Source organism: Sturnus vulgaris, chromosome 3, assembly GCF_052056855.1.
Source record: "Sturnus vulgaris isolate bStuVul1 chromosome 3, bStuVul1.hap1, whole genome shotgun sequence".
Lineage (NCBI taxonomy): Eukaryota > Metazoa > Chordata > Aves > Passeriformes > Sturnidae > Sturnus > Sturnus vulgaris.
Window position 1 is genome coordinate 26706318 of NC_142245.1, and position 288358 is coordinate 26994675.

At 38.0% G+C, this 288358-nt stretch overlaps 5 protein-coding genes and 1 long non-coding RNA gene across 22 annotated transcripts in view; 4 read left to right on the forward strand and 2 right to left on the reverse strand.

The window, feature by feature from the left end:
- Nucleotides 1-254: 254 nt before the first annotated feature.
- Nucleotides 255-85919, reverse strand: LRPPRC (leucine rich pentatricopeptide repeat containing). 2 transcript variants are annotated; one of them, XM_014883175.2, is made up of 38 exons: nucleotides 85729-85919; nucleotides 75610-75812; nucleotides 73268-73390; nucleotides 72457-72578; nucleotides 72308-72366; nucleotides 71653-71739; nucleotides 71038-71164; nucleotides 69887-70031; nucleotides 68965-69107; nucleotides 68583-68688; nucleotides 68399-68506; nucleotides 62511-62629; nucleotides 61811-61904; nucleotides 58627-58696; nucleotides 55498-55525; nucleotides 53211-53268; nucleotides 51962-52068; nucleotides 51671-51748; nucleotides 51309-51362; nucleotides 50477-50590; nucleotides 49137-49267; nucleotides 47626-47711; nucleotides 45783-45987; nucleotides 38044-38168; nucleotides 37317-37423; nucleotides 24882-24950; nucleotides 24541-24631; nucleotides 22074-22216; nucleotides 21882-21960; nucleotides 17898-18018; nucleotides 14177-14265; nucleotides 10747-10951; nucleotides 9476-9615; nucleotides 9198-9313; nucleotides 6379-6453; nucleotides 4755-4839; nucleotides 2052-2194; nucleotides 255-754 (listed from the first exon to the last, which is right to left on the reverse strand). In XM_014883175.2, exons 1-38 carry the CDS (start codon nucleotides 85917-85919, stop codon nucleotides 698-700), a joined length of 4203 nt encoding a protein of 1400 aa, XP_014738661.2. In that variant the 3' UTR covers nucleotides 255-697. The 2 variants fall into 2 exon arrangements, with proteins under 2 accessions (XP_014738661.2, XP_088017364.1); XM_088161238.1 differs by having other exon boundaries at nucleotides 75610-75809; nucleotides 85729-85870.
- Nucleotides 85920-86309: 390 nt separating this feature from the next.
- LOC148224240 (uncharacterized) lies at nucleotides 86310-129642 on the forward strand. 2 transcript variants are annotated; one of them, XR_015802845.1, is made up of 5 exons: nucleotides 86310-87652; nucleotides 117477-117600; nucleotides 120845-120890; nucleotides 124458-126011; nucleotides 128764-129642. It is a non-coding gene; the product is annotated as an uncharacterized LOC148224240 (long non-coding RNA). The 2 variants fall into 2 exon arrangements; XR_015802846.1 differs by lacking the exon at nucleotides 117477-117600.
- A 28736-nt stretch (nucleotides 129643-158378) lies between these two features.
- On the forward strand, nucleotides 158379-218248 carry PPM1B (protein phosphatase, Mg2+/Mn2+ dependent 1B). 5 transcript variants are annotated; one of them, XM_088161253.1, is made up of 7 exons: nucleotides 158379-158537; nucleotides 183952-184096; nucleotides 196941-197804; nucleotides 199673-199790; nucleotides 205487-205598; nucleotides 208751-208808; nucleotides 214614-215582. In XM_088161253.1, the coding sequence occupies exons 3-7, from the start codon at nucleotides 196959-196961 to the stop codon at nucleotides 214878-214880; spliced, it is 1401 nt and encodes a 466-aa protein (XP_088017379.1). In that variant the 5' UTR covers nucleotides 158379-158537; nucleotides 183952-184096; nucleotides 196941-196958; the 3' UTR covers nucleotides 214881-215582. The 5 variants fall into 5 exon arrangements, with proteins under 5 accessions (XP_088017379.1, XP_088017377.1, XP_088017378.1 ...); XM_088161251.1 differs by having other exon boundaries at nucleotides 158425-158503; XM_088161252.1 differs by lacking the exon at nucleotides 158379-158537 and adding an exon at nucleotides 158968-159095.
- A 2458-nt stretch (nucleotides 218249-220706) lies between these two features.
- On the forward strand, nucleotides 220707-241481 carry SLC3A1 (solute carrier family 3 member 1). Of its 6 annotated transcripts, none has more exons than XM_088161245.1 (12): nucleotides 220707-221311; nucleotides 222140-222240; nucleotides 228847-229313; nucleotides 230005-230184; nucleotides 231100-231254; nucleotides 232293-232418; nucleotides 234681-234800; nucleotides 235511-235635; nucleotides 236819-237017; nucleotides 237766-237912; nucleotides 239965-240081; nucleotides 240900-241481. In XM_088161245.1, the coding sequence occupies exons 2-12, from the start codon at nucleotides 222215-222217 to the stop codon at nucleotides 241338-241340; spliced, it is 2103 nt and encodes a 700-aa protein (XP_088017371.1). In that variant the 5' UTR covers nucleotides 220707-221311; nucleotides 222140-222214; the 3' UTR covers nucleotides 241341-241481. The 6 variants fall into 6 exon arrangements, with proteins under 6 accessions (XP_088017371.1, XP_014738645.2, XP_088017370.1 ...); XM_088161249.1 differs by lacking the exons at nucleotides 220707-221311; nucleotides 222140-222240 and adding exons at nucleotides 222671-226879; nucleotides 228168-228306; XM_014883159.2 differs by lacking the exon at nucleotides 222140-222240.
- PREPL (prolyl endopeptidase like) lies at nucleotides 239569-260560 on the reverse strand. 6 transcript variants are annotated; one of them, XM_014883153.2, is made up of 14 exons: nucleotides 259645-260560; nucleotides 257062-257262; nucleotides 256470-256536; nucleotides 255628-255831; nucleotides 253490-253613; nucleotides 250986-251202; nucleotides 250229-250414; nucleotides 248584-248787; nucleotides 247683-247858; nucleotides 246070-246286; nucleotides 245729-245878; nucleotides 244726-244852; nucleotides 243767-243849; nucleotides 239569-242939 (listed from the first exon to the last, which is right to left on the reverse strand). In XM_014883153.2, exons 1-14 carry the CDS (start codon nucleotides 259864-259866, stop codon nucleotides 242859-242861), a joined length of 2259 nt encoding a protein of 752 aa, XP_014738639.2. In that variant the 5' UTR covers nucleotides 259867-260560; the 3' UTR covers nucleotides 239569-242858. The 6 variants fall into 6 exon arrangements, with proteins under 6 accessions (XP_014738639.2, XP_088017368.1, XP_014738640.2 ...); XM_088161242.1 differs by having other exon boundaries at nucleotides 243767-243873; XM_014883154.2 differs by having other exon boundaries at nucleotides 257062-257259; nucleotides 259645-259984.
- Nucleotides 260561-260777: 217 nt separating this feature from the next.
- CAMKMT (calmodulin-lysine N-methyltransferase) overlaps nucleotides 260778-288358 on the forward strand; it is a 210501-nt gene continuing 182920 nt past the window's right edge. Inside the window, exons 1-3 of the mRNA XM_088161254.1 lie at nucleotides 260778-261017; nucleotides 266310-266476; nucleotides 274854-274918. Of these exons, the coding sequence (XP_088017380.1) occupies nucleotides 260919-261017; nucleotides 266310-266476; nucleotides 274854-274918 (331 nt within the window). The 5' untranslated portion in view covers nucleotides 260778-260918. The remainder of the gene's footprint in view (nucleotides 261018-266309; nucleotides 266477-274853; nucleotides 274919-288358) is intronic.

Genomic DNA, 288358 nt, shown 5'->3' on the forward strand with positions numbered 1-288358 from the left:
AGTATGTCCACGAGTCTCCCAGCAAGTAAAAACTGCTACCCCAGCAAAGAATAGGTACTGCTTTGTTTAAAGGGCATGTTTGCATGGATATGGAGTTCCTGTATCCATAAAATGAACTGGACTAACATTACGTGAATGAAGGTGCTCTAAGACTACAACACACAAGGCTAGTGTAAAAGGTGAAAGTATTTTGTCTTTACGTATAATATCCAACACCCTACCAAGATGCTTAACACAAGAAAGTACAATTAAGAGAAAACTTAAAAAATATGTTTATTTACTGTGTAGATACAGCTGAATCCTGAAGATGATGTTCTTCACCTTTATATTTTGACCCCAAAGTACAGTGACCAGACAAAGAAAAAGGACAAGACAGTCTCCTTCAGTTACAGTTCTGTACCCCTCCAGCAACTTTCTTGATATACATATATCTGGCAAATCAACAGGGACAAAACCAGTTGAGTTTATAGCAAGATCATACAACAAAATGGAAATATCTCAGAGAGCTGTACCTTGATATTTCATTAGCAATTTTAACAGTATTTCTATTAATAAATGTTTCTATCAACTGCAGTTATGGAAAGTCATGGTAATCACAGATTTAAATTAAAAATTACACATAACATGCTTTTTAAAGTTTTTATTGAATGTAGTATTTAAACAATTTCATAAACAACTAAATCATAAAACTGTCTGCTCATGATGCTTCCAATCTTCTGTTCTTCCATTTTTCCACATAGAACTTGAATGTCTCCTATAAACAGAGTGGAATAAACAAGTTCAACCTTGTTTCAGCTGAAAAGTTACCAATTCTGAACAAAGTCTTACGTCCTGACAAAATCTATTATTCTCTGTCATGCAAAACTAGATCTGTATTGAAGTCTGTATAATTAGGAGAAATACCAGAGAGCGTGAATAAAAGGAAAAGGAAAACCTTGCCAAAAATGCATAATGAAGCTTCTATTACTAAATGCAATAATATAATCAATTTCATTTTTAAAATGAAAATACTTTTTAACTTCAATCTTCAATTGTGTCAAAAAATTGAAACACTTTTAAAGACCAAGCTGCATTAGAGAAAAATTGAACAGGGAAATCAGAAAATGAATCATCCCAGTGACTTGGAAAAAACACTCTTATTTTCACTAGCTACATATAAGAAACAGATATTCCAGGTTTTAAATTTACAGTCCAAGTAAAAATTCATATTATAGACTATATAAAGCTGCAGAAAAAACCCACCATAGCTGTTGAAAGGCTAAACTTTGGCACAAAATATTTGGTTTTCTCCAATTCTTTACAAATTAGAAAAGAGAATCACATTTATCATGAAGCAATATAGAGAAATGGTATACAGTCAGTCTTCACAGAATTACAGAACATTTTTTTTTAGAATGTAAAAGGAGAAAATTGAAATAAAAAGTTTCTTTAGAGAATGAAAAATGTAATGTCTTCAAAATCTGCTTAGCAAGAATGGTACTAATAGAATATTAGTTAAAGGAATGATGCAATACTTGGTGCAGTCTTCACAGATTTAGTATCATGCTGCTTGTCACCCTAAGTAACATGTATTTGCACAGTTGCATAGGTATCTTGGCAGGGCAGCTAGAAGCAAAGCTGCAACAGAAAAATAATTCCTACAGCTCTAAAATTCCATCCTACTAGTGCAGCAACTTATACTAGACATAAAACACTAATTAATGAAAACTAGAAGCCATTAATTGTTACTGAAGCACACATTCTACAAGCCTTTTCAAGTCCAATTGCTTAGATAAATGCCCCAAGGAGATTTGATAAAGGTACACCTGTAGATGAGTGCCTGATAAGAGGAGGTAGTTTGAACATCATGAGCCCCATGAGGTTTTATTTCCTCGAGTTAAATCCAATGCAAGATTACCCCAGCTCCCACAACACCCCGGACTTCATACATTTCCTCCTTTGAGGAGTTTCTGCAGAGACCTAGTCCCTACATAATAATTCATGCAATTTGTTTTATTAATACTGAACATACACAACTCTGCAGATGTATTTCTTAATTAGGAAATACTCACAGGGGGTTCAGTGAAAGGGACAGGCTCTCCTACTTTCTTCAGAAAGGTTGCTAAAGATTTCAAAGAGATCTCGTGCAGCTCTATATTCTTCGCTTTTGTTTTCTCATATGTAGCCTTTACAGAAGCAACATCCCCATCCAATTCTGAGGAAAAAATAGAAACCAAAAAAATCTCAGTGGTTACTTGTTTCTCTTTCCACCTGTTTTCATTCATGCTTAACCATCGACTGCTGCTCAGACATTTGCTTGAGAAACACTGGGATGAAACTGAAGCGACCCCTGACAGTTTCACTGCTGTCCCTGGGGTCCTAGAAGCAGTACAACAGTTCCTAGCACCTTGTAAACATCAAGGAAGCCATCATGTCCAGTTAAATTCATTCTGCTGCCTGGGAAGGAGAACACAAACACCTGCAGTATGGGAGCTGTCTCAGGTTTTACTTGTTCACATTTGGAAACATCATCTTCGCAACTCTAGGCTATAAAAACAATGGTTCATAAAGGAAAAAAAAAAAAGCTTTGTGCAGAAATGGATAGCCTGTGTCCCCTTCTCGTGAGGAAAAGCTTCCTCTTCCCACTCACATCTGGCAAGTGGCTGAGCTCCTTTTTGAATGTGGGAGGCTACTGCAAAAACTGCATGAAATGACAGCTTAATGAAAGCATAGAAATCATTAACTTTCTACAACTTTAAATAGATTTATTGTATGGGAAACACCAACAAAAAGAGCTAATACTTAGATTGCATTTAATGGACCACACAATCGTGACTTTAGGTATTTCTTCTTTTCTAAAAGGAATACAACAAAGGATTGTGCATCTCACCAGAAGGAAAGCTAGCCCTGGCAGTGGATGTCATCTCAGGACAAGGACAGGAGTAAAGGTCCTTTTATTTGTTCCATCATGGATACCTGACAGATGATCAAACTTCTTTCAGCTGTGATCTATATTCTACTATATCTTTGCTAAACATAAACAATTATAATTTTATTTGCCTATTTTTTTGCTAAACAGCAATCAGTTGTGGCAATAACAATACTCTGTCACATTTCATAGTCTTTTCTAATTAAAAATAACAAGGGCCTGAAAGGAGAATAATTTGTTCTCTCAAAAATTATGCTAATACAAGGTTGGATTTGGCCCAAAACAAGAAATCATGTTTGAAAGCTTACTAACTTTAAAATAAAAAAAGAAAGCAAAAAAACTTTGATTTAAAAGATCTTATTTCTACCCCTCATGGCTAAAGCACAATCTAAGCCTTCTCATTTTCAGTTGTGCTAAATATTTTGCTGATGATCCCTTTAACAGTCAAATGATCAACGTCTCAAACAGGTAAGATGCTTGCACAGAATAACCTGGGACAGAATAACCTGGGAACAGCTTTTAAAACTCTTCATGCTGGTACTGAATGTCTCTAGAACCTTGAAGGAGCCAGGCACATCTCTGCCTGAAGAGAGTACAGCAAGCATCTGCTCATACAGAGTGTAGCTTCACATGTTCAATACACTCTAACCACTGTTTCAGGTATAGTAGGGCAGGTGATGGATTTTCTGCAATCTCTTTATGAAACTGCTGTACCATCATGAAGTCAGGAAGGATAGTGAAAAACTTCGTTCACTTACGGAATTTTTACTGAGGTAAAAGCAGCAGAGGACTAATGACAGCATAAAGCAGAGTACTGGTGACAAAAGGGCAATTTTGTTTTATAAAAGCATGATAAAAAACTTACTCTGCTGTGAACCCAACTGTTACAGGGCTAAACAATTTTGGCAGTGATTGCTCTTTGCAATGTTACTAAGCAAGCAAATTGTCTAAGTTAGATAACACATCTTAGGACTTCTACAACTTCATTCAAATAAGTAAGTTTGTATTCCTGTAACACCATATCTTGGATTGGTATTTGAAGTGTTTTACCTAATCATTCCCATTTATCTCCTCTGTGATAGACTGGTGCACAAGGGCTTCCGTCCTTGTACTTTTTCATTTGTAACACGTGTGAAAAGGATTTACTCCCTGTAATAAAACTGGAGGACAGCAGAGTACACAAGGCAAAGGACTCTACAGCACAGAGATCCAAGCAAGCTGCCAACTGAGTGTTGCCATAGGAGCTGTATGTCCTGGTTTTTCAAGAGAGAGTCTTGCAAATAAACGTACTTAAAGAACTTGACTTTTTTAGAGGTGCTCACCTCTGACTTCAGCTATAAAGAGAACTGATGAGTACTTCAATTATTTATTTAAATTCAAATGAAGGCATCTGGAATATTAACTTTGGCTGCATTATAAGACGCATAAATAATTCACACTACTAAGATCATTCCTCATTACTGATAGAACAAATCACAATTTTGAAATATACACACACACAAAAGGAGTCAATATTACTACATGATTTGGGAGAAAAAAGCTAAATTCATTTTAAAAGCCATTAATTTCTACCGCATTTTTCCCTAGGGGTAGGATGGATTCTTTCTTATTCCATGAAGTCCCTATTTTAGCTTCTAAGTAAAGGATTCACAGCTTGTGTCAGCTGATTGCTCTTCCATCCTAACAGCTTGGACAGCATACAGACCCAACAGACTGAAACAAGAAAAACCTCAGACAACCCCTGCACCTCTTTATGACTAACTGTAAAGCAAGTAAGGGCTTGCACGACCTCTCTGAATGTCTCCAGAGTTCTTACTAAAACACTGTTCCAAGGAGAATCACTTACCATAACATCTCAAGAGGTACCGGTATGCTACTGCCAGATTGAGATGCTCAGGAATCAGTTCCAGAAGAGTCTCAATCTTCTTTGCCTGTGAGATTTAATGCACAGACAAAAGGAGTATGAATTTGAAATCTTAAAGAACAAGATAAATTCAGAACAGCGATTGCACATTTTTTAAGTGAAATGAACTGTACTTGTAACAAAGAACAGACTATGTGACTCAAGGTATATACAATAATTTCCTTCCCAAAATTTTGCATGTATGAAATAGTAAAAGAAATTAAGCACAAAATGTAATTAATGTAAAAAGGGTCTAAAATCCACACTCAAGAATCTTAAACATTAGTGTCTTTTTTTTTAGGTAGCAATTAATGTATCAATGAGAATATGGCAGGATTTCAACCAATTTAAGAAAACTGTGAAACACTCGGCATCCTTCAGTGCCCTAGGGGTCAATGGTAGCCATGATCAGTGCTTAAAAGGAGTCAGATCACTAACTAATGTGCTTAAATTAGGAACCTCCTTCCATCAGCCTCTGATTGCAGTTTCAAAAATTCTCAGGTTTTAAATTAAAAGCAGTTTATTGAAATTAAGAACATCTTTATCACACACTACCAACTTTGATGTGTTAGCAAAATTTCAGCTTGATGAGCTGGGAAATGTCAATGTTTTCAGTTCCTTCTTATAGACACCAACAATAGTGTTTATCACATCATATTTATCATCATCACTTCAAGAGAGGAACTTTAAATCTCTTAGTATTTAATGGCAAGTTCCACAAAACATAAATGTGCATTTGGCCCATTTGAAAAAATATTTATTCTAGTTTGTATGCTAGATGTCTCCTGATGCTGCCCCTCTATGAGAGAGGAATCCATGTGGTTTTGCTTGGGTGTGTATTTCAGGGGTTTTTTGGTTGTTGTTTGATGCTGGGTTTGAGGAGGTGAGGGGTGCTTCTTTTTTTTAGCGTGTGCTAAGGCTTTTTTGTTTGTGTTGGAGTTTTTTTGTTGGCCTTTGGCTTGTTTTGGGATTTACTTGTTTTGGGATTTTTTTGTTTACTTTAAGGGGGCCAGAGGAGGAGGGAGGAATAAGAGTAGAGCAAGCACATAAACGAGAGCATTTCAAATTACAGGGAATGAGCACAAAGCCAGGAATCTAAACAGATGTCCCAACTAGATACATGTCCAAACCACCATAACCAGTAATATGAAATGTGTCTTTTAATGTAAACACAGAGGCATTTTGTCATCAGAGAGAGGCTGAGGTTTTAACTTGCATTTGTATTCGTACAAGGTAGCCAATAAAACAAGGACTTTCAGGTTGCAATACTGAACGGGATAATGCAGTAAAACATTCTAAGCACAATGTTTGTAGGATATACAGTGTAACATGAAAAAGGCAGGAAATAACTGAAACAAGAGAAAAAATATGAAGTACCCCCTCTTTTCCATCATGCTCCATAATGTAAACTCTTCTTTAAATATAACCAGCTCTGCAAATTAACCTTCCCCCTCCCCAAGAAACCCAGTAAAGCTGTCAACTGTCAAGTTCAAAACACTTTAAGAAAGGTTGATGAAATAGTATTTTGCGACATATAGAATTGCATGCAAGAAAAAAAATATTGTACCTGTCCAGGTTTAGATGCTGATCTAGCCATAAAACGCCCTAAAGTTCTCTTCTCCTGAACTATTGCATTCCACCTCTGAAGACAAAGAAACGATTAATGTAGCAGACATGAGTAGGTTACTGATAAACAAAATTACTAAGGTGAAAAGTTCCAATTACAGGTGTTTAACACAATACACTAATATATTACTTATTTACAAGCTAAATAATTGAATACTAGTTTGACAAGAAAACCAAAATCCAACCACAAACCAAGTTCATTTCATGTACCTCTTTGGTAAACATTTTTAAAATGGTAGGTATAAAGTTTGTTTAAAACAATAGGGGAAAGAATTAAACTAATACTTCAATATACCACAAAAACGAGATTTAGGACTGCAAAAGAATGAAAAAGAGAAACACTGTTCCTCTCCAATTATACTGCCAAGCATTCACAAGTGAGCTAGGGATCATAAGGTTAATTATACATTTAATAAGGTGTCAGGGAGATAACTGCTCGTTTCTTTATAAAAATTAAAATGTACAAAGCAAGTTCTCTTTAAAGTATAATTACCTACACTTATGCATACAAAGGACTGATTTCAATCTCTCTATTTTATAAAAGGCTTTAACTGCAATAGACAGGGTTTGAGAGAGAGAAGTTAAACTTAAAAAAGTTTGAGACAGACCAGATAAAAATCAAAAATCTATCTTACCTTAGAAATAAGGAAAAAATAAAATATACAAGACAATATTTAGTGTATATGCCTCAAAGATGTCAGTCTTAAAACTCTTAACAATGCACAGTGTGCTTTTTTTCAGATCAGCTGCACGATATCAGTACCAAAATGCACAGGGAAAAGAGAATATTGTGCATATGAAAACACATACCATGAATTTGCTATATTCAACTAGTATATGCAAACAAGAAATTTTGGGTTATGCCATGGTGAGTATTCTGTGCAGGTAATATGGTTTACAAGCTCTTTAAGATCCAGGTGGAAATGTCTGAAGGTTCATTCCTTCAGGTAAACAGACAAAAAGTGGCTTTATGGTGCTAAATGGGGGCAAAGCACTGATGAGAGAATCTTGCAATATTTTATTACCAGTTCTAGCCATTCTCACCTACTGCCAGTAACTGCTCTGAGAGGAAAGAGTCTAGCTTGAGAAATGTTATCCACAGCTCCCTTTCATGCTGATATAATCCCTTCTGACTCTCATCAGTAAAAGCCTTCTCCCTCCAGACAGTCGCAGACACTGCTGCTGTTTCATAAACTTTTAAATAACTCTTAGATGCTTTCTGAAAGCAAGGAGTCTCCATGTATATACTAATATTTTAGATTACAAGCAAAATAGTTAGTTTAGATTGTTGTCTGCTTTCCAAAATACAACAATGACGAGTGATTATTCTTATCCTCCAGTTAGTGGATTCCTATTAGTGGAAATACTTCATCCACATAGCAGTCACAAGTATTGAACACAGCTCAAAGTTTCTCCTGAGCCATAAAACCCCCTATTTTTCTCCTAGACACTGAAGTTCCAACTCAAGCTTACCTGTAAATTTCCAGTTATAACAAGGTATTTTTAAATTGTCCATTAAGATACAATGTATACAAAATTATTTCAAGTATGCTATAGAGCATGAATTTAATTCTAACAGTTGGATGCTGTTGCACAAGTTTCAGGAATATATGCATGGATATTATTCCATGTTCTGTAAAATTTTAGGAATAGTATGATTTTACTTAAAAATGAAAAAAACCTTATCTTCACAAAAGCAAAAAACCATACCAAATTTTCATTTACTAAGGCCATGTCAATCAAAGAGCAATCAACAAATCAGGAAGAGTGAAATAACTTGAGAATCTTTTTGCATTTTGATCTTTCAAGCTATACTGCAAGAAGGTTTTATGGCAAAACCGTAGTCCCCTTTTCATTTAACATTCAGAAGACCAGTTAGGCAAAGCACTACAAAAGTAAAGGAATTACAAGTAATACACCTCACAGTGTAGCAGAAGTAACTGAACAGCTTTGTTGGTATTGTCTTGGAATACCATAAAATATCCCATGGATGAAGCAGAGCTTTTTCTTTAACAGTTCAAAATCCTTGGGAACTGGTGAGTAGCATGCACTATCAGGAGATAAGAGGCCTTGATTTGAGGCAGGAGCCTGTGCACACATCAGTCTGACTGCTGGACTGTCACCTGCTTGGATGAGCCTCCTGACAGAGTCTGTTTCCAGCACCCACAGCTCATCCCACCTCTTGCTTGGCTTGTCTTTAGCTCTGCACAAATGCAGCTGTCTCAATTCCTAACTCAGCTGAGACTGTGACCCAGAGACTAATATTTGGGTTTTAATGCATCTGTGACACTCAAAAGTAAATTCAGCTCTCAATAAACCTTGAATACAATATATACAATATTATAGCAACCAAGTGAAGTAAAGTCCATGACAAGCACTCATTGCCTGCTTCTGTTTTGCAAACTGTACAGCTGTAAGATATGATGCTTACAGCACTTAAGAAATTAGGCAAGAAGTTGCAAGGAAATAGTTTGCAAGACACAACTGACATCTAACAGAAAAGCATTTGCAATATACAAATACTTCCTTTATTTCCTTCATGTTACTGGAAGACAAAAATCGCCCCTGACTCTGGCAATGCAACACTACTCTGAGTACCGAGCATGAGCTCATTATTTAATCCAAAGTGTGCACTGCTATTCACTGTAATTCAAATGCATCCCAGCAGCAGCCTATGCTGCACAACACCTCTTTCTGACAATTTCTCAGTTAACCTTTGAAGAGCTCTAAGCATTTCTGTACCTCTTGTTATGTCATTACCTGTATCAACGATCTGGCATCATCCACTCTGCCTGCACTGATATACTGAAGGAAAAGATCTGTGACAGGTCTGTAAATTCCAAACTGACTGGCCAGTCGTTCTGCCATCGCACCAACTGCAAAATGATGGGTACATAAGGAAAATCTTTGATTGAAAAGCCATTTTTGTAAACTTCACAGCCGTGATTTATGCTGACTGAGCAGGTTTTATGTGTAACAGCTCTTTCATAACACCTCTGTCGAGTCAGAATATTTAAATATCATTGTAATTAACTTACATTTTTCCAAAGCTGGTTCTAATCCTTCCTCAGACACTATTCTTAACAAATAGGAAATACTTTTGACAGCTTGATCAGGATTCTGTGCGCCAGAGATAAGCAGAGGCTCAAGGTACTTCACAGCAGCATCAAGGTCATTGCTAGGAAAAGAGATTGAACTGGCTCAGTTTCTGAAATCAAGATTTCTAAACCTAAAGGAGCAATTACAATAAAGTTTTGGTTTTCTACATCAAGCTTGTACTCACCAGGAATAGTTAATGAAAAAACACTGACCAAAAAAAATTATTTACTCAGATATTGTAAAAGTGAAACAATTTATGACTGAAAGAATAAATCAATAAATAAATAATTTTTAATGGCCTTTGACCTGTACAAAGTTTAGGTATTCTGGACACACTTTCTTCCTCATTAAGAAAGAAGAGTCTAGCTTGCTGCATTAGGAAAATGCATCCTCCAAATCTAGAAGGCAAAATCTAAATATTAACAGAGTATCTGAATAATTAATGCATGCAACTTCAGTATTTTTATGCAATGCAATTAATTATTTACCTGATTTTTCCCATGCCTGTCTTTTTGGATGCAAAAGACAATACTAAATGTCATTTGGTCATTACAGCTAAATGCTTTTAATATTAAGGCTTAAATATAGCAAATGCTAAGAAGTATTCACCGAAGTGTAAACTCTAGTTCCAGCGTTCTAAAAAGTTCAAATGACAACATCTCTTACCAGTCCACTCTAAAACCTAATTAAATTGAAAAAGAAAACTGAGCACAATGAATGCTTTTAGGTGAGGCAGAAATGCAGCACATGTGAAAGCTATTAAAAATGCTTTGAAAACTCAATCAGAAACATGCATCTACCAATAAATGAACATTGTATTGGAAGGAGCTGGAAGAATCTGTTTTTCAGAGTTATAAAGGTACAGATGGCAAGGTATTTAAGAATATAAAGGATGCATATTATTTATACAGCTCAGTCTTCCCATGCATCAAGTTAGTTTTGGTATGGGAAAAGAAAAGTTGATTCTCTATCTGCATACAACAATTAAGAAGATCTTAATGCTTCATAGTTATTATGCCAGTATTTCATTAAATTTTCAACCCCAAATTTGTTTGGGAGACAATACCAGAACAGAGCTGCACACTAAACTCAACTAGAATTTTAACATCTGGCACACTGTAAAAACAGAAACAGAATGAAATGGATAATGCAAGAGATTTCCCAGCACTGTGCAGAAAAGGAATAAATATATAGCCCTAGACATACTTACCTTTTAGTATGAGCCAATGCAATTGCATTAGGTATTAGTGAGTTAGATAAACCAAGTGATTTTGTGACGTCTCCCAGGATGTTTTCAAGTACTTGCAGGTTCTTTAAATCTCCTTTTTCTGCCAGGGCCTGAATGAGAGCAGTAACTGCTGGTCTAGTAGGCAATGTGCCACTGTCAAGCATTCCTTTTAAAACAGCCAAGGCATCTAACAGTGGTAAAGAAATAAGGGAAACAGAAATCAGACTTTAGTTCAGAAAGCACCATGCTGCTGGTATCATTAATCCTACCTTTTTAAAAATATGTACAGGTAAAAAAAAAAAATCTTTAAGCCCTGAAATCACTATAGTGAATTCTAACTTGAATATATGTAGACAAATAAAAACTTGCAACAATAATTTAGGTTGAAAGCCTGTAATATCTCATAATAAGAAGTATTATGCTACTTTCAACATTGAAATAATTTGTTTGTAACCAGCTCAAGGAAAGCAGGTGTGTCATAAACATCCTCTCTTACGATTCTAAAGTCCTGACTCTTTTCTCCTCCAAACTGCAATCAATTTTCTTGACTAAAACCCAAAAAATGTTGTATATTTAAGAATAATTATAGCTTAAAAATGCAGTTCATTACAGAAACTGCTTAAGTATGATACTCAGCTTTCTCTTTTTAAGTGTGCATGAAAGCTGTGTATCCCAAAATTTAATTTTTAAATAGAACTATGGGACACAAGTCTCCTTGCAAGATCAAAAACTAAGAACTCAACCCTTACCTCAGAAACCTCCTAGGATTATAGCAATTACATATGTTAAAAACACACAAGGTCAATCTCCTGTCCATCTGCCACAAATTCCCCAAACCTACAGCTGATGAAGTCACCCTCATTTCTCCAAGCAGAATTCTTGTCAAATTACATTATCCATGAGGAAACACACACAGAAAGACATGCCCCTCTGGTAAAAATCTCTTATTCCTTACCAGCATAGGCAGGATTAATCACAGATGATAATTATAATACCAAGGGATAACACTTCTAGCATAGTATACACCCACATGAACTCCACAGCACTGCCATTCCGATTCAATATGCAGGTACTGCAGAAACCAAGTGTTACCCTTTACATGAGAAGAAGCAAAAACATCCTGTATACTTAGCCTTCCTTCACAGGAAATTTTTTTTCTGCCCCACATTCTTCTTTTTAGGGGGAAAAAAGGAGCAATACAGAGAGGGGCAAGATTTACAACACTTAAAAAGCAATCTTAGAACACAGGCCAAGTTCAAATTCTCTCCTAACTAGGTGTGGGCCTCCCTCTAGCACAGAGTACAACCAGCCTTCTCAAGAACAACGAAAGAGGAAGATGTGAAAGCTACATATGTGCAGCACTACTGCAAGAAGTTAGGCACAAATAGCATAGTGGACAACTCTGCAGGTTAACTGCATGCTTGTGAAAACCGACCATGCATCTTTCAAAATGCTTTCCTATAAACTCTGCAAATTTCCTACCATAAAATTCAAGTTCTGACTCTTTAAAGTAACCTGGTTTTTACCAAGTTCTTGCTAGAAGTATCAGAGTTCTTAGGACTATACTTAGGGGCCTCCATAAAACCTTTTACCTGTTACCACATTACACAGTAAAAAATGCTGATGAACTAAATGAGGTATGTAAATGGTAAAGCAAGCAAGTTTTACACAAGTGAAAGCTACAGGATGTAAGTCAAATGGAGCTCACCAACAAAAGACTACAAAAACACCATGCCCAAAAATGTTTTGGGTGATCTATGAGCTTTAGAAAATGACCAGTATGGCTGAAATACTTAGTAGCTTGCATTTTCAAGGCTTCACTTAGACAAAGACAAGTAGTAGCTCTTAAATTAAAACAGAAACAAGGATTAAGTGTGACTATTCAATAGAATTGTCAGATGAAGCTTGCTCAATGCACAAGAAAAAACAATTTTGCAAAGTAATGTAATTACACAGACTTGAGAAATTTTGCACTGTGCAAAAAGTAAGATTTTTAGAGTACAGCAAGGAAGAGTTGATATGACAGAGAATTTAGCATGCTAGCAAAAAAAACCCATACAGCTAGTGCAAGAAACTGTCAGGATAAAGAAAAATCAATGATGTTCTGAAGAAGGGAAGAATTTTGGTGTGCAGTATTCAGGAGGAACTGGTAAAATTCATGGCATATTGGAGAAGACAACAGAAGATTTATTAGAATAAAATTGGACAGGAAGGTCAGGTGAAGGCCTTGAAAGCTGCAAAAAAAGATCTGCCAAGAGCAAAAAAGGAGCAGTGGCATTCACCACAAATACTTCAGTGGATGACACCTGCCAATTACATGAAACTGGAGACTGAATGAGGAAGAAAAGTTTATCAGCCACAGAAAACAGTACAAGTGAGAAGGTGTGTCTAAATGTTCATCTTGAGTACTTTAATGTAGCTGATGTTACATGGGTATGGGTTATTAGCACAGCTATATGTGATGGAATGAAATAAAATTTTGCAATGATACAATCAAAAATGGATTTTCTGGTAGGCCTGATAAACTCAACTCAAATAATACACTGAATTGGTACATAGTTGCTTTAATGCTTAAAAATGTATCAACACTGTACTTAGACTTGTATGGAGATAAAAGACATTGCCCTGCATGTACAACCACCTGCATGCAGAGTTTTTCTCTCTCCCAAGAGTCTTACAGCCCAACTAAATAAATAGGATCTAACACTGTGGAGCTGATCTCTATACTGCAAAGCAACCAATGCTGAGAACCAAAATAAAACAACCATAAACTTTATGCACCATCTTGTTGGGTACCTACGTACTCTTCAGCCACCATTTTCTTCACTATCATCATTGTTACATTAAAAAGAACACCAAACAGAGTATTTTGTTACTGTTGGTATTGAGAACTATTAAAAAGTATTTGATTAAGTTTTTAAATCAATATTATAATCATTTAGTTCACGATCATGCACATTTAACAGTCAATTTAACTCATCTGGTATCTCACACAACCAACACAATATGCAAGAAACAACTGCTGGGAATTGTTTCAGATGCTCTAAAGTATGTTAATTTCCAAAGCAAAATGACTTGTGCTGTGAATTTTAACGCACTTGAAAGCCTGTACTTTCTCTCGTTCTGGAGCACAAATTTTGCATGTCTGAAGAGCTGTGATTCATCTTAAGAAAACCCATCTTGTGTTAAATGGAATGGAAACTGGACTAAGTGGTCAAATGACAAGTACATTCATATTCAAGCTGTATTATAAATGCATGTACAGTAATTTACGTCTCTCAGCTACCACAAAAGGCTCTTGATAAGCAGGTAATTTGCTAAATGGACTCCTTTATCCAAGTATTCGAAGGGCGTTACAAGAAAAATCTGCAGAGGCATTAATGTGACGTAAAGGTCAAGCATTGTGACATACCTTTCAAATAATCCCGCCTAACTTGCGATATGATGAGGAGGCTGCTGGCAGCACTGTTCAGTGTGAAGCCCTTGATGTGGGTCTCAGCACTAAAAGAAGCAGACATTTAGAAAGGAATTACTGACATGCTTCTGATACGATAATAAATGGTTGAGCACCAAGGTGAAATTATAAAAACTACTGTTCGTATGTTAAAAATATTGCTGCAAAATATCGACCTGGAGACAGCTTTTGTGTTATCCTGTCAATGGTTATAGAAGGATAATTTTTTTTTGCATTCTGACAGATGACAAAGTTGGAAGTGAGCAACAAAAGAAACAAAGTACAAGATTTTTTTTAAACAATCGGTTCAGATTCTTGAATGCTGACATATTAGATGACTAAAATAACTGCATGCCCTGCATTGTTCTGTTGTATCCTAAGCTGGATACTTTTTCTTCTTTTTTCAATAGTCACCATAATTATAAAATATAAAACTATTCTTTCAGCAATAAAAATGAAACATTTATTTTCAGCACTGTATATTTTAAACATAAACTAAAGCATATTATGAACTAACACCATATCATTTGGTTGATTAATTTTCAAATTTCTGTCATCTAGATGTATACAGGTTTTAAAGTGAACATCCTACATTTGCCGCCTTAGCCACATTAAAATTGTATTTTGCTTATCAATTCCTTTTCCTCCTGTAATACAAAACTTCATGTATGTACAGCAAAGACAGCCTTTACTTCAGTAACCCTGCTAAAGCTTTTCTAACACTCTGGAAATTAGTCACGAGAGACTAACCAGCAATCACATTGGTCTTATGCTACAAAATGTTCCTACTCCTAAATGACATACAGCCAAGCCCCATTTTTAATATATAAGGATAACTTTACAAATGTTCATTTCTAGATTACAAAATCTCTACAGAGCAAAGGGGGGCATTGCCATTTACCATATCAGCAATCAAGATAAACCTCACTGATCATCTTGTGGCAAACAACTGAGCAGCCTACCTACTTGAACTTAGGGGCTGAGCGGATTGGGAGGTAAGCAGGGTCATTGCTAAATTGTTCTCCTCAATCCCAAGAAAATCCTTCACATTGCACACAATATGACTATCCTCTCAGTCACTTTCAGCCTCCCAGGCTCACAAATGCAGTCACTGGACTCGGGATTTTCTTCCTCTCCCAACCAATCCCCTTAATCCCTGCCTAAGCACCCACTGCTCAGTTCCGCCTTTTTTTTTTTCCCTTTGTCCCATCTGTCAAAGCCCTTAAGTCAACAATTCATGCATGAGACTGTAAATTACATATAACAAAGGATTTACTTTCTCCAATCTTCCAATCTTTAGTGTGATTAAATAGATGTTAGCTACTATTACAGAACTAATCCATCATTCCAATACTCCTAAATTTCTATTTAAAACTTCTTGGACTAAATGCAGTAAATATTCCTCAAAACAGCTCTAGAATGTGGAAGCAACTACACTTGGGTTGACCAACAAGATCAGTAATGTCCTGGGATGTCTGGTGTTTGTTTCTTTCAAAAGCAGTGTAGGAATGCCATTTACTTCTCTCACATTACTTTCTCATAGAAGTTTCTCAGAGCTGGTAACAGGGAAACATTTTGAAGTCATTGGACATTTTCAAATGATAAAAAAATTAGTTACTTTGTTACCTATGCTAATGTGCACAGTAAGACTATTTATGTATTATTTAACTTTCAAATTTGGCTTCAAACAGTAAAAGGAGTAATATGTACCTAAATGAAGGTAGCTTTCCTGTATTTTATGAAAATATCAGGAGCTGCACAAGTTTCAGGCCACTACGCACATTTAGGCTTCCTAGGAGTAACCTCTTTTTAGTATGAAGCTGGAAAAATTTTGAAGCATCCAGAAACGTGTGCTATTCCTCAATCACAGGCACACGCACAATCACTTCCTCTAGTTCAGTGAATTACTTAGAACTTAAAAGCTTTTAAAAATGCTTAAATGCCACACAGAAACACCATGAGCATGACCAATATGAAGCATTTTCTGTCTTGATGCAACAGTAAGCTGTTAGAAGCTTCTCAGATGTCATTATTTGGCATTTCTATACTATGAGTTGGAGTAGGAGAGCTGTGAAGAGCACCAGGGTTATGATCATAGTTGGCTTTGACCAGTAACCAAGAAGAAAATCTCTTATAAAATCCTATTACTTTACTCATAAACATCTCAAACTTCAGAGGCTTAACACATCTCTGACCTTTTCAGTCTTTCAAATTATTTTTTCCTGGATTTTGAATTGGCCTACTACAACACCTATCTAAAGTGACAATTCTGAATCCTTGAAATACTAGGAACAAACCACCACCTTCTTTCTTCTCTTTCAATCTGCAAATTACTGCTGGTATTATGCACTACTTTGTGCACCTTCCTTACAAGCATGTTTGAGCTGTAGAGCAGGGAAACAGTGGATCCATGTACAAATCTTTAGTACAATGTTTCAAGCCTCTTCCCTGAAGGACTTTGCAATACATCTTTAAATATTTCACTATTTTCTCTGAAACAAACTACCTAAATTTTAACAACGTTTTTTCTACTCCCTAAAATACCTCCCCTCCATCTTCTATTTGCAAAGATTTATCAGTTTCTTGCATTACAGGGAGATCAACTTGATAAACTGATTTCGTTTTCCCTTAGTATAAGCCATATATCTTCCAGGCACAAACATTACTTATTATTAAGCCCAGTGGCTGAGAGCTATTTGAAAAAGCAATATTTGTTCTTTTGAATGCAGAACTCAAACACTTTTTCAATGAAAGACATTGCTCCAGTCTAAATACTTTTAAAGAAAAGATTTAAATAATAAGAATCATCTTACACTAGACTGTTCCTGGACATCAGAAACAAAGTTGGCTCTAAAAACTACTAGGATTTTTACAATACTCTATGCATTAGGTAATTCACCTATAGGCACTTTCAAATCCACTGTATTAATTCAGTGAGCACATTTGATGACAACCACCAGTCTTGTTTTCGTTGAATAAATTCAAAGACTTAAAATTCTTAAACTTAAATTGTTGTTCTTCTGAACTCTACGTTGACAAGTCACAACACTTTAAAGCCCATAACCTGACCAGAACACATGTTACAGGCAATAATTAAAGCAAGTGCCGTACCATACAACTCACTAAAGGTTAATTCAATTCCTTTCCTTCTAATAATTCATGACAGCAGGTTGGATTTATTTCAGAAGTGTAAGAGTTGGATCTAAGGTTTATGGTCATCTCCTAGCCACTGGCATCACAGTCAAACGTACCATTTTGCATTTGGCAGGCAGCCAGCTGCCAGCAAGTGTGGGCAGGATAAGACAGCAGCAGGGACAGGCATTCAGGGGAAGGCTCACGGGCAGCTAAGTGAAGGAATCTTGTCTGTTTGGATATTGCTCTAAAGAGGAAAAGGCAGACTGCCAGAAGGGTAGACTTTCAGCTCTGATGCCAAATACATTTGTTCAGATTGTTATTTGAAATGAGTTATTAGCAATACACACTGTCACTCTAGTACCTTTTTAAAAATGTGGACTATCATCCTATGAAACACTGGTGTATTTCTTACCACAGCTCCCAATCAGTAGTCATGACCTGTTTTCCCATTAAAAGATAAGGACTCACCTGAAAATGATCCAGAAATTACTTAACCCCTCTCTCTGAGCCAATAAAAATCCCCCCAAACAAAGAAAAGCCTTACATGCGCTTCACATCAAGGGCTTCATCAAGACAATTCTGTGTTAACAGTGCTTTTACAAGGATGTCACAGGAACGATAATGAGACTCATCCTTCTGCATTCTCCTGAAAATATCATAGGCCTCTAAAAAAGAGTAAGAAAGCCAAAAGGAAATGTCATGCTGCAAGAAGGTTGATCACAGAAAGAAATCACCTATTCATTGAAAAAGACCCATCTTAAATCTGGGTATCCTTTGCTTACATCTTTAAGCCCAGAGCTGCAGATCACAGCTTGCTCAAAACTGCCTGCATACACACAACCAACACACATTTCTACAGGAGAAAAAGTTTGCTACTGCTCTTCCTTTATATGTGGCTGTTGCTTCAATATCAACATAGCTGGTTAGAAGGGGAAGACTCAGGATTTTTAAAGCAACACCTAATTCTGGGGTATATAGTTACAGTGTCTGGTGCATGATCACAACAGCATTTAACAAATAATATAGGAGGCGATTCCAATATGGGGAGATCAAATTATTTGGCTACGACAAGATTTATACAAAACATACAATTTACAAATATACAGATATTTAGCAAGTAAACTACACTGCATTTGTTTGACTGATTAACAGTTTTATTTCATGCATTCACAATAACTGTCAGTGTATGAAAAGATGTTACCAAAAGGGGGGAAAAATGATAAGCACAGTTTTCAGTCATTTATTTTTCTGAAACGAGATTATGCAGCCATAAACATGCAGCTAGAACTGCCATCCACGCTGTAACATATGCTAGAAAGCTGTGTTAAGCACCACAAATGATCTTTTACATTGAAACTGTGACCGCGCGTTTCTTTTAATGACTCATTAAATAATCCCTTTGCTAATTCAAATCATAGCCACAATAACCTTTAAAACTTCTCAGAAATAGTTGGACTATCACCACAAATTTCACAGCTAAGCATTAAGCTTTTTTCTGCTACTTTGAAGGTAAAGATGAAGACAACTCATTTGAATTTTAACGTCATAAGAAGCATCACACTAATTGCAGTTAGTACAGTGTGTTATGGAATTTTAATCAAAGCTGTTGGTATGCTTTTCAGTTTGCCAAAAAGTATATACAAAAACCTGCTGAAACGAAGGCACAGAAATAGCTATGCATAAAATTTATTATTCACATCACATAGACTCCTACAAGAAGTTAATAATTAGAATTACCCTGGCCATTCATAATCTACTTTGTATGCTTGAAACTTTGTTAAACATATATATGAACAGAGATAAAGGGTAACACCACCTTAGAAAAAATTTAATTCACTTCTCTGCATTTGAGTTTCTTGTATACAAGAGTCTGACAGAGTCTGACATTACAAGAGTGATTGCACTGTCAAGCAAAAGAGCAATGAAACAACAATAGGACCACGTAAGAAAAGTCCTGAAACCCTCCACCACTTTTATTTAGAGGTCTGAAGGTAGCTCAGGCTGCAGCAATGTGATGAACTTTCTTGCCTGCTCAGATGCTGATCATCAGCATTCATAATGTTCAAGTTCAAACTCAGTGGGAAAACATTTTTCATTTCACTGTTCTGAAATCTGAGGTACCAGTAGACCAGCAAACACATTCAGCAAGAATACCCCTCTGACTGGTATAACCTGCTACAAATGCAACCAATAATTTACAAAAATACAGCTGACTGGGATAGGTTTGGTCTTTCTCCTCGGAAATGTGTTTGAATTCTATTTTTTTAAGGACAAAAAAATTCCTTAGAGACTCCTACAAAAGCTCTGCTGTCTTCAGACTGAACTAGGACTTCACCCTGTGAAACACTACTTTTATCAGCAGGGTACAGAAATGGACGTTGCCACTACTAGTCATGAGGTCAAATATATACTACCATCAATTATCACAGTCCATAAGATGCAAGATCTCCTTCTACATTGAAATATATTTAATTTTTAATTTCTTTTGCAATGACTAGTTCAACGAAGAATTAAAAATATTTTCATCAATTTTGTTGTGTATGTCAGTCCGAACCTTGAAATGATCATCCCATTCAGATTTTTTTCTTAATTTCATTTTGCATCTCTTCAAGAAACATATTTGAAGTATACCAAGATCTATCTTGAATTGAGACATATGCCTGATCAGGTATTATCAGCTTATTACTTCTTCAGATGTGATCTAAAATTATTAAAATATATTAGCATTCAAAAGAGAAATTTCTTGGTTTCAAAATCATTTGTGTTATACCAGCTATTTCAAGTAGAAAGATTTGTTAGAAAAGTGACAACTTGCCAAGAAAGTCTCAGTTCTCAAGACAGTCAAATCTGTTTCAGCAATTGTGACTGTTTGGGATATGTGTTACATGATCCCCTAGAGTCAAGTTCTCACTTGAATCAAGACAAAGATGAAAATATGACTTTGCATAAATCAAGCACTTTGGAGAACAGATTATCAAAACGTGTCAGACTTGGAAAGTTCATTGAATAGTTACATAACCAGACTGAGTTCATCTTTTTCCCATCAAAAAGCTGCCCTATTACATTCACACCAACTTACATGACACTTATATAAAAAAAAGCAACAACTTAACGTTTTTAGGTTTTTTTAAGGGCCAAGAAAACAGCTGTCCAGGAAGACTAATTGTTTTCCAACAGAGTTGGAACACTTTTTTCCTCCCTTCATTCCCAATAGCTCTAGACCACCTTCACTCAAATATTGCACCTTTAAATAAAAGAATATCCGTAAGTGATTTATTGCTAAGTTCAATATCCGAAGTAATTACAGAAGTTACATTCTACATTTTCGTTGTAAACTAGTCTCCCTGCAAAGTCTAAGGCATATTTATTTAGTTTCCTCCTGCTCTCCACTTGATCATTTATGATACCAAAGGCATAGGACACTTTCCTAGTGAAAATGTCATCAAGTGCATTCCCTTGATTTTGCCTGATTTTCAATGAAAATATTTCTGCATTTCTCATTTTCTTATGATACCCAACAGTTACCAGCATGAAGAATTTCCTGAAAACATAATGTCTGCCATAATACATGATTGTTAATTTCATATATGTAACATAGTATTGCACTCCCAGTACGCAGAATGTCCAGACTCAACTTTAGACTCCTAATCTAAATAAACTGAATATTTAGACTGAATAACTCTAGATGGTAATTTCACTAACAATGTAAGTTAAATGTCTGAATGACTGATACATTCTTCTTTTAAAAATCTGTGTCCAACCCGTAAAATATACTGATTACACTTAGAGAAGAAAATTACTAGGTGTCTTGCATTTATAAATCTTCCTCATTCAGCAAAATTAATTTTTAAACCTATTGAATTCTATTTTCTATACTGCTTTCAAATGAGGTACCTAGTTATTTACTATAGTATAGATGAAGAAAATTAGTATTTCCAGGATATTCAAATGCTCTGCACCTTGAAAAATACTAGAAATTAACTAACAGGGACCGAGGCTCTTCTCAGTGGTGCAGAGCAATAGGACAAGAGACAATGGGCATAAACTGATGCACAGGAGGCTCCACCTGAGCATGACTTTGCTGGTGACTGAACACTGGAACAGACTGCCCAGAGAGGTCGTGGAGTCTCATCACTGGAGATATTCAGGGATCCTGTTCCATGTGCCCAGGGATGAGACTGAGCAAAAAGGCTGGACCACATGACCCACTCTTCCAACCTGACACATTCTGGGATTCTGTGATTTCCTCCCCATTTTGTAAAGTCCAGTAAAGCTATTTCTTCTTCTGTCACCCTGCTCTGGAATGAGATGGATAGGAATGGATTTCCAATTATTAAATACAAACTAAATCAAAGGAACGGCACTGAAATACACTCTGCTCTTCTGTATACAAAGGCAAACATCCATGCATAAATTAATTCTGTTTTTAGCAGAGGCTGGGAAGTTTGCATAGAAGACCTCTGCAGTTAACTGAAACCTTAAAATTAATGTGGAAGGGGGAAAAAGCCCACAGTGGATTTCAGTTTACCTTTTGCTTTATTTTGATTGCAAAGCACCCGTATTTTCAGTTCTTCCCCACTAGCAGCACTTCTATCTTCAGGCCTATCCTTTAAAAAAAACAAACATTTAAATTACTGTAATGCTATCTGTTAATGTTTTTTTAAATAAGAAAAAATATATTTGTAAGTGTTGTTAGCTAGCAAAGTTAAACTCCACTTACCTTAGGTACCTCAAATGGAACAACCTGACCATTTTTCTCAAATATATCAGCAAGTAAAATTAGAGTTTTCTCACGAGGAACAATATTTTCTTCTTGAATTTTAGTCCAAATAGCTTCAGCCTTTCCCCAGTCCTTGTTGCTCTCTGAAACAAGATGAAAATCTTCAGAAAAAAGCACATTTAGAATATACATCCATATCTAAGGTGATCCAAAATGATGCCTTTGGAAAATAATTCATCAATTAATCATGTACTTCCACTTCATACAATCATCAATTTGAAGTTTTAAACTGTTTTAATACATAGAGGATGTCAGAAAAAGCGCCCAAGGATTATAAGAATTTTTAGATAAAAAAAGTAGTACAGAAGTGATCATCCCAGCTCATCAGTTCCAGACTGTTAATTGAAATTTATAGATGCATCACTGTACGTAACTGCAAATAAACAGAAATCTGGACTTCATGAAAAAAAACCCATTAACTACCATTTAACTAGCTATAGCAGGTGGTTTCCTGTTGCCTTTACATTTTCTAGCTTTGCTGTCAGCAGTTGTGAAGCATTTATGACTCTCAGACGCTACTGATTTACACCCTGGTAAAAATGAGCTCTCTAAAGCAGAAACATCCTTTTCAATAAACTGTCTTGGCAATTTAGTCAAATCAGGTTTAGTTCTCCTACTATACATGCAAATCTTGTAAATTCTTAGCTGACTCTTCAAGAGTCCTCACAAGTGCACAGCCAAAGGAAAAAGGTGACATTTGAAAGCTAGAGCAATGGAGTATCTGAGAATGATCAAATCCTGGATCAGGTTGTTTAGAAAAGCTCTTTGATCTCCCCTGCTGGAGGCACTGGAGCACCCAACAAGGCATCCAAACCTTAACTAAACAAGGCTAAGATGTAATCGGGCTATGGAGCTATGCTAGCTCCAGGAAACTGCCAAGGCTTAAACTTCTGAGGCGTTCTCCAGTATCAATAATTCTGTGAGAACCAAATGCCTTATTTTCAACATTTTTGATTACTGCTTGGACTAGACGGAAGGTTCTTTTTCTAAAGGCCTAAAATATTTCTGAAGTTATGATTTTGGTACACAATGACAGTCCTACTATAAAAAAAGCATGGGGCAGCTTTGATAGGTAATCTAAAATGGTTGAAAACAAGACTATGCATGGCTTTTGTCTTTCATGGTGACAGAAACCCACAAATGTTTTCCACTTCTTTGAATAGATGGAATTGGTTCTGTCTTCTGAAAGAAGACTGAAGATTTTGCATGACAGAATTTGATGAATTGTATCTTCTTAGATTCTCTTCCTAGCAGGCACACTGTCAGACTTAGTCATTGCCAGAGGTGAACACGATAAGTGGAAAAATAGGAAGGTTCTCTCCCTGTTAAGACAAGATTGATTTTCAGGCCTATTTTATTTTTGATGGTGAACCAGTATGTGTAAAGCCAGAATTAGGTAATGCTACGGTTTTCTTTGAAGCTTTCCAAGGCTGCAGGAAACGAAAAGCAGCAAAATTCTCACAGGGTCTCTGGTTATTTTTTTTGGTGCGAGTATACTCATGTCTTCTCCTTCTGTAGCTAAGTGCAGTGGGGAAGAGGTCTGCATCAACAGTCCTATCCAACCAAGAATATACATGGAGAACAGCCTAAAATAACTTCAAACTCAAAAGCAAGTTTTCAAGATACATCAAACTCCTGTACTGGCTCAGTAACATAGAGCTATATGCACATACATTACCGAAGTACACAGAAATCCCTATAATGCTTTATGTCCCAATTTACTGTTTAGTGCTCCATGGCCAATAGTGCTCCATATCCAATCTTAACACAATGAATTTTTTCAGTGCTTAAAATAAAATCTCCAAAATTTTAATCCTTTATACTACATGATAATCTACTGAATAACGAAATCAACATTGACTGAAAAACACAGAAAAGATGAATGAAAACCTTATAGATTTTGTAGCACAGAAATTAACTTTTGAGTTTTAAACACTGTTTCATGGCTATAATGATGCAAAAGTTAGGTTGTGACTGGTGAAAAATAAGTATATAAAAATATATATGTACCTTTCAGAACCAGATCCAATTACAGGAGACCTCCAATTTTTATCAGTTATGAAGATAACAGATGAGCAGGTTTTCTTTAAGCACATTGAAAGCCAAAACAGAACTTCCAAATTGTAACACCAGACAATAGCACGAATTGGAAAACTTGTACTGCTTAAGTCTGTGTATTACATCTATCCATCCATCCATTCACACACACACTATACTAACTAGGTGTTCATGTCTGCAGATGAAAAAAACCCAAACCCCTGACCTCTCTGCGCCCCCCAAGATGCCTCAGAAATGGTACCTAGACTAATTGTGTATCAAGATACAGCTTCTGTCGAGGGTTATGTTCCATCTCCAGCCACAAAGGAAAACAGATTACAAACATGAAAAATGTCTCAAGCTCACTTACCACACAGTTCGAGCAGGTGGTAGTACATCTTGTCTCTATCGCATTCAAACAGATTTCGAGTTAATTCTACCAACTGTTCCAAAACTTCCATCTTCAAAAAGAAGGAAGGACACAGTTATACCTCAGCCAAACAATTATTTTTTCCATATATGTACACATACATCCTGTGTGCATTCAGCTAAAATAGTATTTCTGTTTAAGTATACAGCAGCATTAAGTTCACCTCATCAGCCTGTCACATGTCCTTTCACAAATATAAAAATCAAGCGAGAAATACTTCAAAACCACTTTTCTTGGAACAAAATGACAGTTCCATAGAATACATCATACGAGTCACATACCTGTTTATTTACTATACACTTTTTTGCAAACCACTGCAATCTTCCAGGGTGTGCTCTCAAGCCGGGAGTCTGTAAAATATTTCCACAAGAAATACATTACTGCACGTAGAACATTCTAAGGGAAAATAAACATAATACATGTATCTATAACAAAAGTTCATGGATTTTGTTTGTTTTTGAAATCTAAATGAAACTACAAGCTCACAAATAATCACGTTAGGTTGCATTTATGAGACATAAAAATTGCAGTCACCTTATTCAAGACATTCTCCTTTTTTGTTGAGCAGTGCTGAGAGTTCATTTAAAATACACTTCAGATGAACTGAAACATTAAATAACTTCTTTCATCACATTAATAGGGTATTATTGCTGCTACCTATAGTAATCCTTTGTATTACTCACGGAAAAGAATTACACCAAATGTTTCCAAACTGTCTTCACAATGAAGTATTTGTATTCAGCACCACTGCAACTTAGCAGCTAGAAAACCATGCTTCTGAACAGCACAATCACCATCTGGTGATGCCAATATACTATACAGATGCCAGGTATAGTACTGTAAGGCAATTCCTACCTCAGAACAGAATGCTCAAGATTTACTCTTAAGGAAAGACACTTCAGGCTTGACCTTAAAGTGTGTGTACACAGAGGAAGTGATGTGTAATTGTCAGCATCCCATAGTTCTTTCTGTTACTGACTTTACCACGTTGTGAGCCTTTGCTTATTCATTCCTTTGTTGCTTTAAGTAGATTGCAGCTACATTATACACGTGCCCAAAAAGAAAAGGTTTCAATTCCTGAAACTCCATTTTGTGTAGAAAACCACATTGTGCATTCCCAGCACCATATGCCATAATCAGAACAGCAGCTCCTCAACTTAAGTGAATTCTTAAATAAAGATAGGAAAAGTTGTATTTTTTGAAGAGACATGTCACACATTCTACCTACTCATGTCCAACAGATCTAAAAAAGGTTACAGCAAAATGTGTGCAAAGCATCCATCATTTTTACCTCTTGGCCTTTCCTCCCACAGATACCTCATTTCCTTGCTTTATACTATCTTGTCTTGGCACAAATATAATTTACAGAGTGGACTCTGGTTTTTATTTCAAATGCCCCAGATTCACATTAATACAATCTAAAGTAATTCCAAAGAAATGTCTGTTCACTCCTACAGAGTGTTTTTGACTCTTAAAGGCTTTTAGGTTTTAATATTGTAAGAAATCTCTACAGTTTAAATGTGAAGTGCAAGTTTAAAAATTTGAATGCCAGTTTGCACAAAAGAGGCAGTTAGAACAAAATGCTGTGAGAAATATAACGTTTCAGTTGCAAAACACTGGAAACAATTACTACTGGAAATGTCAATTTACCTTCTGTCTTTTAAACACAGAAAATTTCCTTTTCTCATATTTTCCAAGCACAGAATTATTACCCTTGCATCTTTCTGAAATAATTCAGCATACACCAGAAAACAAGCATGCACAATTTCAGTGAAAACTCTTAAGTTTTGTTAAATACATAGAAATACTGCTCTGCAAAGTAAATGTTAGGCCATATAACCCTACCAATGACCCAACTAGTACATGAAGTCAATGTAAGGATTTACAAAAAACAGGATGCTAATCCCACAGCTCCTCAACATGGATCATCTCTGTGTGTTTAGCTGTACTGTTAGAACAATCTCAGCCCAGGTTACAGAAAAATTGTGGCTTCCCACATATTCTAAGTGGTATATACAAACATAGCTTTCCAGGCACGTGCTTTTTTTCCAATTAGTTGTTTGTTTGGGTTTTTCCCCCTCCCCACAGTTACTTATGTATTCAGTGCTTTTTAAACCAAGCAGTTTCACATAAAATATGCTGAAAACTAAGTCAAGAATTAACATCTTACACAACAGGCTCTTGATACACAACAGGCTCTTGAAAATGAAAAAAGAAAGAAGTATGTTGCCTGCATTTGTACCTAATCCTCTTTAGGACATGGTAAAATTCAAATGCTGAATTCACTTGCAACTTCCAATATCACTGCTGATCCGAATGCCAATGAACTCAACAGCTCGAAAGCTACAAACTTTTTATAGTAAATCCTTTTCTGTTCAGAAATGATTGATGTGTCTGTCACTACAAGGACAGCTGAGTTATACAACAGATATCCTTGTGTTTCATTTTGAAATTGAGAAGTGTTTTCACATACTGCAGGTCTCAATCATCAAAAGAACATCTAGGTCAGATTAACTAAATCTCCAGGGCTTGCCTGATAGTCCATATTTGTAGCTTATCCCTCACAATCTTAGGGAATTTTAAACATTGCATTTAGCAGCAAGCAGTGTTTCTACTATACAGCAGACTAAAATAAAGAATAACAAAATGCAAGGAATAAAGAAAAATTAAGTAAAACACTATAATTATTCTTCCAAATTCCCATTTACAGGTTTGATCTTGCTTGTTTCAATGGACTAAAAAACAAAAAAAATCTACATCAAATCTTAGTGGTTTTTTTGTTTTGTTGGTTTCGTTTTTTTGTTTGTTTGAGAGTCTCAAGCAAATCATCCAGATATAAACCAAACAGAGATTTCTGGCTTTTACATTCTTTTGAAATATAGAACAGGTGTACTGTACCAAGTCAAACCCTCTTATCCTCTCTCTAACAGTAACCACAGAAGAATACAAAATGTAAGAAAATATAGCAATACTTTCCCTTTAGTGCTCTTGCACTCTCCAGCTACCTGAGGTTCAGTGGATCACACGGGTTCTAGTAAGTTATTTCTCTCCCATGAGCTCTTCTGGTTGCCTCTGAAACCCCTTAAAATTTATCACATATATAAAATCTTTTAACAGTGGGTTGCCTCCACCACCTTCTGCAGAGAACAACCAAAATACTACCAATTTTGACTTTTTCAGGCTAATTTCTACTAGCTTCATTTGAAACCTCTGGATTTTATACTAGAAGATGATATACAATTGAGTTTTCTTTATTATCTCGATTTCACACTAATTTAATTCAGCTACTTCATCATATCTCTTATAGAAATCAGTCCTATAGAAATCAGTTTTGATCAAAACTTACATGTGATGTGATTCATGGAGTGTCCCACACAGGGCCAGAAGTGGGACTTGAGGATCGTGATGGGCCCCTTCCAACTCAGCATATTCTGTGATTCTATGACAATTACACTTATTCTACACTTACACCCACACCAATTTACTCACTGATTCTACACCTTCACACACAGTAAGGAACACTAACCAGAAAGGGAAAAATGTGCTGCATCTTTGCAAGAATTCTTGTCAAACAGCACTCAAAAATCATGAAAATGCAACAGTCCTAACACTCTGAAAGCATTTAATTTTTTCTCCTCCTTCCGAGAACCAGTCACTTCAGACAGGTGATTGAAGGGGTCCAATCAGCAGATTTTCTGTACTAACATTTTTATTTGAGCTAATTTCTACCTATTACAGCTGAAAGAAAACAGATTGTCTGGAAAAATACTGACCTGTTAGAGAGGTCTAGATAGAGAGGAATCTAATAGAGAGGAAATTATTAGATGTTTGTCCAGATTTTTAAATAATGATAGAAATATTCAAATTCTGTTTACATTAGTATTCTGTAAGTGCTACAGTCAGTAGAACCATACTGATACTTTACCCTCAAAAAAGCTTTTCTAACAAGAGTTTAAAAAGCTACAGCAAACATATGAAAATGTTTACTTACCCCTCTCCATTTGCTCAAACCAACCTTTTTCTCTTTAAACACAAGACTTACTTAGAGAAACCACAAAAACCAACATACCAGACCAGAATCCCTGAGCACTGTTCAAAAAGATGACTTTCAGCAAACTAAGAGTTAGAACTGCCCCAAAACAGTGCCACTTTTGCTGGCTTAGGTTGCATAACTGTTTAAAAACCAGCAACAGCATTTTTGATTTGGCATGTATGTGACTTCAGATGGAGAGCTTCTGTTTTAACCTTCCAACACTGCACATTCACAAATGACTACTGTGTGCTGTTTGGCAAAATAATTCTTACATATACCAGTCAACTTATTCTAGCCTTTCATAACTTCACTGTGAATAACACATCAATTCTAACTATTCAAGTTTAACCCCAACGACCTTAAGTAGTTTACTTTTACTTCAAAATTTCTGTATTTTCTTTGCAAAAAGTTCAATCTTTTCTTAGGGAAACAGTTCTATTATAATCACTAATTCAAACATATTGGAAAGATACAGCCAGATTTTACAAAAGCCATCCATGTTGCACTTCCCAATGGTATTCTTTGGAAGGATAGATCCTTTCATTCCTCTCTTTGCAGCTGAAAAAGCCAGTAATGGCAAGAGACAGCTAATGCTGCTAAAGGAAGCAGAACATTTCATGCAGAGTTACATCAGCAGCAATAACAGACTTATGCTACCAGTACCAGAACCAGTTACTGAGATTTAGATGCCAAAGCAATGTCTTGCAGGAAAATGCTTAACTTCTCCAAGCAGACAGCCTTGGGCAGACAGCTATAAGAACTGATGTGTGTCATTTCTAACAGCTCTCTCCAACATAAGTGTCAGGGAAAACAGAACACTTGATGGGAAGTTCTTAATTTAAAGACTGATTTTTCCCTGATTCCACAAAAATGTCTAGGAAAATCTCACAAATTCCATACAGCTTTAATGAAGCCTGGGATATTTTTGCATGGCAGGTTATTTGAACAAAGCTGTTTACAACAAACATTGGATATTCTCCTTGATTCTTCCCCTAGGTTAAAACTTGTTGCAAAAGTCCTCACTTCTACTAAGCAGTAAGTGCACTTCTTAATCAGAAAGTTTGAACATATATAAAATTTCTGTACCTTAGGTAGCCATCCTAGTCTACTTATTGAATGAAATGACTAAAATTATTTTACACTTCTATTATTTTTTTCTCCTGCTAAACACTCCTTTACTTCCAAATAACAATGCATTAGTTTTTTTTTTTTTAAATATCAATTAACATGTATACATTGTTTTTTTAAAATAATCTTACACCTTGAGGTCATATATATGCAGGTATACCACTTTGCTATATTTCCCCCACTATAATCTTTATAGCAAAGTCTAAATGAAGTAGCATTGTTGAAGATACAGAAAAAACAAACTATTTTGATTATTGGCTCTGAACTTTCATGCAATAGTCCAGAAGCTCACAAAAGATGCAGCTTCAGAGACTGAGGGATCTAAAAATAACCTGTTCATCAAAAAGCACCTTTCCTGTTGCAATCATATCAACTGTCTAATAAAACATATTAGTGCTCTCCTAGCTCAGCTTTTCTTTAAGTCATTGTACTACCAGGATGACATTACAGCTACAGCTGTTTATAGCTAGCAATGGAAGCAATACTTTTGTTCTACAAGTTCATTTTTCCACTTTGAAAGAAGTTTAGCTCTCAATGATTTCAAAAATGGTTTCTTCGGTGATGGCACAGAAAAATACCCTCACTCACTTTACTCCTTCTAAACAAAAGAAAACCTTGCAAACTCTCTAAAAAACTTGTAATTTCTTTTCTTCTTTATAAGCAATTTTGCCCATAAATAAATATCACTAAACAAAATAGAACCCCATAATACTGAATTCTTTAAAGAGAAACTCATCTAAAATATGTGGACTCTTGTTCAACTTTTTGGTGAAGGGAACACTGTATGTAAGCTTGAAAACAATTATATCTATACCTTCAATATGTCCAGTTTTCAAGTTTGATAATGAGGGCAAGCACTCTAATGCAGTACTGGAATATTGAAACTTATGAGTTTTTCCACTGCAAGTCATGCCTTCAAAGCCTACTCAGCTATAGTGTATTTGATATTTTATTTGCAGTACCAGATATTTAATGAAAGGCAAAGGGGACATGTGTCTACATATCGATCCTCACTAACTATTCTCCTGAGACTGATGAGAATTCAAGCTCATGCTCTCCTTCCTGCCTATCCTACAATCACACAAGGTAGCAACCAGTCAACTTTTACTAGATCAATTTTCATGTAAAAAGCAGCAGTAGTTTACAGTAAGAAAATACAAAGCTTGCAGTCTCCACTGGGAAAGTTTGTACTGTTGGTTTGTGTTTTTTTTCTTCCTAAGTATGTATTTGCTTCAAAGCTTCTGTCAGTTTCACAGTTCACTGATTTTATTAACACAAGTATCTGTTGAGTAAATACTCATGATTTTATTTATTTCACTTGAAAGACGAATATACACTGCTTTCTGTTAGGCAAACATTGAGAAAAATGTCAGGCAGCTTGATTATTTTCCAAAAATACTAAAATAAAGGTAGGATAGTGTTTTACAACTTTATCATTACTCAACACAACTGAAACTGATGTACATTTAATCACTATTGGAATATTCTACATTTACCAGAAAGTTTTCCAAACTAAATTACTCAGTGAAATATTATTACATTAAAAAAAATAGACAATCACAACAGTAATCACAGTGGAAGAAAAGGTGACACCAAAAATACACGAAAACTCTGCTTAAAACAAAGTTCTCAAGGTTATCCCAGACTCAAAACAGAACAAAAATTTGCCCTTGGTCTTGTAATGTGGTTTTATAGTGTATGATGAATGAAAAAAAAAAGCATTATAAACCTCTTCCTTCTAACACAAAGTCCCTGGAGCTAAGAAAAGAGGCACAGATCTTGCTGTAATCCCACATTTTGAACACATTACTGTCTTCCTTTCAGGAAGGAATTTTTTCAGTAGTCATCTCCTTTACCAAATTTACTTATTTGAAACATATCCCTCCCCTGTAAGAAAGGAATACTTAAGAACTTTTAAATAATGTGCACTGCACTAGTAAGCATCCCTTTTTAAATTAATCCACATACATTGATGCATGGAAAGAAAATCCAAGTTCACTAATAACTGACTGCATCAGAGTCCAGTTTCAGACGGAGAAGTAATGATTTTATTGGACTAACAGGACCCAATAATAATAATTTTAAAAAATTAATCTTTTCTTATAATTATAGGGCTTGCATGCTTAAAAGCTCTTTCGCCTCCATCTCGGTAGTATACAGTTACCCTAATAAAAGCTATTACACCCCCTACAAACTATTCCTAAACCTCAGACCACCATTATCTAATACAATCTTGTTCAGAAACATGTAAATTTTGTTCTAATCACCTCCACTCTTTTCTCAACAGGACCAAAAATAAATCTTTGTAAATAAATTCAGACACTAGATATAACCATTACTAAATTACACATAACTCATGCACCCCCCTCACTCCCCCAACCCTGCTGTCACCAATCAAGAAAGCATCTTCTCCTGGTAGTTCATCTCCAGCATAAAATCAGCAGCACTCAATTTTATGATGCAGACTCTTAAAAAAAGCAATCTGCATGAAAGAAGGTTGTAATCTCTCAATATCATGTAGAAATATTCTCATTGTTTTTATGGCAGATTAAATCCAATGGCAACTGGTATCTTGAGGTCTGCTGACAATGGATGTCACAATTCTTTGCTTAAATCTATTTACCTCCTAAATTAACTTGACATCTGTTGATAGATATATTCCTGTACACTAAACTCACCCAAACCAGTTCTTTTGTCAGGTCCCAGATTTCAGCAGCAAATGCCTTTTCTTACATTTCTTCACAACGGAACACATTGCATGAAACTACTTCACAACCATTTGTCCCTGAATTCTTCACACTAATGTCTCAAGATATATGGGATATGGTATGATAAATTTAATTATTAAATATAAACAACATATTTAGTATGAGATTAAAATCTGGTTAAAAGAATTCTGAAGCCAGGCACTATCCATGGCCATTTTTAAGGAAGGCTCCTCTAGTGGAAACAAAATACACAGGTCGAACTTCTACAGAAAAACCTCTCCCCCACATTCTGATATCTTTCCCTGTATTCCAATCCTCTTTGCCTTCATTTCCAACAAAACCAAAACCAGAGCAGAAACGAAATCTTTTACTCTTTCACTGAAGGAGCAAATTAACAGTTATTATTTAAACAGCTGATGTGATTTGATCTAGAAAGATTTCAAGAAGCATCTGCTGAACAACACGAAGACAGTGGAACACTGCTACCAACTCCTACCTCCTATCAGGAGTCTATAAACTCCCAACTAAAAATGCAAGTGACCTGATACCATTCTGAACATGGCACTTGTTTTGGTTTATTTAGGTATTCTGCTGTACAATGAAACTTGATTTAAGGTGCAGTGATTTTATTGATACAGTGGAGAAATGGTTGAACATCAGTAATCCTTGCCTATTCAGTCACAGGAATGCAATGTTCATTTCTGCTTCAAGAAAATATGGTTCACTTTCAGTAAGCAGATTTATAGATGAGCTTTGCTCGACCCTCTGCTGCATGATTGTTACATTACTGAATGAGATACAAACCTTTTCAGTAAAAGCCAAGAGTGGGCAAGGGCTGCATTACACACTCATTCTGTGGGTATTTAAGTAGCTGCATTAAACATGAGTAAATTAAGGAAAAAGGGTGAGTCTAGAAATCTTGAACCATCATGAATGCAAAACAGCTGCAAGTTATGACATCTTGGTGAAAGATTCAGACATGATCAAAATATTAAATCCAATAAAAATTATAGACATCAACTATATTTTAACTACTATAAGTAGTGAAATTTGTAAACCTCTGTGCAGCATGAAAACACTCAAACAGGTGAAAAGTGGAATAAAAAAATTCCTCCAAGGTGGTGTAACATTCCCTTTTTTACTCCTACTCTTCTGGATGACCTTCCCATTTATACAGATCTTAAACATCTGCTTAATAAAGGGGCAATCAACAGCTGAGTAAACAAAAGAGACTTTTAACTGTCCAGTACAGGCAAGAAGATGAGAGATCTGTGGGACCAGGCTCTAAAATATTTTTTTATCATTTATATACCAAACTTAGAAAAGCATAAGGCCAAACAATTCTTCTAGATTCTCTCCACAATTACTTCAGAATTCTCTCTAAGAGGAGATCTGACTAAATACTTTTGAAATAAGAAAACATTTTGGAGGATAGGTAAAATAAGCATTTTTTTAGAAAGTACTTTTCCCCTAATCCTATTTATTGAAAATTCCCATCCCTTTCTTTTAGCCTATATTTGTTATAATGTAGTTTGATTTAGTTAAAGGCAAAACATACTGACATAATTTTCTTCCTTTTTTCTTATGAAAATTCAAGGACAAAAGGCAATTAAGCTGCCTTTCTAAGTAAGGGGGAAAATTTCAAGTATCCAGAGCTAGATTTGATGACATAGAAGACATGCTGTGCCAATGCAAAGGAAAGTAAGCTAGTATGTGACCTTGTGGTAAGGGGCAAGCAGAGAGATTGTTTTGACATGATCATCTTTGAAGGACTCAAGACAAAAGCCAACTTAGCAGGTGAGTTTCAATCAAGAAGACCAAATCATGTCTTGATGTACTACAGCACCCACTGGTAGAACTTGTTTTCAGTGTAAAGCAAAACAGCATCTACCAGCACAACTCTGGGGGCTCAGCAACCTCCAGACACAGCTAGAATAAAGTAGACTTACACTTTAAGGAGAAGCCAAGGCTACCCTACTTCTAGCTATTGTGTTTGAGAACAAGACTTTCAAGTGCTTAACAAGGCAGTTCAACAAGACTGCAAACCTTCTCACACAAAGCCCATGATGCCTCAGGAACAGCACTTCCCCCAGAGTCTTCTCAAACCCAGCATCTCTTCCAGGCAGCACTGCCTCAGAAGAGACTCCCACCACCAAACTACCACAGGCTTCAGTCTAGCTGTTCTACCATTGGTCAGACAAACTCTTTGCCTCCTTTGTACTTCCCTTCTGTTGCTTCTCACACTCTCATTCTCTGATTAGTCTTGCTTTTATTCCAGCAAGCAGACTAGACCCAGAGCTTTCAGCTGTCTCCTTATATCCCATAACATGATCTTGCATATACATGCATTCACAACACATTTGTGGCCAGATAATGTAACATACACAAGTCTGACCTGATTTTTATAATCTCAGTCACATCTTATCCTTTGTCCTTTCCCAGTATTGTCACCCACTTTCATTTTACCGAAGATTTGAGATTTAAGAGTTATTTTTCTTTCCTAGGGCTTTGAGACCCAAGTTTTTCAAAGCAACACTTGTCACTAAGTTTCACATAAGCATCTAGTGTACCTCTAATTTCTAAATATAGCAAGAGTAAGCAGAGGCAGTGGTCTCCAATGAATAAAAATCCCATTTAAGCAGCCATATCCTCCACAGTGCTCATTTCCTTAGCTCCTAAGGAGGGTTTTTTCCAGCTTTATTATTATCCTTTTAGATACTCTATTAATTCCATAGATGTTTTCAAAACAAACAATATCACTAAAATTAATTTACCATCACCATCAGCAATACTTGATTAAAGTTTATGCTTAAAGGTTCATGCAACAGCATCTAAAAGAGAAAGCAGAACCAACTGATCTCCTTCACTGAATATTATTTCACAAGCAAATAAGATAGAAAAATAATCTGAGATGACCATCAAGAGAAGTAATTTAGTCACAAAACCCACTGGACTAGAAAAAAGAATACACATACACCTCATTTTATATATATATATATATATATACACATACACGCAAAATTTCATATTATACTGATCAAGGCTTTCACTTCCCAACAAATCAAAAAGCAAATAGGAACTTGCTTATGTTTTAAAACATACAAACAATTTTCTTCTTCAGTAAAATATCAATTTTAAGGTTTCTGTCCTCCCCTTTTGGAAATAATTTCTTTGAAAATACTTAAAATATTGTGACATAACAAAAGAATACTTAAAATATTATGCACCATAGAGGAATTGATTTTGTGACACTTTTTCTACTGGTTAAATACATGCATATTATTCCCAGCTAAATTCCTATACTACTACGAATTCTGTAATTTAAACCAGCTCTTCTTCCACAGCATAAACGAAGTTTTAATTCATACTTCATAGAAGTTAGATAAAAATATTTTAACTAACATGAAAGGTGGGAAACCTTCCATTTAATCTCCTGATATTTGGTGTTAAGATTTATGCCTAAACATCTGTGGTTAGTTAAGTAACTTAAGATCAATCAACAAATACTGCATACCTGCAGAAAAAAATCTGGCATGTTTTAAGAAAATGACAAGAGTTTCAGAGCCCCTACAATTTGATAACTTGCTTATTATCCTGTTCATGATTGCTGAGCTCCAGAACACAAATACAAATTCTGAGAAATTAAATGCCAGTATCAAAGAAAGAGCTGCTAAATTACATGATGTAGGAGTTTTGCTCATTTAGCTTTTACTTCCAAAACTCAGATTTCGTACTTTTACCTCCTATATGCTTTAATCACAGTAAAAAGAACTCAACTCCTCAGTGTCATCTGCTGTCAGATACTGATATTTCTGTTCTTCTGTATTGCAAGATTTGAGCTCCAAAACACCTTCTCAGAACAAAAATACCAGTGTTTTAACACTGTGCTTAGAAATATCCACACGCCCCACAGCAGGACAGTATTGTTCGACCACAGACAAATAAACACATCTTCAGTTAAGATTTTTTAAAAGAAAGAATTCCATTAGAAAATTCAAGCAGGGGTAGCTGGTATTTTAGATACTCTGAGGGAAACTAGGAGAAAAAGCATTCTTTGTCTCAGGAAGAAAAAAATCCTACAAATATACGTTAGAATTGGGTATGTGCATAACACAAAAATGCTGAGGACAAACTATTACTTTTTCTGCCTCCTCCCATACATTAAGTGGAAAACTTATGCAGCATTTTAAAAACATACAACTGTGTAAAGAAGAAAAAATAATCACAATCTGGGCAGACACTGCAGCTGCCCCTTTGACTTATCAATTTCAGTAAGCACAATTTCAATCAAGTCTAGATAAAGTATACTAATCCTAAATAGACCAAGTTTGTCACCTACCACTTCCTATAAGCTGCTTACTATCCTGAAAAAGGGAGAGAGAGAAGAAATGCTAAATTAAATGCCAAACAGTAGCAGACAGCGCTTGTTTGGCTGATTAACTTGTAGACAAGCATTACAAATAAATCTGAGCATGGTCTGCAGCAAATTAAATTCCAGTGCTTTTAAGAACAAAGAATTCCTTCGGAAAGAGGATTAGCAACTTTACACCCAGGAATGCCAGTTTAATTTAATTGTTCCACAATCCGATATTTAATATGCAAATATCATTTTGATATATAAGAGCATATTTGAAAAAGTGAGGACACAATTTCAATGTACAAGACGACTGTCTCTCTTCTGAACTGTAATTACACAAAATAAAGCTGGCCGAGGCTTTTTTATTACTGAGATTGCATTCTATTAAATGTGAATCAGAATAAGTCTAATTAAAGGTTAAAAACTTTAAATGTTTCTAATTAAGAGTCTAAATAGCTGCACGATTAGAGTACTATAGTTAAAATCCCACCTCGATGACCTTCTTGGCCTCTTTGTATTTTCCTGTTTGCAAGAAGGCAAAGAAGAGATCGTAAAGAGCCATCATGTCACCATATTCTCTGCTTACAAAATCTGAAACTAAAGACAGAATAAAACTCATTAATTTACTCAATATATTGAAGTATTTCAGTATTTATGTCAGACATTCCTAATACTAATATTTTCCAAGCCTCACAAAAGATAAGCTGTAAGGGGATAAATTCTGAAACAGAATGATTATAACACACAACACAATTTGTTGTAGCTTTGTGACTGAGTATATTTACAATGTTTTTCTGTTTATCTATGCTACATTTTGAACTAAATTCAACAAAACAGATTATATTGGCATGCTCTGCTCATAAAAAGTGAGGATACATGGTTTGTGATCTGCACAGCTATTTGAAAAACAGAGGTATCACTTTTTATTGTGATGTGTTACTATTAATTTGTTTCTTAACAGTAACATACATAACTAGAATAAGTATTAGCAGTAATCTTGCAGAGCTCAATGATGTATTATACAAACAGAGCTGTTCTATGTTTTAAATTACAAGCAATTTTTCAATCTGAAGAATGCAGGCAATATTAGTGCTTTAAAGTTAACACATATAAAGACAATTTTTTTTTCTTTCAAGAAACGATATACAAATCCTGGAAGAAAAAAACCCAGAAAACATTTCATATTAGCAGACAGCATTTGATTACATTCAACTAACCCTTCTGCAGAAGATCAGCATCTCCTTTTTCTACCAGTTTACAGTAGATGTTATGAAGTTGAAGAATTTTACCATACTTCTTGTAACAGCTGATTAAAGCTTCCAGAGCTGCAGGCATGTCACCCCTTGTGGAATGAAACAAAACAAGAAAAAAAAAAAACATTCTGAGCAGGAGCAATGCATCTTGAAAATTTCACAGAATTTTAATCTTAATTTCACAGAAAATTAATTTAGCGCTCTATAATCCAAGTGCTTATTCCCCCCTCAACTCTTTATTATTTTTGATTCCATGACCACTGCTCACTACAAATTAGCCAAAGGTGTGAATGTTCCTCAGCATCAGCTGCACTTAATTTTTGAGCAATATTCTTAAGTTATGCTATGTCCTATCTTGACAAAACCAAAATTCCATGGAAAATTCACTTAAGTGTTTAGCAACTTTATTTTTCTCATTTGTAAGTAATACCATGTAGACTCTTTTACCTCTATATCTATATCTAGCTATTTCCAATTTTTAAGTTCTTCACAATTATTCCACAATATTTTGTTTCAGTATAGATCACTAGAGTTAAATAAGATAACTACAGCTCATTAGATTGCTTTGTACTGATTTTACACCTTAACAGTGACTAGAAATCATCTGTTGATGTCCATTCCATCACAATGAAAGGGCTGTAGCATTATTCCGTTCTGTATGAAAATCAGAATCAAACAGGTATTTTCTACTCTAAAAAATGCAATGTTTACAGTTAATTCAACAATATAGTATGGTACCAAAATGTGTTTTATGCTGGCCTATTCATGTCATAGAAGACATGGCACTAGGGTAAATCCATGTAGTAATAAGCAAGTGTGCAAGACAGTATTAAATGCATTCAGTCAGGAGCCTTTGAGCAGCAAGTAGAAGTAACACACAGAGTATTTCCATTTTTGGTACCTCAATCTTTCACTCAATTTTACTATACCTACATATACACTATGAACACCTTCAGAGGTATACATAATTAAAATGCAAAACTGGAAAGTCATAAAAACAATCACAGTAACAACAAATACAAAATAACCTTCTATACTGTGTAACTAACTGTACTTAATAATCTGCTGCAGACTTTTTATTCAAAGGATTACAACCCGATCTTGAAACAAAACCAAACAAATAAAGCAAAAACACCACAAACAACCAAGGACAACCACATAAACACTGGTAAAACAATATGCCAATTTATTATTTGAAGGGTAAGGTTTAAGCTGAAACAAACCAAGCCTCCACACAAAATTTAAGTGGCCACACAGTCAGTAAGACTGCATTTTAGATTTCAACAGCCTTATTTGATAAGGGTGATAAAAGTCACCTAAGGAATTTTTTTTTTAAATCACTTAACAACAGAATCTGAAAGGCTGATTCGAAATAATGATTTAACATTCCTGAAGCAACCTTATTTTTCATCAACAAAACCTTAAATCAAGATATTACTGTTAAAACAAGACCAATTCAGATGTTCTCTCCTCACAATGCATTTCTTGTGCAGCACAGATTTTACTTTTTCAAAGAATGAACTATCTAAACGACTATGTACTACTCTCATTACCTAGGCTAATATTTTTAAAATTTTTAACAGCAAAATATAGAAGAAGAATTAATTTTATTCAGTAATACTGGCATTCTTTAAAAGAACCTAAGATGATGGATTTCTACCTTATCCCCCTTACTGAGCCCTGTTTACAGTGCATCTTCTGGCACCCCATGGAGTCATTTGAATTTTTGTCATTTGGGGTGAAGACTAAATTACAGGTTAATTTCAAAACTGCAAGTAGATGTTGCAGGCTAGATTACTGTCATAAAAGCGAAATACTATGGTAGTTACCATAGTCAGATATAAATTTATATAATCAGTATTTTTCTCCTGCTTTAGATGCAAGTTCAGTTAACATCAAGAAAAAAAAACAGTTTTACAGAAAACTACTCAATTTCTAAGGAGGCACAACAACATTTACACATTCAAATTAAAGTTTTGGGTGATAAATCTAGCTTTTCAGACTGATGCTCAAACAGCTATAGTATTGTCTCAGCTATATTCCTAAAGGATTAAAGTGACTGTTTTTAGGTCAAAGCTATCAATAAATGAATGAATAATTGGAATGTCATTCAAGCAGTAGCATTAACAGTTTTCTAGTCTCCACATGTATACTTCTGAAGGCATTAATACTGCACAGAAAAACAGTCAACAAAGATCTGAGACAAAAATAAATGGAAATATTGTACTTGTTACTGAGACTTACTGCTCAAAGGGGCTAAGTCTGCATTTAAGGAGTTCTGTATCTTACATGCCGACTTGCTGTTACAACTGTTTTGAATCTACTGAAATTAGATATATTTGTTCAGGTGCATTCAATCAACCAACCAGTCATACACAGTTTACTAGAAAATAGGGTTTATAAAACATATGAATGCTAAAACTGGCAAAGACAAATACAAACCAATAAACCATAGAGAAGTTCAGACTCGACAAAAAAATTGTTGGTATCACTACTGCAAAGAAAAAATTATCAAGCTTATGTTTGTACTCAAGCTTCTACAATTTAACGATCTACAGTATTTTTAACTGTCACAAAATGCAGTTAATTCCAAGTAAGTACCAGCAGCTACTATTGTAAGCAGTTTTTACAGTCCTTTTAGAAAATGAAAATCAGGAACTCATTGTAGGCTTCAAATTTCAAGTAGAGCTAACATTTTAATGTGTTTCTTGTAATGATTATAATAAAAAGAGCTGCACAAAAAAGAATATCTACATTTTAAGAAAATGTTATTTAGACATAATGAGTTGAAACTAACAAACAGCTGTACATTTGAAAGTATTTGGGAGTCTTTCTGTAAGAAGCTATGCATGTCAAACACCCTTTTATCCTCCCAAAGGATACTTACTACTCTAATACATTAAAAGCCTTGTCTAAAATTACTATTTAATTAATATGATTCAAGTCAAAACGAAAAAAAAAAAGCCCATCTACTCATAGCCATGTTGGAAAAATTGGATTTCCAGCGTCCGTTTGGAATAAACAGTATTTATAGTGTGAACATAGATGATCCATGCTTCATTTTGAGTTGGTCAGATACTACAGCTTTAAGTAATTCACAAATATTATCTGTTAAGGACTAAGACCTGTTCCACTTAAAGATTAGGTGTATTTTTCTGGCACTTTGAAACTTGCTCTTTTAAAAAAAGAAGACATACTATTATTTTTGAATGACAGAAGGAGCCTCAGCCACGAGCACATTCTACTTGGCCCAGAATAGTCCTACTTGGGCATTATTTTCCAGCTAAAGTTGAGTTTAGACACAAGATTTTTGACTCTTCTGGTTTTTGTTTAGAGTGACTATGAAGTCAAAGGTATTATGGGTTCAATCTTCCAAAACATTGGTGTGGACAATTTTAATCACACAAAGCTATCTGAAGAGCCAAAATTACTCAGCTGTCAGAAGGTCTGCAGGACACACTCTGTACCAGGACTGGCTATACCATGCCTGGATATTCAGCCCCCCTCACTTTCAACAAGCCACTCCCCTCTTGCTTTAAGAATGCAGTACTAAATCTAACCCTTTTACTTGTAATAAACAACTTTCCCAACCAGAGAGTCTGCCTGATAAAAATAAGACTCCAAATATTGATTTTAATTGGAATGAAGTGCTGCAACATTATGCATAAAGCTTTAGTGAAGTGGCAATTTACCTAAGGGGTTTACTGATTGAAAAGCTCTCAAACCTGAAATCACTAGAGAGGTAGAAAGAAAAAAGGACTCTCTGGGGTGGGGGTGGAGGGTAGCCTGGTAAAACAAATCCCTCTCTACAAATCTGAAGCAGATGTTAGTGTAGAGAGAAGTCAATTCAGCAAGGTACAATCAGCTTTACAAAAATTATTCTGTTAGAAGAGAACGGGTTCTTGAAAGAGCTAAATGTGTTTCTGTTCATTTGCTGTACTAAGGAATCTTCAAGGAGACTGGTATTGCAATTACAACTAATCCTCCCCAAAAAATTAACTGTGTTGAAGGCTTTGTAATTTCCCTAGGTACAATTTAGCTGTCACTTACTTTAAAATTTACTCAAACATGCGTTCCGAACAGCACTAACTTCACATGTCAAGTGCTTTCCAGCCAATTGAGTCTAAACTGGAAGTCGGTGTTAAACAACTGAATGATTAGACAAGATAGCTCATTTCCCTGCTCTTTTGTTCAGAATAAAATGCCACATTTACATTATCAGACTCAACAGGATTTTCTGACAGAGAGAGAAAAAACCCTAGTGAACACTGTCCATAGCAAGCACATGAAGCCTGTCATTTACCAATCATCCTTCAAAAAGCAATAGCCATGAATGTAACTTAATTACGACCCAATGATCCTTGACGAAAAATCATCTTATCACTGTCCTGTCCCCATAGGGCAAATGAGACACTTTTGTCCTTTGGCACTGATGATGCTAAATTCCTAATTGCAATAATGGAGTAAGAGAGCCAAACATCCCTAATTTCATTGCAACATGTAAGGAGTTTTAATACAATATTTGAAATAAAGCCGCTAAAAAATGGGGAAAAAATTCTCCCCACTAGACACAGGTGTCCCCCACTAAAAATATCACTTAATTTACAAAGATGCCTGCTTTTAAAAGTGCATATAAAAGTCGAGTAACTTGTAAGTGCTAGAGAATGATCTCAAAAACAATCACAGGTGATTTTAACTCCGTGAAAACAACAGAAGGAAAATTGTCAAGGCACTGCATTCATGCTCTGTCTACTACATAAGAAACTAATCAAAACGGGTTTATATGAGATTAATGACAAATGAGCACACAATGCTCTACTGGACAATGTTGTATTAAAATACACCAACTATTTTTAAAGAAAAAGGATCCAACTATAGCCTTTTTATCATTTAATATACAGGTATTAACTGCTTGTGTTCCCTGACTTAAAACAACCAAATATTTTACTGATATGGTCTGTAAAACAACGCTTCCATAGTTTACCTGCAAATTTTCTTCCCTCTGCTTAAGAGCACTTCTTATATCAGGAATTAGTAAATTTCAAACCTGAAGATGGTTTTTTTTGTTTTTTTTCCGCAAAGGTGAGTCAGTAGAGAACTTAAGCCAAAATTACAATCCTTAAAAATCTTGAAAAATTTTACATGGTGCAGGTATTACAAGTTTTTCAAATTATCAGCAGCTGGAGGAACCAGTTCAAAAGTAAGACATATTTTAAGACAAAGCACAGGTTCTTTATATCCATGCAGATTATTGCCACACAATCCAAGGAAGGTTTATCACATTATATGACAGACCAAGACCATGTGGACTGTCTCAATTTTTAATTTTGATTTTCCCATCTTGAGAAACTGTTCAAGGTCATAAATAAAAATCAGACAATTCAATGCAGGGGGGGTGGTTCCCTTACTCAGTGTCAGAAAAACCACAAGGTAAGTATGAGCTCTTTCTCTAGTTACTTCAGTTAAAAGTTTCCCAGAATATTAAAGGTAAAATGTCCATTCTCCTAGAATGCTGGCTTTTGTAAAGTTACGCTGTCCATCATCAACATTTTTTTCTTTTCCATGCTCTATTGAAAACTTTAAACTTACACTAGTGCTTGACTGGAAGAAAAGAGTAGATGAAAACCATTTATACCTATAACTGTTGAAATCTTCAGAAGTGAACCACACGTTCCTTTACAAGCAATTAAAAAATTTGAAATAAATTCAGAACACAAACCACTAGTACAACCACTGCTATGGAACATTTAAAAACATCCCAGAGCTTATTGCAGAGGCATGCTGATGACCTGCAGCTAGATGACAACATTTCAGCATGATACTTGAGCTGTAGGATGGCAAATAATAAGCACTACTACTGAAAGAAACGACACATATTTCAGTCACTCATAACTTTCAAAATACTCTAAGCATATAGAAGCAAAACAAATACGAAACCACAACACCTCCCCCTCACCAAAAGACAAACATCCCAGTGAAAATGCAGCTATTCCTTCTAAGCAAAAAAAACCTTCCAAATTCCGTCTACCATCAGAGAAGATGCAGTCTCTCCACACACAAGGTGGTAAAAAACTCTCAAGAAATTAGCTTACTTTGCGTTTTATTTATATATATGAAATATATTATCACCTCTAGAGGTGAGGACCAAAGACTTCTAGCCATACAATTCCACAGTCTGGAACTACTTCCTCCTTCATGAATCTAATCTCATCAAAAACTCCTTTATTAATTAAAAAAACCCTCCAACTTTATAAAAAGTTTTCCCAAACACCTGTAATAATAAAAAAAAAAAAGTGGAATCAAATTAAAATAACACTCATTACTGTCCCCCTTTACATCTGCATGTGATCACACCTTGATCTACATCATCATACACTACAACTCAAGTGAAAAGAGCCCAAGTAGCACCAGGTACAACTTGCATGTCAAGGTGCATAAAGCAATTATGTAAAATGCAGCTGCTCTTATGTGCACTGCAAAGCGTTTCAGATATTTTTCCGACACATTAGTTACATATGATTGCAGTTAAATTACTTTCATAAACATCTGCCTGGCTTGTGATGCAACCAAGGCAGAGTCACTGACTGAGAAGATGTACACAATATTCTTAACTGTTGATGACCACTTCACTAAAACATTGTTTTTAAAAGAGAATGTACACACATCTACCAAGAGTTACCTCTTTTTCAAGAATTTTCAATACAGAAATGTTTTACAGACCTTGCATACCCACAACACCTACATGAACTAAAACCCCCTACATGGCTGACTTATATGATAGTATGAAAAATTCACGTTTTTCACAGGTATTATATTTATGCCATAACATTTTGTTTACATGAACCAAATCTCAAGAAATTGATTTATAAACTCTAGCTACAAGTGTTGAAAATCCAGGAACTATATAAGTGACACACAAAAGAATAATAAAAGGATTGTTCATATGGTAAAGGAAAAGGGATTCTTTCCTCAATTTTGGAAGGAAATTGTTACATAATTCATATGTATGTTAATTCAAATACCCTACACCTTAAAATGAAAATGTATGCAAAGGAATAACGCACATGAAATTAAAGATATTTCCCACCAGAATCCTGTACAATATTCATTTTCTCTAATAAACGGTATTAAAAGTATGTATATGCAAAACCCCTCAAACATAACATACCAGACAGTATTTTCTTTGAATTTTAAATTCAGCAACACAGCAGCCTACTGGCAATGATATCAAATTATTTGAATTACATGAATTAAAAATACTTCAGTGTTCAACAATCGCCCTGCAACTCACCTGAGATATACTGGAAGGCACAGCAAAATAATGCTGTTTTGATGAGAAAACATGTTCCACTTAACCACAAGGGCTGAGACTGCACCTATCATGCTCTGAATAGCTATCCTGTCAAACAGACTTTAGAACAAACTAATTCATAAGCATATTCCAACATATAGCCACTTCATCTCTGATGTGCCCATAAAGCACAGCTGTTCCCAGAGATCATGACATGATGTCTAGCTGATGAAAAGAGACTTAGCTAAATTAAGGAAACATATTTGTTCATTACTGCTCCAAGATCACTTCAGTAATTGCACGTGCGTGAGCACTTCCAGATACGTACACGCAGCTGTGAATTGTGTACACAGGTCACAGAATACAAATAAATATCATAACTTGTTTCATCTGAAGCCCAGGCATAGCTTACTTTTCAAGGTGAACTGTAATCAGAGGGGCATGAAGGGCAGCAGTTTGCACCAACCCCAGGTTTGCAATGGTCTCATGTAATCGATTCACTGTTTCAACTTCACCTCGCATGGCAGCGGCATTAAGAATGCGGAGAAAAGATGCAACTGTTCTGCCTGAGATAGGAACATCCTTCTCTTTCATCTCCGTTAGAATGTTAATAGCATCTACAATGAAACAACACAAAAGACCCTTAGGTAATTTCATGTAGGGAAAACAAACTGCTATTAAAACAGCATTTCAAACCCAGCAGGAATGTAAATTCTGGTGTATAATGCCGATTTCAAGTTAATTACTACTTGCATTTCTAAACGAGACTACAATTATAAATCCACAATAGCATGGTTTTATCATTTTGCTGCAACTTTGACTACAAATTATAGATAGGAACTGTGTGCCCACTCTGCACCACATAACCCTGTACAGTCTGCCCTATAGCTGCAAGATTCTACTAAATGGATGCTTTTATCGTTCAATGCTAACATCTGCTAAATCACTCCATTGTTTCTTCAGCAGATGGCTTGTCACGAGGCCAGATAATAAAGATATGTTTACACTGTATATACAGCCAGACTAATGGTCTGATACCGATAGGGCCTGTTTGCTGTGTCGATACTAATTAGCCAAGGAGAGCCAATGAAAGCTTTCTAACAGACTGCATGTTAAAACATTAGGTTCATTAAGCTTCATTAGTAAGGCGGAAACAAACATTTTTGTATATGAAATAAGTGCATTTTTATAATGTTCTTAATTATTGCATAGACAGAATGTTTTGACCACTTTATGTTTGGCTATATTTCTGAATTATTTTATTTTCTGAGGGACATTCATGATATGAAAACCAAGCTCATATTTTCACACTGCTTAATGTAGAGGTGGACATGATCTGATTTATTATGATTTGGACAACATCAGCTTTGTTTACTATTTTTCTAACAGTACACTTAGTAAGAGGCCAAGACAAATTTCAGAGGAAGATCTTACATGAAAAAGAACTGTATTATTTTTTTTGTTTTATTTTACAGTGTTTTAAATAAAACTATTATATTTTGTGTCTAGGTTTAAAACATGTTTTATAGCGTTAGTGTAGCCGTTATTTTACAAAATCATAGAACTCAATATTCAGGATCACCTTTTAAAGCTAATGACAGTCTAGAAGTCTTTTTAAAGATCAACCAAACCATGTAAACCACAGAATTATTAGACTAAATTACCAAAATGAAAGTGCTAACAGCTTAATGCAAACATCTAGAAATACGAAAATAGGCAGTTTGCAGAACACTCATTAAAAAGCCAAAATTTCTAGGCAGTTTACAGATTGAATATAAAATTCAACAGCAAATACAAAAAAGAATAGTAACAGAAAAATACATACTTTATGAAAAGTTAAATTATTTTTTTGCAGTACTTGGCTCTTATGAGAAGGTTATGTTTATGGGTTTTATGTTCAGCCTTCAGACCTTCTTAAGCAAAAACAAAGCCATTAGTCTAGGCACATACGCAATTTGTGCCATAAGTCATGATCTTCAAACTCAATCCAAACAGCAATGCTAATAAAAACTAGCTGCAGAAATGCAAAAAGCACTGAGCTGTGCAAATGTAAATGACAAGCTTGCCAATCCATTAAAACTAATGGCCTGCACTGTCCAAGCATCTCTGGTTGAATTCACATGCAAATTTGTATGCAAAATGTTCAAGCACTTTTCAGGACATGATATACCATTAATATCAACTCACATTTTTATTCTTGAGGCAAGATACCTTTATTATATAGCAGAAACACACAATGAAAGCAAATGGATTACCTTCTAGTCTACCATGCTTTTCTAAGGCTTCTACCAGCGCTACGTACTTTCCACTGTCAAGAGCAACAGGTGAATTCCTAGGGAAGCTGGAAATTAAAGCATTAAGAATTTTATCAATAGAGGCTCACATTTTATAGCTTCAAGTTAAAGATTTCTTTTTAGAACTACATAACACAACAACAGCACTGAGAGCTAAAAATGAGAGTAAGTCTTAAGGAGAAATCTGATAGAATCAAAAAGATGCATCATTAGAACATGATTTAAAAAGATGATCTATGCACCTTCCCACCCTCAAAAGCCAAAGGTTATGTTTCAGAGAATCAGTCAGATGGTTTAATTAATTATTTGGTAGTTATTGCATAAAATAGGGTATTTTTCAGAAGCCTGGGAAGAAGACAGTGCAGGTGACTGAAACAGGGCTATATACTTTTCGACAGAGAGACTGCAACTATTCACCTAAGTTAAAAGCTACTATTTAGAAGTTTTTGCTATGCATTGTTTCTTTTCTCTGGAAGTACTAAAAGTTAATTCCTCCACGGCTGTTTCTTTGCATACCAATCCAAAGAGACACTTTGCAATATGAGGCTGTGCTTGAGGCAGATCAGTAGAAGTGCCGTACAGCAGTGAAACTCCAGCAGAAGACTGAAGTTCACTTCATGCAAGCTCACTCTGAGGACTGTGTGAGAGCAGAAGCGCAGCCAAAGCCAATACACAGCCCTTATTTGTAGAGTGGCAAAATTCTTGATATTCACAGCTCAATCATTTCACATCATTTCTAACACTAGCAGGGTGTAATGAGCACCTGCCTGCCAACCTACTGTAAAACCTAAGCAAGTACTTTGTGGGTGTATGTGAGAGAGAGAACCTGAAAGTCACATATAACTTGTTTTCAATTCCCTATAGCATCAGACCTAAAGGAGCCTTTCAAGGGAAAAAGGAAAGAGGCAAATAGAAGGATCATCTGCAAGAATTTGCTCCGGGCTAAGTCATGCATGGCATGTTTTAGCTGGGAGCTAACTTTTACAGCAAGATACAAAGAACTGAATATAAAAATTTAAAATTGAATGCTTGTTGACAGTCTTAAAGTAACGCTACTCAAACACTGCTATTCTAAAAACAATATAGGTATCCTGCATTCTAAACACTTTCTAGGTGTTTTGTAACACACAATACAGGTACCAATCTTTAACTGTAAATTAAGCCTAAATTCAATTTCGACGCTATGCATGTTTAAAATAAATATAAAATGCATCTTATGTAGCAATCTGCCTTTTTCAAAATAAAAAAAAAAAAATACTGACCACACAAAGTAGCTGTTTCTAATGTTCAATTACACAAAGCAAATTTTTTGTTTCCAAAAACCACACCCATGACTGTTTTAAATGCACATACATTGTTGGGGAAAACTAATTAAAAATGGATGAGGGGGTTAATACTCAACCTACTTAATTCAACAAGGTCTGTGTATCAGCATAAATCTCTGTGACATGTTTCAGTGCCGGTGTACTTACACTTTTTCTTTCAGGTTCATTGCCTCTTCTACATTATCATGTCGACAGCACAAATTTATTAAGGCTGCATAGCCACCGACAACCATGTCCGGTTCGTATTTGGCTTTCACTTCAAGGGCTTTTTGCATATTCTAAAAAAGGAACAAAGCAAAGATGTGAACTAGAGGAAAAGTCAATCTGACATTATGAATCTTATACATTCAGTGTGCAGTTAAATGACTGCTTTAGTGCTTTTAGTAGTGTAGGATCGCTATATGAAAACAGTGCTGTAATGCTTTAGCAAATTTTAAGAGTGAAAGCTGTTTTGCAAACATTATTTTTGTAGAAAACCCTTTACATTAATTTGAGAATAGACCTCTAAATAAATTTTCTTGCTTTGCATATATACTTCTTGCATTTTTTAATGTAAGAGGCTTCTTTTTTTTTAATCCCGAGACTATGAACATGATTAACCCGTATTCTAAAACAGTTCTTATTTATTTGGAATTCATATCCATTTTCACTTGGTACACTGCCAAACACATAGCAAAACTGCTTTCTAAAGAATAAGAAACTACTTAATAATTCCATAGAAAGCTTATTTTTCTATAAATTCTTATTCATACATTTGACCACTTTGAACTTGCAACTGTGTTTGCATTTAGGCTTATTTCATATGCAAAATTGTAGAGATACACAGCTGAGATACACAACTCTTCCTAAATTGTGTTTGTAGCAACAGAGAATATTGTGCCATCATCTGCACAACTGCTACTGTTCCTATATATCCAGCTTTATAGGCAGGATCATACTGAACAAGAAACCGAACAAAAGTGTGGTGATACCCCACAAATTACAGACACACACTAAATGAATGTAAACTACAGCTGGACGCCTGCCGAATGAAGGCAAGAGACCCTTTATCTCAGAAGAGCTTTCCTCCTGCAGGAAAATGGAATTTCAATCCCTGCATTAACAACCTAGTAATATTTGAATTGCAAATGACTAGTGCATGTATCAGTTGCTTGACAATCTAGATATAAGAGACCGGAGCCATGGCTTGAAAGGACATTTGGCATGTATGATAAACCTATCACAGCTGTTACTATCATTCACTTTGCAGATTATTGTAAACAAACTTCAGCAACCCCAAAACATGCCATTCAAGGTGTTGCTGAAATTAGTTAACCTTTTGATTTAATTGCTTTTTGCACTTATGTTTGATTTATAAGCATCAAACCATGAAACCTGAAGCACTGCACTTGTCTTTGCTTAACTATGTCTTTCCATAACACAGTCATTTATGTCCCTTTAAAAATATAGCTATGTGTTTCCAATTATCTCTGCATTGCTTAAGATACCTCTTCTTCACAAAGAGCATGTATGAGTTGTTTCAAGACATCTGTAATAGGCTGGTTTACAGCTTTTCGCTTTTCTAGCTTCTTCTCCAAAGCAGACACGTCAGATTTAGCACTCTAAATGGAGGTAACAGAAAGAATGTCAATTGCAAAAACACCCTACCCTGAACAACTTGTCGGATCACTTTAATAAAAGACAGACAAAATAATCCTCTTCTTTCATACTCGAAGAAATTTTTTAATCATTTAAGGTGCTTTTATCTGTTTAAATAGTACATACTAATTGAAGACTTGAGTCAGAATACAGTAAAAAAAACCCCAACATCAAGTCATATATCTACAAAGGTCAACATTACTATTTTCTCTCGCACTCAGTTCTTTGTGTTCAAGGAAGTAGGGAACAGAAGCCTGTTTCTTTTTCCATCTCCACTTTGCTCAGATCAGAAATGTAAAGACTTGACACTCGACCATTAGAAGCAGTATGGATTTATATGGTTCCTGCCACTCAAGTGGATCACTGTAATTTACAAGCATGAATTAAGCCTCACACCACTACTGTTAACTAACTAGAACTTTCAAGAAAATATCTACCAGACAGGGAAACTGAGGCATGAAACCTCAGCCAACTCCAAGGTCAAGTATCAGGTCTATGTGAAAATCTGGATAGTCTTTACTTCTACTCTGGAAAGTAACCTCTGAACTTCAAATGGTAGATTTAAATAACGTTAATATACTTCCATGACCTGAAAGCTAGTGATTACACTTCATCTAAACCCCATATCCAAACAGTATTATTACAGTAAGAACAAGCACAGCTATCTGTGAATTTACTTACTTCTGGAATGTTGTCTGTAGACAGAGATTTTTTATTACACAGTAACCCTGCATCCTGAAATTCAGCAAGACAAAAATATCACTTATCTCTAAGTAAGCATATCATACTAAAAAGGTTCAAGGTAATTATATAATAGCAATGGTAAAAAAAGCTGTGTTCTGCAGCATTATTACACTGACTTGAAACAGCACTTATTAAATGTATCCCTTTCACATTAGACATGAAACCAGCTACAACAGTGAAAAATCATAGAAAGGTTAAAAGGCTTACATATAATCACTGCATGAAGATATTTATTTTGCAAAGGAGAATATATTCAGAGATTTTTTTAGATTCAAAGCAATTGCTATAGAACCACAGACCTTAATTAATTCAGGAACTTGAGAGGAGTCCAGCAGTCTGCAAATGCCGTTGTAGTGGCTTGTAGGGATAACTATATTCTGTACCAAGAGGTGGGGAAAAAAATTATATGAGTTTTGAAACACAACCAAACTGAAATTTGTCTAACAGAAATTATCTCAGACGTAATTCAAGTCTCCAGCTCTTGCATGTCATTGAGAAGTGGTCTGGTTGTACTTAAAAGCAGCAATTTCAAACCTAATAGATACATGTCAGGCAGGACAGGCATTATGTAGCAAAAAATGAAATGGTACCATCTTCTTCAGCTGATGGAAGTATTGTCTCAAACGCTCCTCCTTGGCCTGTACCTCTGAGTCACTCATGCTGTCAATCAAGTGATAAAGAAAATAGCCAACAGCTTCTGTGGAAAAAAACAAGAGAAAGCATTCCACTAAAATTACTGAGACTGTCATGTTATCAAGATTAATTTATAAGAAATCATTTTGGTGTGAGATGTCACCCTGATGAGAGGCTCTGAAATGGCAACAATGATCACTGAGGCATAGAGATTATGTGGTTTGGGAGCACATATCTAACTGGTGAGTGAAAGGAATATTAATTATTTTCAGACCTAGTGACAGCTTTTCAGTACAGAATCTTACTTCAATCTATTTTTTCCACTACTGTGTGACAGAAGTGGTACTGCCCAAGGCCTTCCCCCCCTTTCCTGCCTGCTACCCCAAATAGTTGCCACAAATATTTTGTCATTGCTCAGAAGAAAAAACAGTTTCTAACACTTTGCATATTTATTCTGTACATTTTACCCATTATATTCCATTACCAAGCTACATTAAGTATTGTAATATTAATGTAAAAGCATACAAAAATATTTTAACCATTAGAGAAAGTAACACTGAAGAAACTGCCTATTAGCCAATGAAAGTCAAGATGAACAGATTTCATCAAATTATGCTAAGTTTCTTATCTATGCAGTGCAAAAATATCTGGGGTCTAGCTCTTCCCAAAACAGGAAGAGCATCAAGTATTGTCTTCTTGAAGGTTAGCTGTCCCCATACCACCTTGTCCCTCTGGCCCTGAAAGGAGGGGGAAAAAAACCAAACCAAACCTGTTTTAAAAAAACACATTAAATAAAAAAAGTATACTTATTTCAAGGCAGAAGATTTTGGATATTAAGTACCATTTTGCCTCACAAAATCAGTACCTTTACTACTAAAGGTAATAGCAGGTTGAAAAAAATGCCTTTTTTCCCAAGTATTTAAGCACTGATACTGTATTCCTTTTAAATCTCCGTTTTGATCTATAAATTTAGAAAAATAAAGCATTATCAGCACGATTTGTTTATAATTCTAAAAAAAAAAAAAAATCTCGTGGATCTTACAGAATATGCTCTGATTATTTGAATCAGGATTTTACCCAACATGTTTTCAAATTTCACTTTCAAAAAGAAGCAATCAGTGTTTACTGTTGTAATCCCTCAAACCCATCATTACACAGAAGAACGGATTTGTGGATAAGTTACAATCATAGAAATTGAAACTCTACCAGTTGGTCCTGGAGGCGTCAGGCAATAACGTTCATCCTTGTACAACAGTTCTGTTATCTGGTAAGACAGAATAATCGTACATTGCAGCCAAAAGAAGCAAGCAAGGACAAATAGTATCTGAAATTGAATTCTCAAAATAATAAAGCATCTCTCTGTTAAAGTATTATTCTTTACCACATCATAGTCATTCCCTAAGAAACACAAAGGGGTTTTTTTGGTAAATAATAGGGTTTTCTTGAAAAAATATTGCAAACAGAAATGCTTTCTGAGGTATAGCATTAAGACAGAGAACACTCGAGTATTCTGTTTATATATCATTCTACAGGAAGTTAGCTATCCTAAGACACTGCTTAAAGCGTGTCACTCCTGAAGATGCTACAATTATGTTCCAATTTACCAAAAGGCTGAGATTGTCCTAAAAAGCTTCTTATTTTTTGTATCTGAAAGAAGCAAATACAAAAAAAAAATTCATCATGCTCTGCTAGAATTAAGGTAACTAGTACAGCTGTAAATAAGCTGCTGTAAATAAGGGCAATTTTGAATGACAAAACATGCATTCACAAAAATTAATTACAATCAACTACATTTAGCACTCATTTGATCCATCATGCAAACTAAAGAAAATTATAGATTTTACTTCCTCTGAAAGAAAACAAGCATTTTACCAAAAGCCCCCATATCTTACCTACAAATACTTTAACCTAAATGACATCACTTTAAAAATAATTTGATTGTTCTTAAGGAAATTAAATAATTTTTATGAATTAAACCTTCAGTTAAAAACTGAAATTGTGTTTCAAGAATTTTTGTTTTATCTCCCATGATTCTAGAATTCAATCTGAAAGAAATCAGGAGATGCATTCTCACTGCCAAAGTGCTGTGTTTTAAGTAATGACAAAAGAAAAGGAACCCTCACCTTCAATTGTTGATGAAGATGTATAAATAAAGACAGAAAATACCAAATGTGCAACTGAATATCTTATCTATTACTTTTCTACCAACACCATGGACACTGTTCACAGGTAAACTACAGCTTTTTTTCTGCCCTTTTCCTCTCATCTTCCTATGACAAATCAATACACTGCAATAAAATCCAAGGAAGTCATAACAGTTCTTTTGAATCAAATATTAGAATACTAAAAGGGTTGAGTTACAGAAAAACTATGCAATATTATTCCTGTTTCTAGGTGTCTATTTATTTCCCAAGTTAGCGTTTCTTATTTTAGAAGTTCAATGCATGTATTTACTGTTAAACTTAGTGAAGACAACAAAATTTATTTTTATTCCATTGTGTTGAAAAGCAAAAGTAATTCTAGATATTACTTCACATGCAGACCACCATTACTTCAGCTCTCTGTCCTTCAAAATTATTTTTATAATGGGACCAATAAGAGATCCCCTTTTTTCTTTCCCTGCTCTCCCTTTTTTTTAAATGCAAAAAAGGAAGGAGAGAGGCAGCAGACAAAAACATGCTCTCACCAGAACCATCACATAACAGTAAAATGTAGTAAAATGCAAAAAAATCCTGCACTGATTTTATGCAAATCATTGATCAGTGACTTTCCAAATCTCAATTTCCATTTCATTCCAAGATTTCTTTGTGAAATCTAAAATATTCTTTTATTAATTAGCAGTTACAGTACTGAAGCAAAAACAACAAAAAGCACAGTGCATCCCTTCCCAAATTCTGAAACCGCATCCAAAGCAGTATCTGCCAACATTCCCTCTATTCTAATGCTATGCAGAATGTAGTGAGCAGGTTATATTGTGGTGTCTTTCTAATGTAGCTCTAATGTAGGGTTGGGAAGATGATTAGAAATTTCCCTTTGAGTTCATCCAGTTCATTTCTTTTATCTGGCTTTGACTTCGATGCTTTAAGTCATAAAACAAAAACTTGGAAAAACTAAGTCTGCCTTACTATTTTATTAGTACCAGTGTAAGGATAGGAAGAAAATTTAGGGAGGGCAGGAAAGTGAATTAATGCCAGATGGCACAACCATGGCAGAAGCTACAACCACTTTCAGCTGCAACTACATTGCTCTAGAAATTGCAGTAGAATAAGCTAAATGATATGGTAACATCACACTTGATTTTTCATTTTACTTAACTGTCCAATTTGAAAACTTGGTTTGATACACTTGTCTGATCTACCACTGACAGTTAAGTCTTGCTCAAATTCATCAAGTCTACATTTTTCAGTCTCAGCATTCAGATTTACAATAATGCACCATAAAACTGTAAATAAAATCAAGATTCTTTAGGCATTGCATGTTTATCTCCACTTACCTTGCTCCATAGTTGTACATCATCTGAGCTGAAGAGGGCAGCAAAGGATAACAAATTAAAAGCAAAAAAATTATTTTACTCTTCTAGCTTTCTCTAATACAACACAGAACATTAACACTAAGGATCTTATTTAGATGAAATTAAAATACAGTAATTTCCACATACTGTTTAAACTTTAGAATAACTTTAGGACTTTTTACTATACTCAATATGGTCATAATTTCTGCTAAAAAATGTAAAATAATGCAACATTATTTAGATTACTTATGACTAAGAAGTATTTTAGTTTTGGTCTTGGTTAAATTTTCTAACATATCCTAATTTTTTTTAACACATTCTATTTTTTTGTTTTATGCTTCTCTATTTAGCATTTCAAGAAAATAACCTTCATTCAAACAAGCTGCACTTCACATAGAAAACACTTGATACATGGAATTTGCTAAAAAGAAAAATTCTAACTCTCTCGTGCATTAGACTTTCAATACACCAAGATAACTACAGGCAGCTATTCATGCATTTATACTGTGCAAAAAAAGAAAGTAATCAAACCTCTTAAGGTATAACCTTCATTATAGTGAGAGGAACATGTAATATGTTAAAATGTAGAAAAGAAAACATAGAATTTCTCCCATCATAGATTGAAACAGAACTTGAGGAATAACACTTCTCTGTACATCATGAGTTTACAACCAAAAATCATGTTAACCAGCTCACTAAGGTAAAAAATCCCTGACATCTTAATGTTAACCAGCTGTCAAGTATTAAAACTGATGTTTTCCTGTAATTCATAGAACTCCAAAATTCTCATTAGAAACTATAACTTTTCAAGAACTGTAAATTTTCAACAGCCATTAAAACAGCACTAACATAGGCAAGGGTAAACTTATGACACAATTTTATCATCCTGTAATTCTCATTAGAGGAAAATAAGATGTCAGTGTGAACAGATGTACAAAAACCTGAACGCATTGACAGAAGTTTAGGATTTTACTTAGGAAGTTCAAGCCTATGAAATATTTGTTCTTTCTGTGCAACTGCCACTTGTATTTGAAAATGAGTCAAATGCAGGTCCACACAGAGTGAAAAGAAAATGCCATCTGTGAGGTTAGTTAAGCTTTGTTGGGTGAACTCACTCCACCACTGACAGGATGACAATGAACTGCAGATATCAAATGCATCAATTTCCTAAAGTACTTGACTCTGAAATAGTAATGGTACATCAGGCAAATAGAATGGGAATACTTTGAAGCAGTTACTACAGAAGAGCAGTTTCAACAGAAATCCATAAACTAGTCTGCCACAGACATTGTTCATGTGTCCCTGGCGTCCCTACCCTGTACTTTTGTACTCCAATCCTGAACTTTGTTCATTTGAACACTCAAGACCTGCATTTAGCCATAAAATTTTGCTGTGGTCTTTACAAAACCTACAAATATTCTTTCTTCTATCATACCCTCAAGTTTCATGCTCAGGCTGTTCTAGCCATTAAGTTTAAAACAGAAAAGGCAACATGAGTGGGTATGCTTTCAGAAATAATGTAAGGGTAAAATCTGAGCACAGGCAACCTTAAACACAGTGTCTGAAACCAGGCAGCAAGAAAGGCAAACAAAAGAATAATATAAAACAGATAAATAAAACTTATGCCTCAGATAAAAGTGGCAAGGAAAGCTCCAGTAAAGAGTGAAATAAACCACCACTACCCCATCCCCAAAAAAATCACATCAAAAGACCCCTAACCTTAATTTCCATCAGAATTTCGAGGTTTTAGCTCAATGTCCAATAACTGTTGTAATCAGACCAGCAGGACCTGTTCCCACTATGAGGAGAGTAACTGTTTCACTTGAGCAGACTATAATTTTTAGCAACTAGTTTGCTAGTGAGATGACGACATTTTAGAGATACTTTAAACCACATTCTGCACACCTGGAATCCAGTGGCAGGGATATTTCAGGCTTGCATTGGTTGTGTGTGATAAAAATTAGCATGGTTTGCTTTCTAGTGAAAATTCTACTTCAGCTGGATATTTATCTATACTTATAGAGAGAAAATGTCTTTAGAAAATCTGTTAATTTAATTATTACATCTGAAACAGGTGATTCTGGAGCCGAATATTTAAAGGAATAGCAATATACTTCTGCTGGATCTAAAATACTATTTCACTTATCCCTTGGATGTCAAGATCAGCTAGAGCCTAGCTAACACACCAAATTTCAATATTGTTTTGCTTTTTCTTCTCCTCTTCCATGATACAATAGGACCAGCTAGTTAGAACATGCAACTTGCTGCAAAATTATTTTTGTCATGTTCACCTGTTATGTTTTACTAATATCTAACCAAAACACGGTTCTAATTCACTCTTTACAAAATCCCAGGAAATAACAACAGCCGCCTTCAAACCTTGGTCCTGAGTAATATCAGATGACTTGTCTTGCTCCCTGTGGTGTAGGCATGCTGAAAAAACCCCCATCATTCCCAGTTCTGAACTGGCAAACTAAACTAAGGCAAGCAATGCATGATAGAAGTGCTCACTAATTTACATATACTTGCATAAGCTTAGGACAACCTTGCAAGGAACCTTCCTTGCAGGACAGGCCCATGACTGAATACAATGTCCAGGCAATGTAGCTCAGAACTAGGTATCACATGTGAGTGTTCAGGAGCCATATTAACCCAGAGAGCACAGAAAATTAGCAGATGTAGCAGAATATGCCAGGCTTCTACTGGTATTTCACGTTAATCAAGAACCCTATTACTTTACTAGTTAATAGTGATAATCTTGAGGGAATTTTTACAGTAGCATAGCTGTTTATATAAGAAAACGCAAATAAAGATAAACCCCCAAATGTTTACTACTCTAAGTTTATATACTGGCAAATAGCACAGAACAAAGAATGATGAAATTGTTTTTCATCTACTATATATAATGTTTCAAGTGTATGCTCATATATACCAGAGGCAAGGAAAATGAGGGAAGCAGAGAGGAACAGCAGTATCTCCTACTAGACTAGGAATGGTACTTTTAAAATATGGAGCAGGGGGCAAAAGACTGGGCAGACTTGTGCTCAACAAGACAAAAAAGAGAGGGAACTTTGTTACATGGGAAAAAAGGTATTCATATAAGAGCCTTACCTTTTAAAACCCGAAATGAGGCTGTTTCTAAATAGCCGACAATCAATAGCAGGTGTGTTTGCTGAAGACACTGTAAATGAAAGCAATGTTTTTCAATAGTCATTGTCAAAAAAACCTCTGAACTGCAACAACTCAGCAGATCATGTAAATAGACCATCATTTGAAAAGCTATGTTGGTAGTTTACTAAATGCTGACAAATATTAATAAACCAAGATTTAAAATATCAAAGTGTTCTGATCCATTTCAAAACCAATAAAATATTCAGAGAGTGAGTTTTCCCTCTACCTTGCCCTTGATGTCAATAGTTAATAAGTTGCCTTTTAATACAAATTATTAATTGCAAAAAGCATCTTTATCTGTAAGAAAGTACAAGACCAATTCCAAAAAGCAAAACAAACTTCAAATAACACTAATCAAGAAAACCTGAGGTATTACTGCTGGAACAAGAAAAGATCCACTGAAGGCAAATGGTTTGCTAGTTGTTTCAGACTGGGCACCTGCCTTAAAACAGATTTTAAATTACTGGCGTTTTATTTTTTTTAAATAGTAATAAAAATAAAATTGTAAAAATCCAAGCAAAAAATCAATGGCACAACACTAAGTGTTTGCTTCTGCTAGTATAAATGCTCTGGCAAGAAAGAAAAAGTAGTTCCATCTAAAGTGCTATCCACTGAATTAAATTAAATCTAAGACAGAAAAGAGAGACAAATATACAGTTCTGTATGTTGTTATATAGAATAATATTTGAACACAAAGGAAACTGCAAAATCACTTAAAATTAGATGTCCCTGGGAGGTCATTTACAGTTATGCTTCATGTCCTTATCTTTACATCATTTCTTGACTGAATATTCCATACCATTCTACCTTCTTCCTGTAGAATTGCTGTCTCTCATTCCAGCACCGTAGACCAGCAAAGAAAAAACACAGTAGTGGGTGCATTTATGTTCTGTATGAAGTTATCATCATCTCACTTCAGCATCACAATGGAATTAACTGCTGCAAAAACCTGACTGCACAGGGCCCTTTCAGCAAGGGCTGCAATATGGTAGAAGATAATCAAAATAAAAACATCAGCTCTAAGAGAACTTGGGAAGTCAAAGGCAAGAACATGCTAAGAGCACTTCCTTAGTCTAACTCCAGTTTTAAATGCTGGAACATTTATTTTTGTTTGAAAATTTAAGGTAAAGTTGGTTTCAAGACGCCCTCAGTACAAATTCTCCTCCAGCAGTATATTAAACTTTTTGCTCACAAAAAGACGAGCAGAAAAGCATCTTAGTATGCTCAGCTGCTGCTGACAATCGGCAACCTGGTTTCCTTAGCAACAAACAAGTCTTAGAAAATCAAGGGGCTGACAATGAAGTGGAATGGAACGGCATGATAAAGGGAAAAAGCAGCTCTCATGTACACTGCCTTATGTGCCCAGATTCCTCAGCTGATGCTTCGGAGTTTTCATCTTGTCAGTAGCAGAAATCTATACATTATAAGGCATGAGAAGCTGAATCAATACACCTAGATAGCAGCCAGCATTAATAACCAACCTTTGCCTTCTCTGACTACACTGATGAGACAATCTCAAACTATTTTCCATACTGCATCTATTTTTCCCTCTTTGTAATACTGCAAAAAGAGACAAGTCAAAAAGAAGAAAAAAAAATCAGCTGTTTAATATCTGTGCCTTATCATCACATAGGTGCTAATTAGATTTACTAGCATTCATTTCAGCTTGGTAAACTATTTACGGAGTAGCTTCCTTTAAAGCTCAAGTTCAAAGAAATTTGATATGTCTCCATGAATTATTAACCCTGGTCTTTGTAAACTGAAATACCACTACAAGATTTAAATTCAACTCACAGACAATAGCTAAATAATATACTATGTGATACTACTTTTGTGACAGTAAGACAGAATTCAATTTACTCTATGTGCCTGTGTCATACTTTTGATATATACATGTATTTGTGTCTTATAACACATTAAAACCAGCCTGTTTCAGTTAACCAGAATGAATGGAGAGGTCTACATTTTCTTGGAGAAAAAAACCCCACACATTCCAGAAGAGATTTCATTGCTGTTAATAAACAGTCCTCCTTTGAAAAAAATTTCAAAGTTTTTTTAGGTACTTCAATTTTTTTAGAGTCAATGGTTGGGTTTATGTTTTGTTTTTTTTTAATAATAAAACCAAACAAAATACTGGCAAAATGTAAGGTGAATCTTGAAAATTCACTAATTGATAACTCTCCAATACCAAAATCAAATCACTGATTAGTAAGTGCTCAATTTTCTCATCTGCAACACAACAGCTTCCCAGAGTCATGGTATACTTATGTGTGTATTTGTTAAATATAACAGTTAATGACAACTGCAGCAAGTAACTGCTTAAGCTTTTCCCTGAGCCTTGAACAAATAAAACTGCTGTTTACAAAGAGATTTTTCTGTATCAGATTTAGCCCAAGTTTAGGTTTTTTATTAATATCTCAGTATACTACGAATATAAAAACTATTTATTTAAATTCTGAAGAGAATCACATATTCCTACTTAACCAAGCAAATCATCCCATCCCATACATTCAGTCAACGAATTAATATTTGCAAGCACTAAGCATCAAAACAGTCTTTGGAGACAACTCTTAAACATGCTACAATTCAATGCCTAATTAACCAATCACATTTATACACAACTTCCATGACCAAGAGATCAGCAGAACACCCTCAGGTTAATGTCAGTGACCATCAGATCTGTAAAGTTGGTTCTTTCATGAGTAACTCCTTAGTACTTCAGAGCTGTATCGTTCCTTGCTTTCTGTAGTCATTGAAGCTGCAAACAAAAGCAATCCCAGCACCAACCACCTCACAGCCCTTGTAAAAAACAAACTCTTTCCTTAAGTGCAAGAGTGTCACATTCCTGTCACAATCACGGTAAAGCTGTTATTTGCAAATAACTTGTATGTAAATCCTATGGCCAGGTTCAATACCAAAGAAGAATTTAAATTACGATTTAGGGCTCAGAATTGGTAGTTTCAATCTGACAAGTCATCATAGGAGACCTCATATGATAAGCACTTTGCTCAAGTTCTCCACACATGTTGAAACCTCACATATAAACACAAGTAAATCTCTTAGCCTACAACCAATCCACACTATCACCAAGTCCACAGCAACAAGCAACATAAAAAATACTCACATATAGAAAGAACTTTGTCCAGTCTCCCATGCAGTGCTTCACTTCTTAGTTCTGCTGTATAGAGCCCAACACTTTCAAACAGGCAGCCATTTTCCTAGAGAACAAGCAATCAACCATGGAACTCAACACAGAGAAGACCTTCTGGTACCTCATATTTTTAAACACTTCTTTCCCAAAGGTAGCTATTGGGAACACAGAAGGTGCTCTACAGGAGTCTATACAGCAGCCAAATGAGTTGCTACTGATTCAAAATTTTTGCATTGAAATCAACTGCAAGAGACAAAGTTACGAAAGGCAAAAAGACTGGGACACTTAAATTTGGTCTCCAATTCTCAATTCTTAAGCGACTAAAAAAACTTATTCACCAGAAACAATTGTAGTACTTTCAGTCCCCAGTAAAAAAAAACAAACAAAAAAAGGCATTACATTCATTCACTTTTCCAGTTCAGGAAGCAAAAAGCTATTAAGTCTGGAGCAAAATACTTTAGTTAGCTATGAAGAAATAAAAGTAGCAGGAAGAAGGCATATTAAACAAACCATCAGTGCAACAACTGTTTGAAAAATACTCTAAATATTCTGAACAGGCTTCATGATACCAGGTTTGTGTTTGGAGCACTATTGGGATCTGAAGCCCTCACCAAGAACATAATATAAGAAGCCATGTAATAGCCATTTTTACAAATTTTACATGCAAACTTACCTTCAGCTGGGCATGGGCAGTTTCAGTATCAGCAAAGTTTTTAAAAACATAGTCTGTATATGTTTCTGCATCAAGGTCCACCCCCAATTTGTGCATCACTTTGAGGACCTCAAAGATACCTATCAAGGCAAAATTAATACGACTAAGCATTCAGAAAAATGAAAACTTGAGAATCAACATGTAAAAATAAATGTTGCCTTACAAAAAAGGAATTGTCTCCTCAATTTCCCTCCTTGAAATTGCTATGAAAAATCCTGCATTTTAAGTTTTAATAAAATTCTTAACTGTGAAACTTAAAGTAGATTTCTAAAACTTCATAGTTGGTGCTGTACTATAAAAACCATGAAAGTTCAGTTTGGAAATTGCTATTATACAAAGTTATTTTCTAACATAGCAAATATACGAATTAGTCATGTTTGCAGAACATCTTATAGAGCTATATATCAAAATGTCCATAGTATTGTGGATAAAAGAACAAACCTGAAATTTGATGTAAAGTACATTAACTCAAGATACAAACACATTCTTCAACAGATCATACATTCTCAGTTTTGCTCCCAGGACCCAACTCTGATTAGCACTAGTGTTCAGGACTTTTCTCTGGACTTGTTTAAAAGTAGCAACATGTTTGTAATCAAATTGGTTGATTACTCTACAACACATCAGCTTCAAACTGGAAATTCCAAAAAAGGCTGCAGTCCTCCAAGCCCACTGAACCTACATTGTAACTTTTACAGGGTTCACATAATGTCACACAACTAGACTGTGTATCACTTCTGTAGAGTCAATTTGAAGACACTAGATACCAAATATTAATAGTCCAGCAACCAGAGTGTAGTTTTAGAGTATATGTCATTCCTTTTAATGCTCACACTCTTGTGAATTGCAGAAACTTCTTACAGCAACCTTAGCTACCAAACTCTGAACTCCTGTCAAAACCAATACAGGTATAATCATTTTTTGCTGGTCTAAAAATGATTTGTCAGTTGCTGCAGGACACCAGTACCAAACAACATATGTTTTTTTCAACTTGCATTTCATACTTATTACTTTAAAAATGTCCAAAGTCCCTGTCTTTGCCCTGGAGTGCCACCTATGGAAAAGTGACACTTCCATGAATATTTTATGCAGTGCACTATGGTGCAAATAATCAAATGTGAATTCCCTTTGAGCACTTGAAAATACATGCAGGCAAGTCACACTAGATTAAAGTCGCATCATCTGTTCGAGTTTGCCTTAAACAAAACTCTGATTTTGGATCAGAATCTGCAAAAACATGAATAAAGAATTAATTACACTAAGTCTTTCCTCATACCTTTCAAATGTTGACAGCTAGTTTCTATTTCATGTTTTCAACATCCCAGAACATATATTAAGTCCTCTTATGCTAAAACCTTTTAAAAAATAACTGTAACACTAAAAAGCAGTTTGAAGACCAAGAACTAGGTCCCATAGTGAATAAGGTGTGGTGCACTCAGGAGGTTTGAGCTCAAGCCTGTATACAGTAGACTGCAGAAAAAAAGGCTTGTTAAGCATCCCCACTCCCTAGCAGACAGACTAGGGCACATTTCCTGAGCAGGAAAGAGCAGGTGTGAGAAACAGAACATCAGCACAACAGCAAGATGCAGATATCACAACCACACTGCACCGAAGTAATTGCATAGCAAAAGTAATCACAAACTGAAAATGAAAACGTGTGGCAGCATATTTTTTTTAAGGCGGCTGATGTACAATTTTTGGGGGGACAGAAGTTTGATGGAACCAACACAGAGTCCTACAGTTTTGCATACATTTTCTACCTAACCAAAAGCAGAACTACTTTGTAGTCAAATAAACATCTTCCACAATACTAAGCAATGAAACATTTCCATTTCAGTCAAAAAGATTTGAGCATTATGTATGTGGACTTTTATAAATTCTTTGCTTCTCATACTGGAAAATGCACTGACCTCTTCTCTCTCCCCCAACCAAAAAACGGACTAAAAAAGAAAGGCACAGAAGTGCAGTCAGGTTTATGCAGAACACTGATCTCACAAACTTTTTTGAGAACAGCTCCCCAAATATACAGGTATATACATTCAGAAACTATTTACATGTATAGAACTGTACTGCTGTATTGTGTGCATTATCAAAAATACACAAAAATAGAGAGCCGAAAAGGATAAAATATTTATTTGCTAACAGCTCACTCACAATCCCATGGATTGCCCTGCACATCCCACTCTGGAGACCACTGATCCAGAAGACTGGGCATGACTAAAATCCACTATTTTACTAATAGTGAAGTCTTTTGGTCATCTCTCTGTTTGATCAAGAACAGGCTTTTTGAGATCTTAAGCTGACATATCTAAGTACACAGGAGCTGAGTACACAAAATCAAGTAACAGAGCAGAAAGAAGACAGAAACATGAAACAAACAACTTTTTTTTAAATCAATACTGGAAACAGCACTCAAACACCACAACAGAAAACAGATTCCAACCTGAAATCAGTACATTGAAGAACAAATTTAGGAGAGATGAACTATGAGGTGGTCATAACATTTATGTGGTAGAGCAGCTTTTCAAAAACTGAAAAGTGAGGCCTGCATTTAGGTCTCCCATTCATTTCCTAAGGTTCTCACAGTTAAGCCATGCCTACTCCCTAAAGCACTCCCATGAGAACAGAAGGAATTTCTAAGGCAGTTATGTATAGTTTTACATGTGCAAGGGAAGTTAAATTTGGCTTTAAGCAGTTTTCTGAAGAAACAAAAAAACAAAACTTAAGTTCAAAAAGTAAGGTCACATTCAGGAAAGCATAGTATTTAACATATTTTTGCTGTGCTGCTAATTTCAGTTCCACTCAGATTGTTATTTGCCAGAAAAGTCAGTCTGTAAAACAGGATTTCAAGCAGTAACTTTGTGAAACCACCACCCTTATTCCCTTCTGGAACTAGACTCTTTATTTTCCAAAGTAAAAACTGAACGACTATTCACTAACCATGGGTTTTGTACGTAACAACAGTTTATACAATAGTTCAACAACAGTAGAACCCAAAAGCAAAATACACACTTGTAAAAAGTGTTTTTAAAAATAACACCAAATCATTCAAAGGGAAAGAGAAATTATAAAATATTCAGAAATAAACCTAAGTTGAACATTTCTGCTTATTTACACTAGGCCCTCCTGATTTTAGTGCATAATCTGATACAAAATGACTCTCAGTGCCAGTAACAGATCCACTGCATATTGATCTTTTAAATCCTCCAAGCAGTTTTCATTCCTAAAGCCTAATAAACACTAACAAAATAACTATTTATCAACTCATGTGACAGATGCACATAAAGGCAATGCCCCACCTGAAATTTTTTCCCTCTGTAAATGACTGAAAAGAACTGTTTGCTATTTCAGAGTGGTTAAGGTGTACTTAAAATGGCCCTTTTTAGTTTCATACCTCCTAGCCACCACTTCACTGCTACTTTTCTTTCAAACACAGTTCTACAATACAGAAATTAGAGAATTTTCTTTGATTTCCAGTGTTAGATTTTGCTGTAATAAACATTAGAGAAACATGTAATTAAACACTACTATTTGTTATTTAATTGTTTAGGTCACACTTTATGTACTGCTTCAGATATTTGTACACTGTAGTTCTAGATAGCTTGTTGCTTTTATTCTGTTTATTCTGATTATTTAGTCCAATATACATACTATCATATTTTTATTGTTTTTCCTCAAAGTTCTATTTCATTACCAGCCTTGCCTATACCAAGACACAAAACTACATCCACTCCCCACTGGGCATTACTATTTTATTGAGAAATTAATTATCTTATTTTTTGTATGAGATGTGATACTGTGTCTATACCTCTGTTCACATTATTTTTTGCTCCTAGAAAGCACCATTCTATTTATTTACTATCTGCTGTCACCCTTAGGTTCTCACTGCAGCATGACTGTTTGCTCTATTATTTCTATGAAACAATTTCAGGGTGGACGAGGTCTCTTCCCCTATTCACCTTTCTTCAAGTGTATTGGTTGCATTTTTAAATAGTGGAACTAATTTATTAATTTTTTTATTATTAACTCAGAAAAAATGAATGGAAGCTTACACAGAGAAAGAAGACAACTAGTCTCACTATTTAGCACGAATAGTTACACTGGTTCTTCACTAGAGAAGCAACTCATCAGCTATCATCTTACCCAATGTAGTTTAAGAATTGCAAAATCACTGACTTGTGTAGGTATGTATAGAGTAGTAGTGCTTCCACTTGACAATATAAACTTGGACAGTGAGTACCAGGCTACAAAAATTAGTTTGCAAATTCACAGCATTATCTTACAGCCATGCAGAAGTATGTGTATGCAATGTCTTTGCAGACAGAAAAACAAAGGCTCTATGGAAAATGGCTAAAAATGCTACAACTGAGGGATCCTTTATCAGTTTTCTTCTCAATTTTCTTACATGATTTCCAGCAGCAGCTACAGTTGCCAAAGCACAGTTGATTTCTACAGTAGGGAGTCCAAATTAAGGCAACCTCTGATCTTGACAAAGACCAAAAAAAGTATGAAAACCTTAGTTTCTCTTGACACTCAAATATTGTTTCAATTTTGGGAGCCAAGTCTAAATGCAAAAATACTTGCAACATCTCTTAGAATTGTGTTAGTGAAATGAAATTTTCATGGAGTAAAAGATAGCAGCTTTTATCAGTAGGCAGCATCCACATAGAGAAGTATGACACTGATATAAATTTACTTATTTTTGGCAACACTGTGTTTCAAGTAAGTCACAAAGGACCCAACTAAAACAACACTGCCAGACTTTTAAAATATCATAGAACTTTCATGGATTTGAAAAGCTGGATAAACTTGGGCAGTAGTCTAGCAAGAACAGAGCCTAAAGAGTTAATAAAAACTGAATATTGTTTTCACAAAGGCTTTTTGAAAAATACTTGAGACATTTTTATAGCCAGAAACAATTAGGGAATACTTGTTTCAGCATTTCTTCCAAACTGGAATGTGACTGTATATTTAAGATAAAATTGCGATATGAAGAGTCTGCTAAAAGCACTTTTTTTTTGTTTGTGCATTTTGTTTGTCACCCAGTGTCACACTAACAACTCTGCATCTCATTCTAAAGCACATTATACTGTGAGATAAGATGAAAAAGACAGTTTTTTGTTTCCCCAAGGGGGAAGTACTTCTGTTAAAAGCATCTTTTTACAATACCATTCTTTCTGAATTACCAATAACGCAAACCAAAGAATTAGATACTGTACTCTAAAATTTAATATTTTTTCAATTCTTATTCATATCCTGTAGACATCCCCATGTGTAACAGGGGAAAGTATGCTAAATGCTTAAACCTACTTAAGAATCCCAAAGATTGAGCATTTTTGTCCTTCAATCAGTATGCTGTCAGGTCAGGCTCACACATTCAGCAATATAAGTTCTCCTGCAGTTTTTATGATTGTAACAAAACTCACGTTTGGTTCATCAGGCAAATAATAAGAAGCGGGCTTGAATAAAGGACTGGGTTTGCAGTCCAAGTGAGCTATAGTAACATAGCCTTACTTTTAAATTCTTCACTTGAATTTCAGTTTCTTCAAGAGTAAACTGTAAATAGTAATGAGCAGCATAAAGGACACTGGAACACAGAAAGAATGTGAAGAGTTAAAAAGATAACTAAACACATCTTTCTGCGTCAAGTGAGACTTGAAATTTGTAGAACTGTATCACAATCAAGTAAGAATGGAGGCTTTAGAGAAGTGTTTCTGAAGGAAAAATTGTTTGAAATGGGGACAGACAGACAGCAAGGGCTTCGTTTAATTTCTGAAGAACCTCATAGCAGTAAGATCTGTGCACTAGGTCTGCAATAATGCCACAGGAGCATTTATTAGACAACTCACCTTTAAGATTATTCTCTTTCTGGTAGGCAACTAGCAGCGGCCAGCAATAGTGAGGTCTGAGTGGCAAGCCTTCCTCCTTCATTATCTTCATCACATCAATGGCCAAGGCTGAAAACATTTCACAGAATAATTAAACAGTGACCAAGTACTCTAAAGAGCACAGGTAAAATAACTAAATGAGTACCCAATCTGTTGGTCTCCAAAGCGCAGCGCAAGATAAATGGTAACGGTGCCGAGTGCATCTTCGCTTCTTTTAATTCCGTACAGAATTGCTTCAGCTTGCTCATAGGCTGCAAACAATTTCAAAAATTAATTTAATTCAATTTCTCACAATTGTTAAGAATGTCAGATTCTTCTAATCTTTAGAAAATGGATATTACACAAGCCAAAGAGGATTCCTTTGTGAATTTCAATTTACTATTCAAGTTGATACAAAATAAATTTTTTCTTTTCCTCTTGAAGAACTGTGCAACAACTTATCATTTTCAATCTTCATAGTTGCATTAAGCTAAATAAATATACTGTTATTATTAGATTAAGAAAAAAAGTATTACTATTCGGCTTACCAGATCTCTATTTACACAATGTTGCAAGAAGAAGCTACCTTGGTCCATATCTTCACGTGATAAATGACTTAAAGACTTCAAAATGTTGAAGCTGATATCTTCAAAGCCATGAGTTATCAGAGTCAAACACAGGTTCATTACATCTAGCAAATGAAAAACAGAGAACAACAATATTAATAAAGCATACACAACTTTTTCACCTTAAGCTACTAAAATGAGTGAAAGCTAGAAAAGTGTTTTACAAGTACCATTAACATACTTTTAAACAGGATTCACAACCCAAATTTGAGACTACCCTTTCCAGAATTATTTATATTTATCCATGAAATTCACTTTGTCCATAAGAGGACCAGGCTAAAAATTACAGAAATATCACCACTGCAGCATGACAGAAGGATAAGGAAAAGAGAAACTCACTTCTAGACATGTCAAAAAAGAAAAAAAATGGATGAAGTATAATTAACAGTTATCAATCAGATTAAACATACTGGAATCCACTTTAAAGATAGGTAATAAAAAACTATATTTGGTATTTAGTATCCCTTTTTTATAGCAGTCATGAAGAGCTCTCACAGCAGGAATCTTAACAGTGGTGTTTGAAGAAAGGACTCCACACTTGCTGCTTTCTTATAAAAGCTTAATGAATTTTAGAAATTAAAAAAAAATAGATTCATTTTTGTATGCAAATTATTAAAACTGTTTCATATTTAGATTTTATAAAGTACAATCTAAAACACACAAACATACAAATAAATCCACAAACAAATGGCAAAAATATTCCTTTCCCTCAGTATTCAAGACAAAACTACAAAATTACCTATTCTTGGAAAAAGAAGGAAAAACAACAACAAAAACAAACAAAACAAGAAAAAACGGAAGAAAGTGTTCTCTCTCCACCCTGCTGTAGGAACAGAGGACATACCTGGAATTAATTCCCTTTCAAATCTTATGCGTCCTTTAATATCCTCGATGTGCTGAGGATATCCAGCCTTGGCGAGGCTAAAAATCACCTGCATCAAAATCCTGTCCATAAGGTACCCTTCAGTCTTTTCAACCTGCTCTAGAGTCTGTAAAATCAAAATAAATTTAACACTCAACACAGAATATTTTTTAAATGAAAACAAATCAAACAAACAAACAAAAAAACCTGTGTTTTTATTTTTTAAAATCCACAGATTTTGATAATGGAATATGGTAGAGAAAAAATATGCAAGAAGAGGGACTCAAACACCTTTAGACTGTAAAAAGGGACACCTAAAAGGGACATAACATATAGTTTCTTTCTAATATCTAATAATATATGAAAATACCAGAGGTATTCTCATTGTGAGATGACTTTCAAATGAAATTACTTTGTAAAGGGAAGAATGACTAATCAAACATTTTGTCACTGTTTGGAAGAATGTTGTTTGATGAGTATTTGTTTAAGTCACAGAAGAAAATTATGTTTCCAATAACCTTTCCTTGATTTGGTTCTCTACATCTGATTAAACTCCTGATAGAACTTAAGAAAATTGGTTTGATCTTTTCTCATTCCTTTGTATTTCTTTGACTGGAAAAAAAAAGTAAGAGAGAATACTTTAAAAAAATCAGCTACACAAAGAGCTGCGAGGAAGCCTCATCTTACAAATACTTAAGTTGTTCGTATGAATTCTCCAAAAAAAAAAAAAAATTTTTTTTTACTGGAAAGATCCTGTGGTTTCAATGGCCAAAGGATGGCTCAATGAGAACAGAATAACCAAGGTTTACTTTTTTTTTATAAAACAATACATAGATATCCCACATGCACTGTCTTAAAAAAAAATCCCGGAATTATTAAATCACTCACTGACAAATCCATCTTCCCAGAGTGAAATGCCACTATCAAAAGACAAGTATTTTTCAGAAATTATGACATCACTTTCAGTTAACCAGCTATTCAATTCCAATAAAAATTTTTTGTTAATTACTTCAAAATAGGAGGAAACAAATTATAAAATTCTTTCTTATCCCTCCTGCCTGGACAGAAAGCATTCAAAAGTTATATTGAACAAAAGATCAAACAAGCTGTATTTAAATTCAAATCTGCAATACCTTTTTGATGCTATCAACATCACCCTTTTCAGCATACACGTTCAGCAGTGATAAATAGGTGTCTGGACCTGGTTCAACACCAGCCATCCTCATCACTGAAAGGATGTTTTCTGCACTCTTCATATCTCTAAAAGAATTCAAAGCAAGACCCTCAGTAGAATTAATCATAATGATGTTTATTGCGACGTCTACATTTCCTCACTAAATTAATTAGAATTGGAAACAAAGACTGCAAAAAGCTTAGAGAAACTTACTTTAACTAAGCAAATCCTGAAAGGTGAAAGTGCAAATCTTTTTAATAATTGTATTACTTAAAATACTCTTTCAACTTTAACAGATTATAAAGTTCAGAACTAAGTGCAGCAAATTTCTTCTCAAACACTACAAAAGTACAGTCATTTATCTTGAAATACAAGATTTTCAGACACAAGAAAAAAAATCTACTTCCTTTGTTAAATAGCTTTTTTGCTTCATAAATGTAGAGACAGTCTTCTACACATTATTATTCAAAACCATCACACTATTCTGCAGCGTGTAATTTCTTCTGTACAGTATCACTTTATATTTTAGTAAAGTTAACAGTAAACAGAAGGAATAAAAGGTATTAAACATTACCCTGATCTTGCATGTCCTTTCACAAGGCTACTGAATACTGCCTCAGTGATGGGGAGATCTTTGCTCTTCATAAATCCAAGAATCTTGCTGCAAAATATAAAACAATTTGTATTTGCCACTTTGGAACATGTAGACACAAGGTGGGGCTGGGTTTTTTTTTAAATTTTTATCTTCCTTTTACTTATTTCTCATGCCCCTCAATCACACTGTTACAGCTTAACCTTGCTAAAATTGTTAAGAGAGATACCCAGGAAGCCCTGTGTAACAACAACCAGAATTATTACTATTTGCTCCTTAGCCCACTTCATTCTCAAATGCTTTTACCAATAGCCATTTTCTTAAAAAGGCAGTAAGCCTTCATAACCTCACACATTTTCATGACGGCTCTAGAAATGAAAAAACAAGTTATTTTCTTACAATGTGAATACAGCTTGATTTGAACACACTGGTCCATCACTTATTTTTATTTCGTTTGTGTAGGTTTTGGCAGTCTCCAGGAAATTGCTCTTCATTGCTTGTTTAAAATATACTTACATAAAACCCTTCTTTGCTTTGCTCAATTTCTATGAATTACACAGAAATCAGTTTTAACATCAGTGGTAGGGAACACGAGAAATTTGTGGAAATCCCTTTAAACAGAAATGCAAAAGAATACCTTGCTCCTTCAATGTCACCCTCATTGCAATAAGCAGCAATCAACCTTTGGTATGTGACCTACAGAAAACAAAAAGGGGAAGTTAATTACTTCCATTCAATAAATGGAGACTACTATTAAGAAAGAAGATCCTGTAAAAGGGTACCTACTCGATTGGGCTGCACATTAGCTTCCTCCATCCTGGCCAAGAATTCTGTTGGAGAAAACTTGTGCTCATTCTGAAGATAGACTTTAAGCAAAGCATTGTAATGGCTTGTATCATACACAGCACCTAAGGAAATATTTCAACCACAGTCAATGTAGATTCTCTAAATTCAACATAGTTTCATAGCTTTCTCAGGTAATTAATTTAATGTACATTTTTCTCTGTATGAACTTAGGAGACAGTTTCCTTTTATTCACCTTTGAAGTATCAGACATTTATTTAACAGCTCATGTGTTTATAAAAGGCTACAACATAAGAAAAGCACAGTAACAGCAATGCTCACGTGCATGCTATTCTACAGTCTCTACAGCTGTATTTATTTTACAGATTCAGCAATGCTACTATCAAAAAGCACTCACCTATGCATTACCTACACAGAAATGACTGACTCACAATAAAAATATCATCTGATAAAATAGCTGGTACTACTAGGAATACTCAAACCCTCAGATATAAAGTTTAACATTTAACAGAAAAGTAAATTCATAATGAAAATCAAGAAAAAGTCCAATTTAAGCATCTTTAAAAAAAATTTAGAGTTTAGAATTTTAGATTAACACCCCTAGATGTCACTATAACCCCCGGAATTAGAAACAGGTCTCTCACCTGAATAATAAAATCCACTGTTCATTTGGTAGTAAGAACAACCTGTTATAACCTAACATTTAAACATCATTAAAATGGATTGTCTCTCATTACAGAGTAACTAAAGCACAGAGCTGCTCTTGCAAGAAGGACTAACAGACCCAACGTACCCAGTTCTTTCATCTTGTCCCATATCATGTGGGCCAGTTCTGTTCTTTCAGGTGACAATACCTCTGGTAAGACAGCACCACAACTTTGCAACAAAAGCAAGGTCTGGTTACTCCCTGGACACCCTGTAAGTGGAACAAAAACACAAATTCTTCATAAATAATTATGCATTCAATATCAGAAAGAAGATCTGAGACTGACCTACCGAAATATTTAAATATTTTCTATAAAACAGAATTTTCTCCAAGACCAAAGATTTTAAATTAACAGGATACCCAAACAATTAAACAACGGCACTACTGTGCACTAGCCTAAAAAGATTCATGATGAAACATGCCATTTAGTACCATAATGAGCTTAGCAGAGCAGAAATTGTTAGAAGACAACACAAAATTCCTAAACTTAGATTATCTAATACTTTCCACTTCCCAACTCAAGATCCTGAGATCATTTCGTCCTAACAGGGACATAACTTTCTAGTAAGTTTCTAAAATGTCACAATACTTCATACCAATTTAATACAATTCCAGAACTGGTAGTTAGAGACACTTCCACATATAAGCTTCCATTTCCAGTTCTGCCTATGCTTAATACATAATAAATGAGAAAATTTACATTCTAGAGAATAGTGAAGGAAACTCTAAGCCTTTTCTGACTTCTGTACTAATCACAGAATGTCAAAAAAGTTAACTATAAACTCACCTCTTTGTTGCACTTCACTACTATTCCTGAGGCAAAGGCAGAACCACAGACTCTATCACAAATGACCCAATCAGCTTAAGAGAATATTTTTTTCTATCTCATCTTTAGATGCAAACCCAGCAATTTCAAATAAAAATGAGTTTCTTTAGAAAGCAGCATGCTGTCAAGTATGATCATCAATTCAAAACTGACCAGCTTTTAAATCCCTGCACACAATTACTTCATGCAATGAAAAAAATAACACATCTTCAGTTTCCTAACGCCAGTGCTGCAAGTATCAGTAACCGAGTACCTTGAACAGCAAAAGGAAATCAAGAACTTTTGGCAGTGTCAGTATGGAGAGATGCATGAGATCTATTGCAAACACCTTTCTCAGGCATTTTGTGTGTCGTAATTAGAAATGGAAAACCAAGACAAACAGGCAGAAATCAACACTAACTTCCCACACTTTTGCTAACTAATTTCATTATTAATTAATAAACAAGGACTAAATTTCTCATATGGTAGTATCTGCCATTTATTCTAATAGCATCTTAGCTAAATAATTTGTGAAGTTTTATGCTTTTATTTTTAAATACATTTACAAAGTCAAAGCAATACCCTATAAGCGATGAAGATTTTTGTTCATTTGACTTAGAACCTGTGGAACTAGTCAAGGTTCATGAAGAACCACTTGCAGAGAGGTTTAGAGACACAAAATTCTTGCCACCCTGCATTCCCAAATTAGAGGTTTACATTGAAAAAACAACAAAGCAGTCAGAATCAGAAAGGATGTCCCAAGTAATTCAACAGAAAGAGCATGAATTGAAGGTTCAGCCTTTAAACGGTAAAATGCAAAATTTTTAAAAGCACAATACCAGCTAGACAAGCCATTACAGTCCAGAGCAATACACAGCAAAGTTTAAAACTTAAGCAAAACGATACATGCTGCCACTGATAAATACTGGCAGTAGTACTTAGCAAATATACTCTTTAAATATCTCCACTGACTCAACTGGTACCAAACCTCATCAATTGTGGCAGCTAGTTCACAAAATACTAATGTAGTCTGCATATTTTAGCTAAAGAGGTATTAAATCTGTCAGAATGGACAATGCCTCAGCTATTTGGTTTTATTTTATTGAAAAAAATAAAGCTTTTTTGTCATGAATAACCACAGCTACCTGGGAATGTGGAAACTTGTGGATCACCTCCACATTTCCCTGTTGTTCCATTTTAAAACAAATAACATCTTAAGGGCAGCATGGTTCATTACAGACACTTTAAAAATATACTGTTCAAAGGAGATGGGTATGATCCCTGCTCAGAGAGCACAATACAGCTACACGAGGAAAGTGCATTACCAGATTAAAAATTGACAATAAGCAAGGCAATGCAACATACCTTAAAAGTACGCTTTTATAAGACTTATAAATTCTTAAAGAAAAAAAAAAACTTGAAAAAGCTAAAATGAGCATTCAAAGCAAAATAATATCTCTAAAGCATTTAAAGCCTGTCCATCAACATACAGAGCAGATGAAACAACACTCAAAGACAAAATACAGATCAGAACACTCAATTCATTTCCTTGGCTTGATTAATTCATTTCCTTGGTTTAACTGCAGCCCAAAATTTCGCTTTATTTTAATTGGAAACAACTTACCTGCTTTGCTTATTTCCTGGAAGATTCGTAGGAGAAGAGCTTTAGGGACACGGCCAGTTTTTCTGACAGAGTTATCCACTCTATTTAATGCCCAGTCAAACTGCAAGCTTGGTCTGGTTCGAACTTCTGAAACTGGTCGTTCTTTGACATTTCCTTCCTCTTGAGGTGCAAGTGTAAGGAATCTTATTTGGTTCATGTTTCTGCTTGAACAGAAACAAACAAAAAAAATAAAGATTACAATTCTGTGTGTCGTTTTGGATCTAGACTAGCCACATAATGTCAGAAAGATAATGCACTTCTTGCTTATAAACAGTCTTAAAAACATTCTATTTAAAATTAAACAAACAAATATAAGTCATTCGTTTCAGTGTCTTTCTACTTAAGAAGTCAGTCATACAATTTTTCTCAGTGACACATTCCTGAGATTTTCAGTTAGTTTCACCTCATGAATTAAAGGGTTCAAATAACATTCCCACAAAAATAAAAAGTTTTAAGTCATCCAAGTGCTATAAAAAGTCTATTGTCCCATTACAGCTACTCACTAAAGCTTTTACAAGGTTTTGAAAAATCTCAAGAACAGTCACACACAGATCTTCCAGAACACAGTAAATCCAGGCATCAAATCATACCTTCCTTGTCAATTAAAATGCACAAGAACTAATGCAGAGGTTGATGTGTTAGACAACAATGGCTTAAACACCAACAGGGTCATTCCACATTTTACAGAATTAACAATAACCAGCATCAACCATCCACCCATTCTGCCATGTAAACCAGACAACAGCAGATTTGTTTCAACATTTATTTTCTCAAAATAAAATATGACAAGAAGCATAACAAGAAAGTGTTCTTATTTCCAGCTAAGAAATAAAAAAGAGTTTGTTTTTTTTTAAGAACAAGTTCATATACATAAGAAGAAAAAAAAATTGAATATGTGCCACACCAAAGTTATGAACAGCCCCTGCAGGTGGAATTATCATTACACACAAGCATTTCAGGAAGTCTGTTCTCAACTGCTCTTACAACTACATAAAATAAACCAGATGATTCTCCTCCAGAATCCTATACAAAAAAAGTAGTATTTTCTGTGTGGCAGAAACAAGATTCAACAATTTCTGAGGTTGTCCTCCCTCATCTCTGGCTCTTCAGACAACTCTTCAGCTAAATTTTTGTGAGCTTTGTAGATTAGTTTAAAAAAAAACAAAACCAAAACCCCAAGTTTGTACTCCCTGCTGTTACAGGTGCTCCAGGAGTCCTATAAAGTAATGGCTCCACATTTTATGAAATGGCAGCCTAAAAGCCAGGAGTGCTGACATTCTCTACAAAACAATTTCCTGCCCCTGAAGCTTTCTCACAGGTCTATCTGCTGGCTGGTTTCTCACCTAACAGTCACAGTTTAAGGCCCAAGGAGAGAAGTCCAGTGGGGAGAAAAGCTTGCTGGTTGCAATTCCATGTTTCAGAAGCACTGGCAACAAGCTGCTAAATGGCAGAGAAATCATCACTGGGGTACAAAGTGCAGACTGGTTGCCTCTTTTGAGCAGAAAGTAGCCCAAAAGACCAACTGTTTCCTTGCTGTTTGAAATCTTAATTTGGTAACTCAGCAGGCCATAAATTGTAGAAGTAGCCTGAAGAAGAATCTCTTTCCTAATGGGGCCATGACAAGAGTTTAATAGATGTTACTTGATTTTTAAAAAAATCCTTCAATAATGAAGAAAGAACATCACTACTATTTGGCATTACCTTTTGCAAGAACACAATTTTTACATTGCCCTATCTTCTAAAGTTTCTTTCTGAAGAATATTCCAGAGCCCAGCAAACTATCTGCATGGTATTTCACTAGGGAAAGGATAGGGGAGAAAGAACTGAAGAAGGGAAGAAAGACTGACAAAGGACAGATGCCCTCCTTCAGTCTCACTTCCATTTCCTGAGAGATGCAAATTCCCACCAATCCCTTTGGGCTAGCTCTCATTTTATTCAGATCTCTCTGAGTTTATTTCACTCACTAACCAAGCACAATATCAATTTATCCATTTCTATAAAAAAGTAAAATTACTGTTCCATCACGTTAGAATGGCACAGCTCATGATGTCCACAATCCACCAGAATTAACCAGGAATAAATAGAAATTGAGAGAGAAAAGGTACCTGAAATCAACTAGAAATAAAAACAAACAAAAAAGGAAAAAAAGCTCTGAAACCACTACTTTTCATGGTAGGCACCTTGTCAGATTAACATCAGACGTTTTTGTTGCTACTAGTAATGCCCTGTGTCTCACTAAAAATGTTCCAAAGGGTGTCATTTCCCCGGATTCTTTCCCTCCTTTTCCTCTTCTCCTACTGCCTCCTATAATTAGACACAGGGTACTTTTGGAAAACATAAGTCATTAGACTAATAAGCATAAAATCCAGTAGCACAAGGTAAAAATAACAGGAAAATACTAAATTTTAACTCCTCCAGGATTGCACAAACAAGTGAGATGCCTAGAACTTAAATAACACATAAAAAGCAATACTCAAGTTTGAGCTAGCCAGTGGACAGCTAGAAGAATTAAATTGTAATAATTTCAAGTTTGTTATCTTTTTCTTAAAGATATCAATAAAAAAAGAAAATGGTACCATCCACTTTTATATAATTTAATAAAAGACCTACTTGAAAGCTTTTCAGAATACTTCCAGAAAGGCTAGAAAAATGCTCTGGAAGCTGCAGCAACACAGGGCTGTATTTGTAACACAGAAATTTATACTTTAATTTCCTTTAACAATCAAAGCACTAGTAGACAAAACCCTTGTGCTTCAGATTAGAATTGAAATGCCTTTCCCTATAACCTGCTAACGTTTTATAGTATTTTCCAAATTATTGGACAGTATCTTATGACACATAGCACGCTTCTAACCATAAACAAATTGGTATCTACAGTTCCTAAGTCCTGCACTGTTTTAAGAAAGCCATCTTTGTAAGATTCTCCATGTGTCAGAAGTCACAAATATTTTAAAGTACTTGCACAGTGTCATCAGATAAAAGTGTAAAGATAAAAACAGTACGTGCCTGCTCAACATAAGCTGGTTGACAGACTCTATAGTTTCATTTGCTACTAAACTCTCCTGCTTAGCACTATGCTATTTATAACCTAAGTGTAGAATATTATAGCCTCTCAACTGCTACAGTTGCACACTGTAAAACACTATACACTTATATCAAAGTGTTACTTTTATACTTTTATTCTGAAGGGTGAGCAGAATTAAGCATTTCTGTTGACACCCCTCCACCCCAATATTACCAAATATAGTACTGGTGCTTCTGTTAATTTATACTGATTAAAGATATTTTAAGGAATGACAATATGGGAGTCTGAGTTTCATTTTGAGACAGACAGGTGGAAACAGTGTGAGATTATAAAACAACCTGACGAACTCAAACTTTCACTGGCATCCACCTAAATTATCGTCATCAATCTGAAATATGTTTGGTCTGAGACTCAGGAGTACCTCACCACAGGCCTTCAGCATTTGAATGAATTACACTTTTAGCACCATGTAAGGTGCTGTCTAGTGTTCAGCCAATCCCAGAATAAGAATTTGTTAAAAATAACTGTGGCTTCAAAAGCTAGATGAAGCTGCAGCATCTACTGTTTTGAATCTGGTATGTAGCACTACAAATCAAATAACAACTCAAAACTTTAAAAAAAACCAAACCAAACCAAACCAAAACAAAAAAAACCAACCAAACAAACAAACAAAAAAAACAACAAAAAAAACCCAGAAAGAGCTCACTATTTCTTAAGATGAAAGACTGAGCAGCTCACAGATTCAGCTTCCAAAAAAGATACAAACTTAACAAATTAAGGGACACAGCATTAGGTTTAATTTCAGGCAACCATCAGAAGAACACAATAGACAATATAGTCAAAGTTTATACTAATAGCACACCTCCCTATGAAACACAAAAAGAAGCTAAGAAAATGAGGCAGGTATCCATACATCAGGAATCTTTAATTTTCAGCAGATGAAAAAAAAACACAGTTAAGAAAAAAAGAAAAAAAGCAAGGATAAAAATCAAGAAGGCCACATTAACCATTTCAGTCAGGAAGTGACCTAAAAAGGCAGCAAGAAAGGCTGCTACATTTCATAAAGATGATTTTAGAAATTACCTCTTTACAGGGAAAAACGACAGCTCCTACACTGTTTGGCTTTCAAGAAATGTTAATTGCAACCATCCTCTGAAAATTTTAACTATAATTATTAATTTTAACAAGGAGATGGGGGTGTAGGTGAGAATATGGAAGAATGACTCTAATTTCTGAAAACATGAAGATATATTGAAGGCAAATGACTGGATCTTACTCAAACTCCATTTGAGTTTGGAAATCTTTTGGATTTACTCTGAAAAATCCATAGAAGTTGTGGGAAAAACAGAAGCCTAATAAGAAAATAAAGATTGATGTACAGGCTTTTGGCACCACTTTACCTGACCACCTACTCATAAGCAAAACAAGGAGCTACAATGTACTTCTAGTTGCAAAATACCGGTGCAGTAGCTGTGCAAACAAAATGTGTATACAAAATTAAAATGTGGTTTGTTGCAGAACTAGGAATATTGTAGGGGAGTCTAAGTGAAGCTATCTCCTGACCCAACTAGGAAACGACTGGCACAACCCATGTGCTATAACAGCTTCAATACAGAACACAAGAGGTTGTGTGTTTTGGACAAAACATAAATGCAGAAATTTAAGATGGGGTACAACTGGCTAAGTGCTGCAGCCCAATGGGTACTGAAAATGAGGCACTGCTAAGCATGAAATGTCACACAGCAAAAGGACTTCAAATTCTCAACTTCTAAAAATAGGAACATAGCTAAAATACAGATAATGATCTCTTCATCATTGTGTGTTTATTCAGGAAAAAAACAAATATAAAAGACCCAAAGGACTCACCTATCCCATCCCACTTTCCAAACAAAGAAGCGACTGAACCTAATCCATCAGGAATGACATAACCAATATTAATGGTTGTAAGAAATATTTGAACAGGATACTTCAGTCAAGCTTTCTCATTTGGAAGCTTCTAAAGTAAGATTAGGAGGGGGGGGAATCTATCATGCATGACCTTGATATTTCTGATCTTGCCTCAGTACTAGATGTAATATTTTCTTGATTATTTTAATTAACTTTTTTCAGACTTAAATGCACTGCTACACAACAAAACACATACTTCCCCAAGAGTTGCAATGAGTGCCAGGTATTTATTTTCACCTATTACCTTTAGATGGCATTTTAAGATTTTCTCTATGTGAAACACTTTATGTGCAAGCACATAAAGCTGCACAGTAAATTTCAGATCTGTTTGAATGAGCAATCTGGTTCTTCCCCAAAACATGTAATTTCTCTCTCTCATGCTTCAGAACTGGGAGAAGCTCAAAAGGATATATTGAGCCCTACAAAACAATCTCTCTCCAGCTCCCACAATCACAAGATTAGAAGTAGCCTTCAGATATTGGAGCCTTTAGACCATTTTCAGCTTTGTCTCTACAACTGCAGCCCTCACCTACACAGGAAAGGTCCACTGTGCATTTGTAATCCCAAAACAAGTGGCAACCACCTCCAGTTTAGCTTACAAACATTGGGAAAGTAGCTGAAGATAAACTCACAGAAACACTGATGCAGAGATCAAGTGTGCATGGAGAAATTTATACCAAGTGAACCAGCAAAATTCTTCTGTTTACAAGGGTTTAAGCAGGAATCCCACATACTTATGTCCTCTACATTGCTAGAGCAGACTTAAGGCAGTGCCTTAATTTCCTACAGGAACATATCTTACACACCAGCCTGAGTAAAGAAGTCCTGTCTTTCCCAAAACTCATGAAGTAGGTGATGTTTATGTTTTCCCTTGCAGCAGCAGAAAGGTTACTTGCTGTAAAACTTGGCCAGTTCCAAACATTAAAAAAATATATATATTTATATATTCAGATACATACTTATTTATATATTAGTTATATATTTGTATAAATATATGTGTACCTTTATCAGAGCCAAATAGGTAACTGCTGTGCTTTTTCTACAAAAAGTATTGAATAGTATTTTCTTTCTAAAATAAACAGACAAAAACTGCATTAAATAGTTCTCAAAATAAAGTCATGGCAAACTTAAGTGAGTTAGAATCCATCGGTGTACATAAAAGCACTCCAGATCTAACATTAAATTCAGTAAACATAACACTAAATATACCACCTGAGATCCCAGCATGATTCACACAACTGTTTAAACAGAATTTGTAGTGTTAGCCATGATCAGCTACACAAAAAGGCCACAGATCACTGTATAGTTGTTTCAATGAGAAATAGCAGGATCTAACAAGAGAGAAAAATTTATCTCTTTTCATTTAGACTGACAAACCTCGTGTTTCTTGGAAAACATCTAAAAAATTGCCTAAGTGACTCATAAGAAGTAGAAGAGAAAACCTTTGCTTTGTACTACACTTAGAATCTTGGGGGAAAACTCGAAGGAAAAAAAAACTTAGGAAAACACTGAAAAAGGTGTCAAGCATTGGAACAGGCTGCCCAGGGAACTTGGTCACCTTCCCTGGAAGTGTTCAGAAGACAGGCAGATGAGGTACTTGGGGACACAGCTTAGTGCTGAAGTTGGCAGGGTCAGTCAACAGTTGGACATGAAAATCTCAGAGATCTTTTCCAATCTTACCACCTCTAAGATTCTGTGATTTCTTGGGAATTATCTAGGCATTTTATATCCACCACTAAAACACTTAAAACTACAACAGTGCAGCTTGTGCAATTTTATTACAAGAGAGTATTATGAAAAGCAACTCTACTCTATGCTTCCTGTGCATTTGAAGACCCTTTCTTCTATCATTCTGCTAATGTAATTAAGCATTCAGTTCTATGCTTTCATTAAGCATTCAGTGCTACATTTTTGTCCATTGGTAACAGATTGATGAGTATGATAGTGAATAGCCAAAAAAGAACTCGTTTGCAGCTTATCTAAATTAGAAAAAAAAATTTAAAAAATGCACCATTCACTAAGCCATGAATCACTTGGGTCTTTAATTTATGACTCAATCAAATCCACGCCCACTCCCCTCAAACTGCAACCTTTTTTAAAAGGGTATTCACTCTACCATCTTACCAACATACTTGAAACACAGCACAATGGATCAAAAGGCAAGAGTTCTCACAAGTACCTTCTGTGCTGGTTTTGCCTGGGTTAATTTTTTTCAAAGTAGCAAGTATGAGGCTGTCTTTTGGATTTAAACTGAATAGAGTTTTCAAAACATAGAGACAAGCTTGTGAAGGAGCAGGGTCTTGGCAGGACCTTTGGACATGTAGAGAGGAGAGCCCACACTAGAGAGGGTTTGCTAGCTTGATTTCATTTTGTTACTGTATTGATTCTCCTTAATTTTCCTTGTCAGCTCTGCTTCCACAATCTATATGCTTTAGGAGCCTGTTATTCTTCCCTGATTCAGAGCCAGACAAGGTGGTCAGCAACAGGAGGATGTCAAGAATGGAGCCAACACTCTTTTTCTGAGCACTAACTTTCCCACAGCAGAAAGCTGTAACATCAAATCATACAGTACAGTATGTAGAACAAATTCCTCCAAAAATATCCTGATGTTAACTGAAAAATCTACTCTGAATACTTGTCAGTGGAGAGGTTTGTTACACCATTCTTGACAGTCAGATACTAACAGCAAATTCAGGCATTTTTTCTCCTAGTGAAGCTTCTTGAAGTTCCAGTAAACCATTTGTACCACGTAAATCAGTGCACTGCTGAAGTCTGCTCTTGTAGATCTGAAGTTTGTTGTACTGGTCTGCCATAGTTTAATAAAATTGCATGGCAGCAGATGACATATTTCACATGTCATAGCAGAGGTGGTCAAGGCAAAGAGTAAATTTGTCTTAAATCTGACTTGCTAAGAAGTGCTTCTCAACCATTAGGACATGCATTAGGACATGCATCTATCCTAGCTCAAAGAAGCTGAGATTAAAAATCAAAGCAATAATGATGCTTTGATAAAACCTTGGCTTGAATGTGATGCTTGCTCTTTCCCATCTCTAAAGAAGTTCACAGATTTGCAACTTTTCTGTAACCATTACTGTAACAGTAGTCACAGACTTTGCCTCTGAACTGATTTCACTATGTTCAATGCTAAAGTGACTATACCAAGCACATGGAAACATAGTTATTTACACTATTTTCTTGCAAAATGCTAGATTATTCCTGTTGATTCATTTAATCTTAAAACTGGGTGGGTCTTTCCCTACTATTCCAAATAGACTGCATTTCATTCTCAAAATAATCTTGAGACCTGAACATCAAGTATAATAAGCCCAAGTGTTGTCCATATGCCAGTCTAGTTCTTCAAAGGAGGTCCAGTTCCAGAAATTAAGGCTTAAGTACAAAAAAAAAAAATAAAAAAATAAATTAGATCATATGCTTAATACATGAAATTTCAGTTTGTAAGCATTAGGATGCCTAAACACACAGTAGTGTGACAGGCAGATTTTAAGTGAAAACTTGTCTTAGGAATGAAATTACTGGGCAGGAGGAATGTACACAAAGTTTCAAGAGAGTTTTCAGCATGATCACTATCTCACATACGATCTAATTTATATCTGAAGTTAAGTATAATTTCGTGTAAGAAAAAGGTGTTGGGAGGGAAATAACTAATAAACCAAACCCCAGCTGTAAGAACCAAAATATCACATAAAGCACTTTCACAGTTCTTTCTAGAAACAGAGTTCTAGGGGCAAAAAAGCAGTTAGTCCTTCAACAAGCCACACATGAATTTCAGTGAATATTATTTCTCACAACAAATTAATTAGGGAATTAAGTTTCTGGTTGAGTAAAACAAAAATTAGCTACTAGAAAGAAGAAAGGTTTATTGATAATTTTCAGCTAACTAAATGTGTGGTTCTGTTGCCAGCCATAAATCAGACATCTTGGTTCTTCCTGAACTGGTCTATTCCATCCTTCACATCAACTTCAGCATCTGCTGGCATCTAAAACACTTCAATGGTTAAAGATCACAGAAAACTATTTTTTTTTAGGTAAGATTTCGGCCAGGCTACCAATAAAACAGCCCCAAAGACTAATGAGCACTGAAAGTAGGGAAATTAGCAACAGTATCCTTATTTTGACAGTGAGACTTCCCTGTAGGAGTTCTCCATTTCTGATTCTTGTCTTTTCCCGTCCCTTCTTCTGAAAGAGCTCTGGAACTCACCAAGTCATTTGCCCAACATATTTATCTGTTTAGAATGGCAGAAAATGGTTATAGTTTTCTACCGGGAATTAAGTTACATTGACTTAGAGGGAGCACCAGACATGGTAACATGACACAAGAGACACAACAACTTGGGTAGCACTAAGCTCTCATGAATCTGTACGTGTCTGTAGCTGTGTTAATGAAGGTTTGGGTCTCTAAGCTTCCTGCAGGACACCAACCACACGTAAGTGTTGTCAAAACCGCAGCAGGGATGCACACAGGAGGCTGAGTTTTCCACCCTATCTGCATGACAAAAAAAACACGGCGAAGAAATCAAGCCGTGCCTCCTCATAAGAGACACAGCAGAGTCTGAGGGCATGAAGAGGAAGCCCAGATTCCAATTGTGCGGGTACCCAGAGTCAGTCACAGAATCATGGACTCCTTTAGGTTTCAAATTACCTGTGATCCATCACCACCTTGACAACTACAACCAGAACACCGAGTGCCACATCCATCTCCACTCCATCACTGTTTATCTTCTCTAGTCTTCCCCTCTTCCTGGAGGCCCGCTCCACACGGCGTGTCCCCCCACAGCCGCGTGTCCCCGAGCTCAGGGCTCTGCTCTGAGCCCAGCGTGGCGGAAAGCGCGGGCAGCCCAGGCGGCCCGGCCTGAGGGCATCGGGGCTCCCACACGGCCTTTGCCCTGCGCTCGCCCCGAGGCCGCGCACACGCGGTGAGGCCGCTGAGCCGGCCTGGGGTGAGCGCTGTCTCGGAGCCCCCGGGACAGCCACGGCGAGCGGCGCCGCAAGGCCAGGCGGCATGGCCGGCAGTGCCCTTGGGCGTGGGGAGCGCAGCCTCAGCCGGCCCCTCGAACCCTACCGGGCAGCGCGACGGCGCGGGGTCTCACCTGGCGGGGCCGGGCAGTGTGGCGGGGACGGCGGGCGGGCGGAGGAGCGGCGGGAGAAGCGGTGGGAGGCGCGGGCGCAGCGCCCGGAGGCGCCCGGCGGAGCTCAGCAGCGCGGCCATGACCGCCCGCAGCACGTGAGCCGCGCGCCGGCGCTGCGCCGCCACCGCCCCCACGTGACGGGGCCGAACCATTCCTCTCAGGGGGGAGACGGGGCGCCCGGCCTCGGAAAAGGCCCGCTCAGGCGCCAGCGCGCTGCTAATTTCCACCCCGTAACGCTGATGGGCCGTTCCACGCAGGCCCGGGTTGGGTCGCCCGGCAGCCAACCGGGAGCGGCCCCGGCGGAAGGCGGGCGCCGGGAGGAAGCGGCGGGAAGCGCTGGGGTTCCCAACCGGCGCTCCTGGGAATCCTTCCGTGCCGTTCCGCGGAACGTGCTGGCTCTCCCCGCCTTCCCTCTGCCGGTCTGCCCACCCAAGTACTGCTTCCCTGCAGCCCGGCGGTGGCCGCCGCTCCTTCGCTGCCCCTGAGGTGTTCCAGGCTCTAATCAAAGCGTGGCGAGTAGCGCGCACGCGCGCAAGAAAAAAAAAAACTCAACTAAAAAAAACCCCCTCAGCCAGTTCCATCCGATGAACCGTGTCTTGTATGTATTTAGTAATATACCACCTGAATTGATGCTTCGTTTTAGCGGCCAAGCTAACCTGGTTGCTCTGACGTAAAACACCAACTAAAGTACTTAGAAATTAAATGCGGATTTTCATGCAAAAACTATATCATTAATTTTGCTGTAACCTGCAAATAATTACTCTAAGGGCAGATCGACTACAACCAGCCATTTCCAATTATACTTTACTTGGAAAGACTTGTCTCATCATCAAGATGCGAAAGGCTCCGTTTTTAAAAGTTATGTTATTTATCAATGTCCTGGATTTTCAGCAGTGCTTACTGAGGAATGAGTTCCAGCTAGTAAGAATATTTGCAATGTTACTGCTTGTCATGGCTTCTGCTGTATCAGTGTTAGAGCGTTTCGGGAATACAGAGTTCATTCTGGAGAGGAAAGATATTGTCTTTACGAGTAATTTGAATGAAGCTGTGTGTGTTAATGTCTTTGGAATGGCTCTGTTAACTTTGGTTTGGTGCAGAGGCCAGACAGTTTGACTGCTGAAACAGACATGGGTCTGCACAAGCCTGAACCCCTGAAATTTGGGGTAAAACAGTAGGTTCAATGGGGGGAATATGTGCTATGTGGTTCGGGAAGGCTGTGCCTTCCTCAGCCAGTGTGGAAAGAAAAAGGGCAACATGTGGCCGGGAGTTTGGGATAAAAGGAGGCTGCGCCCTCAGAAACACCGAGAGAGAAAATCCCGCAGGCGTGTACCCCGGTGGACACTCTCCCTTTGTTCGAATAAAGTTGAAGGACTTCTCTGTCTCCTTTTTGGACATAAACCCCTGGCATTTGTGGATTTTCCTGACAATTGGGGCTCGTCCAGGGTCGTTCCACTATGTGGGTCTGGCACACGGCGAGAGGAGCTGGAGGCACCCAGCTCAGCCCCTTTGGGTGACCAGCTCCCTTCAGCGCTGGCTGGCACCAGGCCATGCCCTGAGAGAAACAAAAGGGAAAGCCCTGAACCCCAACAGACTGGAAGATAGAAAGAAAAAAACCAAGGTGACCTTGGTTAACATAATAGTAAGTTCTTGTTACTGAGACTTCACTGCTGCTGGATCAGCAAAGAACATTTTAAGAGGTGTTTTAGAAGGAGAACACTGGGACAGATACTTACCATGAATTCCTCCAAAGGATGAAGAAAAAACAAAAGTCTTTGTTTGATAATCCAGTTGGTGGATAACTGGATCTGAAACGAAAGGCTGCTACAGAGAAGTTCTGTCTTTTCACTGCTGACTGAGAAGTCATAGACATGATTCTGCTTCACAGGTAAGGCCAACTACTTGGTTGATGTGAAGAGGTCCTGGGAAATTAATTCAAAATGTTATGTAGCTGAAACAGTAGACTTAGGAAATTGTATTTCCTGAAGTTCCCTGAATGAGAGGGTCTGGATCACATTTATCAAGATCTGAAAATGAGAAAAACTTTGATCAGTAAATTGAGACATAATGTTTATGGAGTCTAGGTAAGAGTTTCAGTTCTTTGGATGAAGAAGATGAGTTGTGTATTAGGTATGTTTTTTGTGGATAAAAAATATTAGCCTTTTTATGTAAAAATCTAGAGAAAACACTGTGTCACTAGTACTTGTTGAGAAGTTTATTCTCTGCAGACACATACCATAGACCATATACTCTAAAAGTCTTGGCCTGATTCACTCTGCTCAAGGAATTTATTTCCATCGAGATAATTACCCCTGGGGGTAATAATTAAACAGTGCCAGCTTATGTTCCTGGGCTCTGGAACTATGTCTCTAGTATTGAATTCCTATTCTCTACAATAGTTGCAGCTTATGCCAGACAATTGCCTGGCATTTTTGAGGAATTAGTTTCAATCAGCTTGGGACTGTTTCCAGTAGGTGGTTTGGAGATGACCATGCTATGCTGGAGAGGGGGAGCATTTAAAAGCAAGGATTCTGGCCACATTCTTTCAGTTGTCTGCATACTACTTCTGCTCATAAATTCTCTTAAGGTTTCTGCTAATTCCATTGAGAATTTACCATAAACACTTACTATTAACTTTTAAAAATTAGTTGAAATGTGTCATAGAAATTTCCAAAACAAGAGTTATAATGACATGGGTAATTAGAGTTTTCCTTATTCCCTATCTTGTCCCACAAATAAAACCCTGTGTGTTCAAAACATTTTTAAAAACTAGCTTATACTACAGTTGTCTTTGGAAACGTGGAAGATACAAAGTTAAAAGATGCTATAAATGCATCCCCAGAATCTCGGTGTAAAACTTTTAGAGTGAATGATCCAAGTTGTGTCAAAGTGAAGGAAACGTAAGAGGACATGCAGAAGAGAATCAGTGTTGGTCTAAGACATGCATCCTTAATATTTCTAGAGGGAACATGACCTTTCCCTATGGCTTGTCCACTAAACCTGACTCAAAGTGTTGGCTTAAGCCTCCTGCCTAATCTCAGGCATGCACCTCTGGAAGAGGTGACTCTCAAGCCAGCTCAAGATCAAAGGATAATGATGAATGTGGTTCTCTGTGATATTTGGTATATTTATATATAGATTAGATAGGTCTATATTTAGATAATGTACAGATACTCTAGTGACAGCAAAGAAAAGCTAAGTGAAAATCATGCTTGATGAGGTTTTTGTACACTTTTAATATCTTGTTTCCATTTTGTTCTAGGACAAAGTGGGAGCAGCTTAAAGCATTCACACACTTGTTACTTTAAACTCATTTTTTCCACTTGAATTCCTAATATTTCTCAGATCTTGTGAAAATACATGTTCCAGCTTCATTTGCAAAAAAAAAAGAGCATAAACTGAGAATGTCTGATGATTTAGAGAAAATATGTGTTAAAAGAGTGGGGTTTTTTTTAAAAAAAGTATGTTTTTTAGAGGTGCTTAATGCTAGCAGTAATGTGATTTCCTTGTTTGGGACATTTTCCAGGTTGCCAAATTGCCTCTAGCTTTTATTACTTTAGTGTCTTTCAGGCCTTGTAATGTAGCCAGTGTTACATATAGCAAAGCAGGTGTTCTATGAAAAATCTCTAGCTGCAAACAAGATTGAAGTCACTAAGCTTTTTGCACTAGTCAGGTTTTATTTTGAGAGGATAAAAATGAAGTGAGATATTCAAGAGCTACGGAAGTGAGGTAGAAATGGTAAAAGCATACATGGTCACAAGAAAAGTGGGGAAATGTGACACAGAATAGTTTGACACAAAGGAAGGAGAAATCTGAGACAGGAGTAACTGAATAATTGGTAAAGTTGCTCGATGGAAAAGTGTGTTGATTTTGGCTGGGACAGAATTAATTTTCACTAGTATGGGACTGGGTTTTGGATTTGTGCAGGAAACAGTGCTACTACTGCAGGGATGCATTCAGCATTGATGAGCAGCACTTACAGCCACGGCCTTCTCTGCTCCTCACACTGCCCCACCAGCAAGGAGGCAGGGGTTGCACAGTGGGATGAACCCCACTGACCAAAGGGACATCCCACACCATATGGCATCATGCCCAGCACTAAAACCAGGGGCAAGGTTCTGCAGAACCACTGGCTGTTTGGATGGTGGTGAGCAATAGCTTTAAATTGCATCACTTGGCTTTCTTGGGTTTTACTTCTCTGTGTTATTTTTCTTTTCATCACAGTGAAACCCCATAAGTGTTCTCAGGCCATGAGTTTGCTCACATTTACCCTGCCAATTCTCTGCCCCCATCCTGCTGGGGGTAAAACAAGCTGCTGAATGAATGGTGCTTAGTTGGCAGCTGGGATTAGACCACGAGAAAAAGGGATTGCTGTTCACATGCAGAAACAAGATGAAAGTAAGCACAGCTCACTTTCAGGAAGATAGTTAGAAGATTTTTTTCTTTTTTTTCTGGACTTTTAGTTTACACTTTGATGCTCAGATGCTTTTGGGGCCTATTTATCTTTCAAGTGTCAATTGTTTCCACTCTTCCCCCAAAATAAGTTCCCCTATCCCTGCTGTAAGTTTGCTTAAGGTTAAGCCAGTCTCAGATTTTATGGAGATCTGACTGCACAGCTTTGATGGTGTTGGCATGTTGGTTTGGCATATTGGTTTGCTGTGCTCAGAGTCTGGCAGTGTGGAAAAATCAAACCAAGGAACTGGAACAGGAACATGCAGTAGCAAGTAAAAATCAAAGAGCCGTGTTTTAGGATTTGTAGAATCGTGTCTTGTTGAAATTACAAGCAAGAAGTCAAACCTGAGAAGTGGAGAAAGATGAATAATAGACAATTTGAAAGGAAAATTGTTTCTTCAGAGTTCTGTTGGTTTCTATATAAAGGATGCTTGGTTTTCATGTAAAACAATTCCTTTCCAATGGACAATGGTGACCTACTCCTTAACTGAATGCTAAATTTATGTCTTATTGCACGTATCTGTTAGTTAAAATGTTTCTGCAGGCAAAACGATGTGTTTGCTCTTGTTTGATCCAACTCAAAATCTTTGATAAGCTCTTTTAGAGCTGTACTGCACTGTAAAATAATTATTTCCACTGAAAATGCAAAAGAATTTATCTCCCTTGACTCCTCAGCTATGTTAGTTTTGCAAGGTTAGTAGAAATTTTAATAAGTAGTAGTGCCTTTATTTTTGTAACCAAGTCAGCAGATCTTATCCTGAATATCTACAGGGAGTAGATCTGATGAGTAAGAAGGTGCTTTTTTTATATAGTTACTTTTCAGAGGATTACAATATGAAAATGGTTGTGACATAACTGGGTCACATCTGAAATTTTTCTATAAGCTGCATAAAATGAGAAGTTGAGGTAGCTGGTTTTGTCAGAAGGTATATTCTTTGAGCTGTAGTGAATCATGCAGCTCAGAGATTTGCATATTGTACTGTTACTGAAAACTGCAAACCAGTCATAAATCTGTAACCAGTTACTAGCCCTTCAGTATCTTAAATCTTCTCCATTTAAATAATATCAAAGTATGAATTTATATATATACACACACATATATTTAGACACATAAGTGTCACACACTGTATTTTTTCTGTCATTGCCTTTGTTTTCCATGTTAAACTGGGGGCATACTGTTCTACAAAGAATATTATGTCCCAGGGTTTGGCTGCTATGAGTATTGGAGAGGAAATAGTTGGAGAAAACAGTAAAACAAGTTTCAGGAATAGTAAAACTGAATTTCAGCTGCCTGTAGCTCCAGTATGTAATAAAACACTTTCAGATTTTGATGCATAGTTTAACTTTTGGTTGGAAACAGAAGTGGAATGACTTGGAGACCATACGGATTACTAGCTGGACTGGGAGATTATAATAAAACATTATTAAGCTTTCAGGTTTTATTATATATAAGAATTCTGATGTGGGTTTTATATTGCTGGGCACACTGGCCAAGTCTCTGTCAAATCTCCTCCTAGCTCAAATAATGAAAAAAAATTTAATAATTCTGGATATAAGACAGATGAAGTAAAAGAGCATCTAAACTCTAGATATCTGCTTTAGTTTGAAGTATTTGAGATTTTCTTGCAAATGTTCTGATTTATCTTAATAGTCACTGGGTATAGTTTAGGAGTTGGGCAGTTAATCATGCTGGATGTAGAAGGGTTAATCCAAAGGCCACTTATACTCTGCAAAGCCTGATCCACTAACACTAAGAGCAATGTTAAATCACATTTAGATTGTATCTCACACATATGCCTCACTGGCACACACACTAGGGCCAGATACAGCGTGCTGCTTATTTGTGTGTCTCGTTTACCTGAGTAACAATTCAGTTTCTTTCAAGTCCTTCAAATAGGAAGTGGCTGGCTAAAATGGCACTTGCATTGTTATCTTTATGAACAATAATCAGATTAGCTTTCATTGTGTTGAAAGCTTCTGTTTTTGTTTATTTCTCTTCTCTAGTGTTTTATGTTGACAACCCTGAGTGATCAAGAAGACAGAAATATCCAGAGAGGTGTAAACAAGCATTTTGAAGGGCAGAGACCAAGAATCTCTTAAAACAGATCAGTCACTTCTGGAAAAAGTTTTCATTTTTTTTGACAGCTGATCTACTTTGAGAGATTTTTTAATTCTCTTGCTAATTTTTCCATCATCCCTGTTGGACATTTCTGCCTCACTGATTAAGTGAAATGCCAAATCAAATGTTTATATGGCCATGCTCTAATTGGGGAGTAATATTTCCAATTATGAAGATAGGGTAAAAAAATTTTTTTTAATCTTTTTGTCAGTGCAAATACTGATCATCTTAAAAATCAAAACTTTGGACTCAAGTTTCAGTTAGTTGTGTAGAAAATTTATTTTGTTTCCCCCTTTTTTTGTTTAATGTTTCCTTCTGAGCTCTAGAATTTAAAAAATTTGAAATCCAAACAGATGTACTTACTATAAACAGTATTCATTGGTGGTCTTTTCCATGTTGCTTTCGGCCCTTGAATGAGCTTTATTTTTTTTTCATGTTGTATCATAAAAACAAAATATGATGGTTTTTTTTTTCCCCTCAATGAGTGCACATTTGTAGTGAACCATCTTTCTAGCTAGGCCTGTGTATGCACTCAGTGAGCTGGGGACAAAATTTCAGCTCAACTGAAATAAAATTTCAATTAATGAAAGTCAAATTCAAGAGTGAATTCCAAATTTGCTTAACAAACAGCTTCAGTTCCTTTGTGGTTTGGGAGTACTTTATATTTTTCTAACTAATTAACTTTTATACTCAAATATTTTTCATAAAATACTGCAAACTCTATCAAAATTTTATTTTTTTTCTATAAAACTCAGGATGACTGGAATGGGTCTCATTTAACTAGAGAGAGTAACCTGTTTCAGCAACATGGGTTGTGTTGCTAACATTTTCCCAATGCTGCAATGTGTGAAGGCTGGAAAGTTCAAATATTTCCCTTGGGGCAGATACTGTCTGAATAAATTAGGATAAAATAACACTTGAATATATTGAGCTATCCAAGGTGCAGCACAAATGATCTCTGCAAAGGAAGAAGAAATTATTAACATTTTAAACATATCTCCTGTGAAAAAAGTTTCACTTTTCTCTGATTTGTATAATTAATTGTTTTAAATATATGACTTTGTGGCATAAAGGTATTTGTATATTTCTGTAAACTCATGGTTTAATGTCATTAATCAAAAGCATGCAAGAGAGATTGTATTTTTAGCAGTGCAGAAAAAAAATTTTCAAATGTAGATTCACCCTTCAAAATCCTCTGCTTATTATTGGAAAATATATGTTTTGACGAAGCCATGAAACACTTTTTGATTATTTTCCTAAAGCAGTGACTCGGACAAGAATTTCGTGCTCCACTAAGTCTGATTTTGTACACTGAATATTGGCTTAAAATTAAATTTAAAGACCTGCTTTGTTCCTTTTCATTTTGTTTCTTGATTGTTACTGTTCTTTGGAAAGTATCATTAAGAGCTGCTTATTTGCAGAAGCAAGAGCATATTGCATCCTTCACAGTGAGAATTTCTTCCCATGTATTAGTCATAACTGAGCTGAATAAATGTTAGCAAGGGGGGGAAAAAAAAAACCACCAAAACCCCTGATTATTAAATGGCATGGGTAGATTTAGAAAGTTGCAGGACAAACAGATTGAAGGGTTCTTCCTTCTCTTCTGCTTCCTGCAATGGAGCTTCTGGATGCATCTGAGTGCCTGGAAAACTGCTCTTCCATCCAAGAGACCAGATGTCTCTCCAGCACGCACTGTGCTAGGCTTGCAGCATCAGTGAAAATCACCCTATGTTGTCTTGTAACCTTCAGATATTCAGAATTTCTTGGTGCCCCCATACCTAATATAATGTCCTATGGTTGTGCAGGTACTCTTTTGTCAACATTTGCAAAACAAAAGCAAGGAAGAAACAGATATTAGGGAGAAATTCCTGACGGTGAGGGTAGTGAGGCACTAAAGAGGTTGCCCAGAGGTGAGGTGGATGCCCTATCCTGGGAAGTGTTCAGGGCTGGGTTGGATGGGGCCCTGAGAAACCTGGTCTAAGTGGAAGATGTCCCTATGCACAGCAGGGAGATTGGAAGCAGGTGGTCTTTAAGGTCCCTTCCAACCCAAACCATTGTCCGATTCTGTGATTTTTATGTCAGCTGGTTGAAACAGATCATTCCAAGAGATTCTTAACAACTCTGTCTGTACCAAGATGTTGATTTTGAATGAAAATCTGAGAAATCTCAGAGAATCAGAAGTATGATCTGCTACTGCTATAGCAGATGAGACATGGGATTTGGGAAATGTAATTTAAAACAGCTATTTAGGCACAGAGCCTCCAGAAAGTAACAAGTCAGCTCATAATAGACTTCAACAGAGATTTTACTGCTGAGAATCCTCTTAATGTTAACTAACATGATTTCATAGAAATTAGGTCTTGTCAAATGAAGTTGCTACTGTTCTGAAGGACTACAAGTCTGGTTGATACAGGTGACAGCTGTGCTGGCACACTGTCAGAAAGCATTTGACTTAATGACACCAGTTAAAAAATTATTGCTTTTCAACAACAGTAAATTCAGAATGGGTTAACTACTAATACACAAATTGTGTTTGCTAGGAATGGTTAGCAAAATAAATTACAATCTAGTGAGGTTCTACAGAGATTGTTCTTAGCTTAGTATTTTCCTTGAAACCTATAAGAAAAGTCACTGTTTGAATTGGTGAGAAAAGTCATGGAGCAGTGATGGAAGTGGTTCACTTACACAAAATTATTTGGATCCGGCCAGGTGGTACAGATGAACAATAACCAAATTATTTCAGCACATGTAAGTTCAGATGCATTAAAACGAATGGTCAGCGCTCAAAAGGACTTTATTGGAAAGTGAAGCTCCCTGGAGATGCATCATTACCTTTGTGGGACTGCCTGTGAATGTCCTTTGTGTGGGTCAGGGCAGCACTAGGGAAATATATAAAAGTTTGAAAGATTTTTGATTTTTCAGGTAAATACGCTTAACCTGATCTTTACACCCTGAAAAGTAGTTGCTCTCTTTGAAGCAGTGGATTATGTGTCGAAGTGTGAGGTTGTTGGTGAGCACAGTCTGATGTCTGTGGGGAAATCAATCTGTCACCAGGAGCTGAGAAACACTCTGAGGTAAGTAGCAAGAAGGATATACTAAAAATATTTCCTTCAACCTCTGTTTTGTCTCTGAGTCCTCACCTGCGCCATCCTTTTGTGCTGGCAGCAAATGTTTGTAGAGTTTCTTGATGAACCACACAGATGTATCAGGATTTGTTTTAACCCAGAACATCTCCCTGGACCTTTACAATGCACAACCACACAAATCATAGAACAATTTGTCTTGGAGGGGAACCTCAAAAACCGTCAAGATCCAATTCTCTCCATCCACTAGACCAAGTTGTTGAAAGCCCTGTCCAACCCAGCCTTGATCACTGCCAAGGATGAGGCATCCACAACTTCCTTGGGCAACCTGTTCCAGTGCCTCACCATCCTCACAGTGAAGATTTTTTTCCCTAATGTCTAATCTAAAGCTACTCTCTTTCAGTTTAAAGTTATTCCCCCTTGTCCTATCACTACATATGCTTCTCGAAATTCCTGCTCCAGCTGTCTTGTAGGCCCCCTTTAGGAACTGGTAGGCTTTTATAGGGGTTCCCAGGAGCTTTCTCTTCCACAAACTGAACAACCACAACTCTGTCAGCCTGTCTGCATAGGAGAGGTGCTCCAGTCCCCTGGTCATCCTTGTGTCTGTCCTCTGTCTGTGCCAGCACAGGGTGATCACAAGGACTGGCCCTCTGCAGAAACAGGAAGCTGAGAGATTGGTGGTGCCTGTCTTTTTTTAGCATTAATGCTATTTTAACCTGTAAGTATCCTTTCAGTTTTTAAAATGTGATGCAATGAATTATTAGGCCTTATTTAAGTGAAAAATTTAGTAGAGTACAACTAAATTGGTTCTAATGCTGCTGTCAGGTTCTAATGCTTTACAGTGCTCTAACTGAAGTCAAGCCAAACAGCATATTTTCCTGATTTAGATAGGGAGTGGAACCTAGGGGAAGGATCCTGGTGACAACTGTTAGCTATTCATACCCTGGGTTCCTATTACATGTTCCCTGGCTTAGCTTCTTTCAGCATTGAACACAATTATAGAGGTAAGCTTGATGTAATTTATCAACAAGTTTAAACTTTCCTTGTAGTGGAAGAATTTTTTGAAGTATATAAAAATTAAACTGGAGTGAAAAACATGCCTGATACAGACTAAGGTAGGCTCCACAATTAGTCAGTGATATATGCAATACTCTAAATTTACATTCTCTATTCCCAAAAAAAAGGTAAAAGTACAGAGAAGTCTGTACAGTCACATCTCAAAGTTGTGTTTCTAGTTCTTGTGGAACTTCAGCATAAGGACTTCATCAGTAGCATTTTAGGGTGTGCAAGGATTTATGGATAAGCTTAATAACAATTATATTAGTTTAAATTGCTTCACTTGCTCCAATTCAGTACTACTGCACATTTTTTCTGGCCAAGTTGTGTTTGAATCTTTGATAATTTGCTCATTCTTAGCTTAAGTGCACCTGCTTTCATGTAGGTTAATTTACATTTAACTCTCATTATCTGACTCTTCATCTTCCCAGATTTTTTCATAAAGGTTATTTGTACATGACAAAATTCAACCTCAAACTTTTAGAAAACATTTTTACAAGAACAAATGGAATCTCAACCATTATAAAACCACTCTTCCAACACTTCTACATCAAAATCTGAATTTAGAAGATGCATAGTAACTAGCTGGAATGCATTGGGACTGCAGTAAGAAGTTTGGCTATTCACTAGATAAAAGAATGGTGGGTATCTCTTACACAGAAGGTCTTGGCAAGTTCATTTCTTACAATTTTTCCCAATACTAACCTTCAGAATTTAAACGTTTTCTTCTCGTTTTTAGTTGTGTGTATGTGTTGCTTTTATTTCCTCATTTTTGGGAGGAATTTAATTGCTTTTGTCTGAGTTTTGTTTTAGTTTTAATTTCTGCCTGTAAACTTCACAATTTCACATTTACCTTTATCTTTTTAACAACTCACTTGACAATTCTAGCCATTGGCCTAAATGTGCTTATGGCATATCTTTATTGAGGGGTATGTGAGGAAAGAGATGTACCTAAAGAATTGAGGGGTGCAGAAATTTTTCTTCTAAATCTTTCTGCGTTTTCACTTCTTTAACAACTCTTTTTCCATCGATTTCAATAAAGCATTCTCTTTTCAGATTCATTCTATTGTAAGAATTATTTAAAATGTAACTTGAAAATTAAGGAAAGCCTTTTACTATAATTCTTCTGATTTTTATGAAAAATTTTAAAGGAGGTGTTTTGTTCAATTTTTGCAGGTAGCAGTAGGTCACCAAGAAAGGAATGTAACAATACTCTGAATTTTTAACCTTTAAGCAGAAGATTTGTTTTCAGTTAGGCAAAGTATAAATTACTTTCTCAGTTATTCAGGTTAAATGTAATCCATATAACACAAAAATCTTATCCTGCTCTTTGTTTAGCCATCCATGGAATCCGTGAAGAAGAAATTACATGTGGCTCACATTTCTAATGTAAGCAAAGAACACGTGGAATTCTTTTCTTTTACATATTAAAGAGTATCAAAAAGAATGAAATAAATATTTTCCCAGTCCAAAGTTTCTTGGACTTGGAAAATTATTAGATTTCTACTGGAGATGACTTTGGCTTCTGTATTTTTCCTATCCTACAGATATTTTCCCAGTCAAACTAGTTTGGTTTTTTACTTTTTATTCCAAATATTTGCTTCTAAGCCTTTTCCTAGCCTTCTTATTGTCAGCATCTGTTTTTCTTCCTTTCCTGTTACCTTTCCATTTCTTCAGTAGAGCTCTTAAAACATAAACAGTTTCAGAAAGTTTCCAATCTGCCATTGCTAGTAAACTCTTCAAAGAACTCCTCATCTAGAGGTGTCTAAGTAGGACATGGATACTTCATCAAAAGATTTAGGTATTTTTTTTCTAATTATGTGTCAATTTAAGTTCTAAAGCTCTTGTAGAAATCTTTGTGTTTGGTGGTCGTTTCCTTAAATGCATTCCAGTGAGAAAGGCAAGGGCTGTGAGTGTCAGCAAGATATGCCTTCAGACTGTTTAGGTTTGATTGCATTGCATTATAGAATGCTTCATTACTGGTTTAACCTCTCAGAGGTTTTCAGCTGCTGTTTTATTTAGCTATACCGACTACACTGCCTACAGCAACTCCAGGCAATGATTCCCCCAGTGGCATGCATGAGCTGCCCTGCTCTGCTGCAAAAATACATTATGGCTGAATTTGCCCTCAGAGTTTGGAAAGATCTAAAGTCTTTGGAGACTAAAAATGTGGTTTTTTCTTTGTTTTAGCTGGCAGTATGAGCCTCTGGCATTTTAAAGTGCAAGTCATTAGCGTCCACAAGGGTGATGTTAATATGTCTGCGTTTCAATCTCAGGACGTTTTCCAGTTGCTTCTGCCACAACAATCTCTGCCATCTCAGTGCTTTTTAAGCCCCTTGTGAATTCAAGTAAGCTTTGCAATGCCAGTAAGAATCACTGTAGGCTTTGGCTGAAACCAGTTGCTACCTGATTTATTCTTTTTGCAATAGTTGGCAGTTAGGTTGGAAGCCTTTCAGAGCTGTTTAACTTCGGGGGAATTAAGAGAAAGAGGAATGTTAATGTTTAGAAACATTAAACACAATCAAAAGAAAAGCTAGAGGAATTTGGACATCCTCTTTGTTAAAATTATTTCTATTTTTTAAATTGAGGAACTATAATTTAGAATAGCAATAATACTCAGTTGCACATATAAAATCCCAGCAAAAGTGATAACAATGGCATCCAGAAATAAAGGCAAACTAAGGAATCAATTGAAGTAGTCAAGAGCATAGCCTGAGGGACCAGATGACAGTCCTCATGGATGAGAAGGGTGGAATCTGTCGACAAAGGTAATGCCTTGTGGGAAATGCAATAAGGCAACACAGAGATCAAGGGCTGACCCTTTCACCCAGCGTGTAAGTGCCGAGTGTGGATGTACAGCGTGTTTGGTCAATTGCTACTCGCTTTCACTGGGAGCAATGTCAGAAATATTCCCCCTTCCCTTTCAGACTGCTTTACTGTATTCCCTCCAGTTCCCAGCTCAGGCATAATCCCAGCTCCCACAACTAGGAGGAAAGTAATCTAATCAGAGGGGTAGGGCAGAAGAAGAAAAGTGGTCTGAATGTGAAGACAACCAAGCGGAGCTAAAAACGTAAATGTTTTGGCAAGCCTTGACATTTTTTAGGCATTTCATTTGGTCTTGGGAAAAATGAGGTAGTGTGGTGCCAAGCCAATACAGCCTGGGGTCACATCTCAAGGTTTCACAGCCCACATGGCCTGTCCCCACCATGTAAACATAAAAAAGGACTGGGGACAAAGAGATACATTTTCTCTGTCAGCTTTCTTCTGATTCTTTATTCGTTTTCCCCTTGTTTAAATGAAGAAGTCAGCCAGGGATTAGTCTCTCATCTGCCAGCTGAGAGGACGTCTCTGGCCCCGGTGGGCTCCTGCCCATTCCTGCCACCTGCCCAGAGAAGAGTGGGAAGGGACATCTGTGCACGTGTGCCCACCCACACGTGTTTGCCATCCCTTACCCACCCGCGGGAGTGCTTAGTGTGAGAGCTGCAACAGAAGGGATAATCCTGGATCACACTATAATTGCTGCTTCCCAGAGGATTTGGTGCTTTATAGGACACAATTTCTGGCTCATGAAATATATGAAGAGTCCCAAGAGAGCTGTGGTTTGGACAAAGCTGATCCAGGTTTTCAGAGATGTAGGTAGTGAGATGATGGCATATCAGTAAAAAATATCTCTTCAGTTCACCAATTTATTTTTGAATTAATTATCACGTTTATTGATAAATATAAGTCTATTCAGATTTTTCTAAACTCAGATTTCTTGAAAATGTCACAACTCCTTATTCTGGTCCTGAGCTTTCCTTTGAGTAATAACTTTTATTCATAATATTGGGAGTGTGTATATTCATCCTGGCCATTTCTTTGGGTTCGTGTGTTATAGTAGCAAGTAGCTCTGGTCCAGGTAAGACCTTACTGAAACTCATGTGTTACTCTCAATGTTGGTAGTATTTTATATTGTATGTTATGTTTGTCTGACCTGCTTATATATTGGCCTACAAGGAACTAAAACCTTCAAAATAAATTTCAATTTTGATTAAACTGAAGCCATTCTGTGAAGAAGTGGAAATGGTAAGGATGGATGGTGAAAGCATTAAAAAGCAGAACTCAGGTGTTGGCTAATTCACAATAATTTCAATGTCAACATCTGAGGAGAGGGATGGACTCTTTTTTGTATGGAAGGAGGTTGAGCTGCCATATGGGAACAGAAGCAGTAAATTTATGGTCACAGGAATGAAAATTCAGAGTTTTGTGACAGAAATTGAAAGGTTAACAGATTGCAGTGCTAAGAACTGACTTGGTTTGAATTCTACTTTTGTATATGGGAGCACATCTTGCCTGTTTTTATTTGGTTTGGATAAGATTGGAATTAGTTATGCTTATGCTGAAAACTTTGTCAAGATGCTCCTTTAAAAGTGTGAATTTGACAGGATTCATGGACAAGTACCAGAATTAAAAACTAGTAACAGTGTTTTGTATTTCTCCTTACCTCAAAGTTGCACATCAGAAGCAAACACACACTTAGGAAGCTTTGTCCATGTTTTACTGACAAGAAGAGGCAAGTATGACTGAAGGCCTGTGTTCATGTATCACATCTGTATAACGTAGATGTTCAGTGCATCTTAGCATAAGTTGAGTGATCTGATGTATTTTCAATATAATTTATTATTGGTTGTTTGCAAAAAAATAATTTTATGAATAATGGACAAGTTTATTTATATTGTTCAAAAAATAGCTTTCCATTTTATAGAAATACAATGTACATTTTTTGAGAATAATTGTCTGGGAATAATCAGTATTCCTTTTATATAAATTCAACAGAAATTGTCTGAGAATAATAGCTACAACAGGTTCTGTTTTGCATATCTATCATTCTTCCAGTTGGATGCTCTAAAAGCATCTAACAAACAGTAATAAATTTAGCTTTAAAACACCCTGCTGGTGTGAATGAATATTACGAACCTTTTTTAAAATAGGAAAACTGAGGCATAGAGATATTAAAGCTAATGCCTCAAGGATGGCCTCTGGCATTACTTTGGGATGCTTCCATTCTGTCTCAGTGAAAGAAAATGACACTACATTGTCAAACAATACATTATCAAATTGGTGAAAGTGTGAGGAAAAAGTTTTGTGATGCCATCATCACTTCTGCACTATTTGTCCTTCGCAAATGAGCGGTAGTCTAGAAAGATGTTCATGATTGTTTTTACAATCAGATTACCTGGAAAGAAAGGGCTCTTGTGAACATCATCAGATCTTTTGCATAATGTAATGTATTAAATACTGTGACCCTTACAACTTGTAACAATGTGCAATTGTATGTGAACATGACTTCTAGATGACTTTCTAAAATAAATTATGAACATTTTTTGTTTTGATGATAAATCCATTCCAGATTTTCTAGACATGCATTTAAAAATATTTATCTTAAATAGGCAGATATATTTCAAAGTATTGGTATCCTTATACCTCTAATGTGGTATTACAAACAGAAAGATATAGAAAAATTCTCTCCATTGCTGCAGATACTCAGTTTTGCTCGTGCAAGAGGACAAGGAAGAGGCATTGCATGAAATGTTAAAAGTTCTTGCAATCTTGATGAATAATGAGCAATTAGCACCACACACTGGACTCCATTATGACAGTAGCTCGTAGGTGCATCCAATATTTGATCTACAGTCTGCTCCACAGATATGAATGAGCTAATCAAAACTGCTGGGTCCTTACAATAATGTAAAGTTCCTGTGGCTTTAAACGGGATCTGTATATTTATAACTTCATTATACTAACTGTCTTGATTTTTTTGGCTTGTGTGTCAATTAGCTATGGAAGGAAATCTTGATGGAGTTTATTGACAGTACCACAAAACTGCTGCAATTCTATGTAGCAAAAGATCTGACATGAAGGTGTAAGAATGGATATCAAAACCAGTCAAGACTGAAGGCAACTCTTAGTGAAAGTATCTGTGGGACAGTTACGTACCAGGGGAAAATTTACACCTTATTTAGAAAAGGATCCCTGCCTTAGATCCTTATTTTGAAAAAATTCAAGTTTCATCACTTAATGTTTATAGACTTGGTCTTTAGAATTCTTCTTGCACTTCATAGGACACCTTCCTTTGCAGAAAATAACAGGAAAATTACATGTGTAAGTTATTAATTAATTACTTCAAACTTGAGAAACTATATGCTTATTTCACCATCTAGTAATTAGAGTTGTTTCATAATTTGCAGTATTGTTATATGGCTAATCCTTATTTCAGATGCTTCACAATTTTTTTCTAAGTTAATTATTTAAATAAATTACTTGGCTGTAGAATGATAACATCAAACTGCAAAATGGGACCCTAGCTAATGTCAAATGCCATGTAGGTACTTCTAAGTATAACTATCTTGAAAATTCTGACACAGGAGACAGGGTGAAGTTACAGTTCATTTTGCAGGACTTAGTGCAGATGTAAGTCAGAATGCTCAACTTGAAACCGAGCATTTACATTTGAGTTGAGCATTACCACTGATGTGCTGTGTCTCAAGGGATTAACAGAATTAAGTAAGTGAGTTAAAGAAAATGTAAAACAGAGGTCTTTGTATAACCAATTCTTATTCATTTGAACTTCTTCTCTGTTAGTGATCCTAAAGGTAGCTCTGTGTGAATGTAATTAGTTGCTCTGTCAGCTTTTCGGGGTAAGAAATTTTGCTTGATTAAATATTAGATCTCTAAGGACTATTTTATTGTTTTCTTATTTGGATCATGCTGTAATGCTGCTGGGGCTTGCAGAACAGATTTTACCCGTGAAACAGTGGTATCAGTTCTAGTGAATCCTGCTTCAGTACTTCAAGACGTGGAATAACAGCTGACTCATATTGCTTCACAGAGAGACTGCCTCAGTTTCTGGAAAATCAGAATGTCTTTTTTTCAGCCTTGTTCCTCTCATTGGAGAGTATCAAAATTTTCTTATTTTTTCCTACTTAAGCAAAAAACTCCTTGTGTTTTTTTTTTTCCCCCCTTATCTTCCTAAGTAAGCTCCTGGTGAGTATCCTCCATTCTGGCTGGACAGGGCTCATTTCCACTGGGTTGTTGTCTTGCTAAAAAGAGTAAGGCATTAAAGTAAAAGCTGAGCAGCTGAGTTTGATCCCTGTAGTAAGGTCTAATCATACAACCTGGTGATTCTATGGAAATCATTAAGGTCCTGTGAAAACCAGACATGTTTGTGTGCCAGAGATGTAGAATTATACTATTTATACCTTGAATCTGAATCTGGAAGTCTACTTGGATCTTAATCGCTGAAGAACAAGGTGACTGAGGATCTCTCTTTCCATTATTTTTTTATTTAATGCCATTAACATCACTGGTTGTAAAGTTCTGCAGGCCTTTGAAAATTCTCCCCATGGTCCATTAGTACGAGGTTATTAATATATTTACTTGTGTAGCACTTTGAGCTGAGGACACTTCTCAGACACTGGCCTAAATCATACCTTTGAGCATTCCAGTGATAAAAATGGAGCTAGAGAGCTCCATGCAGTGCATGATAATGTAAGCAGAGGAGAGCTAGATCTTCACATCAAACATGACCATACATACCACATCCTATGACCTTTTTGAGAAAGCTGCTTCCCAGAAGCTCCACAGGAGCTTCCTGCAGCAGCTCCATTGCCTTCATAGGACATAATCATGATAGGATAGGATGACAAGTGATAGGATGTCATGAGGAGTAAACGGAAATTCTTATCTCTTATATTTCTTACAAGAAAATTTTATCTGTAATCACCTACAACATGTCACTCTTTTCTCATGTTGTTAGAGAGCATCTTCTTGCAGAACCATTCTGGTTTGAGGAATTTCCTGAACTAAGTGACGTGAAAGCTTCTTACTAACGTGTCACCTAAAGGGTCTTTCCAGCTGTGTTGTACATTGACACTAGTAGATCTTCAACAGCAAAGTCTCATCTGGTACCAGTTTGGTATCATTTGCCTTTCTCACGCTGTCAGCAGATTGCCATCTGCAGCTCCTTCTGTCATCACTCATTACACTAGAATCTTGCTCCTTACCCAGCTGATGGATTCCCACCTCGCAACATAGATTTTGTTATTAGTCTCCAAATGCACCATCTTGTCTTGTATGATAAACCATTTCTTCACAGGTTTATTATTCCAGCCATCAGGTCTTTCTCTGAGAAATGCTGTCTCTCTGTGTACTGCTCTACTTCTTAGCTGAGTAGTGTCAGCTCATCCCATCAGCACACTGGCATTTTTCTGTAAAGGTCACAGAGCTTTTGAAAAATTTTGTTTTAAAATTATCCTAGAATATACCCACTAATAAATCTCTCCAACTTGAAATGCTTATTTTCAACATTATTTGCTGTGTTATCCTCTTAGATCAGTTCCTTATGTACCAGGGTTTCCTTTATTAATTTCATATTCAATATTCAGGTTCCAATTTGTCAAATTTTTCACTGGAAAGCTGGCAGACATTTTACTCATTTCTTAAAACTGGGAAGCATTATTTACATGAGAAAAAGCTTAGACAAATGTAAATTAATAGTGAATTCTGTTTTTCTTGCTCTTTTCTATTCTATTTGTTGTGGAATTTCCATTAGTTTCCAGTCTTTCTTGCTGATATGCTCAAAGTTATTCCTTATATGCTAGCATATTATTTATGTCTGATTAGCAGGTTTTATATCCTTCTCAACCTGTAAAATTTTCTTCCTGACTTTAAAGACTGTTGTTTTCAATTGCCATTTAAAAGAGATGTTCAAGGAATTCAGTATGAGAAGTTTTAATTGAATGACTGTATAATGCCAAAGTGAGAAACAGTTGAAGTATGGATTTTCTTGCTGGATTTTCTTGCTTCAGTTGTCAATTGGAAATTTTTAGCCCAGGAAGAACAGAAGTTAAGCTGATAGAACCTAATACAAATTTTGTACTTACTGCCTTTCCCTATTTTTAGGCCTTTTACATGAGTTCTAATAAAGGATTCACAAGGAAACCCAACTGGCAGTCACTTCCCTATACATTTTATCACGTATCCCAATAGAGTGACATTTTTAGCATGCTTTTCCAAGTTGTTACATTAACAAATTTGCACTGATTTCTTTATCCTGTCATCTAAAGACCACCTTGTAGTAAGACAGTGAACTTTTACAGCATTCCATAGTTGATGCACTGTCTAATGTCACAAATGTCTGCTCAAATTACTTCACTAAGACTTGAGAAGAGTCTACATTGTGCCTTCCATTTGAGCTTGATTTGACAGAATCAGTCCCTGCGCTAGCTCATGGCACTTATCAGTTAGTCAGCCTTCCTCAGGGAAGAGAATTTAGAGTGCACCATATTCTGTTTTCAGATCAAGCCCTGTCCCCTTAGGAAGCTCTGTACTGCATTATTAAACAAGGTGCCATCAGCCGTAGCACCATGCTTAAACATTCACTCAAATAAAAGACGACATCATTAGGTTAACTCTTTTTTCACCGGCTTCATTTATCATTCAGTCATCTCAAATAAAACACCAAGACAAAGGAAAATTTGCTATGTTTTTCTTTTCATTTCTCCTGACAATTTGTAATTGTGGGCAGGAAGACCTCTCTGATGTTACAAAATAATTATTAAAGTTAGGGCTATATGAGGTGAGGTTTTGCAGATTAGTATTTTTTAGTTATTTCAGAGCAATGTATTGCTTATTTTGCCAGTTTTATGTGTGGCTCTTACAGAGACTACTCCTTGTGTGTTTTGATTTAACTGTCATAGCTATGCACAACCAAATTCAGAATATTGCTGGGATTTAATTATGTTAAAGTCAGAAAAGTGACATCAAGCTAATATTTAAATGAGGGAAGAAATTGATCATAAATATAAAAGTCCCTTTATAAAATATATTACTTGTTGTTATACTGTCAGTGCACTGTGCAATAAGGAGTAAATAGATAGTGATCAAATTATGCATATATCATCAAGAATTATAGATTATTGAAAGTTTTATATAATTTCAATCAAACCAAAAGTCATGTAGAAGGGAGGTGTGCTTCCCCTTGAAAGTGAGGAGACCTAGGATATGTATTTTAAGATTTGCATTTTAAATCTCCTTGGGCCTTCTCCTTATATTCAAAGTGAGTTTTTTACATCTTTATTTATCATGTCAGACCAGAAATTGTCAAGATTCTCTGAGAAAAGGAAAGATATCCTTTTTAATGCTGCATGTTGATATAAATATGAAAATGGATTAAACTCTGCTTCCAATTTTCAAACATATGTACTTCAATGAATATTAAATGGTAGACCCATATCATCATCATGACTTATTTACTTTGTAGCGTTTTTATCAAAAAAGGACTGGAGTTTGCTGTGGAGCGTGAAACTCCACTGTAATTGAGTTTAGAGTGGTAAAACCACTAAAGAGGCCATGGCCCCAGAGAGTTCCCTGAAACCCACCTGTCAGCTGGTGTTACATCACTGATCCAACAAGCCGTGCCTTCCTCTTCCTGCTAAAGATTTCTGTGAAGAAAAAAAAGAAAGAAAAAAACCAAACCAAAACAAAACACCCGAAGTTGCTCCTAGAAAAAAAAAAAAAACCCTCTCTGCAACAGCTGCACAGTGTCAGCAGAAATAATGATCTGAAACTCAGCCTCCAAGGGATGCTAGTCTGGGTCCTAATTCTGTAAGGTGTCATTTCTTTCATTGCAGTGCCATTAAGCATGAAAGTAATGGAGATGACATGAAGTATTCTTTCACCAAAGTATTACAGGAGAGAGAAAGGCTACTTCAGGATATTGACAGGAAAAGGTGTCTTGTTTTGCTAGAAGGGTTCTCTTAAAGGATCCATGCATTAGAGTGGCCATTTAATTCTCACTATTTTATTATGAAAATTACACATTTTGTCATTGTAGCATTTGAAATGTACCTTCACGTGAAAATTGAAGTTGTAAGCGGATTTAGTTCTTTAGTCTCTTTGGGTTAAAAGCTGTTTTTTGCAGGTAGATTGAATGACTGCCAATACCAGACTACTTTATACTCACTGATGAAGTCAGTCCTCAGGTCAAGTGTCCTGCTTGCAGAACTCCATTTACTTCCGTGGAGTTTCACCTGTGTAGAATCTCGTTATAAACCAGTACTGACTGGTGATATTTAACAAATGGCTCACTTGCCTGTTTTCTGTCCAGCAGACACTTGGATCTGAAGTGGCTTCCCACCACTATTATAATTTAAGCACCTGCACTAGACTTTTTGGCAGAGATGATGAGACAAACTACCTGGAAAATAGCTCCTCTGTGAAGCTCAAGGTGATTCCTGCACCAAAATGTCAAGGCGAGCTGGCAGGGCTGTGTGAGCAGTTCTCTAAAATGGTGCATTTATTCTATTTTTGGCATGAAAAGACTTTCGTCTTCAGGCTGTCAAGTAAGTCCTGTGACAAAAATGAACTCCTAGCTTCAAAGACAGCTAAATGCCCCAGCTTTATTTAAGATCTTTCCTCCACTGAAATCAGCGCCATTCTGACGTTGGATCAAAGTCTGTAAAAGCAAAGAGTCCAAATGTTTTCTTTTGAGAAGATGTAGCCGATCATATTGAATCCCTTTTTCAAGAAAGGCAAAGAAGCTGCTGTGTTAGACTTGGATTTGTTTCAAAGATCGTGGCTGACAGATGTATTGTTCTGAAAACTACTCCTGCCAGTTTTTTTATCTATTACACCTGCATTAATATTCAGTGCAAATGAGCCCTCAGTTTGGTCTTTGAATTACTACTGTGATCATTGGTGTTGAAATTGAGAAAGGAAATGATATTTCTCCTATATCTTTGCTGCACATCAAAGTCTGAAATAGTGCTTCCTACAGGAGATGTGCTGCTCTCAAGAGTTGTCTTGCTGTAGCATGCTTCAAAAACAGTTGCTGCGAGGAACATTGCAAATTGCTGTGCATTACCTACTTGACCTTGGCATGCAGACCCCCCACAAGCAGTAACTCCAAACTGGATCAATGCTAGGAACAGGATACATGGGAACTTCCAGCCTACTCCTGAAGAATTAGGGCTGTTGGTAATGTGGGTGCTCTCCTAGCTGTAGGCATGTTTTCTTTAAATCCAAGAAGGTCTGTACAAACTCGGTGTCTCCCAGGGTTTCTGCTTACTTTCAGCTTCAGAGTCTTGAATGATTATTTATGAGCAACATTGAACTGAAGAAAAGATCTGATGGCTTTCACTGAAGAAATCTTCTAATTGCCCATCTTTACAATATTCTATGCATTTTTGCAATCAAGGAAACCTTTGGGCACATAATGAAGTAAAAAACTGCTGAGAAGAAAAACAACATGACTTTTGCTTTGATCTTAATGTAAAGAACCAAACTTTTTGTCTTCCAAGGATACAGTTAAAACTTTAAAAAATATCACTCTGTCTGTACTATAAATAATTCTAATTTTACTATTGATTCAGTCTGTAGTGCTGCTGTCTTGGGCATGGTTTCATTTGTTCTTAAGCTGATTGAACTGTGGGCTGCTGCTGTAAGGGATGATTTTCCTTGAAAGATCAGGCTGCTTTTTCTGCCCCAGTATCTGCAGCAGGACGTAATTTTTGGTGGCTACCTGATAGAGAACTTTTTCCACCCTCAGTTAGTTTTCAGTTGGATCAGCTCACTGGCCTGTCAAAATCTGATGCCACATGATCACTGGACTCGACTTGAGGAAAGTGGTAGGAGCACAGCACCACAGGAGGACAAGGGAGTGACTTTTTTTGGCATCAGTTTGTTACACAAGATAGGGTGTATCATAAAGCCACTTAGCAGTTAATAGCAGTGCTGTTTTATTACGTAGACAAACAGGGGGAATGTGACTCAGTAACTTTGAATTACCCTCCTTTTCCTCCTCTTACTCTGCCCAGCACTGTAGTGCCTGCATTCTCATCAGCCTTAATTCTAGCAGTACCTCAAGAAGATGAGAGATGCTTAAAATGAGTATTTCCATAAACTTTCACGGGTAGTCTTTCTTCATCTCTCTGACTGAAATACAACTTGCTTCCAATCCAGTTCATCCCCAATGTTTCCTGGCATTTCTGCTTGAGGAGCCTGAAATGGAACAACTGAAGAAACAAAGACACCTTACCCCAAAGAATTTACACTTTGGTATTATGGGAATGCACCAGATTCAGGTGTTCACACATATTTATTGTGTCATGAGAGGTTTTAGCAATTGTTCACAACTCTGTGGTAATCTATGTTAGAAGTCTGCTCTCCTCATTGGTAGCAGAGTATTTGTGCTAAGAGAACTGCTGGGATGACAGTGGTGCTGTGGATTTGACTGATACCTGTCATGCTGCTCATACCTCATAACTGAATATGGAGTAGCCAACAAAAACTGAAAATACAAAAAACGGCAGCCTGTGTGTCTTCAACTTTCTTTATCCATTTTGCCATCATATGAGGGTGGTAACGGGGTCACTGTCCTCCTTACTGGAGTTTCTGAAAAAGTATGTTGTTACAATCTGTTCCACATCACACTGGGCTATTAGTTCCCAGTTTCCAGAAATAAGTGATCGTCAAAAAGGTCCCAGTATATTCAAGGTATTTTATTGTAATGTTCTTCAGCTCTGTTTCAGCAGAAGTCTCATTACTTTTTGGATGTGCTCACCAGAGGTTGATAGCAGCTTTCAAATAAAAGGTGTTCGCAAATTGTTCACACGTACTGCCCAAACACCACAAGGGTGAAAAATTGTTATTATTTTTGTTGAGCCTTACATTTAATATCAGTATCCTGTCCAGTGAGTGATGAAAGATGTGTTAGGGATATTGAGAACCCTGTGGAAGTGAGCAGACGCTTTACCTTTGACAAACGCTATCCAACACTAGATGGCACGCTTGGCCTCAGGATCACAGCCACTTGTGCCTGTCCTTGCGTCGCCCGAGCGCTTCCCCTTTGGTCTCTTTTCCACAGTTTCTAATAAAAAATGTCTGTAAAGTTAGAGGGTACAGCTGAACAACCTTAGTACAGGAATTTTGAATCCTCTGTCGTGTGTTCTTCCCCAAGCTTCTTCGTTCTCCAGATTTCGAAAGAAAAATTTAAAAATCCCTGAATATAGGAGAAACTGGAGTGCAAATAATAGAGTTTTTTAGGAAGTCCTAAGAAAAAAAAAAAGAAAAGGGAATGCAAAATTACTTTCACCATTTCCCCCCTCCTCTATTCCATCTCCATCATCTATTATTCTTATACTGGCAGATTGAAAAATGGTTGCATAACATAAAAATAAACCGCTTCATGTCAATTTGATCCAAGCCAAAAATTAATTTTGTTACAATTCTTCATTTGATCACTGAACCAAAATCCACATGTTCGATGTCCCTAAAGCAAAGTGATACACTTAGCCTCTAACTGTGTCAGGAGCTGCGTCTGCCTGTGTTAGGAACTTGTGGTGCATAATGGGATTGGGATTAAAGAGCAAAGTGGATGGATCTAAGGATCCAATGTTCACACAAAATGAGATTCAGGGAAGTTCCTTTGACTGGCTCTAATCTGGTCCTGTGGGCTGGATTCCCATACATTAGGCGAGGCTTTGGAGCTCAATCTCTGGTGTAGTTACATTGACCTTGATGATGGCCAGAGACCAGCTAGAACTTAATTTGATTACTACTGTGAAAGACAATAAAAGCATTTCTATAAATATGTTGTCAGCAAAAGGAAGACTAAAGAGAATCTCTATCCTTTATTGGATGTGGGGTGAAACATTGTCACAAAGGATGAGGAAAAGACTGAGGTACTTATTGTCTTCTTTGCCTTAGTCTTTAATAGTAAGGCCAGTTGTTCTCCAGCTCCCTGAGCTGGAAAGCAGTGATGGGGAGAAGAAAGAAGCCCCCATATTCCAAGGCAAAATGCAACCTGCTGCACCACTTAGACACACATAAATCTGTGCAGCCAGGCAGAATCCACCCGGGGTACTGAGGGAGCTGATGGAAGTGCTGACCAAGCCACTCTCCATCATTTCCCAGCAGTCCCAGCTAACCAAGGAGGTTGCACTTGACTGGAAATTAGCCAGTATGACACCTACAAGAAAGTTGAGAAGGAGGAGCCAGGGAGCTACAGGTTTGTCAGTCTGACCTCAATGCTGGAAAAGGTCATGGATCAGATCACCCTGAGAGTCATCACACAGCATGTGCAGGACAGCTAGGGGATCAGACTCGGCCAACATGGGTTTATGAAAGGCAGGTCTTGTCTGACTAACTTTCTATGGCAAGGTGACTTGCTTAGTGAATGAGGAAAAGGCTGTGGATGTTGTCTCTCTAGACACCAGTAAAGCCTTGGACACCATTCCTTACAGCATTGACAGAAACTGACTGCTCATGGTTTGGACAAGTGCACTCTGCTGAGTGAAAAACTGGCTGGATGGCCAGGCCCGGAGAGTGGTGGTGAATGGAATTACATCCAGTTGGCAGCTGGTCACCAGTGAGGTTCTCCAAGGCTCAGAATAGGGGTAGGTCCTGTTTAATATTTTCATCAACAGGGTGAGGTAATCAAGTGCCCCCTCAGTCAGTTTGGGTGGAGACAACACCAAGTTGGGTGGGAGTGTTGATCTGCTGGAGCACCCTGGACGGGCTGGAAAATGGGCTGAGGACAATGGTAAGAGGTTCAGCAAGGCTCAGTGCTGCGTCCTGCCCAACCCCATGCATTGCTGATATTCAAGTACAGACTTATGCTGTTCTGTTATGGACCTTCTCTGCTCAACTGGGATTATTATCAGAGTATGATCTCCCTAGTGAGAGCCTGGGTTCAGATGTTCCTTTTTGCTGAAGGGCTGGAAACAGGACACAAAGCATGGCTTTCTGTCAGAAGATGTCAGTCCTGACCTGGCAAATGCAGTGCAGAGATATTTTTTGCACTCTGGTACCTCTGAGTACCAAAGTTTGCTCTAAATGTTTAAAAATAATTAGGCATCGATTACATCTAAATTTCTGCCTTTCCACCACTGTAATTTACATAATTTTAGCTGCATTGTTAATGATTTGCATCAACCAAAGTGGAAGGCAATCAAAGCACAGAAATCTTAGGAAGTGAAAAAGAACCTTCTCTAACTGTGCACACGAGTAACAAATGCATTGATTTTAGGAGTTCAGCATCCTAATTTTTGCAAACACTGAAATATCTCCCAGCTGGATAAAAAAACGCAGGAAAGCCAGCCCTGTCTAGCTGACACAATGCCAGAAACCTAATAAAGGGAATGCAGCATTGGAAAGTACAAAAGTCAACATGTCAACATAAATCAACTTTGTCAGAATGAAACAGATGTGTCCATTTGTTGGTAGATCAGATTAACGTAAATCAAGGCAGTATAAAGGTTACACATTATAGGGATTTGTGACTGGTAAACTTTCATAGTGGGATCAGAGATAGTAATCATCTGGCAGTGGGAATAAAAAGTCAAAGTGAAGCTTAAATGCTGAATCAAAAATCAGTCCTGTTAATGTCTAACACGCTGGGGTCAAAAATTCATAAGAGTCCAGCTGTGAAAATAAGATGGGAGCTGTATTAGTTTTCTCCATTCTGTATCTCACATTTAAGTGTTGTCAGTTGATGAGGGTTTGTCCCTTGGGAATTGTCGTGGGGTACTTTAGTCCATGTAAAGTGAAAATTTTGCATCACACAGAGGATCTGGTGAAATTCTGTAAAGCATGAGGACAGCATGCTGAGATTCATAATGGCGAGGAAGGAACAGTAGAAACAGTAATCTGCCACATGCCCTTATCTAAAAGTGGTTCTTGACAAAGGAGGCAGCGTGTTTGTAGTGCAGAAGCCAGCAGAATCTGGGACACATTTTAACAGTCAGTGGTTATTAATGGATAAAGACAGGTAACTTTAGATGGATGTTGGCATAGAGAACTGTTTAAAATAAATAGAAAACCCAAAGAGACCCATTCTTTTCATGCCTTTCAATACTATTTTTGTTTGTGGCATTGTGTGAAGTTTCATTACTGGGTCAAAAGTTTGATGTAAACAAGCAATAAGCTCTCTAGCAGGATTTATATACTGAGAAAACATGAAATAAGAAAACAAATCACAGGCTGCTTCTTTAAAGCACATGGTGCAAAGTGTCAATGCAAACATTTTACAAAGCTCTTTATACTTTTTCCATTTTTCTTCTTTGTTTCAAATGATAGGTTCACAATTCATTGTTTATAGCTCCATAAATTTCTACATTTATGTAACATTTTAATGTCATGGTTGTAGTGTTTACTCAAAAGAATCTAAATCAAACAAAGAATAAACTTTAAATGAAATTAGTGCAGTCCCTCTTCTTTCTTAAAAATTATTTGCAATCCGTGGCAAATTGTTTAACCCCTGTGATTCGAGTTGAGACCTACTTAAGAAGCACTTTGCTCTGTATTTGGCTCCATTCTCTTACTTTTGGTCAGTGATGCTTTCCAAAGAGTAAGATGATAATAAGCACATGGACACATCACAGCTATCTGTGAGGGATGTATTATGTCTTTACACAGAATTGTTTATTTAAAGTATGCAAAGAATTTTCCAGTGTGCATTTGTCTAGTATATTTAGCCTCATTTTATAGATGGGGCACTGAGTGACATAAAAACTGTGGGCAGATGATGCCATTACCAGACTTTTCTTGTGGTGGTCTAAGGGGACCCAAAGGAAGTTGTGAAGATGTTGGCTGAGGCTGATGTGCCCCTGAGTCTGTTTGTTTCCCCAACTTTATGACTATTTGTGAGTAATTGAAGCTCTGAAGCATGGAAGTCACAGTCTGAAATGGTGATTTGTTCAAGATAACAGTGGTGACTGTGGCAAAATCATGATGATATTACCTAAATATCCCAATTTTCATTTTACCATCGTGGTTATGAGATCATGTTGCCTCCTGCCCTATAAATATAGTGAAAACAACATTTCAATGATAAAAATACATTTCTCATGCTTCTATTTATCCTCTGAAAAGACAAGCAGAGAATAATGTCTATAACTAGCATATCAGAAGCACAAGGTCTATGATTCTTATTTAAATAAATACATTGTATTCAATATTCCCATGACTCTCATGTAGAAGACAATAATACCTTTTGTGAATAAAGTTGGTATATGTTTTCCAAATTATACAATGGCTTTAAGTTTCAGATAAAGCACCAAAATGCCAACTGACTTGTCCCCTACATTGTGGGGAACACACTAAATTGCACAAGTTTCCTCAATATAGTGTAATATCAATGTCCTGTGAGGAAGGCAGTCAGTGACCATTATCAATGAAGGGAAAAATACAGTATTGGCAGAAAGATCTGCAGACAGGCAGTGAAGGCAACCACAGACTTGCATGGCAGCTGTAAAATGAAAGATCCCACTGAAGTAAATGTTGTTTTAGAGTGTGCTCAAGATGAGTTTTACTTCAGACATGAAGTCTGTCAACATTGAAAATCATTCACTGGTGTTGGTTAAGTAATGTCAGGTACTGACTGAGGCTGAAAAATACAGCATGGGTGGAAAAGTACTCCTTCCTGCAAACATTTGAGTTTTCTTGGAAGTTTCCTGTCTGACTACTGACCTGGCCTGACCCTATTTAGTTTGTGAGATCTGATGAGATCAGAGCCTGAGGTTACGGCACTAAACTAAGAAAAGTGATAACAAAACAAAAATGGCATGATTGACAGGGTAGTAGGCTGAACACAATAAACCTAAGGAGAACTATGTGTATGTATTCCACTCCTTAATATCCTCTTTGTAGATAAGAAAAATAAGCCTCACCCTGGAGCTAAAGTAGTAATGGGATGAGGGCTGCCTGCCTTACTTGATGGCCATAAACAATAAGTATATTATACAAAGATGAATTACTGAAATGGAAAGTGGGTACTCATGAGATGCTACCTTGAGGCAGGACTGAAGCAGGAGCTATCCTGGCCCCCTGTGCTATCTACAGTTATCTCCTTTTGGCAACCCCACGTTTCTCAGTAAGCTGTGATATGACCCTGTGTAGTCCAACTTTAGTGCTTTTCACTGTCAGGTTCATTGAGGCTATAGAAGACTATTTTGCTTGGAGAAAAAAAATAGATATGTGAACTAGTCACTGAAAGCATTTACAGATAAAGGAAGAAGTCAGCAGAAAGCTGTCTAAAGAGGTTTCTTTTGTAGTGCACCGAGGAAAAGAAGATCCTTATGACAATAGAAAAAATGGCAATAGGAGAGTTACGTAAGAAAGTTCAGGTCTCTTTTTTGTGCCCGTGTTTTTCACTAATCTTGAAAATAATTGAGACACATGCTATTAAGGTTGTGATGTAATGATATTGAACTCATTTAACAGAACTCTAATGACAGATTTTTCCCTCTGCAATGAGTACTGGAAGCAACTTCAGAAATTAGGCCAGGTTTTGATGTTACTTGTAGCACAATAAATAAAAACTCGATTAATATGAAAGGAATTGTTTTAGATTGTTACTAAATACCTATATCTGGTCAATGCGCAGAGCATCTATATTTCAGTTTTTCAGAAAATTAGCACGTTTTCTTAACATCTTTAATTTCCTTAGACTGTTTTATATGCAAGCTGAAGGCTCATATAAATCTTCTCTTTACTTGGAACAAGTCAGGACAGATCAGTTGTCCCCGAGGCTTTTTTCTCCAGTATTCCAGTTCAAGATAGAAATGCAAATACATTTAATGAGGAATTATTCAGAAGGCTTCCTATTTTAGAGCCTCAGAACTGGTTTGTGATTTCTAGATGTGAATTAGAGCTGGTGGGAATTTCTCTGCTGAAATAATGAATGGAGAATTTGATTTCTGAAGAAGCCCAAAGTTCCACAGAATAGAGAATTCATAGTTATAAAATTATGAATGAATAAAAGTCGCAGATTTAATGGATTTTAGACTAGTTCTGGTGAGAATCTCATAGATCTTCTGGTGTGACGTTAGACCTCCGGGTGCTCATAGGCACCCAACTTGTCAGGTTGTTTTCTTCAATGAGCCAAGCAACTAATAGTTGCTATAAAGTTGTTTATTGCAGAAGCACATCAGTCTCAAAGGCAAAAGCAAAGCAAAGCAAATCAAATAGCAAAAGCAAAAGGCAATGGCAAAATGCCCCAGCTCTCCCTAATGCATGTTCTTGTATAGAAACTTCCCAACAAGCTAAGGCACAAACTCGGACCACTACTTTTTAACCTATTAGAATTCTAGTTTCTTAGCACTCCAGGCTTTGCATAAACTATGTATATGGTCTATCTTGTCCTATCTGAAAAATGTAAGCAATATTCTTACTATAGCTTTATTATGTCTAAAACTATGTTCTTGGAGCCTCCATGGAACTCCTTGTATCTAAGACTATGCTTTTTAACCTTCACTGGAACTTGAACTTTTACACTGGTATCTAAGACCTTTTACTTACTAAAAGCACTAAAACCCCATTCTACTTACTTACTTACTTACTTGCTTAGTTATACTAAAACTTAAACTTTCACCTCTGCCTTATGTGTGAGTGGCTTAACATACTTCGATCCATCCAAAGGTTTCAGTGCAATCCCTCCACTCTGATTTCTCTCTGAAGAATTCAGAGAGACTCCTGACTTACTGACTCCAACATTCTGGACCTGTTAAATTGAATAAAGAGGCCACAAATGTTTAGGTTATAATTTTTAGTGCAACCTGGAACTTACCTCTTTACTAAAAAATCTAGAGTTTTGAGATTTTGTGCTTTCAGAGGACATGAATTAGCTTGGAGATCAAGAGGTCATTTTCATGGTTACTTTTCCAAGTACGGTTTTATTTTCATGTGAGGCATACTTGTGATTGTTATTGTTTTACATTCTGCATAAAACTCAAATGCAATAAAATACATAAAATTCTTTTAGTACTGTCATTTCAGTCACTGAAAAGTGCAGTCTTCAGTCAAATTTGTAGGCATAGTTTTGCAAGTACTGAGAAGTTACTTTCTCCTTGAGAATAAAATCCCTGTGGCAGGGACACCTAAAATCTGGAATAGGAATAATTTTATAAAGGTGAAGTAGTGTAACCTCAAGTCTTTGTTACTAAACCCATGCATATGCTTTTCAGGCATGTGAGGTTACTTCTTGGGAAAGACAATATGGACAAATCCACAATTAGAGCTTTTGTAATGTTAACCATCCCAACCTCCCTGGAACTGATTACACACATTTAGTGAAAAGCAATTGGAATGGTAAGTTAGTCTTGTTATTTTCACACCCTTCAGCTTCCTACTGTCCTTCTGCTCATTCTTTTCTCTTTTCTCACAGCAGTATGCACAGCATGCCCCCACCATTATTCTGCATATTTTAGGATGGCATTTAGATAGAAAGATTTGCAAACATGCAGAAGCTGCTGCCAGTGAAGTGTCTAGGCTTCTCCAGTGCACACACAGTGGCAGCTTCCTAGTGTCCCTGAAGAAAATGGAGAAATTATCAGCATTTTACCAATGCAGCAAACTTAATTGTTGCAGAAGGTTGGACCCCAGTGCTGTAAGTCACTGGGCATTCTTATTATACCAGTGCAGGTTGAGGGAACAGAGCATACTCAGCAGCTGTATCTCTTAAATTTGACCACTTAGCCAAAGAAACTCTGTTTCCAGCTGTAGAATACTTGGCGTTGAAAATTAACCTGAAGATTAGAAGAAGACCTGAAGATTGAGCCAAAACAGAACCCAGACCTCCACTCTAAAGCAACATCAGATTTATTTTTCAAAAAATTTCTGTGTATGAACATGGTGAAGCATGAACTTTGCCAAATTGTGAAATGTCTTGATTTACTTTTTACCAAGAGCAGCATCATCGGAAGGCTCTAATCTAAACTGATCTTCATCCACTACTTCAAATTCCATGGCTAGTTCTTTCTTTTTGGGCTCTTATTGTCACTCAGTATCACAACTGGCTTCTCATACTGACATTTATGTCACTCAGATGCCAAACACTGGGGTTATTTAATTTTGTTTAAAACAGTTAGCTGAACTGCATGACAGCATTTAAACATAGCTACCCCATAGCCGTGGTTCCAACAGCTTTGAGGTCTTTTTGTAAGGCTGTATTCTGAGATCTGGGAAAAAACACCTGTAGCTGCCAATGCAGACCTAATTAGAGGTATTTATCCAGAGTCTGAAACTGCAAAGTGCATTCCTCAGTGCTTGTGAGCAGCATCAGCATGGCACAATGCAGCTCTGAGACAAGTGTGAGCTGCTAAAATGGCACTAAGTTAGCATTGCTCTGCCTTAAGAGCCCGTGTTTCTTGTAGAATCTGTGTTTGGCCATGTAAGGTACCTGGCACAGTTTAAAAAAGCCACCAGTACAGGTACAGGAATACAAGGTGGTAGGATGCAGCAAGACAGAGGGCAAGGCAGGACCATGGACGTATCATCTCAGAACACCTTGAGCTAATTCATATGAAACTGCTCTCAGGCCAACACCTGCTTTTTGGAGCTGAAGGCCTCATCAACAACTTCACTGTGCAGGAATGATAGTCCCATAGGTCTGCTCATGCTCTCACTGCATCCACCATTCTTATTTCTGTTGAATTAAGGCTGGCCAGTATTGTCGCAAAGTCTGGGAGTAGAGGCAGTTTGAGAATCTCCAAAACACCTCAGAGAAGTGGTATCTTCAGAAACTGTATCTGTATGAGCTAAAAATGCTGAGATTTCACAAGCTGCATGTCTATGCTCTATACAAACAAGGAGAAAGGACCCTCTGGTTTGTGTTCTTGTACAACACAGAGCAGAATTTCCCGTTATCCTGGGTTTATTGTATGCATCAGTCAATGCATAGAATGAGAGGGAGACTTATATGCTTCCTATGTGATTCCCAGCAAATTTTCCCTTTAAGTCGAACTCTGTATTTGCTGTCTTTTACAAGCACATTCAAAAGGCCTGAACAATCACTTGCATCCAGTGAACCTACCTTTTACAAATGTATTTCAGTCTGGAAAGGTTTTTACATCTGCTGTGTGGACTGGAGGGTGCACATCTTAATTTCTTTGCTGCTTCTGTGTCAGGCAACATTTCCTAGCATTCCTTTTTTACAGTAAATAGCTCTGTGCATAAATAAGACCCTAAAAATCATTTCCCTTTGATAAATATTTCAGTGAATATTCCTGCTTGCACAGGGCTCTCTTCGGTTCCCCTGAAGCCAGATCTGGCCCACATACAGTGAAAATTAGGCTGGCTGCTCAACATGCAAAAGTCCTTATGTTCTAGCTAACAGTAAGCATCAAGTAAAAGGAAAAGGACTTTTTCTTCCTTTGTCTTGCAGCAATGTTATCTTAGACAGCCACCAGCACATGATCATTTACATAAGGAGGGAACCGCAGAGCTGCTGCCAACTGCCCATAGTGCCTGCCAAAAACAGATGTTAGATGTTACTGTTAGAATAATGTCTTCTTCAGCTTGACATGTGAGTGCTGCAATCTTTATTTAAAAGGAAGAGAAAAAATATGGTTGCATTAATGAAATGGGGCACACAACATAAGGTCTGAAAAAATTATAATTTAAGGGAAAGTGCTGGTTGTCCAATTGCCTAAGACTGCTAAACTCAGCTGGGTGAATTTGTCACACAGAACTGGTCTGGTCTGGCACATAGACGGATTTGGTGACCTAATAGATCTGTTGTATTTTTATATTCTTATTCCCATGCCTTCACTTCGATTTTTAAATAGTTTCCGAAAGGCAGAATGTAAAACTTACTGCAAAACTTGTTAAAACTGCAAAGCCCTGTATTGAGTAGCATGGTGCTAAATTCAGCATTCTTTTCCCCCAAAAATCCTCACATTAAGAAGCAGGTAGCATTATCAAAAAAGCTATGATTTACACTTGGATTTTGCTATAATTTTTCATGAATTCTGGTGTCTCTATAAAAATACAATTGAGATAAAGTCTTTGTATGTTATCTGTGAGGTATTTTCTTCATGTGTCTTACGGGACAAGAATGAATATGTCTGCAAAGATACAAAATACTATAATTTATTACTTTGTTTTCCTGTTTTCCCATGAGCAGGGAACTAAACTACTTTGTCTCCAGAGCTGAAAAGATGACTGGTATTGCAGTCAGCCTTATATAGTCAGCCTCTATCAAATCTTATACTCGTGATGGTTCTGTGGGGTCAGCAGAACCAACAAACCCTTGATTTTACATTTGTCTGTTGAGGTTGAGCTTTCACATGGCCTCACCCAAACAGTCAGCCCTTCCTTTGGTCAGTACCCACACTGTCTCTTCTTGACAGCCAGAGGAGCTTAATGTCCCTGAGACCTCTGTCCCTTGTCCAAGTGTCATTGGAAGTGATTTAAAAAGTAATAAGAAATAGAGATAGACATGCAGGCACAGAAACTGTGTGATGTCACCATTGTTCCATTGTCAGCATTGTTCCATTAGAACAGGCTGAAATTGGTCTGGATCCGCAGCTTTTATGTTCTGTCTTCATTGCAGGTCCTGGAGTTAAAGGAATCTGAATGTGCGAGGTGTCTGTCCCCAGGTAAGCAGGAGACGAGGCAAAGTATCTTTGGCAAGAGGAGCCAATACAAACTTCCTCTCAGGGTATGTTCTCAAGTTTTTAGGATTCCGACTTCAAGCTGTTGTGTGGAAAAAGCAGCTGCCTAATTGCACAGCTGCCTGCTCTGTGAGGGTGTGCAAAGTGCTGCCATCTGCTTCTGAAGATAGATGGGACAAGAAAGCATCTGAGTGCTTTTTGTCCTCCTTGCCCTCCTTTTCTTTCTCTTTGGCTGGGAAATGAGGTTGTCAGCGTGTTCTGTGGGTGTTAGACTCTGGTGGACAGTTCTGCAGGAGGTGAGCTCTGCAACCAGGTCATGGCTGGCAGTAGGGGATGCCCTTGTCCCTTTCTCCTCACACTAGCCATGTCTATGGCAAACTGGTGCTCCTTTGCTCCTGCACTGGGCTGTTTTAACTAATTAATATGGATTTTAGGTGATTTTGAAATTTTTATGGGTTTGGTGGATGCAGTCTTGCATCAGCTCAGTAAAGAGCTTCCTCCAAAGATGAGGAAGAGGGAACAGGATTGCGCACTGATAGCACTGCTGTACTGTATAGGGTTGGCTCAGCCTTCTTACTTAAAAACACCAAAAGACTGTGTTGAGATGTTATCACCACAGGAGGGTTACACAGACATTACAGACTTCATGATATGCTTTCAAAACTGCCATAATCTTGGCTTTTGGTCCTTCTGGTTCTTTCAGCATTCTCAATACCTTTCCTCTTTCAAATTACAGACTGTTTCTCTAGCCATTTGCAAAGGGACTGGGGGAGGACACAATAGGGAAACGTGTTGTTTCAGCTCTCTGTGTTCAGCAGTTAAGCCCTTTTTCTTTGCATTCTCCTATCCAAAGAAGTATTTACATGAAATGTCAGTCACCCTGGGGAATTATATGAGAATTAATTATCTGTGGAGAATGATTTGGTCGTATTAATTATGGGTCTCACGTAAGAAAAGAATGGGCTTAATGTGTCATATGTTTTTTTTCAGCCAGTGAACTAGGAACTCATCGGCATCAAATATCAATAATGGTTTTGTTGAATACAGATTGATGACCTCTGACAGAAATTATAGGAGAAACTTGTATCATTTTGTCTTATTATAGCTTAGTAAGACCTTAGTCAAGATCAGGGTCTTATTTTCTTAGGCTGTCATGCAAGGGGTTAAAGCTGATGTTTATCAGATTATTGTTTGCAACCAGTCATGAATGAATAAGGCTTTAATGTACGTAGAGTCAGAAATAACTGATGTTAAAATGCGATCGCAAATCAAATACAGTATTTCATGGAGACAGTTAAAACATTATGTCTAATTAAGTCTTCATTTAAACATGTGTGTAATTTTGTTGTTCAGAATTATGTACAGCCTTGTAGACTGCTCCCTGCAGTGAACCACGATGCCTGTTTGCATCTTGCCATTTGGTAAAAGAAATCTTGAACTTTATGTGTTGCATATATAGTCAGATAAACAAAATCCTAGGGAGTTTTCTGTGTTACTCAAAATCTTTGTATTTCACCATGAAAAATTGAGTGTTTATGGTACTGTACTTTCAAAATACAGTCTCAGTATTTTCTTGTTCATGAGTTTCCTCCCTATCTTCTCCCATTGTTCAGCAACTTTTCTGAATGGCTGCAAAGCACCGTACTGACACAGTAAATTTGTTGGAATAGGATCCTTTCTAGAGGAAATAGCTTCTTCACTGCAAGAGAAAGTCATACTTAAATACCAACAAAATAGCTACCACCACCGGGTATATGAATTTCTGATTGGAGCATAAATACATGAGTAAGATGAAATGACAATCTGTTGTGGGTTGGGTTTTTTGGGGGTTGGAAAGTCCTGATAGTTAAAATAAAAATTAAAAGAAGGCTGGGATTTGTTTTTCTCATGGGCTGTGCCTCAAGTTCTACAGGAAACCTGTAGAAGAAGAGTGCAAACCTTCACATTCAGTAGGAGAGATCCATCAAGTTTTTCTTACATTTATTCACTCCTGCAGAATTATTTTCCCAGGAATACAGTCCAAGCTTAATTTTTGTTCAGTTTTGTATTTGACTGATGCAATAACACACCTACTGTGCTTGAAACAGCAAACCTGTGAACAGAATTTGCTTTTGGGAATCAGGACTCTGGTGGGAGCAACTAACACAGTGAAGCAGATGGTTCTCAGTTTTCAGGCAGTGATGTTGGACTGGAGGTCTGGGAAACACATTGGCACGTTCATACTTCACCCCAGTCTTTTGAGGGTGGAAATTTAAAATGAAAAATAAATGGCAAGAGAAGCTTCAAGGGAACTCCTTGCAACTGGGACTTTGTGTTTTATACTTTAGAAGAATCATTTCACTTACTAACTTGGATGGTGAGGTTAAGAAATACTGTGAAATGAAATTGCCAAATTGCAAATAAGTTATTTGGAAACAGAACAGAAAGAAAATTCTAAAGGAAACTAAAATGATATTAATACTTTGTCGATATGAATGTTGTAACAGTCTGTTTGGATAGCATATAATGGGAATTGGGGTGAGGAATACCCATAAAAAACACTTAAGGGAAGAAAAGCTCCTTCTTTGTTCTGTGTATTTTTCTTAAAAGTGTTTTTGTTGCATTCAGTGCATCTTCCACTGTCCAAACTTGGGGGTATTGTGGTAATTTCTATGGAAAGGATAAGATAAAAATGTAAATTTTCACATATTTCAAGACAGCCTTCCCTTAAGTTTCCTCCTTGCATCTGTATGTGTGTATGTATATACTTAAACCTTCTTTCCAGGGTAGGATTAGGTAGAGTTTTTAGTTATAGTGAGGACCAGGTGATAAAGTAACACTACATCATAATTTGGGTAATTGTTTATCTGCATCCTGTATTGATGGAAATTATTTTTAATTCCACAGGGAAATAAAAGAGTTAAGCATTACTTCAAACCTAGCAAAAATGTTATTACCTGTTTATTTCCTAATGACTATACATCTATGTGATCATCACATGCCAAGGACTTAGAAGCATAGCCCTAGATATTTTTCACTGTCCTTTCACAGTGAGTATGGAAAATTAGGTTTATTAATAAATTCAGAAAATGGGGAAAATATTTCTCAAGGAAAAATTTATCTAATAAGCACTAGCATTTTTATTTATTTCACTTATATTTCACTTTCATCCTGTTTTATTAATATTGATATGAAAATTTTATTTCAGACACTAGGATGACTAACGATAAGGTATAAAAGACAATGAAGCCAGAAGACAGGCCCTCATAATGTCTGTAGTTCAGAGGCTATAAATCTGATTTTATTCCTAAGAATATGACTCAGGGTGAAGAGTGAAGAGCAAAAAGGATGTAAGACATGAGAAAGAAGAAAGAAGGCATGTACTGATACCCTGAGCCTACACAGTCAATATATAGTTCCCATTTAAGCAAAAATACGTATTTTCTGCATATCTTTCAAGCAAATTGCACTTCAAAAGAATACATGCAAAAGTATTCTTCTTCAGCACTTTTTCAGGAATTTATTCAAAGAGATTTATGAACAAATGTTTTCTCTGTCTTTGTTATCTTTCAGCTGATTAAGAGTTTGCTTGGATCACAGAATCGTTTCAGTTGGAAAAGACCTCTAGGATCATTGAGTCCAAACTAGACCATAGCAGTCCAAGGACCATGTCCAGTCATTTCTTGACCACTTCCAGGGATGGTGACTCCACCACTGCCTGCCTTGGACAGTCCATTCCAATGCTTAATGACCCTTTCCATGAAGAAATTCCTCCTGATGTCCAACCTGAACCTCCCCTGGCACAGTTTCAGACTGTCCTCTCGTCCTATCTCTGCTGGCCTGGCAGAAGAGGGTGACTCCCATAACCTCCTTTTAGGAGAGAGTGACAAGGTCACCCCTGAGCCTCCTTTTCTCCAGGCTAAACAACTCCAGCTTCTTCAGCCACTCCTCACAGGACTTGTGCTCCAAACCCTTTGGCAGCTCCATCGCCCTTCTCTGGTCTCACTCCAGCACCTCTGTGTGTTTCCTGCAGTGGGGAGGCCCAAAACTGAGCATAGCTTTTGGGGTGTGGCTTCACCAGTGCCAAGGATGGAGGGACAACCATTGCCTTGGTCCTGCTGGCCATGCGATTCAACATCAGTATTTTACATATTTGGCAAACAGAATGTGGGTGAAACATCATTGCATTTGGTATCAGACAGGGACTGAGTACTCTGCCAACTCTGAAGAATTACAAGATACCAAAAAAGTAATGGTGTGGTGTCTTATCAGTACAATGTGATGACATTTACCACAAGATTTATTCTTTATTCAAAGAGCCTCTTTTGTGAAATGAATATCACACTAGTATACCAGGAAATCAGATTGCTCTGAAGTCATCTACACTTACATTCAAGGGGATGTTCACTTCTCCTTTCAATTTTTCCTTGAAGGAAGCTGTCTTCTTTCCCTCTGTCTTCCTGCTTCTTCCAATGACAGTCGTGGTCTTGTCAGAGCTTCCTAAAGGCACTAAATACCCTTGATCCTGGTAAACTCAGCAGTAAATGAGTGTGCTTGGGTCTTGTGAAGAGGTGACTTGAGTTTCTGTGTTTAGTTCCACACAGAGGTCCCAGAGGAATTGTGTGTGGCTGTAAGATCACACACTGCATGCATTCACACTGGAGTGGTGTTGACATTTACAGAAGCATCAAAGTTCACAGCTGTCCATCCTTTTATAGACAATCAATAAATCATATGTCAGCTCTGGTGATTGTGCATGTCAAGTAACAAACAAGGCATCAGCATCTAAGGTCTTAAAGATGGTGCACTGTTTTTGTGGTGGAAATCTGCTCTTGCTAAAAGAAGGAAATGGGGAGGAGGGAAGAAATTCTATTATTTGCTGCTATTTCTGACTTTGGTCAGGAAATGCAAAATGTTTATGGATAAGAACAGAACCCTCCCAAGTAAAAGAAGAGGAAAAATCTGCATGATCTCTAAACTTCCCTACTTGTCATCAGCTGACAGATCTGAAAAATGAAAACCACTTTTGATATTTACTGATTTTATGCTACCAGATGGTGCATGGCACTTCCAGACCAATGTGATGGGGAAGATAGGAATGGATGGAAAACAAAGCAGATCGTAATTGTAAGCATCCTCTTTTATAATTCTGACCATTTGCCACTTCATAAATTAATCAATCTGATTTCCGATGTATGGTTATAATTCTACTGGAAGGCAGACTAGAATAAAGAGATCCTGGTCTGCATCCCAGATGAAAATAAAGATTTAAAAAAAGAAACAGAAGTCTGTGAGACTCTGTCATCAACTCTTTGCTTCCACTGGTTCCCTTCTGACTTAAAGGTATTTATTGTCTAAATTAGTGTGAATGTTTTGCAGGATTGTATTCATATTACTAAGTGGCTTTGCAATAAACAGCTAAAAGTAGAAAACATTACAATTCTGTCTCCCAGACTGTAATTTTCTGCAACAATAGTAATGCATTAGTCCTGGCTTTGACTTCTCTTCTGCTTATAAGGGCGTGTTTTAATGCATTTTTGGATCTACTGTACCTCATCATTCTGGGGCAGTTCATTGACTTATTTCCAACCAATAAAACACAAGCAAATGCTGATGATCTGAGGTCTGGAATTAAACATAACATCAAGGATCTCCCCTCAAGATGGCACTACTGAACTGCTTCACTTACCCATGAACCCTTATGTAATCTTGTTTATACATCATCAGGGTCATTTTAAAGCTAAGATCACACGATGCTAATTTGGTCAATGATTTTCACTTTCATTTTGGCAAAATGCATCCTTTATATCTAAGCACAGACATTTAAAGGCAATATTTTTTGAAGGCTCTGTCTATAGACTTGTAGTCAGGGAATACTTGTTAAAAAATAGCCAGAATTGTACTTTTTGATCTGCCTTAAAAACCCTGGACCACTCTGAAATCTGCTACACAGATTTGTGTACAAGAGATTTACAAGCCTCTTTTCCTGTTGGTGGAGGCTCTGGATCTTTGCCTTAACATGTGAATTGAGAAGGTCAGTACAAAGTAAGGGTGAGAATGGGAAGGATTTATTTTTCCAGAAGTTGAAAATGGAGAGAGTCCCTGCACACTTCTATCTATCACCACTCTCAAGGAGGAAAACTTGGCTTTCCATCACCCTACTAGAGTCTCTTGAAAGTGTAGAAGTCAGAGGTCATACAGCATCTAGAGGTGAAAGGCCTGGGCCAATGTCATTACTTCTCCTCTGATCATAAACTTGGCAAGAAATACACCTCAAACCTTCCCCTTGCTGTCCTGAGCTCTGCATATCCACACAGTCTTCCAGACTGGAAGATTCATTGCAAAGAAATTCTGGACTGTGATCAGCAGGGCAGTCTGTAGAAAATAGATGCCTTTCTTGGTGTTTCCTTTTCTGACTTTCCACAGTTGTCCTCAAAATCCTTTTCACTGAGAGGGCAGCTTTTCTTAACAATGTTGTAAAGAAATATTTTTCTGTAGGGAGTTCTCCAGAGAATTTCTGTATAGTTTGGGAGAAGACATCAAGGAACACCTTGCTGATCTATATCAATGAACTGTAGAAAGAAACTGAGAGTATCAATGAACTGTAGGAAGAAACTGAGATAATTAATTTGCACTGGCAATCACTTTATAAACCACAGGAAAGAATCTTGTTATACTTCATTCAAGGAGAATGTTGTAGGAGATTAAATGAAATCCTCATTGAAGGACCAAAGAACATGGGTATTCTATGCCAAAACTATGTTCTGCCTTGAGTGGCTGATTCATCATAGCAAAACCTCACCTGTGTACCTATGAATGATGTGAAACAATCTGAGTAACACAGAACTGGGAAAAAGGTTTCCCACTTCCCATCTTCCACTGAAAGATGAGTAGCATCATATGCCCATATTCAGTTCAAAATATCTTGTGTTTTGTAACTCTTAAATGTCTCCTCCATGTAGATGAGATCTGGGTTTTTATGCATAAAAAGGTGATTAGATTTTTTTTCCGTTTTGTTTTCTTTTTTGATGTAGCAATCTGCAAGAAGTGTACAAATTTGTGTGTGCCCTCCCTATTATGTGGCACTGATATAGCTTAGCCTATGCTTAGCACAAAATTTATTCTATCTCTATGAGACTTCTGGGATCAGACCCTGTGAGACCAAAACCTGGTGTGCTTGATTTCATAAGGTGTATCACCTCTCCCTCAAAAATGTTGCCTTCCCATAGGTGCAATTGCAGAGATCTCAAATTACTGTGAAAGGAGCTTCCTGTCTGCATGTGATGTTGCAACAAGAGATGGCCAAAAGGGGCAAATTTTGCCTAGCATACTCTGAGCTGAGACATTTAATAAAGGTTCCTTAGACAACACTGGATATTTCTGCAAATGGTGTCATGCTGAAAAATAATAATTTAACATGAGCTGTGACAGAACAGTTGAGGGAAGTAATACAAAGACAGCATGTGGGACCTCTGCCTTAAACAATGATCCCTGAGGGAATCCATGAGAAGGGATTGCCACCCAGGATGCTGAAGGGTTTATTTCTGTGCTCACTGAGAATCACTGAGCATTACTACAAATCCCCAAATTGATACCATGGATTTCACTCTCCACATAATAAAAAATGGTGTTTTCAGAATCTGGTGAAGTTACTTGGGAACAAGTGGGTATTATCCATTGTTTGTTTAACAGGAAGTTTGATTGATTGGTACATCTAACAAGCTTTTGGAAGATGGAGGAAGAAGTGCATATTGAACAACATTTGCTTTATAACAAAAGCCCAGACTCCAATGACAATGTTAAAAATACACATTATAATTCCTGGGGTTTTTGGTAAAGGAAATCACCTGAATAAACCCTTTTGTCTTTCTCCTTCTAGGAAAAATTTCCATTGCTTCCTGGGCCTTCATCCCAAAAGCCCATATGCATGTGCTGCACTTCACAACATGGACCTTCTGACTGATTTCTGTAAGGCAACTTTGTGGAAGTATTTTCAGAATTAAGATCCTGTGTCTACCATGGCTGAGCTGCAGGACATACTTTGCTGATTGACTGCTCAGTGGTTGAATTATTATTGATTGCTGATGTTGCTGGTGTGCTCAAAGTGTCGTAAATGCTGTCCTTAGAAGGCACAGCCCCTTCTACATAGTGTGATGGTTGGAAAAAGTATGAGACAAGGGATGAAGGGTAAGGGAGGAAGGCAGATAAAATGTGAAAATAAAGCTAGAGACACTTCTAGTCTTCAATACCTGCTGTTCCTTTTGCTCTGGCAGACAGGGAAACAATTGCAGAATGTTTCTGACTGTATGAAAGAATAAGAGTTTCTAGTTCTGCAGTAAGAAACTCAGAACCTCACCTTAAAAAATTATTTTCTGAAGACATCGTTACTGTCTTAGAATGACAAAATTTTCACTCCCACGAATCTATACCTATTATACTTGTCTCCATTTTTTTTTTGTTTTCTATCCTTTCTCTTCCCACTCCTCAGACTTCATTGCATGGCTATGATTTAGTAGCTTACTGAATGGTTCCTCTACTATCCATGCATTTGGTTAATATGACTTAAAGTTATTCCCAGATTTAAGGATAACAAAAAATAAAAAAGCAGAGAAAAAATAAAGTGTAAGTGAATCTTTGCATCTCAGCCAACTCAGCCTTTAAAAGTGACCTGCTCTTAATTATATATTGAATAGTTCCTTTTGCTTAGAATATATAGTGAATATAAATGGTGCAAGGAAGTGAACTTCTAACTGCTAAATCTGCCATATCCAGTCATGTATTGAATGCCTCTGCTTTCATACTCTGCAGCAGTGCAACGTGAAGTAACATAGGAATTTCTGGTGAATGAATGAACTTGGAATAATGGATGTGGATAAGTAGTAAATGTATGATATGTCAGTTTGATTCCAATGAGAAAGCAATATTCTCATGTCCAAGCTGAAGTAAGAAAGGCACTACTAAGCTAGGCTTTCTCAAAGAAGCAGCTCCACTGCTAGATGGAATCTAATCAATGCAAGCCTGCTTACAGGGAGGTTGGCATCAAAACACAACAGCTGAAGTGTAGCAGATGGCTTGATTTGAAGGAGATGTAAACAGAGGCTGAATAACTAAGCATTGCATTCTGCAGATGTCAAAGTTTCCAGGCTGTAAAAAGTTTAGTCTAAGTGCTCTCCTGAAAGCTCTTTTTGTTTTTGGCTACCTAAGACCTGAACTCTACCCACGCTCTCTCCATGTAGTATCTTAGAGGCATCTGAATTGTCTGGTTTTCCAGCATGTGGTTGATGAGAAGTTGTCCCTGAAAGGCTATAAAATGCAGAGGATTGTAATTTCTCTTCTGATGTGTTTCTCTTCTGTTTCTTGTACATGGATCCAGCCAGCTCTGGGTGCTCTAGGGACTTATTTCTCAGTAGCAAAGAAAGACTGCAAAGGTGAGGAGAGCATTGACATTGATACAGTTAAAGGATAGGGAGGTGCAAGGATGGGGTGGTTGATTCCAATTTCCTGCAGATCAGGGAAGTAACAAAATACTCTTTTCCTTCCCCTCACATTCCCAGCTTGTTCTATGGGGCTTGTGTATGAGGAAGGAGGTTTATGCCTGCAGAATGGCAGAAAACCAAAAAGCAAGGCTGTGTGCAGCAATTGTCTGTGTGGCAGGTTGATTTCTAGTAGTCCTCCAAAGAAATACACAGACTTGAAAGCTGTATGAGTCAGTCCTGATCTGTTCCGTGCATTTTCTGCTGCCTACTTCTTTTGTCATCTTCTCCCACTTGTGACTTGCACTTCTTTTCATATCACACTTCTGCTGAGAACAGGCCGCTACTTTGCAGATTATAAGGACCATTCATTGCTTTCAATCTTCCCTTAAAACACTCTGCCATTGAAAAGAAAAATTGTGAGATCTCTTCACCAGCAATAACTGGCCTGTGCATCATATTCTGCAAGTGAGATAGTGAGTTGTTCATTCTCAATGTGCTCTCCAAAGGGTGTACTTGATGCTGTATACACAGCAGTAGCTTCCAAAGTCGGGTAATTCAAACTGCTAGGGCAGGTGTTTTGATTAATCTTCAAGGAAAAGACAGCAAATGGCAGTGCAGAGTGGAATAATAGCTCATAGGCTGAGTCTACCTGGAAACTGATACGAAGAAAGGTCTATGAAGAGAACACTGTTTCATGGTTTATGAGTAGTGGAGAATGAAGTTCAATAGAAAGAATGCTGTGAGAAAATGTACTCAAATTTAAAGAATATGTCTTGTCTCTTGCTCTCATCTTTAGTTAATTGCAATTGTTCTTAAAGGGTAAGTATATAATAAAGGAATTTTTGTCCCATTTCTACCTTGCTTTGCAGGAATTCTGACTTTATGCCCTCTAAACTTTGGGCTACTGCCAGCAATGCAGCTTAATTAGAGTAATATGCCTGTCTCCAACCACCAGCAGTGCAATTCTATGCCTTCTACTGCCGACTTCGTGAAAGGTTACCAAACAACACCCACAGTTGTCCCTCCAGTTCCTGCTCAGAGGAGTCCTTCTTACCTCTGAAACAAGGATTTTAAAGTCATTCTTTGGATTCCTTTGGCTGTCTCTGTGGCATAAAGATGAAGGGTTTTAAAATTGGAATTGGATGCCCCTTGACACTGGCTGAACAAAGGCTAATTTCAATAGTGACTTCAGCTGATACAGATAATCTCAAACCATGCTATGAGGATATTTATGATAGTGAAAGAGATGGACTTTACAGGAAGAACAAAAAATTACTGTGCTTCAGCAATTATTCAGTTTGCAGTATTGCCTAAGAGTGGGGTTTTTTTTTTATTATGTCAACAAAGCTAGAGGTAATCAACTTCAATCTGAGACAGAATGTCATGGTAGATAGTAACCATGAATGACATTGGCCAGTGTGATGATTTTGCTGGTGAAATTACTGTTAAAGCTGACAATTAATTTCTGACATGTGGAAAACATTTTGCTGTAGTCTTGGGCACGGGCCACATGGGGAAGTGAAAGTCTACATCTCTCTGAAAGTGTAATTGTGTGGTGTATACATAGACTATGGGTTCACATCTTTTTGGTTTTAAATTCAGATGCACAGGTAAACATTCCCAATTGTGAAGATTTTCTTCCAGATAATTATTTTTAAATGCTAAAGTGATCAGAAGTAAAGTTCAGATCCAAACTGAAATTAACACTGTTTGGTAAAATGTGTTTTCAAAATTAGGTGCAAGTTCATATTCAACTATAGCTAAATGCCCTTCCTTCCTGAAAGGAGGAAGATAGTGAATTATGTAATTAAAGAATTAATAGAGTAAAACAGAGACAGATAATGTCTGTGATTTTCTTTGAAGTTCTGGCTGTTTTCACACAAGGTGTCAAAAGCCAGTGCTTTATCCTGAGCAACCCATTTCACCTCCCTTTCCCTGAACATGCCACGTCACTGAGACCTTGGCAGTACCCAGAAAGCCCAGGCACTGCACCGATGGACATCAGCAGATTTGAGACATCAGTTTCTCAGCCAACTCTGGGTTTACCTTTGTCCTTTTGGACTCAGCAATTCCTTGCTTCTCTAGCTGCATCTTCCACTGGATGCCTTTCATTGCAAACTCCCTGTGTCTTCTGGCCATGAATGAACACTTCAGTCTTCTGGTGCAAATTAGGCCTTCTCAGCTGCAAGGCACTCACCAAGGAGTGCTGCTCTGTGGAGTGCTGCACACTCTCAGCTGAGGCCTCATGCAGGGGAGATGCTGTGCATGGGAGCTACCAATGGGAACCCTGTTTTTGTAGCAGCTTGACAAAATTCCTCTTCCTTCTGCTTCTGTGGGGTGAGTTCAGCACCAGCCAATTGCTCTGCTTTTCCTTAGGGATCTTGTGTGGTATTTCAGACAGTGTTTCCTGCAGATTTATATTTATGTTCATATTGATATATATATTTATATACATAGTTATATATTTATGTACATACACATCTGTATGTATATATAGAGTTATATGTTCCAGCTTGTTCAGATTCTTTTGGAGTAGATGCTGCTAACATACTGTTTTCTAAGCTTCAGATGTGGCTATTTGCCATATGCAAGGAAAATGTTATGACTTTGTTTAATAAAACAAGAAAGAATTTCCAAGCTGGTCCAAAATAATCTAGGATATGACCCTGGCCAATATCAGATACTTCAGAGAAAAATTTAAAGGATGCTACGGTATGTATTTCTGGAACAAACTCGTTAATTATATAGAACAAACCAAACTTAACTGCCACAGTTACTGAGTGAATAGGAACCATCCATTGTAAGAAGACAAAACATGAGTGGAGTCAGCTGTTATCATCCCAGTGATGTATGGAGTGTGAGGAGGTCAACACAGTCTCCAACTTACTCCAAACTTTCTGCTTCTCACACAAACAGATCATTTGCTTCAGTGTGGCAGCAGGGACTGCACACCCCTGTCACTAATTAAACTGTGGGGTTGTTTGTCTCAGCTGTTTACAACTGAAGTGTTCATGTATATTCTCATAAATCTTGTTCGACTGGTTGCTTACCCAATTCTTCTCTGTGGTGTTTCTCAAACACACCAGTTATAGCCTTTGCTTTCAGTTTCTGAAGCTCTGCAGGAGGGGAGTTTCTCTACACTGACAATCAGATACCAATATTTACAGTGTATAATGAACTTCAGAACATCCATGAGCTATTGGACAGCTTTCTTTCAATATCCTTTAAAGAAAAATCTCTGGTATGGGGTTCAGCTGAGAAAATGGGATTTCCTTTCCAGAGGCTCCAAAATGCCTTGGAGTCATATCCTTTCCCTGGTGTTTCATGTGAGCCTTTTTGACTGTCTGTGAGCCTACAGTTTCCCAGCAGTGAGTGGGCTGTGCCAACCAAGCTTCAGTCTCTGCTTGTCAGATGTGTCACTGGACCTGACTGCCCCTGAAAGGTAATTGGCACATTTCTGCCAGGGATCCACTCGTCATGGCTGACCTGCCCACAGTCAGAGCTCATCGTAAGACAGCCGTACCATCAACCCTCAGAAAAGCAGCTCAGACACAAGTGTGGGGTCACTGAAAATGGTGGGGAGACCTGGCTGCAAACCTGCTTTGCTGGGCTCTTCCTACTTCCCACACATCCTGCACCTTCAGGGATGAAAGGATAGAGAGAAGATAACACAGATGAGTGCCTCTGGTCTGAAGTCCCTTTCCTAATGAGTAGCTCTGGACATGTGCCCTGAAGAGACAATACCTCCACAGCCATTGTGTTTGGGGTTATACAATGCTGAGTTACACAGTTTTTGCTGTGCATGTTTCTGCTGGGGGCTGCCAGAACCAGTGGCTCTGCATGTTGCTCCTGCACCCAGGCACTCAAACATCGACATTGCTGAATGCACACCATGATAGGAAAGCATTATTTAGAATTATTTTTTTTAAATGACTAACCATGAATATTAATTCAATTTTACTGAAGAAATTTTAAAAGCCAAATTAAAACATATGCCTGATTTAAAAAACAAAACCCCACAAAACCTGAAAAGCATCTTTGTGAGGTCTATTTAAATGTTTGGAGGCAATTCTGAGACAAGCATCTAAATATAGTCGAGTGATTCAAGAGTTACATTAGCCTTCATGATACCAGCACTAACTTGTCTGGCAGACAGCCAAAGCTGCAAGGCCAGATTGAGAGCTGCTGGAAAGTGGACTTACTTGTCTTGAGGAAAGCAATGCCAGTTGGTTTTATTCTTTTACATGTATATTACATGACTAAAATATGTAGAGAAAGAACATAGGATATAACTAACACCAAATGTTCTTAATTTCTGACTCACTGACATTGAAGTATTTTAAATGCTGTGCAAAAACCAGTGTGTTTGGCTGAAAAATTTGCATAATGCAAGTAGGATGCTTGTGCAAATAAGTACTCTATAGCACAGCAGTATTTCTCAATATTGGGGCACCTCTCCTATGAAGATAGGCTGAGAGAGCTGGGGTTGTTCAGCCTGGAGAAGAGAAGGCTGCAGGTAGAACTTATAGCACCTTCCAATACTTAAAGGGGGCTACAAGAGATGTGGAGAGGGGCTTTTTACATGGGCAGGTAGTGATAGGATGAGAGGGAATGGCTTTAAATGACAGAGGGAAGGTTTAGATTAGATATTCTGTATCTATATTCTATATCTAATATAATATAAATATATTCTATATTTAGGAAGAGATTTTTTACTGTGAGGGTGATGAGGAACTGGAACACCCAGCTGTGTGAGAAGATGTGGATATCCCATTCCTGGAAGTGTTTAAAATTGGATGGGACTTTGAGTAGCCTGGTCTAATAGGTGTCCCTGCCCACGGCAGGGGGATTGGAAAAAGGTGATCTTTAAGATACTTCCAACCCAAACCATTCTGTGCTTCTGTTATGCTATAAATAAACGAATGCACATTTTATGAAATAGTGGAAGGGTATTCTGAGATCTTCACTTCTAATATAGTGAAGATCTCTCCAGAAATGCTTACTCACAACAGAAATAACCTGAGTGACAATTCATTTATGTCTTCCTTATGACTTGTCCTTCCTCTGTATAAGTTAGTATTCTTTATGGAATTGTGGGTGGCTGAAATAGCTCTTTCTGATTAACAAAGCATTCCTGACATCTGAAAGGCTATTCAAAATCTTCTCCCATTTCACCTCAGCTGTAATCAGATTTATCAGCCTTTCTGAGACACTGGAAGTCTCAGCTCAAATGTTAGATCTAGTCTTGAATCACTAAATCCTGTCAACAGCAAAAGATTTCCCATATCGCAAGCCTACTCTTTTTGGTGAGATACACCACTGTGAAATGGCTGCAGCAGTCCTACTTCTGGCACTTCTGTAAAAGTGTTGGCAGTGCTGAGAAGACCTGGCTATGAGGTAGAGCTGGCTCCCAGGCTCTGGAGTAACTCAAGTGCAGGGTAGGCTTTGTGGAAGGCCACTGTGCCCACTAGCCAGTTATCTGTAAGATAAACCCTTAACATTTCTAATCGTGGGACATTTTATGCAAACCCTAGGTACCTTACCTTATTACATTCTTAATTCCTGTCCCAGCTTTGGACGCTTTGATATACCAGAGACTAAGTTGTTTTGTAATTGCTTTAATAAAAGTGCAGATGAAAATCAGTTAGAGCTGCACTACTGGCAGCAAATGAATTTCACTTAGAAGCTATTACAGCTACCAACCCCAAATTATCCTCATCCCAGCTCGAGTGGTGCCTCAGTCAGCAATTCACCTTTTAAAATGTTCTTTGTGTGAATAAGAGAAAAAAGAACCTAATTGTCCTTTGTTGTAATTTTTATTGGTGCATTTCCAGTGGATCTTTTTGCTTAATATTATAACAGAGTAACTCAGCAGCTTTGTGTGTGAATCCAAGTAACCATTTGAATTAACATCACTGCCATGGAAAATGGAGGCAAATCCTCAGCCTGGAGATTCAGCCCTTGGCTCCTGCAGAATCTGACACAAGCACCAAGAAAATTTTTGATGGGTTTTCAGCTTGAACTAGGTCAGTTGTGGCCACATCTCTGGTGTGGGATTCTGGATGCCATGGTCCAGAAAAGCACTGGCAAGTGCTGTGAGATACCCTGAGCATGGAACAACAGAAGCACTTCATAGTCCCCACTCTGATAGCATGTTTTCCCCACTGCTGCACAATCCTTGTTCTGATCTGATCATGGAGGCTTTTGGTAGAGGGAAAGCAATTTGGGTCTGAGGAAGCTCAGCAGTGTCATCCCCAGCCACCAGCAATGCAAAAGGCAGTTCCATTCCTGCCTCTTCCCCATGGGTACAATGAGGCATGGATCTTGGTTCCCTATGGTGCTCATATGTGCTGGCTCTAGAAATGCAGAGGGGTTTCAATTTCCAGTGAGTGCTCAGGATATTCAGCACTTCAGGAGCTGTTAGAAACTTGAAGGTTTGGTTGTTAATACAGGACTTTTCTGGTGCATGTCCTTTTGCTTGTAGGGGTGACAATCATTTAAAGAGCAAGAAGTGCAAGAGGGAGGATGCTGAGACTCAGGGACACCAACACCAGACTGAAAGGCTTCAGAGCTGCTTGGGGGTTGCAGGGTCCGTGCCTCACTGAGACAAGGAATAGGAACAGGAAACGTGATATCACTTTTTGGTGGTTGCATGACTTCAGTGCAAAACACCTCATTCACAGAACAGGACAGTTGTTTGAAGATAGGTAAAAATGAGAGCAAAAAGGCTCACTAAGGAACCAACTAATAAGTTTGCTTTCTTTGGAAGGAACTGTGTATTCCTTTCTGCAAGTCTTTCCACACTCAGGGTGAATGAAGCAGGCCATCAGGAGCTCTGCTATGGGTAGCAGTGACAGAAGAAGGGCTAGCAATGTGGAAGTTCAACTGGCTTAAATGTCCAGGAGAAATCAGGGAGATTTACCTAATGAGAGTCTGAACAAAGAGAGTGTGGGAGCAGATTTTGATTTCCCCAGAATGTGGTCATTTCATTATAATTTAACTTCTTAAATCTGTTATGTTCTATTCAGCAGTTCTTTGTGTTTTTCAGTTAAGATCAGCTCTTTCAATGAGGTTATTCTCAAAATGATGGTGTTATGTGACCCATGGCTACAAATTTCCATATCTAATTACTCAGTTTGCAACTAAATAAATAGGCTTTCTTTCAGCATAGTCTTATCTTGTAAATTGAATTATAATCAGCATCCTTGGCCTGTCTGATCTTTGGAGCCCTTTGAGCTACCACAGTTAAAATACATCACCTTCTGTCACACCAGAGAGCCGTGTAGCTAACATCTAATTTATCTGTTATTAACTCTTCAGCCCAACTTCATGCTTACAGTTTTGAGAGGAGCCACTCTTTTGGAACAATCTCAGTCATCCTTGTAACATACTTGCAACCCCTTCTAACCACTCCACTACTGTACTCCTATGTTTTCATATTATCACTTAAAATGTGGCATTTTAAAACTATACCCTTCTTATATACTAATACATTTTTTGTGAAATATTATTTTGCAACATGCCCCATTGTTGACAAGAACTTGAAACTGAGATGCTCATTTAGGATCTTAGCCTAAGGTATTGACATTTGTCTTAATATTAAAAACTTTTGATGCGTTGTTTTACAGGTATTACCTGTATTTTTTCTGTCACCTGTGACAGGACTGCATGTTGCCCTGCCTAAATATGGATATTAGGAAAAAGACAGATAATATTAGGCAAAATACTTTATGAAGTGCATCTTCTTAGTTGCACTGACTCAGTCCATCTCCTGTGACTAACCCTATGCAGACTTGAGGGTTACTGCTTACCCTTCTGATCAATTCAGACATTTGCCTATGTCCAGGGGAGATGAATTGAGACCTAAGACATTATTCACCTGTGAAACATCCAAACTCAGCCCAGATTTCAAACTCAAGATCTTTTCAACCCTTGTCCTGACAGTGACAACAGAGACTCTGTCAAATTGTTCTTCAGCTGTGCCTGTGCATGGGTGGTTATGGTCTTTGGTGAGACTCCGCTGAGTCTACTGGCTAAATAAGGTTTCAGAAGCATCACTCACTCACTCACTCACTCACTCACTCACTCACTCACTCACTCACTCACTCACTGTATGTATCTATCTATTTATCTATCTATAGATCTGTTTTATATTTACATATATATGTTATGCACAGTATAAGTAATAGATACCTAATAGTAATCCCCTTGGTGATACATGAGACAAAGCAGAACCCGATTAATTTCTGTTCTATTCTTGGCGGTTTTGCAGGGGTGTTTAAAAAGTAACAAGTGGTATCTTCTGTAATGAAGTTACATGTTTGTGATCCAGAAGACACAAATGGATAGGTCTGTTTCCAAAAGTAGTCCCAGCCTTAAAGAAACAGTTTCATAAAAGGGTTGCCCTTTGTTAGTCCAGTAGAAAATACTTTTTTTTTTAGCTCACTCTTCCTCTTAGGTTTCTGAGTCTAGATGAGTTGCATTGTCCTTGCCTTTACCTCAAAGAAGACGCACACAATTAAATGTCATGGAAGGAAAATAAAATTTGTTGTGTTCCCTTCTGATGTGCTAATATTTGTTTGAAAGTCTCCTAGTTCAGTGCTCCGTATATTTCCACAATCTGTATTTGCAAGAATAACCAGAATGATGACATCCTGTTGTACCTAAAATAGACAGGACTAGCAGGAGGAGGTACCATGAAATGACATTTGGTAAAAATTATTCACTCTCCCTCAATCCTGTTCCCTGCCGTGTCCTTCGTGTCTGTTATTGATCAGATCTTCACTCCATGCAGAACATCTCTCTTGGAGCCCATGCTTTAGCTGCAATAATAAAGTAGGTCATTGATTAACTGGAAGTATGACAGGCAGCTCCTCCAGTCAGGTCGTGACGTACTGTAAGTCTTGAGGGAGGAGAGCAAGCGATGAATCAGTAATGTGAAAAGGAAGAAAGCCCACAGGTTTTAGTCTTTTGGGAGGACTTCTCTCAGCAGCATAGTTAGTAGCGTTACCCTCAGCAAGTTGACGGCTATGCAAATTCACCAGAGAAGCTTTTCAGGTTTCCAAAAAAAGAAAATGAAGAAACAAACATCTAAGATGAAATTGTCTTACCCAACTACAGTACCTAGGGAATTTTTTACTTTGCAGGCAGCCAACTCATATGGGCTACTCCTACTCATTGTTCTCTACATTTAGGTATAATGTATATAATTAAGCAGTGTATAATTAAGCAGTTTTACATGCATTGGTTTCCACTGCACTGTCTTTTGGCAGCAATTCCTTAAGAGTCCTTGTCCCCAGCTCTGCTCCATGGCTGCCCACCCTCTCTGGGCTTCTGAGCCCTCAGTGGGAGATCCTTTGCACTGGCACACTCAGGGGAAGTCTCAGGGTTGCTCAACTCCAGCGGTTCAGTCCAGGACAGCCCTGCAAGCAATTCTGCCACCCTATGCAGCTCATTGCCACAAGCCTCACAGATATCCTCTTCCTCTTCTTTCCCGTGCCCTTGCACTTTCCAAGCAAAAATTGCAGCACACACAGTGTCTTTCATTAGCTGGCTTGCACCATTAATAACACCTAAGGAAGGATGGTGCTTACACCACAGGGCAATTCCCTGTCTCACTGGGAGAAGAACAGAGATGTGTCTTTGCCTGAGCCACAGCCTTATCCTGACTATGCTGAGTAGCCAGTATTCCCTCTTCCCCTGTCCCCACTGGATATATTTTTGTTCTGTAGTTTCTCACCATGTTCCATGGCTGGCATTGCCAGATGTCAAATCTGCTCATCAATCAGTTCAGAAAGCAGAACAATGTTTGCCTTAACACTATGCACAGTGTCACCCAGCAGCTTTTACACACACATTGGATGTGATTTTTTTCCAAAGCATGGAAAATCTGCAATTTGTACTGCTGCCTCCTCACTGCCTCCCACTTTCCTACCCAATAAAAGCTAGCTCAGCCACTTGCAAACGTTTTTTTCAGATAGTAGCACTGCCCACAGTCAGTCTATATATTGTGTGCAGAAAGAGAAAATGAAACAACTGGCATTTATTTAGCTATTTTTGACTTGCAGAGCTGTGGGCCTCATCATCTCCCACGCACTTGTGTCTCACATCCGAATCTCCAGTGCCTGACAATTCCAGCCCTCCACACTCCCTGCCTGTAGCTGCAGCAGCCTGAGCTAAACAGTGGCTACTTCCATAGGTTTAAGGGGAAAAATGATAGATACAAATGAACTCAAGTAGAACTGACTGGTTTTAATTCAAATCTATGGTATCTATTTTTATCACAATTTCATAAGTATGTAATATATGAATAGAAATAAATACAACATAAACAGGCATATGGTCAACAAATTGTATAGAGAGCTATAAGATAGTCAGATTCTCAATATATTTGTGCAAAGAACTTGAAGTAGTGTAGAACATTGCCAGAGTACGTGGGTCACTGTCAATGAACAAACATAATTTGATTCTGTCATACTTCAGCTTTATTTTTAGGAATTTTATTTGATTTTTTATCATCAAAGTAGGAAACTTAAAGAATGCTGAAAAATAATTTAACATATTTCTGTGTTTGTTAAAAGCCATTATATGTAACAAATTAATTAATGGAAAATCTTTAGTCCAATAATTTTCTCTGGAGTTTACTTGCTTCTTTCCTTTCTTTCCTTCTTCCATTCATTCTCTCTTTCTTCCTTTTTTATTTGAAATATCAGCATTTGTGCGTGATCTTGACATCTAGTTTATCAAATGTAGCAGTAGGTCTGCATGGCACAGCTCTCAGTGTTTGATACTATCAGCCACTCTTAGCTAATGATTACCTAAATGCTACAGCCATGAAAAAGATGCCCTAAACTATATTAAATGAAGCAGCATATACTGGAAAATTACCAAGATTACTCAGCAGTTTTATTTTAGGAAATCTGCCTGTTGCTGGAATAGAAAAAGCCTTTACTAGTCCCTTTCCAGGAAGAACACAGAATACAAGGATACAGAGCAAGCACATATTTCCTTTGCTGAACTCATCCACTGTCTATTTAGACAGAGAATGACATCAAAAGTGCATTCAGGAGTTACTTAATCAGAAAAACACTACACAGGCTATAAAGAATTTTAAGAAAAAGCATTCCAGCCTCTTGGAGTAGGCCTTCTTGAACACTCCCACTGTCATCCTGCTAGTCAGTCACAGCAGCTGGACTTTCCCAGTTCAGAGTCCTGTGTGTGGTCTCGAGGGGACTGAGGTACTGAGATGCTTTTTCAGGTCAGATACATTCCATGGCTGTGGAGCTGAAGTGAGGAGCAGCTCTTACCCCAAAATATACCAAAAACCTGGGCATGAAGCCATCCCACCCTTCCAGGCAGCCTCAATGGGACTGAGCAGAGATTGCCAGAGCACTTGGGAGTCTCCACTGCCCAGGCAGGTGAGATGCTGAGCTGGACAGTGGCTCTTCCATGTGGCCCAGGGATTTGCTTTTAAATGCACCAGAAGGGCAGAAAGAAAATAAATAAACCTGTAGTTTTCCCTCTTGTAGGCCACTGGATTACTCATTCACAAGGGTTCTATCTCTGGAGGTATGACTGGAAGTTTTTAGGTGTGAGTCTGTGAACTCCAGCTTTGATGTTTCCCCTGGAAGACCTTGTGGTGAAAGAAAAGGAAATTCCATGCACCTCCTCTAGGTTCTGGTGGCCTGTGCTGGCAGAGAGATCCTTTTTCAAAGGTAACTCAAGAATTACTGTTTGTTATGGGATCTGCTGCAGTTAGATATTTAATAATCTTTGAGAAATCCTTTGTTCTGAATCTGTTGTATGGTTACCATACTCCTACTCATAGCAAGTTTGGATATAAACTCCCAAAATTACAGAAAATGTTAATTTCAATAGCTGATAGAAAGCACAAGGAAATGAGAATTTTGCCTTGTTGTTGATAATTTAATCTAGTGTTCATCAACCCACTTTGACTGTAAGGAAAACTGAAGAAGGAGCAATCTATGAGAAGACTGAGTGTTGCTTCCAGCAACATTTGATAATGAGTTTGCTAAAATAGACACTACAGTTTTGTATAAAATGCAGCTTAAAATATATGAAGCATATTGAATATTGACTCTCTGTGGAAAGACTACATGCTGGGAATATATTCCGAAAAGATATGTATATGCATGTGCATAAGGGTATATTGCATATGTATCTATCTATCTATCTCTCTCTCTATCTATATATACCATATATATCTATATATATGTGCTATATATATGTACAATAATGAGTTTTATGGGAGAAAATGTTTTCCACTCTCCCCTGATTATAGTCAAAAAGCAGCAATGTCCTGCAAGATTTGATTTTGAGTGAAATATTTGTAGTAAAGCTATTACTAAATAGTCTTATCGAGTGACTGTGCTTGAAGAAAAGTATTTCTGATTTTCTTTGTGTGCTTTTTTTTGTGACATGCTAGACATTATTAACAGATGTGTTGCTAACTGCTCTCATTTACAGCCTGGGTTAAGTGCTGAAATCTTTGGGCTCTGTGTGTGTGGGGATTTGGCAACCCTGCCTGCCCAGTGAGTAAACAGCACTGATGTTTGGTAAATGTGACTGGGTTTGTCCTTGTGGTTTTACTTACAGCCTGGAAGGCCAAGTCCAACATTATGGTGTCTTTGGCACTCAAAAAACACTCTGCCCTCAGAGCTTCTTGCAAAACCTTCAAGAGGCCTGTGTTCTTTTGCAAGGTGTGCCTAAAGGTTACCTGTACTAATGACACTCATGTTCACTCCTCTATCCAGCAGGGCCCAAGCCCCAGTAGAAAAGTTCCAGCTATGGCTAAAACCTTATAAAAACAGGCAGAGTCAGCAGCACTGCCGAGGGTACCGTCCTTTATGCAGGTTACGTATGTTAATATGTAATTCACAGAATTAAAAAAAGTCCAAACAAACTCAAGTTTGTACTAAGCCTACAAGAACATAGCAATAGCAAATGAAGAGCAGCACTAAATGCCTGAAATAGTAATGGTGTAGAGACAGCTATTACCCTGGAAAGGAGTTAGTTAGAGAACCAAATCATAATAGGAATAAATCCAGGAAACATCCTTCACTTAAGAGTAATGAAAGAACAAATTCAGAATGATTTGTCATGCTGTTGAGAGAGTGAGAAACAAGAGTCTGCAGCCTAAACTAAGAGGTTAAGCCATTTCTATTTGCATAGATTTTAACATATCTGATAGCACCAGGGCCTCTGTTTTGTAACTAGATTAGCTGATGTGAATCTGGCTGCATCTGTGTGGCATCACTGCAGTAAGTGGGATCCAAGTGGATGACTAATCGTGGCAGGGAATTGGGTTTGCAGACTGGGCTGTGAGGTGGTCAGGCAGCCAAATAGCCGTGTATAGATGTGCCCATGAGCAATCCTAGTCCATTCACTACATCCTAAGTGCAGATATATGACTGGTGAAATTTCCCTAATCTTTAGCAAAATTAAAAGAATCTATATATTAAAGCTCCAAAAATTAATATGAGAAGGAGTGAAATGTGCTTTTCCTGCATTGCTGTACAAGTTGGGGTATTTTGGGTAACTATATATCCTATATGAAATAACAGCCTGGAAGAAAATGAAATGTGTTTCAGAGGAAAATGAAATATAGAGTATACAATTTAACTTTTCCCTGGAAATTAAGAAAAGTGGAAGAGAACAGTAATTGTTTCAGCCTAACCAATGCTCATCTAGTTTGCATCCAGAGTCTTTCAGTAAATACCACAATTAAAAACTCCTTCAGAACAGAATTGATACGATTTTGCTTATTGCACAGATGGTGATGTCAGCTACACAACTTAATTTCTCATAGCATCTTATTACCCACTTGAAATTCTGAACAATGGAAACAATTAAAATTGGAAGAGCAAAAAAAAACATCCTTGTGTTTCAATCAAGTGATGAGAAATCCACCAGATAAGCAGATGTTTCTCAGTTGTTTGTCAGTGTAATGCAGCTACCTAAATGATTTTATTTACAACCTGAGGCTTTCCTACCAGCTTATCATATCTGTGTTAGCTTTGCTTAATGAAAATAGCAAAACAGAGGGATTTTTTTTTCTAAACCCACATGTTGAGCTGAGAACTCCTACAATATTTTAGGAAAGTTGGGGCTGTCATTGTTGTCATCTAGACAAAAAGCAGGAGGATGGCGTTATTTTGTTACTGTGACATGTTTCTAAATGTACCTTGTGGATTCATATAACCATAGGATGGTATGTCTGCTGATGACTCATGCTGACTCACCCACCGAGCCAGAATTTACTGAGCCTTCTTCTATGCCCACACACAGTGATATGATTTTCAGTCTGAGTGAATTCTTTAAAATTTAATTTAGTAGGCTTTAACTACAGAAACAGATACGCTTCTTCAATAGTTGCCTTAATTTGTTTTTATGTCTTATTAAATGTGTGTTCAGATTATGTTTTGCAGAATCCTTTGAAATCAATTTTGAAAATAATGTGGATAAGTGCAACTGTGCTTTCCAGAGATGAAGGTCTGTCTGAAAGCACTGGAGGTGGAAGCATTGATAATCCACTGATGCCATGGACCTAAAGGCCTGATACATAATCACTGCCTCTCTGCTGTGGCTTTAGCAGCAGTACGTGTGGGCCTCAACTATGGTAAGTCCCTAGGCTTAGGCAATGAATAATTAATTTTAAAAAGACAAATTGGCCTAATTCTCTTTTTATTTTTAAGACTGAAAACCATATATTGCCCCACTGCAATCAACAGAATTAAATGGTATAGAACTAGGTGTGAAAGTAATTTTTAAATGCTACTACAGATGTCTTCAGAGTGATTTCACTGTTTCTGAAATAATAGAAATTATATGGAAGATATTTTTGGGAACATGATCAGTCCAATCAGTCTCTCTTCAAATTCTGGTCAAAATCTGCTATGGTGTAGCAGCCTGAAAAGTAATTCTTGTTGTTACAGTATAAGCCGTAGTGACTGAGGAGACAACTACCCCAGTGAGATTCTCTCTTGGAACCAAATAAAAGCTTCTCTTCAATCTCATACTCTTTGATGAAGACTCCTATGTTTTGTTAAATCAGGATTTATGATAGTCTCATTCTGACTCCAGGGTTCTTTACCCACCACACAAGCTAAGGGAGACGAAAAAAATATTTTGCTTGGACTACTTCTGCATAATTTAAACTTTTTAAACTCTTCTGACAAATGACTAATGAATGTTCAAGCAACAGAAAATGAGATGCATGTATCCTTCTCCAGAATAAAAGTTATCAAATGTTTCAGTAAGTTGATCGAAGTCTCTAGACTTTTCTCCACATTTCCAATATTCTGAAAGAACAGTTGATGCCCCCAAGCCACATACCCTTCCCTCTTTCTGTGGGATTTTATGTCATTTCTCAAAAGTATGTCAGCTTTGACAGTGTTTTGGGGCTGTGTATTTTACTTCTCTTGCTCCTGCAGTCAGTCAGGCATGATTCGTAATCTGCAAGAATTCGTCTATGATTCCATCTTCTCATCTCTGGGGTTTGCTAAATTGCTCTGTCCTCTAAATCTGAAAGTGCTGGATGAGTGGACACTTCATCCCCAGTGGTTTCAGCTTCACTGACTTCCTTGTACTTTGAGTGTAGAGTCCTTTGTTTTGCTTTTGGAGAACAAAACCCCCGGACTTTAAGTCTTTAGTCACACCTTCCTGCCCACATCATTGCTCACACAGGGCCTTCTTGTAATGCTGTCACTAGAATTCAGAAGCTGTTGGGTTTGTCCTTTGAGTTAAATGTGTTTGAAAATAGAATATAACTTCTTTGTTACTTCAAACTTCAGTGATCATTAAGATTCTCTGTATAATGGAGCATGATACAAGGAGAGCCACACAGCTGTATGACAAGGTTTGAATAGAAGTTGAAATATGTGTTTCTCCCTGAGTCCCCACATGTTCTGTTCATTAACATTCTCTGTCTTGCTGTTGCACTCCCACTCGCAGTGTCATTTGGTCTGAGACCATCCATGATTTCCATCAAACAAGCACAAAGGACTCAGCTCTGCTGTACTCCTGTGAGAGGGATGCTGTGTAGCAGAGCTGCCCACTTTTGACATGCTACAGCTTTCTCAGAAGAAAGGAGAGGCCCATGTACTGCACTCCATCCTTTGCTGCAGGACACAGCAATTTCCTCAAAGTGCCATCATTACTGAATATATCCAACAGGTTGCTTGCAGAAAGTTTCCCACGTTGAAGAGATGAGTGCCCAAGAAATATAGCAGCTGAAAGTAGATTAGTATCTTCAAGTAATTTGGACATCTCACTGCTGGTCTCCTGCTTTCCAAGCAGAGATATAAACCTGTGAGGAGAAAAGAGTGATTATTGGATTAATTGTTCTGACAGTGCTCATTTCTAAAAGCCCTCTTTCTCAAGGGGCTCTGGTCCTTCTTGTGTTTTATTGCTGAGAGGGAAAGGACTTCTAGAAAGAATGATATAAGAAATAGGCTATTGCCAATACCAGGGCAAGTCATCTTGCCTACAGCCTATTCCAGAGAGCCACAGATGAATAAATAAACCTAGAGGTCATAGCCACTGGATACCCCAGCCTTATTTGACATCTCTGCAATTACTGTATCTTCCTTTCTTTTACTTCTGATTTGCAAAAAATAAAATGACAATGTGAAAGTGATGTGCTGGTAATTGAAAAAAAAGCAACATTATTTTCAAGGAGTGAAAATTCCCGAGCCCCCTCTAGAAATGCAAATAAGCAGTTTATGGTGTTTAATCTAACACTGGCCTATCTTAAGTAAACATACATGATTGCAAAGCCTGTATCCAAAGGTCCCTCTCTAGCCAAATAAACAGGCACTGAGATTTTCTGTACCTCTGTAGCTTATTCACTGCTAGCATCCAGTTTTAAGTACCATACTGTGATGTAGCAGTGCCAGCAGTATGTTTGGCAGTGTCCACTATGTACTTACCTCTGTGCTTATTACACTTCAGCTGTGGAGCCTGTCTTAATTATTTTTATTTCAAACATTTTATGAAAAAGCTGACCTTATTAATGTGTCAGAGCTTTGTGCAGTAGTGCTCTCTGGTTATTATGTTGTTATTCTTTCTTTTCCAGCTTTCAGAATTTTGCTGTTCTTAGACCCTTTTGAAATGGACTGTAATATCTACATTTTTTGAATATTTTGAAAGACATAAGATACTCACTTGACTTCTCCTGGCAGTCGTACTCTCTGCAGTTCCCTGTGGCACTCTCATTTCACTGTCTTGGAGTTCCACCTGTTCTTCTGCCTCACCCCTCCTTCCCTGGGATTTGTTTTATCCGTGGCAGAGCTACAGCACTGTGTAACTTCAAAAAGATTTAATCTCAGTTGAGCACCTGCCATTGTGCAATCTCATGTGTTCAATAAATGCCCCACTGGAAAGACTTCTCCCATAGTGTAACACTGACTTGCTATTTGTTAAGAAACACCTCGGTTTTTCAAATTTCTCCCAGGTTATGGATATCCTAAGGGTTTGTGTGCCAAGTCATTTATTTGGACATGATCCTTCTTTAGCAGTATCATTCCTTGTGCTTGCCCTTCTTACTTGAAATCACTGTTACAACAAAGTAAAGCTAAATAAGGGGGGGAAAGTATACTAATAAAGCAAGGGTTAAAGTTCTGATTAAAACATGGAAACAAACACACAAACAAAAAGCATAGAAACAAGAAAATCCAATTTCAATACCTACATTGTTCTGGCAGTCACTCACAGCTTGCCTCTGGGAATCAAGGAGCCAGTACAGGATAAGGATCAGGATCTGCCTCTCTGCTGGGTTTCTGCCTGTCCCCGCCCAAAGCATGAGGGACTTCCTGACTGTGAGAGAGGCTAAACCTCAGGACATGTCTTTGGACCCTCTCCCTTCTCTTGCTTCCTTCAATTTAGAGGCAATTCCAATATAGAGTATCACAGTTTTCACCAACCAGAGTTGTTTAGGTGAATGCAAATGGAATCTGTTTTCTCTTGCCTCAAATGGAATAATCTCTGAGATGCAGTGATCCTTTGACATGCTAATTTCCAAACTTAGATTTACCTTCCTGTTAGAAAGTCAGTTGAATTATAACTTGATTTGGGTCTCTATTTCCCAGGCAGTGTAACTTCTTTTATGAACATTTTTTTCATGCCTTTTTAAGATCTCATAAATTATATATAATAAAACTATCAACTGTACATCAGATCCTAATCTCATAGCTTCTGAATAATGGATTGCTTTATTCATAGGGTTCAGACGTGAGATGCCACTAATAATGATGATCAGTTTAGGGTCTGGAGCATTTTCTCAAATAATTCCTTTCCTCTTACTTCCTCACTTTATCATATCAGAAACTTTGCAACTATCACAGTAAATTCCAACTCTAATTCCCTTAGCTGTAGTTAATTATAGATACTCTGGCAGTTGCAGAGTTATTTATTCCAGAGTTTCTTGATCATGAGCAGGCTAATCAGAGGTCTTCTGGGGGCCCTTTCACTTTCAGAAATACTGCTTTTAAAATGTCAAGTCCTATCATCAAGGCTTTGTTGGTTTTGTTTCGTTTTTGTACTGCAGAGTATAAAATTTATGAAACTGCTCATTTCTGCAAAGTGGAACATTCACATTTAAATTCTGATGTCCCCTTGTCACTAGCTTTCGATTATCTTCAAAATTAGAAAATACTGTCTAATATTTTGAAATACACTTATTTACTTGGGGGATAGGTAGCCTGTTGAAAAGGTGTGCTTTACACAATTCTTTGACTTAGTTCTCTAGCTGGCAAAAAAGGCTTTCCCAAAATGCTTTAGTGGAGTGTGGGAACAAAGTTTGTAACAGTCATTGTGCAGAGAGTCAACAAGACTGTTCTTACTTTATATTTTCTCTCAGATAACTGTAACTACTAATTTGTTTTTGGGTTTCAAAGACATCACGAGATTTTATTTTTCCTTTGAGTCCTCTACTCCTTACCTGGCTTGTATTCCTGCCAAGACTGGTGTCCCTGTGGCTCGAGCAGAGCTGACCCCAAAGGCTGTGATCATGATGCTGGTTTGTCTTTGCTGTAACAGGAGGGAGTCAGAGCACTCAGTACCTCAAAGGAAATATGCAGCACACTTCATGTTGATGCTGTTATTATGGCTGGCATATTTTGATCATCTCATTTTCTCTTTGATACTCATGTACAGTAAAGTGTGAACATTATCTTTAAGCTGCAGTCTGATCTTACTGAGCTTTAAGTGCAGTGAAGGGCAGTGGATTTTCTCTTCAGCAGCAAAACGAACAGCAGGAGCTCTGGAAATTGTAGTGGCAACAGCAGCTTCTGTTGTGACAGTTCTCTCATAGGTCACCATGGTGAGAATGTAGCTGAGTGTTGGGTTTTTTTCCTTGTCCAGACACTAATATAATTTCTAGAATCCAGAATAGCTTGTATAAATTATTACCCTTGTCATGAATTATATTCATGCAGATATGCTAGCAAGAAATACACACATTTTCTTTTTTAGGAGGGATTTAATACTAAGACAAAGAATTTGACAATACTTTAAAAATCTTAAAATGGTTGTTTTGTTGGTGTATAGTTGGAAAAAACCCCAAACACCATTAATTGAAAAAAACGGTAATAAGCAACAACATGGAAGCTGGCCTACATTGTTTTGATTTTCTTTGTGGAGATTCATTATATGCTTATATGATTTAAAAGTAGAGGTGTTAATTTTTGAACTGTGGATACTGCAAGACAACATGGGATGTACCTGGATTTTGCATGTGGAAAGTAAAGCTCTTTGCTCAGAGTTTAAAATTAAAATAGCTGTAATAACGTGACAGTGTCTGACATGGGCAGCTCTGATGGTCAGGTACAGCACCCATCAAACTACCCTAGAAAAATGCAGAAAAGGAATAATTAACTCTTTTTTATCTTGAAAGAGGAGCTCCATTTGGAGTCAGTGTTGTCCTTCCTGTCAATCCTACTCATTATCTTTGCCTCCCAAGCTGGTGTGCAGCCTGTTGGTCTTACTGGGAGAGTTGGCTATTGGTGACTCTTTAACTGAGTCACCACCAAGTGTTTCCATTAGCAAGTTCACAACAGTCCCATCTGCAGCTCTGGCCTGCTGGGCCACTTCTTCTGGGGTTGTGCACCACTGGCATGGTATCAACAGCACTGCTTAGCCATTATAAGATTTAAGAGGAAGAGGCCCTTCCCTTGCCACGAGCTGAATTTTCTTAGTTTGATTGATTGATTTCTTGCCACTTTTCCTTTCTACTTAAACTGGTCTTCATCAGTTGCATGCAAGTATAAATTACTCAACAGCCCTTGCTGCCATTCAGCAGAGCCTTCAGGCAGAACCTTCAGTAGGTTCAGTGACCTACTGGACACGAATGAAGTTTCTGTTGTATGACCTTTTTCCCACCTTAGTCTTAAAAAAAAAAAAAAAAAAAAAAAAAGCTTCTCAGGACCTGCTGTGTTCATTGTTGATGTTTGAAATCTGTATTAGGGCTCCCCTTCACACTGCACAGTTTGGTTGCTGGTGTTTTTCCCCTCAGAAGGATGGTGAGTCATATCTATTCCAGTTTAACAGCTCCTCTGATCTTAACAGAATGCCCTCAGCAGAAACATCCTTGAATAATACAGACCACTCACATAGATCAGATTGCTTCTGCCTGATGTGTTGCCCCATTCCAGGCAGCTTCACTTACCCATGAGAACAGTGTGTGTTGCAAGCTCCCACTCTCACTGGGGTCCTCAAGCTGCTATTCTTCCTCAGCAGTGGGGATAAAGAGAGATGACAGTGAATGGAAATGTGGGAAGGTATTTTTAAAGTGCCACTGATTTTATGTGGGAAGGTATTTCTGAAATGTCAGTGATTTCATGAAGCAACCTTTGCCACTCTCCAAGGTAATTACTTCTCATAGTTACAGTAAGGAAAGGTAAAATATTAACAGGATTGATAATTAACAGTAATTAATTAACTGAATTAACAATAATGATAATTCCAAATTAATTAGGAAAATATCACAAAGATTAAATAGGAAGCTGTTAACTTGTCATTAGATTATTATTAGAGATTATGGCTAGGAAAGAAGTGTAAGAGGGCAGCAAAAAGTAGCAATGGAATTGCATTGACAGTAAGAGATCTCAGTTAATATCTGCATATTTTTATGATAAACTCGTCAGGCTTTTTTTTATTTTTACTCTCATGCTTACTTTTAAATTTTCATTAGAATGGTCTCAGCTATAAAACATAGTGTCTATGCAGCATTTGAAAGGTGTTTGAAAATTGAGAACACACTGTTACCAGAATTAATCTATTTTATGGAACTTTTTTAAAAGCATGCTTGTTAGGCAAACTCGATTGACTTCTTCAACAACATAAGCTTAAAAGATGATAAAAACATAAATATTTTACTGTTGATGTGCTTAAGCTTTTGGACTATCTTAAAGCATTCTAAGCTCTCGTAAAATACTTGAGTCAGAGGTAGAAAAAATAATCTAAAGTCCAGATAGTCAGTGAAGAACAAACCAGGGCAGTAATAAAGATGAAGACACATTAGGGATGGTGGAAGAGAGTCGTCTAAGCAAAAAGTGGTATTCTAACACCAAAGCAAAACGTTTAGCAATATTTTAGACTGGAGCAAGAGGCATCTCAGCACAAAGCTAACAAAACTAACACTTCTGATCTGTGTCCTGTGCTACCTACAATACTACATTGAGTTCTGAGCTTCCCAGTGGCAGAGAGGAAAAGTGTGAACACATGCTCACAAGTTACTGGGTTACCCAGGCAAATTATTCCTTATCAGCAAGGATGCTATGGCAGCCTGTCAGAGCTGAAATGAACACGTTTTCCTTCGGCAGCTGGGTGAGCTGGGAGCACACACACGGGCACACAGAGGCAGCTATTACAGCCTTGTCTGTGGTGTAGTAACTTATTAAGCCATGCTAAGTCATGGCTTAATTACAAACTGGCTTGACAGCTTGTGGCTGTCTGTCCCTACCCAATTTAACAACATGAACAAAGCTGAAATGAAGGCAACAGGAATAATCATGGCACATCAACCCCTTCAGTTTGTTACATCTCAAAGCCAGCTCATGGCTGCCTGTAAGCATCTCTGAATAAGTACTTCCACACTGCCAATTAAGTGCCTGTGTGAAGGCACTTAACCTGTTGCCCAGCCACGCTTAAGACTGCATTTGTCGTTCTAATGCTGAAGCTGAATGACATTTCATATCATGCTGTGATAAACTACCATATTCTGTCCTTCTTTGTCATTTTTTGAAGTGATGAGCTCCCAGCAGCTAGAAGAAATTTCTGATACTAAGGTCTTGCTTTTATACTCTTGAGATTAACTGCATTTCTATTTCTCCATCAGTTTAAGTGTATGTGGTTTCCTAGTTTTCCTTACTGTTGGTACCTCTAAGCACTGGGTCATTTACAAACTTATTTCCCACCATTTTCTTGTATCAATGTCATTAAGGAAAATATCTAACAGAGTTAAGCCCAAAACTTATCTGAGGCACTGGGGGAATGTGGGGGGTTATGATGGTAGGAAGAAAAGAGAACAACCTTTACTCAGACACCTCATTTCTGATCATTAGATTTTGCTTTATCCTCTATGGATACTCCATCACCTCCATTAGTCTTTACTACTACTCTGCTAATTCCTGTCATCTCCTCCTTTATCTAGAAGTTGAATGATATTATCAAAGGAAGATCTTAGGTTAATCTGGTAAGGTCACCTGTAACCAACATTACACTTTCTCATTTCCTGATGTACTTACTTTAAAAAGCTTACTACCAGACAAGTGATTTCATTTTACATGATTTTCTGACTTCTGGAATGGGCATTATCTATTCTTTCTGCCCAGAAGCTGCAAACTGAGTTTTCCTTTCATCTTGTATGTAATTCTAGCAATTACCTTTCCCTCCTAGCTGTTAACCATCCTGCCCTCCAACCTCATATTTAAGACCACCACCTTTACTGAAAATTGAGGCAAAAATACGCATTTAGCTTTAGAATCAGATGTAGGCTATTTCTAGCAGATCAGGCTATTTCTAAACCCCACTTCTTCCTCAACGGAAAGCAACATCACTTCCTTCTTACACTATTATGTCACAGCTGGATAACATCTTGCTGTTTTTTCAAATGCCATATACCATAAATCAACCTAATTTTCCAGATAAATTCTCCCTTCGGTCTCCCACTTGTTGATGTTTGAGATCCTTTCTAAAACAAACCTTTTTTCTGTTCTGTGCTCTTCGCTTATAATTCCAGCCCCTCTCTTGATGCCACTTCTTTTCCACTTATGCCTTGAAGCTTCTACCTCAACACCTTCTGTGAGATACAGGATCCCAATCATTTGGTTTCAAGGTAGCTAAGGCTTCTTCCATGTTCAAGTTTTTATCTTACAAGATGATTTTGTTGCCAGATCCCTTCATTTATCACAGTTTCCCTTTCTAAAGTTGAGAATGTTCTATTTTCTTTTACCCCTACCTTTCATCACACAAGTTGTGATCACTGACTCCAGGGTTATTATTTACCACAAGGCCTTTGAGGGCATATTCCTGAACCACCCAAAAACATTACTTTTTACAGGCTCAATGACAGTTTGGAGGAGAATTTAATTTACTACCACAGTCCAGAATGTCTGGCCCCAACTATGAGTAGCATGTATTCCCCAAATTATTAAATGAGAATTTGAAATCTCACCGGCTATTTCTTTGAACCAAGCAGTACCATCTCTTCAACAATATGGAGTTTTCCAGCTATCTCCAAACTTTCCACCTAGGGTCTGGAATTATCTCAGGGCCCTCTTCTCTCAGTAAAATCTGCAACCATCTTTTAAAAAAATATATCGGAACATAAATTTTGAGTTGTTTTGTTATTTACCTTTTATTTGCAAAACATCGCTTCTTTAACGTAGAATATTAGTACACACTTTTATTTTTACTTCTGTGTTTGCTAAACTACAAATTCCCTCTAATCCACATGTTCTGGTTAGGAACTGAGTTTTCTTTTATCACAAGGAGGGTGTCTTGATTATTTTTCTAAAATTCCTCCATTTTTTCCCCCCCAAAGTACTGGAAATATTATATCCACTTTTCAATTATTTCATTTTGACATAGTAACATTACTTTTTTGCCTTTGTCTGTATCTGTCCTTTTTTCTTTGCTACCCATCCTACACTCTTTCTTTTCCCGATTGCTGTATTAACATTTAGTCTTCCTCTTGTTGAGCAAAACCAAGGCAAAATATTACATGAATCTTTCAAAATTTTCTCTGTTCATTTCTTAATGTGAAGATGACCTTATTATCTGTGGTGATTTCCTTCCTTTCTTCACAGATGGTGTAATCTAGAAGGGGTACACAGGCAAGTGGTGAAGAGCTAACTACTATTTAGTGAATTAGTTTCCATGGGAAGTTTACTCAGCTGAAAATGAAAGAGTTTGTTTGCTTTGCAGATAAAAAAGTAACCGTGTACCATGAATATTGTCAGTGTCTGAGAATGCCTTCTTGTGAAACCAGAGCAGTCAGCATTTATCAAACTAGTATGAAGGCCAGTTAAAACACTAGAAGTATACATGTTTTAGACAACCAGCTAACTTTTAAAAAACAGAGATAAAAGGTGAGAAAATTCTGTGAAAACACTGTCAGATAAAGTAGTTTCCCAAAGGTACTGATTCTTGGCAAGACCTGGTTTATAGCTCATTAATTTGAACATTAAACAAATTTAATTATTGAGATTTGTCAACAGCTACTGCTAAAATGACAAATCTCCTCACCAATAACAGTAGAACATTAAAAAATGGGAATTTTAAATACCCTGTAGAAGAACTCACCTTCATTCCTCTTTAGTGCGTTATGAAAGCTGTTTGCAAATTACCTTTATTCCATACTGTCTATTTCCCATTTATTACCATTTCTGTAGTTCATAGTTATTTTCATCACCACTAAGAATAAAATGGGCATTGCAAAACGTCGACTCTTTCAGGCATGCACATATCACCGTTGATCCAACACACAAGTATTCCCACAAATATCCTGCCTTGGTAATCTTAAACGAAGCTTAACTGGAGCCAGCCATGAAATGGCACAAAGTCCCTGGATTAGCCATTAACTCCACATTGCCACATACAAACCATTATTTCACCTACTTATTACTTCACTGCCCGCCCCTGCTGCCTGTCACTGCTGCTTGCTTCTTGCCACACACACCTCTTGAGCAATGCCAGCATTGAGTTTTACCCCACAGAAACCAGCCAGATATGCACATTTTCTACTGATTAGGAATGTGCTGTTTATGCTGGGTTATGAACTCGTGTGCACAGTGTAGGTTTCCAGTTAATCTCTAACATTTAAGGAAGTCATATTTGAAAAGCAGTAGGGGATATCACTTATTACTTCTGAGAAAATACAGGGTAATAATTATTATTTTGGGAAGTCCATCCTTCCCAAAGAATTATAAAGGTTGTACAGCTAGCAAGATGATATGGAAAGCAAGTATTTTATTTTTTCTAAATTTGTTATAAAACCGTATATGAAATTAGAGCTGAAGGTGAAAGGAAGGGGATGAGAATACTCGTAAAACATAGCAGCAAGGAGAAAGGTAGGGTCAGAAGGTTTGAATGACAACTGAAAGCCCAATTTGTGATTTCTTGCAGTATTTCTGTACATTTTTGTTTTATTATCATTGGGGGAAGAGTGGCTGCTACAGTAAATTAGAGGGAAGAGTCAGTAGTAGCTGGGTATACGATGTACATACTGAGCAAAATTATCTAATGCAGCCCAGGGTATCTCTCTGGCAGGTGCCCAAGAAGCAAAGTAGAGGATGCAAACAGGGACCTGATAAAATTACAGCCTAGTACCATACCTGCTGAAATATGTGCAGGATATGCCATTACTTTAAAGAGTGTCAAGCTCTCAAAAAATTCCTGGTGAATCTCTTGAAATGAAAACAGTTTCAAAAATCCAAGCAATATCTAGGCTAAATAAATTTTGCATTCATCAACCCTAAGATCCAGCATTTTTTTAGCCAGATTTGTCATTGCTTTAATAATACATGAATTATATTTAGATGACTATGAGATATAAGCCTGAGGAAAGAGAAAAAAGAAAAAAGATCCCTAGCTATATAAAAGTATCTTGAGTGCCATATCATGTGGACACTGCAAAGTTAACTAGGTTGATTGGCAGCTGGGTCTGGGCACTCAAATTAGCTTGTCTGTGAGCAAGTTTTCTATGACAGAAGGGTAACCGCAGTCTCAGCATTCTGGCTCTTTCTGAACTGGCTCACGAGTGCTGTGCTGAGGCAATCTGGGTTTCGTTCTCATTCAGCTCTATCAACTGGTGTGGGAAGCAGCACTGGCACACAGGGATGAGCTATCCCATCTTCTCGGTGTGGAGCAGATGCATTTGAACCCACAGAAAGCAAAGCTTCGGCTCTTAGAGCCTTGGCTGCATCAGTCACCTGAGTGAAAAAGCACCCTGAGAGCCCTGTGCAAGGATTTTCTAACCTTGAAAAGTGAGTGCTGGTGCCAATGACCTCGGAGGTAAAAGCTGCATAGTGTTTTCTGCACTGTGGACATAATTCTGCAGGCTCTAGAAAATTAATCCCATCATGTACCTATGTGGAAGACTGAGAGAGAATTTCAGCTCCAGAAGGAAAAGCTCCCGTCTTTTTTAGGGTCAGTTCCTTTTGTAAACACTCCAGAAAATGAAGAGATTAGTAAATAAAAATGCTGTACAAGCAGCGTTTCGAGCAGTGGTCTCAAGTCCTGCGTGTGCACGGTGATGTACTCACTGTGTGGGGAGGAAACGCCTCAGCGAAAGTAAGGAAAGGGGCAAGGGCATCAGTCAACTATTGGTGTGCCATTTCTACAGACAGATCGTTAAAGTTTGGGTTCTCGGGAGGGTAAGGCAAGGATATCCAGCTTTCCAGGAAAGCCTGTAGGATATGACTGCAGCTGAACCGCCATACAGAGCTGTAGGAGCAGGAGCGGGTCCCTCTCCATTGGGGTGAACCGCGGCTGGCTTCAGCCAGCCACTGACTGAGAAAGGTGGGAATAGCACGGGATTACGAGGGATCGGACAGATTTTCATGCTCTTTCCTGAATAAACAGTTTTGGTTTGGGGCAAGAAAGAAGCCGGAGGGCAGGCGGGTCCTGGCAGGGTGTTCATTACGGCCTCCCGCGGCGAGGATGTCGCTGCAGCCGGGGCGGGAGCAGCTGCCCATTCCTGCGCTTCCCACCTGCCGTGACTCAGGGCTAACGGGAGATTTAGGGGTGACCTTATTTCGTTCTGCAAGCGCCGAAAGGAGCCTGTGGGATCGGCCTCTTCTCACAGGCAAGTAGTGACAGGACGAGAGGAAATAGCCCCAAGCTTTGCCAGGGGAGGTTTAGGCTGGGCATCAGGAAGAATTTCTTCACAGAAAGGGAGATCAGATATTGGAATGGACTGCCCAGGGAGCTGGTGGAGTCACCATCCCTGGAGGTGTTTAAGCAAACACTGGATGTGGCACTCGGTGCCATGGTCTGGTCACATGGTGGTGTTCGGTCACGGGTTGGACTCGATGAACTCAGGAGTCTTCCAACCTAATCGATTCTGTGATTCGGCGATTCTACTCTTCAGGCGGCCCCGGTTTCAGTGGGGTACCAAGGGCGACACTGAGACGCCTCACTCGGGCACCTGAGCGGGGCCACGCTCGAGCCCCGCGGACAGAAGGGAACGTAGAGGACCTCCAGCCTCGCTCTTTGGTGCGGCAACACCAGCAGCCCCGGCATCCCGGACCGGCGCCGGCAGCAACCCCAGCTCCCGCCTCCCGGGCCGTGCGAGGCGCAGCGGCTCCCGCCGGGGGCGCCAGGCCCCGCCCCCCTGGGGCGGGACACCTGCCCCCACGCGCTCTGATTGGCTGGTGGTGATGTAATCGCGCGCACATACGGGTACTCCCCACTGCCCCCCGTGGGGCACGGGGGAGGTCGCGCGCCTCTCGCCCGCCCCGCGACCAATCGCCGTGCGGAGCGGCTCGGCGCGCGGGCCGGGCCGTGCTCTGCTGCCCCGCCGGCCGCGCGTGATTGGCAGGGACGACGGCCAATCAGGAGAAGGCACCCGCGGGTCGGTTCACGCCCTCTTGGCGAAGCGGCGGCCAGGGCGAAAGAGGCTGCGTGAGTGGCGGCGCTAGGAGCCAATGGCCTGCAGGCAAACCGCGCCGCCGGGAGGGAGGGGATGTGGCGGCGGGAGGGAGGCTGGGAGGGGCGAGGGCGTTCGCTGACAGCCGCTTCCGTCAGTCCTGCTCGAGGCTGCGAGGCCGGAAAAAAAAAGTGCGGAGAAAGACGGAGTCCGTGCGCTGTCGTCTTGATTGACGAGAGCCGCAGCCAATAGTTACCAAAGCAGGCGGGAGAGGCCCAATCAGAGAAAAGCTTTTGGGCGGGGCCTGCCTGTGAGCGGCGAACGTACCTACCAATGACAGCGAGGAAGGGCTGTGCCGACAGGGCCGGCGGCCAATGGTCGGCGGGACGGGGCGGGCGGGGTGCGCCTGGCTCCGCCCGGCTCTCCCGAGCGCGGTGACGCGGGCGGGGGGACGGCGGCTCCAACATGTCCGCGCTGCTGGCGGCGCTCCGAGTGCGCGACCGGGCGGCGGCGGCGGCCGGCGGCGGCCAGCGCGGGGCGGCGCGCGCCTGAGCCCGAGCCAGCACCGCCCGCACCGGCGCCGGGCCCCGCAGCGCCGCCGGGCGCCGGGGGACGCGGGGCACGCAGGTAGAGAGAGCGGCCGGGGCAGAGCGGGGGAAGGGGCTGAGCGGGCGGCCCGGGGCTGGGGCTGCGGCGCCGGGGCGGAGGCAGCGAACACGGCGTGCGGCGGGTGCGCCCCCGGGGAGCGAGCGGGCGCCGCGAGGCCCGGCCGTCGCCTTCCTCCCGCCGCGGGAGAAGAGAGGGCCGGGGCCGCGCTGACACGGCCCAGGCCCCGCACGGCCCTGGGGCTGGGGAGCCGGCAGGCCCGGCCTCGCGTGGGTGGCACCGGGGAAGGCGCCGGAGGTGTCCGGCAGCTGCGGCCGGGGGGCCGGGCCCGCGCACGTGCATTGGCCGGGCCCTGGGGAGTGTCGGGCCCGGGCCCGTGGTACCGACGGGCTGTGGGGGTGGGGGAAGGTGGCGAGCGGCGGGCACGGCCCCGGTGTTCCGGGGTGAAGCTGCCGTGAGGCCTGGGTGCTTGTGACGAGCTGGGGATGATATCCCAGGCAGATGGGCAGTGCCTGGGAGTGTTTAGGAGAAAGGAGTTGAAGGCAGTTCTTGCTCGTAGTTTGGAGCTTGCTGATTGTGCTAAGCCAGTGGATATACTTTTACTATAATTTACAATAATACCTCTCTCGGAAGGAGGGACTTATTTTGATGAGTTGGGATGGAGGCAGCTAGAAAAATCTGTACCTGTCTTGTTTTGTGTGCTGTGGTAGGTTGAGGGCTCTGTTTATACCGTGGGGATGCAGATGGTGAGTGAAACCACATGTGTTTGGGAGTAGTGGTACAGGAAGGCCTGAGAATTCAGGAGTAATAGGTAAACAGCCTTCTGTGTGTTGTGAGAGGTAAGGTGGTAAGTTGGCAGGCATCTAAAGGCTGTGGAGGAGGAAGGCTTTGGGTGGTAGGGAAGCTTGTGTATGAGTTACAGGCACAGTGGTAACAGGTTGCTACAAGGTTCTGAACTTGTTTTGTTTCGTGGCCAGTGTGGTTAGACTTAATGTGCGAGACCTTCGTGTGTAATATGAGCTGGTATGTGGACAGCAAGTCATGCGTGTTCCTACTGCTGTGCTTTGGTTTGTCTGCTGCTCACACTGGGAGCTGAGAGAGATGCCCGGCTGTCACCAGCTCAGTGAGCTCTGTCTGGTGTGTAGACATGGGCTGGAGCAGCAAGCAATATGGTCTGTGTCTTGGGGACTTGAAAGGAAACTGTGAGTTGATGTTTCACCTGTAGTGACATGGAAAGGCTGGATATTTGTTGTTTGGCCCATGGAATAGAAAAGGGAAAACATGTTGCAAGTGGCACGTGTTGGGGTCATGACAGCACTTTTTGGAGAAAAGTCTGTGCATGGGGAGCTGTAGAGCTCTAGTTACATATGTTTTTGACAGATATCAGGCATTTTCAATTTATGTTAGGTCGTCAACACTGTCTTCTTGTAGGTAAATTTTCAAGGATGACTGTGTACTATAGGAAAGTGAGGGGGCTTGGGTGGATATTTGGGTACGGTTGAAAACGGGGAGAAGGATGAATTTGTATACAGAGTGAAGATTGTTAGGCTATGTATACACGTGTGTATCAGGGGAATGGTATTTGTGCAAAAGGGAAACTGGAGTTTTCGTATTGCTGAGTTAGTTAGTCTGTGTATAGAGAGAGGAGGCAGGCGTTTTTGGCTGAGGCTAGGAAAAGTTGAAATGACGTGAGGGAGGGATGATGACCTGGTTCCAGGGTCCTGTACAGGTTGGAGGCTGTGGAGATTCTTTGCTGGTCATAGTATAGAGATAAGTATTTTATAGTTATGACACCTGGTGAAAATGATAAAAGTGAACAAAGATGATGATGTAGTTTAGTACTGTTATGAATATTACTGGATTAAAGGAGGTTACAGGACAGTCAAGGGATTTCTGATAAAGTGCTTTTTTTTGTTTGTTTCACTGGACAAATTGACTGTTAACTTTATGGGTAAACTTTTGCTGAAATTGGCACTCATAATGGTGTCGACAGGTCAGCAGCTAACTAAAAGCATTTAATGTGGTGTAGGTAAACAAGGTCCTCTGTGTGTGGACTCAGGGGCTCTTGTACATCCATGACATGTATTTATTACGTGCATTTTCTATACCTGAACTGAGTTTGCGTATCAGAGCATATGACATCTTCTATACTGGCTGTATACTTGTGTTTGAGAGAGGGTTAGTGCATCAACATTTGAGGGTCAGAGATTTGTGAAGAGATGATGTGTTTAGAATGGAAAGCTGCTTGGATCAGTTGGAAATGAGGAGTAATGACGTGTGTATCCCATGTTCTGCAAGTTTGGAATAGTATGTTCTGTTTATTTCTGTAGCCCCTCATCTGTTGTTCTGCAGATATTTAGAGGAGGCTGTTACATAGGGCAGTTATTTAATTAAGGCACACAACATCAGGATGAGGGAAATGTAATTAACGTGGTATTGAGAGGGCTGCATAGAGGGTGCTGAGAACCCATTTTTCTTTTAGAGTGGTAGCCATGAGGTGATCAGTTAGTGACGTAAGGAATGAGAGAAAGAAATGAGTCGGCTTGGAGTTATCCTGGACAATCCAGTTTACTTCTTGTCTTTGGTGTGCACTGCTCTTTTAAACCTTTCCAGTGATAATCAGTAATATGTGCTTCTGACTTAGTAAACTTGTCTCAAGAAATAAAAACCTATTACAATTGAAATTCAAGCCCGTGAAATCTGTGTATTGGACAATCGTTTCATATGCTCACTGTCAAAAACTACTGCTCGCAGGGGTCCAATGGAGAGTAGAGAGTATTTCTTACATCAGTGTGTTGCTTATGTGTTACAAAAGGGAAAGACATTAAAATCTGCTCTTAGTAGTGGATGTAAAAATCTGTGTTTATGAAGTATTTGTATTACTCTTTGGAGTAGGGCTTATTTAGACTGCAGCAGGGGATGGGGATGTGCATAGAACAGTGTTCAGTGAGTACTGAATGTCCTCCTTAAATGGAGCAAACTGCAGCACACCTTGCTGAGTGCTGCCATAGTGTTCAGCGGGGTGGCATGGGCTTGGCTTGTCAGTGTTGTTTCTGTTCTTTGGTTTGGTCTTGGTTTTTTGGGGTTTCTTTTCAAAAAAACCCACTAAAAATGAAAATTGGTCATTTGGTAGTGCCTTACATCATCAGTCCAGTAGGAATGCTTAAAGCTGCCATATAGGTCTACTGCTGTAGCTTAGGAAGTGGGAAATGGCTGTTCTTAATTCCAGTCAGCACAGGAAGATAATTAGCTAACCACTGGTCTTTACAAGCACAGTCTTTTCCAAGTGAATGGGAAAGCCTTGGTGAAAGAATCTGAGCTTGAGACTCCATGTTTGGACTGTGAAGAGTAACAGGCTGTGCATATCTTTGTGTCCATAGTTGGTTGGTTTTTTTCCCTAGTGTTGATTCTTTCTGCCCACTACCTTCATCAAATATGCTGTCTTTTGTTTGGAGTTTGTTTTTGTAGTTCTTGTTACTTGTTCACTGATCTTTGAAATCAGTGCTGCACTTCCCTCCCCTGTGAAAAAGAAGCATTCTTCAGATCTTGGGTCTTTTAGCAACTTTTAACAAAGTGATTCAATCTGAGTATTGTTCTTCTCAATAAATTGGAGGAGAGCAGTGGTGATTTCTTTGGAAAACTGTTGAAATCAAAACTTTTGCTGTCTTAATTCCTTCTCTCTGTATTACTTTTTTGATTCTGTGCTTCAGTTTATGCTTGATGGTCTTCATGATCTGGCTTACAGCTGTACAGGGTGTGAATTGTGACTTCTTTCTCGCTGTCTGCTAGCACTGTGAATGCAACATAAATGTTTTATGCATCTTAGAGGAGTCGGGTTTAGCCCCAACCTGCAGCATATTTGCTATACATAAAATGTTCAGGGAATTTAATGTCAAAATCCAGACCAGTAATTGCAGCTTCTTAATAAATAAAAACCCCCCATCCTAATAGAATGACCTCTGATTAGAGAAGCTCAGAAAAGAGAAATTGAAAGATGATCCCTGATGTAAGAACAAGGATGCAGAGTTTCCAGAAAGATTATCAGTACTGCTTTTACTTAACAGACAACTTTGCAAACTCCTTGGCTGTTTAGGTGATAGCTTTCAGCCTTACGCAGATGTCTAGTACGGGAAACTTTGTTCAAACTGCTTATAATTTGCTTAAGCCTTGTACAAATTTATATTTGTATGATATGATGGAGTCAGATAAATACTTGGAAGAATTTGAGTGTCACTCCGGAAGAAAACTGGTCTGAAAATCTTCATGAGATGGTAAGAAATTACTGAGCTGGGGCAGCTCATCTCTAGTTTCTTGAGATGAGCACTTCAGCTCATCTTAGTTTCTGAGACATTAGTGGCATGTTGAAATATAAGGGTTGCCAGTGAGTGTAGGTTAAATTAGTCTTCTGGCTCTTGGAAAACCCTGTGTTGGTAGGGAAAGCACAAAGATGTTTTAAAGTAGAGAATGATGACAGAAGGGAAAACTCAGTGTCTCAGCTGACAGCAGCCTTTCTTATAATTTTGAAGGAAATTACTCAGGCCCAGGCATTTTTGTTCTGCTATGAAAAATGTTATCCACAACTCTTTTTTTTTTTTTTTTTTTTTTTTCCCCTGTGCACCATTAGTTTGTCATTAACATTACTTCAGTGTGTCATTTTATGATGTCACTACATTACTATCTCCTGGTGTGGGTTCTCTTCATCTTTGATGGGAAATAAGTTTATTCATTGAGTTTTCTTTCAAACAAATAGTACAACTAGGTGCTTTATTCCGTTTTCATAAGCATTAACATGAAACAGATCAGAAAAACATCACTTAAGGATGTTTCAGCCTGGGCTGCTGGAGAGTTTAAGATGTCCCTTTAGTGAGTATGGTAATGACATGTCAATAACCACAAACTTCCAGTTAAATCACAAAGGAAAGTGTCATTCGTTCTTTGCTGTTTTCATGGGATTAGTGTGTTAACAGAAAATGTCATCTTCAATAATCCTACTTTTGTGTCTGCACCCCAGTATAGGAACTTGAGCTTTACTGAATGTAGAGCAAACATGGCTCTGCATTGTTAGCATATGAATTAATTGTTTTTTTTCAAGGAGGTAATGAAGTAAGATGATAAAGATTTGTTGAGCAAGGGAGGTAGCACATTATTGTAAGTTTTTCATGCAGTACTGCTTTGGTCTGTTCTCACCAGCTTGTTGGTCCTGCTAAGGCAGGTATATGTTTGAAACTCATTCTCTTCTATTTAAAACTTTATAGAAAAAGAAAAATTGATAACAGGAGAGAACATCTCAGTGATGGAACTATTTGTAAAGAACTGATGTTTTGATTCAAGTGAAACAATGAATATTGTTGGTCAGCTTATTCAAAAAGAAAAAAAAACTATTCTGAGTGGCTTTGTTGGTTGGTTAAGGTGATGTGCAAGTCATAAAAAAGCATAAAAAGTACTTGCTGCTCTTCCTTTCCTATCACCACCTCCAGTGGAACCTTTGATTGAGTTGTGTTTTCAATGTTACTTGAAAATGTTTATAAAATAGTAATTGGAGGTGATATGTGAAGTATGTAGATCTTGGGTGGGTTATTTTATTCTTTATTCAGAAAGCTTTTCTAGAGTATCCCACTAGCATTTGAAACTCCTAGCCTGTAAAGGGATGGAAACAAAAGTGGATGAGTGGTGGTACACTGCTGCTATCATTATTCCAGAAAAAGGAGCACCCTGTGCAGGCCTTTCTAGGGCTTTTGAGTTGTATGTTGGCAGCTTAAGTCTGTGGGTTTTCTTGCTGCTACTTGAGGCTGTCACAAATGAATGGACAGTGTCTACCACATTGATTATATTTACATTAGCAGACAGTACGCTGCACTTAAAGAAGGTTGTAGAGTGAAGCTCTAAGTTTGGTAGGCTCGGTGTCCCCAGTGTTTGTATTACATGGGGTTTATTTTAGACTAATTGTGGTCTGTTTCTGTGGGCTGACTATGTTCCAAGCTTTCCCAGAGTTTTGATGTAGGTTAATCTTGGAGATGCTCAGATCATGTGTTCAGAAGCTTGTATGAGATGTGAACCAAAATACTGGAAGTGGGTGACTTTACTTTTGAAGTAAATCAAAAGTGTTCTCCTGACTCAAACTGACGTGCCAATGCAGCTGTACCCACTGGGTCTCCAAAAAGCACCTGAGAGCACTGCAGAGGGTGCTGAGCTATGCAGGGGGACTTGGTTCTACCCTCTGCTGCTTCATTCTGCCAGGCCTGCAGAAATTGTCCTGTTGCTCTCTGAATGGGGATTGCTTGTTTATCTGACTGGTAACTAAATATCTGTTCCCAAATTATTGTCCCTAGTTTTGAAATTTTGTGTGAAAATGACTGGTGGTAAAACTGCAATAAATTCTGGAAAGTAGTTATTTCATGGTTTTACTTCAGTTAATCAAGAATGAAACTAGCTGTTTGAGCAGCAAGTTATGAAGCCTGACTTCCTGTGGCTTTGTGTCTTGTGGTTGTTTTTTTCTGGGTGTAGGGTATTGTGAGTTCTGTAAGTATTCTGATGTGTTTGGGGCACTATCTGTCCTGTATGGGATGATTGTTTTTGAAACACACCTGAGTTTGTGCTGCACTTGTCCTCAGGGGGCACTAGTTGAGATGTCTCTCCTTGATGAGACTTTATTTTCACGAAACTCATAGGACCTGATTATTTGTGAAATATTTACCTTTGTGTAAACTTTTCAGTTGTGTTTCAGTGAAACTGCGGGGGCACAGACAACATGCACTGTAGCTTGGCTTGCTGGGGTTTTATTTTATTTTCCACTAAAACAGTTTTACTGTTTGTGTGTGTGATTGGTTGTTTGATTTTAAAAAATAATGACCACTGTTTAAAGTTTCTTCCAAAAGAGTTAAAAGTGTATTCCCCTCAACATTTCAGAGAGCATATCTAGAAATAGGAAATTGTGTTCTTTATGGCAGCTTCTTAAGAGATGCTGAAAATCCTCTCTATAAAATAGATAAAATTCTTGAGAGTATTCAACACACTTGTTAAACCACATCCAAATAAATATCGACAAGTGTCAAGTTGCCTTTGTATATTGCAGCTGTATATATGGTAGCACATATAGTAGTTTTGGACCATGATTCTAGGAGAGACGTGAATGAGGGCTTTCACATTGCATAAGTCTGGGAGTACAGCTAGACTGGATTTAGAGGGTGGTGGATTAGTAATTGGAGGGGGCAGGGACTTGTATTTGTGATTGCCCTTGTGACCTTGAAAAACTGCTGAAACTGTCATGTGCTTTGAAACTTTTCAGATGAGAAGTACTGTACTGAAACTACGTGGTATTGCAGGCTGTTTTGAGAGTTCTGTCTTCAGTGTATAAAGCTGAAGAAATTGTTCCTTTTGCTTCTGTTTGAAGTGGGTCTGTGCTCAAAGCACTGCCTTCAGAGAGCTGTAAAGGTATGAAAGGAGAATATAGCGCAGATGTTACTTAGGGTTTTTTCTGTGTCCTTTCTTCTCCTGCTCTCTTTACCTAGTATAGTAATAAAATATGTCTGTACTATTTGTTCTGGTTCCTGAAAGGAAAATCTTATCCTGGTCAAAAGGTACTCTGCATCCTAGCTTGTGCACAAGACCTCTCTTCAGATATGGTACTAGTTGCAGGCACTGGTTTCTGGTGTCTGACATGAAGCTTGGCTCTCTGTGGAACATTTGATAAAAATTGTTTATAGCTGGCTTTTCACTAAGAGGGTACCTTTTTTTGAGTGTTCATGTTCAAAGGAAACATGAAGTTCTTTTTTTTTATTTCAGCTGCTGTAAGACTTGAATCCAGATGTAGCAGAGTTAGTCCACTGACTCCCTCAGGTAATGTTCAGTCCTTCATCTTGGAAAGTAAAGCAGCTCCATCTAGCTCAAGAGAGCCCCAGTGCACAGTACAGGCTGTTAAGGCTCACAAATGCCTCACTTTGGGTGTTGTCAGTAAGAACTGAAGTGACGCCTCTAAGGATGTTATTAACAATGTCTAATTACAGGTGGGATTTACACTCAATGAGTGTTATTCAGTAATTGTGGGACTAATGCCTATACATGTATCAAATGGACTCCTCAAATGGGATGTTTATCCATTTGCTGGCTTGTCATGTTTTCTGTGCCTTTATCACTTTTCGAGGAGACATATTACAGCAAGAGCTTTCTTTGTTTCACTTTTCTCCAAGATAATGTCTTTCCTGCTCTTTTCTTTGCTGATTGCTTATGCTGGTGGATGAATTTATTGGACTCATCCGAAGTCTAGGTTGTGTCTGATTGTGTTACTCTGAGGAGTAGTTATCTAAACAAGTAGAAGGTTGTGCACAAGACTTCAAATAATAGAGGTTTTATACATAAACAAGATGAAAACAATGTTGTGAAAACAATAGCTAGAGCTGGGAGGAAGAGGGGAGTGTGAAACCTGTTCTGTAAATCCTTCCTAAGTGCACTGCAATTCAGGCTGCTGTTCAAAAGATAACCTCCAGTTCACAAGCATTCAGTAGTTGAAAAAAATGCATTAATAATAGGAATTTTTTGCTTTGTATGAGGTTTTCCTTCTAGCCCTCTTTTAGATTCTGTGCATCTCTAGCAGTGTAAAGAAACTGGAAGCAGTTCAATGTGTCTGTCTCTTACAAGTAATTTGTGGGATCAAGGAAAAGACAAGCATACCACTTTTGTGGATGATTACATTGGAAAGAGATGTTTCACAGTGTTTGCTAGAGTCAAATAGCTGTGCCAGTCTCCTCTGCCGGCAGGCCTTAAGAGCTCATCTGTTTTTCCATAAGTGGTAGAAGTGATATTTTAACATTTTCTTGTGTTTTAAAATTGAAACAATAATTAGGCTTGTGTGTGATCTGGAAGAAAAGGATAGTTTGGACTCTGTTATAGTGCCAGTGGTGTTTCATGTCCTACTTTTATATCAGGGTAAGCAGTAAGTTTATTTTACTTTTGTTTGGCCTTTGGTTTATCTTATGCAGAACCATGTCTGTATCATTATGTCTTCTTACGGTATTTGAGTGTGAAAATAATGGACCTTAGGAGCTGTTGGAGATCGATAGCTAGTTTGTAACATTAAATCAAATTGGATGGCGTCTCAATGTCTCAACTAGAACATAGCAAACACAAGTAATTCTAGGCCAGAGAACTTCTCTAAAATATTTAGGGATCTCAAGTATAGTAGCTGTTGTTAAAGAAAACAGCTTATTTTGTGTTTTTCACTATTGTTACAGTATTATGTTAATTTAAAGGAAAAAAGAATGATGTCAACTTCACGTATCTGACTTGTGAAGGGAAGGGGATAAGGTTAAAAACAGTTGACATAGTTTCTCATGATCTTTTAATATGAAGTGAAAGTGCTACTGTACTTCTGGAGTCAGAGGGGAAGAAATACAATTCCAGTATAGTTCAGGATTCTTGAAATTAGCTTGTGTGCTGCTGTCGCCATTGGCAGGAAACAAAATTTAACATGGTTAGAAAAATGTCGCTATGGAAGGTACTCTGTAATTGTACTTTATTAATTCATATTTGAAAAAAAAAATCCTTGAAAAATACCGTATATTCACAGATGTATTTAACAACCACACTGGTCTCAGTCTGAAATTTTCTGTTTGTCTGAACCTGTAGAGAGGGAATGTACGGCTCAGTTACTGCTGGAAGTAATCTCTTTTTTTTGCCATTCTGTTCTGTATAAACAAAAACTTGGGGTAGCAATGTCATAACTGAAGTAAGGGATTTTTTGGAAAGGTGTCTTAAGGTTTGTCCAGACTTGAAACCTGATTATGTTGAACAAGAAGCTAACGTGGAAAACTTGTTAATAGGTCTCTCCCTGTTGTCCCTTCCTCCAAAGGTCTTGTTTGTTTGTTTATTGAAGAACTGATTAAAACAAGCTCTTGCATACAAAGCACATATGACAGCTTAGATCTGTCGTGAGTTATCAGATTTGTGCTTAAAGACTTTTTCTAAAGTCAAGTAATGATCCTAGAACACTGCATTGGAAACGCCATCACCCTTTTCTGCTATTTATCTTCGTTTTATTAGTCGGCATCTTAAGCTACCACTAGTACAATAAATGGTGAACCAGGTCTACCTGTGAGCAATCTTTCTTCTGCACAGTTCATTTAGTTCCAGTTTCAGAAGTTGTTTTTTTGCCAGTCAGTCTTTATCCTCTCCTTTCCCTGAGTGCAAGTGTGATGCTGTTACTGCAAGGGAAAAACTGAAGTAAGTCAGGAGAGCACATGAAGAGTAGTGTTCTTAGTAAGGAAGAAAACTACAATGCTTTCTGAAGAAGTTACTGCCTTAATTCACTGATAACTTCAGCTAATCCAGAGAGCACTTGAATAGGCAGAGCATAGCATTCACAGAGGAGTATTCCTTCTTGTTCTCATCATGGGGATCTGTTTCTTGTTCATTTGTCTGTACATCATTTTAAAGATTTTTATCAGCACATACACTGCACTGCCTTTTATTACCAAGTTCTGCTGCCTACTTCTGTTTGCCTTTCAGAGGGATACTGACATGAATAAAACCCAGCAAGCAAAAATTGACCACTGACATTGCTGGATAAGATGGGGAGGAGCTTCTTGCTGTTAATTTTCTTTCTCTGTCCTTATTTTTGTTTGTTTGGCTTCTTTGGGCTCATTTTCTCCTGTTGAATCCACTCTTGAGAAGGACTGGGGGGAGTGAGACAAGATTTAGTCTATAGTGCTTTTTCCTGAACTGTGCAAGTTGTTGGGTTTTTTCGCCATTAATTGTGTAAGAAGTCCTGTAGATAGTGGAAAATCTTAGTGCTTTATGGATTTAAGGTGTCATGGAACTGGTAGACTTGCATCACTGCTACTGAAGAAGCAAAGATTCTTTTAAGGTCTTTGAATGACTGAAAAGCTGTACTTTGAACTGCTTTGTTCAGAGAAGGAAAGTACGAGTGAGCTGGTGTGACCCCAGATTAATTTTTACATTTAAAGGGGAAAAAGGCAATGAAGCATATTAGGTCCAGCTGCCAAAGGGTTGCACCTTCAAAATTCTATAGACAGGAGGATTCATGTAGCAAGCATGTAATTCAGTTGAAGCTTTTCTTCTATGTCGGTTTCTAGTCATGAAATCTTACACTGCCTTGGTGAGAGTGCTGGGCAGTAGATACATCAGCTCCTTTGTCGGCCAGGCACTGCTGTTATGTTTTTGTAGCTGTTTAAAAACAATGGGTATAGCATCTTCTTGTAAGCTGAAGCACTTACTGTATGTAATGCAGCTTTGGTTTTGTCTCATTATGGAGAGCTCGTTCCCTCTGCCCAAACAGATTTTTTACTTCATGCTGCACAGTTGGTGAGTGTCTGGTATTCTTCTTTAAAGGTTGAAGGTCCTTAGCATAGTTTGGTTTTTCACCACTTCTCAGTGTTGGTGCAGTACAGAAAAGTTTTTGCTAGGCCTCTGCACACACTCGGGCCTTTACTTCTGGAACCCACTCATAATCCTGACTTTCATTAAGGAAGAGGTTCTTGTACAGTTACCTAAGCATGTTAGTGCTGTTGTATTTCTGCAGTTTTCTGCTTCTGACCGTGTGCAGGATCTTCTTCCTTCTCATGTCTCATCTCGTGCTAAGAGTTGGGTAATTCGCATATGTTGGGTACATATTGCAGAAATTAATTTTCTTTTAGTTTAGCTTCTTGAATCAGCTTGCTGCATGAGGATATGAGGGCTCGTACTGATGCCAAAGCTGGGGTAGAAACTACCTGTGACAGGAGGTGACCTTACAGCAACTATCAGTTCAGCTTAGCCTCACTGTAAGACTGCACGCTGAGGTGTTTCAAATGAGGTTCTTGTGTAGTTACTAACATCAGTTCTTGACACTGGTGGTTTGGATACCTGATGACCTATCTTGTGAATGCAAGTCCTGTGTTTACTTGTTACCGCTGATGAAGACCATGGAGAAGTCACATAACTGTGACAATCTTAGCAGTGTCATCAGTCATGTTGCAGTCCTAATGCAGAAGAGCGTGGAATTAAATGTTGACATGAAAACATGTATTATAACTAAATTAAAAAGGTCCGTCCCCTCTTTTGGATTTTCCCCAAATGCATAGCCTGCTGCAGATGTTTATATGACTCCCTTCATAGTAGTCATTCCAGTTTAATTAAATACCAGCACTTGCTGACGAGAATATCTGTAGGTACATGAGAATGCAACAGAAACCAAAACTTTGCATAGCAAAGGTCATGGTAAAGAGCTTGTCAGAAAGTTTCTGAGCAAGTCAAGCTGTTTTTCTGTGCTTTTTGTCACATTTGCAGATTTCCTTAGGGGTAGGAGGGCTGCCTCAGCTCATCCTCTGTGGTGTTTGTCACTGCTTAATGTGCAGTTACAGTATCTTAGCCACTGCCTCTTTCAAGTCTAGATTTTGATGAACTGCAGAGGGACTGAACTATTTTGGATGAAACATGAGTAATGTCATCACTAGTAAAGAATAGAGTTTGCAGTTGTTTGTCAGGCTGATTCTATGACCAGGAGTTTCTGTATTCATTTAGATTTGTAGGTCTCTTGCTGGTTGTGGAGAAATTCAGGCTATCTGAAAGGATGGAAGCAAACTGAATTGTAGCAATTCTTTACAATGCTAATAGTGAAACATATTTGAGTTTTCTTGGTCATTTATTGTTCTTTTCCACTTCTTTCACTTCCCTTTCTCAGCCCTCCCTTTTGTAATAGATTTTAGATACTGTTACAAAGACCAAGTTTTCTCTGTTATAACTTCTGCTGTTACTGTCTTGTAGCCTGATACTTTGAAAACTAGCCAAAATCTGAATTGTTTGATGTCTGTGTTTCGAGATTTTAAAAATTTTTTTTAATGCACAGATTTCTTGTATTTAGGCTTTGGAACATTTGAATTCTGCAAATTGTTGAAGCATGGAGATGGTTCCTGTTCACTGTTTCAGACGTCCTTGCTATGTTATATAATAAAGAAGGCTTTCCATGTCACTTAATAAAAACAGTAAATACTGCTTTATTTGGATAGCACTATCAATAAGTAGTTTATATACATGTGTTGAAAAACATTTTTGAAAAAGGTGACTATTTTCAGTCTGCCTGGCTTTACCGAGGTCAGTCGTGCTTGACTGACCTGACTGCCTTCTGTCAAATGACTAGGTCTTCAGCTGAGGATAGAGCAGTGAAATTTATTTGTTTTTAATTTTGATTTTAGCAAGACATTTTGGTGTCCTTCAGCATACTCCTATTTACAGTCTCAATGGGAGGATGACGAGACAAATGAAAACTGGTTGAGGAGTGAGGATTTTAAAGGGTGACTGGTCAATGGTTCATACTCTGGATAGCAGTTACAGCTAGAGCTCCTCAAGGTTCTACTGTCTACTAAGGAACATAGTTTTAACATGATCACTTACTCTTGTTGACAGTTTTTAGTATTAAGCAGTAGTTATTTAGAATCTGCATATTGAGTAGGCTTGGAATAAGCAAGGTACATTCATTGAATCAACATTTAAGTAAGGAAAAATACTCTTGTTCAGTGTAAAAAATTCGAAGTTTTAGAGAATTGTAGTTATCCATATGTTTTGTCTCTCTTTTACCTTTGATATTCTGAACCTTGAGGTAAAACAAAGCAGTCTGTAGAGCTTTTGAAGTTACCGGGGAGGGAGGGGTAAGCCAGACGTGGGGTAGTGAAACAAAATCTCAGTTTTTCTGATATTAATTTCTTTTCACAAGCCTGGACAAAGAGGGAAGTGAACTGTCATCTTAGATGCTACATGTAGACAGTCTCCACAACAATGCTTGGGCAGATTCTTGCTGCAGAAACAGTATTCTGGTCTGTGAAGGTGTGGTGGGTTAAACTATGGTAGCCCTTCTCCTAGGTTTGGGGGAAATGTAATTTTGTTTCTTTCTTGTAAGCAAGAGAGTTTAGGTGTGTTTCTGCTTGTGTTTTAAAGAGATCTGTAGCGACCAGTAACAGACTTCTTTGTCATGGCTTCTGTGCTTTACAATAAGTTTGAATTTCGGCTTTTAGTCTTTCTTTTCCTTGGCATCCAGGATGTGGATATATTACTGTAAACAATTGCATTTGTATGCCAGACTTCTCCATTATCTCTGCACTCAAGCATACATATGTATGCCCATACATACACATGACTGTATGCAGGTTCTCCCTGTCATATGGTTTACGTATTCCTGGTTTAGAAATGGATTTGCTTACATGACATCTGTAAAGGTGGTATGTATTGAGAGCAGGAGTTTTTTGGCAAGTAGCGGCCATTGAATGGTTGGTGTCTTAGATCACTTCATACTTTCATCTTTAACAAGTGAAAAGCAGTCACTTGATGCTTGGTGGCATTGCCATCGACAGATAGGAACTTCTTGGCTAGCTTGGCCTCTTCCAGTGATTTACAGAGTTTTAGTTTCAGTTTAACTGTTACTTTTAAGCATTTGAGTTAGAGATTTTATTGAATATTGTGTTGAACTAGGGGAGAAGTTGGTCATTTCTTCCATCTTGCTTCTTTCAGACTGACAGGCTCTTCTGCTTTATTTACCTCAATATACAAGGAAGAGTCTCTAAAGTGCATCTTAATCAGAAAGACAAAGATCTGGAAGAAATTTTTTTTTGTACTGCGTTCAACGTAGGACTTTCAAAATTGTCCGTGATCAGATGACACAAAGCATGAATATTGAGACTTGGCAAAATCGTCCCCTTTCTGAGTTCTTTGCTTCCTTATTGTACTATTTCTGCAGAATGCTATCCCTCTTTATTAAATATTAAATACTTCTGCATATTTCTGTTGAAATGCACTAATGATCGGAGGTATATAAGCTAGCTGTGGCTGTGATCCTTAACTAAAATAGTCTAGTAGTGTGCTACTTGTAGCTAATGTTTTGCAAGCAATGTATTGCAGGCTATGAGTAGTGGAATGTTGCTAATTATGAAACTGATACACTAAGTTGCGTGATATGGAATGTCTTTCTAAATTGGCAGTGTCTTAGTAACTCTTTTCTGGTTACTTTGTGGTCTCGTGCTAAGCTTATTGTACTTCTCTGTGAATGCAGAGTGAGCACACTTTTGAGTAGTATTTAGGTCACTTTCAAAATATCAGGAAATAATTGGGATTCAGAGGGTAGGTTTGCTGCATTTTGGAGGAAACGGTAGATGTATATTTTTTAATAAAGCCATAGCTTCAAGTATCTGCACAGTTGTCACCTTTCTGTAAGTTAGAGCACAATCAAGTAGTAGGAGCTATTAGCATTCTTCAGCAGTGATGCCATTACCTTCACCTTACATGCACAGTTTAACAAAATGTTAATAATGTTTGTTGTGTCATTCCCACATCACTCTCAGGGAAAAGTGGAGTATACATATAAACATTTATATATATATAGGGGGCTGTGAAGCTGATGAGATGGAGTACCTCTCCTGTGTGGAAAAGCTGATAAAGTTGAGATTGTTCAGGCTGGGGAAGAGAAGGCTCTGGGCAAGACCTTAGAGCAGCCTTCCAGTACCTAAAGGGTGCCTACAAGAAAACTGGAGTGGGACTTGTGACAACGGTGTGCTTTAATGCAACAAGGCATAATGGCTTTAAACTGCAAGAGGGTGGGTTTAGATTGAATATTAGGAAGAAATTATTATTGTGAGGGTAGTGAGGCACTGGAATCAGTTGCCCAGAGATATCATGCATGTCCTGTCCCTTGCAGTGTCCAAGGCCAGGTTGGATGGAGCTTTGAGCAGCCTGGTCCAGTATGAAGTGCCCCTGCTTGTGGCAGGTGGCTTGGAACCAGGTGATCTTTAAGGTAATTTCCAACACTCTTTGAAGACTGGAGAAGCACATAGCTATCCCTTTACAGAACAGGTATTTGCATAGAAGAGGCAAGGCCATGGTCTCCAGTCATAGAAGTGACGTTGGAGATGCTCAGAAGGATGTGGGAAATGTTTTGGGAACTAATGTGTAAGTATCACTTAATACAGGCACCTGGTTTCCTAGTGCCAGCTCTTCAGTTTTGGGGGCATGTAAACCTACTGAAATTGGCACTCGTTGTGCTGTGTTCAGCATCTCTTTGAAAGCTCAGATCAGCAGTCTTCTATTCACATACCTATTTCTGATATTTTGTGACTGAGGGTCTGTTTTTTATGCAGTAGAGTTTACTGAATTAGTTGTGTAATCCCCAAGCTAATTGTCTGCTTTTCTTTTAAAGTGCTAAATTCATCTGATTCTTTCAGTTGTCATTCTGCAAATGCTCGAAGACTTAAGAGTATTCTTTTGTGTGCCATGATTTTTTTATGGATTCCTAGTTTTTTATGGATTCAGATAGTTTGTTAAACTAGTATGAAATGAATGCAAGTTAAGCTTTATGGCAGTAAAGTGGTAAGGCTAATATATGAGCTTTGGAATATAGAAATAGTTTTAAAATGTCTTGACAAATTGTCTTATAAATGGGGTGGCAGAATAGGGTGTTTATCCCCTTGCTACAATTAATGTGTTTTTTTAATATGTCTTTGTGCTAAGATGTTTCCATCACTATTCAATCCAGCAAGGACATGTCTTGCAGCCTGCAGTGTACAGGAGCAGTAGTAAGCTTTGGAGCTGTGGATGGTGTCTTAATCTGTGTTATCCAGATTTGACTGCAGCTGATGTCTGAAATGATGAGTAGCATCAAGTGAATGTTGAATTATTAACATGCTAACTTTCCCGGAATCCTTTTGGTCATGTCTGTCATTATGGCATTGACTGTGTGTCATGCCCTCAAGCACCTTCTCTAATATTGATTTCTTGAAAATTGTCATGGTCTTCTTGTATGTTAGTTTTAACATTCTTGCTGACAGAATTGCCCTGAATTGCAGGTATAGTTCAATATGTATTGTGATACTGGTATAGTGGCAAAATTAAAACAGTTTTTACTCAATAGAGGTATCTGACACTTCAGCATTGAAATTGTAAATTGAGAGTTAAAACTATTGATTGAAAGTGAGTCCAAGTGGCTTATTGTGGAACTGAAGTCGCAGTATAAACTGGATAAAACTTTGAGTTTTTAAGCTTGTAAGTTGCTAAGTGGCTGCTTCTTGCCAAGTACTCTTGTGTAGATGACAAGTGAAACAGGAAGATAGCCTCAGTGCAGACACCTGAAAAAGATCCCATGTGTCCAGGCAACGATACTGGAGCCTGCTGCCAGAAAAAAAGGTAATGGAAGTTTGCTTCACTCTGCAATTACTGCAGAGAAAGTAATTTTTCTAACTAGGCTTCTTCTTTAAAAGTTTCTCTAGCTTGATGGGAAGTAGAGCATCCTGTAAAAGAGCAGGGGGGAGAGTAGTGTGTTTTCTGAAATAGTCTGGAAAAGTCATCTGTGATGTGAAACATGGCTTTCCATCCCATACTATGGATTGAATATCATAGGACTTGAATATGGATTGAATATCCATAACATATGCATATCATATATAACAGGTATCTTGATTGATTGATTGATTGATTGATTGATTGGGGTACATAATTATGTATTTTGTAGGATCAGCTGCTTCTCTGCAGCACTGGTTATAACTGCCTTAAAAATGCTTTGAGTTATGCCTTATCTGAAATAAATCAAATCAGTTTGATTTTGGAAAGTGATAAACTTTTGTTAGCAATAAGGAAATGATTTCTAAACAAATGTACCCTCTTAAAAAATTTTAGTTGCCTTTACCTTTCTTTATGCTGATTCTGTTAATAGTAATACAGCACTGTTACTGAAGTAGCTTTGCTAGCAAATAGAAGAAGCATCTTAACCTGGAAGAGAAGGGAAAAAATGTTCTAAAACTGTAATTGAGATATAATAATAACTATTTGTTTTAACAATTCCTATTTGGAGCCTTCAGTTCAGTTACTTCTTTTGAAAGACTGTGTGTGTAGGCTGTGAGTTGACATAACAGATGCCTGAATTTTCTCTTTGCAAGCTGCGTGCTTTGCAGTAAACATTAAAATGCCTGTAACATCGTAACTCTTAATATTTGGCAGCTCGTAGTACTGGTTTTCTTATGTTACCAGTTTAAACGTGCTGGTGATTTTATTGTGGTGTTGAATGACCTTTTTTGCATTTAATTTAACTCCTGATGTATATAAATTTAGCAAGTGGTAACATGGCTAAAAAAAGCCACAAATAGATCCAAGTGTCTAAGTAGTGTGGCAGAGAATTTATGCCTTCTGTAACTGTCTGCACATCAGCAGTGGCCAAGTTGTTTTTTTAAATCTGCTGTGATGGCTCAGTTTTTAGTGCATTTGTACCTGAAGAATTGCTAGTAGAAGTTGAAAAGGAGCCTTATTCGAGAGAGGGGAAGTCCTTTCTCTGATCACTGGTGTCAGATATAAAGAAATAAAATCCAATTCCTATGATCCCTTTTAAATTTGATACATCTTTATTTCTGCCATTGTCATACCAGCATTAGTGAATTCATGCTGTATTTTTTGTACCTGTACTAACTGAATGACTGTTATTTTGATATTTTTTGTTTTTCATCCCACTTTGTGGAGTTTAAATTCCTTCTGAAATTTGGATATAGTCATGGTCACACTTAGGGTTGTGTTGTATTTGTAAGATAGGGAAAAATGTGATTAGTTGGCATGCATGTACTGTAATGGCTTCATTCCCCTAATAGACAGAATGTGATGCTGTTGTGCCTTTGAGAATCCTTTGTGGGATATGTGTTCTAAATACAAGATTTGTGCAGAAAGACATATAAACTGGGTTTAAGTTTTTTTTTTTTTTTTTAGTGTCAGAAACAACAGAAATTTAAGATATGGTATTGAGGATAAAAAATTCTTAATTGGCTTCAATGATAACAGCAAGCCTTGATTCAAAAGCTGACCCGTTCTAAATGCAGTGGTAGCCTGTAGGAGCTAGGGTGAAGTTCTCTACCCAGATAAATATTAATTCTTGAGGACTCTGGCTTAAAAATCACTGAATACTGGTCACAGAAGAATTAGTCAAGGTAGCCATCTGCAGATAATCTGTTCTTTCCTTTTCTGACTATTTCATATGAGACACTCAGAAGGACATTCATCTTTTGAAAACTACCAGACTTTGACTGTAACCTACAGCTAAAGCATCTTCAAATTTTGTAGCTCAGTCAGTCGCCTTTGCTCTCTTAGTGATAAATTATACAATTATGTCAATTCTCTTAACTCTTTATCCTACAATGACGTTGGTAACAATGGAGTTTATTATCCAAAAGTGCAATGAGGTTTGTAACAAAGGGGTTTATTATCCAAAAGCATGTACTTGGTACTGAATTAACTGACTTGAACTATGTTGCTTTCTCTGATTTTGCTGACAATTGATTGTGTAGGAATTTTTTATGGTTTTATGCTTAAGATGCCTTCTTTGAACAGCTTAACTAGAAAGGGCTAAGCCTTTTCTATTGCATAATAAACAGAGGGGTTTTTATTTTCAAGATTTTGTCTGAACTTGAATAATACTATAGTTTACTAATGCCTTTCTCTTCTAGGCAAAGGAGTGACTCTGGGTGCTCATGAATAGTGCTATAGTAGGTAGAATGGATAAGACTGAGTGAGGTGTGGTTTAGGGACATGCTGTTTTGTCCCAGAGGACTTCAGAAAAGATGTGCATTTTAGCATTATTAGGTGACAGGTCTGGTGTATTCTTTCTCACAATCATCTCATCTGACCAGCACTCAGGCTGGTTTTATGGACATTTACAAAATCTAAATAGTAGTCTACCAGTAGTGGTTGTATTTTTTTCAAACATCTGTTTGAAGGCCAGATGTTAACAAAAACAACAGATGGACAGATATTTTCAAACTGGCACATTAAGTATTGCTACCCAAGTGTTCTAGCTAGTTATATGATATTAAATTTGCTTCATGGGGAGACCATATAAAAATGTGCTCACATGATAGGCACTGCAGCAATAGTAAATATGAATGTAGGTTTCCCATGCATATCACTTCAGTGTGTCTGAGCTGGAATTGTGAGTCCCCATCAGGGGGATGAATGATTGTAGACTCTGCCCTTTGCATCAAGAAAAAACACAAACCCATACAGAATACAAACACATCTTTCTCCATCTGTGACTCCTGGATTGCTGTGGAAGGCGTAATGTGTATCTAGAACTTTACTGGCACTACAGCTATTATGTAAGGTAAGATAAAAGCTAGTTAGAAACTTTTGCAAGCTTTTCTCTAGAAAGTCCTAGCAGCCCCAATAAACATGTTTGTTCAGAGTAAAAGTCCTCTGTTTATAATGTTTTGTTGTTTCAGTTGAGGGATTTTTTTGGAAGAAAAATAGCATATATGTGGAATGCATTTTAACTCTTGAAGGTACTTCCTTCTTTGTTCAGCTAAGGATCAGATAACTGAAAATGAAAGAGTTTTGTACTTGGGTGTTTTTACTGAAACGTGTTAGATGTCTGTGCTCTTCAGCTTCCTCTCTTCCTAAAGCTGGCTGTTTGCCAAGCTGCCCAGCATGACTGATGGAGAGATGATTCCACATTTCTCTGCTTGAGCTGCACTGAGCATAGCTCTGATCTGTTACAGAAGAATAGAGAAGTAAGTGCTTGCCAGTGATCTCCCAGTAGGCAAATGCAGATTGCATTCTGAATTCCAGTAAGGCTGGCTTTTGGTCTTCCTTCATCTTGTATAATTCAACAAAGTTTGACTTCCTCATCAGCTAGCTGAGCAGTCTGTGCTTCAGGCATTCACTTGTACCAGCGTAGCTGTCTGTGTGTCTGCTCAGCCACAGAGTATGAACAGGAATGGGGTGCTGAGAGCAAATAGCACTTAAGCTACCATTGCTGCCAAGATATCCACACAGCCATAATGTGAATTTACTGATCTAAAGCTTACCTGAAAGTGAGTCACACGGAATTTAGGAATTACAGAACTGAAAACATGTATTAAAGACAGGTCTGCAGGAGGAAAGTTTAGAATATCTTTTGTAAGATTATCAAAAAACAACTTTCTGATGCTGTAACTTATGTCCATCATTTGTGAGGTCATGTTTAAAGTATGGATCTAATTAGAATGCTAAGCCCATGGTATTAGCAGACTTTAGGTGAGTGGGAAATACTGGTCTAACATTGTAGGCCTGTTGGAAATTCATAATTTAATAGTTTAAATTGCTAACTGACGATAGAACTTTTAACTGCAAACTTCAACTTGCTGAACTCAACTTTTACTGGAACCCCAAGCAAATTTATTTCAATGTATTTAGCTTTTCAGGAAGTTCTGTGTTTTACTTCTAAAGCACAGTGGAAGGGATACTTCTGTAGATTTTTCAAAACTGTGGTATTATATAAAGTGCTTCAAAAAGGATTAAGCATCTAAATTGCTTCATAGAGTTCTTAGTTTTGAACTTTAGTTAGTTATCCTTACTTTAACTGATTAATATGAATGTTGTAGTGCAACTTCCATGTTTGAAAAGGGGGAAAAAGAATTCACCAAAAACTTCCACACCTGCAGACCCACAAGTCAAGACTTTGTTCAGTCTTGGTTGATTCACAATAGAATCACAAATAAAAACTTTGTTCAGTTTTGGTTCTGTATAGAATGAAGAACCACTTACCAAATGTAGAGATAATTCATTATCTTTTATTACAGTGGATGAACAACTCTCTCTTTAGGGTGGAAGTTATGAGTTGTATCAAGTTAGCAAGCAGAAAATAACTTCTGGTTTAGTTTTGGCTTTGTCATAAAGGTAAAATAAGGAAGAATTACCGCATGAGTTTGTAGCAGTAGTGCATTCCCCTGTGCTCGTACTTTCCCCAAAAAGTCAGGTAGCCCAATGAACGCCCCTTTCAGGAAAGGGATGTTATTTATTATCTTAGGTTTACTGTATGTTGGAAACATGCCCTTGGTAGGTTGCAGTTTGCTAGCTAACCTGTGGCCTACACTGCTGCTCTTTTCTTTCTCCCTTCTGTCTCTTACTTCTGCAGCATCTTTGAGTGTGTGTGACCCAGCTTACAGTTCTGGGGACAATATTGGCAGTGGTGGTATTGTGCTGTCATAGGGTGGATCAGGGCTCTTGCTGTTGATGTTCAGTCAATGAGTTGGTTTGTTTGTTTGCTTGTTTTAAAGCAGTTGTGATCTGGTTATCAATGAAAGGTCAGAGTCCAGGTCTAGCTGGTTGTGAGGCAGAAGAAACACACTGTTTTTCTGGTACTTCTCTGGCCAGAGTTTGGAATCTTGCAAATACTGGTATGTTTAGTGGTTTTGTTTGTTTTAAACGGTAGAATTCAGCTTGAGGACCATTATTGCTTTGCTACTAGAATTAAGTGTGTATTTAATCGTTAGGAAAACCAACATTTGATGCTACATTCTGTGAAATAACATGATAGAGTTGTTCAAATTTCTCTAGACTGCGTAATTTTTTTCTTCATGTGCTTATTTTGGAATATTGAGTTTAGTTCTTTAGCAGTGATTTACTTATGATGGCTTTGTCTATTTGGTCTTTCTGAAGAAAATACTGTAAACATGGTCAAGTGCAAATACTTTATTAGCCCAGGAATATTTTTCTCAATTAAAAACTATCCTATTGTAGGGTGCTGGTGTCTTAGTAGCAAAAAAGTTTGCTAAACTAACTTAGTCCTACTAAAATATTACACATTTACATAGTACGAAGACTTCAGTAGCTCAAATTAAATTCTTAGTACATCTTGTAATTTTGTTAAGGCTTTAATAGGAAGCATTCAGCTTTATTCTTTGATGTAATTTATGATGAGCAATCTGGACATTTACATTTGTGTATTGTGAGTGATTTTGGCACTCAGGTTGTTAGGAGCTGGATATAATGGTTTGTTATCCCAAAACTATCATGAATCTAAACGTCTTTTCATACTGAGAGGAACCAACCCATGCACCTTATTTGGAGAGGTAGGAGTCACTACTGTGCAGATTAAGTCAAAGTAGTGTCTCTTTGTCGTGCCATATTTAGTGGTGGATGCTATACCTGAAGGTGCTTTTGTGTTTTGGGACACTGAAGACGTTATTCCTCACTTCTGAGAAGTGAGATACTGTACATAGAATTTGTATAAATGCAATCATATTCTGAGGTAAAATGCTCTTAACCCAAAATACGTATTTTTGAGTCTGCCCTACTGTAAGCAACTTTCTGGCTGAAAGTAATCCTGGTCTAAGGAATGCTCTCACATCCTCTGTAGAATAGAATCTGGGAGGGCTCAAGCAGAATGCACACTACTGAAAAGCACAATGCACATCTTCCAGGGTTGCTTTTGTGAGTTTGCCACTTTTAAAGGCCACAGAAGCACTGAGGCTTCTAAGCACTTTGTGGTGCAAGCACCTTGTAACCCTCCTGGCTGGGGAGGTGTTCTGAAAGTGGGAGACACTGCATGGAGGGAGCTGTGTCCTGGCCACGTGTTTTGTGTCTGTGCCCTAAACCCCTGTGTGTTTAAGAAGAGCTGTTTTACACAACTTTGTGAATTTGCACTGAGTGTGTTTCATTTGACTCCCTGAAGTTCCTTGATGTGGAAACAACATTTTTACTGAAGCTTTTTTACCTTTTGGAGAGGGCTTTTGCCTTGTAGTTCAATACAGTGATTTACGATACTTTTTTCAGAGTTCATTAATGATTTAGTGGATGCTGCTTAAGGTGTAGTTACACAATACTTGGAACAAATATTAATTGGCAGCAGCTCCTAATTCTGCATTTCTGTAGTTAGCACTTGTCTGATCTGGCATTTCCTAATCTGGTTTGGAGACCTCAAGTGACAGGAAATAATTGACTTTTTCTGGATTAGTTTGGTCCCTTGAACAATCCATCCTATTGTGGTGTGTAAGAAGAGAGAGTGCTGGGGCAGACACAAGGTTTGCAGCAGTGTAGAGCTAAGGGCATAGAACTTACTGAACTCCTGCAATTCTTCAGAAGGTGATAAAGTAGTCCTTTGGAGCAATTTTGTGCTTATGGCACTTTCTAGTAGTTGAAAAACACTACTGGGTGTTTGGAAGAGGTGAGCCATAATGAAATGTTGTCATAGCTCCATTCTTCCATCAGTGGGCTTAAAGTCAAGGTCTGCAGTAGGTCTCCTTTATCACTCAGCTCATCCAGAGTGCTGTTACCAGTTTAAACTCTTTACTGTCACAATAAAACTTCTATTTCCCTCCTGTCCCAGACCAAGCTGGCTGTTATCCAGAATTTTTCCTACGATAGTTTCTTCTACCAGTGTATTCTTATGACAACTTCCTCAAGATACAGTGGTTTGTAGATGAAATATGTAGTCCCTGATCCATGAAGCATTTGGGGTGTTTGCATCCTGTTCAAAACAGTGGGTGGATGATGTTGTTGATCCACATATCTTAATTGTTGGCTATTCACTGCTTTTACATTTGAAAGTGCATTTCTGATTAATTTTATAGAAACTGTTTTTAAAGAAATGTAATGATTCCTGTTTCAAAGGATCTGAAATACTTTTGCAGTTGAAGCTTACTGCTTTTGTTTTAAACTCTTGTGCATTTTTGCATCTAAGGAAGCAGAATAAAGAACTGACAAATTGCACATGCTGCACATTGTGGATTTAAGTCTTGTCAAACACTCAAGGAGTGTACTCTGTCATCTGAGTAGGTGAATAAAATTAAGATGGCACAGTGATGCTAGGAGGCATGCAAAAGTTATTCCTTCAGTTACTGAATTTAGGGACTTTAATGGCAGGTAATAGGCTGTTGACTTCTTTAGTGCTTGTCAGTTTTGGTGAGGGAAATAGAGAAAAATATTAATCAAATTGTTTGTTACCATAAATTTTGAATATGGTGTTTAGAGTTTACTGAAAGGTCTTTGCACATCCAGGCACTGCTTTAGTTCGAACGCTTCTATTAAGGAAAAAGTTGTATTCATGAAAAAATTAATGTACAAATCTGTTATACACCATCTGGAGTAGCTAACTACTTCCTTTGTTTCTTTCTAGGAAATACCAAAATAAAGCAGATGTTGTGTCCTGTACTGTTATCTCAAGGTTTTGCAAGTCATTCTGTTACGTGCTTCTTGGCAGCAGGAATGTAAACGAATTCTTTCAGCACTGAACTAGAACCTTGACAAGGTTAAAATTACAGGTAAGACCAAATTTCTGCCACTTGGAAATTTATGGGAATCTGTAATTCCTTTGCCTGTGGTTTTTAATTCACAATTTGTAATTGACCATGGATTTCATGGAAATTTCTGAACAAATTGGGTAAAATGATATTTTTTTTCTTCTTTAAATATATTTAAATTTTGCTTACTGTTGTTTTTTAATAAGGATTAAATATGATTTAAAGTACAGCTTCTTTCTGTTACGATACAAAGCACTATTAATAAATGGGGGACAGGGAAATGCAATTTTTCACCATCTAAAATGACTGCTGACCAGATTTTGAGAAGTTATGTTCTCACACTGAAGACTGTACAGTGTCAGTAAAAGTCATGAAGTATTTTGGCCACTGTGTGTTGAGATCAGTTTACTGTCTGCATGTGCCTTTTTTCCCTACAAGGTCTGTATTTCCTTAAATGCACTAACAGCAGCAGTGCTACTAAAATTACCTGTTTTAATCAGTTACAGAAAATCTCTGAATTTCCCTTACAAGGTTCCCTGTAGCTTCAGCTTTTGGATCACCTTCTCAAGGGTAAAGGTTGATGTCTTTTTCCAGGTCAATGAAAATGTTTTGGCTGTTGGTTTTCTGTCATTAACTTTATCTGATGATAATGGAGTTCTCTTGTCACTCTGTCACCTTCTTCTGAATTCGTGTATAGGGAGCTAAGAGTCAATGTTCTTTGAATCCTTTTTTAAAAAAGGTTAAATGCAATGCTGTGAGACCATAGTAATGGAAAAAATCTCCACGAGCACCTGTCATAGAGATTGTCCATTTTGGGTTGTATGTTTCTGAAGGGTTTAGTTCTGTTTTTAAACTGGGAGGGACTATGTGTTTTGAAGATTGTCTTTGAAATGGGTTTATTGCATGTGTCTGTCTTTAGAATTATGGTCAAGTGAAGATTTTGCAGTCTTGATTTCACATTTTGGTGTCTTTGACAGGAAGAGTTGCTTGCCTCTTTTCAGTAGTGCCAGGCAGGAGTCTGGACTGTTGGTCTGAAGCTGTCCTATCTGTCTTACTTTGAAGTTCAGTAATGAATAGGTTATAAATCAACACCACAAACAAACCTGCCACTGATTTTTCTGCTGCTAAAATGAAAGAAGGGTTCTAATATGGTTTGTTTTGAGGTTTTTTTGTTAGTGTTGTGTTGATTGAATGTTTGTACTTATTTTGCAGTGATGTAACATGTTGAAAAAAGCACAGCATTTCTTACACTGTGAAAGTCACACTTGAGTGGACCTTTAGCACTCATCCAGCCCAACCCTTGTGTCTGGCTTCCTCAGATTTGTGTGAATCAAAACCACCCCTCATTTATGTAAATAAAGGTGTATTGGTTTGCTGTGGTTTTGCAGGCCTGCTGCTGAACACCTATTCTGGTATTTCAGACATGGTTAGGAATAATTCACAGATGATATGAATAGGTGATTCATTGCTTCCCTATTCTCAGAAAAGCATGTCTGAAACTTTTTGTAAACAGACTTTGCAAAAGGTAAGCAAAGTTGTCTTAAATGCCTAAATTTAGAGCAAGGGCGAGCTCACTCCCAGTGACATAATCTGTCATGCTAATGCGTAAGATTCTTCAGTTTTAATACCAGTAGTGTAGTGGATAAATTTTGGTTCTTTCTTCAAAATCTGAGGTGCTGTTTCTGTAGAAAAACCTGGCTGCTGTTTGTTAAATAGATGATTGAAAAGGAGCAAATTAAATTTAACTCAAAATACTTAATCTTGAATTTAGAGAACCAAACCAGCAATTCTTCATAGAAATAGTTAAAAACTTCATTTGTGAAGGATCGCTTTTATGCTAAGTTAATGCTTTGTAGTATCCAAGTACTGCCTGTGCCTCTGTTTTGAACAGCACAGTAAAGAAGTGAGAATGTGCTTATTTGATACAAGAAATATGAGCAGATATGGACAAGGAATTTCAGCAAATGTCATAGGATATAAGTCTTGTCATAGTATGGGTAGTAGAGGTAGGCAGCAGTACAGTGCAGGCTTCTACGTGATCTGATAAAGCCACACCGAGTTGTAGAGTTTGAGTTAAGGACAAAATGTGATTTCAAGGATAATAAGCCTGGACAGGTAATATCTGAATTGACCAGGTAGGCCTGTTTCACTGAAGTGCCAGTGCACTGAGTTTCTATTCCAAGAAAATGGTACAAGAGCATGAATGCTGACTTAGGCTGAGCTATCTTTACTTCTAAAGACTTTAGCTTTCATCCTGTTCCCAGGTAGATGCTGGCAGCAGTAGTTTGCTTTGCACTGTCTGGGCCCAGCCTTGTTCCATTTGGTGAACTAACCTGGGTATTTGCATGTGTTATGTATTGCTTCTTGCACAGTTACTCTGTAACTGAGATGAACTGTTTGCAGGTAACAAACAGGATTGAATTTCCCAGTCTTTGTGGTGTTTGGAGGAAGTCTTGGTAAAGAAAAGCTGAATATGTTACCTGAAAACTTAAGATGAGTGACATTAATTAAGACATTGACAAGAATAGTCTCTTACTGAGAATAGCACTGCATACTTCTTCAGTTAAGTCCCTAGCAGTGGTGCTAATCTGAGCTAAGGGCTGCTGATAATCAGAAGTTGCACTAACAGACACAGAATTCTGTGTAGCTAAGAAAAGCAGTGCATGTTTTTTGAGTTTTCTTTTGGCCACAGAATTATGTGAGACTGACTTCTGCAACTTGAAAAAGAAGGAAGCTGCATGATCAAGGTTCTGGGACTAGAAAATACACCAATCTGGGCACTAATGACCTTGTACTAAGTGCAGTAGTTAGAAAGCTAGATTCAGAGTCCACTTTAAAGGTTTTTGTGGAGTTGATTATGAATATCTGAGGTATGATCTCTAGCTTTATACCTATTGAGCTACATTCCAGAAAAATAAGAAGCCTCAGTATAAAAGTATGTAATTTGTCCATGGGAGACAGATGTTTGCCACATAAGTTGAGCTGGAAGATCTGTAGTTAAGTAGCATCATCCATATTTTAGTAAAGTGCAAGAAAACAGACTATAAAAGTAATCTCTGAAAGGACCACAAGCATGTTTTTCTCATGTTAACAACATAGCTAGAAAGGTTATAGCCCTTAACCTAGCTCCTGGTCCTCCTTTCTAATTCTTTGTCTTTTCTGCTGAAGGTTACAGCCCCCTTGGATCTGCTGTCTAAGCTGCTGGCTTCCAAACCCACTGCAGTCAAAGTCACAAAGTTTCAAAATACTAAAGCTAACTTTGCACTTCTTCAGTGAAACAGTTCAAAGAGTAAGGGCAAAAACATCTCAGCCAGCAGTTCTGAAAGAAAAGAAATTGCTGGCACAATGTAGTGATGAGTAGCTGAGGCAGAGCAGAAGTGTTCATGTTTTCAGGTAGTGCTACTGACATTGAAAATAGATGTCAGTCTTCAGCATCAAATTACACCTATTGATTGTTATGTACCACCAGATCAAATTTGAAATAGCTGAAGTTCATTCTGAAATCCTCATCTCTTAAACCAGCAAGTTTCAAAGGAGTAGTGTGATGGGGGAAAGTTGTGCTTTTTTTGTTATTGGTTCTTTTCCCCAACTGTTCTAACAATAGAGGTGCTGAAATTAATTTAAAAATTACAGCTGTAGCTCCTAGGCATATATGCCATTTGGTAATGGGGATGACTTGCAAAATTTTTTTAATTCCTGGTTTAGAAGCCTGTTTGGCTTCTTTAACAACATCCTGGCAGGAAAAGTTTTTGGTAGGAGGCTTTATATTGAGGTTTTATGTTGATACTTAATTTCGTTCTGTCAGTATCCCTGGTTAGCTGACATCCTTCCTAAAGCAAACACCCATGGCCACAGATGACCTAAAAACAAACCCAAATCCTCCCAAAACTCAGGAATGGTAACAGTTCTACGTAGTTCATTTCTAAGTGAAAATAAAATACTCAGATCTATACTCTTAGGTTGCAATAATTTCTTTGACTATGCCAGTATTTGCAGCTACATAGTTAGAGTAATGGTTACAGCCAAGCTCCAATAACTATTGGCCTAATATAAATTCATGTAGTGCCAGTACTTTTAAGGTCAGTAAGATAGAAGCAAGACCAAGTTTTCTGAGATAAAAAATCAAAACTATCTGCAGTGTATGTAGACAGATGTACTGTGTAAAATCTGTATATGCACGTAACACACACTAGAGAGACTGCAAGATGGAGACAGAGGAGCTTTCTACCAAGACTAAACTTTGATTTTTATTTTTTTTTACTTAAACCAGAGAAGTTATTTCTTCCTGCACTTCCATAAGTTTTGAAATGATTTGCCAGGGATACTTTGGCTATTTGTTTGTCATTTACATCTTTAATATCTAATGCAGAATTTTTTCTTTTGAAATGTCATTCTTTTTTTATAGCTGGAACACATGTGCTTTGTAACAGGAAACTCTGGCACTGGTTTCTTTTCCACAGCACTGGCTTATTAGAAATGACTAGCCTATTGAGTGAATCCTTCTGAGGAAGAGACATTTTGCAGTACACTTTTATGACCTAAGCTCAAAAGATTTATGTTGGAACATTTTCATATTATGAAAAGATACATTATTGCCTTTGGGACTTTTGGCCATCAAGGTGGTATTAGTTTAGTTCTGATGTTTTTTATGTAACCGATATGTGATGTGAAAATTATTTTATAGTATCTACAAGAACTTTGATTATGGCTTTTAGACCTTTATAATCTAATTAAGTGTTGGTTGCTGTCATGGTTTAACCCTAGCCAGCAACTAGGCATTGCACAGCTGCTTGCTCACTCTACCTCCTCCCTCCCCAGTGGGATGGCAAAGAGAATCATAAAAATCAGAAAATTGATGGGTTGAGACACAGGGTTTTTAATGGGACGGGGAAGGAAGAAAAATAATTAAAATATACAAAACAGGTGATCCACAATGCAATTTGCTTACCACTTGCCAACCGATGTGAGCGGTAGCCACTGGTCTCCTTTCTCCCCAGTTTATACATTGAGCATGATGTCATATGTTTTAGAGTATCTCTGGCCAGTTTGGGCCAGCTGTCATGGCTGTGTCTCCTCCCAACAACTTGTGCCCTTCGGGCCTTCTTCACTGGCAGAATATGAGAAGCAATAAAGTCCTTGACTTAGTATAAACACTGCATAACACACTGATATTTTTAGTTGTTGCTATCAACTTTATTCTCATACTGTATCCAAACCACAACTCTATACCAGCTCTGAGGAAGCAAATTAATTAACTCTATCCCACCTGAAAGCAGGGCTATATCCACCCCTCATTCTATACCATCCTCCCAGATCCCACACTTTCCAATACGCCCAAGTAATCACTATCACCTTTCCTGTATTTTGATATATACACAGAAATGCCATTCCCACAGTATATGGGCCATCCCTTCAAAATGTTTGTTGAGCTTTAGTCCATGACTTTGGGCTTCATCTGTTGCAGTAGTCCTTCAGGGCAGGAGAGAATGTTCGTAGTGTTGGATTGTTTTATGCTGAAGCCAGCGCTAGTTCCATCACTGCTGTGCTTGTCTGGTTCTATCATCAAAATTCCATTCTTCATTAATCTGGGTGATTCTATTACAAACCCTTGATATAGCATTTAACAGCCATGGAAGTGATGACCTACAATATTTTATTGCAAACAACATAATACTGTTCAAATAATTCGCTGTTCTTACTCAGAATCAAATCTCTTTGACACACATTGGACTTCCCCATCCTTCCGTATTACACACCAAGTGCACCCACGTCCTTAAGCAAATGCAATCCTGTGGATGATCACTGCATCTCCTGTTCAGGTCCTTTGACCTTTCTTATTCTATGGCAAAACCAGTTTTCAGAAGGATTTGAACTACATTTCCCTCTCTCAAAAACTTCTGTTATTGTATTGTCTCACACAATATTGTCATCAATGTATTAAGTGCTCTGGAGCTTTACTTTGTTTCAGTACTGTTTAGATCAGTCCATGGCTAATAGTAGGTCTGTCTTTCCACCTCTGGAATAGTCAATTCCAGATGTACTGGATAGGCCTGCAGTATATTGCCAATGGCTTGAGAAGACTGCACTAGCAGTATCAGTTGTGGCATACTGCTTGGCTGCCTCTGACTCCAGCTTGTATTGAAGTTCCAGCAGATCTGGCACAGCTGGACTCGGAGGTGGCATGGCTTTGTTCAGGCCATGATGGTCTACTGTTAGTCTGTACTGGCCCTGTGGGTGTGTTAGAGAGTGAGTGAGTGAATTCTGCTGGTCATTCCTTGGCTCTCCAGATGACAAATGAACTTATGGATGGTGTCAAGGTGTCTTGGTTGATGTGATACCACTGCTAGTGCACCATTGTGATGGCATCTGTTGTTCTTTGACCCACACCAGAAGTGTCCTTCAGGAGATGGGGGCAAGGTAGACGGCTGTTTAATTTCTACTGTCACCAAGACAGCTATACCAAAAGCCCAGCAGTACCTTTTTGAGTCCTTGAAGTACACCCTTGTGAGACAGTCTAGGCAAAGGATGCACTGGAGACTCAGGCCCAGTCACAATGAGATGCTTTTGCTGCTTGTTCCCAGTCAGGCTCCTTTTGGCCTCCAAGAGAGTTAGCTGTTGGGATTGCCCTGCCACTCCAGAAACACAGATGGTGCCTGCCCCTGTGCAGCAGTGTTTGCTAGAGCCCTCAACTCCTGTGAGTCTGCTGTGCAAGGTCATCCGATCCACACAGTCCACTAAACCCAGCTGTTTCTTCCACCTGGCTGGAGGCAGGGCCCCTCTAGTCCTGGCTGTAGTATTCACTACTTACTCACTTCTTTTAAATGTGAATCAGAGTCTCTTGAAGATCAGGAGAAAGAGTAACCCCTCTACTTTGTCTGGGGAACTGCCCACTAGAGACTGGAGCAGCAATGTCCTGCAATAACCCTCTCTTGTGATTTTCTTTGTTATTTCCCTACTCATGCCTCTAGGGTCAGGGTAGATTTTTCCATCCCATGTCCTCTCTGTCGTCACACAGGGTGACTTGTGCTGTGTACACTTACTCGTAATAGCTGGGACACTGGTCCATACAGGTAGGAAATAGGATCCATCTGCCTTCCTTGTCCACAGCCAAGATACAGGCCTGTAGCGAGGAAGAGGCATTTTGTTTGTATTATTGGAGCTGGCCAATTTGTCCACCATTTGTCCCTTGTCGTCTTTCCAGGCCATTACTGCCAGTGAGTTAGTGTATGACGATGGTGCATCCCATACAAACTTCCACCACACAGGTTGTGTGCACTTGACTTCACCTGGGTCTTTGGAGAACTGCTTGTTGTCCACATGGCCATAAATCTCCTCCAGCATGGTTAATTGCCTCAGATACTGGGTGCTGCTATCCATGATGGTCCACTTGCGTGGGTGGCATATCTTCCTTGAAGGAATAGCTTTCCTTCATACCTGACAGGAGTCACTTCCAGAGGCTGAGGACTTGTGCCCCTTTTCCAGTCACTTTGTTAATGCCCGTTTCTGTAGAATGGGATGCCAGCTGTTTGACTTCTCTACCCTCTAATTCCAGGTTACTGGGCCTGTTATTCCAGCACTGGAGCAGCCAGGCGATGCCCTTGCCTGGATGATGGCTGAAATCTTTTTGCTAACTCAACGATAGGGATCAGATAATTAACTATGTCTTTTATGCATTCTGCCTCTTCTCTCACCTCTTCTCTTGATTGCCCTGCTTCATCCCTCACTGCATGAGCTCACCTCCACACATTTCTCCGTACATAGAGCTGGGGCTGATACAGGCACGAGTTGGTTCAGCCACAGTGCCTGTCACTGGGGTTGGGGTAGCCCCTGTGCTCGTCATTTTGCCATCACATCCAGAGGCCTTTTTTTTTTTTCCTTCAAGGGTACTGTACAGTACTGAACATGGCTCGGTAGGCCTGGGCCAGGCCACAGCATGTTGCCGTGGGTTTTGTCTCTGGAATTGCCAGAGTTGCAGCATAGCTCTTCCAAATATTTAACTGGTCTTTCCAGATTTTGATTTTTCCAGATTTCAGGGCTGAAGTTCCAAAGCACTGTAGGTGCCCAACTGTCCTAGGCACTTGCCCATACTGTCTGCCACATCCTGCCACTTACCACTATCAAGCCTCAGGGCAGAGCTCTGGGTGGCATTCTGAAGTAATTGTTGATCCTTAAACAAGACCTTGAACATGTTCAGAAGACACAGCAATAGGAATGCTGGTTTGAGCATTCCAGGGATATTCCAAGGTACTATTTTAATTGGCCTAGAGGAGAAAGGGAAGATGAAGGGAGGTACCAGTCTCCCCCATGGATTGGGTCTCTGAGGAGAAGAGGTAAAAGTTGTAATTATTAGTAGTTTCCTATAGATGGCTCCCAAAGTATGGAGATGTGGGCAGTGCTAAGTACAAATACCAGATCAGTTTCACATGTGGCAATTCTGTCATATTATGAGAGTGTTCGAGTACAACAACATAACCTTAGCCCAGTTCCCATGGGTGATAAACAGCGCAGGGGGCAATATATACAAGTAAAGTATTATATAACGCAACTTTATGAACAAGGACACCAACTTTGAGAGCAAATACATCACCACTGTGACCAGTGACTAATATAATGAGTACTTATAACAAATTTATTCTGATATGTTCTAGTCAGATTTGTCATTATCTCAGCCCGTCGTGCCCTGTGTTGGGCATCAAAAATTACTGTCATGGTTTAACCCCATCCAGCAACTGTGCCACACAGCTGCTCACTCACTACCCTGACCCAGTCAGATGGAGGAGAGAATCAGAAGAATGAAAGTGAGAAAACCTGTGGGTTGTGATAAAGGCCGTTAATGGGACAGAAAATTGAGAAAATTATAATAATAAAATAATTAAAAACAAGTGAGGCATAATGCAGTTGCTCATCACTCACTGACCAATGCCCAGCCAGTTCCCAAGCAGTAGTCCTAGCCATCTTTCCTCCCAGTTTATATATTAAGCATGATGTCATGTGGTATGGAATATCCCTTTGGCTAGTTTAGGCCAGCTGTCCCGGCTATATCCCTCACGACTTCTTGTGCCCCTCCCGCCTTCTCCCTGGCAGGGTATGAGAGCTGTCAAGTTTTTGACTTAGTATAGCTAACAGTACTTAGCAACAGCTAAAAACCTCTGTGTGTTATCAACATTATTCTCATACTGTATCCAAACCACAACTCTGACCCAGTTACAGGGAAGACAATTAACTCTATCCCAGCTCTAGTCAGGACAGCTCTGGCCTTTATGACAGTCATTAAGTAAATATTTCTGCCTGTCAAACATAAATCTAAATTGAAAAGAGCATGCTTTTCACTTGAAGTAGCTGCCTGTTTCCCCTTTATGATATAGTAGAAAATAATGAATATCTATACGTGAGCAAGAACTATTTGTCAATTTTTAAGTAGATCTTAGGAAAAAATCTGCAGTTGGGGTTGTTTGTCTTCTAAACACAAACACAAGTTTATGCACAGATGATTTTAAAGCTCTTTCATATATGGCTGATCTAATAACTGTGTAGCTGGGGCAGAAAGGATATTTATCATGAATTCTTCTTGCATGTCAGAGGTCATGGCTTCTGCCTTCATTCCTCTATAGCTCAAGAGGCTAGATGTCTTTGGTTTCCTGAGCCTGAATTGTTGCCTGTGTATGAGATAAGGACCTCACATAGGTTTTAACTGAAAGCATTAGAGAAAAATACAGGTTGGACCTTCAGAGAAGTAAGCCTTGGGTTAGATTTTTGCTCCAGGATGTCAGCTTTTATTAGAGACTTGTTGCCCTAATGTCTCTTGGGAATGACTTGGCTATTGATGTAAGACTAGAGATGAACAGTGTGTACAAGATAGGTAGTTGGAGCCTCTGCTTTGGTAGTGTATTGCTCAGATCCAGCTTCTTCATTGCCAGAGAAGGGCAAAGGCCAGTAATTTCTTTCTATAAAGTAATTTCTCCTCTGTAAAGTCATTCCAAAAGCCTTTGAGCCTTGGTGACTATTGCTCCTGCCAGGCAATAGATTTTTTTAAAATTGTGATTATTATTTTTTTCCCAACCTTTTCCAGGGTTGGAAAGACTACAAGGAGAAAAGAATCCTAGGGTTTTGGTTTTGATCTGAGTAAATATGGTGTTTTAAAGAATGGTCTGTGGAGCACAGACAAGGCCTTCTTGGAGAACATTTCCAATAAATTTTTGGGAATTACAGTAGACGTGGTCTTCCTGATTTTGAACGTTTCAGCTAATAATTTTATGTGGGCTAAACATTTTCGCCACCAGGAATTTTATAAGTGTGGAGGAGAAAAGGCCAAGCTGTCTTCCAACGCTGTTATGGGAGGGATAGAGAAAGTAGAGCTGTGTTCTTCTAGGAGATGTGTGATGAAAGCCTAGGAGGCAAAGGAGACAAGTTGATGGCCAGACTTACTGATAGCAGGTCAATCTCTGCATCCTTTATTTGCAGCATTAAATGGGATAATTAGAATATTAAGAACATAATCTTTAACAGTGTTGTTTTCTTTTTTCCATTTTGTTTATGAGTTGTAAAAAGTGAAACTACTTACAAAGCAAATTAAAAAAAAAAGGTGTGACACCTGCCTTTGGTGGTTGTTTTTTTGTGTGTTTTATTTTACAGATATAAAACACAATACTGAGCTCACAGACCTTTGCAATTATGTAGATTTTGATCTTTTTCCTCACTCAGTCACATTATTTCTTCCACATTTTTGATTTTAAGAATATAAGGACATACATAACACAATTAAAGGAATTTCATAGAAGGTATGAAGTATTGGGGGTTACCTGTCATTTTGGCAGCATTTCAGTCCTGTATGACAGTTTTACTAGTAAGAATGTTTTGTGTGCTGTAAAAATAGTTTTATATTGTGTGTAATTTGTGAATAAGTGATTGTGAGATGGTTAGAATCCTTTCACAAGTCTCCTTTACTGATGTTAGTTGCACAGTTAAACTGTGTGGAACTTGTTCAGCTCTTAACTGAGAGCAGTGGTTGCTGAGAATTTTGGTTTCTGATGGAATGTTGCACTGCCTTGCTTACTCTCTGACACAGATTAATTTTGTTTGTTTTCAAAGCAAAATCAGATGTTTTGAGAGAAGGGGTTGTGAAAAGGTTTGACTACTTATCTCAGTGATGGATACACTTTGTGTGTCCTTTCCACTAATTCATAGTGTTGCAAAAAACTGATGAGCAAGCTGTTGGGATCCTCAGCACTGCGTGGAGAACACTGTAGCAGAGAGGTAATGTCAAGTTTGGTTTATCTGTGTGTAGTCCTCTGTATATTCATATGTGTTCAGATGAGGGAAATGGCAGAAGTAAGGATTAATTAATCTCTTCCTGGCCTGGCAACAAATTCTTAAACTAGAAGTAGATTATCATGTCTGTAGACTTAGAGGGTACTGCTGTGTCTGCTGTGACTGCTCAGGACCAGTTATGGCAGAATTTTTGCCAATTCTTTTTGGACAAAATTTGTGATAATTTTCGTATCTAAGGATTCCATAGGGTGATGACTTTTAGCATGGTCTGAAGTTGTGGTATCTGAATTTCTGAGATCTGCGGATTAAAGTATGTATTCTCTGCTGACTTTGTAAAGGACAAGGTAGTTTTTCCGGTCTATGTTGGACACCCGAGCCTAGTACAGGAGAGGAAATCAGAAGTCTTCTAAAGCTTCAATGTAGATTATTTGTGTTTTACCTGTGAGCTTGCTCTCTGGATACTGAAGAACTTCTGACTTTCTGTGGATTATTTACTTCCCTTAGCTCATATCTCTTTTAATTGAATAAATTTTAACGTCCAAATCTTTGAATTTAAAATCCCGTGTAAACACAGGAAAGTCTTTGAGGGATGGCTGAGAGTTGAGGTTGTTTAGCCTGGAGAAGCCTGGGGAGATCTTACAGAGGCCTGTAAGTACCTAAAGATAGCATACATGAAGGCTGGAGAGGGACTATTGGCTGAGTGCAGTTGATAAGACAAGGGTAGTAGTGGCTTCAAACTGTAAGAAGATAGGTCTGGATTAGAGATAAGAAAGAAATTCCTTACTGCGAGGGTGAGCCACTGGAAAATGTTGCCCAGAGAAGCTGTGCATGCCCCATCCCTGGAAGTGTTCAAGGCCAGATTTGGATGGAACTTAGTGCAGTCTGGTCTAGTGGAGGGTTTCCCTGCCATGGCGAGGGGGGGTTGGAAGAAGATGATCAAAGTTTTTTCGAGCCCAAAACAATCTATGATTCTATAGTAAATATTGAAATGTTGTTTTATGAAAGGCTAAGTATAATTTGTTAAAAGATTGCTGGGAGAGGTTTTCTTGTATTTAAGTGGGAATTACAGCCTTGGTTCTTTTGGCAGATGGTCTATGTTTCCCTATAGTCACTTTTGCCATGCCTTACCAGGAATACAGAAGTAGCATGGTACATGCAAAGCTAGCGAGACCAGTCTCTTCTTATTTATGAACATGAATTGGTTTTCTTCATGCCACAGTAAAACTGGAAAGAAAATATGAGTGATATAGTTATTGGTTTTCCATCATAAATTAGTCTCTGCAGAGGATGACAAAATCAGCAGGGCTGCAAAGGTATGTGAACTACTCTGCCTTCGTATGGAGATTGTTTAATTTTGGTGAAGTAGCTCTTCAAAAAAGCACTCCAACAAAAAAATCCTAAAAATGCAAACAGGTTTGTAAATTCACACTTCATTCATGTCATATATTAATTATTTTTTCCCTCCAGTATAGTTGTTAACTTTGCATGTGTGCATGCTTTGTCATTTGTTTTACAAAGAAGCAGCACAGGAAGAGGATAACAAAGCTTATATGGAATGGTGGTTTTATAAATAAGACTTCTTTTCTCTGTTTTCCAGATTCAATACTGCATAAACATGGGTGCATTTTTGGATAAACCAAAAACTGAAAAACATAATGCTCATGGTGCAGGGAATGGCTTGCGTTACGGCCTCAGCAGTATGCAGGGGTGGAGAGTGGAAATGGAAGATGCTCACACAGCTGTTGTAGGTATTCCCCATGGCTTAGAGGACTGGTCCTTTTTTGCTGTCTATGATGGTCACGCAGGATCTCGTGTTGCAAATTACTGCTCCACACACTTACTAGAACACATCACTAACAATGAAGACTTTAGGGCGACAGAAAAACCTGGATCTGCTCTTGAACCTTCAGTGGAAAATGTCAAGAGTGGAATCAGAACTGGCTTTTTGAAAATTGATGAGTATATGCGCAATTTTGCAGACCTCAGAAATGGCATGGACAGAAGTGGCTCAACAGCAGTGGGAGTTATGATTTCACCTGAGCATATATACTTTATCAACTGTGGTGATTCACGTGCTGTTCTCTATAGGAATGGACAAGTCTGTTTTTCAACACAGGATCACAAACCTTGCAACCCGAGGGAGAAGGAGCGAATCCAGAATGCAGGAGGCAGTGTAATGATTCAGCGTGTTAATGGTTCATTGGCAGTTTCTCGAGCTCTGGGGGACTATGACTATAAATGTGTTGATGGTAAAGGCCCTACAGAACAACTTGTTTCTCCAGAGCCTGAGGTGTGTGAAATTTTAAGGGCAGAAGAAGATGAGTTTATCATCCTGGCTTGTGATGGAATCTGGGATGTAATGAGCAATGAAGAGCTCTGTGAATTTGTAAAGTCTAGACTTGAAGTATCAGATGACCTGGAAACGGTGTGCAATTGGGTAGTGGACACTTGTTTACATAAGGTATGTAACTGTTTTCTCCAAACAGCTGTTCTAAAATTATTATGGGTAGTGTTGACAGCTGTTTCTGGCCTACTGTTTCCCTTCTCTAACTTCTTATCCTCAAAGTTCTGTGCCCATTTGACTGTATATCCTAGCTGAAGAATATATACCTCGCTCTATATGCTTGGAAAGGTGATAGTAATTGCAAAAATAAAGGCTACAAAAATAAAGGTTTTTTTCCCCAAGTGATGCTTGCATATAGTTCCAGCTCTCAACTTTGATTCTAAATACAAAATTTGTAAAATTAATCTATTTTGAGTGAGGTACTTTGTAGGTTTTTTTTTTGTTTGTTTTTTGAAGTTGGGTGGTCTTTGTCTCCTTGATTGGGTAGCTGAGTAGTATTTGTCTCCTCCAAGGTGTTGTTTGTCTGTCACCTGTGCCCTCAGCTCATTGTAGCTTAGATGGAGTAACACCACCTTTGCATCTGAGCTTGCTTCCACTCCTCAAATTTAGTTTGGAGCAATTAGTGGCTGGTCTACATATGTTAAATAGGTAACCATTTTCCTGAAAAGTGCGACTCCTGCTAGTACAAACTGAGTTCCTTTGTTAGGCTACAGACTAAACATGCAATTTTGAGGAAAATACTAAAATTCAGAATTGCAATTCTAAAGGGTAAGTTGTGTGTTTTTTCCAGAAATAGGGTTGTATTCCAGCATATGCCATACAGTGTATGATGGGTTTAAATACTGTTTGAATTGGTTTAAATTGCTTTGCTGACCAAGTACTCAACCAGCCTTGTTAAAGGATGGTCACTCTGGGATACTTCCAGTAAACTGAGCATTGACCACATGCTTGTTTTCCAAAGTCAGATCCTGGATCTCTGTGACAATATTAGAATGTTGTATTATGTCTTCAGGCTGTGGATTGTATCACATAATATTAAGTGATAGGTGGCTTCATATGCTTGGTAGAAAAAGGAATGTAGGCTAACTCCTAAGCAGTATTTCTGAAAGAATTCATTCTAATGTCAAATTTTTAATTGGTTCAGGAGAAGGATTTGTTGTGATAGATGATTGGAACTATGCAGTAGCTTGGGTTTACACAGCAACAGTGTGCAGTGACTGATGGCACTTAATATTCTCCACAAAAAAATGTGAAGTTAAGATTTGATTTTCAAACCAGTAGTTTAAATTATGATTCTGATAGATCTCCTTGTAAGAGACTTAGAATTGTGGGTTTAAATTCGGCTGTGAATTATAATTTTGAAAATTAAATATAAGCAGGAAAATGGTATCAGAGTATACTAGTAAAGAACTGGCTTTAAAATTAGTATCTAAAAAAGCCATAGCACACGATAGTCTGTAAGTTTAGCTTGGCCATACAAAACATTTATATTTTATACTTGCTTCAAGGTGCTGTGTGACACAGGTGCAGTCTGATAAACAGACTTGTAGTGCATATAATGGCTTACATGAATGCCCTGCAACTAAAAACAAATCAGCTGCTTGAGCTAAGCTATTCTAATAGTAGAGGGGAGTATTGTGCATTTCATTTTGCAACAGGAGTTGTTTTTCTGTTTGGCTTAAGGTAACATTACACAACTATCTAATTTCTGACCTGTTTTTAAGTGGTTGACATGTAGATAAATCCATTAGTTATTTAGACTTCAATACTAAGAATATACAGTCAAAATCAGTCCAATTAATTCTAGTGAATGGTGTAGTTGGACACTGAGAGGTTCTTATTGATGAAAATACAGGATTTTTAGAGGTTTTGGTTTTTTTCCAGGTTTATCTGTAGTACTGTATTTGGAAAAAATACATGATTAGAGTAGAAAGATGAAGAAGAAGACTAACGATACTAACTTCTCTTTCTTTTTTGTCACATAGGGGAGTCGTGATAACATGAGTATTGTATTAGTTTGTTTTTCAAATGCTCCTAAGGTCTCAGAGGAGGCAGTGAAAAAAGATGCAGAGTTGGATAAGTACTTGGAATCACGGGTTGAAGGTAAGAAATCTACTTAGTTCACTAGATAGTGAACAAATCACAGTTCAATTGTGATGGTGAGCACAATAATGTCATAACTGTCTTGAGCATGGAAACAAAAGCCATCAAAGACATTATGCCACTTCATGTTGGGTTAAATTCAGGCCTGGTTGTAACTCTGAACTTTTGTAAGTCTAGAAGAATGTTTTAGGCCGTGTGCTTACTTTATCCTGGTATTCTGCAAACATTTTCTTAATGTGAGCTTAAGTTGCATTGTTTCTTCCCTTTTTTCGCGCAAGTTTTAGACAGAAAGAAAAAGCTGTACTGGGTTTTTATATCAGTGTCCCAGTAATGCAGATAGTTGATGTAGCCACCCTAAATTTTAACGTCTAAGTATGACAATCTTCAGGTACGAGTTCTCTTTGAACACACAGTTGTTATGCGTGGTGTCTTTTCCTCTTGTTTAAATGAAATTTAGATTGAAATGGGTTCTATATTTGTAATTAATGTTGAGATTAGAGAGGCCAGTGGTCACTTCAAATGCTAACTGTGGGCCTGTTTCTTGGAATTTGGCTTACATCCCAGACTTCCTAGATGACACTAGTTAAGATAAATACCTGTTATCTTCTGTGTCAGAGTAGAGTACATGAGCTGTTAATAGGCTCTGGGAGAGAGCCAGGAGCAGTTGTCTTCACTGGCAGCAGTCAGGTGTGCACAGTGGTTAAGGTTAGTATTCGCAGCTTCTTGGTGGCTGCTCTGTTAGCAAACAGGTGAAAAATATATAGAATTGCAGTGGATTTTATTGCTTTTATAAATGAATGTTAAGATTAACAGAAAAACTGTCAAGTAACTTGTGATTAGAGTATCTGGATTAACTAATCTATTAACTGATTATTTTTAGCTCTGTTATCACATTTAACTAAATAATGCATACACCAAAAATAATAGATGAGAGTTTGTAGTCAAACTGATGTGGAGTCATTCTAAATACAACTCGAAAGGATTGTTTAGCTTAAGTGCTTCAGAGAAATGAATTGCTCCAAATCTTGAACTTAATGTTGCTTCAGCTCTTGATTTTTATTTTTTTTCCCTGCTTGAGTTCCTTCTGTGTTTTGCTAATTGGACAAGAGTTCAAGGCCTTTAAAAGGCAAGTATTTAGCAAGAAATAACAGTTAGCATATTTGAGAAATTCTGACAAGGAGTGGAGAAAGTAAATGAAACAGACTTCAGGAGACCTTGAGATATCAGATTTTTAACGAATTTTTGCATTCGTAAATTCTATGAAATGTCATTTTGCCACAGTCTCCTTAATTAAAAGGAAAAAAAAAAGTTGTGAGACTACAGTTTACCTTACACATATGCCTTGAATATTATTAGTTCAGAAAGGATAAAAGCCGTAGCAAAATGTCTCAAACTACTTAGCAGCATGAGGAAAATTTAGAAATACGTTGGAATTTTTAAAAACAGTATCTGATTTAAAGGTTTAAGTAGTGAGTAGGAATAGTTTTGACTTTAAAAAAACCCATGGGGGCAAGAGTATCATCTCAAGTGTTGGAGTTGGTAAAAGTTTTGGAAGGTGGAGTTTCCTTTTGGTTAAGACAACTGCCTTAATCAGTTTTGTATTCATCTTTTAACTTAGTGTAGAAAATAGAGCATAAAAAAAGAGTTGTGCCTGAAAGTTTTAAACTGTCTTTGACTCTCAAAACATAAAGCCTGGTAGATATGTTGTGACACTGATAATATGGATTTGTTTAAAATACCTTTCTAGAGGCTGACTGTTCCTTTCAAAAAGCAGATAATGGTGTTTGAACACAAATTAACAAGAACAACATTTTAAGAAATTGTTAATGAGTTAACAGCTCACAAGTTACATGCACTTGGCTGATAGCCAGTAAGTTATATTTATACCCGTAGTAAAAGCATCTTGAAAAATATAAGATAGTCTTGGAACTACCAAGCTGCAAAGATGCATGTTGGCAAATATGTAAACTGAGTTCTCATGGATACCCTCCTTTTTCACTAAGTGACTAATATAAATCAAGGCAACATTAGACATTGGGACTTCTGAAGCAATTTTAGTTTGATCACTGGTGTTTGTTCTTAATGGATACACACTGTTCTGTTTCTGTTCTCTTGTGGACCTTAATTTTCAGACTGGCTGTACGAACCCATCAAACCTTTTAGGCAACAGCGTTTTTTTTCACTACTCTACTTGGGCATTTTACAACTCTGGCTCAGGGAGAAAAGCAATGTTTAAAGCATGCTGTTAGATTTTAAGAAAATTTTTAAAAAAAGTTGAAAAGCAGTTTAATACTTGCACATGTAACATTTGTACTGTCTTTGTACATTTGTAAGTGGAATGCTGAGATTTTGTATGTTTGTATAATTAGTTGAGTTAGTAGTTTTCCCTTAAGATCTTTCCATAGTTCTTAAAAAAGAATTATTGTCTTAATACCAAGAGATTTATTTTAACAGATTGATTAAAAAGCAAAGTCAGCAAGTCATTGTTTACAAAGATTTCCAGTGGAAGAACTATATATCAATGCTTTGTTGCTAGTTTGGGTTTTGAGGTTGACAGAATGTGGATAACTGCATTCCAAAGCTGCCACTTGTGGAGTATACTGACATACTTAATGAGGTTAAGCTTGTGCCTGAGTCATTTATGACTCTGAGCACAGCCCTGCTTCTGGTGTGAGTCATTTCACTGGTCCATCTCCAAAGCACAATCACAGAATTACAGACTAGTTTGAGTTGGAAGGGACCTTAAAGATTGTCTAGTTCCAACGCCACTGCCATGGACAGGGCACCTTCCACTGGTTTTTTGGGCAGTAGTGTGAGGTTATGCTAGGTCACTCCTTTCTTCCTGCCCCTTGCAAATAGTACTTTCTGTTCTCTGTTTTTCAGAGATCTAAAGTTTTGTCCCACAAAGAGAAAACTAGGCACAGAAGTCAATTTAGTTCTCTGATATGTTTTAGTTTATTTGAAAGGTGTATCAGAATTGCAGTTAATAACAGAAAAAAACACGAACTCCACAAAACCCAAAAAAACCACTAACCCCACAAATCATAAGTAGGGGCACATGATCTGTGTAGGCTTAAACAGTCTTACTGGTAAATACTCAGTTAATCCCCTGAATTGGATGATGCATTTTAGATATGTGGAGTGTATACCATATATAAAACTGATTTGTCATAATCTGATAGCTGGGCATGAAAGGAGGTGCTGGAACATGAAGAACTTGTAATGCTGTCTGGATGGGGACCTGCATTATATAAAATTGAAGTAAAATGTTACCTGAATTTTCAGAATGCCTATCTGTGAGTAAAGTGTTAGGCTTTTAGTGACAAATATTTTAGAGGTCAAGTAGTAGACTTTGTAGAGGACTTTGATGAATATACATATATAATAATATCAGGAATTATTCTTTGTCTGATTTATGTTAGCACTGCAAAGCTAACTGTAGAAGACAGAATAACATCACTGAGATTAAGGTGAAAACTTTGTAAATGCCCATAAATTTATTTCTTGAAACATTTGGTTTCTTTGGTGGCCTTTGTCAAGCACATCCTCAGTGTGTACCTGCTAACTGATGTGTAATCACAATGGGTCGTGCTTGCTCATTTGCTTTGTTCTTGATTTTCTATTAGGAAGCTTTTTCATTTTTTTTTTTAAAGATAGAGGACAGGTTCTGGATAAAATTACTCACTCTAATACCAGGAAAAGAAAAAGATAATGATAAGTTCATCCAGTATTCTTGATTTGCCATCTTCTAGAAATGGAGAGAAAATGCTCATGGTTCAGGTCAGCATTCCCTAAGAAGTTACTATGCAGTATAAATGTATATGTTTCTAGTACCAAGAAACATACAGCAATCTTTAGCTGTTATTGCTTTCATTACTTTATAAGGAGGTATAAAACCCTTATGCTTGCAATAAATATTTAGAAATTGCTTGCTTTTGTAGGTTTTCTTATTATTAATTCTTGGTATTTATCTACTTTTCCTATGTACAGAACCAGATGTGCTCTTGGTATAAAAAGTATATATTCATAAGAAACATTTCCTGTCAAATGTATCTCAGCAAAATTATACTATAGCAGTACAATTACTTCTAACTAAGTAGAACTGTACAAAAGGATATAATTTATAAGAGGAGCTGTGGCTAATTTGTGTATGTGTGGAAGAAGTGATCCAAATCCTAAGATTCAAGCATACTTACTCAGCTATCATTTCCTTTGCTAGCCATGATTCATCCTTAATGGATGGATGATAATACACATCAAGTTTCATGGAACAGTCTTTAATTTTAATCATTTCTAGTAGTAGAGTATATATCTTATTCTTTGCAAAGATTGTATGGTGTTGGCTTAATATTGAGACTTAGAAGCGTAATAGTGCCTTATTTATTACAAGTTAATATAATTATTCTGCAAGTGATTGCTCTGAGGGGCTACAGATCTGTCTCATGCAAAGTGGGGTGAGTACTTTGCCAAGCACTGTTGATCTTGGTAGTCCTAAGAGGAGCCTGAATATCACTTGCTTCCTAGATAAGAGATAGACATCAAGAAAGGCTTAAATACTAGCAAACTTGGGATGAAGAATTTGAGGTAGGTAGAAGGGTTTGAGGTAGGTAGGTGGTGTTCTTTTCTTTTAACTTAAGAAACTCATAAACTGCAAGCTCCAAGTCAGTAATCCAGAATATAATCAATTGTAAGAAAAATAAATTATTTGTTTCTTACCTTGGCATATTAGCCAAGATACAGAACGACTGAAGATACTTGAGAGGATTAATTCTTAATTCTACTTAAAGAGAATTTATCTAGAATAGTGTCTACAGGAAATAGCTCTCTGTTCCTTACTTGAGTTAATTTTCAGGAAAAATATCCTCTCTTAAAAATCGAAGACTTGTGCATACAGCTCCAAACCTTTTTATGCCATGGTACTGGTTAAATGAGTAGAGGCTGATGACTGGAAGCTGGTAGCATTACACTCACCACTGTGTGAGTGTATACACAGATATTACACATTTATCTTAACAGCAACCCTGATGAAAGAGAATATGTGAAGATTTACTTCAGTTCAGGCAGTTTTTTTCCAAACTAGAAGAATTTACTAGCACTGGGCTTGACTTGTGTTGTATGTCAGCTTTGAAAATGGAATATAATTTTAAATTATTATTAAAATAAGTATTTTGAATTTTTCCTCATCAGTTCCATATTCTGTTTTGGCCACTTGAGTGCTAATATTACCTATCCATTATATATCCTTGATTGCATGGTGGTCAGAGTTTTTATGCACTGGAAATTTGGTCCTTTGAGGGTACAAGGTGTTACTCAGGACGGAGCGTGACAGAATCCTAGGGAAGCACTGGCTTTATGGCATGGAAAGTTTTTCACTGCAAGGGGAAGCTAACTGAAACAGTCTTCCAACTGCTATCCTTTTCAGAGAGAACAGGCTGCTATCTCCAGAGTATTTCATTCATTTGGCAGTATGCTTCTGAATTTCTCTTAGAGAGCCTTGGTGCATACTGGAAAGACAGACTATGAATTTAAGCTTTGTTCCATCATGCAAAGACTGTTAACCTAAAATGTAGAGTTTGTTTTCCTGTTTACATATAACTTTTTCATAATGTCTCTGTTAAAAAGTGATAATATCTTATATTTCAGTGTCTTAGCCAATGGGTGGTATTAATTCAGGATTTCTTGTGTTTTTAAATTAGAAATTATGGAAAAATCGGGTGAAGAAGGAATGCCTGACCTTGCTCATGTTATTCGTATTTTAACTGCAGAGAATATCCCTAATTTACCGCCAGGAGGTGGTTTAGCTGGCAAGTGAGTACAGTCCTTGAATTTCTTGAACTGCTGAATTCACTGACACTCTTTCATTTAAATGTTTTAAGGTTTTCTTATTGTAATAGCTATTCTCAAATATAGTTTTTTATATTTGAAGCTAGCCTACCTTTTGCAGTGTATAAAGATTTATGTCCCTGTTCCCATTCCAGAATGGTAAAGAGGAAACACACAATCAATCTGGTACATAACATACTAATTTATTGTTTCTATATGGCCATTTCAAAAAATAAAAATATATGTATTCGTTTCTTTTAATGCTTTACATTTGTTAAGAGCTATTAAACAAAGTGAATATCAAAATACCAGGAGATGAGTTTTCGTCATATCATGTTTTCCCAACCACTTAATGTCCCTTATAAGTTTGGAGCAGTACTTATTTGCTCACAGCAAGCGTTCTCTTAAGAAAATTGATTTTATTTGTTTAATCTGAAACTGAAGGGTAGATAACCGAGAATACTGAACTAGAATATGTATCTTGAAACTTAACAGGAATAAACTTTCAGAAATTACATTGGTTTTCTGGGAAGCCCAATGGTGATGCTCTAGCAATCTCTAACTGAAGGATTTTAATGAAAATAATTTAGGTTTGCATAAACAATTGTTAATCTGGAATTCCCCAGACAGTAGGACTTGTTCCCTGGCATAGAGCATGTTGTTTCTGGAATATTTGTATTTTACAAAATATGAAGTCCTGTCCTCTGAGCATTTGTGCGTGTGTACATCTATTTTCATTGCATGTACTTGTTAATCATAGCTAAGAGTGCTCATCATTCTAGCCTTGAAGTATCTGTACATTGTGAGCCTTTGTCTCCACTTGTGTGCATTCCAGGCATTCAGAGAAATTTTGGTGTGCCTGTTCTTCTTGGTGCCTCCCAACTGCTGTGTTTTGTTGTTTTGCTCATGAATAACTACATCATATACTGTTGTCCTATTCTGGACCCTTGGCATATAAGTTCTGTTTTAATTTGTTGTGATTCAGGTTACATTTTTCATGGACTTGGTTCAGAATTTGCATTTTGGTGCCTTTCTCTTCATCTTGACTTCTAATGTCCCCTGACTTCAAGGGTGTACCTGCAGTTTCTTTCAAGAGAATATTATACAGTATTAAGTAACTTGTTCTTGGCCTCCAAAGCTGGGACAAAGACAGGCAGTGATGTATGTAAGTTCATTTTTATTTGCAGGAAATTAATGGAAGTCCTGGAAAAAATACTGCTGCACAACCCAAATCCACGTACTTAAAATCTTTGTCCTAACAAGAGAATATTCTTTTTCTTGAAGTCATCATCCCAGGATGTTACCAGGTCATGAAGAAGTTACATTTTGTCCTTGTGTTTGAACTCCAAGACCTGGCTCAAACAGGTTGCAAAAAGATCTTGTCTGTGGCTGTCATCCGCAGTTTTAGCACCAGTTAAAGTTGCTCCCAATTTTTAGTCAGTCTGAGCTGCAGAAAAGCAATACAGTGTTACTGTATGTTTGCAAAGCTTAGGAACCCCTTAAGTAGCTCCATTTATATTGGCACTGTATAATTTCTTCCTTCAAGCTTCTCACTTATGTAGAAGCCCCTGCTTGCCCACTCTTTGAGATAGGAGATGTACAGGTGTCAACTCTGTGGTCAGCTGATGGTGCTGTTTTATCCTATAAAATCTTATTTTCCAAAGACTCTTTTCTGGCTTGAGTCCAATCCCTGTGTGATTTCAAACACTGCCTCAAGAATGGAGGTTTGTTGCTGAAGTAAACACAAGTCCTGAGCTACTCTGGCACTTAGGCTTTAGTAATTCCACTCAATGTCTTGCTCCTGAGTTTTCCCATTAAAGAAAAGCATGGAGAAATACACTGGTGAAAGAAAGCAAAGTGAATGTAAAAGATTGGATAATTCCCAAGATGGAGCTGACTTTCATGCCCATTTACACCCACTGCAGTGGCTACCTCCTGCCTCTGTGGCAGTCTTGCTTGGACTGTCCAGGCATTTTCCGTTGCATTGGAGGTGCCTTTGCTTTATGTAGTACAGCCATTTAGTCAGAATTGTGCCATTCCTCTGTCACTAAATGTGGAACTAAATGGAGAGAACCCTTTCCTCTATCATCAGCAAAAAGATTCAGTTTCTTTTCTCTAGCAAGACCTTCCATCAATTCCAATGGATGCCATACTACCTCAGATACACAGCCTTTCCAGATTTCTTAAATGTGTTCAGAAGGAACCTTATCAAACTTGTAGAAAGTTCTGTTGCATTGAGATGCATGTGTGTTTGATACATTTGCTGCTGATATGACATCTGATGCCTTTGTGCTCTTTAGAAGAGTCAGCAGTTGGTTCCTCTCATTCTGTAAGAAACAATTTTTAGAGATCTTGGTCGCTTCCAGACTTGAGTCTTAGTCCATGTAGTAGTTCTTTTTTGTTGAAGTTGTCAATAACTTTGATTGTATTTATTATTGCTGTCTGAATGTTTCCCAGTTTTAATTTTGATTTGAAGATGTGAGTACATAACCTTTTTTGCAACAGAAGTCTGTTTATATGATGGGTTTTATTTTTTGTGACGTTCTTTGTGCTTGTTTTGACTGCCTGTGAAAGTGTGTCCTTAAATGGCACTGCAGCAAAAAAAGTCTAGCTAGTGGCTTTTGTGTTTTAATTTCTCCCGTGTGAATAGACAACAGAAAATATATGTCAAGGGTTGTATACCCTGCACACCACACATCAAAATTTTGTAGGCAAGTTGTAACCTGTGTATATGTAATAAAGATGGGGAAAAACTGAACTGTCCTCAAGTTCCACATATAGAAATAAGGCAAGAAAACCAGCAAACTTGAAGAATTTTTTATAACAAGCAAAATATAGGTTTAAATGTTATTCTTGATGAAATCTGAGTATGCAGCTCTAAAAAGAGGTAGACCATGGAGAGTGTAAGGTAAGAAAATGGTTTTGTTTTGCTCAGTCTTTAGAAATCTTGACTAGTTGCTAAATCTCCAAATTCTTATTGAAGGTGAGTAAAGAAACTGAGTGGGTTTCATCTTTTTAAAAGGCAGATTAAAAGAAAAAGACCTTTTAACACTTCAAAATGCCTATTCTGTTCAAACTTTTCTCAGTGTTTTGAAATCCTTTGTTTTGCTTATTTTTTTTTAAACTTCTCTTTTTAGGCGTAATATTATTGAAAATGTGTATACTAGGCTGAATCCACACAGAGACAATGAGGGGGTAAGTGCCCATTTTGATTGCTACACCTCTTTGTTAATGTGAACATCAAAGTTGTCATGCATTAGGCAAAAGTGTTCATCACTAGGAATAAAGTATTAGAAATACAAATACATATTGTAACATACTGCTAGTTTTTAACCTTGCTTTGGATGGATTTGATATAGAAGTTCTTCCTCTAAACGACAGAAAACTGACACCCGATTCTGAAAGACTTTTTAAACATCCAAATGACTACCACTTTCTCAGTCCTGTGAGGCAACAGTGCAGGGTTTTCTAAACTACAGATTATAATTGTAGAAAATTAGTAGTCAGCAAATTACTTAACTGTTATGTCTGCTGTCCGGAAATGTAGTACAAGAGGGGGACAAACACACTTCCTGTTGTCTTCTCTAAGAAGGCCTTGGTACACTGAACATAAAATATTACAGGACTAATATTGACTATTTTCATAGCATTTACACTATCTTTTCATGTCACATCTCTACTGGTCTAAGGAAAAGTAATTTTAGATTACTTCAGTTATGATTTCTAGAATGGCTCACATTCTTCTCCCCATTTCCTATGAAGTTGAATTTTAAATAGTATGTTGAAATATGGTTTATTTTGCCTCTAAACCTGATTATTAAGTAGTTCTTAATATTAGTGTAATAACTGGTGTTTCTATCAATTGTGGTTAAATTTGTTTAAAAACTGTGGGAAAAGTGAAGAATTGGTAAAAAACATCAGTGCTTGTACACGTTGTCATTTCCTGTACAGTTTGTGAACTGTTTTGTGAAAATACCATTCTTATTCTAGTAAATCCTTTGTAATATGTTTTTCTTCTGAGATGGCTACAAGTCCCTCAGTCAGGTAGTTATTACAGTGAATGGTGTTGCACTTAAAATACCTTGAAATTATCAGTTGTGCACCTTGAGACAGTAAATATGCAGTCTCACCACAATTGTTACTGTGTCTTTCCCATTGTCCTCTTCTCTTAACTGCCTATATTTGATTTATTATCTTCAGTTAGAGAACTTGTGTGGGTGGAAGGGTCCACTATTCTATTAGCATACAAATGGAGAAGAAATCTCTTAATTTCTTAATTTTTTACAATTTTTGTTCCTTTGTCTAGTTTGAAAGTGATAGGATATACTTTTTTCATTTCACTTTTAAGAAATTCTGCAACAGTACCCTAAACCAAGATACACAAATTTTTCCTCTTTTCAGGCTTCTTTAGTCCTTCAGGAAACTGCACCTCTATCTGCTTGCTACTACTTTTTGTATTTAGCCAGAACTTCTCCTGCCTTTTCATGAAAAGTTACTGGTATATGTGGCTTATTTAAAAACTAAATAAAAATTTAAACAGTATATGTTTTCCAAATTAATTGATCTTTTAAGGAAAACAACTGAAAGTTTGTCTAATAGTTACATTTTAGGAATGTTATATGCCATAGTTGCATTTATGATGCACCTGTTCTGAGTCTAGATTTACTTCTCAATAGCCCTGCAAGTTTACTGAAAGTCCTAATATTCAGTAAGCATCCATTTGTCTATTGGCTCCTTTCAGGAAATGTTTGTGCATCATCCATTTTAAATTAATGAAATGAGGTAGCTAACCTAAATATGCATTTTGCTCATAAAAGAATATATACCATTAACAGCTTTCACCTTTCTTGCCATTAAAATCCCTGAGTAGTTGGTTTGGCTTTTAATTTTGTTTCTCTAAAAAGAGATGTGAACAGTAGGCTGCAGTCTGCTTCCTAAATTTTTCTTATGTTGCTATAGAAGTGCAAATCTCAAATATGTGTTTTAAATAGAGTGGTTTAAATTCTAGTTTGATCTTGTGATAGCATGTAATTTGCCAGTCAGCACCTTTGTTCTTTTCACCCTAAGTGATATTGGCCCAGAGCAGTTTGAGAGGATGAACTCCCCCTTGGTCAAGGATACAATTCCTGCTTGCATCTTCCCAGCAAGTTATCTTAATGTCCTTGAAGCAGATGAATCTAGTGGGCCTCATCTCTGCAACAATGAAAACATGGCTTCCTTGCTGGTCTTACTCAGTTTCAGGAGTATGTTGTGATCTTGTAGCTTTCTGAACTGCATACTGTAGTGTCCAGAGATGTAAAGGGAAGGAAGCTGTTCAGTTATTCAACATCAGACTCTTCAGAATGTCTACACACAGTATTGCTACACATCTCACATTTAGGCAAGAAGCAAACATACAGTATATCCCAATGATGATATTGCCAAGTGAGATTGAAATCTGACCAGTGATGCTCCTGTTTAAACTAGTATGAGGCAAGAACAGATGTTCATATGACAAATTAGGTGCTAGAGACATGGATGCTGAGTCTGCAGATCATAAAGGTACACTTGACTTGCACCTGAGCATCCTTCCCCGTGTGTAGTTAACAGTGCACCCATGTCTGCTGAGAGTGGGTGTTGTGCAGAGTACTTCTGTTACTGACTGGAAACTCTGCCTATGGCAGTCATCATCCATCTTATGACTGCATATAAGGCTAGAGCAATTCTTATCATTGCAAAATAATAATGTGGGTAGTTGCTGAAATATTAATGCAAATAACTAAACCCCCCCCCCCCCCAAACCACACAAACAACAACTCAAACAATCAGATTAACTTTTGCAATTGAGAATATGGCTTCCTTCTAAACTCTACGTTTTAGCATCCAACAATATTAAAATAGTTACTGTGAGTTCCTGTGAACTAGATCATATTAGCTTTGCAAGTTAGTTCTTAGTATATAAACTAAAACCTTGGCTATATCTCTTTCTAAGTTAACTTTATTTTACTCAGCATTGTAAACATTTCAGGTAGTATTACACTTTTTTTTTTCTTATTTTTTTGGAGATATCATGCAGAGCAAGAGTCTTACTACTAGCAATATTCAGAGATCACTAGTCTGGCTTGAGGCTATAGCACTCTTAAGTTTTTTCTGCTAGGAATCTTAGCAGATTGCAAGTATTTTTTGAAACCAAGGCTGGAGAGAGCTCTGCACTGCGGTCACAGTGAACAACTTTACCATTGTTTGAGCAGAGACTTCTGCTATAAGTGTGGTGGCTTGTGCCTTGGCAAATACGAGTGAAAGCAATGAAATCTGTTATGTATTGGGGCCTAATGATTTCAGATGTATAAAAGGAATTTAGAAGAATGTATTCATGCTAGCACTGTGATGATACCACTGAAGAGTTGTTCTACTTCCTGTGTTAAAGTACTGTTCTTTCTCTGTGACTCTACTTCTGTGACCATTTTAATTTTTTGATGTGTTCCTAAAACTAGGAGATTACTACCCAATTAGACTACTTCACTGTATGTATATGTCCTTAAACAAAGGAACAATATTAGAATTACAGTGGCTGTGTTAATAGTTCCAGTAGAATTTGCTTAAAGCTGCCTTTGAGCATCTTACTTGAAATCAATCATGTTTCTCTCTTGTTTTTGCTAATAATACACTCTGGCAGTTGGCTGAACCAAAGCATATGCCATGAAGGGCTGCTACACATAAAAAAAAATGTAAATAGACACAACTCTTACACCATTCTCACAACATGGTAAATCCTATCTTAAATACATAGCAGCCCTTTTCATACACATAATTTCATAGCAAAAAACTTGTGTAAAGATAGTGAATGCTCATGTTGAATATAGCTAGCACAAATTTATTATTGATTTTATGGTCAGTAGCACTTCAGTTGAATTGGAATGTGAAGACATGCTATCTTGCACAATAACACAAGTTTTCAGGGACCTCTTCTAGCCACACATCATTAGAGAGAAATCTCTGTCTATAGTGTATAATATATAAAAGAGGCAGTTTCTGTCCTGCTGTCTGTGGGGTTTCTTGTCTGTTAGCACTGAGGGACACAAGGGAAGCAGGAAATAGCCTGCTGTAAAATAGGGTGCAAGCTATGCAGGATGTGTGTTTGAATATCAAACGCTAACAGCATTGCTAATTCAACTCCTACCAGCATTTGAATTGCTGAGGAGCCTCAGGGCTGCTATTATATTGCTTATTGCTTTTACTCTTCAGTGTTGCATGGAGCAAAATTATTCACTTCAGTCTGCCAAAGGAATTTTTAAAGATCTTGATATTGTGAAATGTGGAAATTTCAGGGTGTATGTGTTCTAATGTCAACCTCAGAGCAAAACTGGTGGAGAAGACAAAATACGGAATTTATGTTCTCTGAATTTTAAAAAACTGGAAGTCTTCATCTATGTTGCAATGTTTCATATTAGCTAGGTATATACATAACTCAGGTTTTTTCTTTCAAACCAAGAAACAGGATACATCTGTAACCTCTTCTTGGTGCCCTGGGTTTTCCCTAACATTGTGCTTATAAGGTATTAAAACAGTTCCATTTCATACATTAAAACTACCTCCTTTATCTTGCTCACTGTGCTCTTGAAGAGAAGAGTATTGAAATCTTGAATATTCTCTTGAATGCTTTCATGTTTGAATATGAAAATGCTAGTACATGGGAGTCAAAACATATCTTTGCTAAGACCAACAAACCACTGTGAAAGTATGTTTCTGATTTCCTGAACAAGTTAAATGTAGAGGAATGCCATTAAATGCAGTAATGCTCATTTTTGTGGTAGAATTGTCCCCATTTTAACTTGGACTGTGCTAATCAGTCTTGGGGCTTTTATTCCAGCAATATTACATAGAGCATTCAAAATCATACTGATCCCAAGGTATTTTCTCAATATTATTATTATTATTAAGCTTGTAAATGAATGACAGCAGTACTTGTAGTTAGGAAGCTTTTGGACAATGTGACAATAAAATGAGGTCAGCATGAAAACAAGGCAGTCTGGATTGTTCTTCTGATGTCTTGAAAATCTGCCAGCTTCTAGAGATACAGTTTCATTTGTCTAGATTGATAAGTTGCTAGATGTTAATAATTTAAAATGTACTGTTCCCTTAAAGCAACAGTACTGCTTTAGCACTTGAAAGTGAAAATACGTAGTATCAGTGTCAAAAGCCCTGTAGCAGATGTGCAAGTCTGTCACAAAAAAACACAACATTTTTTTCAACTGAAAACTTGTAACCAAGCAGGAGACTTCCATTCCTTAACCAGCACTCAATACTCTCATTTTGTACTGTAGGCTCTGAGGTTTGACATTAAATTACTGTTGTACCTGCTAGTTTTTCTAGGCAATACACAGTCTGCCCAACGTGTCTTATGTTGTTCAAATATCAGCATTCCCCGTGCTCATGGGTAGCTGCTTGCTTCTTTGCTGGCAGCATCATGCATGCAAAAATCAGAGTGTTCACTAAATCATTGAACATTTATTTTGATGTGATACTTCAACTAAACTGCTATCTATTCTAGAGTTATCTGTTCTCTGAGTTTTTCACAGGACCGTGCTGCTACTGGCTGTGCAGAAATTCACAATTAGATATATTGGCTAAAGAAGCTTAAATTTTCAAAATTCTCCATTCATAAATGACCAAAGTTGTGGGGGATATCATCAGTATTTATCAAAGATGAAGTCAATATTTGAAATAAAGATGGAGTTATTGGGAGGAGGTACTTTGACTGGGTCAAAATGAATTGAAATATTAAAAAAATACTGGTTTCATAGTTATTTCTTAAATTATGTTGTTTAAAAGGACGAACATGAAATACATTGTTCTAAGTTGTATGTTGTCAATAAGGTGTTTTACATTCCAATAGATGTTTTCTCAGGTTTGAAAACAAGATTGGGTGGGTGTTTTTGTTTTTTTTGTTTTTTTTAATGTGGTTAGAAAACGTTTTAGTTTAACTGCTGATCTTTTTGGGGTGTTGAATCTCAACCGAAGGAGCCCGGCGCGGCCGAGGAAGGCGGAACGCAGGGGAGGTTGGTGGAGGCGCTGAGGCAGATGCGGATTAATCACAGGGGCAACTACCGCCACCTGCTGGAGGAGATGCTGGCCGGGTACCGCCTGGCGCAGCTCCCGGGCCCGGGCCCGCCCCAGCAGCCCGCGGCCAACGAGCCCGAACCCCAACCGGAGCCGGCCCGCGCCGGCCCCGCACCGGCACCGCGCCCGCCCGCGGGCAGCGACCAGAGCGGCCAGCAGCACGCGTGACAGCACGGAGAGAGCGCTGCGCTTCACCGCGCTCAGAGCGCAGCCCTGGGCCTGCAGGACCGCTTGGCTTCACTGTAGTTACCTGTACACATCCCGTAGACAGAGCTCTTATTTCCTTACCGGTTCAGCTACCGTGGGGTAGTACGGTAATTGCTTCCCAAGTTGGGTAGCGAGATTTAACTTCCCATTTCAGAGTTTGATTTTCTTTTTTTCAAATCCTGTGTCACCAACAACAGGAGTACACAAGAAGGCATTTTAAAGCTTTTTATTTTGAGAGCATTATTAAATAATAGTTTTCATGGTATATATTTGCTCATTGTAAAGTAATTTACGTCTTAGTTGTATCTTTTGTGCAATTTAATTGAATTACACAAATTCTTCAGGTTTTTTTCCCAGCATTGTGTACTGCATGTTTGTGTTTGGTTTGTGTATAGTTTCTATTACAGCTAAATTACAAAAGCTGTTACACTTTAGGTTGTCGCTTATGAAATGCTTGATTTTTTTTTTTTTTTATTTTTTTCCCAGTTTAGTTTGTATCCAGTGTTCATCATAAATACTGATTTTCTAGACAATACTATTATTACTTCTCAGGTTTAGCATAGCATATATCCAGAAATGAAAATGTACTTAAATTTAGTACCTAGTGTCAAGTTACAATAATTTGTGATCAAATGAAAATAAAGAATATGCTGTGGAATAACATCTGTATGCATATTGACTTTTTTAAGCAATAAACTTTGTTTGAAGCGTTATCATTCTGACATGACTTGAAACTTTTCATAGCTTCTGACATGAACTCATGGTGTTCATTAGTTTCTACAAAGCTTACAGTAATTTTGGGTTTGGAGCATTCATCATAATTCTGTATTTGGGCAACATTTCTCAGGTTCAAGCTAAACATCAGCCATATAATTGAATAAACTATTCTTCTGAAGTTTGTCTTCTGCCAAATCTTTTCCTTGTCTCTTGGGGTACAACACATACACATATGTCCATTTGGGTAGGTTGGTGATAATACGGACTTGGCAGTAGTGGTAGCTCATGCTAATAAGTGGAATCTGGAAGTCTTGTGTCAGTTATCAGTTCATAACATAACACTTGCACGAAAATAGAATTGTTCAAAATAGGTACAAATTTCACTGCCTTAATGAAAATGATCTTGCAGGAATTTCTTTTGGACCAGGAATACCTGAGAAGCTGAGTTCTGTAGCATTTTGTAGAGGTTTTTTTTGTTTCGTAGTCCACACATGTGGTATGTATTGACAGTTGTGATTTAGTAAAATTTTAGGTGAATCTTTTAAATCATTCTGCTATAAGAGCTTTACTGGATTCATGTTTCATAAAAGTGAATTCCATCATGATGTTGACAGGAAGTATTTGTGTGTGAAAGTGGGCAGGTATGGAAAACAAGGAAAATGTTTTCTGTCTTACACTAGTATTCTTAATTATGCCACTGAAATCCAAAGTGCAACAAAATGTTTTCATTTGTATTGGTGAGTAGTAATGTTTCTCCTCTTCTTTTCCTGTAGGGTTCTGGAGATCTAGAAGATCCGTGGTAGCCTTACAAATCTGCTAAAATGCTTTTGATTCTGAAAGGGGGAAAAACTTTTAAATCTGATTTCTTCAATACAAGGGAAAATTTCTGGTGGATTTCCAACATTTTGTGAAATGGGCAGAAAGATATTAGAATTTTCCATTTGTTCATTTTTGTGTTTTCTGATATTGCCACTCTTAGCATTGCCTGTACTACAGTATTTTTACCAGCCTCAGGCATACTGTTACATCTGTAATGAACTTTGGCCCTAAAAAAGAAGGAAGGAAGGAATATTCTCTCAGCAGATCGGTGTATGTACCTGAGGTGCACGGGATTGTAGGTGTACTCTGAAGATACACTGTGGCTAAATGAAACATGCAACACACAAGTAATTGTTTGAGACGTTTCTTATTTCACTTTACCGAGTTGGAAGGCTTTGCAGCTCTGTGGCTTGGAAGTAATTTCAATTGGGCAATATGCTATCAGATGTGTATTTTTTTTTTTTTTTTTTTTAATTTTCCAGTTTTACCTGTATTACCAGACCGTTAGGTTTCCCTGCGGTGTCCAAATTGTGATACGTTGCCTACTGCTTGCTTGAAGATAAGTGTATTTGGCAATAATATATGAAGATTCTAGGCATCTAAAACCAGTAAGAATTTTACGCATGTGTACAACACACCCTTCAACTCTTGCTAGAGAAAATATTTTTAAAAAAACCAAACTGGTGAATTTATAGTTAGTAGTGACTTGCTTTGACATCTCTCACAGCTGCAGGTTTTTTTAAAAATGCTGAAAATTTGCCTTTATTATAATGTAAATTGTGATTATTTTTTTGTTCTATATGTGGTTTTCTATAGTTTTTTGATTTTTTCAGCTTAAGATACAGACAGAAGTCTTGTGTAATATGGGTATAATTTTTAATTGTTTGCATTATTTTCAAAGTTCAAATTATCACTTTGAGATTACTATAAATACACTTAAAATTATCTATTTTAAATTAAGAAAATATTAGAGATATTTTCATGGGTTCAATGACCTTTCATTTTATAAGCAATGGGCATGGTACAGAGTGGCTGTCATGTAAGGTACTTGAAGATTCTTAGTTTAATTCTATTTTTGCAATAACCTTGACTTTTTTTCTGACTTCTTTGAGTTGTGCATGTAATGAGTCCAGTAAATGCTGAAAATGGGGAAGAGTAAAGTATTTATCTAAAATAAAAGCTATTGGGGAGGGGAAACAATGAATGTATCCATCTGTACATGATTTACATGCTGTGGATGCCTTGTAAACATTTTCCTATTTGTTTAAACTGTGTTTCAGCGAGGATGTAATTGCCCTTGTGTGTAGTTTTAAGCTAATGACAGTCATCAACTGGTTTTGTGTGAAATTAAATTCATGGTATTTTTCTGTAACTTTATCCCCATGGTGAGTCTGTAAAAACCACACGCTCTTTCATAATGATGCCGAAGGCCAGCTTTTCCAGTCATTTTGATTCACTGTGTATCTGATTTTTTTTTTTTTAATTTTTTTTTTTTTTTTTTTGGTCTAGAGAGGATTATTGCCACAGTATATTTTATTTATTCATTAGATTTTAGCCTTGTAAGTTAAAGTGTTTTAAATGATGATGTTAACAGGTATTTGTCCCTTTACTGGTTTTTTTGGGGTTGTTAAAAGATAGGGAATGAAGAATGCAAAATGGTTTATTGTTCAGACTGTCCGCTCTGGTCCAACCCTGTACTGATAGTACCTTCCCAGTATGATATTGTGATGTTTCATACAATACAGTGAACATAACCAACTTGTTATCTTCAATAAAGGATTGCTAAAACAGTGTGACATGCTTTCTATTTTCTTGGGAAGGACTTACTAAGAGAATGCAACTGTTCCATATAAAAAGATAAACCAGTAAGATTTAGGAGGTCTCTTAGTTAATGGATTTCCGTTTGTTCTGTAGCAGACGTGCCCCTTCGTCTCAGAAAAGCACAAGTCTCAAAGTGGGTTTCTCTGTGGGAGTAAGGAAAGGGTAAACAACATTTAGTGCTCCTAGGACAAGTTCAGCTGGAGTCTTAGTCCAGCTATGGGAGAGCATGCATTTAAAGAGTAAAAATTAAGATTAAACTTGACTTTTTGATAAACCTATTTCTTGAAGTTTCTTAAAGATCTCAGCTTAAACCTATGACATTTCACTGTTGCAGAGTTTTGAATAGAAATTTCTCTGATGTTAATGCTTTCATGTTAGAACTTTTACAGATTCTTTTTAACTCTTACAGATTTTCTTTGAACTTACTAATGTAGTTTTTTAGGTGAGTGGAAAAGGAGAATGGAATCCTCCATGATATTGATATTGCAGGGTAATAACCTGCCTGAATAGTTAGTGTTGCTGTAGAATGGACATCTTTACAAATAACCTGAAGATTTTTAAGAATCAGTAACTTCTTTGAACTTTATTGTTGTATTTGCTTGTACAGCATAACCCCTGAATGCTTTCTACATGAGCTACAGTTTTAATGTCTTATTCCACTGGCAAGACTTCTGGTACTCCATGTGCTCCAGTCCCATGAACACTTCTTTGTGTAGATTTTTTACATTAAGTGGATAATCTCCCTCGAGTACAAGGGTTTATGCCTCCTTGTATTGAAGTGAAGCATACACACAGATTTTTCAAAGAGAAGGATAACAGCTTGCACAGCTACATCAAAATGTAAATCAGGACAGCTTTTTTCCTCTGAAGTTATCACTGCTTGCCATTCATGCATCCTCTTGGTTATGAATTCTAGTCATGTTTTTAGTTTAATCGAAATACTGTGTAGATTACAGCAGCCTGGGAAAAACTTTGCGTGTTGACTTTGCATTCTTAGTGTGAAAAATCTGAATGAATGATGAAATTGGTTCATGTATTTGCCCTAACTTGTCAGCGTTTTAAAATTACACTGTCTTAATTTTGTTGCCACCTGGTAACTAACACGAAGATACTTATGTAGAACACTGAGAGTGGGAAGTACCTCTTCCACCTGGGGTCTTTCTGTTGTGTCAATTCGGCTTGATTTCATTTTTATGCCTTCTGTAACAGAGGCAAAGTAGTCCATGTCAGTTCTCAGATCTGCTCTCTGAGTAAAATAAAGATCTGCTTTTAACTGCTCCTCAGTAACACGTTAAATGGAATAGAGGGTAACGAAGTAAATGCAAGTATAAGTGATGTCACTCTGACCTCAGAAGTCTCATATCAGGGGTTAATTACTATGACAGTCTCCTCTTAAAAGGCTGAATCTTGGTGTGGTTGTTTGAGCCTGCATGCAAACGTTTGCAAGACTTGGCCAAAATATCCATGTTTTTTATGGCCCTAAATGTGAATCTGATGTTGATGTTGCTATTTGGGTGGTTTAAAAAAAATAAACAAACCCAAAACACAAAAGCAACATCAAAAAAATCCAAAACCACAAAACCAAACAAACTGTTAAGTAGCTGTTAAGTTGTTGATTCTTTTAGCACATCAGAGGCTGGCTATTAGTGGCTAGGTAGTTTCTTGCTATCATGTGCAAAGTGGAATTCAGTCAGCCACTTCATCTGTGAGTTTTTGTATACTGTCAGCCATAATCACTGGCTTAAATCTTAAAAGGTAAAATTAGCCCCAGAAAACCAGTCATTTTTCTTTGGTACTTTCAGTGGAAATCAGAAGCAATATAAACTTGAGATTAGTTACAGCATTGAACCAAACTGAAGTAGGCAACTTTTACCTCTGGAAGATGAAGGTAAAAGCAGTGCTGCCTATCGTTAGGTATAGGCCTATCACGGCAAAAAAAAAAAAAATCCTCAGTGCTAAGCAGTTTTTAATTTTTAACTAATTTGCAGTTTGTTGCCTTGAGGATTGTGTGAAGGCTTGCTGCTTTTGGCTCTTTATAGTTCTTTTTTAGCTCTAAACTGAAAATGAATTTGGAGGGAGCTGCACTGGTGCAGGTAAGCAACTCCATGAGATACCCCCAGAGATGAAGACAGTTTGACAAAACCACAAGAAAGGACCCAAAGTCACTGAATTTATGCAGTCTAATCCAGGTAAGTATGCAATTTATGCAGCTGGGGCTCCACTTTTCATGTCTTTGTTTTCTCTGTGTACCAATATGAACTTGCCCTGCCTGTGTTTGTTTGGGCTGTTGCTGTACAGACCTGACATAGCTCTGCTTGGTTTGTGCTGTCTCATGTTTGTACCTGGCTGCTTCTCTGTTGATCTAAACACGAGCAACTTTTGGATTTTTGCATGACTGTGCCTCCTGTTCGTGTTCACCTCCCTGTTCGTGCTCATCTCTCATTTCTATCATTCACTGTCACTTCACCAGTGCGACTATGCTTAGCTCTTTGTAAGACCTCTGGAAGGTCATGTTCTCGCAAAGACTTCACATTTCCTTCTTCAAAAATCTTAAAGTTCTCCTTTGCTGTGATGTCTGGATTTAAGGAATGACTAGGATTACTGAGATCTTCCTTCTAATTCTGCCCTTGGCTTTCTTTATTTGTCTATGTGCAGCTTAACTGGGAATTTTCAGAGAAAAAGTCCTTGCTGTGCTGATTAGTGATTGCTGAGATTAGTGGCTGAATTAACATCAACTAATGATTGCATCAGCACCTGCTTTTAAACCTAACAAAGACTGATAAGGTTTCAGGTCATGGGGATGGGCTGATAGGAGAAAAAAATGGACATTTTCCATCGGTTGGGTAATCTTTCTCTGAAAGCAGTTGTTCTTTGTCCTTTTTTGAACACTGTGGTAGGAATTAATGCACATTCTAAAGACTTGTGGCAACTAATTCAAACAGTCTCGTTGGATATAATTTTTCCTGTTATGTGACATCTGCTTCAGAAGTAACTTTGACCTGCTTTTCTGCTTTCTCAGACTTCTGGAATCTAAGGTGAGTTGTGGGGAAGTTGAGTCTATGGTACAATAGTGTTTAATGTTGTAAGGATCCTGTCCCTTGACCTTTAAAAAGCTGGAATCAAATTCATGAGACCCCTGAGGTGATGTTGGAAGTTCGTCCGGTCTTTAAATATAGAAATACTGATTTTTCTGGCCTTTTTCAGGTGGCTTTTGGAATATGTTTAGTAGATATGGGATATTTTTGAAAAAGTGTTGTTCAGAGAACTTATGTGCAAGGTTCTGTCAGAAAATGACCAAATGTGTTCTGCCTTTATCATTTTGAAAGAGCTCCAAAGCTTAAGTGAAAGAAATTGGATAGACGTTCATAGAAGGAAAACTCTCTTGTGAGATAAAACACTGCTCTTGGAAGTTAGTGTCCAGGACTTATGAAGAGAACCAAAATACTCGTGTGTGTTATATTCCTTGCAAAACTCTTCTATTTTCTCAAAAAATCCCTGAATTATCTTTTTAAAAAAGGTGCAAAAAAGAGCAACTGTGGTGAAAATGCACCATTCTATACTGATGTATTTTAGCTACTTCTTTGGGGAGTGAACATGTAGATTAGTAAATATCCTACATTTAGAAGTTAGTTGGAAACTTAGAAGTAAATGCATTTTAACTTTGAAGTAAAGTGCATATTTAAATTGCATTAGTGAAGAGAATAATATTTCCCATCATTTTTGTAAGGAAGCTTAACACCATTCCCATCAAATTAATTCTGTAAATAGTGTTTTTGTTTTGTTTGGCAGGTTACTCAGATGCAAAATGGTAGATACCTGCCTAATCTTCAAATAATTTACGTTGTTTAATTTGTTGTTATTAGGGGAAACTGGATGATGTGAGGAGTTCTTTTAATCCTTTATCCAGTGGTCATCTTCATAAACGCATGTAATTTTTAATGATACAACAAGGATTTTGGCCTGGGTATGTAAAGCAGATATGTTTTCCTAGTGTGTTTTAAATAATACTATTTCAACTCTGGGAACAGAAAATACATAAAATGAAACCAAAATACTTTTTCCAGCTCCAATATATCTGTATTTACTTTGGAAGGAGATAGTTTTTGGAAATACTCTGCTAACACAAACTGTGTCATGGTGTTTGGAAGTGTTGTGCTTTACAAGAACTTCCCAGTCTCTGCTCTTAGTACTTTTTGCATTATGCTGGCTGTGAAATTTTAAAATGGTGAAATATATTTTACATTCATCATTCCTACTCGTCCTTACCTTAAAAATATGTAGGAAATTCCATGCTGCTGCTTCAGAGATTATGGTTATTGCATTTAACTTCACACTCTATTTATTAAAAAAACCCAGAGGTCCAAGCACAGGAGTAATTGCAGCAACTTCTTTGCATGCTGTTTCCATATTTCAAGTGCTGTTTCTGTGAACTGAAAAAAATCCCCAAACCCAACAACAACCAACAAAGTTATATCTTTAAGATGTAATTTCTCATATAATCTTAGTAGCCCTGTGCTTTGAACTGCCTTAAATAAAAGACTTTGTATTAAATTAATGGAAAGGAGAAAAATATGTACCAAATGGGTATTGTGTTATCACTGACTTGAAGATGTTGTACAGTTCACCCTGCAGTATTCAAATATTTGAAAGATCTGTCTTTGAAATGCAAGCAGAGCATCCAGTCAGAGTGAAACCAGTTTGCACTGCTCCCCTGTACTTGGTATGAGAGACTCCCAGAGAACACAGCAGAGCTAGCAGCATGAGAGCTGTGAGAGATTGCCTCATATATATGGAATGAAGAGCAGAAACGTGTTTTAATTGTCCTTGGAGGGAGGAATGGGTGTGTATGATACTTAATTGCTTCTCCGTTTGACTGGAGAGAATGGAACGGGGCATTTAAATTCACTGTGTGAATGCTTGCAGGATGTGGGATTATTTTTCTCTGATTCGCTTACATAAATGAGGTGCCAGAACTATTTTATGGAGATATGAAATGTGAGATCTGGCACTGAAGAGCCCACACAGTTCCATGAATTCATGAAGTTCAAAATGGAAAGGTTGGTATTCGCTGCAGGTGATGCTTTCTTCACCTTGCACCAAGCAGTGCTTTCACCCACATGACTGGATCCTTGAATGCCAGACAGTTCCAAACCAAAACTTGTCTTAGGCAGTGTTTAAGAGGCTAGTACTTAGAGTTTTAGCAGTTCTTCTAACTTACAGGAAGTAAAGAATATCTTCAGTTTCAGTTGTTGTACGTTCAGGTGAATATGAAGTTAAGGTGAAGTTCTGCTACCTGTGTCCACACTGAATGGTGTGTCTTGAAAATACTTCTTGTAGTTGTGGAATGTTTTCTTGATAGAGAGGTCTAGACTGTGCTGGTCAGAGAGCCATTTCCCTGAGCGTAGATCCTTGCAAGTGCCAGCTGTTGCTGCACAGCATGCTAGGTCCCGAGTTTATGAATAGGATTTTTGTTGGTTTGGGGTTTTTTTACAGAATGAGTGTTTTGGTTCTTTGGTTTCACTTCCAGTGCTTACCTTTATACACATTACTGCTGCTGGACTGTTAACAGTCTGATGTGAAATCTATGAACTGTTGGTCAGAAGCAGCCATTGTAAGAGCCTTGGGATGCAATTCGGTACTGGAGAGTGAAGCTTTCTGTACAGACTGGAGATTTTTGATATGAACTGAGCTCTTCCAGCAGGAAATTATTTCATAGGAGCACAACCTGAGTAGGTTTCATCATGGAACACCTGCCACTGATTTGATACTTAAGAAAAAGCAAATTCTTTGCAGGAAGGCTTATCTTGATGCACTGAGAGAGAAAGGGAAAAAGAGTAAATTTATCTGGAGTACCATATATATCTGTGATACTGTGTGATTCCTGCAGGTGGGGAAGCTGAGGCACTGTGAAAAGCTGTACATCTTGTATAGTACGGCAGTAGGTGTGCTCATGTAGTGACAGCTGTTGCCTGACAGCCCCTTCCAATACATCCTTCATCCTTCCACAAGAGGAAGCGCTTTGTGCTCAACAGACCAAAGCTTGCTCCTCAGATTCCTATTCAGTTGGTGTAAATCGTTCTCACAGACAAGCCCTGGCAAAGGGAGATGTAGGTTGTGGGGTGCTGTCTTGTTGGTATCCTAAAGGATGGATGTGATGGTGATGTAGTGTGATGCCATTTTATTTTTTTGAGCTTCTCCTTGGCTTCCTGTTGGGCTGCCTGGCTGTGCTGTCTGTATTGTAGATCTCCCACTAAAGGGATGTTTCAGTAACACAAGGTTGCTCTTGAGTTACAGCCATCCAAACTTCAACAGTCTGCCGTGATTTAATACCATGCTGAACCTCTCCAGCTCATACAAGGGGAAGAGCAAGGTCTGGGTCTCTTGCTGGGAAAGGTTTTGTGGAGTAGGCTGGGAAAGAAAATCCTTTGGAAGTTGTAATCCTCTAGGACAGAAATGAGGCAGATGAATGCCATAAAGGGGACAGTGTAAACTGAGCTTCTTACTGGAGAGGCAACAAATCTGGAGTTTTCCTGTCGATTGTATGTGGTGTTTGACCCTTTGTGGGGGAAGCATCCAGAAGAGTCAGCGCTGCATGCTCTTGTTCTTGCAGCTATGATAGCAGCAGGAATTAGTGGATAATTGTTTTCATTAAAAATAGTAGGAGAAGCCAGCCTTGCTGATCAGCCGTGGGGGGCAGGGGCTGGGTGCCTTCTTCCCCTGAAACCTACCCCTGAAATGTTACATTGAAATGTTACATGAGCCAAGCAGTAGCTAATTGCAGCGTTTATAATGACATTAACCTTTAATCACATAGTCCATTAGTGGACTAAGAGCACTAAAAAAGTAACAAAACCCCCACCAAACCCTGTCACGGTGTCCTGTGCAATTACATTTTGCCACCCCCAGGACTTCAGGCTGATGGCAGAAACTTCAGACATGCTCATGGTAAAAGATACTCTGTCAGAAACTTGCTCCCTTAGACCTTCTCTCTCTTGACAGCTGCCCTCCAGGTCAAGGGAGGATTTTCTTAGTGCTGAGTGAAAGGTAGCTTTAAAGGTCAGATTATCCATCAGTCTTGTGGGAGCTGCTGAGGTAAAGCCACTGCTAAGGTGTCTGCCTCTTTTACATACCTGTAAATCTGGCCCTGATTCTGTAAATAATGAGGTTATATTTAAAGTGCATTATGTCAGACCAGTTCCAGAGGCAACAAACCTTTTAATGAAAAAGCATAAAGCAAGAGAACTTTTTCACAGTAAATGTCTTCCTACACTTAGCACATTAGGGTGCATAATCACCCCTCTGCATGGTTTTTAGCGTAATATGTGTGGTATTGAGGAACTGGCAAGCTACTTGGCATTTGTAGAGCATCAAACAGTAGATGACTAAGTCAGTCAGTGCATCTAAATAATTATATATAAGAAATACTTGTGAAAATTAACCCCTCCATCTTATAGAAATAACCATGGCAATCTGTGTGGAGATAGCAGCTATTACTGCCCACATACAGATTGGTTTTGTTTCCCTACCTAACCCCGAGGTAAACAGAGTAACTGGCACAGAATATGAAGTGTTTTCTTTACTACTTAATGCCTTTCAGTGGATTCTGCTAACACAGTTGCACTGGCTAGTTACTCCTGCTAAACTGTAAAATAGCTCAGGAGGGAACCATTTAAGAATTCCTTGAGAGCAAGCCAGATGCATAATGCCTGCATACATAAAATATATTTTAAAAGGAAAAAGTTAAAACTCAGTGGGAATTGTTGGTGATCTGCCTTTCTAAGATGAAGTTTACGTTATTCCTTTATCAAATAATTTTAAGGCAAGCAACTCCTCAGGATGAGGATAGGGAAAAAAAATAGGTCAGTAATAACAACAAAATACCTGCATGGTTTTATTTTTAGTCGGTGAGGAAAATCATACAGGAGACAATAGCAGACTCTTGGGTAGTTGATCATCCATATCTATTTTAAGCTCCTTGGCTATATATTTTCTCCAAGCTTTCTAGAGGAATTTTTAGGATTTAAGGCCCATGTGTCTACCCTAAGTGTACCTGTGTTCCGCTGGTACCTGCTTGCGCTTCAGCTCTTCTCGCGGGGCAAGGCGCAGCTGGTGTGAGACGTGACTGCAGTGCGGCTCTACAGACTGTGTGTTCGCCAGCACTGCCACTTGGTCATTGCCAGCGTGGCTTATGTTCTGTTTCAGCCTCGCAGGGATTGTGTCGCTGGATCTTTGCGTGCCCTGCAGCCAGCAGAGATGGCGCACATGGATTCATCTGGTTTCGTCTATCCATGGCCTCGCCTCCTGCGTGCTGCATTTATCTACCAGAGCACTATAATCCTCCTCTTTTCACCAGACACTTGGCAATTAACACACGATCTGCCCTACTTAAGGTATAAATAGGCCTTTAATGTTACTTGGGGATTACATTAGGACACGAGGGGCTCTTTTGAAAGCCAGGCTTTTGCACAGCAGGATTCACAGAGCAGGCTGCTCCCGCAAGACCTCGAATAAGGGGAAAGGAATGGTTTCCCAACCGTGCATACAGAGAACAGTGGCAGCTTCTGACTAGTGAGACACTAAAGAGATAGTGAGCTACTACAGAGGTAAATTGGCCTTTATCAGTTGTAAAAGTGTGTGTGTCAAGGGTAAGCTGCCTGTGTCCTTGGATCAAGTAAACCTGTCCACGCAGGCAATCATCATCGTAAAGTTTGCTGGCTTAAAGAAAAGAGATGGGAGGGAGCTGAAATACTCACTTGGAACTAGTTTCCCTTTTTGATTCCATCAGTATTGGTGGGTGTAATACTATGCACCTGACTGTCCTGAGTCTCTTTGGCTTATGCATCTGTGGCAGATGGCTGTGTGCTGGCCATCATTTGCTCTTGCCTCTGACTTGCTTTGCTGTGCTTGGGTGACTGAGGGAGCTTTTGTGTATGTAGGAAGATATCATCACTTTTAAACCTCTGAGTTTGGGGGGCAGAAAAGCAAGCTGGGGAGTACCAGGTCTTGAGGTATATTTGATGCAGTCTAAAAAAAATTCTGTATTTACACATTTTCTACTTGAATTTCAAGTTAAGTCGTTGAAATGAAACTATTGAAATGGAGTGAGGAGTCACTTGCATTGTGCTGAATACAGGTGTACACCCCGACTGCACAGTGTCTGCCTGGAAACTTTTACAGCTCACTAATATGATGATGTTAAGACTGTAGAGTCATTAAATGGGAGTGGAACTGTGTCAAATAATTTCCCATTTCTGGATTTCCTGGCAATACTGAATTACAGGCCTGACACCACAGCTGTTATCTCGGATGCTCCCACAGCTGCATGACACTGCACAGGCTGAGGTTGCTGCCAGGCACTGCTGTTAGGAAGAGGAAGGATTAAATCTGTCAGCGTCAAATATCTGTTCTTAGCTCAGCTTCTATTTTTGAGTAATTTGAATATTGCATGCTGGACTTTTTACAATCTGTAGATTATAAACTACTTTCATGGCTTGAGGCAAACATAATAAACACTTATTTTGAGTCACAACCCAACCTTGTATCTACTGCAGTTGTCCTTGAGCTTCCTTAGGACCCTGACCCTATGGTCAGAGGTAGGATTTAAGTTTTACAGGTGATAGGGCCAGCTCCTTGGCGAATCTGTATTGCTTTGTTTGTCCTTTGGTATGCTGGGCAGGGGGCACTGGTGGGAAGGGATGTCTTGATGCTTGATGCTGACTTTCTTCAGGCACTTGGGGCTTAGGGTACGTAGATGTGTACAGATGTGCATGTTTGTGCTGACTTTGGGCAATGTTTTTTCCTGCCTAGGGTAGTAGAAAAGGGAGGAAAGAGGGAGAAGTGAAAGGTTCTTTTAAACTTTTTTTTTTTTTTTTTTTTTTTTTTAATAATGAGAGAGTGGATTCGAATAGTGGGTAGTGGGTTTTTCGCTTGAGTTTTGCTTGTGCCTGTGTGGAGCTATCCTGTCCTGCCCCGGGGCTGGCTGTGGGCGTAGCAATCCACCCCACATACTCGGCAGTGAGTCGCTGGATCGGTATGTACCACAGCAGCTGTTAGTGCTTAGCTTAGGAGCTCGGGGTGGGCTAGGGGGTGACTTAAACTGTGAAAAAGACGCAGAACCAGCCTTTGAACCTTTTCTTCTTAGTTTGTGTTGTTGCCTTTGGGCCAGTGGTTGCCAATGCTTCATTCTCTTGCTATCTGTGTTTAAATTACGCATATTTGGACTGCTTCAGGCAGGGGAGACTATCACCAGTCTGGAAAGCTGCATATTTACTAGATCTGATAGTGGTAAAACCTGAATTTCCCCCTGCTGTCAAAGGGAAGAGAAGTGTGATGTACTGGAGAGAGCAAGAGTAAACATAACTGTGCTCAGCTGGTACCAACAATAGGCTTTACTTCCCAGGAGGACTGCCCTTTCTTGTAGCATTTTGTTATCTTGCTGAAGATGCTGAATATGCAGAAAATCATGAGCCCTTTGCCCTTTTTGTCCCTTTTTGAACTTTGACCAGTTGGTCAGGATTGATTATCAACCCAGAATAGCTAATTGCAATGCTTCTCATTTCACTGAACAAAGGTGCTGCGGCCAGTCTCCAGGACAAGACCTGTCAAGTAAAACAGTTGAGGTGGAAGCTAGGAGCTTACCCATGGAGCTGGGTGAGAAGGCAGGTGTGGAGAACAATGGATTTGTTCAACATGAGGCTTTTGAGGGCAAGGAGACGGAGAGCAGCAGCCAAGAAGAAGTGCCAAAAACGTGCAGTGTTGATGTGGACCCAGTGGCTGTGGAGGAGGTAGTGTTGAAGCCTTATGCTGGGATGCCAAAGGAAGTCTTGCTGCAGTTCTCCAGCCAAGCTCGCTACAGAGTCACCAGGGAGATCCTCTTCTGGCTCATAATTGCCGGTTCCATTGCGCTTGTGAGTGCTACGATTGCCATCATTGCTCTCTCTCCAAAGTGCCTTGACTGGTGGCAGGCTAGTCCTATTTATCAGATCTATCCTCGTTCCTTCAAGGACAGCAACATGGATGGGAATGGGGATCTGAAAGGTGGGTCAGTTTTCATTCTTGCTGTGTAACAGTTGTGTGTGTATGAGTGTATATAAAAAACAAAAGCAGTGGAAAAGTACAATCCAATTGACAAAGCCGCCTTAATGGAGGGAAGTAAGAAAAGTTGTCAGACAACTCATATTGTCGTGAATAAATCCAGGAGCTGCTTGCTCAAGTCTAAGCCTGGAATTAGAAAGGAGATTGAGAGATGGTGCTGAGAGCAAGCAGCAGCACAACTGCTACCAGAGGCAGATACCTTCACAAAACTGAGGCCAGTCAGGAGGATGAGTGGTGCTGAGCACCTGGTCATGTTTGGTGGCTGCTTTTCATAAGGAAAACTAAAACTGACAAAGAGGGGAGAAAGATGTTACTTTTTGTTTTCTTCATGGTCTAGGTGTTATCAGCTCATAAGAATGTTTGGAGATGGAGCATCTGGTAGTAAGGAAGCAATACTAACTATGAGTAGCTGAGCTGAGACTGCCCTGCAGGAAGGGAAGGCTCAACACCAAAATGGACAATGCATTTCTAAACAAGAAGTGATAGCCACACTGTACAGTACTGGCAAGTGAAGGGCAGAAACTGTTTCCGTAGTTGCATACCATAGTAACACGTCAGGAAGATTAAGGGACCTGTGTACAAAAAAACATCTTTTGTTTTTTCTGAACAGATGATGTCCTTTTTTTTAAAATAGGTATCCAAGAAAAACTGGACCATATTACATATTTGAATATAAAAACCATCTGGATCACCTCTTTCTTTAAGTCCCCTTTAAAAGACCTTAAATATGGAGCTGAAGACTTTTATGACATTGATCCCATTTTTGGATCAATGGGAGATTTTGAGAATCTGGTTGCTGCCATACATGACAAAGGTAAGCTGCACCTCCAAGCAAAGTAACTTAAAAAGATGGACCTTATAGAGACTTCAGTTTGTGCACTTGGAGTCCCTCCGTGGTGGCACTGAGCAGGAGCAGATGGAGGTGCCAGCAAAGGGTACAAGCTCACAGCTACGTGAGCTCCATGATTGCCGTTTGCTGCCCTTTGGCTCTGGGACAGTGCTGAAAGCAGGACAGAGGGCACAGGGAGCTACAGCAGCAGCACAGGACAGATGCGTGTCCTCTGTAAGGAGGGTGTTTGTGGGTGGTGGGCTGGCACCTATCCATGCTCCCCGGGGCCTCTGTTACGGGCATTGGAAGGCTGGGACGGAGCTGAGGTGCAGTTCTGTCTGACTGAGCATGAGGGAACACACGCTTCCCTCCTGCCCTTGCATCTTTGCTTTAGTGCGTTATGCCTCAGACCAAATGTTTGCTCAGGTGTTTCTTGTTACAGCTGTTGAGCTGAACAGAAAATGGTTTTCCAGGCTGACAACATTTGAGGTATCAATAAAATGCCTGGTCTTTAGCAAGGGTGATGAACAATGTGCGTTCACTGGTGAAGTGCCTTTGTCACCTGGGAGATGTGAGATGATGAAGTCAGAGTTAGTGAAAGTGGTTCATAGCAACAGAAGTCTGTTTTGATCTTTTTATTCACCTTTCTTTCTGTCTCAAGCTGTGTTCCAGCTACTTGCAAACACCAATTATGTCTTAACTGTTTTGGTAGTCTGGTACTTTTTCTGGGTTTTTTTTGCCCCCTCCTTCACCACACCTTTGGCATGGAAGATCCAAATACCTCTGATACTGCATTTAGAAAAAATATTAACATTGTCTTAAAAGGCTTAATGTAACGTTGTAGTTTGTGGGGTGGGGGGGTTGATGGATTTTTAAATATTTTTGTTTTTTATGTTTAAGGGCTAAAGGTGATAATGGATTTAATACCAAACCACACCAGCGACAAACACCCGTGGTTTCAGCTGAGCCGCAATCGGACTGGGAAGTACACAGACTACTACATCTGGCAGGACTGCATGCAGGCTGCTGGCTCTGTCATCCCTCCCAACAACTGGGTAAACACTGGAAGGGACACGTGCACATCCCAAGCTGGATGCCACAGAGCAAAAGCAGCTGTAGCATCGTTGTCCCAGTGCACACAGGGTTATAATGACTGGTGAGAGGTACAAACTGATGTTACTACGTGAGCTAGTGCAGATTAAGATGTAAACCAGCTTGGAGTGGTCACTGGAAAAGTTCCTACTTCAAGAGGAATTTAAAATATTACTTATGTTTCTTCACCTCAGTGTTAAATCTTCATTCATTAAACAAACACACACACAAAAAAAGGTTGTGCACAAGTTGTTCAGACATGCCCTCTTCTGTGTATGGGTATTCTGCTCTAGAAACTGCATGTCAGATCCTCTGAAATCAGTTGGTGGGAAAGGAAACAATGTGATCTGGACTTTTTTCCTTTTTTATGGAAAGTGATCATGCCAGAAAGTGTGTTGCTTACTTCAAATAGATTTATTTTGGATTTGAGCTGGTGGGTACATGATTAGGAACTTGTATGTTCTTAAAACTCCAGGTGGAATTAATACTTCATACCAATTTGTATAATTTCTCTTTAAACTTAAGAGTCTTAAGAACTATCTTAGCTTTTGGAATCTTTTATTACAGAAATGGTGGTAAAGTTTAACATTTTTAACATGCTGACTGTTGTTGGCTCTTCAAAGGGATAATACTAAGTTGCAGAAAGCTCTAAGTTAACTAAAGCTATTTCTAATAAGTTTTAGGAGAGGCAATTCCAAAATAAATGTTCCCATCCATGTTTTCCCCTCTATTCTAGATAATTCCCAAGGAAAGTTAACTTAATAAAAAATCTTCAAAATCCCCAACACCGAACAGGAAATACATGTGGCAAAGCACAAGTAAAGGGAGCCAAACTAGTGGCAAAAAGAAATTAAAATCATAAGTACCAAAATCTGTTCAAAATGTAGTCCACTGGTTAGGCATTTTGTGCTTTACTTTATGTTTGTAATGCCCCACATTTTAATGTATGCATGGGAGGAAATGTCAATAGTTCTGATTGTCTGTCTCCCTTGGCTGAGCAGGTGAGTGTCTTTGGGAATTCCAGCTGGCAGTTTGACGAGGTGAGAGAGCAATGTTATTTCCATCAGTTTGGGAAGGAACAGCCAGACTTAAATTTTCGCAACCCTGCTGTCCAACAAGAAATCCAGGTAAGTATGAAACCCACTGCTGCTGAGCCCACACCAAGGCAGCTCTTGCACTGAAGCCTGTGCAGGGCTGACCATCTCAAGTGCAGAGAAGTTTTTATCTCTGTTGATACAAAGAGCTGTTAATTAGCCAGTCGAATGGAGGGATGGCACCTTGTTTAGCAGAGATGTTTGCATTTTCAGGAAAGCAGAGGAGATGCTGATTTGAATTACAAGGAATGCCTGGGCTTGTGGATAAGGGAGAGATAGTGAGTTTCGATCTTTCTGCATATCCGATGACTTTCCAGGGGGAAAGTGAGTGTTTTCACAGTGAGAGTGCTGGTGATGGTGCTGCTCCGATGGAATCTCATTCCTGTCTGCACTGTTTCCTAGCAGACAATGTGGAATTCATTAAAATGTGGGTCTGTAGGCCTGAATATGGGGAGCCTGACAACTGCTGCTTCTTTTTCCCCCTTTCTGTAAGTTATCCCTCTGCAGATAGTACAGCTACTTCATGTGTTTAATTGACTCCTTAAGCGTTTACCACTCTGTGCTGTGGAATTGTAGTGCATTTCTTTGGCACTGCTCTTCACAGCTGCCCAGTCCTCCTGGGATGGTCTCTGTGGGGCCTCTCCTCTCACCACATGGGTACTGCATGAGCTTGAAGAAAAACACTTCTGGTCATAGCTTTTAACACAAGCAAACAATGAAACCACCTTTGAGACTGGTCCTTGAGGAACTCTGCCGGGAACCTCTCTGTATCCCGATACTTCCCTTAATGCCACATCTTGCCATTTGCACCTTTTTTTCCCCATAGCACTGCACATGCTTTTTAATGATCCTGGCTAATTACTTTTTTAAAATGGCACTTGGATTATTGAAACTGCAGTAGCAAAGAGATGCTGCATATCCTATGCAAAAAAAAAAACCCCAAAACCCAAAAAACCAACCAACCAAAAAAACCCAACATGAAAGCTGGAAAGTTTGCCCTGGTAACACCAACCTTCGGTAAATGTGTATGAACATCGTGTTAAAGAATAACTTTTGTCTAGTATTTTAATTCAAAATCCTGTTCCAAAAGGTTAGGAGGACGGAGCAGGAAGCAAATGGATTTTTGCAGAGAAGCTCAAGTCTTTGGTTCAGCAGCACAAGGGCACCCAAGAACAGGCAAACTCAGCAACCAGCGTGTTGTGGCTTTTCATGTGTAAATAGATGTAGATTGGTGCCGGTGAGAATCAGTCAGTGCTTGATGTCTGTAGTGCTGATAGCCGGGTTTGCTTTTGTGCTGAGCACAGGTAAAAGCATGAATATTTTTGGTAGATTCAGTATTGGACAGTCACTATATTGAGAGCTGCTGCTTTCAGAATGTCACTATGAGAGTGCAGCTCAGTGAGGCAGAGTCTTTATTTGCCAAACAAAAACCTGTACAGCTTGAGTGTGGACTAATTCTGCTCCAGGCTGTTCAGGCAAGTGTACTTCATACGTTTTTAAAAAGCAAGTCAATAGACATCTTTTAAAAAAATATTAAAAAAGGTTTTTTTCTTAGATGAAGACAAGTATCACAACTAAAAGGACATTTGCAGAAAGCACTCAAGAGGGGCTGAACTTTGGAGTTTTTTTGTTAAAACCAGTGCAATTAAAACTGTAGTAATACAGTTAGTGAAGTGGGATATAATTTTACTAATAGTGACTAACATTGGAATTTGATAATGAAATTTCAAATGAATAGCATTTGTAATTGTTGGATAATAATTTCTCATGTTCCTGCAAATCAACAAATAAGTCTGAAAATAAAATAAACAAATTTACATGAGTCAAATAAGAGAGAACAAATGTTTTAAGAGCTCTATTGTGTAAAAGAAAATTGGTGGCACAAGGTTTTGTGCAGAACAATATATTCCTGCATATTTGAATCAATGTGTTCTAATTGTGTGCAGCTATGACAAGCTCAAGTTCATCAACAACAGCACTTAGCATGAGCCCAGTTGTGTTGATGGATGAGATTAGAAACTGCTTTTAGGAGTCATGCCCTGGCTTTGGTCTCCTGAATTATGGGAGAAATTAGAGACCAGTCTTTCTCCTTTTTGTATCAATGAAATATTTATTTAGCTATTAATTTGAGCTTAGATCAACATGATTCACTTTAGCGACTAGAAAAATTTGAAGTACAAAATCAAAAAATGAATTGTTGTGTACTATCACCTCCTTACAAGTTTAGTTTTCTTTTTAAGAGTATACTGTTTTAAATCAGCTCACTCAGACTCTGCAATTTTTGCTTTTATCTAGGATATTATAAAATTTTGGCTTGGCAAAGGAGTTGATGGATTGAGTTTCGGCACTGTTAAATTTCTCTTAGAAGCAACACATCTCCGAGATGAGCCTCCAGTGAACAAGTCTCAGAATGGAGTAATGTATATGTTGTGTCTTTGCTTGCTTTCCTGCATTTCCTGTGGAGACAAGAGTGCCTGGTTTGACTCTTTTGGGTCTTAATTGTGGCAGTAGGAAAATCAGGTCAGCCTTGGAAGGCGGGTGGGTCCTGGGCACTCTGCACAAAGAGCACTCACCACAAAGAAGCCCCAGTAAGAACTGGAGCAAAACTAAAAAACACTGGTATAGGCCATGTGTCACAATGAGAGGAGACCAGACACATTGACTGTTGTTTATGTTACTTGTTTTGCTCTGATAGCGAACTTGGTGATGTTCCCAGGTAGTGCCAGCACTGAGACACTGTTCTCCTGTGGAGCTGGGGATCACAGACATCTGGCCAGCTCCAGGTGGTGGTGGTGGTGTTGTGTATCAAGGCACTGTCCCTCTTTCCAGCCTGGTCTGAGGCCGCAGCACCTGCTCTGCTTGCTGCTGCACACGGGCTCTGTTGGTTGGTGCTGTGGGTGGGCTTTCCCTGCTGAAGGATGGGATCCAGAATTATCAGTCTTGTGCTACCCCAGAGTTCCTCAAGTGCAGTTCGGCTCTGTGCTGATAGTGTTAGCATGCTGAACTCATTTCAGTAAAAATTCATTAACTGGTGCACTGTCTCAGGGAAGAATGGGAAGAATTTGGAGAATTCTGAAACCTAAAACATTTGTAAACTAATGTGAAGTACTATACCCTGCTTTAAGGAGAGTATCACAGCCTATTCCCAGCTCTACCATGACTACACCACCACACAAGTTGGTTTGCATGACATCGTCCGCAGCTTCCGCCAAACCATGAACGAGTTCAGCAGAGAGCCTGGCAGATACAGGTAACCAGCACAGCTGCCCACTTTTTTTCTAATATCCATCTCCCTCTTGCTAGCAATGAAATGGTTTTTTACTGGTTTTAACATAATACACCACAGAAATGCAAATCCTCCAGTGCAGATAGCAGTGCATAGGCTATAGTGTCTCTTCCCCAGTGTTTGCAGAAAGGAATTGCCCTGTTAGTTCTGCTCCATCTATGGACTGTATAAAGCTAAGCAGAAAAGGAAACCATTCTAATCACAGAGATACTAATTTATCAACCCTGTGCCTGATTTATTCTTTAGTTTTAATAGTGCAGTTCAAGTGAGACACACAATCAGAGAGTATTAAAATCACAGAATACTTGAATTTGGAAGGGATGTCCTGAAGTTCTCTGTTCTGAACCCCCTACTTTTTTAGGGCCACCTGGAGCCAGTTTCCCAGGAACTTGTCCAGACGACTTTTGAACATTTCCAGTAATGGGGACTCTACAACCTCCCTGGAAAACCAGTGCCAGGGCTCAGTCACCCTGGCTGGTACAAGTTTCCTGATGTTCATAGGGAAACACCTTTCCTGTGTTTCAGTTTGTGCCCATTGCCTCTGGCCCTGGCCACCACTGAAAAGAGCTTGGCTCTGTCACCTTTGCACCCTCCCTTCAATACATGGATGAGGTTCCCCTGAGGCTTCCCTTCCCCAGGCTAAACAGCCCCACCTCGAAGCCTTTCCTCCTGGGAGAGATGTTTCAGTCCCTAATGGCCTTCGTGACAGACTCAAGGGGAAGGATGACCTCCCTCAGTTCTGGCAGCACTCATCTGAATGCAGCCCAGGATGCCATGAGCCACCTGCAAGGGCACATTGATGGCTCATGGTCAGCTTGAGGGGACCCCCAGGTCCCCTCCTGGGAAGGAAAGCATGGAAATTGCTGGAGTGGACTGTGTGGACCTGGATTCAGAAAGATAAAACTTCAGTCAGATACTTTAGCCTTGTGTTGACTCCTGTAGTTTTTTCTCCAGCAACTTCCAAAAAGTATTTCTCCTTGATTCCTTGTCTGCCTTAGAAAATACCATTTTTCTGTATTAATCTTTTTTTGATGGGGAGGGGGAAGTGAACGTAATTCTTAATGCTCTGTGTCCAAACTTTTCTAGCTTTATTCTGTTCTGTGTAACCAAAAATGAGTCAAAAAAGCATTTGTGTACTTCTTTGCAGATTTATGGGTTCTGATGATAATGAAAAAGACGACATTGAAGCAACAATGATGTACTATGGAACGACTTTTATCCAAGAAGCAGATTTTCCCTTCAATTTCAACCTAATTAACATGAAAAATCTATCAGGCAACAGTATTTTTGAAGCTGTCGACTCGTGGATGAAAAACATGCCTGCAGGAAAATGGCCAAACTGGGCAGTAAGAGCTTTAGACCAATTCTCATAGGAAGGGCTTGTTCCTGTAGGTGACAGAAACCACACACACACACACAGAGATTTCAGTGGGATCAGCAGCAGCCTGGGCCCGTGGCTGAGTTACAGTCGCCATCCTTGTGAAAACTCTCAGCTGCTGCAGTTGGAGTCCTTGGCACTGTCCAGCTCTCCTGCCCTTCAATAACAGTTCCACTCCCCATGCAAGGATGATAGAAGGGAATTTATGATCATGCCTTTGCCTCAGTATCTCCAATGGCTAAATCACCAGTGAGAATGGAATTGGGATAATTATCTTTGACCATAAACTGACTCACTGCAATGGATTCTGGAACCCGCCCGGGGCCAGGGCGGAGCGGGCAGTGGAGGGCACTTCACTTCAAACATTGCTCCTCTTTTGCTAGGAAGCATCTTCAGAATGTGCAAAGGATCTTTTCAAAGCAAGCACAGCAGTCCTCACACAGGAGAGAAAACAGCAGAGAACTAAGCAGGGACAGTTGTTATTTGTCATCTCTTCCTCACTTCTGCCTCGTGTGCTGCTGGCAGGACTTCTGTGTATTACATTTTTTGTGACAAAAGTTTGTAATGGCATCAAGATAAAGATAATGGACCTCACAGCCCTGGAAGGGAAAGGAAAAAAACCCCAAAACATTTACTACCTTGTTAAATTAGTTAATCAATTTCACACATGCATGAAATTTTAAAATGTGTCTTTAACAGAATGATGTTTTCTTCAGGTTGGAAGCCCTAACGCTGCTCGGATTTCAACTCGGATTGGGAACGAATACATCAATGTCATGAACATGCTGCTTTTAACCCTCCCTGGCACTCCTGTAACTTACTATGGTGAAGAAATAGGCATGGAGAACATTGCATCAGAAAATGTAAGTGAAGAGCAGGTAAAGTCTGGTCCTGTTGTTGTTTAGTTCCAAGTAGAGAACATCCAAAACCAACAAGAACTTCTGGGTTTTTTTAACCAAACCTAATCTTTTTCACTGCTTAAATGGTTTTCTGTGGTCCTCATGGCAAACCTCTGTACAGCATGTGGAACTGGCCAGGCCAGAGACCAGAACTAAGGCTTTGATGTGTGTCTGAACTGGTAGACTTCAGTTATGGATGCTGATTTCTCTTTCTCTGGATCAGTCTTGCATGGTTTCCAGCAGTGTTGCTTCAGCAGAAAGGACAGCAAGTTCCAGCTCTGGGCCTGGCCAGGGGTTAGGAGAGGTGTGCTGCAGACACAGGAAGTAAGAGGAACAGAGCCATCTCCTTCCTCCCATGGAAGCACCCTCATCATTATGTCAGAGTCCATTATTTCCTGGCTATTATTTAAAGGAAATCACAGTTCTGATTCTGTCCAAGCCACAACTGTCATGAGTGTGCCCAGGCTCGGGAAAAGGGATCTGCACAAAGGAGAAGGCTGCCTGGTGGCAAGCAGAAATGGCTTTTGGTCATCATGTATAGTCTGTCTCAAATGGGAACAGCTCATCCCTGCCTCTCCTCACCATATTTGAGCACTGTAAGAACATGGTCCTACAGCAGATGCTGCTTTCCTTGTGGAAAGCCTCTGTTAGGGAATGAGGCAGCCTCTGGCAATGTTAGAAATGGCATTGGCTAGCTCTGCATCAAAGAGAAAGAGGTACTTGAAGCAGAGATCATCTCCAGATTTGTCTGATTCAGATGTGAGGAAATGATTCTCTGATTTAAAAGGAAATCGCATTTCCTCTGAGAAAACCCTAGGTCAAAGTATCTCCTGCATTTTCTTGCTGCTGCTGATTACTGCTGATAGAGTGATTCTCTTAAGAAAAGTGGCTCACCCTGAGCCCCTCAGGGTTCACTCTCTTTTAGTGGCTACCCTGTGGCTCAGGGCTTTGGAAGAAATGCAAGCCCACCCTTCACTCAGTCTGGAGAAGGTTCCCTGATTAATGGGTGTCTTAGGAAGATGGAGAGTATTTGCTCAGGATGATACAGGCTTTAGCCCCAGCATTTCAAACACTTCAGGAGACACTGAGAGAGGTAAAGATGAGAGGTAGTGTTACCAGTGTTGAAAACTTAGGATTTTTTTCCTCTGCTTTTCAGAATATGCTAAAAAGGAGAAACCCATTATTTATAATGTCACAAAGCAAAGTGACAATTTCTTTTGTTAGGCTGCTGCTCTGACAGATTGTATTGAAAAGTGTCCTTTATATGAAAAACAGTTTTCATGGAAAACAAACACTCAAAGTATGTGCAAAATATTTTATGCCCTCTTATATCATTAAATTTAAGTGTCAGATCTTTTGGCAGCTCTTCAGTAACAATGAGGAAGCTTTTTCAGAATTTTTCTGAATTCTTCAAAATGAGATCTTCAGACTTTTTTTACATCGACACTTTTTAATCAGCTAAAAGCAGGTTTTCAATAGTTTTGCACTTGGAAATAATAATTTTACCTTTCTAGCACAAACAGTCCTGTCAAAATTGTACCCCTTGCAAATGTAATCTTGAAGAGTTCTGGGGTGAAAAGTGCAATACTTACAAAAGAACAGACACTGAACAGCAGTTACTTGTTGTTTACTGTTATTTTTATGACATCTCTTCTAAGGACTCAATACCTTACATATTCATTCTCTGCATGTCTAGATATTTATCACAATATCCTGGCTGTCACCAGTAAACTTTTATCCAACCATCTGTTGCAAAGGATGACAACTCTAGTGAGAGTCATTTGGCAATTCCATGTTTTACCCAACAATGCTGTATCTGAGATGATCCCCTCCCTTCCATTTCAGGAACTGTCTTGGTTCTCATTTTCTCCTTAGATTTGGACCACAATTACATCCTCATTAAATTTTAACTTAAACCAAAGAAAGCAATACTGAATGGGGGATAATTTGGGAATTGTGAGAACATACTGTTCAAAGAATAATTTTTAATATGGTAATCACCACTTCATTTTCTAGGCTACCCTCCCAGAGAAATCCCCCATGCAGTGGGATGGAAATGTTAATGCTGGTTTTACTGAAGGCAACAGCAGCTGGTTACCAGTTAACTCCAACTACCAAAGTGTAAATGTGGAAGTAGGTATATCTACATGTGTGACAAACTAATGGTCTCAAAAATATTTTAATGTATCTATTTTGCTCTAGCTTCCTTTTAGCAGTGAGCATTGGCAGCAGGAACAAACTCAAGGGGAAAAAAGCACTAAGTCCTCGTAAGTTTTATTAGAAAAGGAAATCCTTGCACAGTAAGGACCCTACTTAATCTACATTCATTTAGGCAGAGCAGCTACAATTATGGGGTTGATGTGGCAATTTGGCTCTTTAACATCCTTTTAATCCTTCTGATATTAAATTGAGAACTGGTCTCTTTTTCCCCATTTCTATTGCCATAGAAAGCACTGTCTTTGTAACAAGAACTTGACATAGACCAACTCTAACATAAGTAGAGCAGTGAATCAAACAGATTTTGCTGACCTACAGTGCTGACCAAATTGAAGGCAGAAAAAACCTAAGATAGCAGCAATATAAAACGTGAAATGAACCCTGTGACTGCAGTAGACTGGACTCAGTGAAAAAGATTCAGTGTCAAGCTTTGAATAGCTGTGGCTTTCTCCTGAATCAACAGTACTGAAAGCAAGCTGTGGGAGGAAGCAATTGCATTAGTGCTGGGGAACTGTTATGCTTAATAAACTCTGTCTGCCACTCCACACATGCCAAGGAGGTGCATGAGAAAAAGCAGTTTTTCAGTGAAATTTGCAGACAGATTTGAAGAGGGATCATTGTCAGCACAGAATTCCAATAGGCAGGTTCTCAGCAGCCTGAGTGGGTGTGAGAAGGGAGCTGCATTTGCTCCCTGCAGTGCCAAGAACTGACCCTGTTGGTGGTGACTGTTGCAGATCCAGAGCACCTGGTCCAACTCAACGCTGAGTTTGTACCGAGCGCTGACTTTGCTGCGGAACAATGAGCTGCCCATGAACCGAGGGTGGATGTGCCACATCTGGAATGACAGTAACGTGTTTGTGTACGTGAGGGAGCTGGATGGGTTAGACAGAGTCTTCATGATGGTGCTCAACTTTGGCCAGGAGTCAACAATAGACCTGAAGGCCATAGTTCCTAACCTTCCCTCTGAAGCTGTAATAAGGCTCAGTACTCATTTTAGCAATGCTGGTAAAGTGGTCAGTACCGAACTAATTAAAACTGAAATGGGAGAAGGCCTGGTCCTTGAATATAAAACAACAAAGCCTGTTCATACTATGGAAGCTTTTCAAGGGAAGTGTTTTGTGGCAGAAAAAGCTTGTTATTCCAAGGCCCTCAATTTACTCTACATGAACTGTTAAATAGAGGAGTAGAATACCTATGCTTTCATGTTAATTTAGAAGATATTAGTTTCAGGGAAATGCTAAAAATACTCAGTTTTCTTTGGCTTTTAAAACTTTATTTGTGTACAAAATAAACGTCCTGAAAAATCAGATACGTAATTGTCTTGTATCTGTATTTGTGAATGAAAAGGAAAAAGAATGGTATAAACTCCCACTTAGGGTCTGTGGAGAAGAAAAGTAAAGCTGTTCTAAAAACTGTCCTGTTTAAGCATGTGTTTTTGGGAGGAGAGGGAACAGTTGCTTTCTGGGTGCTGGCCCTGGAGGTTGCTGGTCTGTAAGTGCTCCTGTGGAATCTCAAGCTTGTGGCAGTTCATTGTAACCTTTTAGAAGATTTGTAACACTTAGTCCAAAGTGGTGGCCCTATATTTGCTAAAACAGGTGAACACAAGCAAGACTAGTGTGTATTGCTGTGATGTGTTACCTCTTGTCTCAAATCTAAAAACTCTGATTATCTCAAAGTTAGTAAGAAAAAGAACAAAATATAGCTAATATCTAATTCCACCCTTGTAATTGCATTTCCAGTTGATTCTCCCTGCTGAGTTAGAATACATTTGAATTCTCTTATTTATTTTCCTGCCCTAAGGCTGAGGTGAGGAGTGTGTACTTTAGTTCAGAGGAACCAGCTGAACCAGCCCTACTTGTACACTTGCCGTGATTGGCATTTGCTGCACCTGCAGTGGTTGATGTGGCCCTGGGTGTGCACCACACATCTCTCTGAACAAACAATGCACAGCAGGTTTGTGCCTTGCTCAAAGGGCAGCTAAACTATGAATCTTTTGTGGGGGCATTCTTTTTGTTTTATCCTCTGGAGATACTCTGGCATCTTCTGTCACATTCATCTTGTCCTCCTGAGGGACTTTGGCACCTCCTTCTTAAGATTACCATGCTGGATAAGGTAACTGCAAGATTTTTAATGTATTAGGATCACAATTCTGCTAAAATTCCCCTTCTTGAGAGTGCTTTTCTTTGCAGTTTGGTCAATGCCACCACATGATCAGTACACCATAGCTGCTGTGCACATAGAGAGGGCAGCAATCACCATCACCTACATCTGGGAATTAGTTCTGGAAGTTGTGAGACTTCAATGTCAAATGCTTTGGAGGAGGTCTACTGCCTTGTGTAACATGTGGCCATGCAAGACATGCCTTGGACAGGAAGGCTGCCTGTGCCAAGTGCCTGTGGCTCTGCTGTGAGGCTCTGTGTGCCCACTGTTGTGCTCCAGCTCCACTCGTGTGAACAGAGCTGCTGGACAAACTCATTTCTGCTGGCAGCTGCTTCTGCATAGCCAGGCAGGGCAGAAATCCAGTTCTTGGTCTGTATTTTTGTATGGCAGTGCCACACCCAGCTTTGTGTGCTTGTGCCCATAAAGCAGGGATCTGAGAGAAGAGATCCTGTGGAGAAGGTGTTTGCTTTCCATACAAATCCAAACCTGACCCAAAAACCCGACGTTTTTCAGGTGGTCAGTGTGTTTAGGAGTTATTGGCAGGATTTGCTGTGATGTTGGGGATAGCACACTTCCTCAAGTTCTCTGTTCAGAAAAGCAAGGTGTCTTGCAACCTAAAATAATGAAAATATTTTATTATAAAGTTCTTTGCACTATAAACTTTCAGGCTCTTGTGCAGCTATTCTAGTCATCCTCCTTTCCTATACTAATGCTAAGAAATACCTTGCCCCAAGACAGCATGTAGCTTTTCCTGAAGGAATTAATCTTGAGAGCAACTGCTACCACCAGCAAACTAACATTTTCTAGGATTTGTTAAAATAAAGGGTAATAAGATTTGTATCTAACTGTGACAGTCTGAGACATCAGTAAAAATATGTTAGGTCTTGGCACTATTTTGCTTTTAACCAGCATGCTTGTATAAAGTGCAAAATCTTGAAAGCTAATTGTAATAGTTGTGGTAGCACAGATCATGCATTTCAAAATGTAAAGATTCAACCCATCATCTATGTTTTACACATGAGGAAGATGGGAATAAATAGTATGACAGTTTTAAGCATTTGATACTCTACAGAGCAAGACTTTTCCTGCTGGAATGATGTTTTGCACAACTTGGAACCTTTCATTCAAAGCTCTCTTAGCACATTACAGTGGGAATTGAAGACCATTTTAAGGCTATTTCAATAATCTGGCTCCGTCACTGTCTCTCTTATATCTGTACAAGTATGTGTATGTATAAAAATATATCATTATATATAAAGATTGCTGGGCTTTTACATTTATATATATATATATATATATGTAAAATCAGGCTTGCTCTAGCTGTTTTTCTTTATAGTTTAAACATACATTCAATGACTGCCCAACTACTGAGGCTGAAGTATCCCTTGAGGGGACACATCCCTGCAACACTTTATGGAGCTGTGCAATAAAGGGACCATACCTCATTCAGTGAGTGCTCCCAGGATGAATCACAATGACTGCCATTTGCATGGACATCTAGGATTATATTAGGAATCCAATTTCCTGGAACAATGAAGCTGGTGATCACTTTACATTGAATGAACAAGGAAAAAAAATAAGTGGGTATGTGAATTGTTTAAGGACAGCTAGTTCTGCCTTCTTGTCCTGACAGAGTTTCTATTTTCCTTAAGAAAAAGAGAATTGTAGAGGGGCTCTCTGAATGAATTATTTGTATTTCTAATAACTGCACATTTGGAAAATATTCATCTACTTAGTGTGTTTGTTCTCTCCGAGTCTTTTTGGAAAGACATGCTCTTTTCTTTCTGCACAAAGAGCACAACAGCAACCACAGCACCTGCTGCAATTTCTCAACCCAGCTGTGCTGCTCAGAGACAGAGCATCGTGAAATGCAGAAAAGGTTATTCAAGTTCTCTTTCGGTAATGATGGTAAAAGCCTCTTCCCAGACTGGATGGTACAAAAAAATAGTTAAGCTTGAATGTACCTTTTGCTGGAAACTCCCAAAGCTAGGGTTAAGTTTCAGGTATAAAAGTACCTGTCCACTGGCCTTGTTGTCACTTTAACTTGGACTAAGGACCTGCAGCTTCAGTGAAGTGAGAAAAGTAGGTCTTTGTATAGCAGTGAAAATAAGATTTTTCTCCAAGGGCTGCTGAGAACTGCAGCCTGGCCCCATCAGCAGCTGGACTGACAACGTGGGCTCACCTTGAACTATCCAACAATTGCCCTATGTGGAGGCCTAGGAAAGAGTGAGCCCCACTCACAGGCTCCCAGTCTTTATGTTTTTGCATCTCAGAGAGTGTCCTGAGTCTGCTGTGGAGCTGGTGATATGGGATTATGTCTGAATTCATTTAAGGAGGAGTCAATCTCTGTGGTCTCTAATTACATGACTGTTTATTTATCTGTGATATTCTTATCCTTACCTTTCTTACTTGTTCTGCTGGCATGATCTAGTGCAGCCTTCCTGAGTTTCTGAACATACTGCAAAATTCCTGTTAGTGGTATCCGTTCGTCGTTTTCATACGCCGTGATAAAAACTGATGGATAGCACTGAGATTAAAAACCAAAACCAGTTAAACACTTGACAACTGGTTTTTCTCATAGAGTAACACATTTTTATCTTGCTATACAACTTGTTAGAGTTTATTTAAAAATTCATCTATTACATTATTACTTAGTGTTTTCTAAGAGTTTTATCACTAACTGCAAAAAGTATTTTGGTCTGAAAAATTACTTCATAGTAGGGCATAATCTACTTGCAAAAGGTCATAAAAACATCCTCTCCCCACTGGTAAAGGTCTGATACCTGTCTGCTTGCTGATGATTGCAAAAAAAGAAAAAAGGGAGTAATAATCATTACCTTAGAACAATAGTTAAGGTTTATTTTTGCAATCTCTCTGCACAGAACTTGGTTTTTAAATAGTACAAATTTTACTTAATGAAGCTGTGCAACACAGCTAACACATTGTCAAATAAAGACAGATTTCCCTTGAGATGACAATGTCAAGGCTATAGGTCCTCTTCCCTTTCAGTGTTTGTCTGTTTTAATACCTCTGGAAAGGTATTAAATCAGTGGAAAATACCTCCTTCCTCCTGTGTCTGCAAAAAAGCCAGCAAAACACAGTAGAAGGTCAAAACTACCCCACAAAAGAAGGCATTTTGCATGTTGAGATTTGCTATACAATAGAGTAATCTATTACTTCCTGGAAGTCCTAAAACAAAAGCAAGTTTAGAAAGCCGTATCATTTAGAAGAAGGCATTGGGTTAATTTCAGTAGTTACTTGTGACTCCAACTATTGCTAAAATGAATACTGAAATAATTTATATTGGAGGGTTTTTTTTAAATTTCAGTGATCTACTCTTGGTTTTCTTGTAAACCACAACATTCTATGCCTGTAGTATTCTGCACAGAAAGCATAGTTTTACCTGTGGTTTAATATTCTGGTATGGGCAATAGCTTTTGATATACTTCATACATTTTTCATCTTCTAATGGATTTCCCCATTCTTCTTGTTCCTCAATTGTCAGTGGGAGATGAGTTTTCATCATTGTATTTAGAACATCTACGAAAGGAGCCTTAGAAGGAATAAAAAAAAAAAAAAAGTTGGCAAATAGGACAGAGGACCTTGAATATCTGTGCCAAGGTGTTCTCAAACAAATGAGGAGAGTGAGCTTTGAACTGGAATGTTTCCAATGCTGAAAGTGGTACAATAAGGTAGATAATACAGTTTAATGTTATCATCTGTAAAAGTTCTGCAGCAGCTCACCTGTAAAACCACGGCTCTGATCAGTGCTGGGTCAGTGTTGCTCAGGGCTCCTGCGAGAACTCCCCCAGCACTGGCAGCTGTCAGTGCCGTGTGCTTGGGCTGAGAAAATCCCAGCTGGTGCAGCAGCCTGATGCAAGCCCTGAGGTCATGGAGACCTTTGAGTTTATTATGCTGACATCCATCTCTGTGCCAGCCAAGGCCCTGCTCTCCTCCACCCCTGAAATGTAATGCAATTCAAATTGGAGTCTCTTCAGAAAACAGTACAAGGTGTAGTAGCTTCAGATAACAAAAGAATAGCAGCAGCAACAGAGTTACACATCATAGTTTGCTTTCTCAATTAACTCTTTTTTGTTTTTGCCTTTACCCTTTTTTATGGCTAAAAGAGACAACGTGAAGGCAAAATAAATCCATTCATGATGACTGGTGAAAATTCTAACTGTAGAAGGGCACTCTGTGCCCACATGTGCTTGTATCCTGGAACCCACAGGAAAAGCAACGCTTTAGGAAATAACATTTTCATTTGTAGGCAATTATAAAATCAGATATTATCTTTTTATACAGGAAACCATGAAAATATTCAAAACATTTCCAATACTTCCAATACTAACACTATTACTTATTGAAAACAGTAGAATAGTATTTCTGAATTCCACACCAGTCTCTCAGGATTTGTCTTCTGCTTATCTTAAATTCTGAGACTGTTAGAAAGTTGGGTTTGGGTTTTCCCCTCCCTAATTTGTGAATTTCAAATGCTACTTGAAATGTTACATTTTGTAATACAGAATTATAAAAATTATTTATGCTTCTTTCTATGCCACCATAATTTTGTTTCTAAGCCACCTGAAGCTTCCTCTTCTGGTTTCAAGTTTAAAATGGATTATTTGATTAGCCTGCCATCATTGGATGACGAATGCATCTTCATGTAGGACTGATCTGCATCTTAAGGTACTTTAGTGGGGCGTAAGGAAGAACAGCACAATGCTTGCCACTGAGTACAGCAGATTGAATATATTTGCTGAATTTGTTTTGGGACTGCTATTTCCAACAATTAGACTGGTATTTCCAACAATTACTCATTCCTCCCCTCCCTAAAGTGATTATTTTGTTATCTTCCTTAGCTACTGAGAAGAATTTGAAGCAGTTTTATAAAACTGGTAGATTTGTAGCTAGACTGGAGACAGAGGGTTTAGCCAATAAAAGAACAAGGGCTGCAGGTTAAATGCTTAGTTGTTGCTGTGGAATGTAAATGGCTTTCAGAAGACACAGACTGAGCATTAGCACACAATGCTTTCAGAAAGAGAGGGAGATAACATGTCATAGCAATTCGAGCATGTAACCAAAATTTTTCTTGAACCAGAAAGAGACTTGAAAAGATTAAAAGTTACATACAGCCATCATGTAGATTTAAGAAACCTAAAATGTAATGTGCTCTTGTATTTTTTTTTCCCTGAGGTAAATTTAAAAACTACTTAAATAAAAAAATCTAGAAAGATATGAATAATTAGGTATAGGTACACGAAAAAAATTATTTTGGTACATCTTCAATTGTACATGAACAAATATCTGTGTATCCTGCAAAATAAAATCTTATTTCTATTTTATATTTGACTTACCTAACGTGGCAATACGCTAATATCCAACCCTCTTCAATTAACATCAGCTTCTCTTCTTTAAAGCTCATGTTCAAATCTATGCCATAAGCTCCATATACATGAACTAGAAGTGGTCTCCTGTGTAGTTCTTTAGAATTCTTATTATGAAAAACTGTAATTGGCACCAAAGTTTCATCCTGGAAAAGAAGGAGTAGTTTTACAATAAGGGACATTGCAGAAATCTCAATGACACATGGCAATGAAAACTTCAATTATTTATTTTAAAATGTGTTTTTTGATTACAGTAATTTTTTTTCACTTAGAGTGTTCAAAGCACTCTTGAAAAATAAAGCCTGAGACTGAACCTCTGCTGTGTGGGCTTATGGACGCAGAGTATAAATTCATTTTAAGTGCAACACCTGAGGAGTTTTTAAACTATCAAAGCACCCAAGTCTTCCTTCCCCCTTTAACACCAAGAATATATGTTATTAACAATACAGTTTACTATTTACCACTGTACAAACTCTTTATTAACATCTCCAAATTTTTAAACTCAGGCTGTTAAAACTTTCCTTTCTTGATCTGCACTGTGCAGCTGTTCTTTTCAATAGCTGGCACCTTTTTCATTTATCATGTGGAGTACAGTACCATTACATCAACTAGCAATTCTTAGTACTAAGATTCTTGACTCATTGTGTGCTGTTATCTCCTCTGGAATACCCAGTTTAATGGAAAAAAAAAAATCACGACTCTTTCTTGTTCTTCTCTATAGCACTGAAGAAAACACCCACTGTTTAGTAACTATAGCACCAACTGCTCTTTACATTTTTAAATCTCTGTTCCCTGCCAAATGCACTTTCTTTAAATGGGTGGGGAGGAAGGAAAGAATAAAAGGAATGGGAAAAAGACTGAAAAATCTTACCTTGCTTTTAGCTAGTAAACGTGTAGTGTGACAATTCGTAATAATTGGTACCTCTTGCACAGCTTGTTCAATGAGATTATTTTCTTTAAATGAATATGCAAAACGCTTAGGGGGGTGTACTGGGGAGGAGAGCTGAAAATAGCAGGTGCTGGTGGTAAGTTCAGGATGAGATTCCAATTCAAATTCACAGGCCCATGTAGGTAGCTGAGAAAACATGGCATTTCGAGTGAGACCCTTACACTGCTTCTGTAAATTTTGCTTAATATGTCCTTCAGAGTAAAAGACTTTGGATATTAACTAATTATCCTCAGTTTGCATGTAGCACAACCTGTGTTTCATTTAAATCCGGTAATGAAACAATCAAAAAGTGAAAGAACTGGTGAACTTTTCCCCTGAAGCCATTGGATAAAGCTGGACAATGAAATAAAAACAAAATATAAATTCAAATTCAGTTTAAAACGGACATTAGTGCAGACTTTTTAAAAGAAAACATTTGAAATTACTCTGCATTAGTTTTATTTTTCAGATCCTATTTTTCATTGCATTTCCAGTTCTACTTCAACACGTTATACAGCCAAGTCCATGTCAGCTATTATGCTTTTACTGTGAGTTAGCTCAGTAATGCTAAGCCACTGAAAACCCCTGCCTCTTAACTTTGTTCCTAGTGCCAGCCATTGTGAAGAACAAAACCTTTTCCTGGCACATTCACCCTCAGACACTTACTGTTATTATATTTAAGGTTTTTAACTCTGCTAAGAATGAAAGAAATCAAGATTCATTCTTTGAGAGCAGCAGGGACATAGCCAAACCCTCTGCCAGACCATTACTCGGGTTAGGTTGCTAGAGGCTTCTGAAAAGGCAGCAGAAGTCCAAGTTCTCCTGAGTAACTGCAGGCCCTTTCTGAATAAATAAACTATGGCCATTTTAAAAAATGAAGATTTTTGGAGACCATACAATGTACTTTGTTGAAAACCTTTTTCTGTAGCAGTTTTATAGAGTGGAGCATTGGCAGCTTGTTGCAATAAACTTGTGAGCTGTTCAGACTGTATTTTTCAGGAAAACAAATCAATTAAATATTCCACCTGAATGGTCTTCAGAAATCATGGATTTGGCTTGAGTCACTTTGTTTTTAATTCACAAGTATTTAACAACTAGAGAAGGGAAGCAAATCCTTTACACCAATTGTACTGCAATATCAACTCTTCACATTTGTTATGGGACAGTGTCCATACTGAACATTAATCTTTTTCCTGTGGGAGGGGCCTTGCTTACACCAATGAGTGTAACCAAAAATAGGCTCAGTAAAACTAAGCAGAGCATTTAGGGAACTAAGTTCTGTTTTAGAAATTAGAAATTAGCTGTATTGTGAAGAGCTTGACTGTAATCCGTTGAAGAAAGGGCTGGCTCACAGGATAGCTGCTCTTTAACTTTGCAAATGCTGCAATAAGCCACCACATCAAATCCTGAAGAACAGCCACAAGGTAATACAGTTAGTCATAATGATGACATTCCCAATACTAATGGTTTCCAAAACGCTTTTACTTTTGGAATTCATCTTTGCTTTCATTGTGTTATTTAAAAAAAACAAAACAAAAAAGAAAAAACTGGAAAAATATTATGCTGCTTAACCCAAGCTAAAACATACCTTTATTGACTGAACTGAGTGTGAAACAAAAGAAATCACATTTAAGTAAAGATGGCCAGTATTCTTCAGGAACATAACACAGTCATCACTGAACATCTCAAAGTCTACCAGCTTGGTTTTCTTTTCCAGTGCATAAACTAACTGCCAGTTCTCCTTGCCACTGGAAGCTACTGGTGCCTTCATCAACTATAAAAACACAAACAACCTTGTATTACTAAAATGTAGTAAGAGTTACAAATGAGAGGTACAGACTTACAGGTGATCTCATACAACATTTTTCTTGCAAAAAAATACTTACTTGTATTTGGGGTGTTTGCCTGTCTAAAACTGGAGATTTTTAAACTCCCTTTACTTAGGCAAAATGGAAGAACAATGCAGTAACATTTAGAGAAGACCAAGTCTCAAAGATTACTCTACAGAAGATTGTAATACACTAAGTGCTTTCAGCATGGCCAGCACAATTGTAGGTGGGTTTGATTATATAGACTGAGATCACCAACTTAAGTTTTTATATGGGGAAATGACTGTTGAAGCATAGTCATTTATTGATGCTGTCAAAGGAATTAGGATCAAACTGGCCTCCAACAGGTGGGACTCCATGCAGCACTATCCATCTTTTTAATTCATGCAGCTCTCTCTCTTAATTTATTTCAGTAAGCTGTGACGAGCAGAATTCAAAGCCAACCTTACTATTTCTATATGACCTGCAATAGGTATCTAAATTAATCCTATGAATGTAATTATCAGTCAAAATTGCCTTATATTCTGCAGGCTCTCCATATGTAGTAAGAATGTACAACTGGTCCTTTCTGTGCTCGATGTGGTAAATGACCCCTGTGGTTCGTGCTTGTACAAGAGCAGGTGGCTCAAAGGGATGTCTGCAGTCAACCAGCCAAACTTCTGAGCTTGTCTTGCTGTTGCTGTTGATAGTGAGAAAACGCCTGTCTTTTGTGCAATAAAGGTCTACAAAGAATCTGTAGGGAATCATTAAAAAAGAAAGAAAAAAAAGGAGCTTAAATTTTATCAGTATTTTAAAATACATCAGTTGTTTCAGAACCATGGGCTTCCACCTGCAAGGTAAGAAACAGCACTTGTGTAAGCAGACTGGAGAAATTTCAGGCTACTTGGCTCCCAGAGCCACTTCTGCTGCATTTACCCTGGGATTTCAAACCCCTCAATCTTGTGTGTGAAACCTGAAATCTGCAAGGAAAGCAGTTCAGTTGTTGCCCAACTAAATCCAGGTTTTTGCATCATTGAGCTAGACTGGAAGCTCATTGTTGCATACAGGCTTTAAAATTCAGGCGAAATGTAGAACTTTTTATTGAACTTGTAACGCTTTAAAAAAAAAAGTAGTAATGGATAGTTAAAATAATATATGACATCATGTGGGAACAGCAATAACAAAAGTAAGAGCTATTAAAAAATAAATTGATAAAATGTCTATGTGCTACTGACCTAACTGTCTGAAGCAAGTAAGAAAAAAAAGTGCAATTTAAAAAGAAAAAAAGCACAGAGGCCTATATGAGGCAAGATGGACAGTGTTGGAGTGATAGAGCTGGAAAAAAGGAACTGGTTTTGGAACTAAGAAACTCGGAAGTACCTACTGGTTTTAAATCTCTCTAAAATCTAGAAACAGAAAGCAGAATGATAACCAGTGGCTGGATGCTAATAGTAAAGTTCAGGCTGAAATTCAGATTCAAATTTCTGTGAATCATCCTAATTAACTGGAATCTCACATCTTGGATCAGAACAGTCTCTTTGCCGTTTTGAACCCTTAAGACTGGATGTCTCTAAAAACAAAACTGTCCAACACAAAGATCCAGATTCCATCAAGAAAATGCAGGGTTTAGTACCATAAGCTGCATCACACAGATCAGATACATGACTGCAATGATGATCTCTCTAGGATACAGAGTATTTGACTTGTGAAGAAAAGGATGCTTTAGATAGCATTTTCAGTGCCTTTAATTATTTGCAGGTGGAAGATCTCAATTTTTTTGGGTACTATTGTTTTTTCTAATTGCACCCTCTTGACATCTTTAGGACAGGCACAGAGGGGGAGCTAAAGTCTGTAAGAAAAATCAGCCTCCTGCCTGTCTAATACCCATGAATTTGGCAAGAATGTGGCACTGCATTGAGTAGAGATTCCAAGAGTTCAGCTCTGCTGATCCTGCCTCTAAGAGGGTTGAGCTGAAATACATATTACTCTTCTCCCCAAGGATTATGACCTTGATATTACAAATTTATCTTTGTAGATTTTTTTTTAAATTCAAGAAATTTTCAGCTTCTAACAAAGTATCTGATGGCAACTAGAAGAGCTGGTGAGATGCAGAACAGGACTGCTCAATGGCAATACAAAAGAATATCTTGCCATCTCCGATGAAGGAATTCAGCTATGAGCTGCAATAGCACATGAACCTTTAGAGTAAGTTTCTAGTAGATTTACTGTAATGACCGTGACCTTCAGAATTATGCCAACAGTTTCCCTGTGGGGAAGTGCCAGGTCAGTGCAACTTGATTTTCCAAAACTATGCATCAAATACAGCTGGAAAAAAAAGATCTTATTTATTCTATCTCCATTGCAGATTTTTTTGTTTTCTTTTTTTTTCCCCTGATGAAAGTATAATTGAAATTTCTTTACTGAATATGTAACTTGAATTAAGAATAATCACAAATATTTCAGGAATGCTGTATAAATACACCATGTGCTACAATGCTGAAAAGCTAGTTCTGTGCTCAATTTAGCAAAGAGCCTTCTTGTCTTCCTAAAGCACTGCTTAAAGAAAGGTTATTGAGAGGGTATTCAGTCAACAATAGTTCTGTCTCTTGGAATGTTGTAATGATTTTGCTCATCCATTACCCAGAGCAAGGATTAGCCTGAACTTCTGTATTTTTTTTAAAAGATGTATCAGACATCAATAGCAGAGAAAACAAAATGAAATCCACGGTCTGATTTACCCTGTATGAAACTGTCACACATTCATTAAAGGACACCCTGACCTGAGAGTGACCTTGACATTTATAAACTCAGCTGAACTCATGAGGTAAGAGAGGAAAGTTAAATCTCTGTTGATCACATATCAAAAGGAGAACAGAGCACGTTCTCAGGCTATATAAGGCACTACTGACAGCAGAACACAAAAATGCATTTTATTATTTGAAATACGATATGGAACACTTTATTTTCCAAAACAGATATATTTTACATATAAAATACTCTGAAATATGTAAAGGACTTGTTATATTTTAGGTATGTATTACCTTGCATCTTGTTCTGTGTAAACTAACTTAGTATGTTTCTGGTAAGTGAAAGTGGTCATGAATACATTCTGGCATTTAAGGTTCTTCTGAGTTGTGTAATATAGAACATCATTTGCAGCCCATTCTGGAAAAAAAGACAAGTGCATATCAAATTCAGAAGAGTGTATAGTATTACTGAGAGAAGATGGGAGTCCCATGGACACTGGACCCAGGTGAAAAAGGTGGGTTGTGGGTGGCATGGAACTGAGGACAGCACTTCTGCATCCTGTGGGGATTGAAATAAGAACCAAAAGGTTTTTCCCTGTTTTCTCTGAATACCACAGAACAAGAATCTCATAATGTATTGGAAAAAAAACAAAAAAAAAGCAGAGGTCAATGTTGCAGGGCCCAGCAATAGGAAGCTCTTGACCCTGTGTGGGTTCTGGAGATAACAGGAAAATAGGAGACGTGGCTGTTTAAAACAGCAGAGAAAAAGAGGTTTACATGGAGTCAGCAAGATAATAAAGACATCATAAGCTCTGCACTGCTGCATGTGACTGCACACAAGCCATTTAGAGAAAAGAGATGATACATGTGCCCCATGGGTACTGCTGAGATAAAAATTCTCCAGTTTTCTATGCTTGTGTATGTGTTCACCAACATAAAAAGGTATAAATGCAGGCACCTTATTATTCTGGAGTTATTCTGACTGACCCAGCCACATTCCTGCCATCTCTGCTGTTCCTACAGCCAACAGAATGATGTTTAACACATATGCTTTTAAAAGCTGCTGTATGCTATCTTATGCATACTGACTTTCAGTACAAAACCCAAGGAATTAGTAACACCAAAACAACACAAACACTTCATTTTCTGAACAGCAATGTAGCTCCAATGTACACAGGTAGCTGAGGATTCACTATGAAGAAAGCCTTTAGAGGGCCAATCCAAGTTTTTCTGTAGCCTAGCCTATAGAAAAATCAAGGTGTAAATTTTCAAGAACTTCTGTCAGTCTCCCTGCTATTTTATATCACTCAATACAAACACATAAACTTTCCAAGTGGTTTTAAGACCTAATTCTCTTGGTCATGACTGAGGCACCTCTGTGCTTTATGATACTACCTCTGTACCTCACACCTGACTTAACTTTACAGAATTTACCATTCTGATAGTTGTCTTTTGTACTCTTATTACCTGCCACACCTATTTAGGATACAGGATGTTGGTCTCTTAACTGTACTGATTCTTCTGGATCAACCTAGATAGATGTTCAAATCAAGCATGGTGTAAAATGTCACTTGCAAATTTGTATGTTTATTTTTCAACAGGTATTATAATCTTCATTGTGAAACACAATACTAAATTCTTGCTACTCCTCATTTTTTTTAACAAGGAAATTTTACCTAGAGTTTTATTTTTTTGCTCTGCCCAGGCAAATTGCTTACTGCACTAGATATACTTGATAACATCTAGCAATATAATCCAAAGTACAAGATGTGGAACACTGTATATATACTATTCTACTCTTTTTTTTTATTATATTCTTTAACATACTATAAAAAGATAATGTTTTCCCATTCACTTCCATTTACCTCTGCTTCTTTTAAAAGCAACATAAAGCTCTGTAGTCTATTCTAAAAAAAAATGATTCAAGGCCTGGCTGACTTCACTGGGCTCTGACGTCTGACCCACATCCTGGATTCCAGGTGAAATTCCAGCCAATACTCAGTAGTAGGTAGTACTTCCACACTTTTCAATCAAAGCTGTCTGCAGCTACCAGCGACTTCAGTGGTAGCTGTAAGGGTTTACCAGCTAGAACATCCCTCAGAAAGATCTCTGTATAACAAACAGTAATGTCACTATATTTTGAATACATCATATTGGATTCAATAGAAAAAATTATATGCATGGCTGTTGCTAACATGTATAAATGCTTTTAGAGTGAAGGAAAACTTGTATCCAGGAAGCAGCCCCTTTCATCCATATTACATAACCTGTAATTGTGCAGTGTTAAAGAAACCATAAGAAACCATGCAACATCTATAGGGATTAAATGTTGCTTTCACATTAAAAAAAAAAGTATTATCTTTAAACTAATAAAAATGTGTTGAAAGCTTGTGTGATCCACGGGATATTTACAACACATATCCACAACTTACCAAAGCTAAATACACTTGGAATTACTTTTTCCACAGCAACAAGATTACCAAGTTTCATAATAATGCAGGTTGCCTCTTCAGAATTTTCACTTTTTAAGCTGATGGCCATGTATCTGTGATCTGGTGAAATTCTGATCCGTTGAATAAAGGCATCAGAAAAGCCAAGATCTTCAACACTGAATAAAATCTCAGCACTTCCTTCATCTACTATATAGAAAAAGGAGATAGCAAAAAAAAAAAAAAAATCCTGTAATTAAGACACTGTCAAAATGAACAGTGATTCTTAATGTCTGTATTTAACAAATGTGTCTCCAATATTCAAAAACATTCTACTGGAATTTATCAACACCAAGATATTTGCAAATGCACTTTGTAAAAATAAACAAAAAATTATAGTTCCAAGGAAAAAAGTCCTGTAGTTATTATTAAAAATATTTCAAAAGTGTAGATCTTGGCTTCTATTAAACATACTGAATTTTAAAGCTCAGATAGCTAAAGCATGGTTGTTTTTAATAAATAAAATTAGAAATTCTTTCACCCCACCTCAGAAATAAAAAAGCATGGATGTTCTTTTCCTTTTTTCAAAATGTTGTTAGGGCTCTGAAAAGAAGTGTCTCCTATCTTTCCTCTCCAGCTACTTGCCTTAGTATCAATATATTCTATAACTCTCTTTACCTCACCTTTTCAGATTCAGGATTCTAGAATTATTAGTCTATTATAGAATTATATAAAAGTATTTTTAGTTGAGAAACAGACGAGCATTAATGCAAGAAAAGAACACAAAGTTATATATGTCTACCTTTTTTAAGAATCCTACCATATTAGGAAGAGAAATCCCTTACCATCATTTGCTTTTGCAAGAAATATGCAGCCATTCTCTTCAAAGTACACATTCTCTCCCAACCTCATCTGTTCAATACAAACAAACATATTTCAAGTCCAGCATACAATTAGACTCCTTTGAATCCCTATATACAGTCATTTTTCTGTACAGCAGAATTGTAACAAATTATAACAAATGACAGAACATACATTCCATACTGAAGAAGGAATTGCACACATCAGAAAGGTTTTTCAGTTAGGGTACTTAAGCTACCTCTACCTGCTCTAAATTTCACAGAAGGCTCAGATCACCTGCAACTGTTCTTGCAACTTACAATGTCTTGTATTCTTTATCCAAAAGTCTGATTGTTTTATCTTTACTTGCTTTTGCCTATGGAGAAATTAAGGTAAATTCACTGTCACAGCAGGTATAAGCTGTTCTAAACACAAACTGTTACTACACACAATTATTAAAATATTTAAAACTTCTACTGTAAAAAATGAGTAAAACAGCATTTTATAGCAGGAACTATTTTTTATTTGTAATCTGTCTATTCATTGTCTTTTATTTGTAGTCAGTGATGGGAAATGTTTGTATTGTTTGCCACTTACCCTTGGGCTTCCTGAATTGAGTGTGTACATGTTGTGCAATTCTTCCAGCTTTTCTTTGATTCTCTTTGTCATAGCTTTGTATGTTGGTGAAATGCTATCCCAGTTTTTTTGCTCTGATTTCAGAAGGTTCTTGTGCAAAAGGTCTGAAGTTACTATGGCTGTATTCTGCTTCCTTTTGGAAGGGACTTTTGTTCCTTCCTGCTAAGTAAGGAAAGACAAGAATGGCTACAAGCCAGGACACTGCACACCAATCTGAACACATTGAGGCAATATCCCGAGCCACAGGCCCAAAATCATCTTTGCAGTATTACAAAAGTACATGCCAATAAAATCAACAACTGCAGTTGGAATATGTTTTATTTTAACTCTTCCTGATCATTTGGGGATGCACTGGATGTGCTTTACTTGACACATTTATTGAGGTATATTCTTCAAAATTTAGGGTACTATTAATATATTCTCTTAATTGATTATAAGTAAATGTGTTTGTTCCTGTTCTAGAACTAGGTTTTACTTTTTATGACTTTTATTATTTTTCCTTCTTCACAGTTTTCTTTCATAATTTCATGTATTTAGAGTGTTAATTTCTCATTTCCTTTCCTAGATAACACTACCTCTGTACCCAGGACTCCTAGCAGCTCATTCAGTTTCTTGCTCTACCTCCTCAGAAGTGTTAATGTAAATGTTCATAAGGTGCAGAATGAAGAGTGAACTGATATGGGTTCTGCAACAACTTTATCAGGAATAAATGTAAGGATCTGGTTTTCCATTAAATGAGAGATTACTGCTACCTCACTGCCTACAAAGCTGTCTCCTATTGTAAAAATGTTAAAAGTGTGTTAAAACTGCTAGAACAATGCTACTTCCTCTTACATGCTGTGAAATCTCACTTGATCAAGCAGTAAGCTTCACAACTTATATTACGCTACATACCACTGCACAGATCACACAAAGCTACATTTTATAACATTCAGTGTATGACTTGAATGTGTCTAAGCTTAAAAAGCAGCATATGCTCCATATCCTATCCTCACTTTCCATTAAGGACTCTTAGAGAAGCTCTGGAGCAACTGATTGATTGGTCAAGAGAAACAAACTGCTGGATACCAAAGATCTGTCACCTCACCCCAGCCACTGGAAAAACTATTGTAAGAGAACACCATCCCCCAAACATGATGCAACCAATAAAACCTCACAGTGGCCATAAATGGATACTTATGAAAACATAAGAATGGGACAAGACACACGATTTTCCCCAGCCTTAAACAATTTTACCTGAACATGGTTTCTGGATATTTAAAAAGTCTCTCTCATAGATGTCATATATATATACGTCTCCTCTTATACCTATGTAAAATTTTAGCATCCACAATTTATTTTGATAAGTTCCAGCCTTTATGAATCATTTGATGATTGCCCTCCTTTTGTTTTCAGCAATTATATTCATTTGGAAATATTATATACAGCTGGTGGTCACAGTCTAAGGATATAATAAGAGGTACAGTACACCTCCTTGCCTGGGAAAAATCCAGTAATCTAGAAAGATTTTCAGGATAGCAGAGGATCTCAGTGACAACTGGTGTGCCAACATTTGCTCCAAAGCAAACAGGCACAGCCTCCTTTCAGGTGAAAACCAAGTTTGCATCCTGGGACCAGTGTCACAGAGCAGCATTTGCAACGTTTGTGTTAGTCCCCACTGAGTAAACTGAACCACATTCTGTTCCCTCCAGAACTCCTGTGTTCTCCTTAAGACATTTGCCCACATTTGAGACAGGAACTCTCTACTTTATGGTGACAAATAAAAGTTACAACAAGACGAACTTTGTGTCACCTCTGAAGAAACACTGTCAATTTGAAACAATTTTAGGGCGATCAGGCATCCATCTGAAAACATGTTTAGGATCAAATAAACCAAAACATATATCTTGTTTAAACAGTACTTATACATATAAATGAGTTTCCAGGCTGTCATACTGCAGTAAACTCTCATAATACCTCTAGCACAATCTGTATTCGAGACACTGAGACAGACCTAAAATTATTTTAGACTGTTTTATGACTCTGTGTATGATATACTGCCGTCCAATTATACAATATTCATTTACAGAAATCAATGCAAATACATTTTAAAATATAGTTTAGAACATGTGAGCATGATTATGAGATGTCAATATTATATTTTAATATGATGGAAACCGTGACTTACTGGTCTACACAGAAAAGTCAAGTGTTTTTTGAGCCAGCTCACAGTCTGGTATCATCAGTTTGGACACTTTGCCTCTACACTAGCTCACCTCTCCCTGTAGATTTTTCCAGACACTTTACTTAAGTGTGGAAGGTACCAACATTTTCAAAATTACTATAGTGGGAAAATCAACAAAAATGCAGCTTTATGTCAAAACAGCATGGTAAAGCTCAACAATGGTACATGTCCTTGAACGTAACTGATATCCTGGACTTTATTCCTCTGCTTAAAATTCTCTGGGAAAATGTGTTTCTTCAACGTGTGGAAAGTATGACTGGGTCCCTTAACAGAAATGCCAAGGTGGTTGTTGGTATTAGGTCTATACTTAAACAGCATACCTTGCAGGCAAAAAATCTGCATGGCAGGATGCTTCCAGGTGGTGCAGTCCTGTGGGTGCATGATGTACTTTTTGAACAGTTCAGGATGTGGCACTTTTTGGGTCCAATTTTACTGTAAGGACATACTGTTTGAGGCAGGTTATGCTTACAGTAGTACTTGGCACTGAAGCTCAGCCCTTGGAGAAGATTCCGCAGTCCAGCACAGCACATCCTAACCTTCATTTCTTGAAAGCCAGCCTGGAATTTCTGAAAATCCCAAACTGCCGATCATTTACACTGCGTGTGTGAAATGTACATAATGTAAACTGCAGGTGTAAATACACATACATAGACATGAAATAGACATAGCGTAAACTTCCTCTTTCAAAGAAATGTGGTTGATTCACTAGGTAAATTAAACAAGAAAATAAGTAAAACTTCGTTAACAAACTAGCACCCAAATTTTAACTTGAACATTCCTGGAGGCCCGAAGTTTAACTCCAGTGACACTATGAGGAGGAGGTGCAACCGTGCACGTCCAAACGCTGAGTGACAGAACACCGGGAAAGTTCGGGGAAGGCGTCCCCCGCTACTTCCCCACCATCCAACACCAAACCCACGCTCTCTCCCGAGGGTCCCTGGGCAGCAGGAGCTGAACCCCGTTCGCAGGAGCGCTGCAGGGGACGGGCCCCCGTGTCCGCCTGGAACGGGCGCGGCCCCGCTCCAGCTGCCCGTCCGCCCGCGGCCCGCGCAAAGACTCGCCGTGCAAGGACTCGCCGTGCAAGGAGTCGCCGTGCAAGGCCTCGCCGTGCCGCTGCCGCCGCTCCTCCCGCTCCCGCTGGGCCGGGACAGCCCGGGAGGAGACACCGGGCGGGCGGCAGCGCTCCCGGGGGCGCTGCCCGTAGCTAAGATGGCGGCAAGGCGCTTCAGCGGCCGAGCGCCGCTGATGTCAGCGCCGGGACGCGAAGCCGCGGCGGGCGGGCACGGTCCCTGGCGTGGCTTTCCCGGGTGGCTGCCGTGCCACACCCAATCCCGTCCCCGGGCGCGGAGGCCACGGGCGACTTGTCTTGAGGCGCGTCCCCGCCGTGCCGGGCCTGAAGAGCGCCGCACTTCCTCGGCTTCCAAGGGTCGCTCGGCGCTGCCCTTAGCAAAGATGGCCGCGCCCCTCCTCCCTCTCCATCCCTAGCCCGGCCGGTCCCGCAGCCGCTGGATGCTCAGCGGCGCGTCCCCGCCGCCCAAGACAGCGCTCCCTCCCTTCCTCCCGCCGCGCCATCTCCCGGCGCTGCCGCCGCCGCATGGCCGAGGCTGCGGGCTCCCCGCGCCGCCCCGCCGCGGGCAGGTGCGGGGCGAGCGGCGCGGCGGCGGCCCGAGCCCGCTGGCGGCTGCTCGGACAGGTAGGGGGAGCCCGCGGGCGGGAGGGCCGGCATGGCGGGGCGGGCGGCGCAGCCCGAGGGCAGCGCGGGGTCTGTCCCTGTTCCCTCGGGCCGCGCTGCCCGCACTCCTTACAGGAGGATTGCGAGCAGTACTGTGGTGGGTCGTGTAAAGGGGCTTGCAGCACTCTCCCTGGGAAGTATGATAATTATAAAAATTTGTACGTGTATATATGCACCCAGCGCAATGTAAAGAGAGGGGAAGCAGAGGGCACTGATCCCTTCACTCTTGTGACTGGTGACAGGACTTAAGGGAACGGCCTGAAGTTGCGCAGGGGAGGTTTAGGCTGGATATTAGAAAAAGGTTTTTCACCCAGAGGATGGCTGGACACTGGAACAGGCTCCCCAGTCAGAGTTTAAGTGTTTGGGCAATGATCTCAGGCATATGGTGTGACTCTTGCAGTGTCCTGTGCAGGGCCAGGAGTTGGACTCGATGGTCCTGATGAGTCCCTTCCAATTCAACTTATTCTGTGATTTTATGGTTCTTAAGCATGCCTTCAGTAGATCCCCAAAACTCTATGGCCTGTGTCAAGGGAGGAGGACCAGCATCCCATTGGCATCCCCACTCCCTGAGGGCACCTTGGGATTTTCAGGCTGTAGTTTGGCACCTTCCATCGATGCTGCTGGGGCTGGTTGTCCTGGCTGTCACTTCACCCCTGCTCTTTGCTCGCTGCCTCCCCACACTGCCTTTGATGGGGAGCTGGGGCAAGACCCCGCTCACCTGGCAGTGAAAATTGCATTTTGCTGGGTAGGCTGTGCCTGGAGGAGGGTGAGGAGGAGCGAGTGGTCACACCTGTGCTGTCGTAAAGAGCAGTTTCTCAGCTGCTGCCTTCCACATTGTTTTAGACCCTTTTGGAGCCATGCAAAGTTGGAAAGGATTTCTCTGCAGACGAATGTAGGCATAAAGGCTTAAAAACTCTTGTCTGTTTTATTAGCTGTTATTGTTATGGGATGTGAAATCGACAGCCTTGAATATTTGGTTCTTTGCAGACGGACATCTGGAGTTGCCTGTGGACAGCTGTCCCTGAGAGGGTACCAAGGTGGCACTGAGTCAGTGGTGGCAGCTGGGTTGGAAGGGGCACCTGGCTACAGCTGGGTCACAGTGGGAGGCCTGAGGACATCAATATTGCACTTTGTGTGTGCCTTTAGTTTCCTGTTCAACAGCACCAAATTCTGTTTTATTATACTCCAAAGCAGGAAATGTCAAAGTTACTGGTAGGGATATCAGGTTTGTCTTTGTAGGTTTGTGTTCTAGCAGACTATATGAGCTGCACTCTGTGGCTATAGTAGCTGTTATTTCTTATCAGCATACAGTGCCTTTGGCATACTCCTGTCTCTTAAAATCATAAGGAGCTTTTCATAACAATAGCATGGGGTTGTGGAAGAGTGCATGTAGGTATTTAGGGAAAAGGCTTCTTTTTTTTCTCAAACTACATGTATCTGTGACCTTTTCCTCTGCAGATTCCCCTGGTTTTTCCATGTTCCTTAGCTTTTCTGTTGATTTTTACATGGTACAGTGAGCAAGGATCAATTTAATCTTACTGGTACATCTGAAGTAAAAATCAGTTCTGTGCTCTTTGCTACAGTGGTGCTCAGATCTATCTATGGATTGGAAGAAGGTATCAACTTCCCTTTAAATCCATTTTTAAAGGAGCACTGTCAAAGTGTTTCTTACAGTGCTTTTAAAAGCACTTTTCATACTGCTTATAATAACGCCTTACGTGAAATCAGTTCTGTGGTGTGTTTATATCTTGAATTTGCTTTCATTCAATGTACACACAAATTGATTTACTGTGGTAAGGATGCTTGAGTGCATGCTCGCTGATTTAATTAAGAAAAAAAAGCCCTTTTATGAGGTATCCTATGAAGCTAGCATAAAGAACCAGGGGTTTGCATAATTACCTGTGTGCTCTTTATCAATGAAATGTTTTATGTATGTACTGAGTTTGAAGTTTTGCAGTATTTTTAAACTTTGTCAGAATCAAGGAAAGTATTTTTTGCATTTAAAAAAATGCTGAGGGAAGTTTCCCATTTATTGTGCATTTGTAAATGGCTGGATAAGTTCTCTAAGCTGTGGTTTGAACTCTGCCAGTCTCTGTGGCTGAAGGCATTATCCAGTCAGTAGTTTTCAGCAGGGAAGTTAGAGCAATTAGGTTCTTCCCTGTGTGTAAATTTGCTCCCTATAGAAAGTTTCATGAAATCTGGAAGCTTTTTTGGTTCATCCTGCCTGTTACCTTCCTCATACAAATTTCAGAATCACAGATTATGCTGAGCAGGAAAGGACACACGAGGATCATCAAATTCAGCTCCTGGCCCTGCAGGGGACCATCCCCAAGAGTCACACCACATGCCTGAGAGTATCTTGCTCACCTGCTAATGTACTTTAACTTCCAGAATTGAAAAACAAAAGCTGAAGTGAGGACAGGTCAATGACACTTCTTTTCCTGAACAGAAGCACTTCTAAACCAAATTTTCATCTCTTCCTGCTCTTCTCTCTCTGAAGGGTGCCTGTGCTCCAGATCTTTTTTCCATGTTTTTATTACCCTTGAGTTTGTATATTATTTACATTTGGATAAAACAATTTAGTAAATAAATTACTTGTAAAAATAAATACTATAGTTCTCTGGATGATGTTTAGAGTGCAGTTACAGGTTATGTTGTAGCTGATTGTGTAGAAACTTTCTTGCATGTACAAAATACCATGTTGCAGCCACTGCCAGAGAGCTGGCAGAGGTTTGTAGACCATGAGCTGCAACTGAATTTGGCTGTTGGTGCAACTAGGCCTAGCACAAGGATATACACAGTTAAATAACAGAGAATTTCAGTGACTGCCTTTCTCCATGTTGTTTGTGGGAGATTCTTTTTTGGTGAAGGTTTTTTTAAGAGATACCAACCGGTTTTAGGTTTTATAGGGAGTCCTAAAAGTGGTCCTAATACTGTGACTGAATACCAAGGGTGTTGCAATTGAAACCTGTGGTAATATTCTACTGGAATCTTTATAGAACAGGGACTGTTTGGTGATGAGTTAAGGTAGGTTTGTCACCTTTTGTTTTTATCAGTGGATTGTTCTGTAGCAGCAACTTATCTTTGTAGCCTGTTTAACACAACTGTGATCCTTTTAGGAACAGACTTGAGAAAAACCTCCTTTTGATCCATATGTAAAAAATACAGAGTTAGATATGCATAATATAACATATTCTCAATTTGTGCTGTTTTCTCAGTTATACTTAGGGTTTTAAAAGATTTGACCTGCTGTTATAATTTTCAGATCCTAGACCACTTGATTTTTGTTTGAGGCTGTGGAAGAAATGTTTTTTTGAGTATTCAAATGCTCATGAGATATTCTGCTAACCCAGAGAATGAATTTTGCAGAGTGGCTATGTCTCTGTACACCAGAAACTGAAAATAGAAAAGTATTGTTGCTGCTGTATTTTTTTTTCCTGTTAGTAATGGCTTGCTATTGCTTTAAAGAAGTCCCCAAACAACACACTTTTCTGAAAATTAGGTATTGCTGGTTTTCTTTAGTTGTCGAGGTAGTCCATTTTGTTTTCAGTCACACAGCTATTACATGAAGGTCTTTATTTTGCTGGTCTTTTAATTTTATTCTCCTGCTTTGATATTTTTGCATTTTCCTCCATTTGTGTATTTTTCTCACATGTTACAGAAGTAGTGTGGACAGCACCCAGACATTTTTAATACTTCACAGAAAATGCCTGTGCCTTTCATATGCTGAGACCTGCCAATGAAAATAGCTCCAAAAGCAGTAAGCCTGGTGCCTCAGACCTGCTGTTAGGAACCAACAGTGTAGCAAATACAATTGTTCTGCTCACATATGTAGTACTTCCAAATACCCTGCAAAATAATAGGTCATGGCCCCAACCTGTAAGGCTTTTAAATGTGAGTGCATTTTCAGTTAAAGCATGTCAACATAAGTTGTGTACAGCAAAAAAATCACTGACCTGTTATTTTTTTTGTACACATCCTGTATGCAAAGCTTCTATTTCAAGTTTCATAATTCTGGGGAGCTGTTTCTCATTTGCTTTATCTCTAGTTGGCAAAAACTTGTAAATTGCAGTGCTGTCCTACTCAGTGGAGCTCTTCCTTGTACCTCTATCAATTTATAGTGATGAGTTTATTTTCTGCTCTGTTTTTTTTTTTTTTTTTTTTTTTAAATCCATCACTGGGTACTGCATATCCACTTTAATTTTAAAAATGCAATGGCACATATTTATGTATTCTCTCCGATGTTAGGAAGAAAAAAGTTAAATCCAGGACGCCTCTCCTTCCACATCACTGCTCTAAGGAATAAGTCTTTTTGTCTGGCAGGGAAATGCTGGCTGTCTTCTGAGCAATGGCAGAGCTCAAACCAGCTGAGTGCTGGGTTTTCCTGCACAGAAGGGTTGATATCTCACTCTCTGAAGATGGTTGAGAGCAGCAGACTAGGCAGGACAGAGAGCCCATGTTTTCACTTTCCTGAACAAGTGTTTTAATAATTTAAGAAATGCAAATGATATTCTGTCTCTGTCACTGCCTTGAATTCGTCAGTCTCTTAGCACTGAACTTGGTGCTCTCAGAGTGTTTTGGGGCTCACCTGAAGTCTGGCTCATGTGTCAGCCCCCTCATGGGGGCCTGTTAGGGGATTATACAGTTGTGGTATCTGAAAGTCTAGGGCCTGGGATAGGGAGCAATTTTCTCAGCTTGGACAACTTTGACAGCATCTCTGCAAGTATGCAGCAGAAGACTTCTAGGCTGGGAAGGAATCTGTCAGGAGAACACACAGCACTTGGGCACCTGAAGATCATGTTTTGGGTTTGTCATTTAAATTCTATGAAAGATACCGTTGTTGTTGTTGTTGGCTTTCCCCCCCGCCTCTAGGGACAGTGAGTGGCACAGAAATTGCTTTGGGAGGCCCTGATTGGGCTGTGAAACTTGGTAAAATGAGAGGATGGGGAGAACCCAGTTTATCCCTCTAATTTTTGCATGGGTTTGCTGGAGTGTGAGTTTAAAAAGCAACTTTGTGTACTTCTGAACACAGTACATTTGCTTTACAGGTATTGAGACATAATTCATAACTCATTCTCTTGACCCCTACCATCAATATCACTGTATTTTGTCCAGGCTTGACATACTTGGTTATTCATAACTGCTAGCTGATAGCATAGCCATTATGGTTTGCCTCTTCACTTAAACAGCCATGGAGATGTTATTTTCTTGGAAATGTCATTGTTAATGTTTAATTTGTTCTTTATTTCAAAGGTTCTGAGGAAAAAGCACTTGAAAGATGTGCATCTCCAACAAATATCTGTAAGAAGGTTTGCGTCGTTCAATCTCTTTTCAATAGAAGACCAGAATACAGAAGAGGAAACTGGGACCTGGGTTCAGTATAGAAGCATCTTTTATCCCAAGTACAGTGTCTCCTTAAGGTAACCACAATTGAAGTTTTAAGTACTTTTCTAAGATCTTGAGTGGGCCTCAAATATAAAACTCATTAGCCATTCTTCCAGTGTTTTGTGTAACTAGGGCATAGTTTGCAAATAAACTGGTAAATGTTATTTTTAGTTGTTTGTTACAGTAAGCAGCTTGTCTGACTCTTCTTTATGGTACATTTAACTGAAGTGGCAGAGCTTGACTGAAAATATTGATGCTTGCAGCTGAAATAGAATGCAAATATGAGCATGTATTTTATATTTTTATAGCTTTCTGTTTTTACATTCTTCAGCTATAAATAAGATATAAAAAAACCTGAACACAGTTACTTATGGTCTTAATAAAAATTTTTATGATGTGATGTTATTAATAATGTTCTAAAAGGTTTTTGCTAATGATCTGTATTTTATTCACTTTTCTTCTTGGTGCTTATTGTAAAACTCAGTGATAATTTGGAAGCCAAATTCCTACCAAATAATATATACACTTAATGAAGTAATCTTTGCTATATTAGGGGAGGTCATTTGTATTAAAGAAATTGACAATAAGAAAGTCCATGCACACAAACAAAGCCACAGAAAGCTTCTTTCCCCAGAAAAAAACCCTCGGAAGAAATGTCAGTGAATTCTCAGTAGCTTTGTTTATAACTCCCATTCATCACTATATTTGTGGGATTTTGGTTTTGTTTTTCTTTTCTTTTTCTTTCTACATTTCAGTTTTTATGGTATGTACCATCCTTGGTTTGCCCCAGGAGGTTTGCAACAGTAACTCAAGAATCCCTGAATTGGTACTTTTTCTGCAGTATCTAATTAGATCTCTGAAGGTGGAGGATTTTGCCTTCTCTGCACAGTGGAAGATGTTCTGGAGAGCCCAAATAAAAAAGTGCATTTTTATTTACCTGGGACTTTAAATTAAAGTCAAGCTTAGAAATTAAGATCTAACACAAACAAATGACCATCATTAAACTGCAACATTTTTGCAAGGTTTTAAAATGAACCCATGAGAAAAAACCAAACCAAACTAAAGGAACCCCACAACACTACATGAAGATCATTCTAAACTTGCATCTGGGTGTTAAATCAAGAACAAAATTCTTTAGAGCTTCATAAAGTCCTAATTTTCCATTTTCCAAGCTTACACTCAGTGATGTTAAAAGAGTTCAAAAGGCAACTTTTCCTCTGGAAAAACTGCTGTTTGTAATAGAAATAGGTGCAGTATTTTTCCATGTACTGGCTTTTCCTCTAAACTACCAGTGGATGCTGTGGACTAATTTAAACACTGACAGTCTACATAATGCCTTTGTGCAGTGTCCCTGTTCCTTATTTCTAGGTCTTCAGAGGCACATTGGGGATAGGAAACACAAGGTGTTTGGGTAGAATTTGGGCTGAACAAGGCTGCAGTCCCTTACAATGCAGCCCTGAACTCTTTTAATTCACTGTCGTGCCTTGCAACATTCGTTGTCACTCGATTTACTTGTTCTGGAGTTTTGAGGTAGGAGATGAGCTAAGGTTCACCTGTGCTGGCAGTGCAGAAGCCGAGGGAATGTCAGACTGATCCTGCTCTGGCATTTGTGTGCTTCTGTTTCCACCAATTTCTATGTCATCATTTTATTTGATATTATTTGCCTAATAGTAGTTTCACTGATAATAAGACACAGCTAAGCTATAGACTTTGAACAAGCATGTTTATTTATGATTTATTTTATTGTGTTTCTTTAATCTTATTCAGTGGAAATGTATAGTTTCTCTGCTGGAGCGGGCTCACAACACCTTTCCAAAAATGAATATTGAGGGGAATATGGACGTTGTCTTCTGGTGGGGATTTTTATGTTTTCCCTGCATTTGTTCTTTTCCAAAAGATATTCAGTGGCCTCTAAAAATAGTAATCACTGATCATTTTAGGAATAATGATCAGAACTGGCTTAGTCTAACATTTCTGTATTAAAGTCTTCTCCACACCAAAGCAGTGACAATACATAGAGTATACTTATTATTTCAGAATATTGCAGGACGTGAAGAAGGGAAGGAGAAAATACTATGGTTTTTGCCAGGAACAAGGTATAAATAGACTGCAACAAAATTGACTTTACCATGACTCAGTGTTAAATAATTTCTTCTCTGTTTTTGCAGAAGCAGTAATTTAGGGGATCAGCATAACAGCTTAACATATATAACAGAGCGACAGTTTTTTCTTGCTGAAATGTACCTATCTAGAAGATAAGAAATCTTGGAGTAAGCCTTCCTGGATCTTTGAGAATTGATCATATGCTGGAAACTTAAGGATTCTCCTTATGTCTGACAGTCTTCTCTTGGTTCTTCTCTGTCCATTGGCAAAATATTATTTATAATAATATTAAGCTGCAGAAGCAATTTTAAAAAGTTAACAGGAGCATAATATTAACAATAACTTCAGTCAGGTGAATCCAGAACGGCATGCTTGAATAGGAAAGCCTTTTGATATCTTTTTGTCAGGAAAAAAAAAAGTTACTATGGCCCCTCTAAGATCTTGACAAAAGTGCTTTGGAATTTTCATCTACATTTCTTTTCCTTATGCATTAACATCTTCTTGGAAAAGCTTATTGCATATGTTCAATGTTAAAAGGGTTGTCAGCTAATATCTTGACGAGACTAAATACTTCAGAAAGTTCATAAGGTTGTTAGTGGCTTTTGGCAAAGAGTATAAAGGTCAAGCTATATCAGTTCAAGGGCTGTCAAAACTGATCAAATTGTATATTCAGATATGCTATGACCTAGCTGGAATTACTGCTCTAGAGGGGCTTGGGACCAGTTTGTTGGGCAAATAGAAGCTTTTGTGGGAACTACCAGTCATGTGTATGCTTTTCTGAGTTTTGTTGGTTTTGCTGTTTCTCTAACTAAATTCAGTCTGGAATCACATCTCAGAAAGAGGAGCTTATGCCATGTTTTTCTGTCACTTCTTTATATTTTTTGCATCATTCTTGATAACAAATCTTCCAAAGCAGAAACTCAGAAGTCCCATTATAAGGCAATTTTCAGCTTAAAAAAAAATAAGCTGAATTTTGGTGCCATTTTGACTAGATCCTTGAAGTGAAACATCATTGACTCATTTTAAAAATCCCCATAACTCTTCTGGTTAAACAATGATCTCCAGTGTGCTTAGTGAGATGTAAGTTCATAATACATGGTGGAAAGTGATCTTTTGAGGTTTGTTTAGGTACTAAGGTGCCTCACAGTAACTCTGGGGTATCAAGAGTGTCTGGCGGGGATATGTGAGCAATGAAAGGTGTGTCAAGATGAAATTTCTTGTGTTAGAATCCAAAACCTCATTTGATTAGTGTAGTCTCATCTGGATTTGTATTGTATTTGATGTTCCTATGCACTGCATCCTTGTCTTGATGATGTTAACTGAGCTTTAGCTTTCCTGACCTGAGCCCTGGATGCTCAGACAATTTCTGTCTATTTCTCACATGCCACTTGACTTTGCTTCCACACTCTGTAGGTTTCTTTTCGGTGTTTGAATTTGGCCAGGAGCTCTTGTTCATCCGTGTAGGCGTCCTGGCTTTCTTGTCTGATTTCTTCATGGTCAGGATGCATCTTTCCAGAGGTGATCCTTGGATATTAGCCAGCTTTCTTGGGCCCCTCCTCTCTCCAGGTCTTTATCCTATGGTATTCCACCAAACAGATCCTTGAAGAGGCCGAAGTCTGCTCTCCAGAAGTCCAGGGTAGCAATCTTGTTGTGCACCTTTCTCACTGCCCCAAGGACCTCAAACTCCACCATTTTATGGTCCTGGCTGCCAAGTCTTCCCTGAAGATTCATGTTTCCCATCAGCCCCTCCTTGTTGGAAAGAGCAAGGTCCAGCATAGCACTTCTCTTTGTTGGTTCCTCTGGAAAAAAGAAGCATTTCAGGAACCTCCTGGATTTTTTTAATGCCCTGGTGTGTTGTCCCTCCAGCAGATATGGGGGTGGTTGAAGGTCCCCATGAAGGACCCCAGGGCTTGTGAATGCAAGGCTGCTCCTCTTCCTGTCTCTAGAGGGTTTTATCTGCTTGGTGTCCCTGTAGCAAATCCCTTTTATGATGTCACCAGTCCCTGCCCTCTCTTTAATCCTGACCCATCAGCTCGTTGTTGGCTTCTCCCCAGGGGGACCTCCAAGCACTCCAGCTTGACATAGATAGCACCATTGTCTCCACATCTCCCCTGAGGTTTTATTCACAGAACTTTCAGGTGTGTTTGTTAGCTTTTTTCAAGTTCTGCTTAACTTGAAGCAGTATTTCACTTTGCTGTTAAAAAATTATGCATGTGCCAAATATGTGTTTTCTTAGTGATAGCAAATACGTAGGAAATAAATAGAACTATTTCAAAATATTTATTTAATACTGCATTTCTAAATCCTTGTATTCTTCACCAGGAATGTGCTTTTAAATTTGAATTTAGTATTAATAGTTTTAGCAATTGAGTGATTATAAATCATAAAGATACAGTATCTCACTGTGGAGATGGTGCCTGCCTTTTAGACAGGAAAATTGTTCTTTTATTTGAGTTTTAAAAGGAGCAATCAATATCTTCAAATTTTCTATTCCAGGATATGGATTTGCTTTTAAATTGTAGGCTCATTTTAAGAAAACAGTGCAGAAATAAGTTATTTCTGTGGTAAAATATTTTCCATTGATCAGTCATTTGCTGTTTCAAATACTAGAGTGCAGAACTGAAAAGAACAATGTCAGCAGGGTTACAGGAAGGGTTAAATCTTTGTAAAATGTGTTAAGTGTACTTTGCAAGATGTCATGCCTTTATTCTGAATATGAATGAACCTGTAGATAAAAATATGACAGAAACTATTAGATGATTCTAGACCTGTGGTTTAGAAATGAGGGGCATGCAGAGACACCACTTGTCTGTGGCAAGCAGTGTATTAGAAGATGATATAGGACTGAATTCCACTGGCTGCTCCTCTGCTAATAACATTTTGCCATTTTAATGGCTTTTTATTTTAAGGATCGAGATTAAAAAAGTATAGGAATTTCAAGGAATATTACCTACTTCTTACAGACAATTTATGTGGATATGACAAACTTGCTTTCTTCCATTTATTTCATGCTAAGAGGCAATGTGTGAATTTAGCAGTATAAAGGGTGGGCCCCAGGAGCTGGAAATAGAGGAAAGAGATGAAAAGTGATTTGGCAACATACTTCTTTTATTCACTGATTAGGCTGTGACTGTTCCATCATATTGCCCAAGATGTGTGTATTTGTAAAAAAGTATTGTAGTCAAAGAAGCTTTGTTTCAGGTTCTTGCCATATTAAGCTGTGGTCTAGAACTGGAGTGAAAGAAGAGTAGTAGTGAGTAGTAGTGCCAAGTTTGCAGATAACTCTGAGGTTCTTAGTGGGCCACAGTGACAACTGATGGTGATATTCACCAAGCATTTTTGTGAAGTACCCTTAATAGTAATTTTTACCATTATCCCATCTTTCATTTTTCACAAAAATGCTTTTAATTTGTATGTAGGTTAATAGTGCATGATGATGTGTTGTGTTTTGTTTTTTTCCCTTTTCAATATTATGTAGAAATGTATTCTCTCTTAGATTTTGTAAATTTTTAAAGTGAATATAGGCACACATTTGTGTTATTCTTCATCACTCAGTTTAATATGAAAGAAGAGAAGGAACCTACTTTTGTTCATTATGGTTGATGAAAAGCATACCTTAATAGAGACTTACTGAAAGATTTTTTTTTTGTACTATCCATAGCTATTTTTATATACATGTAAAAGTCTGGCACTTGTGATGCCTGAATTGGAGAGGAAGGAACATTAATATATTTAAAGATTGATCTCACTCTCTCTGACTTCATCCGAAGTTGATTTATTTGTAGTCCAGAGTAAGGAATTCTGCTTTGCTTTGTATCAGGAGAAACATGAGTTGAATTAGTTTATTGTTCATAGATTTGTCTTCTATTACTCACTGCCTCAGCCATAGAAATTTTTGCCTATTGTACCTTGGAGACTTATTATAAGAACACTGAATCAGATTAACCGTGCCAGCCTGAAATTCACTTTTCCCATTATGCTTTCCTGTGCTATTTTGAAGTACTTTGTTGATCTCAGCAATCAGAGCTTTGAACTTCTTTGAACTGTGTGACGTCCATGACATGTTCTAAAGCACTGAATACTGTGGAAATTTATGGGAGTTTAAGGGTTGGGGTTTAATCCTGAGCTTCTGTGATTCCTTTCCTTGACTTTGATAATTCAATGCACATGACACTTAAGACTCTCTGTGTTTGTCAGCTGCACTGTGGAAAGCTGTGATGGAGACAGGCACTCCTGGATACCAGATGTGCTGTATCTTGGCAGTTTTCTCTGGGTTTGGTGATGAGCAGCTGATGGGATGGGACAGTGAAGCAGAAGCTGTTACAGAACTGCTGAGGGTGTACGTGCAGGGCAGGGGATCCCAAACTCTAAGCTCTGTGTTTTAGGTGCAGGAATGAGTAGCACACTGTTTAAGGCAGAATTTGAGATTAGAGAACACCTGTTTACAGGTGCATGTCACTTTTAGTCTGTGAGTAAATCCTGTGGTGGAAAAGAGTTGGGGAATGGCTGGTGCAGAGTTTGTCTGCAGGCTCCACTAGTACAGATCTCCAAATGGAGAAACATGGCTATTGATGTTTGGAAGTGTATTTTCCTGAGCTCTCCCTTGCACAAGTAGATCAGCTGTTGGCATGTTGCTTTCCTCAGTCCTAAAATTTATCTGCTGTGAGAGATTATGCTCAATTTCTCAGTTTTTGGGTTCCACAAATTTTAAGCAGTTTTGGCCAGTGCTATGGTTTTATAATTTCTCATTTTTGTGTACCTTTTGACCCTGAAGTATATAAATTGTATTATTTTCTAGACCAGGACACTTCACTTCTGTTTTTCTTTCTTCATTGTGTTGAACTACTGGTACTAGACTACTAAATTTTTATCCTTACCTTTGTTTGCTTCACTTGGAGAGTTACATGATAAATTCCCTTTAGATATTAACTATGTACATGAAGAAATTGAGGGGGGAGAAAAAGTACATTAAAAATCCACATGATCCATCAGCATTCTTGTAGATTTCTTCCTCTACAGGGAAGGCATGTAATTTTTGTTTGTTTTTATGCAGCTAGGAGAAGAGAATTAATGTCCAGTTGAACTTTTGTAACATCTCCCATATATTTCTTTGTTCCTGCTGATGAGCTCAGTTCAGTTCGTTAATTTGATTTCCATTTGATTTTCATTTTTAAAAGAATTATTCTAGTTGCTGTTTGGTGCTTCTCAAAATTAAATTTGTTAATGTTTCTTTATTTAATGCTTATGCTTATCAGAAACTATAAATAGTGGGTTTTTCCCAATAAATACGCAATTTCATGTTTGCAAAATGTGTTTTTTTTCCATTCTTACAGCAATCTTTCTTCAGGAAAGAATAACTGAGAGAATGAGAACTAATTTTGTAGGTGCTAAAATTCTTGCAATTTTTGCATTTTTTTAAGTGTTTCAAATTAGTGTGTTCCCAAGCAGCCTTAGAAACTATATTTGAAACATTATTAAAACCCTATATTTTCATATTTTGCTGCCTTACTGAATTCCTTCTAGATTTTCTTTAATGCATTTGTGAAACAGCTGTGTGATCTGATTTTTGGAAACTGTAAGACTAATATTTTGTTCATTTTAGGCTTAAATTAGTTTGGGATATTTAAAACAAGATTAGATGCTTTTTTATGTGTGTGCCACTGCACTTTTAAAGGCAAATCTTAGGTATATTTTTATTCAATTTTGGTGCTTATTCTTTCTGCTGCTGTCAGTGTTTTGCTCATTGCATTCTAAAATTTGAAGTTGGTGTATGAAATTTAAGTAATTAATTTATTATCCCCACTTTTGAATGTTTATTTCACACGGGTTATGCAAATGTAAACCCAAAGAAAATGTAATTCACTGATCACATTAATCGGTTTCATCATTAGCATTAATTTAATTAAGTGTTCTTGATTTTGTGGGAGAAAATAAGAATGTGCATACAGCTGCTGTTCAAAAATACTCCTTGGATTTTCTCTTTCAAGGAAATTGCTTTGCCTAAGTTCCTCCTTTCCTCTATGTGACTTCCACAACTAAATAAAAATTGATGCTCCTTGGAAATGTTTTCCTCCTGATAGTTTCTGAGAAACACTCCTCCTGATTCATGGATTTCAGTGCTGGGACCTTGAAGTGTGGTGATTGTCCCCTTGTTTTCCCCCTGGTGGCTACAGTAGTACCTGTTTGCTGCTTCACTGTGAAAGGGGGTGATGAGGAGTGAATGCATACAGTAAATCTCTTTTTTGAAGATTTTTTTTTTTTTTTAATGATTTATGTGTCAGTGAAGTCACTATTTGTGTTTTCTTCCAGGTTTCACAGTGGACTCTTAAACGTTAAAGATGTTCTTACAAGTTTTGACAACACGGGGAATGTCTGTAAGTCACTGTTTATTTAAGTGCAGTACTATGGTGATGAGAGTCTTACTGTACCAATGTAAAACATTTCTGTATGAGCCCTCAGCAGCCACTTCATTTAGCTGGGAAACTCCATTACTGTGGTCAGAGTTACCATAGCAGTACAATTTTATGTAGCACAGTTGTTTGTGTTGGATACACCCTTAAGTTCTCCCAGTGCAGGTTATTTTTGGTTGTGGCTGTGGTGGGAGCATTAGAGCAACTGGACTGTACTGGATAAAACATTAGTTTAGCCCATTGATTTGTGTTGGCCAGGGGCCAGCTGTGGCTGTGTAAGGAGCAGCAGTGCAGGAACATGGAAAGCAATCAAGGGTACTTCTGGCTTGGAGAGAACAAACTTGAACCAGAGAAACACAAAAGAAAGCACTCAGTCAAGTTGTGAAATTCCTCCCTACAGAATGTTTTGGATCCTAAAACATAAAGTAAATTCTAAAAGCAAAGGGGAAAAAATTGTGCAAGAGAAATTTACTGTGGCTATTAAATATACAGACGTCACTTATGGCTTAGGAAGTGCTGGGTGTTAGGAGAGTTAATGGGGCAGTAGGATGATATGTTTGTCCTGATCTTTCACTCTTGTCTAAGTGGCTGCATTAACCTGAGGCAAGATGAGCTCTAAGTGGGCCATCAATGTCTGACCCAGTATGGCTCTGCTTCAGTATACTTATTAATAAAATTATCTGTGCTATTAATGGACTTGAATTATCAAATTGTGGTAGACCGTGGAAACAAAGCTGAGCAAACATATTGAAACGTTTTTGATGTGATGAGTAATTACTATTATATAATTAACGTTTACATATACACATATAATTGTTGTTTGGTTCTTCTGCCTTATCTTTCAGGTTGGTTTGTTTTCAACCAAGGAAACTGATAGAATAAAGTTGGTAAAGTTTGCCAGATGTTCAAGAAATACACACGTATTTCCCCTTCCTTATCAAGCCAATGATGTAGAAACTGTTTTGATATATATGTGTTTTATCTCAAAATTCCAGTTTTAGTATTTCAAAGCGATGTTTCAATAAACATTAGGTCATTATATAACAACTTAGGCATTTACTTTGAACAGGAGAGAAAATACTTTGTGTGTGTCTAAAAGTGCTTCAGGTAATGAATCAGGACAGTATAATGTGGTAACACGATTTCTTGCTGTTTGTGTGGTACTGAGTTTGTGCTCAACCTACAGAGATTTCCTTGTTAATGCAAAGAATTTACTCTGCTAAAATTTTCATATGCTTTCCTATTGATACATGTGCTGCCAGCTCTTCTGTTAACTTCTTCCAGTATTTCAGCTACTTCTTTATTGATTGCAGATGGTAGAACAAGACTTTCACTCTAATAGGCACACCACCAGTGCTAACACAGGAGTAATATGACATTTGTAGTTCTCACAGTTTCTCTTTTTATACAAAGATTCACTTTTGTCCTTTTGGATTCAGAATTGCTTTGAGGGTTCATGCTGTGCTATTATATATAGCGTTTGCCAAGTCATTTCAGATTCACTGCTTCCCCGTTTTTAAATGTCTTTGTCTGTGTCTGTCTGTATTGATCTACGTATTACTGATTTATGCTTGTTTTACTGTGCACTCTAGATTACACTCTATTAGCATAACTGTAAAATTATTATCTTCTGGCAGCATGCAGTACTGGCTTGGAGTGTAATAATCACACTTTTTTGCTACCACCTGTATGGAATAAATGTTCTCAGTATCCAAGCCAGCATAACTATGTGTCTGTCTCACCATCATAGTAAAGTTCCCCCAACATGTGTTTACTGAGCTGCTGTATTTGGGTCATACCTGATGGAATTTCTGTGCACTCCCATTATTCCTTAATTCAAATTGGCTCTTTCCTTGATCTTTTCCCCTGTATTTCTTTACTCTCTTTGTGTTAACCCAATGTGGAAATGATGAGAGTGTTGTGTTGCCTCCTTTTACCCCCAGAGGTAACAACTGTTGTCCTTCTAAAATTAGATTGACTGTTTTTTATAATTTCTGTAGTGATATACAAGAACATTTTATTATCACACCACAATGTACTCTGAGAAACCTCCAGATATTTCTGAAATGGTCTTTGACAGTATCAGATTATTTCTCCTAATATCTAATGGTAATGGAGCTAGCCAGAACTGAATGTGCTATCAATAGCAGCATGCTCCATGCACTGAATATTTACAGACTTCAGTGTTCTTCTGGGACACACTGCATAGCCAGCATTTATTTACTTGCCACCAAGCTTCACTTAAGTGACTTGGACTGAGTTACCAGAAAACAGGGAAGTGTTTTAGTGTTCTTTGTTTGTTTTGGTTGCCATACTGAGTATTTATCAGCAAGATTTATGTTTTTCCTAGAAGTTTTTGAAATAAATTTTGTATTAAACAGATTAGCTTTTGTAAAACTTAATTTTGTTTTTAGACATAATAATTTGTTTCAAGTAACATAGTTTTTGTGGTTTGGGGGAAGTTTTTTTGTTTCTTCTAATAAGTATTTTCTGTTAAAACAAGCTCTTTCATGGAGTGTTTCTATGGTCTTTCTGTTTCCCATGTTGATCTCTGTGCTTGTGGTCTTTGACAGCTACATGACCATCAAAAGAAAAGTGATAGAGGACTCCAGTTAATGCCACTGTCTCTATATTCCCAGTAGGTATCAACTCAGTACAAGATGTGCCACTAGCTGGCAGCATTATATAAAATATCAATAAGCAGCTTTTGAGGAATACTTGTGAATGCTTCCAAAAGTGCTGCCTTATACCAGAAAGATTTCTGGATAAAAGGAGAACCACTGCAGTAGCTGGTCAGTGGTGTATTGCAGGGTCCCAATTGTTAGCTCTGAAAATTGGCTCTGCACAATGGCTCTTTCAAAGTTCCTATTTGTATACCTACACTTGTATTCTGTCTTTTATAAAAGATTTCTGAAGATGCATTTGCACTGTAGGATTGCCACTGTGAATGAAAATTCATGTTACAAGTTGCGATGGGTTTTCACTTTCCGAGAAAAATGTGGAAGTTTTTTTCTCTCTGCTCATCCTTTGTGGGAGAGTGGTTTCCACATGAAAACTCTAAATGAATTCTCCACACAGACAGGATGCAGTGCTAAATGCACTTCATTCAGCTTTAATTCTATGCATAAACAGGAGACGGAAAAGAGGGCTGGAATGAAGGAAAGGATCAGCCTGTTCGTTTCAGACAACAATATGCCATCTGTTAAAAAGAGATGTCCTAGTCCTGTGATAGTCCTTTGAAAGGACTGATGCATCCCAGGCAGAAGGTTTGGTGGTGGCACTGTGGGATAGCATCAGCTGGCCCCTGGAACCACATGCCATGCTCATCCTGGCAGAAGAAATCATCCAAAAATTGAGGAAAATTCTGCAAGGATGAGCTTCTGAGGGTGTCTCCTTCCCTTGCCTTTCCAAGTGGGAGAAAGCATTTATAACTGAAGTGCTCATATGACTCTATCCTGGAAGTCATCATTGCAGATTATGTAAACATTTAAATTAAGTGAAATTATTGGGACCAAAATATAAACCTCTTTGTTATTTGCCCCCAGTCTAAACAAGATACAGACTGTGTAAAGGAGAATTTGAATAAGTGAAATACAGCATATTTTCGAATTTTTATCTAGTATGTTTTTGTCTGATGTTATCACAGCAACAAGATATTCCAGAATGCTCAAATAGTATAAAATTGAAAATATACTATATGTAATAGCAAAACATTTTCTTGTAAACTGCACATGGCATTAGTTAATAATTTCATTTTCAAGAAACAACATGTTCAACATATATTCATTTTATCTTGTACTTGGCTTCAATTGTATGTTTTAGAACTAAAAGAGCAGCAGAGGGTGCTACAGTTACAGAGCTGCCCAGGCACTCCAAAATTGTTGTTCCTGTAGGCAAGTAGATCCTGTAAACACTTCAGCTTTTCGTTTGGGATAGATGTAAACAGAATAGTTTTAAATTCTGTTGCCTCTGTTTCTAGAGGAAAACAGGTAATCTATGTGAAATTCAGGAAAAATAGAATTACATACTCACTTCTTTCTTGATTTTTTTTATTTTAATAGTTTAATTGGTGGAAAATGTTGCATAGCTTCATGGCCACTGTTACAAAACACTCAACATCTTTAGAACTGTCTTTGTTTATGCTAATTTTACATTTAGAAGTTCTAGTCTCTTCAAGTTTTTGTTTGGTTTTTTTTTGGTTTTGGTTGTTTTTTTTTTTTTTTTTTTTTTGTTTGTTTTTTTTTTTTTGGTTTTTTTGTTTTTTTTTTTTTTGTTTTTAAATTTTTGTTTTGTGGATGGATTTTTATGTTTCCACAATAAATAAACTAGCTAAATTGAAGAATACTTTTGCCTTTCACATAATATTTTTCATGAAAATAACATAAAAGAAGGATTTTTTTCTTGAATTTCAAATTCGCATCAAGGTTTCTTGGAAACACAAATCATGAAGGAAACAAATTATTTTTCTCTGTTTAATTTTCACTTTTTTCCAGTTTATATTAATTTTAAAATCATACTTGAAACTGGTAATTATGCAACTTTGTTTAAAATTTACTTAGGAAAAATATTTTACAATTTACTTTAAAACAACTTTTTCTTCTTTCCTCCATTCTCTCAAATAACTAAAGCAAGAAGAATATTTTCTTTCTGGTAGTATATGAGGATGGGTTTAGAGAGCTACTTGTTTCTTCAGAGCTCTTACTGTGTGCCTCAGCTATCTGTGCTCCTCAGTGGAGAGATGATGGCAGCCACTGAATGATCGTACTTGGAAGGACAGATGTCATAAAGTTACCTGGGGACAATCACCAGATGCCATCCTTTATGGCAGCAGTGGTGCCCCTGTATTTCATGGAATGGTACCTGGAATCAACCAGGGCAGTTTTCAGGTGCTGCTGTGGAAGTTTCCCACATTGTTTTGAGTAAACATCTGGTTATCAGCGGTGAAAAGCCTGCCAGCTGGAATAGCTTCCTGCCCCTCTGTGCCTCAGTCAGTATTCTCTCCTGAAGAAACAGCCACCCGTTGTCCTCTGAGCCTTCTCTCATTCCTCTGGTGTGGCAGTTTGAAATTATTTACCGTGTCAGAACCTCAGAGCCCCTTGGAAATCTTCAACAAAAAATAAATTGTCTGGAAGAGTGTTTGAATAGCTACGATACGTGCCGTTTTGAATGAAATATTGTATTTATGATACCTACAATTTACTATTCACTATGCAGCTTCCTTTTAAATAAAACATTTCATGATCAGGGTTAAGAAAAACCAGCTGTTTCCTCCCTCCCTCCTCCATCCAGTTCACTTCAATGATTCAGTTTACAGCATCATCCCAAGCAGTCACGTTGACATAACCGACATAAGGCGTATGGAATGGAGCAGAAAATAAGTATATGGAGAGAAGCAGACACCTTTTAAATTACTCTTGCTACCAGAATTGTTTTTATGAGATTGTTCTCTGATGGAACATCGGTGATTTTTGTCTGTTTTAAGTACTGTCCTGAAATATTCAGCTTTTCCCCACTCACTAAAATCTTCTGTTTCTCAGGAACCTGTGTGTGAAAAGAGAAGTCATAATTGTGGTCAGGGATCTCTTTCCTCTAAAGTACTTTTTTCCTACTATCTATTCCAAACGTTTTCTGTCTTTGTGCCTCTACTTTCAAACATGGCACCAGCGTAGAGAAGTGGGAGGTGAAGAAGCCCAGTTGAGCCCTTCTGAGTACCCTCTTTCTTCCTGGGTCAGATGGAAGTTTTTTGTAGGAACCGGTTCTCCTGTTCAGGTTATTCTGATGAGAACCTTTTGGTAAAAATATGTGAATCTCTCAGAGCAACAGCAGTTACTTTTCTGTGTTGCTGAGCAGTGTTTTTTACCTTGGCACTCTGATTAGCAATGTTTTGGCATCATCTGTTATCTTAATCATTTAAAAGTAGTTGGCATTAGTAGGTTTCTAAGTGTACTACTCGTGTTAATCTTATACAATGTGAAGTATTTTTGAAAGTGTTCCAATGGAACACTAAATGGATTACCATGAGAAATTGGATCTTTTGATTTACATTAATTAAAATTTTGAAGATACAGTATAACACCTTAAATTAGGTTAGTAGCAGAAGAGTATGAATGATTTTAATTAATTTCATGGGTTTTACTTTTGCTTTAGATAACTTATATTAGTCACCTCTAACTGAGATTGGGCAGGAAAACAATGGTAAGCATCCCTTTAAGATGTGCTGTGTTATTAATTCAGCTTAGTCTTCTAATACATTTTAGAGTCTTCTCTAAAAATATTTCAAATTTGAGCATAATTGAAATAAGTAGTTTCAAATGAGTTTGGTGGGTGCTGGGTTGTTGCCATTTGTGTGGAACTTGCATATTTCTTTGTAATTGTTCTTTTTGTTCTCGTAATTCCTTTCACTTGCCATGTTCTAGCCATGCTTTCTGTGCTGCTTTTCACATCCTGAGTATCTCCCTTCTGTTTGATACCACCACACGTTGCTGGTGGTTTCTGACATGCACATTGGGTGGGGCATTTCTCTGAACTGTATTATAGTCTCAGCAGTGGCTGGACTGTGGAGGTAGCAAGGGCAGTCCTTATTATTTGTTTTCTCTATACAAATGCAGCTGAAATGTTATGCAAAACCTTGTTTTGGTTTTATTTCAAGTTTAGTTTAGAGAACTTTTCAAAAGTTGCACTGTATTTAATTCTTAAAAATCATATTCAAATGGGTCAACTCGGTTCTTCTTTTGAAATGCCACAGTGAAAGGTTTCAATTTAATTCGGCACCAGTTCCTAAAATGGTATTTAAAAAACCCTACTTTGAGTTAAATATTTCTGGAAATGAGAATTTGAAACCTGTGGTGACTATGTCCCTTTGAAATGTTTTGTCTGATGATAGTTCTGACTGAAATATATGATAAAAACTGATCTACATAGCAGTGACCATATGAAAATTAGATGTAGATCTAGTATTTATCAATTTAGCTTGATAAATTAAATACACTTATTGAGAATAGGTACATTTAAATAAAATTAAATCAGGTTTAAACTATTCTTTAAAAATATTTTCAATAATATGGAAAGAGGTGGATAAGACATTATTTCAAAAATATAAAGAAGTAATTTTTGGTGAACTTAGTGGATTAACATAGCCTCCTATGCAAATAGTTTGGTAAATAGAAAATGTATGAGGAATAACTGCAAGTTCGTTGGAATTACTGGAGTCCAGCCTTGTGGTTTTTAATTAAGACTGCAGCCCATTTGCAAGAGGTTTGGGCAACTATCCCATAAACAATGATTTAGAACATACTGGTTCTAGCAATGGTGATTTCACATCTACTCTCCTTACTGGTAGAAAATATCTTCTCATATCTAATGGTAGCCTTTTTTTACTAAAGCTTAAAATTATTACTGATTTGGTCCTTGGCAAAACTGAAATTTTCTTTTGTAGTAGTTTTTTAGGTGTATTAAATCATCACATTGTCTTGCCTATATCCTCTTTTACTTACATCCAGCAAGCCAAATTCTATCATGTTTTCTTGAACTACAGTTTTTGCTAGGCTCTGACTTTTCTTTAGACTCCATACATTTGGTTTGTATCTTTCTTGAAGAGTGTTTGTCAAATCTGGGCATAGTATTCCAGCTGAGACTTCTATAATGCTAAGTAAACCAGGAGATTTTGTTTTACAGCCTGTAATCCCAATATTGAATTTTCCTCTTACAACAGCATGACTTTGACTCATGTTGAGCTGTTGACTTGCCATAAAATCCAGGTCCTCTTCGGAAGGAATCAGTTATTCCTAACTGTGTATTTATGTAGCAGATTATTCTTACCCAGTTTTAATACCTACTGTTTGTCCCTGTTGAGCTTCTTCCTGTTTCCAGACTTCTCACAGTTCATTGCTTTTATGCTTTGAAGCCTGTCTTTCAACTTCCTGGACTTCTAAAATTGATAAATTGCTAATGTAAATAATAATAGTCATGTTCTTTTAGGTGATCAATGAAAACACTGAACAGAGCACAGTCTAGTGTAGGCATCTATGGAAACTCCACCTGTTCAATTCATCTGCTTTTACAGAAAACCATTGAGAATTATTCCCATTATTCTCTTCAAGTTTTCTTCACCCATCTTAAGCAAATTTCATTTAGCCTGTTTCTTATGAAATTGTCAAAAGACTTTTGAAAGTTTTGATACAAGGCATCTACTACTTCTGCCCCATAAACAAGCCTCTTATCTTGTTCCTCTGGTGAATGTTTTTTTAATTAAAATCTGTAATTTATTTTTTATTGTTATACTTTATCATTGAATATACAACAAAAGAATGAAAAACATGAATCTTTTTCAAGTTTTTAATTATGTGAAGATGAGGGAGAGGTTGAATTGAATGAAACATTATACTTAATTATAGAATGCATAATTATCTTATGCAGTGGAAATCACCTGATGATTCTCTGCCTTACGATTTCATTCATTTTCTGAAAGCTGTTATTTTAATTATTTATACTACAGATGTATCCTGTCTAAGCTTCTGTGCATAGTTCTCTCTTGTAGTTCTTTGGTGTCCTGAAGGAGAACTGCAGCTATGAGTTGAGGAGAGCTCTGAGCTATGTACAGGCTTTGTGACATGTTTGGTAATCCAGCAAAAATTAGTATAGGATTGTAAAAGTCATCTACCCTAATACCCTTTATTTCCAATCTCCCTGCTTTTAATAAGTGTGACAGAAAATGAAATAATACAAGTTTTGGGGTTTTTTAAAATTATTGTTTTATTTTGGGCCTTTTTAGTAATTTGGGAGTACTCAAATATGTTTGAGCCTCTTGCACCAGAATTCTGTAATAATATTCAGGACTAAAAAGAAAGAAATTTGAGCCCATTATACCTTTTAACACCAACTCCTAGTCTATTGTATTTTTTGTGAAACTGTGACCTGTGATTTGTGAGTTAAGTTTACTTTCTTCTCATCTATGCTAGTACTGGTTGAAGATGGCTTCACTGTCTGAGGGGTTTTTTTTACCAATTAATTTTTTAGGTTCCCCTTTATACTTAGGCCATTCCCATATTTTAAAGCAGTATTTATTTTCATGTTTAAATGTGTGGTTTATATCAGCTCAGAAGATAATACTGTAGTCCCCAAAGCACTCTTCTGATTTTTAATGAATCCATACAATACCACATTTGTGAAACAAATATTAGATCCATTTTAGAGGTAGGAAATCCCATAAGTCTCTATTTGTTACAGAGCTGTTCATGGTTAGAAGTGGGAGGAAGAGCCAAGCCATCTTACAGTGGTTATGCAGAGAACCACCTGACTTCTAACCTTTCTCACATGCAGGTTTATTGCAAGAGCTTTGTTCAATTTGCAGTGGTATATTTTCAGGAGTGCCTTCTCACTTTAAATGCCACCCATTTGGGGTCTCAAAATTGAAGGACTTAGGACTGTGTCAAAAAGGACTCTTGGGCATTGCTGAACTGAACTTTAGATGCTCTGACAATAAAATTTAGCTCTCCTTCGGAAGGACTTCCCTTCTACACATGTGGTGGCATGGCCTGGAATTGACCACAGCTGACACTCTGAGACTTGTGTGTCATTAACATTCCCTCTCTTTTGTAATTTCAGTTCCTAACTTGATGCATTCACAATCTCAAATCCTTTCCTTTATTTAGATGCTTCATCTGTGTCTGTCAAAAAGAAAAGAAGGTGTAACTTTTTTTGGTAGCTGAGGTAGCTGCAGATTTTATGTAGAATTTATATGGTTTCAAATATGAGTCTAATGGTTACAACACTCACCAGGTAGTTTCATGAAAGAAGGGACAGTCAGCACACCTGAGTTAGCAAAGAGAATGGGCTCAGAGCTTTTATGTACTCACTGACTGGAGCTCTTTTTGGATACTAAGACAGGAAACAATATTACTGAATTTATTGGGTAATCTCTTATGAGAGTGTATCAGAAAAAAACCCCACTGGAATCTGCCTGTAAATATGAATTTAGAATGTGAAGACACTTGCCTACCTCACCATGAGCTTATTCCATAAAATTTAACTATTCATACAGCTTATACACTGTACAGTCTTAAGCCATTTACCAAATCAGCACCTTAGTATAAATTTTGTCAGGTTAAAAATACTGGAATGTCTTCATAATAAAACATAATAGCACAAAGCAGCTTGTATACAGGGTCCTTATTTTTGCTGTATTTTGGTTCTCATTTTTAAATTGTGGCAATTTGAAGCAATTTGGTAGGTTTATTTACTATTTAATTGGACATGCCTAAAGTAGAAAATATTAATTCCTTTTGTTTGTGTGGTTAAAGACTCTGCTAAAAATGAGCTTAGCCAGATAAACAGAGGGGGTTTTATTACTAGTAAGAATTAATTTGATAGTTTTGTCCACAACCATAATCTGCTTTTAAAATCATGCATTATATTTTCTGTGGAAAACTAACCAAGATAAATTCTCTATGGGAAAGGGATGTGTGCAGCTTCACATCTGCTGTGGGAGAAGCTTACTTACTCACAGGTGACTCTGAGTCCATTTTACGATATTTCCTAGGTTAAAGTAACAGAGGAAGATTCTTAATCTTAGATTGTCTCAGAAAATATATTTATGTAGGTGGATTTTGGCTGGTTTTGATTAGACTAGTGCAGTTATTTATTAAAAAGCAGTGAACTGTCAGTATTTATGTACTGTAAAATTTCTCCCTTTGCCAGCTGAGATAAGCAGGCATTGCTTTTACATGCACATCAGTGAGAAAGTGCTGAAACCAAAAGTCGACTATTTATATAAAATAACTTCTACCGGGGCAGAGGATTAATTATCTTGATTAATAAGAAGGACTGTGTTTGTTGCATCTGGTTTTAGATTAATAATAATATTTGAAAAAGGTTGAAAATTCACAAGTCTTAAGGTAGAACCTGAAGCTTACATTCAATATTTTTGGGGTTTTTTTTGTTTGGTTGGTTGGTTTTTTGTTTTTTTTTTTTGTCTGATTTTTTTTTGTTCTGTTTTTTTGATAGGGCATTTGTCACTTTCTTGATCTGTGTTTAAATTTCATAAAACACAGTTTTTAGTGTTTTTCCTAAAGAAACTCTAACATATAGCTATCAAGTTAAAGAACTTCTGTATGTTTAAAAGAAATGCATGCAGCAATTTAATTATTCTTTGCTGTATGTAGGCACACTCCTGAGGAATTTTGTAATTTTTCTCATGAAGAAGCAGACTTTTTCCTTACCATAAAGTTGAGCATTAAAATGTGAACAGCATTGTAATCCTTGACTTAAAAGTAATCACATGTAAATGGTAGCAGTAGCAAAAGGCAAGAGTTTACAATGGTTTTAAGCTGAATAAAATAGTAATACAGGTTTGACATTTAAAAATGGAAATATCTATATTTTTAAATGGACAGTAAAATGTATTGTCTTTGAATATACATAATTCAAAGAAATAAAAAAAAAGCAGGTATCCACTAACACAATAGAATCATATGAAACAAAGCAAAGATGGACAGCTTCTGGAAGCCCTCCAAATAATGCCTTCTAATTGTTTGCTCAGATAAAATTCTTGTTAATAATTCTTGATAATTCTTGTTGTTGAATTATTTTCCTTGTTTTCAAAGCACCTGTTGAAAAAGAAGTGTTTAACCTTCCAATTCCCATTTTCCTGTTTCAGAGTTAGAAACATGCTGTCATATCTAGTATTGAAAAGAACATAAATTATAATAGAGGTGTTGGATATATTTTCAAGATCATCTACTTAGCAGATACTTCATTCACTGCAATCTTTGTTGTAACTCATAAATACTTTACAAAGTAAATGCTTGCATAGTGCAGGAGCCAGTTGCATATCTCCCATATTAATCTCCAGAAGTTATAATACCTCACACTTCCCCTTGGCAGGCAAAAGTTATTATGATAGCAATCAACATATATAATATAGGTTTTCAAATACTTAGTTTTGTGGCAGTAGGTACAGCACAACAATATAGATAATTTCAGACAAAAATTCGTAGAGTTAATCTAAGTGCTTTAAGTTGTTGTGTTTGTCATTATTTCAAAAATGTAGTTCCTCATAATTACTGTAGTGTTTCCTTTTGAGGATTCTCTTTATGTGCCCTTTAGAAAATGATATGGTAAATATTTGGTATTAAAGTACACAGGTACACATTTTATAGTTTGTTGGGGTAACAGAAAGGATAGATATGATGCCAATTAATTCTGGAAGGCTTATCTAGGATCAGATTGAACTGCTGATGAATGAGAATAATTAATGAAAATTCTATGTTTTAATATATTAATTGTTTCTTAGCTTTTTTTCTTTTTTTTAGAATAAACGGATTTTTCTATGTTTGGCATTTAAAGAGCTTTATTATAATAGTTGGATGCAAACTGTCAAAAAGAAGTAGACAGAAAGATGGAATGATGAGACCAATTATCATAGAATGGTTTGAGTTGGAAGGGATCTTAAAGACCATCCCGTTCCAACCCCCCTGTCATGGGCAGGGACACTTTCTACCAGACCAGCTTTCTCAGAGCCCCATCCAGCCTGGCCTTGAAGACGTCCAGGGACAAAGCATTCAGTGCCAGTGTCACCCCCCACCCCCCAAAAAGAATTTTTTCCTAATATCTGATCTAAACCTGCCCTCTGTCAATTTAAAGCCATTACTCCTTGTCCTATGACTACATGCCTTTGTCAAAAGTCACTCTCCAGCTCTCTTGTAGCTCCCTTTAAGTATTGGAAGGTTCTATAAGGTTTCCCTGGAGCCTTCCCTTCTCCAGGCTGAACAACTGAACAACTCCAACTCTCTCAGCACTCTGATTGCCTCCTCTGGACTCTCTCCAACAGGTCCATGTCCTTCCTCTGCTGGGCCCCCAGAGCTGGATGCAGGGTTCCAGGTGGGGTCTCAGCAGAGCAGAGGGGCAGAATCCCCTCCTTCCCCTGCTGCCCACGCTGCTTTGGATGCAGCCCAGCACACACTTGGCTCTCTGGGCTGGGAGTGCCCATTTCCAGCTCATGTCCAGCCTCACATCCAGCAGCACCCCCAAGTCCTTCTCCCCAGGGCTGCTCTCAGTCAGTTCTCTACTCCACTTGTATTTGTGCCTGGGTTTGCCCTAACCCAGGTGCAGCACCTTGCCTTGGCCTGGCCTTGTTTGCGTGGTTATTCCTGTTAGATGCTTTTACAAATCAAAACATTTAAATATAGGGATTTTATTTGTAACTACAAAATGTTTCTTATTCCACAATTACAGACATGTGTGTGCTGCTCAGAAGAGATTGACCTATGATTTTTAAGTAAATCGGTCTAATTAGCATGGACTTCTGAATGTGTGTATATACATAGGTATATAGAGCTATTACACATAATTCTATATGTTCACGTTATACATATGGAGAAGAAAACCTGTTTTTTTAACAGGGTGTTT

What these genes read in the sequence shown, in the direction of transcription:
- SLC3A1 (XM_088161245.1), top strand. Translation starts at nt 222,215, where the DNA reads ATGATACAACAAGGATTTTGGCCTGG. An exon ending in TGAACAAGTCTCAGAATGGA is followed by an intron (nt 234,801 to 235,510) that starts GTAATGTATATG and finishes CCCTGCTTTAAG; the next exon opens with GAGAGTATCACAGCCTATTC. An exon ending in GAAAATGGCCAAACTGGGCA is followed by an intron (nt 237,018 to 237,765) that starts GTAAGAGCTTTA and finishes TGTTTTCTTCAG; the next exon opens with GTTGGAAGCCCTAACGCTGC.
- LRPPRC (XM_014883175.2), bottom strand. Translation starts at nt 85,919, where the DNA reads ATGGTTCGGCCCCGTCACGTGGGGGCGGTGGCGGCGCAGCGCCGGCGC. An exon ending in CTAATGTGCAGCCCAATCGA is followed by an intron (nt 72,367 to 72,456) that starts GTAGGTACCCTT and finishes TGTTTTCTGTAG; the next exon opens with GTCACATACCAAAGGTTGAT. An exon ending in AGGCCAAGAAGGTCATCGAG is followed by an intron (nt 24,951 to 37,316) that starts GTGGGATTTTAA and finishes AATATTTTACAG; the next exon opens with ACTCCCGGCTTGAGAGCACA.
- PREPL (XM_088161240.1), bottom strand. Translation starts at nt 259,866, where the DNA reads ATGAAGGTTAGGATGTGCTGTGCTGGACTGCGGAATCTTCTCCAAGGG. An exon ending in TCAATTCAGGAAGCCCAAGG is followed by an intron (nt 256,537 to 257,061) that starts GTAAGTGGCAAA and finishes TGTATTGAACAG; the next exon opens with ATGAGGTTGGGAGAGAATGT. An exon ending in GTTTACTAGCTAAAAGCAAG is followed by an intron (nt 247,859 to 248,583) that starts GTAAGATTTTTC and finishes CTTCTTTTCCAG; the next exon opens with GATGAAACTTTGGTGCCAAT.
- PPM1B (XM_088161253.1), top strand. Translation starts at nt 196,959, where the DNA reads ATGGGTGCATTTTTGGATAAACCAAAAACTGAAAAACATAATGCTCAT. An exon ending in TGGACACTTGTTTACATAAG is followed by an intron (nt 197,805 to 199,672) that starts GTATGTAACTGT and finishes TTTGTCACATAG; the next exon opens with GGGAGTCGTGATAACATGAG. An exon ending in CACACAGAGACAATGAGGGG is followed by an intron (nt 208,809 to 214,613) that starts GTAAGTGCCCAT and finishes TCTCAACCGAAG; the next exon opens with GAGCCCGGCGCGGCCGAGGA.